This window comes from Staurois parvus, unplaced genomic scaffold (genome assembly GCF_062004578.1).
Source record: "Staurois parvus isolate SC_StPar_1 unplaced genomic scaffold, SC_StPar_1.0 ptg000975l, whole genome shotgun sequence".
NCBI classification, from domain to species: domain Eukaryota; kingdom Metazoa; phylum Chordata; class Amphibia; order Anura; family Ranidae; genus Staurois; species Staurois parvus.
The window spans coordinates 276,005-564,362 of NW_028318771.1; the positions used below are offsets into that span (position 1 = coordinate 276,005).

The window sequence follows — 288,358 nt, forward strand, 5'->3', positions numbered from 1 at the left end:
TGCTTCACTGTAAGCACACTGCTCTGGATGGCTGTGCACAGCACAGCCATCCAGAGCAGTGTGCCAGAGCCGGCAGGGAGGAGAACTGTTAGTAAACAAAACAGTACTCCTCCCCGTTGGAGATGCTTAGTAATCACCGGGCGCCGGGGGGTAATCACCGGCCAGGACTCGGCGATTAACAGCCATGGCCACAAACTGGTGCCCCCTACCTGGGAATGCAAAATCACGTATATATACGTGATTTTGCGCACCCATGCAGCCCTGTATGAGTATTTCTACCATAGGGAGGTCGGGAAGTGGTTAATAAATAAAAATTAAAAAAAATTAACCTCCATCCTTTTCAGATATAAACAGCCCAACAAGTCAGGCATAAGGGCTGGTACCCCCCCTTGCATGCTTGCATCCCTCTGGCATGCCCTTCAGCATTGGTGAGGATTTTTTGAAAAAAAAAAAATGGGGTACTTTTTTTAAACCATCTTTTCCCGATTCTGACAGGCACCAGACTCGTTTGCATACCCAGTGCTCAAAAGTAGGTGCTGACACAGAGAGGGCTTGAAGTCCATCTACCCGGCTACCGTGAGAGGTAATAATTTTTTAACTTTACATTGACACGCTTAGTTTTTATTTGTCTTTAATTGGTTTTTTTTATTGTATTGTTTCTGACCCACACAAAAGGTGATGTGATCTGGTTAGAATTCAAAAGAACCCCTAAAAACAATTCACAAGAAAGTAGTCATGACCAAATTGCATTTGAGCCCTTTCCTTGCTAACACCCTCTCCTGTTCACATCAACATCAGGTCCATAGGAAGGGGTTCTGTTCTTCTTGGGAAATCCTCTCAAAGTACTATCCCGATGCTGAAGAGCACCTTGCTATAGAGACATTTCAGACAAGCAGCATCAACCATGCAGTCCCCTGCCTTGTTGATACCAGCCTACATGCTGGTCAATGCCCATACTGGGCCATAGAACCAATACCAGTACTGGGATACAATTTCCGTTTGTGTGTAGTAAACTGGCTAGGTGCTCAAAGGACTTCTAAATCCAGTTCACTGTAGAAGGGAGACCACCTATGTGTCTCCCATGGGGAACAGGTAGATGGCAAAAAGACTCACCCCTTGCCAGCAGTGGTCTCTCCTGTACACTGGACACCTCCCAATTTTATGAAATGATAAAAGGAACGGCTTTTAGCACACAGTATGTAGGCAAAGGACATGTTCCTAGCACAGCCCTGGTTACACACAAAGATCTAAAATGCAGAAAATAATTGGCTAAACTACACAAGTGCTTATTTTTCCTTTATATATGACAATAACAAATGCTGTTATAAAAAGGTTGAATAAAACGTTAAGTGCAGCATAACTTGATAGTAAACTAGTACATTTTGTATAGAGACCAAAAAAGACGGACAACTGAGGCTACACAAGCGACAGAGGGATTTGGTCTCAAAAGACAGTCTCTCCAAATGAGCGACAGTTGGGATTCATTACTTGGGGATTCCAAATAGACTGGTGCCCATCAACATCTCTTTGGGGGACCCCCTATGAAAGAACCCCCAATGCTGAAGAACATGCAAGCTAGTAGCAATATTGCAGGGACTATATGCTTGTTGTCCAATTGCCATATGGATACCAATTGGTATGCCTGGTATACCAGGCTGTTTTTCTTAAGGTAGGAGAACATTCTGTTTAATCAAACTAACTAAAAGTAAAAAAAAAATAGCCCAAGAAGTGCTGAACTATTAAAAGTACAGTTTTAGCTTCTTCTATAGGTGACTGTTGAATTTTCATTATAAAAGGCAATGAATTTACATCTTAATTCTGGGCATAATTATTTTCAATTGTATTAAAAAAATGTCAGCCATATGTACAGTGAAAGTAAAATAACCCTTTATAAATAGGACAATCATTACAGTAAGCATCTTTTTCCATGCAAAAATTATGTTGCCAAGTGTCAAAAGAAATGTCTTTTCTACCCAGGGAAATATGCTTTATTAATAAGGTGAATGTTGGACAAATGTTCATACTAATACAGCCCTGCAGTTTTTTATACTTAGACCCAAACAAGACCCGTTCACATTTGGGCGATTAGGAATCGTTACAAAACACTAGTGTAAAAATCACACCTGGATCAGGGCCAAATTTTGGTCCCCAAGCTTCTTTGTTGTGACAAACGTGCATAGGGCATTCCATTCAAGTGCCTGGACTGCCCTATGTAAGACATGATACTGCACGTGAATTGTCCTTTTAAAATCATGGGTGGGAACCTGTGCTCCCGCTACACGATATATGAAGAGAATGTAACAATTTTTTATTTGTTTTATAAGCTGGTGAAATTAGTGGTTTAGTAGCTACTGGGAAATATTTGAATCTAAAAATATACTCTGGACCTTTTCATCAAAAATAAACTGATTTATTTAGAATTATGCACTTAAAATGATCATTCACATTTCAGCTCTTCAATAATGATCTAGCTTTGTGAATTTTATACATCGGGACTGTTTTTTTTACAAAACGAATAGAAGTAACTGCGGAAAAATGCACGACAATATATCCTTATTATTTATATCTTGTGCCTATGTGGAACTAAAAGAAAGCTGCCAATCATTTTGTCTATTGCATGTTCATATATCTATTCTAATGATACCAGTTTTATTTAAAGTATTACTGTCATCTTAGAATACATTTCAACCTATATTGAACCTAGTGGTACAGCAACTTGAAATTATTTGTACTGTACATGCCTATCAGATGCTATGGGAAGCTGCTCCCAAGTGCCACTAGAGGGTAGTGTTGGGAGGCAGTATCTGCATTGGGCAGTCTATTTTGCATACAATTATTCTTACAGCTCTTGAATCTAACATAGCTAATTTAATACATTGTATAATGGTATGAATTTAAATCAGGAGTAGGCAACCTTAAAGAGGTGGAGATCTACCTGAACAACATGGGAGAAATCAAAGATCAGAGGGCACAGTGTCATCCAGTGTCGCCTTCTCAAACCTGATTTAAATCTCTAATTGCCTTATTACCATGTCGCAATCACGTACATTTAAATCAGATGATGAGGAGGCAACATATTGCCTCCTCACCACCTGTCAAACACACTTGGATCGTTTTTCAGAGGATAAGCAGTGTCTGCTGCACTTTTGTGAATGAGCCCTTAGTTGCATTCGGCAGCTGCACCCTTAGGGCTCATTCACATATAAAGTTGGGTGGTAAAATCCTGAGGTTGAATCATGGTTTTACTGCCCCTAATCCCTATCCCCAAAGACTCCCACATGCCGCAGCAGGAATTAAACCCCCTGTTGCTTTTGGTGGGTGCTACTGCCTGCCAATTGCAATCCATTCAAGTAAATGGGGCCACTCTGCATGCGCCAGACAACTGCATGTTTCTGTGTGGTGCAAAGGGTTAAATCAGGTAGTGAGAAAGCAACACAAAGCTGCCTGCTTCAGCTCCTTGTTTGCTGTACTGCATAAGGTTGCAGGGCACTTGCAAAGCGGCGTCATTCACTTGAATGGGTCATGCTTGGCAGGTGCTACACCCACCAACCATAACAGGGCATAGAACTCCTGCTGTGGCTGTGACATGTGTACACCCCTGGCCACTGCAGCTAAAGGGGGTGCGGCTGGGTGGTAAAAACACATCTTAACTATTGGGTTTTACCACCCCCAAATTGCAAATGTAAATGAACCCTTGCTTTTGCATTCAGGAGTTTTGGTGCACTTTCAGAAACCGACAGGACATAATAAAAGTCTATGGCCAAGTGCGGGAAAACTGCAGGTACACTGCATTGAACTCGCGGTGTGGGTAAACAGCAGCACATCAGTGTGAAAGCAGCCCTATACTATTATCCCTAGTGTCTGGCATAAGTCTCGTCAGCCTCTTCTTTTCTGCTGCTAGCATCACTCTGGAGACCGCTAGCCAGGATAAGAGGTGGAGTGCAGTTGGTATCACTCCTCATGGGGCACTACAGAGGAGGCATTGGCTTATGTGGCTCTTGCTCCAACTTTACAAGTAGTCCCTCTGCATTGCTCTCTGATCCTCTATGATGGAAAGTCAGCAAGCCCAGACTGCGATCTACCAGTCACATGGCCACTGTCTACTGGTAGATTGCGATCTACGGGTTGCTGACTCCCGATTCAAAGTTTACTTTAGAAACATTTAAACTGGTGTAGCTATAGTTCTTTATCTAAACTATATTAAACAAAATACCTTAATGCCTTACGCACATGGTTATCAGCTTCATTAAGGGTATAGCAAGTATTTACAAAGCATTATATATTAAAAAAAAAAAATTACATAAAAATAAAAAGGTTCAACCAGATAACAATACAGAAAATTTCTGAAACAGTTATAAGACACCAGGATCTTGGTAATATAGGCTCAGCAAGTGCAAGACAATCCTTCTGGCATATGGGGGCTAACTAGTTATAGGGGCTAACTATAAGTTTTTCAGAAGTTTAAAGCAGAACTTCACCCAAAAGAGGAAGTTCCCCTCCTCTACCATATATGGCATGTATTTTTTTTTCTTGGGGGGGGGGGAGTGGGTACCTAGTTTTGACAAGTACCTGCTCCCACTTCCGCCTTAGTGATCCAAGCAGAAGTCCCCCCCCTCCATGCAGTCTCCTGGGATGTCACAGGTCCCAGAAGACTGCGGGACCATTCACAAATCGCAGTGTTAGGGATCTGGGCTGACACAGGGAAACGCAGGCAACAGGTATAGTGTAAATAGGACAATTTATTAAGACTAAACAACACAAACGCAGTGCAAGGTAAACATAACACAGTGCAAACAACCAAAACTCCAACAGATAACCATATATACAAATCAACGTAGTTGGGCAGGCCGGGTCGGTAGCAAACGGGCAAACAGGGTACCAGGAGAGAGCGGAAGAGTGGTCAGGAATAGCCGAGGTCAGGACAGGCAGAGTTCACTCAGAGTCAGGATCAAGCAGAGTCAGGATCAAGCAGAATTAGGAAGCAGACAGGATGCAGGTACAGGGGCTCATGGGAAACATTACACCAAGGCCCTGATCACAGGCCTGGCCATTCCTTAAATACACCTGCTGCAATCAGCCTCAGGTGATGGCTCATTGCAGGAGTGAACCTCTGGTTGCTGAGAGCACCCGCTGGCCAGCCCTGGTACTGCAGCCCACAAGGCAGGTGAGTCCCACCACCACTGGCAAGTCCAATCCTGACACGCAGAGTGTATAGTGCATGCACAGTGGGCAGCTGGCTGTGAAGCAAAAAGTAGCAGAGCTGGCTGCCCACAGTTAGGGCTCGTTCACACTTGACTGTTTTACCCCTTGCCCCTATAGCGTTTGGCAAGCGTTGGTCTGGCGTTTGCGGAGCATTTTTTAACGCTCCGCAAATGTCGCATGCGTGGTTTAGCGGAGGTTGCTAGGCGTTTGCCGAGCGTTAAAAACGCCCCACAAACGCCTATAATGAAGTTTAAATGGTGTTACCGCTCCGCAAACGCCCCCACAACCGCATCGCAACTGAGCGCCACCATAGACTAGAATAGGAGGCTTCAACGCCTCCTGACTCGACCAGAGGCGTCCGTTTTGCTGCGACACGACGCTAACGCTCCCGTTAGGACAGCACCATGTGCTGCAATGTGCAGAATTGTCCGAGGCGTTTGGGAAGCAGTAAAAACGCTTCCCAAACGCCTCTCTGCCGCCTGCACACAACGCTAGTGTGAACGTAGCCTTAGGATGCCGGCACTGGGAACCTGAAGAATAGTGGAGAACTAACATAGGTGAAGACAGAGCTGGATCCCTAGACATGTAAGTGTCCTTTTATTAAAAGTCAGCAGCTACAGGATTTGTACTTTTAAACTTGAACTTTTAGTTGTTTTTTTTCTAGACTGAACAGTAAAAAGTAGTAGTAAAGTCTAAATTTTGATTTTTGCCTACAGGTAAGCTTATAATAAATCTTACCTGTAGGTTAAATGAATATTTAGGAGATATTCTAGGGAGCAGCATAGGATTGACTGTAAAGGAGCTGCGAGGACTGAAGCAAGGGAGAAACAGAGGCTAAGTGAGTAGCATGGAGTATTGTATTGTGGAGCACTGTGAGTAACTTGGAGTATTGTGAGTAACGTGAAGTAACTTGAAGTATTGGGAGTAACTAGGAATAACTGTGAGTAACTTGGAGTATTGGGAGTAACAGGGAGTAATTTGGAGTATTGGGAGTAACAGAGTAACTTGGAGTATTGGGAGTAACTTGGTGTAGTGGGAATAACTGTGAGTAACTTGGAGTACTGGGAGTAACTGAAAGTAACTTAGAGTACTGGGAGCAATTATGAGTAACTTGGATTATAGGGAGTAACTAGGAGTAACTGTAAGTAACCTGGAGTATTAGCAGTATCTTGGAGTATTAGGAGTAACTGGGAGTATTAGGAATAACTGGGAGTAACCAGGAGTGTATTGGGAAGAACTGTGAGTAACTCGGAGTAGCTGGGAGTACTGGGAGTAATTTGGTATATTGAGAATAATTGTGAGTACTCGGAGTACTGGGAGTAGTTTGGAGTAACTCGGAGTGATTTGGAATAACTTGGAGTATCTCAAAGCTACTTGGAGTAGTCTGGTGTAATTTAAAGTACTGGTGTAATTTCAAGCAACTTAGAGTATTGTGCTAATAGCAAGTAACTTGGAGCATTGAAAATGACAGGGCAAGTGCTATTAAATAGGAGGGGAGGACACCATGGGACCAGCCAGCAGAGATAGTAAAACGTTAGAGGGGAGTTGCTGTGTGACCAGTGAGCAGAGGCAGGAGAAAAGGACGACGAGAGCCAGGTGATCAGTGGATGACAGCAGGAGTAGGCAGGGGTAGACTGACAACTCACGGGGCCCCCGGGCAATAGGGGATCATGGGGCCCCTGTGTCCTTGCCCAAACTCAAAAAAGCCTATGAAAAATGTACCAGGGGCATCTCATGGGGCCCCCTACTTACCCTGGGCCCTCGGGTAGTGCCCGAGTTTCCAAATGGTCAGTCCGCCCCTGAATAGAAGGCAATGGGGGCCTAGCAAGCAGTAAGGCAGGAGCAGGATAAGAGTACTCTGGGGGCTGTGTTAGCTGGAAACAGGAGATCCCAAACTGGTAACAGAATAGCTACTTCTCAAATTAGGATTAAGTAAGGAGTCTTAAACTGTAAAATTTTATCTATCTAGAAAAAGAGAAAGAGGAAAATAAAAGTTCCAGGATTATCCCTGTTAGGGAGTGGGTAACATGTCCAACAGGATTGGTGAGGCGACCCAGTGCACATCTTGTTCCATGTAGATTCTCCATAAAGAGTCGTTCAAGGGCGAATACTAGTGTGCAAGATGTCAGCTAGTTGTTTCTCTGTAAGCCCAGATCCTGGAGCTAGAGAATCAGGTGGCAACACTGTGAAGCATCAACAACCTGGTAAAGAGCTTGGACACTACCCAGCAGATACAAGCAGGGGCCAGTATAGAGGGGGGAGGGAATATGGAAGTACAGGAGCCAGAGGTAGGTAGCTGGGTGATGGTTAAAAGGAGGGGTAGAGGGAATAGTCTTAGAGAGGCTAGCTCTGAGTTGCTACATCCCAATAAATATGCCAAGTTGCATGATGTTGGGGATATCAACTATGGGGTGGCATTGCTGGAGCGGTCTTCCTTCTCTATCTGCCAAAGGAATGACTGCTCCAGTAAGGAGGGGGGCAAGGATACAGGCAAGGTTAGGCTGGTTGTACTGGTGGTAGGGGACTCTATTAGGACAGATACAGAAAGCTGTCACAAAAACCATGATCGCTGAAGGTATGTTGTTTACCGAGCGCTCAGGTTCGGCAAATTGTGGATCAGATGGACAGATTGTTGGGTGGGGCTGAGGAGGACCCAGCTGTCATGGTGCTTGTTGGAACCAATGAAAAAGTTAGAGGCGGGTGGAGCGTCCTAAAAAAATATTTCAGGGACTTAGGGGATATATTGGAGTAAAGGACCTCCAAGGTGCTATTTTCATAGATAGTGCCTGTACCTCAAGCCACACTAGAGAGGCAGCAGGAGCTAAGAGAAATTAACCAGTGGCTGGGGAATTAGCACAGGAAAGAGGGTATCAGGTTCCTGGAGAACTGGGTGATTGTTTCAGTTGGTTACTGGCTCTATAGTAGGAACGGACTGCACCTTAATTGGGAAGGTGCAGCTCTGTTGGGGAAAGAATGGCCAAAAAGCTAGAGGGGCTTTTAAAGTGTTATTAAACCCAGGACCCTGCATTCACTATATCTGGTCTCCCACAGTACACAGAACATGGAACACAATTATTTTAGTAAATATAAACTGCTAAATACCTTTTCTCATCAGCAGTTAGAGCAGTCTTGTGACTTTAGCTGAGCACTGGTTAAAGCTTGTAGGAGGATGAAAAACCTCTAACCTGTCTGGACAGTGCTGATTGGCCATGTGCTGATCACATGTACTCTGACAAAGAAAAAACCCCTCTCTAACAGTAAACAGCAAACTGAGCATATGACTATGGATTCAGTCTGTATCAGGTGGACATTTCAAGAAGAGGAAGGGCAGAGATGAAAGGATCAAACAGCCTTTTTACACAATGCAGAGGATTAGCCCCTTAGGTTCCACAGTGAGTATAACAAGCATGCTTTACATCATATACAGACTGACATTACTGAGGTGGTTTAGTAACACTTTAAACTAGGTAGAGGGGGGGGGGGGGGGGGTGGAGGGATGAGAGGAAGAGATAGCCATCAGCAAGCGAAGGTCAGAGGGAGCTATAACCATAATACCAAAACCCTGGGTGAGTTGGTTGGCAAAACATAATCACAGCAACAGAAAAACTAAGAAGGAAATAAAATGCGCCAGTACAAAACTAAGAGGCATTTACACAAATACTAGAAGCCTAGCTAACAAAATGGAAGAACTGGAGCTGCTGATACACAGGGAGGATTTTGACTTCATGGAAATATCAGAAATTTGGTTTGACAGCTCACATGGTTGGTCAGTATTTATCCAGGGGTATTCCGTGTATTGGTAGGACGGGGAGGGTAGAAGAGAAGGAGGAGTTTGCTTGTATATAAAAAATGATTTGCTAGTGAACATGAGGGACGACATTGCAAATGATGCACGGGGTGAGGTGGAATCCCTGTAGGTGGAACTCACAGGATAATTACATTCAGCATAAATTATAGGAAGAGGATGCACACAGGTAGTACAAAAAAACTAAACTTCAAAAGAGCCAACTTTTCTAAACTGAGCTCAGTACTACAAGATATTAAATCCCTGGTCACAACGGTGCGACTTTTCATGTGATTTGATAGTTTAAAATCGCATGAGAAGTCTCACCCTACTGTCCGCAATGGAAGCTGTCATATCAATGCGATTCCGACTCTGTGGGGTCACACCGATTTTGAAAGTACTTCATGCACTACTTTTTCAAGTTCAGGAGCAACTTGCATAGACATCTATGCGTGAAGTCACACAGATTTCTTCCAAGTCGCACCTGAAGCCGGACTGAAATCCGACTTTGAAACCGTTCAGGTTCAAGTGAAATCACACGATTTCAAATTCGGATTCAGTGTGATTGCATGGCACCAAATCCTTAAAACTTTTAACACTGAGGAAAAATGGGATTACATTCGGAACATATTAAATAAAAGGTATTATCCAGTGTATTCCAATTGGCAATAAATATAAAAGAGTGAAGGGTAAACCCGGATGGCTAAACTTTAACGTAAAAGGACACAATAAAAAAAAAATGGCCTTCAAGGAATATAAGGCCGAGGGTGTCAGCATTCCAACACTACAAGAAATGCAAGGAGGAGAGTAAAAAAAAAAAAAACAATACATTTTTTAAATACATTAACCTCAAAAAAGACAAAGTCAGATCATATTGGTCCCTTAAAAGATGATGAAGGGAAGTTGGTTATACTGTATATCACAAGGAGAAGGCAATGCTACTAAATGCATTCTTCCCCTCAGTTTTTACAAAGGAAAAAGGAGGGGTATAGTAATCAAGACTATCATTAGTAACGCATCACAGAATGTACAATTGTGGCTAACAGAAGCCAGTGTCCAAGAAAGACTAGAAAATCTTAACACATGTAAATCACCAGGACCGTATAGATTACACTCGAGGATCCTCAAAGAACTTAGTCAGTGTCACGTACCTGATGGGAGACTGAATTGACGAGGTTGGCCTCACTTGTGTCACTAGCCCTGACCCCGCAGAGGTTGGAACAGAGGGAATCTAGGGACCAGGGGGACAAGAGCGCCAGTGGTTGTTGCTTGCGGCTCTTGCAGATGATGACCTTGGTAGGCAGAGTATCCTCTGATTTTGGCACCGTAGAAATAGACCAGGCAGGTTCAGTGGATTGCCAGATGTGCAGCAGAGCAAGGTAGGTAGCAAGGACACAGGACTGGAGCAGAGTCATAGGATAGCCGGGGTCATAAACAGTCGGGCAGCATGGTACAGAATCAGAAGGAGAAGCCGGGTCAGCAACAAAGGAATCATACAGGAGCAAGCAGGACACGGGGGAGCTGAAGACCAGTCAGCACTGAATCTGAGCAGAGGCACTCCTTAAATGGCCCGTCTGGCGCCAATGTTCGCCGTGCGAGTGCATGCATGTGCGCGATCGCGCATTCCTGCACGCCTGCGCACAACCGGCAATTCTTCTGCAGAATCTCCTTTACGCATGCGTGTTCCCGATTGCGATTCTTCATGCCAGAAATCCCTCACATTGCCCCCCCCTTAGGGGCAGCCTCCGGATGTCCACTAGGGCTTGTTTCTCAGGGTGACGATGGAGATAGGCTTGAACTATCCGTGGGGCATGGACATTAGTGGATGGTTCCCTGGAGTTATCCTCTGGTCCATAACCTTTCCATTTGATGAGGAACTGAGTCTGTCCGCCCCTCTTCCTACAATTCAAGATAGCCTCAACCTCGTATTCTTCATTTCCCTCAACCAACAGTGGAGCAGGTGCCTCCGAATTCCGGTTGGGAAACCCACTTGGGATATGTGGTTTTAACAAGGAGCAGTGGAACACCGGGTGAATCTTCAGTTAGCAGGTAGTTCCAATTCAAAAGCCACACCTTTCTCTTGATGGTAAATGGTCCCAGGTATCTTGGACCAATCTTCCTTGACGGACAACTTAATTTCAGATTAGCCGTGGATAGCCAGACTTTATCCCCTTGTTTCAGTTTCAAGTTGCCCCTTCTCTTCCTGTCAAAAAATTTCCTGTTGCTCGCCTGAGCTTCAGAAATCGTCTTCTGTAATACTTCACCGTTCCTCCTGAGGAACTCCATCCTCTCTTGTACTGCCGGAACAGCGGCCTCCACTGGTATTTCCAGAAGAAAGGAGGGATGGTATCAGTAGTTAGAGTAAAAGGGAGATTGCTTGGTGGCGGAATGGATGGAATTATTATACGCAAATTCCGCTAATGAAACTAGTGATGCCCAGTCATCCTGTGAATATGAGGAGAAGCATCAGAGATATTGGTCCAGAGTTTGGTTTGTCCTTTCTGTTTGTCCATTTGTTTGCGGGTGATAACCAGAGGAAAAGCGTAACTCGATCTCTAATGCCTCACACAGAGCTTTCCAAAATTTGGATGTGAACTGCACTCCTCGATCAGACACAATATTTAGGGGAACGCCATGTAGTCTTACAATCTCCTTGATGAAAGCGGAGGCAGTTTCCGTGGCAGAGGGAGTCCCTTTCAAGGGAATGAAGTGGGCCATCTTGGACAGGCGATCAATTACTACAAAAATAGTGGTGAATCCCTCAGATGGGGGAAGTTCGACAATAAAGTCCATGGAGATCATACTCCAAAGTTTTTCTGGTACGGGCAAGGATTCCAACAGGCCCCAAGTCTTGGCTTTATCAGACTTGTTCCTCAGGCCGACTGTGCAAGAACTCACATAGTTCTGGCAATCCTTTACTGCGTTTGGCCACCAGAAAGAGCGAGAGACAAAATCTGAAGTTTTGTGAATTCCAAAGTGACCTGCTAAGGGATGCTCGTGACATCTCTGGAGAATAAGAGTCTGAAGTTCTTCGGGCACAAAGATTTGTTCCTTGTGGAAATATAGACCATCCTTTAATTGCAGGTGTATATTTATGGGAGGTGGATGATTTTCCACGGCTTCTTTTATCTGCGTTACAAGGTCTGTCTGTAGAAGTAAGAAGTTTTTGGCTGTTAAAATCGTGTCGGGTTCAGACTGCACAATTGGTTCGGGAAACATACGGGAGAGTGTGTCAGGTTTCCTATTCTTTGATCCAGGACGGTACGTCAGATGGAAGACGAACTGAGAGAAAAATAGTGCCCATCTTGCTTGTCGTGGCCTGAGGCATTTTGCTGTTTTCAGGTACTCTAGGTTTTTATGATCCGTGAAGATGAGAATAGGATGGGATGCTCCCTCCAGTAAGTAGCGCCATTCTTCCAATGCTGCCTTGATGGCTATTAACTCTATCTCCCACATCATAATTCCGTTCAGAAACACTCAATTTCCGGGAGAAGAAAGCGACAGGGTGCAGAAGGGATTTGAGTCCCTGTCTTTGTGACAATATAGCTCCTACCGTGTTCTCTGAAGCGTCCACTTCAAGGACAAAGGCTAGAGCAGGATCTGGATGCTTCAGAATGGGTGCGGACGTGAACATGATTTTTAATTTCTCAAAGGCTGTTTGGGCCTCAGGAGTCCACTTGAAGGGAATATGCTGCCTGGTGAGCTGTGTCACTGGTGCGATGATTGCAGAGAAGTCCTTGATAAATTTCCTATAGAAATTTGCGAACCCTATAAAGCGCTGCACTGCTTTCCTGTCTCCTGGAATGGGCCATTCTAAGACGGCGGACACCTTTTGGGGGTCCATAGAGATGCCTTCAGAAGTGATCACAAGCCCAAGGAACTGGATGGATTGTGTCTCGAATTCTCAATTCTCGGCCTTTGCGTAGCGGCGATGCTGGTGTAGTCTATCCAGAGTTTTCTTTACATGAGCCCGATGACTTTCTATGGAACTGGAGAAAACCAGGATGTCGCCAGATAAACAATTAGAAATAGATCCAGATAGTCCCGAAAGATATTGTTTACCAGGTGTTGGAAAGTTGCTGGGGCATTACAAAGACCAAAAGGCATTACCAGATATTCAAAATGCCCAAATCAGGTTCAAAAGGCCGTTTTCCATTCGTCACCTTCCCGAATTCTCACTAGGTTGTAAGCGCCCCTCAGGTCCAGTTTCGAGAAAAAACATGCTCCTCGCAGCCTTTGAAATAATTCGGGGATTAGAGGAAGGGGATAACAGTTTTTAACCATTATTTTGTTTAGGTCACGGTAGTCTACACAAGGTCTCAGAGTGCTATCCTTTTTCTCAACAAAGAAGATGCCGGCTCCTGCTGGTGATGTAGAAGGCCGAATAAACCCTTTTTCCAAGCTTTCGTCTATATACCCCTGGAGAACCTCTAATTCGACTTCGGATAAGGGGTAAATTCTACCGAAAGGAATATCGGCGCCGGGCAGGAGCTCAATGGGACAGTCATAGGAGCGATGAGGAGGAAGGGTGTTGGCACTCTTTTTATTAAACACGTCCAGATACTCGTGATATACCACAGGAACGAGTTTCATGGTCTCAGGATCCGAGTGAATACTGAGAAGAGCAGTCGTCACACTTGTCTCTTTAGGAGTACAGCGAGTCAGACAATATTCTGAAGGAAAGAAGATTTTTCCAGACAACCAATTGATGGGTGGATTGTGTGCTCTTAGCCAGGGCATGCCGAGAATAACTGGAAAAATCGGGGAGGTGATAATATCCAGACACAAGAATTCCTGGTGTCCTGAAGGAGAGTAGCAGAATATTGGCATGGTTTCTTGTGTTACAGGGCCAGAACTGATACCAGACCCATCTGCCAGATGAACTGCAAGTCTTTGTGCTTTGGTACGGAGTGGAATCTGATTCTGAGTAGCAAAGTGAGCATCCATAAAACAGCTACAAGCACCCGAGTCTATGATGGCCGGGACTGTGATTGTCCTTTCGGACAGTTGTAGTTGCAGATGAAAAGAGAGGTGCGTTTGGCTTGTCCCTTGAGGGTGCATCATGTAAAAACAGTTGGGAGAGGGCTTATGAGGTTTTATCGGGCAGGTAGCCATGACATGACCTGCCTCACCACAGTAGAGGCAGAGGTTGGACTTCTGCCGTCGAAGGCGTTCTGCTGCGGATAACTGTTGTCTTCAAAAGCTCCTCCTAGCTGGATTGGTGGGCAATTCTGATGAAACATTCATAGAGGACCCAATTTCAGAGCATATCAGAATTTTTCCGTTAGTCCTCTCATCCTGTCTTTTCCCGAATCCGACGGTTAATATGGATTGTCAAGTCTATCAGACTCTCCAATCTGGTTGGTAACCCCACTCGGGCCAGCTCAGCTTTCAGGGTATCAAAAAGACCAAGACGGAACTGATAGTGGAGAGCAGACTCGTTCCACTGAGTATCAGAACTCCAGATGCGGAAATCAGTAACATATTCTTCCACAAGCCTTTGGCCTTGCTGCAGCTTACTGAGCATAGATTCCGTGGTTTGGCGCCGGAAGGGATCAGCATAGATTTGTGCCATTGCTGTAAAAAATGAGTCCACTGAAGTTAGGGCCGGATCATGTTGTTCACGGAGATGGTATGCCCAGGACTGAGGTTCATTTCTAAGAAGTGTGATGATAAATCCCACTTTAGTATTGGATGAAGAGAAGGTCCTGGGAAGCAGGGTGAAATATAACTCACAGGAGTTGCAAAAAGTCCTGAACTTCCAGCCATCTCCTGTAAAGAACTCAGGCGTAGGCACCCGGGGTTCCGGTAGGGTAGAGGTTTCAAGGATCATACTGGTCTCTGTTTGAGTGGCTGTATCATAGGTTACTGAGATCTGTGTCTGTGAGGACATTAGAGTCGGTTAGCAGTTTACTCTCCAGGTGTTCAAAGTTTTTCTGCAGGTCGTGTATCACGTTAAACAAGGTAGTTACTGTTTGGCAAATGTCCCCCAGTTGCGAGGCCTCCCTTTCAGACTCCATCATTGGCTGACTGGTACTGTCACGTACCTGATGGGAGACTGAATTGATGAGGTCGGCCTCACTTGTGTCACTAGCCATGACCCCGCTGAGGTTGGAACAGAGGGAGTCTAGGGACCAGGGGGACAAGAGCGCCAGTGGTTGTTGCTTGGGGCTCTTGCAGATGATGACCTTGGTAGGCAGAGTATCCTCTGATTTTGGCACCGTAGAAATAGACCAGGCAAGGTTCAGTGGATTGCCAGATGTGCAGCAGAGCAAGGTAGGTAGCAAGGACACAGGACTGGAGCAGAGTCATAGGATAGCCGGTGTCATAAACAGTCGGGCAGTGCGGTACAGAATCAGAAGGAGAAGCCAAAGTCAGGAGTAGAGCCGAAGTCAGGAACCAGGAGCAGGAGAGCAATTGGAGTTGGGTCAGGAACAAGCCGGGTCAGCAACAAAGGAATTGTGCAGGAGCAAGCAGGACACAGGGGGGAGCTGAAGACCAGTCAGCACTGAATCTGAGCAGAGGCACTCCTTAAATGGCCCGTCTGGCGCCAATCTTCGCCGTGCGTGTGCACGTGTGCGTGCATGCGCAGTCGCGCATTCCTGCGCACAACCGGCAATTATTCTGCGGAATCTCCTTTGCGCATGCGCGTTCCGAAACGCGATTCTTCATGACGGAAATCCCTCACAGTCAGGTTATAGCCAGACTGCTGTTCCTAAATTTTATGGACAGCATACTGACAGGAACGGTACCGGTTGGTTTACAAAAGGCCAACGTGGTACCAATATTCAAAAAGGGCAGAGACATATACCTGGGAACTACAGACCAGTCAGTCTAACATCAATAGTATGTAAATTATTGGAGGGGATAATAAGGAACTATATCCAAGAATCTGCAGAAGAAAACAGTAGGATTAGTAGTAATCAGCATGGTCGTACTTGTCAAACCAATCTGTTATCATTCTATGAGGAAGTGAGCTTCCATCTAGATAAAGGAAGGGCGGTGGATGTGATGTATCTGGATTTTGCAAAAGCATTTGATACAGTCCCCCATAAACTCTTAATTTACAAACTGAGGTCTGTAGGCATGGTGAAACAAAAACGAGAAGCGCACCAACCTTGCGCATTACCTCAGCAACCAAATTTTATTAATTAAAGAATGGTACTCACAAACAGCGAATAAAATCAGGCATGTAGTCCTCAAAGGGACTTCAGAGATAAGGAGCCAGCGCGAATCCCATCATGGGGGTAAACACTCAGTACAGCTGACGCGTTTCGAAGGCCATGCCTTCTTCATCAGAGCTCAGAGAACGCATGTCCTTCGAAACGCGTCAGCTGTACTGAGTGTCTACATGCCTGATTTTATTCGCTGTTTGTGAGTACCATTCTTTAATTAATAAAATTTGGTTGCTGAGGAAATGCGCAAGGTTGGTGTGCTTCTCGTTTTTGTTTCACTTTGCAGTATTGGTCAGGCTTCCCCAGCCTTGTTTGGAGCTGCACAACCTTGTATGCACTGGTGGTCGCTTTTTTCTGGTTTTGGTTCCATCTACTCGCCCCCGGCCTGGGTCCTTGAGCGCAGGAGAAATCGCATCTGGTCTGTAGGCATGGACCATAGGGTTTGTTCTTGGGTAGAAAACTGGTTACAAGGGTACGTCCAACGGGTGGTGATAAATAGCGAATACTCAGACTGGTCTGACGTGGCAAGTGGGGTACCCCAGAGCTCTGTCCTGGGACCAATTCTGTTTAATTTTTTCATAAATTAGGTTAGTATAAAAAGCTCAATCTCAGTGTTTGCTGGCGATACAAAGTTAAATCTGGCAATAATTTCACAGCAAGATATAGAAATCTTACAAGAAGTAAGAAAAATAATAGGATGGGCAAATACAAGGCAAATGAGGTTTAATGTTGAAAAATGTAAAGTAATGCACTTGGGGGCTAAAAATATGAATACAAATTACTCACTAGGGGGAGAACCTCTGAGGGAATCCAAAATGGAAAAAGATTATGCTGGTAGTTTAACTGGCTCCTGTCTAAATTGGCCTTGGTATATACTGTATTGTATATATATCAATGTGCGTTAGGAACCTTAGATTGTACGCTCCTTGAGGGTTAGGGACTGATGTTAATGTTTAATATAAGTAAAGCACTGCGTAAATTGATGGGTCTGTATAAGTACCTATAATAAATAAATAAAATAAATCTAGGACTCCTAGTAGATGACAAGTTCAGCAATAGCATGCAATACCAAACTGTAAAAAGGGAATTTATAATCCTGCCACTTTATAAAACTCTGGTTGAGCCACATCTGGCATATGCCATCCAGTTCTGGTTAACAATCCTCAGGTGCAGGTGCGGGAACTGGAGAGAGTCCAGAGAAGGTCAACAGAGTTAACAGGGGGACTGGAGGACCTCAGTTACGAGGAACAGCTACAAACATTAAACTTATTCTCCCTGGAGAAGAGACGCTTGAGAGAGGAAATGATAGCAATAGACAAGTACCTCAATGGAGATTCTAGCATAAGGAATAAACTATTCAGTCTCAGGTAATGTAAGAAGACAAGTGGGCACTCAATGAAATTGGAGGAGAAACAGTTTAATCTTAAACTGTGTAGGGTGTTTTTCACTGTCAGGGTGGTAAGGATGTGGAACTCACTTCCACAATTGGTGGTGTCAGTGGGAAGTATTGATAGTTTTAAAAAACTCTTAGAGCGGTATCTTAACGCAGTATACATGGATACGGGTAATGATTTTTACATGACTGCACACACGGCCACACAGCCACACAGGTTGAACTGGTGTCTTTGTAAGATGGTAAGATATAAGATGGTCTTTGTAAGATGGTGGATGGACCTTACCAACTATGTAATTAGCAGCCGGTGACATCACCGGTGCATGCGCTCTGAAGGAACTTGTGCCGTTCCTTCCGAGCCTTCCGAGCATTGTGCCACAGCCGTGACATCTTCATGGCTTGGCCATTTAAACGGCCGCGAACCCGAAAGGAAGACTGGGTGAAGATGGAATCCTCTATAGCGGTGACCATACACCGCTTGAGAGCTTCGTTCTCAGGTAAGTTTTTCATAATGTGCTAGTATGCATACTAGCACATTATGCCTTTACCTTGCAGGTTGTTTTTTTTACTTTTACTACTGCTTTAGGGCTCTCCAGCAGAATGTATAAACTTACATAGATAGACCAATACATTTTCCCCTAAGTTTTTGGACTTTAAAGGCAACATACATGCATATAAAATATATAGATACATTTTATTACAGAAAATATAAAGAGTATAGAATTATCACACTTTGTACAAATAGTTAAAAACAGAATCAATATTTATAGTCAGTTACACAAAGATGCTGACTTGCAGTGAAAATGGAACCTCACTCTGTAGAATGATGGAGAGGGAAGGTAGGTGATTCTTGAGCTAGGAAATCCAACACATTTCAGACCAAAGTCTTTCATCAGGGCTGAGCTGAGGGAACAGGATGGCTAGAAAAGATTCTATAGAACACAATCAAGAACAGTGAGATTCCATATATAAGAATAAACATATTGTGATTTGAAGACATGAGTCTCTATTATATACCATTCAAAATTTTCTTTATTTTTGTCGCCAAATACTGTGTATATGTAGAAAGGGGTTGTCTTTCTCTGCGTGTCCACCACCAACACCCTAGGGCATAATGGGCTGGATGTGAATAGAATATGGAAAGACATGAAGAGAATGCCCCCAGAATCCTCACACTGAGGTCACCGCCGCACAGCTTAAAACTAAATCAGGAGCTATATTGCTGAAAAAATGTCTGAAAAGGGAGTTATATGCTATAGCATCTATTCCTTCAAAAAGGGAATGCAGTCCAAATTTTGAAACAGTACTGCTACTAATTTATAGGAATAAGGCAATAAAAACAGACCGATCAGTGCAGGAGCCACAGGGCCAACCACATTAGAGATCACATATGGTCTGTAGCTCATAATTACAGGTGAAACTCGAAAAATTAGAATATCGGGCAAAAGTTCATTTATTTCAGTAATGCAACTTAAAAGGTGAAACTAATATATGAGATAGACTCATTACATGCAAAGCAAGATAGTTCAAGCCGTGATTTGTCATAATTGTGATAATTATGGCTTACAGCTCATGAAAACCCCAAATCCACAATCTCAAAAAATTAGAATATTACATGCAATCAATAAAACAAGGATTGTACATAGAACAATATCAGACCTCTGAAATGTATAAGCATGCATATGTACTCAGTACTTGGTTTGGGCCCCTTTTGCAGCAATTACTGCCTCAATGCGGCATGGCATGGAAGCTATCAGCCTGTGGCACTGCTGAGGTGTTATGGAAGACCAGGATGCTTCAATAGCGGCCTTCAGCTCTTCTGCATTGTTCGGTCTCATGTCTCTCATCTTACTCTTGGCAATGCCCCATAGATTCTCTATGGGGTTCAGGTCAGGGGAGTTTACTGGCCAATCAAGCACAGTAATCCCACAGTTATTGAACCAGGTTTTGGTGCTTTTGACAGTGTGGGCAGGTGCCAAGTCCCGCTGGAAAATGAAGTCAGCATTGTCACGATCGCAAGATCGCAGCCACCAACATGCAACAATCCCATGATCGCGACGTCCAATATGTCACGATCGCGGCATCAGACCCCAGACCTTCTCACCAAACTCATGACCGAAGGACTAGCCAATCTAAAACCGCGATGTGACGTGCATAACAATGCCACACCCAGCTGCACCCTGCACAGAGATTTTCCAGCTAACGGACCACAATCGATGTACCGGCGGCCTGGGCAATTGTTACTGGGTCATGTTAATTACGCAATTAACCCTTCACACTGCCACCACCTCCTTTTTGTACAGAGAAAGAGGAAACTTGGCGTTATCAGCTATAACACTATGATTGAAGTAATCGACTGCATAACACGGTCATAACACAGGCCTGTTATACAGAGGGTTAAACAAACAGTAGCGTTCTCTTTAGAGGCAGGGATTCGTAAATTGCAATACAGAGCTATTGAAATAGTTCAACACTTTCAGAAAGAAAGATGTATTACTAAAAGGTCAAACGGGTGCAATAAAAATATTTACAGGAAAAAGATGTAACTAAGATATATATATATATAAACGTACAAAGAACCATAGCACAGCAAAGAGATATCAGAGAGAGGTGAAAGGGTTAAGGTACTTGCCAAAGTCCTGGGTTAGCAGATCCAATTTTCAGAGCAAGAGGGCACCTGTCTCCCCAGGTGGTATTGATGTTAAAAATGGGAGACGTCTTCAACTCAACTAATCTTAGACCTGACAGCCGGTTTTGTAGTCCCCAGCAGGGGGTGTCTCTGACGCCATGGACCAATACCTTGTGTAGGTGTGGAGGTCTGGGTGTTGACCTAAGCTAGAGCCAAAATCTTGTGTAGTTCATATTTGGGCTCATAACGTTTCTATGCACAAGTGACATCCAACCCGTGGGTAGATTATTATGCAGACAAGTCTGAGGATTGATTAGATATGAATTATGAAAGTGTATACTGAACGGTTCGCGAGATCTATTTTTCTGCTTTCCTGTGTGTCCGAGACAAGGCGAGTGACCCACCAAAATGTTCGGCTCCTCTTAGCCCATCTGATGATATGCTCGGTTTTTATGTAAGTCACTCATATTCCAAGATATGAGACATAGGGAAAAAAATTGATTTAACAGAGGTTAAATCCATAGATTCTGTCACCTACGCTGAGTAGGTTCATTAGGTCAGAATCTCTTTCAACTCCTGAGAAAGCTTGCTTTATCTCTTCCGAGGTGTGAAAAGGGACAGCTCACCCAGACAGCCAGGCACCTAGCTCAGAGATGCCTTGGCCTGCCAGTGACCCACAACCAGCACACACACACACACACACACACACACACACATGCTAGCCAAATGTCTCCTCTCAGAGAGGGAAGGGGAGGGAGGAATAAGGGAGAAATGGATACTCTTAACAAAATGGAGTCTGCGTCCTTCACTGTGTGTTGCGCACGTTTGCGACAAGCATCCCCATAAAGCTCGTCTGCGGAAGGAAGCATGAAGTGCTCCAAAATCTCCTGGTAGATGGCTGCGTTGACCCTGGACTTAATGAAGCACAGTGGACCAATACCAGCAGATGACATGGCTCCCCAAATCAACACAGACTGTGGAAACTTCACACTGGACTTCAAGCATCTTGCAGTGTGTGCCTCTCCATTCTTCCTCCATACTCTGGGTCCTTGGTTTCCAAATGAGATGCAAAAGTTGCTCTCTTCAGAAAAGAGGACTTTGGACCACTGAGCAACAGACCAGGTCTGTTTTTCTTTAGCCCAGGTAAGACGCTTCTGATGTTGTTTGTTGTTCAGGAGCGGCTTGACAAGAGGAATACAACATTTGAAGCCCATGTCCAGGATCTGTCTGTATGTGGTGGCTCTTGATGCACTGACTCCAGTCTCAGTCCACTCCTTGTTAAAGTCCCCAACACTTTTGAATGGCCTTCTCCTGACAATCCTCTCCAGCCTATGGTCATCCCTGTGCTTGTGCACCTTTTTCGTCCACATAACCCTCTATTAATGTGCTTTGATACAGTACTTTGGGAATATCCAACTTCTTTTGCAATTACCTTTTGAGGCTTTTCCTCTTTATGGAGGGTGTCAACGATGGTTTCCTGCACAACTGTCATGTCAGCAGTCTTTCCCATGATTGTGATTCCTACTGAACCAGACTGAGAGACCATTTAAAGGCTCAGGAACCCTTTGCAGGTGTTATGGCTTAATTAGCTGATTAGAGTGGGACACTTTGAGCCTAGAATATTGCACCTTTTCACAATATTCAAATTTTCTGAGATTGTGGATTTGGGGTTTTCATGAGCTGTAAGCCATAATCATCACAATTATGACAAATCACGGCTTGAACTATCTTGCTTTGCATGTAATGAGTCTATTTCATATATTAGTTTCACCTTTTAAGTTGCATTACTGAAATAAATGAACTTTTGCACGATATTCTAATTTTTGAGTTTCACCTGTATATTACAAGAAACAAAATGATAAATATTCCTCCTGCGCTGCCAATACCCTAAAACAAACCTGGATGGCTGCTAGCACCTGCTTATAATACCAACAGTGTCAAGAAAAGTGAATAGGAAAATGATGCTGCGCTACCCAATGACTGAGGAAACCCAACCCCTTGGACGAAAGCGTGGTGACGTCATTTCTGGCGCGGATGGCAGCCTCCATCCTCAGTGTAATACACCTTTGTGTTATTGCAGTTTTATGATCTTGGGTCTGTGGACCCTGTGTTTTTATGTGAGTAGGCACTTTGCTGTTTTTTTCTTATTCAATAAATGTCTTTGCTTACTACACTATGGGAGTTCTCTGATTTAATCTTCCATGTGGGGGCCATTTAAGAGGAGATTGTCTGGCCTTTTCCGTAAGGGGACATCATTACTGCTGAGGGGATATACAGAAATAGGATCATTCTGAGTGTATGTTGAAGCTATTTGACCCCGTGGGTCGCAGCCTGGAGGTGAGCATGCATGCTAGCTGGTGGTGGATTGCTCATTGCAGTGGTCACCGGATTATCACATGTTTTGAAGATACAGAGATCTATTAGGACTGTGCATAGTTCCTTTGTATTTTTCACATTGTTTTCACATGGTTTATGCATGTCATGTGATTCATCATCATCCAATATTTATATAGTTTACACATTGGGTCACGACTATTTATGCATGTTTTATGAATGTGGTATGTGATTTATTCATTATTTTTTGGTTTATTATTTATTACAGGGGTTGGGTTTCCTCAGTCATTGGATAGCACAGCATCATTTTCCTACTCATAATTATATTAGAACATCCAAGCACATGTGCTTGATATAAAGGTGGGGCACAGAGCATAAGTTAAATGGAGAGGAACCTCCCACTTTTGGAAAAAACTGAAAAAAGGTATTGTCGCAGTACTTTGTGGCTAGGGTTTTAAAAAGGGAACCATATGATGCCCAAAACAGAAGCACCTACCCAACAGTCCAATACTGCATAGGGGGGAAAACGGAAAAATATGGAGTATAAATATTGTATTGCTTTATAATAGAAGGAGGTATCTAATAACACACAGCCCCCCTCCGAAAATGAAAATGTGGATACAGGTGGGAGCAGCCAGTATTTACCTGGAAAATGAATAATATATCCACCTGCACTGCTGCGTTTATAATGAGTAATATGAAACAGCTGCTAACATCCAATCCTCACCTTCAAATGGATATAAACATACAAATACTAAATATTGATGTAGCGCTATAATATTTTGCATATGATACACAGTCAATATATATTAAACACAAATATACATCCCAATTCTGTAAGGTGGATTTCAATAGTGAAAAACAGTACACTCTGTATCAATCAAACTACTCAATTGTGACACACAGTGATTCCCTCTGTGGAGTATGGATCAACACTCCTCGGTGTTCTAGTAGCAGGATAAATAGTATAGTCCACAGTATTCAGTGTAGATATATAGACACACATTAGATGAAAACACATGCTCCTGTGCCAGTGCAAGTGGTGGGTGACAATCCTTATGTGGCTAGCATGCCCGCTCACCTTCCCCCTGCAACCCACAGGGGCCAAAAAACCTTACGGGTCACACTTGGACCCTACACGCTTCCTCTGGGTGAAAGGTACTCCACACTCTCCAATGCTCTCTCCTTCACCATCTGCTATTCCCCCTGGACAGGTACCGCTGTATATATGCTTTAAAACTCATGGGGTGATGATAGTCATGGAATAAAAGCACAAAGATCCTCTATAGTGCAAAACTGTATAAAACATTTATTCTGAATAAAACCGCCAAGTAACAACTCACATTGCTCAAACAGATAGGGCTTGTGACACCTCACATGGGTGTACTGAGGCACACTGGTGTAGCAAGATGGAAGTGCGTCACTACGTCACATCTACGCGTTACGCCACGCCCCTCATAGCTTCGTTAGGATAGCGTCATGGTGATTTCCTCTGGTATTTGTAAGGGGATCCTGTTGTTGATTGGTTACTTGTTATGTCAATCATCACGGCCATTTTGTCGGAGTCCCGATATTCAGGGGCATTCTACAATGTAATTGTATCAGTAAAGTAAGCTCTATATAGCTAGACGGCCACTATGTTATGATGTTGCTGATGAATACAACAACCAATATGTTATAACATATTAGATATATAGCAATTATTTGTCTATAATGTGGCCATGATTGTATTAAACAGTCATATTTCGCTTATTGAAACATGACACTATATACTCTGCTTCCTAGATTTGTAGTTGTGAATGATGTTGTTAGTTCTTGGTAATATAGGGTTATAAGCAATAGATGCATAATATAAAATTAAATTTATTAAATATAATTATAATAGGTTATATAAACCTAAGAGAAAACTGCAAAATTAAAGCTAAAAAATATAAGATCACGGTTAAATCGCTTAAATAAAACCGCTTAAAAACGCATTATTAAACGCATAATAATGAGAGAGAAAAAACCCGAGTTACCAGACTGACAGTCTGGTACAGTACATGCATGAGATGTGTACTTAACAATATTTGACAATTAATGATTAAAAATCACTGATAAAACAGTTAAGATCGAATTCAACATTTAACCCTTTGGGGGCTTGGGTTTGTAGGGTATATATCCACTTTTACTCCATTCTACTTAGTGTACGGGTCTTATGGCTCCCACGCCAATGTTTTTTGTAACATTCAATGCCCCAAAATTGTAATTCCGATGGATCTTGGTTATGACATGTTACAAAGTGTTTTGATACACTATGTTTAGGGAAACCCTTATTGATGTTTTGAATATGTTCCCTTAACCGCTTCCATAGTGGTCTTTTGGTGCGTCCAATATATTGAAATCCACATTTGCACTGTAACCCATATACAACCCCTTTGGTTCTACATGTTATGAAGTCTTTAATTTTGAATTCTTCTCCTCTGCTCATTGATTTAAAAGTGAGCCTATTCTTGTTATGCCCTTTCGTAGTTTTACATGCATAACATAGTCTGCAAGGATAGAATCCTTCTGCATCTAAAAACGTGATCTTTTTATTTTTAGTAGGTGGGTTTACTATATTTTTCACTAATTTGTCTCTTAAGGTAGGTGCCTTTCTGTATATAAATTTTGGTTGCTGTGGTATTATTTTGTCTAATGTCTGATCCGTTTTTAAAATTGGCCAATGCCTCCTAAAAATTCGCTCCACTTTCTTATATTGACTATTAAAATCCAAAACTAGAGAGGGTTCCTACTTTTGGCTTTAATTTGTTTCTCTTTAAATCCTTTCATTGTAAACCTTTTTTCCATGATCTTTGCCTGTTCCTGGTAATCTTCTTTGTGTGTGCAATTGCGTCTCAACCTAATAAACTGTCCCTTAGATATGTTTAGAAGCCAGGGCGGATAGTGGCAACTGTCTAAAGGTATGTACCCATTGCGATCCACTTCCTTATAAAAATTTTGTGTGAAGATACTAGATTCCTTAACCACTTGAGCTCCTGAGGATTTACCCCCCTTAATGACCAGGCCTCTTTTTGCTACTCGGCGCTGCACTAATTCAACTGATAATTGCGCGGTCATGCAATGCTGCACCTAAACGAAATTTTCGTTCTTTTTTTCACACAAATAGAGCTTTCTTTCAGTGGTATTTGATCACCTGTGTGCTTTTTATTTTTCACGCTATAAACAAAAAAGACCAAATATTTTGAAGAAAAACAATATTTTTTACTTTCAGCTATAAAAAATATATAGTAAACTCAAAGTTAGTTATAAATTTAGGCCAAAATGTATTCTGCTACATGTTTTTGGTAAAAAAAATCCCAGTAAGTGTATATTGATTGCTTTGTGTGAAAGTTATAGCGTCTACAAACTATGGTATAGATACTGCAATTTACGCAATTTTTTGCTATACAGCGCTGCGCTAGGTTAACGGACAATTGTGCGGTCATGCAATAGGGTACATAAATGAAATGAATGTCCTTTTTTTAACACAAATAGAGCATTCTTTTGGTGGTATTTGATCACCTGTGCACTTTTTATTTTTGGCGCTATAACCAGAAAAAGTTTTGAAGAAAAACATTTATTTTTGGAAAAAACAATATTTTCTCATTTTGGTTATAAAAAATATCTAAAAAAACTAAAATTTCGTCATAAATTTAGGCCAATATGTATTCTGCTACATGTTTTTGGTTAAAAAAAATCCCAATAAGTGTATATTGATTGCTTTTTGTGAAAGTTATAGCGTCTACAAACTATGGTATAGATAATGGAATTTACATAGCTTTTACTTTCTGACTGCCCATCGCATTTCTTGAGGTGCTAAAATACCAGGATAGTACAAACACCCTCAAATGACCCCTTTTCTGAAATTAGACACCCTGCTGAGAGGCATATTGAGTCCATGGAAGATTTATTTTTTTCCACAAGTTTCTGGAAAATGACAAAAACTTTTTTTTTTTTTTTACACGAACTTGTCATTTAAATGATTTATTTCTTGCACAAGCCATGGGTATATGTGGAATTACACCCCAAAATACATTCTGCTACTTCTACTGAGTATGGGGATACCACATGTGTGAGACTTTTTGGGAGCCTAGCCACATACAGGAGCCTGAAATCCAATGACCACTTTGAAAGCCTGAAATTGCGTAACTTACTCATTACACTTCCTCACTACCTATCACAGTTTCAAAGGCCCTGACATGACAGAATAGCACCAAACCCCCCCCCAAATGACCCCTTTCTGGAAAGTAGACACCCCAAGGAATTTAAAAAGAGGCATGGTGAGTATTTTGCAGATCTCATTTTTTCTCACAAGGTTTTGAAATATAAAAAAAATAGAAAAAATATGTTTTTGTTTTTTTTCTTTATTTTCCAAAACCTTGTGGCAACAAATGAGATCTGCAAAATACTTACCGGGCTTTTTATCAAATTCCTTGGGGCGTCTACTTTCCAAAAAGGGGTAATTTGGGGGGGTTAGGTGCTATCCTGGCATTTCAGGGCCTCCGAAAATTTGTGATAGGTAGTCAGGAAGTGTAATGAGGAAATAAAGCCCTTTAAAAGCCTGAAGGTGCTTATTGGATTTTAGGGTCCTGTACTTGGCTAGACTGTCAAAAAGTATCTCATATGAGGTACCCCCATACTCGGGAGAAGTAGCAGAATGTATTTTGGGGACTAATTCCACATATAACCATGGCATGTGTGAGCAGTAAATCATTTAAATGACAATTTTGTGTAAAAAAAATATATATATATATTTATTTTTGTCATATTCCAAAAACTTGTGGTAAAAAAATAAATTCTTCTATTGATTTAACATTCCTCTCAGCAAATAGTTTGGGGTGACTACTAGTTTTTGTTAGAATTACTGCCCTTGATCTGACGTTCACGGCAATACCTCACATGCATGGTGCAACCGCTGTTTACATAACAGCACAGGGTCAAGGCTTGTGCACACAGGTGTGCGCGCATGGGAGGGGCAATTTTTTTTTTTTTAGTTATTTTGATTTTTTTTTTATTATTTTTACATTGTACCTTTCATTTTTTTTTTCTTTATCACTTTTAATGCTGTAACGGGGAATGCAAATAACCCCTATAACTTCAATGGGCATTGTCATATTCTTTTTTGAGAAATCTGGGGTCTATCAGACTCTAGATATCTCCTCTGCCCTTACATTATCTAATCAAACCAAAATCGGTGTGATCAAATGCTTTCCCAATTTACAAATGGCACTGTTTATATCCTGCGAAACTAAAGTGATGAAATGCTTGTAGCTTCCGAATTCTTAGACTATAGAGATGATTGGCACCATTCTGGTCTCCAATCAGCTCTATGGTCAGCTGGCAGAAACACCGGCTGCATTCTCAGGTTCCCCTGATGGCACGGGACTGCCCAAGAAGGCCGTGGAAAGCAGCGGGGGAGGGGGAACATCATCTCCCACTGCTTGTAAAAGCAATCTTGCAGCTAATTAGCCACTAGGATTGCTTTTACATGAAAGCCGATCACCAGCTGAAAAAAATGATACCAGGATGATGCCTGCAGCTGTAAGCATCATCTTGGTATAACCATTCAAATCCAGTGATGTACCAGTACATCGCTGGTCCTTGTTGGTTATATATGCTATGTTCTTTTTTTTTTGTATGCAGCCAGTGGACTGAATGAAAAAATTAGAAGAAATCTCTGCCAGAAAAAGTGTGTGGTATGCCCACCATTAGAATATACCGCCCTGCATCCACCCACTTCTAATGGTGGGCACATATTAGGTCACATTTTGCCACAAGTGCCAGTTCCAAGATTGAATAAATGTCTAAATAGTGGCACGCTTGAATAAAAATTGTCCACATATAAGTGGTACCCCATATGGAGAAATGATGACACCAAGTCCCAAATTATCTTGCCACTGCTCCCCATGTAGTCTGGGCATCCGGGCGGGCTCCACATGACTATCTTTTCCCTCGTAAATCCGAAACTTATAAGTATAGCCTGTTGTCCTCTCACAGATCTTCTACATCTTGACCCCATATCTGGCACGCTTTCCCTTGTAAATCCGAAACTTTTAAGTATAGCCTGTTGTCCTCTCACAGGTCTTCTACATCTTGACCCCATATCTGGCACGCTTGCTGGGGAGAAATTGTTTGAATGCAAGGCGGCCAGAAAAATTAATAAGGGACTCCTCAACGCCGATGTTTTGCTGGGGAGTATAGACATCTGCAAATTTTAGGTTAAGGTGATTTGCGAGGGGCGGAATTTTGTGGAGCCGGTCAAATTCAGGGTTACCACGAGGATGACAGAGTGTATTGTCGTTGAAATGCTTAAAACACATTATACTCTCATATCTATGCCTGTCCATGGCAGCAGAGAACACGGCATATGATGAATCGGGTCTGCGGACCAATACAACCGCAATTCATTTCTTTTAGTATTGCCCATGTTGAGGGTTAGGCCCAAAAAAAATGTACATTCAAAAGCCGTAATGAGTTTCAATGCGACTGGTCTGGCAAGGTTTGAATTTGGGTTGGTGGCGATAAATTGTTGTGCATATAAATTGCTTTGATCCACAATCAACGCATATAGATATTCTGTGAAAAACAGTTCCAAAAATCAAGGAGGTATGTAAAAGACCAAGATCTACTAGACCGCTGGTACTCGCCAGTTCACCAAAAGGTAGAGCGGCACTAGTACTGGCACTCTGCTGCATATGAGAGTCATCAAAATTTACCGGCAAGTGCTAACAGAGATCAGGCCTGATTCTGCGAACACTGCGGTTTTGTGTGCAATGTATCAAGTGACAGGGACCTACTGACACTGCACTTGCTGAGGGAGAAGGGGGGGTAAGCGTAGGGGCTAAACGCAGGTGCCGGGGCTGATCCCGCTAACGCTGCGTTTTTTGGGACGCTATACTAATGTGAACGCTGGTATAATGCTGATCTGATCAAAGATATTGACCCGTTCAGACACTATACTAGCAATGGAGGTTTATTGTACATGAGCAAGCTCCTGGCAATCAAGGGGTTAAATGTGATGACTGGTGTACTGATGGGCAATCTGACGCTACCTGGGAGGGGTGTGAAAACCATGTATATACAGTCATGGCCGAAATTGTTGGCACCCTTGATATTTTTCCTGAAAATCAAGTATTTCACACAAAAAAGGTATTGCATTAACACATGTTTTGCTATACACATGTTTATTCCCTTTGTATGTATTGGAACAAATATAAAACAGAGGCAGAAAAGCAAATATGACATAATGTCACACAAAACCCCAAAAATGGGCTGGACAAAAGTATTGGCACCCTTAACTTAATATTTGGTTGCACACCCTTTGGAAAACATAACTGAAATCAGTCGCTTCCTATAACCATCAATAAGCTTCTGACACCTCTCACCCGGAATTTTGGACCACTCTTCCTTTGCAAACAGCTCCAGGTCTCTCTTATTGGAAGGACACCTTTTCCCAACAGCAATTTTAAGATCTCTCCACAGGTGTTCAATGGGATTTAGATCTGGGCTCATTGCTGGCCACTTCAGAACTCTCCAGCGCTTCTTTGCCATCCATTTCTGAGTGCTTTTTGACATATGTTTGGGGTCATTGTCCTGCTGGAAGACCCAGGATCTTGGACGCAAACCCAGCTTTCTGACACTGGGCCCTACAGTGCGACCCAAAATCCTTTGGTAATCCTCAGATTTCATGATGCCTTGCACACAGTCAAGGCACCCAGTGCCAGAGGCAGCAAAACAACCCCAAAACATCATTGAACCTCCACCATATTTTACCGTAGGTACTGTGTTTTGTTCTTTGTAGGCCTCATTCCGTTTTCGGTAAACAGTAGAATGATGTGCTTTACCGAAAAGCTCTATCTTGGTCTCATCTGTCCACAAGACGTTTTCCCAGAAGGCTTTTGGCTTACTCAAGTACATTTTGGCAAACTGTAGTCTTGCTTTTTTATGTCTCTGTGTCAGCAGTGGGGTCCTCCTGGGTCTCCTGCCATAGCGTTTCATTTCATTTAAATGTCGACGGATAGTTCGCGCTGACACTGATGCTCCCTGAGCCTGCAGGACAGCTTGAATGTCTTTGGAACATGTTTGGGGCTGCTTATCCACCATCCGGACTATTCTGCGTTGCAATCTTTCATCAATTTTCCTCATCCGTCCACGACCAGGGAGATTAGCTACAGTGCCATGGGTTGCAAACTTCTTGATAATGTTGCGCACTGTGGACAAAGGCAAATCTAGTTCTCTGGAGATGGACTTGTAACCTTGAGATTGTTGATATTTTGCCACAATTTTGGTTCTCGTCTCCTCTTTCTGTTGTCCATGCTTAGTGTGGCACAGACAGACACACAATGCAAAGGTTAAGTGAACGTCTCTCCTTTTTATCTGCTTTCAGGTGTGATTTCTATATTGCCCACACCTGTTACTTGCCCCAGGTGAGTTTACAGGAGCATCACATGCTTGTAACATTCTTATTTATCCGCAGTTGTGAAAGGGTGCCAATACTTTTGTCCAGCCCATTTTTGGAGGTTTGTGTGACATTATGTCGAATTTGCTTTCTTTCCTCCCTTTTTTTGTTTTGTCCCAATACACACAAAGGGAATAAACATGTGTTAATGCAATACGTTTCGTGAGAAATACATGATTTCCTGGAGAAATATCAAGGGTGCCAACAATTTCGGCCATGACTGTATATATTTAAATTTTTTTTATACTAATAATGGCGGCGATAGTGACTTATGGCGGCGATCAGTGACTTATGGTGGTGATCAGCGACTGATGGCAGGACTGCGGCGGACATTCTGACACTGGGGGGGATACCAATATATTGTGTTTTTGCGCATTAAAAGTTAAAAAAGTGTTTGTTTTTTTTTAAATTTGCTTTTGAAAAATCGCTGCACGAGTACTATGTGCCATAAAAAAATGTAGTACCCACCATTTTATTCACTAGGGTGTCTGCTTTAAAAAAATATATAATGTTTGGGGGTTTAAATTAATTTCCAGCAAAAAATACTGATTTTTTTCATGTGAACAAAAAGTGTTGGAAAAGGCTTGGTCTTCAGGTGGTTAGAAGAGTGAGTGATGTGTGGCATAAATTTCTAATGCTGGGCATAAAACACCCCCACCCCCCCAAAACGACCCCTTTTTGGAAAGTAGACACCCCAAACTATTTGCTGAGAGGCATGTTGAATCAATAGAAGAATTTATTTTTTTTAAACAAATTTTTGGAAAATGAAAAAAAAAAATTTTTTTTTTACACAAAATTGTCATTGAAATGATTTACTGCTCACACATGCCATGGGTATATGTGGAATTACTCCCCAAAATACATTCTGCTACTTCTCCCGAGTATGGGGGTACCAAATGTGAGAGACATTTTGGCAGTCTAGCCAAGCACAGGACCCCAAAATCCAATAAGCACCTTCAGGCTTTTATTTCCTCATTACACTTCCAGACTACCTATCACAGTTTCGGAGGCCCTGAAATGCCAGGATAGCACCTAACCCCCCCAAATGACCCCTTTTTGGAAAGTAGACACCTCAAGGAATTTGATGAAAAGCACGTTAAGTATTTTGCAGATCTCATTTGTTGCCACAAGTTTTTGGAAAATGAAGAAAAAAAACCAAAAACATATTTTTTTCTATTGTTTTTCTATATTTCAAAACCTTGTGAAAAAAAATGAGACCTGCAAAATACTCAGCATGCCTCTTTTTAAATTCCTTGGGGTGTCTATTTCTAGAAAGGGGTCATTTGGGGGGGGGGGTTTGGTGCTATCCTGGCATGTCAGGGACTTCGAAACTGTGATAGGTAGTGAGGAAGTGTAATGAGGAAGTTACACACCTTCAGGCTTTCAAAGTGGTCATTGGATTTCAGGCTCCTGTATGTGGCTAGGCTCCCAAAAAGTCTCACACACGTGGTATCCCCATACTCAGAAGTAGCAGAATGTATTTTGGGGGTGTAATTCCACATATACCCATGGCTTATGCGAGAAATAAATCATTTAAATGACAACTTCGTATAAAAAAAAAAGTGTAATGAGGAAGTTACACACCTTCAGGCTTTCAAAGTGGTCATTGGAGTTCAGGCTCCTGTATGTGGCTCCCAAAAAGTCTCAAACATGTGGTATCCCCATACTCAGAAGTAGCATAATGTATTTTGTGGGTGTAATTCCACATATACCCATGGCTTGTACGAGAAATAAATCATTTAAATGACAACTTCGTGTAAAAAAAAAAAAAATGTTTTGTCATATTCCAGAAACTTGTGGAAAAAAAATAAATCTTCCATGGACTCAATATGCCTCTCAGCAGATAGGTTAGAGTGTCTACTTTCTGAAAAGGGGTCATTTGAGGGTGTTTGTACTATCCTGGTATTTTAGCACCTCAAGAAATGTGATAAGCAGTCAGAAAGTAAAAGCTGTGTAAATTCCATTATCTATACCATATTTGTAGACGCTATAACTTTCACACAAAGCAATCAATATACACTTATTGGGAATTTTTTAACCAAAAACATTTTTTTTCTTCAAAAGGTTTTCTGGTTATAGCACCAAAAATAAAAAGTGCACAGGTGATCAAATACCACCAAAAGAAAGCTCTATTTGTGTGAAAAAAGGACATAAATTTCATTTATGTACCGTATTGCTTGACAGCGCAATTGTCCGTTAAACTAGCACAGCGCTGTATAGCAAAAAAATGACGTAAATTGCAGTATCTATACCATAGTTTGTAGACGCTATAACTTTCACACAAAGCAATCAATACACACCTATTAGGATTTTTTTTACCAAAAACATGTAGCAGAATCCATTTTGGCCTAAATTTATAACTAACTTTGAGTTTACTATATATTTTTTATAGCTGAAAGTAAAAAATATTGTTTTTCTTCAAAATGTTTGTTCTTTTTTTTTGTTTATAGCGTGAAAGATAAAAAGCGCACAGGTGATCAAATACCACCGAAAGAAAGCTCTATCTGTGTGAAAAAAGGACGTAAATTTCGTTTTGGGTGCAGCATTGCATGACCACGCAATTATCAGTTGAATTAGTGCAGCGCCGAGTAGCAAAAAGAGGCCTGGTCAGGAAGGGGGGTAAATCCTCAGGAGAGCAAGTGGTTAAAGGTTGGCAGAGCTTAGATATAGCATCACTAACACTATGCCCAAGCTCAGCTAAACTTAAATCGGCTGGCTCCAGAAATGAGTGATGTCATGGCAGGGTTGGAATCTGTTCAGCGTGGGATCTTTGAAAATCTGCCCATTGTTAATGCTGTCTTCATGCTTCTTTATCATTTGCATAGCCACTCCGCTGCCTGGAGCCCTTCTTCCACCTGCTTAATGGGGGACCCCCTTTTCCATCCCCCTTTTCTGTCCATCCAAGATGGTTTCAACTTCGAACTCGATGTCTTCCCCTACCGTGACTGGCGGTGGGGGTGGTTCCTCTCTTCCATGGATAGGGCACATTACGGCTGGTTTGAGTAGAGAAACATGGAAGACCGAGTGAACCTTATAAGAGTCGGGTAAGTCCAGTTTGAAGGCCACAGGGTTAATCTCCTTTTTGATTTTAAAGGGTCCAATGAACCTGGGACCTAATTTTCGTGAAGGGCAAGCAAGTTTGAGATTGGTTGTAGCAAGCCAGACTTTGTCTCCCACTTTCCACCCAGGGTTACCCCTCCTCCTTTTATCAAATTGTTTCTTGTAATCCTCCTGAGCTTTTTGTATGGTCCTCTGGAGCATCTGGTAATTGGATTGTATGAAAGTTAACCTATCCTGGACTGCAGGTACTGATGCTTCTGGAATGGCATCCGGAATGAAGGAAAGGTGAAAACCGTAATTTACCCAGAAAGGAGACTAGTTGGTGGAAGCATGGACAGAGTTGTTGTATTCGAATTCTGCACAGGGAAGAAGAGATGCCCAGTTATCCTGAGAGAAGGTGGAGAAACATCTTATGTATTGCTCCAAAGTTTGGTTAGTCCTCTCCGTTTGCCCATTACTCTGTGGATGATAAGCAGAAGAGAGACATACTTCGATATTCAGGGTTTTGCAAAAAGCTCTCCAAAATTTGGATGTAAATTGTACCCCCCTGGCAGAAACTATATTGTTGGGTATCTCGTGTAGTCTTACCAGCTCCTTAACAAATGTTTGAGCAGTTTCAGTAGTGAAAGGAGTACCCACCATGGGCAGAAAGTGAGCCATTTTGGACAGTCTATCCACTACCACCAGGATGGTGGTGAATCCCTCAGAGAGAGGTAAGTCCACAATAAAGTCCTGTCTCAGGTTGGGCCACCAAAAGGATCTTTGGACAAGTTCAGTAGTTTTCTGTACCCCGAAGTGACCTGCAAGCAAGTGGTCGTGGCATATCTTAAATATTTGTGGCCTGACTTCCTAGGGAACGAAGATCTTGTCCTCATGCCACAAGAAATCCTCATGCTTCTTTAAGGATAACCTCTCAGACCCATCATAAGAAAGTGAAGCTTGTTTAATTGCTGCATTTAGATCAGGCTGAATGAGTAAGAAATTATGTGGAGATAAAATAGTACTGGGAGCAGCTGTTTGAGGAGTGTCTGGGAACATACGGGACAGGGCATCTGCTTTCCTGTTTTTAGACCCTGGACGGTATGTTAGATGAAAATTGAACCTTGAAAAGAATAAGGCCCATCGAGCTTGTCTTGGTCTTAACCGTTTTGCGGTTCAAAGATATTCCAAGTTCTTATGATCGGTAAAAACCATGATAGGGTGAGCAGCGCCTTCCAAGAGTTAGCGCCACTCTTCCAATGCAGATTTAATGGCCAGTAATTCGCGTTCCTCAGCGTCATAATTTTTCTCTGGTTGATTCATATTTCGGTCGAAAAAGGCCACTGGGTGCAAGAGAGCCTTGGGCCCCTGACGTTGTGAAAGGATTGCTCCTGTGGCAATCTCCGAGGCATCGACCTCAAGCACAAAGGGCACAGTCGGGTTGGGGTGTTGTACCACCGGAGCAGAGGTAAATAGAGTCTTCAGCTTGTCAAAGGCCCCACTTCCGAAGACCACTGGAATCGGGTATGTATCCGAGTTAATTGGCTAATGGGAGCAATGATAGAGGAAAAGTTCCTGATAAATCTCCTGTAAAAATTGGCAAAGCCCACAAATCTTTGGATACCTTTCTTATCGGTGGGGGCTGGCCAGTTGGTGATGGCAGCTTCCTTTTGGGAGTCCAAAGAAATGCCATCAGTGGAAATGATCAAGCCCAGGAATTGGATTGATAGTTTTTCAAATTCACATTTCTCCGCCTTTGCATATAATCCATGCTGTCTTAGGGTAGCTAGGACTTTTTTGACATGCACTTGATGGAGTTCCAGGGTGGCAGAAAAGATAAGGATATCGTCAAGGTAGACTATCAAGAAGTGATCCAAGCATTCTCGGAATATGTCGTTCATGAGGTGTTGAAAGGTTGCAGGAGCGTTACACAACCCGAAGGGCATAACCAGGTACTCGAAGTGCCAGAAGCGGGTTCTAAAAGATGTCTTCCATTCATCTCCTTTGCGGATTCTGACTAGGTTATAGGCACCCCGGAGATCCAGTTTTGTAAATATTCGGGCATCACAGAATCTTTGGAAGAGCTCCGGGACCAGAGGGAGCGGATAACGATTTTTGATAGTTACTTTATTTAGTCCCTGGTAATCCACACAAGGCCTGAGTGAGTGATCCCTTTTCTCCACGAAGAAGATTCCAGCACCAGCAGAAGAAGAGGGGTGAATGAACCCCTTCTTAAGACTCTCATCAATGTACACTCTTAGAGCCTCCAGCTCAACTTCGGATAATGGAAAAATTCACCCAAAGGGAATTTCTACCCCGGGAAGGAGTTCGATAGGACAGTCATATGGCTGGTGAGGTGGTAGCATGTCGGCCTTCTGTTTATCAAAAACATCTAGGTATTCATGGTGGGTTGGGGGCACAATTTGACTGGTATCGGGCACCGTTTGAACGGTCAGGCAACTGGAAGAGTCTTTGAGTTCAGGGGGAAAGCAATGTTGTAGACAGTAGATGAAGAAGGAAATTTTTCCTGTAGGCCAGTCCACATGAGGGTTATGGGCCCGAAGCCACGGTATTCCCAGGATGATCGGGAACATAAGGGAGCACAAGATGTCAAAGCAGAGAAATTCTTGATGGCCTGAGTCTGTGGATGTCAAAATAGGAATGGTTTCCTGTGTTACAGGACCAGATCGAGGAAAAGTCCCATCGGCTAAATGGACTGTGAGTTTTTGTTTTGTCAGTGGAACCTGCAACTTCTTTGCTAGGGTGACGTCCAAAAAACAGCTGCACGCCCTGGAGTTAATGATCTCTTGGAGCTTGACTTCCCTTCCTGCCACCTGCAACAGGATAGGTAGAACAAGGTGAGCTGGTAATGATCCAGAAATCAGAGAGTAAATAGCCTGTGGAGGGATAGACTTACTAGGTATCGCAGGACAATTTCATAAGAAATGTCCGGCCGCTCCACAGTAGAGGCATAGGGTGGACTGTCTCCGACGTGTCTTTTCATCTGGGGACAAGGAGGAGCGAACTAGGCCAATATGAATAGGTTCAGTTTCAGCAACAGGAGCAGGTGGCACAGTGGGCAGAGGAGCAGAAAAGGAAGGCACCTTGGGTAGCATCCAGGAGGGACGGTAGAATTTTAGATCTTTCCGATCACCGTTAGCAACGGTCTAGCTGAATGGCCAATTGGATGAAGCCTTCAAGGGAGGTAGGAGCCTCGACTCTGGCTAATTCTTTCTTGAGTCCTTCAAAGAGACCAAGCCGATACTGGTATATGACGGCGGCTTCATTCCAGCCTGTGTCTGCTGACCATTTACGGAATTCAACTGTATAATCTTCCATGGGTCGGCGACCTTGTTGGAGGGAGTGAAGAGCAGCTTCTGCTGTGGCCATGCGTTGGGGATCGTCATATAGTTGGGACATGGCATTGAAAAAGATAGTAACAGAGTTCAGAACTGGGCTCTTTTGCTCCAGGAGGTGATGTGCCCAGGACTGAGGTTCATCAGTGAGTAGAGAGATGATGAACCCCACCTTCACAGACTCTAAAGAAAACGTTCTGGGTTGAAGTGCCAAATATAACAGACATGCGTTGTTAAACTCCCTGAACTTTCAACGATCTCCAGAAAAGCGTTCCAGGACTGGTACTCTTGGTTCTGGTGGAGGTAGCATTACTGTGGGAGCAACTGCAGGGCCTTCTTGAACAGAAGCGGAGGATGCAGAGGGTGCCTTGGGTGGGTTTTGGTCAGCAGGAGCTGAAGGAGTGGCAAGATTCTGCAGGCAACCTTCTAATTGGATGTCAGGAATGGACTGGCCAGCAATAGTGGGACTCAGCTGCCTTATGAGCTGCAGTACCAGGGCTGGCCAGCGGGTGCTCCCAGCAATCAGAGACTCAACCTTGCAGCCAGTCAAACACCTGGAACTAATTATACTGGTGTATTTAAGGGACATTCAGACCTGCAGACTCTGCCTTGGTGTTGTGTTTCTCCTGGGCCCTGTATCCTGTTCCTGCTCCCTGTTCCTGTCTGATTCTCTGCTGACCCTGCTCTGATCCCTGGCTTGTCTGACCATTCTCCTGCTCTTGATCCCTGGCTTGTCTGACCATTCTCCTCTGCCTGACCCTCTGTACCACGCTGCCCGCTACCTGCTGAACCTGGCCTGTGACCCCGTGTCAGGGCAGGAGCTGAGGAACGGACAGGCAGGCCTAACAATGTAACGCACTGGCTGACGACAACCACCACCCACAGACCGAAGTCCCTCAGGGCGCGGAGTCTAAGTCCCAGGCTGCCCTTCACCAGGGCCCCTGATGGTGGGGATGGACTTGACGCAGCCAGGAACCAGGTCGCGGCCCCCGAGACACCTCAGCTGCGGTAATGGCCGCCGCCAATGGCGTGTAGCTGGTGGAAGAGACAAAAGAGTAGTCAGACAAGCCAGGGTCAACAACAACAGGAGAAAACAGTACAGGACAGCAGACGAGAATCACAGGTCACGAGCCGGGTTCAGCAACAGAGGGTCAGATCAAAGGAGAATACAAAGAATAGTCAAGTCACAAGCCGAATCAGAATACCAGGAGAGTCACGAGAGTCAGAACAGAGTAATAGTAACACCAAGACACAAGACACAAGTGCAAAGAGCATGTGCGGACCACAGGCTTATATGTCATCAGCCACACCCCTCTGGAGGATGGACCACAGAAACCTGAAGGCATAAAAGAATTCCCGTCATGCACAGCAGAATCCAAGATGGACGCCAGCACATGGAGTAACATAACCTCAGGGAAAAGGTAGGACCTTGATAGTACCTCCTCCTCAAGGGCCCCTTCCCCTCCGCGGCTCAACAAAAGGTTTCTGAGGAAAGCGGGTATGAAAAGCGCGGAGGAGGGCAGGAGCATGGACATCCGCGGAAGGAACCCAGGAACGCTCCTCGGGACCATAACCGCGCCAATGAACCAGGAACTGTAATCGACCGCACACCAATCGAGAGTCCAGGATCCGGCTCACCTCATACTCCTCATGACCGTCAACCCGGACAGGACGGGGCCGAGGAAGAGAGGTAGTGAAGCGATTGCAGATCAGAGGTTTCAACAGGGAAACATGAAAGATATTGGAGATCCGCATCCCAGACGGAAGGGCAAGGGCATAGGCCACCGGATTCACTTTGCGGAGAATGCGGAAAGGACCGACAAAACGGGGAGCTAGTTTGGGTGTGGGCACCCGAAGATTGAGGTTGCGAGTAGACAACCACACCCGATCGCCGACCTGGTATGAAGGAGCGGGCAACCGTCTGCGATCAGCCTGGAACTTCTGGCGCTGAGCTGAGTCCCTCAAGGCCCTCTGGATCTGCCCCCATGAAGAACGCAGGGCAGCAAGATGGTTCTCCACAGCCGGAATGTCCTGTGGTGAGAACCTCTCAGGTAATACCGCGGGTTGGAACTCATAGTTGGCCATGAAGGGAGACATCCCGGTGGAGGAGTTGACCGCCGAGTTCCTGGCAAACTCTGCCCACGGCAGAAGATCGGCCCAATCGTCCTGATGGTCTGAAATATAACACCGAAGGAATTGTTCTAAGGCCTGATTGGAACGCTCCGCAGCCCCATTGGACTGCGGGTGGTAGGCTGAAGAAAAGGAGAGACTAATACCCAACTGGGAGCAGAAGGCGCGCCAGAATCTGGACACGAACTGACTCCCGCGGTCTGAGACAATCACCTTAGGTAACCCATGCAGGCGAAAAATCTCCCTGGAAAAGACCGTGGCCAGTTCTTGCGCTGTGGGTAATTTCCTGAGTGGAATGCAATGGCACATCTTGGAAAACCGATCGACGATCATGAGGATGACCGTATGACCCCGAGACACCAGGAGGTCTACAATAAAGTCCATCCCTAGATGTGACCAAGGACGCTCCCCATTGGGAATGGGTTGCAGAAGACCCAAAGGGAGATGCCGTGGAGACTTATTCTGGGCACAGATCGAACATGCCGCTACATAAGAGGCAATGTCGGCACGGTGGGTTGGCCACCAGAATAAGCGAGAGACGACCCAACACAGCTGGTTCTTCCCCGGATGCCCGGCAGTTTTGGCGTTATGGTAGGTACGCAGCAGGCGGGTGCGCAATCCCTCGGGTACGAAACATCTACCCTCCGGCTTCCCGGGAGGAGCATCAGTTTGAGCCGCCAAAATCTGCTCCCCAAGGGGAGAGGTCAGACTGATGTGAATGGCAGCCAGGATCTGATCTGGAGGTATAAGTGAGATTGGCTCAGAGTCCTCCCTGGACAACTCAGAGTATTGCCGTGATAACGCATCAGCCCTGACATTCTTGGAACCAGGCAAATATGAAACCACATAGTTGAAGCGTGAAAAGAACAGAGCCCATCTGGCCTGGCGGGGTGTCAATCTCTTGGCCTCCGAAAGATAAGTCAGGTTCTTGTGATCGGTAAGAATGAGGACCGGAACCGCGGAACCCTCGAGCAGGTGCCTCCATTCCTTGAGAGCCAGAATGATGACCAACAACTCCCGATCTCCAATCTGGTAGTTGCACTCAGCCGAGGAAAGCTTCCTGGAGTAGAACCTGCAGGGAAGTAGGGGTCCATCGGGCGACCGACGCTGAGACAGGAGAGCCCCTACTCCCGTCTCGGAAGCATCAACTTCGAGGACGAAGGGCAACCCAGGTTTGTAATGCGAAAGAATCGGAGCCGAAGCAAAGGCAGCTTTCAGAGCCTCGAAAGCTATGATGGCCTCGGATGGCCACTCGTGAGGGTTACTCCCCTTCTTGGTTAGGTCAGAGAGAGGCTTTGCCAATGTGGAGAAATTCCTGATGAACTTCCGATAGTAGTTGGCAAAACCCAGAAAGCGCTGAATGGGCCGAAGACCATTGGGACGAGGCCAGTGCAGAACCGCCGCAACCTTCTGAGGGTCCATGGAAAATCCCTCCGCGGAAATTATGTAGCCCAAAAAGGCAACCTGGGATCGATGGAACTCGCACTTCTCGAGTTTACAAAAGAGTCCGTTCTCACGCAATCGTTGCAGCACCTGCTTGACATCCTGGACATGGGACTCCATGGAGGTAGAGTAAACCAAGATGTCATCCAGGTAAACCACTACGCACTGCTGCAACAAATCACGAAGGACATCGTTTATGAATTCCTGAAAAACCGCGGGCGCGTTACACAATCCAAAGGGCATCACCAGGTATTCGTAGTGCCCAGTTCTGGTGTTAAACGCGGTCTTCCACTCATCCCCCTGTCTGATCCGTACGAGGTTGTACGCCGCCCTAAGGTCGAGTTTGGTAAAGACTGTTGCTCCCTTAAGGCGGTCGAACAACTCAGAAATCAAAGGAATTGGATATGCATTTTTAATGGTAATCCGATTGAGACCCCTATAATCAATGCAAGGCCTCAATTCCCCACCTTTCTTCTTTACGAAAAAAAACCCCGCTCCTGCTGGGGAAGTAGACTTACAAATGTGCCCCCGGGAAAGCGCATCCACAACGCACTCCTCCATGGCCTTATTCTCCGCAACCGAGAGAGGGTACACCCTGCCACGTGGAGGAGTGGCCCCGGGTTGCAAGGATATGGCGCAGTCGTAAGGACGATGCGGTGGTAAGGTACCAGCGCGTACCTTATCGAACACGTCCCGGTACTCCCCATAGTCGGTGGGCAACGCAGAGTCCGAGGAGGCACACAATACCTTAACCGGCCCCCGGATGCACCCGGCCCCACACTGTGGAGACCATGAGAGAATCTCGGCTGTTTGCCAATTGAAGGTTGGATTGTGCCTCTGGAGCCAGGGATACCCCAAAACCACCGAATAGTGTGGGGAAGAAATCACCTGAAAACAGGCCAACTCTCTGTGAACAGCCCCAATGGCTACCTCTATTGGCAGAGTCTCGTGGGTAACCTGCGGCGGTTGCAGGGGCCTGCCATCTATTGCTTCGAGAACCAATGGGGCAGCACGAGCCTGCAGGGGAATGGAGTGCTGCGCAGCAAACGAGCTGTCCAAGAACAACCCACCGGCCCCAGAGTCTACCAACGCCTGGGCCGTCACCGAGCCCCCCGTCCAAGAAAGGACCACGGTGATCAGTGGCTTATCCTTGCGGAACGCCGGTGACAAGGAGACTCCACCCAAGATCTGTCCCCGACATGATCTCAGGTGCGAGCGTTTCCCGGACGGACCGGACAAGACTGCCGAAAGTGCCCACCGAGGCCACAGTACAGGCAGCGACCCTCCCGACGCCGAGCGGCCCGCTCCCCCTCGGAAAGGCGAGCAAACCCCAGCTGCATGGGTTCCCCACCAGACAAGCTATCCCCAGGAGGCGTGGGAGGAGAGGGAGGAACGGGTGGGACAGAAAACGCAGGTGCCAGTCGATTGGAAGGCCTCCGCAGGCGTTCCTTGAGTGAAGGCCTCTCCCTGAGCCTGGTGTCAATCAGGATCAGGAAAGAGATGAGCTCCTCCAACACCACAGGCAGTTCCTTAGCTGCAATCTCGTCCTTCAATGTGTCAGAAAGGCCATGGGAAAACGCAGCCACCAGAGCCTCATTGTTCCAACCGACCTCTGCCGCCAGGGTACGAAACTCTATAGCGTACTCGGCCACGGTCCGTGAACCCTGATGCATGGTCATGAGCAGCTTGGCCGCCGAGGCGGAACGAGTCGGTACGTCGAATACCCTACGGAAGGCATCGACAAAGCCAGAAAATTATTGAATCACCGGGTCGTTCCTCTCCCATAAGGGATTTGCCCAGGCCAAGGCCTTGTCTGAGAGTAGTGAAATTAGGAACCCCACCTTTGACCTCTCAGACGGAAAGGCGTGGGGTATTAATTCAAAATAAATACCCACCTGGTTGAGGAACCCACGACACTGACTCGGCTCACCCCCAAAGCGCTGTGGAAGAGGGGCAGAACCAGTCATACCTCTGGGCGCCGCTGATGCAGCCGTCGAGGTGGTGGACGCAATAGGCGGAGAAGCAGCGGGAGAGACCACCGGAGCGACTACCGGCCTAATAGCACCAGGAGCAAGGTGTGCAGTGCGTGCAAGCAGAGTTTGCAGCGCCTGAGCGAACTGATCCAACAGGTGATCCTGTTGATCGAGTCTGGTGACTAGCATTGGGAGCGAAGGCGTGCCTGCACCGTCAGGGTTCATGGCACTTGTGTAATGTCAGGGCAGGAGCTGAGGAACGGACAGGCAGGCCTAACAATATAACGCACTGGCTGACGACAACCACCACCCACAGACCGAAGTCCCTCAGGGCGCGGAGTCTAAGTCCCAGGCTGCCCTTCACCAGGGCCCCTGATGGTGGGGATGGACTTGACGCAGCCAGGAACCAGGTCGCGGCCCCCGAGACACCTCAGCTGCGGTAATGGCCGCCGCCAATGGCGTGTAGCTGGTGGAAGAGACAAAAGAGTAGTCAGACAAGCCGGGGTCAACAACAACAGGACAAAACAGTACAGGACAGCAGATGAGAATCACAGGTCACGAGCCGGGTTCAGCAACAGAGGGTCAGATCAAAGGAGAATACAAAGAATAGTCAAGTCACAAGCCGAATCAGAATACCAGGAGAGTCACGAGAGTCAGAACAGAGTAATAGCAACACCAAGACACAAGACACAAGTGCAAAGAGCATGTGCGGACCACAGGCTTATATGTCATCAGCCACACCCCTCTGGAGGATGGACCACAGAAACCTGAAGGCATAAAAGAATTCCCATCATGCACAGCAGAATCCAAGATGGACACCAGCACATGGAGTAACATAACCTCAGGGAAAAGGTAGGACCTTGACACCCCGACCATTCTCCGCTTGCTCCCCCTGTACCTACCTGCCCGACTGATATTGACCCGGCCTGCCTGACGACGCTTGCATTGTATGTACTGTTATCTGTGGGTGGTTGGTTGGTTTATTTGCACTGTGTTATGTTTTAGTATTGCACTGCGTTTATGTTTGTATGGTTAGTGTTAATAAATTACATTGTTTATAACATATCTGAAGTCTGCGTTTCCCTGCGTCAGTCACACACTTCTGGTCATACCCGGGAGCCCTGACATTGGAAATAGCCTTCTTGTAGGTTCTTGACTGCTTGCGTGAGGGCGGCAACCTGATGGCACAGAACCTCTATCGGGGAGACACCTCTCTCAGCCTCTGACATTATGGCTGGATTATACTATCAGGTACCTGACCGGAGGCTGCAATAGAGAGAGGGCTCCCCTTACGGCTAAGTGCAGTGTGCCCCTGGAGGTGGAAACAGGAGGTGCAGTGCCCAAAGAAGCACAGGTTGGAAATGCCTGATGAAATGGAACCCGTGGGTGCTCCAGTTGCAGGAGGAGTTTCTCTAGAGAACACGTGGATCCCGGAGGATGAGTAGAGTAGTCAGTAGCCAGAGCCAGGATCAATCTGGAGCAGCAGACAAGAGCAACATCAGGATCAAGCTGGGGTCATACACAGAGTAGCAGCAGACAGGAGCAAGGTCAGGATCAATCCAGGGTCATACACAGAGCAGCAGACAGGAGCAAGGTCAGGAGCAAGGTCAGGAGCAAGCCGGAATCATAAACAGAGAAGCAGACAGCAACAAGGTCAGGATCAAGCCGGGTCGCTAACAGGAAATCAGCAGGGAACACAGGAACGGGAGGGGCTGATGATAATCCAGCAATCACTGAGCAGAGCTGCAGTCCTTATAAAGGCCACTGAGTGTGCAATTAGTGCACCCTGCGTGTGCTGGTGTGTTTTTGTGCACAGGAATGCTTTATTACGTGTCACCCGCCTATGCACATGCGCACTTCTTTGCGCGAATTGGCGTGGCCATATTGCGCATTGGCGCATTTTCACGGGCTTCCTCGTCTTTTCCTCTGACAAAATGCCATATAGGCAGGTGAGCTGGTTGCCTCAGACCATAGATTCTAAGAGCAAATGAAGGTAGCATGCCCTATTTGTGTAAGTCCCAGAACTTTAAATATTAGGGTTCCATGCCATTTACATTGGCCTAGAAAAATTACCACTTGGTGCTTCTTCAAATGGTATCAGAACTTGTTCAAAGGTGATTTTTGATGTTATTTTAGGCACTTACATAATACGAGCAGCAGGAAATCAGCCAAGCTTAGCTTTCGTTTATTCAGGAAGTGATTTTGCAAAGAAACTTCCTGCTTCTGGCGTTAAGTAGATACTGAAGTGAAGAGCTTCAGTTTAACTTTAAGAGAACACCTGAGAGATGCAACAGAGATGCAACATATGCCATGCTATAGACATTGAACATGACTTGAAGAATACAGTATGTTACCTCAACGTTTCATATTCCTAATATGTGTATGTTATACAATGTACTTATGTTAAAAAGTATCCTGTTCTCTTTGCATTTCTTCCTTTGTGTGAAATACTTGTTGTTATTGCCAGTCCCCCTGCTTTCCTATATCAAACTGACCATGCTGGGTGCACGGCCTGCCTTTTCTCCAATGATCAGACTTGAGTGTTGACATGCCCCCTGCACAGCCTTTCGCTGGGAAGATCAGTGTATTCTGTTTATCCTGCTCCACCTCCCCAAGTCTCTTATGCAGCTGAGAACAGAGGTTATTTGCTGCATAAACTCTCCAGCACTCCAGGGATCAAATGCCAAAGGAAAACCAGGGGAACCAGGACCAAAATCGCCTATGGATAGCCTTTTGGAGATGCTGCCCTCCTCAGATATGGAAATCAACAACTGAAAAAAGAGCAAACAGGAGGCGCAAACCCCTAGTGCATTATCCAAGGTTTATTAAAAGTAAAGAGGATAAAAACAAACATACTCACAAACATGGCATAAATGTAAAACTTAGTACAACGGTAGACATGACTGTGACGGTTGCGGTGTCAGACCCCCAGCCCTTCTCACCAACTCGTGACCAAAGGACTAGCCAATTTAAAACCACGCTGTCACGTGCGTAACAATATTACACTCAGCTGTACCCTGCACAAAGATTTTCCAGCTAATGGACCACAATCTATGTACCGCAGCCTGAGAGCGATTGTTACTGGGTCAGGTTAATTACACAATTAACCCTTCACACTGCCACCACCACCTTGTACAGAGAAAGAGGAAACTCACCAATCTTAGCAGTAACACTATGATGTTTGAATAATCGTCTGTATACACACTGTCACCACAGGAAGATGTATATAGAGGTTTAAAACACACAGTAGCACTCTTCAGAGACAGGGATTCTTAGTTTGCATTAAAGAGCTTTAGAAACAGTTCAATACTTTTCAAATAATAGGATTTATTACTAAAAAGGTTAAAATGGTGCAAATAAAATATTTACAGAAAAAGATGTAGCCAATATATACCGTTGTGTTCAAAATAATAGCAGTGTGTTGAAAAAAGTGAATAAAGCTCAAAATCCTTCTAATAGATTTTATTTCCATACACACAAATGCATTGGGAACACTACACATTCTATTCCAAATCAAAACAGGAAGAAAAATATATCGAATTTGTGTTGTTCCTCTAAAAACAAATTGAAGAAAAGTGAATATTAGACTATATATATACAAAAAATGCAGCGCTATTAATATATCATGAATGGTAATGATGAGACACAGTCCAATAAAAGGTGCTCGTTGATTCCCGGTGCAAATGATAAGAATGCGCACTAACCAGAAAGCGTATGGGTAATACGCATGTGAATAAATATCCTAAAGATTCCCCTCTCCTTTCTGGTCTGATCACGGGAATAGCTGGAAAGAATGAAGATCAAGCGCCCTCGTGTGGTGAAGATGTGGTCCAGCAGGTCAGAGAAATCTCTACCAAGATATAGTTCCCCCTCTCAGGAGCTGACACAGGAATCACTCGGGGCTGTAAAGGTTGGAGAAGCTACTTACTCTACACCAGAAACATGGAGGGCAACTAGAAGCATCCCCTACTATCACTATGTGATAGTGATAGTAGGGGATGCTTCTAGTTGCCCTCCATGTTTCTGGTGTAGAGTTGTATAAGCACTGTTTCTGAGAACTGCTGTACATCTTTGTTGAATGGAGTCAACCAACTTCTGGCACCTGTGAACAGGTATTCCAGCCCAGGATGATTGGACTACATTCCACAGTTCTTCTCAATTTCTTGGTTTTGCCTCAGAAACTGCATTTTTTATGTCACCCCACAAGCTTTCTATTGGATTAAGATCCGGGGATTGGGCTGGCCACTCCATAACATCAATCTTGTTGGTCTGGAACCAAGATGTTGCATGTTTACTGGTGTGTTTGGGGTCGTTGTCTTGTTGGAACACCCATTTCAAGGGCATTTCCTCTTCAGCATAAGGCAGAATGACCTCTTCAAGTATTCTGATGTATTCAAACTGATCCATGATCCCTGGTATGTGATAAATAGGCCCAACACCGTAGTATGAGAAACATCCCCATATCATGTTGCTTGCGCAACCATGCTTCACTATCTTCACAGTGTACTGTGGCTTAAATTCAGTATTTGGGGGTCGTCTGACAAACTGTCTCCGGCCACTAGACCCAAAAAGAACAATCTTACTTTCATCAGTCCACAAAATGTTGCACCATTTCTCTTTAGGCCAGTCAATGTGCTCTTTGGCAAATTGTAACCTCTTCAGCACATCTTTTTTTCAACAGTGGGACTTTGTGGGGGCTTCTTGCAGATAGCTTGGCTTCACATAGGCGTCTTCTATTTGTAACAGTACACAGGTAACTTTAAACCTTCTTTGATCTTCCTGGAGCTGATTGTTGGCTGAGTCCTTGCCATTTTGGCTATTCTTCTATCCATTCGAATGGTAGTTTTTCGCTTTCTTCCATGTCTTTCAGGTTTTGGTTGCCATTTTAAAGCATTTTCGATCATTTTAGCTGAGCAGCCTATCATTTTCTGCACTTCTTTATATGTTTTCCCCTCTCCAATCAACTTTTTAATCAAGGTACGCTGTTCTTCTGAACAATGTCTGGAACGACCCATTTTCCTCAGAATTTCAGAGAGAAATGTACTGTAACCAGCATGTACAACATTTGCTGCCTTCCTTCCTTAAATAAGGGCAATAATTGCCACCTGTTTTTCAAAGAATGAATGACCTCACTAATAGAACTCCACACTGCTATTATTTTGAACATGCCCCTTTCAATTAGTGATTCAATTACACAGAATCAGCAGCATGCATGTCATAACTGTTGGGTCTGTTGGATTTCTATTACTCTACTACACCTGCTAGTAAATTATTTGCCATGTAGAAATATCATTGAACAGTGATTGATCAGGTTAGTGATGTCTGACTGCTATTATTTTTAACACAACTGTATATATAAATACAGAGAGCAATACCACAACAGAGAGATAACAGAAGTTTAGAGAGGTAGAATACTTGCCATCAGTCTTGGTTTGGTTCAAGTGTCAGAGCAAAAGGGTGCCTTTTTTCCCAAAGTTGGTTCCTGATGTTAAAAAGCGAACATTCTTGAACTTCTCTCTTTCAGGCCTGACAGCCTATTTTCTAGTCCACCAGCAAGGTGTCTCCTAAAAGCAGAGAACCAATCGCCTCATTTGGGGAGGGTGTTTAGGGGGGGAACTCTGATATGACCAAATCCCTCACAGTTTATATCATGGTCAATAACCTTCCCTAGGTACATGTAGCAGCCTAGCCACTAGTAGATTAATATGCAGAATGATATCCTGAACGTCCAGACATCAAATATGCCATATTTTACGATTTCAGCTAGAACTATATGGCTTCCTAACTCTCCTGTAGACTTTAACTAGGGGTGTAAGATATCAGGCGACTCGCATTAAAATGACTAATCTGAATATATGTTTTGCTATATGGTATGTATTACCTACAAGAAATTACGTAATTGTATGAAAAAGTGTTTTCACATGGGATATATGTTTTACTGCTATCCTAGAATGCTTTTGAAGTCCAGTGACTGCCGGGTTTATGGCTTTACGTTCAGCTTCAGAGCAAGAGTGGGACAGACACCCTGGCATTAGCTAATTGGGTTTACAACCATGAAGGATATCCAACTGTGTCCTGTGCACTTCTGAACCCAGCACACACGGACCACGTGTCACTCAATAGAGAGGGAGGGGAGAGCTGATTTGGAATGAGAAATGATACAAGATGGAGGGTCTTTACCAAAATGGATGTTCGCGTCCATATTTGTACGTACAATTGCTACAATGGCCATAACAGTGGCGGGGTGTTCAACTGTCAGTATGGTCGGCTTGTTGGCGCGTTTCGAGGATGAGTCCCTTTCTTCAGAGCTGGTGACCACTGGCCATCTCTACCGTTATGCTAAGCTTTACATTTTTGCCATGTTTGTGAGTATGTTTTAATCCTCTTTGCTTTTAATAAACCTTGGATAATGCACTAGGGGTTTGCGCCCTCCTGTTTGCTCCTTTTTTTTAGCGGTTATTTGCTCACTTATTAAAAATAATTTTTTACATACATAGACAAATGTTTTACCTATCATTTCTATTTTAACCTGAAAAGTGGAATCATAGTAATCCTCTCCTAACTTTCCATTTTCCCCTTATCTCTTCTACTACTGGTGTTGAAAATGACCCATGTATTTTTGAGTCCTCTGGTTTGTAAACCAGTTTACAGGGTTTACAAAAAGTTGAAAAATAATGGGTCTACTGGTAATACAACCATTTTACAGAAGGGACTGTGGTAATTTCTGTGTTAATGCTAGTCTTAATACAGATTATTGCCAAGTCATATTTGCCTAGTATGTGTTTTTAGGCTGCTTTCACACTGCTCCACTGGTAAAGATGCATATGCATTTTGCCATGTTTTTGACATTTTACCATTGAGTTTCTGGGTGCCTCTTACCCAGCATGCACACACAAACCTTGGACACATGACTCAAAAAACTTACCATGCATTAAAAAAGCACTTGGGTGCTTTTTTAATGCATTTTTCATAGATTTCAATAGAGAGGTGCATTTTTGGTGCATTTTTTTAACATGCACCAAACATGTGTAGCACTACCCCCTTAGGAGTTGTTGGATTGTTTTCAGGTTCCCTATGGATCTGGACCACGCTTTGAAAGCCCAATCCTTGCTGACACCACAGTACACTCTAAACTGAAATAAATCACTACCAGAAAGTGAATTCACACATGGATTAAAGTAGACCAGTAAGAAGTTTATAGCAAACTTCAATATGGCTTGGTTACACAGCATAAACAGAGTTGACAGCTCTTATCACTGAATCTCAATTAGTATTAGCAGGCCTACTTTTCATAAACTAACCCAATACATTCAACCTGAGGTGGTCTTACAGTCCCCAGTGAGCAGCTAGAACTATCAAACAGGTAGACTAGCTCAGTTTGGCCTGAAATAAGGAAAAGAGCTCTTTACCCCATAACAACCAATGTTCTTTAAAGGCAATGAAGAGTCTTCTGCGCACAAGATGGGGCCCAGTTGGTGCACAATGAAGAGAAGTGTGGGCTGTAACTCTCTGAGGAACAGTGTAATAAAGAGAGAGAAGAATAACACTCCCCCTGCAAGCAGAAATTTTTCAGATGTAATGTTCCTTTCAGGCACTAGTCACTAGCGAATCTAAAGCAACAAGTGGCCAATCTGATAAAAGTGATCGTTGACACAGGGTAACTGTTCTTTGGGCTACAAGTTTTTTTGGCAGAATAGGGAAAGGCCTCCGTAGCAGAATATATTGATAATGATGGTGACACAGTGGTGGTTCGGCCTATGGACTGACTGTCCTGCTATCAGTTCTGATGATAAGGCTGTGCTAAGTAAGACAATAGAGGCTAATAGAACTAGGTTTCAACTTCTAATAACTATGTGCAATGTCCGAAGTTGTATGCAGGAAAATAGCAAGGTGGAGCAAGTGTCAGTGATCCATGTCCTTGATAATGCTTGGGACTCTCTCACCCGATGGATGGTGTCTGGTGAATTCTGACGGTCTTTCTCTCTCTTTCGATCTTTCGATAAGGCCTCCACATATTCCCCGATCCCACCTGCAGTGTTCCATCCGGTCACCTGCTAGCTGATTAGCTTCCTCCATGATGCAGCAAGGTCAGCGATCAGCAAATTCTTCTTGTTTCCTCTCTTTCTCTCCTTTCATGGCCTGGTCCTGTCCTCCCACAGTCAGTACACTTCTTTCTCTAGATCTCTCCCCTCTCACTCCCCGTCTCACCTTTCATATATATACGCCTCCGGCCACTTTGCCAGCTCCTCTGGGAAATGTAGTTCTTTACTACACTGTTCCTTAGCAAAGTCCTGCAGTTCAGCATACAAGTTCCATGGGGCTGATCTAAAGCGTGTGAATGCCACTGTTCTGCAGGACACTGCCATCTTGTGTTAATTTTTGTGTTCATTTTAACATCCTGCATCCTCTTGTAGCAGGGTGTTACACATGCATCAAAAGTGCAGCATGCAGGACTTTTAAAAACACAACTGAATTTACCAGTGAAGTGTTCTATAGAATTTAAATGCATGCATTTTTCTTCTGCGTTTTTCAACTCAAAAGCTAATCAAAACTGATCAGTGTGAAAGGCCCTTACACTGTTTTACATACTGTTTAATGCACCATATGAAACATTTGTTTTTGTATTTTTTATGATACAATCATTCATCATTTACTGTAGTGGCCTCGGAATAGGTACAAAGTCAAGGCTCCACAATATAATGACAATTAGATGTGCACCCAAGATTATCCATCCAACCCACAAAATCCTTTGCAAGACTGTCAAATATGCATACTTTTACGTTTTAGTAGTGAATTGGCATACTGTGCAATAATTGTATTTGCTATTGTGAAAATATAGCAAAAAAAAAGCTAGTCAAAATGTTTACACTGTGCTCCATGAGTCATGTAGATTTTTTTCTATTTTTTCATTGACTAGGTCCAAATAGAGGCTTGAACCAATTTTTGCTTGTTCAGGCATTCCCCTGCTACTGTAAATGACAGCTTCTTCTTTATGATGTCAAGGTTCTTAGGAAAGCAGTGGGTGCCCGGACATGCCATGTCCTTAGCAACTAGTGGCATCATACGTCCCCATTCATTTACTGGCTAGGAATCCCTTGCCATGTAAACAAAGCAGCCAAGGTGTACAAAAAACGTCAATTCAGGACTGGAACGCATTTTAAAGGGCCCTTATGCAAAAAAAAACAAAAACAAAAAAGAATGGGGTCCCCCTAACTGCTATACCAGACTCTTTGGTTCCAGTATGGATTTTAAAGGGAACCCCGCACAAAGTCAGGCAAAAAAGCATGGGCCCCCCAAAAAATTCACTCCAGTCCCTTATCCAAGCATGCAGCCTGACTGGCCAGGAATGGGGGGTTATATACATAGTTACATAGTTAATCTTTTTAAAAAAAGACACAGGTCCATCCACTTCAACCAACAGAAAAAAAAAGAAAAAACAACACACACAAATAGATAACCTCTATATACACTATCCAATACCTATAGTCAAAGGCAAAAAAAACCCCCAATAAAGCATGATTCAAATTGCTCCAGTGGGGGAAAAAAACCTTCCTGATCCCTCAAGAGGTACTCGGATATTCCCTGGATCAACTTTACCTATAAATATTATTATCCATTATATTTTGCATATCTAGGAAAGAATCCAGGCCTTTTTTAAAACAATCTACTGAGCAGGCCTGAACCAGCTCTTGAGGGTGTCTCTACACCAAGTTCACTATATGGACAGCTTATGTCATTACAGTCAGGTCCATAAATATTGGGACATCGACACAATTCTAACATTTTTGGCTCTATACACCACCACAATGGATTTGAAATGAAACGAACAAGATGTGCTTTAACTGAAGACTGTCAGCTTTAATTTGAGGGTATTTACATCCAAATCAGGTGAACGGTGTAGGAATTACAACAGTTTGCATATGTGCCTCCCACTTGGTAAGGGACCAAAAGTAATGGGACAATTGGCTTCTCAGCTGTTCTATGGCCAGGTGTGTGTTATTCCCTCATTATCTCAATTACAATGAGCAGATAAAAGGTCCAGAGTTCATTTCAAGTGTGCTATATGCATTTGGAATCTGTTTCTGTCACCTCTCAAGATGAGATCCAAAGAGCTCTCACTATCAGTGAAGCAAGCCATCATTAGGCTGAAAAAAACAAAACAAACCCATCAAAGAGATAGCAAAAACATTGGGTGTGGCCAAAACAACTGTTTGGAACATTCCTAAAAAGAAGGAACGCACCGTTGAGCTCAGCAACACCAAAAGACCCGGAAGACCACAGAAAACAACTGTGGTGGATGACCGAAGAATTCTTTCCCTGGTGAAGAAAACACCCTTCACAACAGTTGGCCAGATCAAGAACACTCTCCAGGAGGTAGGTGTATGTGTGTCAAAGTCAACAATCAAGAGAAGACTTCACCAGAGTGAATACAGAGGGTTCACCACAAGATGGAAACCATTGGTGAGCCTCAAAAACAGGAAGGCCAGATTAGAGTTTGCCAAACGACATCTAAAAGCCTTCACAGTTCTGGAACAACATCCTATGGACAGATGAGACCAAGATCAACTTGTACCAGAGTGATGGGAAGAGAAGAGTATGGAGAAGGAAAGGAACTGCTCATGATCCTAAGCATACCACCTCATCAGTGAAGCATGGTGGTGGTAGTGTCATGGCGTGGGCATGTATGGCTGCCAATGGAACTGGTTCTCTTGTATTTATTGATGATGTGACTGCTGACAAAAGCAGCAGGATGAATTCTGAAGTGTTTCGGACAATATTATCTGCTCATATTCAGCCAAATGCTTCACAACTGTCAAGGTCCTACCTTTTCCCTGAGGTTATGTTACTCCATGTGCTGGCGTCCATCTTGGATTCTGCTGTGCATGATGGGAATCCTTTTATGCCTTCAGGTTTCTGTGGTCCATCCCCCAGAGGGGTGTGGCTGATGACATATAAGCCTGTGGCCCGCACATGCTCTTTGCACTTGTGTCTTGTGTCTTTGTGTTGCTATTACTCTGTTCTGACTCTCGTGACTCTCCTGGTATCTGATTCGGCTTGACTTGACTATTCTTTGTATTCTCCTTTGATCTGACCCTCTGTTGCTGAACCCGGCTCGTGACCTGTGATTCTCGTCTGCTGTCCTGTACTGTTTTGTCCTGTTGTTGTTGACCCCGGCTTGTCTGACTACTCTTTTGTCTCTTCCACCAGCTACACGCCATTGGCGGTGGCCATTACCGCAGCTGAGGTGTCTCGGGGGCCGCGACCTGGTTCCTGGCTGCGTCAAGTCCATCCCCACCATCAGGGGCCCTGGTGAAGGGCAGCCTGGGACTTAGACTCCGCGCCCTGAGGGACTTCGGTCTGTGGGTGGTGGTTGTCGTCAGCCAGTGCGTTACATTGTTAGGCCTGCCTGTCCGTTCCTCAGCTCCTGCCCTGACAACAACTCATTGGACGCTTCACAGTGCAGATGGACAATGACCCAAAGCAGACTGCAAAAGCAACCAAAGAGTTTTTTAAGGGTAAGAAGTGGAATGTTATGCAATGGCCAAGTCAATCACCTGACCTGAATCCGATTGAGCATGCATTTCACTTGCTGAAGACAAAACTGAAGGGAAAATGCCCCAAGAACAAGCAGGAACTGAAGACAGTTGCAGTAGAGGCCTGGCAGAGCATCACCAGGGATGAAACCCAGCGTCTGGTGATGTCTATGCGTTCCAGACTTCAGGCTGTAATTGACTGCAAAGGATTTGCAACCAAGTATTAAAAAGTGAAAGTTTGATTTATGATTATTATTCTGTCCCATTACTTTTGGTCCCTTAACAAGTGGGAGGCACATATGCAAACTGTTGTAATTCCTACACCGTTCACCTGATTTGGATGTAAATACCCTCAAATTAAAGCTGACAGTCTGCAGTTAAAGCACATCTTGTTCGTTTCATTTCAAATCCATTGTGGTGGTGTATAGAGCCAAAAATGTTAGAATTGTGTCGATGTCCCAATATTTATGGACCTGACTGTATACATGTTGATCATATCCCCATTAATCTCCTCTTCTCATACAAGAATAAATTCAGTTCAGCTAATCTTTCCTCATAGCTGAGCTCCTCCATGCCTCTCTCTCTCCTCTTAATACAGAATAAGGATTTTGCTTGCTTTGGAAACCGCAACTTGGCGTTCCTTGCTTTTTTTAAAGCCTATGATCTACCAGAACATGCAAATCCTTATCCACCATTGATTCCCCCAGTTTTACTCCCCCTAGTATGTATAATGCATGAATATTTTTAGCTCCCCAGTGCATAACTTTACATTTATCAACATTAAACTAATTTGCACAGTCGCCCAATTAAACAGTGCATTGAGATCAGCTTGTAAATTGGAGACTTCTTGTAAGGACGTTATTCCACTCCATAGCTTGGTGTCATCTGCAAAGACTGAAACGGTACTTTTAATCCCAGACCCTATATCATTTTAAATATATTAAAAAGTAAGGGTCCCAACACTGAACCTTGGTGTACACCACTGATAACCCTAGACCATTTAGTTTATGAATCATTAACCACTACTCTCTGAATACGATCTTTTAGCCAGTTGTCTATCCATTTACAAACTGATTTTATCAAGACTGTAGACTTTACCTTACACATTAGCCGTGTGTGGGGAACTGTGTCAAACAGTTTTGCAACATTCACAGCATCCACAGCCACGCCTTTGTCTAAGATTTTGCTTACATCCTCATAAAAAGAACAACTGTCTTTCACGAATCCGTGCTGTCTATTGCTTAAAATGTTTTTTCTTCCAGCAAAAACTCATCTAGGTGGTCTTTTATTATACTCTCCAGTATCTTCCCAACTTTAGAAGTTAAACTAACAAGTCTATAATTTCTTGGTAGAGACTTTGACCTCTTTTTAAATATAGGTTCCACAGCCTTACGCCAATCCAGTGGTACTATGCCAGTCATTAAAGAGTCCCTAAAATATGTGTGCCCCCCCCCCGAACCATACCATGTTACACACCCTCAACATAGAGGGGTAGCTTGCCAGGGGGGAATTCCCCTGTCAAAGCATCTTTCTCCCTTGTTGAAGAGAACAAGGGCTTCTGCCACAACCTTGGCCTGGTGGATGTGGGGGTCTGCAGGTGGAGGGCTTATCCTAATATAGGGACACCCAGATATCCCCTTCCCCCCCATAAATAGTACTTCTACTCATTTTCAAATAAAATCAAACCATAAAAAAATACACAGTTTTTGACAAGTCATTTAATAAAAAACCAAAAAAGTCCCACCATGTAATTCCACTGTCAATCACATCACCTAGAGATGCAGATTTATCACAAAGAATGATGCCCACTGAGCCACTGAAAGAAAAACCCAGCCAGCCACCGACATGATCCAATCCTGATGACTTCTTGCTCATGAATCACAGCTCCGGTGGGTGACAGCTAAGTATAAACAATCTGGTGAGGTCTCCCAGATGACATCACTGACCAAATATGGGCATAACCATATCTGGACAATGACATCCTGGAAATGTTTTCATTTTTTTTGCTTGGGGTGCAAAGTAACACCTCTATGGGGACCACACAACTTTTTTTTTTAGTTGCACGGGGCCTGGTATGCACTATTGGGGGAACCCCGTAGATTTTTTTTTTTTTTAATTTAATATTTATTAATTTTCCATGAAAAATACATATTTCTTCATTACTCTCATATACATACAAAACCATCAGATATATCCCTTTCTATCTTTATTCCATTACCCCCCACCACCTATCTAATACCCCCACCCACCCCACAACCACCTTCCCCCCAGTAATAAAACCACCCACTCTGCATTTCTCCATTACCTCTTTTCCTAAAATAAGGGGTACTTTCACATGTCCCTCTCTACTGCTTCATATATTTCTCCTTGGACACAAAATCTTCCCATTTTCCCCACCTCCTGTAATATAACTCCAGCTTGTCTTCTTGCATATAATACAGTTTCTCCATCTTACATATCTGGTGCACTCTTTCTATCCAATCCTCTTCTCTGGGCACCGCTAAACTATGCCAAAACTTAGGTATCAGACCCTTTGCCACATTCAGATAGTACCATATACCTGAATGTTTGTATTTGTTCACTGATAGCTCTGAATTATGTAGTAGACACAACTCTGGATCCAGTCCTATCTTTATCCCAGAGATTATCCCAATTAAATGAACCATTGTCTCCCAAAAACATTGAATCTTTGGGCACTCCCACCATATGTGGTATAGCGTACCTGTCTTTCCACATCCCCGCCAACACTGTAATGTATTCTCCCCACTCATCTTATATTCAACGTTCGGTGCAATGTGCCATCTTGTTAAACACTTATAGTTTACCTCCACCTCTCTCATGCTTATATTCTCATGTGTTAGTCTATATATTTTTCTCTGTTTGTTTTCATCTATCTCTATTCCCAAATCCCTTTCCCATTTCACTATGTACATTGGCTTTGTGTCAGGGCAGGAGCCGAGGAACGGACAGGCAGGCCTAACAATGTAACGCACTGGCTGACGACAACCACCACCCACAGACCGAAGTCCCTCAGGGCGCGGAGTCTAAGTCCCAGGCTGCCCTTCACCAGGGCCCCTGATGGTGGGGATGGACTTGACGCAGCCAGGAACCAGGTCGCGGCCCCCAAGACACCTCAGCTGCGGTAATGGCCGCCGCCAATGGCGTGTAGCTGGTGGAAGAGACAAAAGAGTAGTCAGACAGGCCAGGGTCAACAACAGCAGGACAAAACGGTACAGGACAGCAGACGAGAATCACAGGTCACGAGCCGGGTTCAGCAACAGAGGGTCAGATCAAAGGAGAATACAAAGAATAGTCAAGTCACAACCCGAATCAGAATACCAGGAGAGTCACGAGAGTCAGAACAGAGTAATAGTAACACCAAGACACAAGACACAAGTGCAAAGAGCATGTGCGGGCCACAGGCTTATATGTCATCAGCCACGCCCCTCTGGGGGGTGGACCTCAGAGACCTGAAGGCATAAAAAGGATTCCCACCATGCACAGCAGAATCCACGATGGACGCCAGCACATGGAGTAACATAACCTCAGGGAAAAGGTAGGACCTTGACACTTTGTGTGTGTGTCTAACTCAGTGAGAATCTTATAAACTTTTGCCGTGCCCCGTTTCCCATCTCCATGTGATTCCAACAACCTCCCAAACAGATTCCAATCCTTTCTCAATCTCAAAGGTTTTGGAAGACTCCCAACAAAGTGTTTTAATTGGTGATATCTCCACTCGTCTATCTTAATAAAAAGTTCCCTTTTGTCCTTTTTCAACTCCTCAAGTGTTCTCAATTCTTTCCCTTCCATAATATCCCTCAGTTGAATATCCTCCTTTTTAAACCATTTTCCTGTGCTCTCCTCCCTACCTGGAGGGAAATACTCCATGTTCCTCAGTGACATTAATTGTGAATTAAAATCCCATTTCATAAACTTATGCAGTTTATCCCAAACCTTTAAAACATTTAATGTATAAACACTCGTGGTTTCTTTTAATACTCTATATTGTGCTGGTACCCATATGATTTTACTCAAGTTAACTCCACTTAATTCGTTTTCAATCTTAACCCACCTTTTCCCCTCTGTATTGTGTGTCCAGTCATAAATTCTTGCTAGAACTACTGCTCTATAATACCTTTTAAAATCTGGCACTCCCAATCCTCCCTTCTCTTTATTTCTACTCAACAAATCATAAGATATTCTAGGTTTTTTATTTTTCCATATGTATCTTGTTAACATCTTTTTAATTACCTTAAAAAAAACCTCCAGAAGTTTAATTGGGATCATCTGGAATTTATAAAGGATTTTAGGTACAATTACCATTTTTATCAGATTTATGCTCCCTATCCAAGACGGGTTACCTCCTCCCAATTTCTTTAGTTCCTCCTTAATCTCATTTAAAAGTGGGATATAGTTCGATTTATACAAATTCATATGATAAGCAGTGAGTTTAACCCCTAGATATTTTATCTCTCTATCTTTCCATATAAAAGGGAATTCTTTTTGTATCTTTTCTTTTTCACTATTTGGAAGGTTCACATTTAAGATCTCAGTTTTTGTTGGGTTAATTTTCAAATTTGATAATTCCCCATAATCCTTTAAACTCTTCATTAGATTTGGGAGTGTTATCCTAGGATTTCCCACATAGAACAGCAGGTCGTCCGCAAAGGCTGCCACTTTATGTTCAATTCCTCCTATCTGTATTCCTTTTATGTCCGTATTTTTCCTAATTGTTGCCAGTAAAGGTTCCAATGACAGTACATACAACAATGGGGATAGTGGGCATCCCTGTCTTGTTCCATTTGACATCACAATAGGTTCCGACCTCTCTCCGTTAACCAAAATAACCGCGGAGGGCTCTCTGTACAATTTTCTTATCCACTCTCTCATTCTAACTCCCAGTCATAGAATCTCCAGAGTGTACATCATGAAGCTCCAATCTACTCTGTCGAATGCCTTTTCAGCATCGATTGAAAGTACCACTGCCAGAGTTTTCCCTTTCCTAGCTTTCTGGATAAGCAACAAAGTTCTTAACCCTGCCTTCCCTCCCCGGTACAAATCCCACCTGGTCTCCCTGGATCCATTCTGGCATTAAATCTTTCAAACTATTTGCTAAAACCTTTGCATATAACTTAGTGTCTGTGTTCAAGAGTGAGATTGGTCTATAGCTAGAGCACTGAGAAACATCCTTCCCTTCCTTTTGAATAAGTACCACATGGGCCTGTAAAGATTCTCTCCTCATCTCCATCTCCCCACCCAGGGCGTTCATATAATTCCTCAATTTAGGTATTAACAATTCACTATATTTTTTATAGTACCTCACAGTATAACCATCTGGACCTGGGCTTTTCCCCGTCATGGTGCTTTTTAATGCTATTTTTAATTTCTCCTGCATAATTTCTAACTCAAGGGAATTCAGCTGCTCTTCACTTAACTTTGATAGTCCTGCATTTTTTAAATATACCCCTCTTTTTTCTCTACTTGCATTTCCACTTTTATTTACTGAATCCTGGGAAGTAATATTATACAGCTTGCTATAGTATTCCTGAAACACCTTGGCGATCTCTTTAGTAGAATATACCATTTCTCCCTTGGGGTTTATTATTTTTTCTATATAATTCCTGTTTTTCTTTTTCCTCAAGGCTTTCATCAAATATTTTCCTGGCCTATCTCCCCACCTATACCTCTCACTTGCCACTTTATTAAAAACTCTTCTCTTTTCCTCTTCTATCAATATCTCTAGTTCTTCTTTCTTTTTTGTTACCTTCTGTCTTATCTCTTTTGTTATTCTATTTTTATGTATCTGCTCCAGGTCAAATATTTCCTTTAGCAGCCCAGTAAGTTTCTCTCTTCTTTCCCTTTTCTTTTTTGCCCCGGACGCAATCAAAATACCTCTTATGTAGGCTTTGTGGGACTCCCATACTGTAGCCACCGACACTTCCCCTGTCTCATTCTCCTGAAAAAATCTTTCTATCTCTTCCCTGATCTTCTGATCAATCTCCTGATCCATGAGAAGGGCCTCATTCAGCTTCCATCCTATACCACCTGTCAACCACCTCCCCCACCCTAATTTCAATGTAACAGGGGCATGGTCTGAGAGAGACATTGCCTCTATCTCTACTTTAGCCACCATCTCAATGAGTTGATGGTCCACCAATATATAGTCCAGTCTCAAGTACATCTCGTGCGCATTAGAGAAGAAGGTATAGTCTCTCTCTTTTCCATGTATTATTCTCCAAATATCCACCAATTGGCACTCATGCATCACCCTCTTTAAAGTTCTCAGAGACCTTCCTCCCTCTCTCTGCGCAGAAGAAGTCGTATCCATTTGTGGATCCATACAGAAATTCAAGTCCCCTGCTACTATCAAGCGTCCCTTTTTGAAGGCCATCAATTTTCTCAAGACACCCTTCAAATATAACTCCGGTCTCTTATTTGGGCAATAAATATTTGCAATTGTACATTCCATTTCTTGCAACCTACATCTCAAAAACAAAAATCTCCCCTCAGGATCCACTTCTCTCTCTTCCAGCTCAAGCCTTATGTTTTTTGCAAACCCTATTGCTACTCCCTTAGCTCTCTTAATTGGGGAATCTGCGTAAAACCATGTTGGAAAGTTTCTAGAATTCAACTTAATATTTGACTTAATCTCAAGATGTGTCTCCTGCAAACAGACCACAGAAGCTTCTTTATGTTGCAACTCCTTGAATAGCCTAAATCTTTTCCCAGGACAATTCAACTCATTTACGTTATATGTTATAAACCGTAGATCTTCCATACTTCTTGTATCTTTTTTCTCTTTTTTTCTCCTCAACTTCCACCCTTAATTCCCTTATGCTTCCCTTCCTTATGCAGAGTGTTAATTTTAATACCTTCTCCCCTTTCCCTCCCACCCACCCTCCCCCCCCCCATTTTTAGGCTTCTAGTATGCCTACTGATCATTTGTGGGCCCAATCCCACTTTTGATTCAAACCTTGGGGTCAAACTCCGCCCATGAACAGCTCCTCCTCCTTCCAACCTCCCCGGTACCCCCTACCTATCCAATCAACTCACTAAATTTCCACAGGCCCTTGAAAATGGAGGTCCAGAGGATGTACCATAAGGAAAAAAAAAAAAAAGAAACCATTCTCCTTCTCCTTACCTTCCCCCTCTTTTTTTTTTTTTTAATTTACATTTTTTATTTATTTTCCATATATAATACATATTTCATCATTCTCATACAAAAAAAACATTTCCATATCATTAATAACATTTCTGACTATCTTTATTCCCATTTACCACCCCCCCCTATCTAATTTCCCCCCCCTCCCTAAATAAAACCTCTCACCCCCATTTAAACCCACCCACTCTGCATTGTTCTATTACCTCTTTTCCATACGAGAATATAGGGTATGTAAATCCTTTCAACTTTCTCACATAGTTACTTCATATATTTCACCATAAATTCTTCCCATTTTCTCCACCTCTTAAAGAACAAACCCATCCTGTCTTCCTGCATATAACACAATCTCTCCATCTTACAAATTTGATTCGTTCTTTCTACCCAGTCCTCTATCTTCGGCACCTCTGGTCTATGCCAGAACTTAGGTATCAAACCCTTTACCGCATTCAGGCAGCACCATATACCCGAATCCTTGTATTTATTTACTGTTAACTCTGTACTATGTAGTAGACATACTGCTGGGTCCAGTCCTATCTTTATCCCAGAGATATTCTCAATTAGTTGGACAATTATCTCCCAGAAACCTTGGATCTTCGGGCACTCCCACCATATATGATATAACGTGCCTATTTTTCCACAACCCCTCCAGCACTCGTGAATTTTCCCCACATATCTTATACTCAACCTTCGGTGTGATGTGCCATCTCATTAAACACTTGTAATTTACCTCCACCTCTCTCATACTTATATTCTCGTGTATTAATCTATATATTTTCCTTTGTTTATCCTCATCTATCTCTATTCCCAAATCTCTTTCCCATTTAACTATATACATTGGCTTTGTGTAAGTGTCTAACTCAGTGAGGGTCTTATAAATTTTTGCCGTACCTCGCCTCCCGTCCCCTCGTGTTTCTAACAACCTCTCAAACAGATTCCAATCCTTTCTCGATCTTAACGGTTTTGGAAGGTTTCTGACAAAGTGTTTTAATTGGTGATATCTCCACTCATCTATTTTAATGAAGAGTTCCCTTTTGTCTTTTTTCAAATCCTTAAGTGTTCTCAGTTCCTGTCCTTCCATTATATCTCTCAATTGAATATCTTCCTTTTTAAATCATTTTCCTGTGCTCTCCTCCTTGCCTGGAGGAAAATAATCCGTATTCCTCAGTGATATTAATTGTGAATTAAAATCCCATTTCATAAGTTTATGCAATTTATCCCAAACCTTAAAAACATTTAATGTAAAAACACTCGTGGTATCTTTTAGCCCTCTATATTGTGCTGGTGCCCATATAATTCTACTCAAGGTAACTCCACTTAGTTCATTCTCAATCTGAACCCACCTTTTCCCCTCTGGGTTATGTGTCCAATCATAAATTCTCGCTAAGACTGCTGCTCTATAGTACCTCTTAATATCTGGCACTCCCAAACCTCCCTTCTCTTTTTTTCTATTTAACAAGCCATATGATATTCTAGGTTTCTTACCTTCCCCCTCTAACACACTGCCAGTCCTCTTGTCTTATAGCTCCTATTTCTCTATCTTCTTCTTCCCATCCAGCAATCTCCATTCTTTGCAACTCAAGTCTTTCACAGAAGGCTCTCAAGTCCTCAGGAAATCTCAAATAAGCTGTAACTCCATTTTTCCATCCAATTAGACACGCTGGGGTCCCCCATCTATAAAACAGCTTCTTCTTTCTCATCTGCTCTAACAGGGGTTTCAGGGATCTCCTTCTCCAAAAAGTCTCCGGTGTTAAGTCTGCAAAAATCTGAATGTCAATTTCTCCATACTTAATTGTTGTTCTTCCTTTGATCCTCCTCCAAATCTCTTCTTTATCCCCATACTTATGGAATTGAACAATTATATCTCTCGGTTTTTCCTTCCCAGTACCTTGTTAGTACTTTCCTATTCTCAAAATTCCGTCCAATTTAATCAACTCTATATCAGGTCTGTCCATTATGGAGTTTAAGATTTTACATATTAATTCTTGCAGTGCTTCTCCTTTTGTGATCTCTGGGACTCCTTGTATCCTAAGATTACTCCTCCTGTCCCTGTTTTCTTGTACCTCTATCTTATACAATAATTTTTTCTGGACTTACCCCATAATACTTATCTTCTTTTCTAATTCAGAAATGTTTTGGGCCTGATTTTTGATTTTCTCCTCATTTTCTTCCACTCTCAGTAACAGCTGCCCCAAATCATTCCGGATAGTTGCCATTTCTTGCTTTATAATTTTCTCTAAGTCCTTAAACATTTCTGCCATCTCTTTTTTATTCGGTACTTGTAGTTCGCTTTCAATTTCTCTCATCTCCATATTTCCTGTTATTTGTTGACTATTGACATTCAAGCCCAATGATAATCTAGGGCTATTTTCCAGACTGATATCCCCTTCGCCTTTCCTGTTTATACCTTGAGGCCTTTCTGGGGTCACATTTCCCTGGGACGTGTATTTTTTGATCGTACCCGTTTGAGATCCTTTGAGCCCACTTTTGGCACTTTTATTCTTCTATGGGTCCTATTCTCCTCTACTATCTCGGGGTAGGTAAGTGTTACAAGTATGTGCTAGGATCCCAGCTTTGCCTAGCTATTTGTCCAATTACTCTCCTTTCTAGGTCACTTAGTCCTCTTCTTTTTTCACTCCTTTATACCCCCTGGGAATCCCCCCTTTCTCTCCTTCACGCTCTGCTCTTTCATACAGCACTGTAGACCATTTAGAATATAATAAGATCCAGCCACTGTCACTCACCCTCCTTTCTCTTTCTTTCAAGGCGATTCGGGGCTGCAGTTGTCAGGTTCTTCCCAGCAGTTCAGTCTTTAGGGGGATTCCGCAGGGTTAGTCCTTTTACTTTTATAGTCTCCCTTTTTAGTAGGGGTCTGTCCATGGAAAAGGTGCTAGGGCATACGGCTTCTCTCCAATCCGGGCGACATGCCAGGGAAACAAGCCGGGGAGCAGAACGGTGCCTCCTTCCTTCCCCTCTCAGGACTCCGGCCGGCTTCTTCTCCTCCCAGTGCTCCTTTGCGGCTGACCATGTGGTCACGCCGCTCTCTCTGTCTCCCGGCAACCCAGCTCACTGAATTGCCGAGCTCCGGGCAGACCACGCTCTGTCTCCAGCTCCTAGTTCTCCGCGTCCCAGGACCTCTGCTCAGCTGCTGAGACCCCCCGATCAAAGGTAGGTCCAACCCCGGCTTTCTCTTACATAGAGAGGTCTCCTGGGGAGGTCGGATAGAGGAGCCTGCCGGAGAGCTCCTACATCTAGCTCTCCGCGGCCGCTATGGTCAGGCTCCAACCCCGGATTTTTTTTTTGTATGGTATCTTATTTACATTATCATACTAGGCTCCATGCAACAAAAAAAAATGTGGGGTCCCCATAGAGGTGTTACTTTGCACCCCGAGCAAAAAAAAGGATGACATGACCATATTTGCACTTTAAGAGAGTGGGTATCTGCATTGGGTGCAGTCTGAAATGTCTGGAAATGTTCGTATCTTTGCTAGTCTTTATATTAGATAGATGATTTAGCATTCTGTCACAAATACGCCTCGTTGTGCGGCCCACATATTGTACATTGCATATCTGACAAGTGATTACATAAATTACAAACTGGGTATGGCAATTGACAAGTTGTCTAATGCTATAGTCATTGCCATTGGCACAGGAAGGGACAGTGTGGGAGTCTGTATTTGCGTTAGTTCTTCTTTTTTCATTTGCATTTTATTTTGTCCTTTTCATGTATATATTTTTTTCTCAAAATTTTTTTTTTTTTGATATTTTTATTCTTCTTTTAGCATTTTCTCTTCCTTCTCTCTTTTTTTCTTCCTCCTTTCCATTTTAGTTTTCCTCAGTTTCTTTCACACATATGTGCAATCCCTGTGCCCTTTCTACAACAATTTTCACATTGGCAGGGCCTTGCAGTGTCTCAATATATTCAGCTCATCGCTAGTGTTGACCTTATTAATACTTTACCTGCTTACATCTGACTTATCAACATCTTTCTGTGGTACGTATGATTATTTCCCTTCTAAAATCCATGGCAAAATGGCGCCACGCATGCGTGCGGACACATACTGTGTTTTGAGCTATGACAAGATGGCGCCGGCTTAAAGCGCACATGCCGTCTTGCCTATAAATTCAATGTGCTGACGTTATGGCAACATTAGTTACTGCCTCTAAAGAAGTGCTTCCACACGAAACGAGTTAGTGGGGCCAAGACGCCGTGACGTCACGCCGCCGGAACCACGTAGAGGTCCGGCGGCCATCTTGCTTACTGGATGGTTAGTCCATACCTGACGCTGCTTGATTATTTTACTCTGCTGATTTTAACTCTACTGATTATTTATGGCATTGGCAAATTCATTTACAATAAATTATACCTTTAATTACTACACTATGGGCACTCTTTATGCTCTCCCTTGAGGAGCTATTTATTCATAGAGCCTGCCTGATCCAACCATCTAAGATTCCAGAGAAGGGAGTTCCTGTACAGGCACCTGCACCCATCCATCCCTTAAAGGGACCTCTGGTCAGCTGGATACTTTTACTTCCCTGTGCACTCCAGACAACACCAACCACCTAGAGGGAGGATTATCCTTTTCCCAGACCAGATTCATATCCATAAAGGAGACCTCTACTGGTTCATATAATGCATATTTACATTACGCATCTGGTGAGTGCGTAATTTTACCACACTATTTGGAGCACCACTACTGGATTTTACTGTGATTCTGCACCTTTATATCTGCACAGACTGTCACCTTTATTTTATAATATTTTGGGCATTTATTTAATTTTATTGACAATTTGATAATTTTTATTATTGGACAAACAATCATTATACTTTTAAGTAATTCAGCACTGCACTTATTTATTTTATAGTGTTGACCTTGCATCACAATTAGGGAAGAGATAGGGATAGGATTCATGCAAGTCAGAACCCATTGTGAATCTGTCCACTTCACTTCACAACAAAATGAGTAGATAATCTGCACACAGTGCTGCAGTTGTACCCTTTTGGTATCACACCAGTTTTGAAATTTTCAGGTTTCCCATATTATCTAGTATATCTTGTGGTTGCAGTAGCCATTAATAATTGCGTTAGGCAGGCAGCAAATCGCAAGCACATACACTCACTCACTATTTTTGTTTAAAAGAGATATATGATCAAAGCTTTTTTAGTCATACATCTCTTGTAGGTCACATGAGTGCTCTCCTGTGACCCAGAGTACTGTACTAAAGTGGGAGGGGATTAAACTCAGGTTGCGCTATACTGGTGGGAACTGTAGTGGTTGGGTGGGGGTTGTACTGTGGGGAGCTGTATTAGGGGAATCTGTACTGTTTGGGTGGGAATCAGTAATGAAGGGGGGGTTGTACTGGTGGAGAGGGATATCTGTACTAGGAGAAACTGTACTGGTGGGTGTGTTGAACTGGGGGCTGCACTGGTGGAGGGGGGAATCTGTACTAGGTGGATCTGTTCTGGGGGGAGCTGTACTGTGGGAAGATCTATGCTGAGGGAGATATGTGCTGGGGAAAGGTCTATGCCGGGGTTAATATGTACTGGGGAGAGACCTATGCTGGTGGGGAATCTGTATTGGGGGTAGATCTGCACTGGGGAGCAAATATGTACTACAGGGGTCTGTACTGTGGAGGGAGATCTGTACTGGGATGAATTTTGTCTTGGGGAGGGAGGCAATTGTTTGATCTACTCCGTCTACTGACCTCTGCATTACACACTTCTGACCCCTATTGGACTCTTGCTTGTGGCATAGAAATTATAGAATATTTTTAAGGTACAAGGACTAAACCATATGTTACTTTGTTCTCAGAAAGTAGGCTCACGTTTTAAGCCCCACTGTTGGTAGAGTCATGCCACACCCACAAATTTTGATGGCATGAAGTGCGATAATTAGTTTTGTATAGTTGGCTGTGATAGAAAAAGAAATTAAGCATAACTAGGCATAGTCATATCTAGGGAGTCTCTTTTTCTCTCTAAACCAAGGTCTGAGTAGGAAGACACCAATCGCCTGACCTCCCCAAATTTTTATACTTTCACCCAGCATGCTCAGCGGTAAAGAACCTCCTGCTGGTTAGCTGAGGAATGTATGCATATTCATAACCCAGTTTTACTGCAATCTATCCTACTGGTGCCAAAGGTAACAGTGCCACCTACTGACAGAAGAACCACAGCTACCACTTAGGAAAAAAACTAAATGATCAAAGAGTATAAATCAACCAGGTTGCCTACAACCTAGCATAACTAAATTTACTAGTAGTCCTGTTTAAGACAAGGGTGCTACATGTTTTAAAACCTTAACCAATTTGTAGGAGGAACTTGGCAGCTTCCCATTTAACCTATGTTAATACATTCATTCCCAATATTTTTTCTGTCATGACCTGAATTTAAGACACTGTGATATGTTTAAACCCCGCTTGAACATGTGCTCTATCTGATCCATAAAATGTTGGTAGACAGGTAGGCAACCACTCTCCCCATTAAATGATCACAAGAAGGGTAGAATATAGACAACACAGGCTACTTCACAATAAAGATAAAATCATAAAATTGATCATCGTCTCTTCTCCAGGCCAGCTCCACAGTTCACTAGCCTTGATACATACTTTCTATAGGGAAATATTAAACTTCTCAAAGACTACCACATTTAGGCTCTAGGTTATCTAATGTGTATAAACACATGGGGGTTTATTTACTAAAGCTGGTTCACTCAGAATCTGGTGCACCTGTGCATGGTAGCCAATCAGCTTGTAACCTCTTGTTCAATTAAGCATTAGCAATAAAACCTGGAAGCTGATTGGTTTCTATGCAATAGTGCATGCGATTCTGGGTGAACCAGCTTTAGTAAGTAAACCCCATTGTGTTTTTACAGGCAAATTTAACCGCTTACCCGCCGCCATATAGCAGATATACTGCTACACGGCGGCATAGGTGTGCAAAATCATGTATTTATACATGATTTTCCATTTCCGGGTGGAGGATGCGTGCAAGCCACGCGTGCGCCCTACCCACGCCACCATTTGCAGCTGTCAATCACAGGGTCCTGGCCTGGAGCCCGGTGATTACCGACAATCTCCGACGGGGAGGAAGACTGTTTTGTTTACAAACAATCTTCCTCCCTGTCAGCTTGGGCACACTGCTCAGGATGACTGTGCACAGCACAGCCATCCCAATCAGTGTGCTTGCAGTGAAGCACACACCACCTGCCACTAATAAAACACTCCCTACACACAGTTACCCTTTGATGCCCGTAGTTCCGCTAAAAGTTGCTGATTATCGCCATTACTAGTAGGTAATAAAAAAAAAATCTCAGTATCTATACCACCATTTGTAAAAGCTATAACTTTCACGTAAACCAATTAAATTACACGTATTGGGATTTTTTCTTACCAAAGACATGTAGCAGAATACATTTTGGCCTAAATTTATGATGATATTTGATTTTTGAAATTTTTTTACTGGTCATGTTTAATAGCTTAAAGTCCAAAATATAGTTTTTTTCTCAAAATTGACAGTCATTTTTTTTTTTAGTGCACAAGATAAAATTGCACAGGCGATCAAATACCACTGAAGGAAAGCTCAATTTGTGGGAAAAAAAGGATGTAAATTTCATCTAAGTAGGGCGTTGCATGACCACGCAATTGTCAGTTAAAAAAATGCAGCGCCGTAACGCAAAAAATGGCCTGGTCAGGAAGGGGAGTAAATCCTCTGGAAGGCAAGTGGTTACGAGTAGCATTCAGGGGCATAAGAAAATGCCTCAACACTGCATTGAGAGAGGAGTTTTCCAGTGTAAATTACACCCATACACATGTAAATGCATCTAAAAGCACATGATGTGTCAAAATGTGTGCTTATGTGTGTAAATGTATCCTAGTGGCTAGAATAAATTAATATTCTAGCCTGCAGAATTAGTTTACACGTATACTCATAAAACGCAATATGCGTTTAAACGCTCAAACGCAAACATATATACCCGCATAAAAGCACAACATCAGAGGCATTATTTCTGCCAACTTCTGCCAGCATATTTGAAGCATGTTTTCATACATCTGTGTGCATGAGACCTTATACCATTTATGCAGATTCAATGTGCCGAAGAAGGAGTGGCCAAGCTTTAAGTGAACGGTGCAGGGTTTATACCAATTATAACTAGAGGAAAGCTAGCCTTTCCTATAATTTCTCTTTTATTGTGCTGCCATGTTAGTAGGTAAATATAAGCAAACCTAATGCCATACCTTTTGAAAGCATTAAAAGCCTTATCCAACTTAATTGGCATAAACTGAGCTTCTGTCACTCACAGCCTGGTTTCTTATTATTCCTATTCAGGAAGCTGGAAAGCTAGCATATGTTCTGAAAGATAAATATGGTAAGTAATATGTTATTTGGGCTGTATGGATAGATTACAAAACAACCACACAGTACAAGCATATTGTAACGTTAGATATCTGAGAGTAAAATATATTGTTGCGTTCTAATTGATTCCCAAGGACAAGGACACAAGAAATAATTTTATTTATTTCATCTTGGGTTTATTTACAAGTTAAAATATATATCCTTACATACTGTAGTTACAGTTAGTTTGGCAGAAAATAGACAAAAGTCCATCTAGTTCAACCATGAAAAAAATAAGTTATAATCCTATACCCACAGTTGATCCAGAGGAAGGCAAAACACCCCAACAAAGCATGGTCCAATTTGCTCCTGCACGGGAAAAAATTCCTTCCTGATCCCCCAAAAGGTAATCGGATATTCCCTAGATCTCTGTTTTATTCTGTTTAAATCCTAATCCCTGACTCTTTTTGGATACACAGCCCCCTGTGCTCAGTATACAGACAGCAAGTTACTTGAGCAGCACTGAAAGAGGCCAGTGCAGACTGTATGTATTATAGGCTATCACAGTGCATTTCAGCATCCCCAGCAGCCCTCCAGATATGAGATATGAAGAATAAGGTTAGGTTCACACTAGTGAAGCTGAATCAAATATTCAGTGTGATAGGGGAAGGAGACTGGATGCTTGTTGTTGACCCCTTCCTGCCATGTGTACACATATATGGGAATAGGGAATAGATTGGGAATAGAGGAGCCCGGTTCCCAATCACCTGATTACAGTAATAGCCTCTGATCTGAAACAAACCTGTGTAATAAAAAAAAAAAATACAAAGTAAGTAGATCAGGCTTTGATCTAGGTCATTGTTTGGGTTAGGATTATGGTCAGTGTATTTTAGGTAAGATAAAATAAAAAAAAACAACAAAATGCACACTATTGTTTTTGGGCCCTATTATGGGTACAAACAAGAAATACCATACACATATGTAATACTCCTGCCATTGCCAGGAGCAGAATTCCTTGTGGGTTGTTCTTTGGTGGTAGGTTATGTTAATAGCAAGAAATTTGCAGCTATATTTTAAAAATATTTTTTTTTTTACTACTTTCTGCCAGTTTTGTTTAAATAATAAAGAAAAAAATCAGGAGACACCCATTACTATTTATGACTAAATGAAAGCCCAATTTGCCCTGATAAAAACAAGGTATAATTAATCTGGACACAGTAAGTAGTTGCAATGATATGTACAGTTTTACTAACAGATGTCAAAGTTGCAAAACTGTATATATGTTTGTTTTAATCTTATCATGAAGTGGTTAAGTGGCCTTAAAGCAGAGCTCCATTTAAACTTACAAAAAATAAAAGTCAGGAGCTACAAAAACTGTAACTGCTGACTTTTAAAAAACAGACACTCACCTGTCCCACAATCCAGCGGTGTATTCACTGCAGCCACTTTCACTGTCCATCTTCACTCCCTGGGGTTGGCATCCTAGGGTAGGCACCCGGCTGTGACAGCTTGAGCTTCACAACCGGGTGCCCACTGTGAATGGTCCCATAGTCTTCTAGGACCTGTCATGTGTCCCAAAATCTTGCTGCAATCTAACCAATGTAGTATTGGACCCTTTCCCAGAAATGCACCTTGCTGTGCTGCATTAATGTAAATAGGGACTACAGAGAATAAAGTGATTTCCATTGTTATTCAATTCTGTGCAAATTAAGTTGCATCTGAAATCACAGGCCTGGTTCACACTAGTGCAATTTCAAATGTAGCTTGAGTTGCACAAAACTGCATAACAATGGAAATTACGTTATTCTTTATTGTACCCATTCACATCAATGCAGCACGGCATGGTGATTTTTTGAAAAAGGGTTCTGTGCTACTTTGGTGTGATTCTGGCTCCATAGACTTCAATGGAAACACACCAAAATGCATGTACATGCATTTTTTGTACATGCATTTTTGGCATATGTTTGCAGGTTCATGAGGCTGTTTAACAACCAGCATCCAGTCTCCTTCCCTTACCAAAAACCACAGTAGTATCAAACCAAGTGGCACTGAAAATCAGATCAAGTCACAGTTGAACTAGTGGGAACTTCTTATTAAGCTGAACTCCACAAATTATCTATTTTTTTAGCTTACAATAGCCCAGCTTGGTTACATGTAATACATTTTCCACCATGAAACCCTTGGCTACAAACAAAGCCATTAAACTCACTTGTATAGCCAAAACATTTTACTAGGGAAGGATTAAAGCCTCTGTCAGCTTATTTTTGTTGACTGTGTATCATTGAAGAGAGTTCCCTGAACTTCCTGTCCCTAGAAGAAGCACTTCCAGCCCTGTCCACAACATTTATTTATTTATTTCAGGTACTTATATAGCGCCATCAATTTACACAGCACTTTACATATATATTGTACATTCACGTCAGTCCCTAACCCTCAAGGGGCGTACAATCTAAGGTCCCTAACTCACATTCATACATACACATACTAGGGGCCAATTTAGACAGGAGCCAATTAACCTACCAGCATGTCTTTGGAGTGTGAGAGAAATTCGGAGTACCCAGAGGAAACCCACGCAGAGAACATGCAAACTCCAGGCAGGTGGTGCCGTGGTTGGGATTCGAACCAACGACCCTAGTACTGCCAGGCGGGAGTGCTAAGCATTTAGCCACTGCGCTGCCCGGTTCCCATACACAACATGTGTATGACCCTGACTGCTGCCTCTGCAACTAATGGGGGAGCAGTTGAGAGTGATAAAATCGACTCAACCATGTGGTTTTACCACCCCAACCACACATGTGAAATAGCCCTTGGTTCACATCTCTGCAACTGCGTGCTATGTGTAGGGCAGCACATACATTTCAATAGGCTCCCCTACCCACAGAAATTCAGGGAAAGAAATCCTTTTTTTTAAACTTGCTCCACACCGAAAACAAACTGTGTTGGCCAATTGCCCCTTTTTTCTTTTTGAGGGCAAAGGGTTTAGAGTTTGGCCCAGGCACCAAAATGGGCCAAAATATCCCATTCCAAGTATATGCCATTGGAACCAGAAAAAAATACAATATATTTTTTCTTTCTTACAAATCTGCTATTGATGGTTGCCAAAAAGAAAATCAATCCTATAAAGGGATGCATGGTTCAGATAGATCTTGACTGCTCTCACCATATCCAAAAAGTGAAGAAAGATCTCCTTCAGATGTGAAATTGATTTATTCATTAATGTGGAATTAAGACACTGCCTTGGGAGTAGAAGTCGAAAGACCACCTAATCCTAGTCCAAAGCACCAAGAGAAGGTTGCCATTTTGCACACCTTCCTCGCCAAATTGATGGGGAAGGATCAGTAAAGGAACCTCAAGAGACCTCAAGGGAGGACCTTGAAGGGCCAACAGGACCAGATTGAGAGCTTACTGTAGTAAGATTAGGGGGTGGAGCAAGTTATTCCATGTACAAAGGTATGTATCAAGGAGCACAATGTCAACAGCCACTGGAAAGGAATGAATAGAATACAGATTTGTCTCTTCATGGTGCTCAATACCAGTTTGTAGTAAATTCCACATGCAGATAGCTTAGGAACCCTGGCAATAGAGAAGGGCCAAGGATTAAATTCACAGGCAGTGCACCATTCAAATAAGACCTTCCAAGAATGATGAAAACATGCTGTGAGTTGGGGGTTTGTGTGTGAAGTGGGTAAGCTGATATCTACTTATCTTCGTCTTTATTTTGCCCTTTACCCTTTTTTAACTATCCTTTACGTTTTTTCCCTCAAATAATACACAGTACATTTGCACAGTGAAAATCCAGCAGTGAACTGGTGGGAGGAACCACAGCAGCTTATGGGGGAGCCATCATGGGGGAACTGAAATGTGTAGGATAAAGACAGTGGTTGGGGAGAGAAGCAACACAGGTCGCCAGAAAGGTAATTATATTACTCCTTTCTTACAGGTGGTCTATTGAGTAAAAGTGACCTTGTGGCGATAGTGTCATTTTTAAATACAGCTCTATGCCTAGTTCCCAGCCTACCCAATCTCTAGTCATTATCATATATTACCTACTGTTTACAATCAGAAGTTGGACTAGTTATACGTGGCTTGAATGTCAAAGGATTCCTGCTGAATCAAATGAAATTCTAAATGGGTGTAGCCCTGCAGGCACCACCCAGTTAGATAAACTTCAACTGAAAAATCGTCAGCCCAGGAGTGACTGCATCCAATCAGATACAGTCACTGTTTGAGTAGTCAGACAGCGGGCAAGGGTAGATTTCTCAATTCACACTAAATGTAAATGGAGCCATCTTTAGGCTAGCCATAAACACATACAGTAGATTTCTATTGTTTTCTGCTGAATTGGCCAAAATGTGTTCTATAAGTGGCTTTGCTGCCACCACCCAGCCCAACAAACATTAATCTGAAGATTGAAGGGTCAGGCAGAAAATTATAGGCTGAACAATGACTGCAACAATTTGCCAAATTTTAAATAAACAACATGGATGGGGAAATTGAGTGACTTTGCTTGTTCAGCCCATGGAGGCCAGCCTTAAGCAAGCCATACACACACAGATTTCTTTTGTTTAGCCTGAAGGCTGCATACTAAACAGTGTTATGAACATGTGAACACGTTGTCACCTGAACTGTCCACTCTACAAGCTGAGACCCCTGAATGGCATTATGAGGGAGTGCATGGCTGACATTTGCAAGCATTAATGGTGTTTTTTAGTGCTTGTTCACACTTGACTAAATTTCTAACTCTCAACAAACGCTCCTATAGCATTAGTATGAGTATTACACAGGCATTAATGAGCTTTAGTATGAGCATTAGACTGTTGTTTTAGAAACGTTAAAAATGCTCCCCAAACGCCCTATACGTGGTTTTGATGCATTTTATAGACATTTAAAAAATGTTAAAACCGAACCACAAATGCCTTTAATAAACTGTAATGTTATTAAAGTGCCGCAACTGCACTGCAAACACCCCGCAAATGCCTGCCAGTGCCATAGACTTGAATGGGAGGCATTGAAAGGCTTCAAACTCCTCCAGACTCAACGTGAGGCTTCAAATTTGAAGTGATGCGACTCTAACGCTTCATCATTTTTTTCATTTTTTTTTTCACTTTTATTTTAAACCTTTTTTTTCCATTACAAAAACACAGCAAAAGATAATTTTCATTGAAAATACAAACATTCCCCTAAATTTTGCAATCCAACCTCCCCACTAACCCCCCCCCTCGCCTAAACCCCCTTACAATTTACCCCGGTCCATATAGCTCTTCCCTTCTCTTTCCAACTTTCCAATCTATACCTGTGATCTTTCTCCTCAGTCCTCCCCTCTGACTCTTCCTTTTTCTTACTATTCTTTCTTTCCCTCCAACCTATCTTTTCCCTTTGCCTTACAAAACATTCCCTTTATTCTCCTACCACAAATCAGATCCCTGGGCCTCCCACTACTTCTATATATTTTCCAGATGCCTTGAAGTCAGGCCATCTTCCCCATTTCTTTCTAACTTTTCCCATATTACCTTTGTCTATATGGTATAACTCCTCCATCTTATTTATATATTCCACCATGTCTAAGCAGTCCCTCATTGTTGGGGGCTCCTGTACCTGCCAAAATTTAGGAATAAGCCCTTTAGCCCCACTAATTAGATGGTATAATACACTATTTTTATATTGCTTTATGGTACTTCTGTCCTCTAAAACAAACACACCCATGGATCCTTCTGTATAGTTGTCCCCAATATCTCTTGTATAAACTGGGTTACATCTAGCCAAAACCCCTGTATCTTTGGACCGTCCCACCATATATGTGCCATTGTTCCCTTAGCTCCACATCCCCTCCAACATAATGGTGAGACTTCTGCTAATTGTTTGTGTGCAACACTTGGACCCTGATTCACTATTGGGCGTGGGCGCATATTCATGGGCTTAAGCCCAATTTTCATGGACGTCCGTCTATTTTTTACCCTGCAACCTAATTCACTATTGACCAGAGCCCATAAGCAGATGCCCAATCTAATTCACAAAAAGACACACGCCCGGAATCAGACTCACAAAGCAGACTTGCTAAGAAGCACGTCTAACACCACGAAAAATCACTGCAGAGACATGTTCACTTAGAAATTTGCTTTGCCAAATATCAGGACTTCACTTTAAACAATATCTGCTATTTCAAAAAAAATTAAGAATGTGTTAAAAATCGTTTTTTTCAAGGAAATCGACACAGTAAAAATCTAGACGCCCGTGCAGTGTCTTTGGCAGATAGAACTGAGCATGTGCAGAACACATTTTAGACTTCTGCCATGGGCGTTTGCTTTTTAGCCACTGACTAATAGTGAATCTTACTGTGGATTCCTCTGACAGCCGGCACTCGGTCGTGACTACTGTGTTTAATAAACAGCACTCGGCATATCTTCATGTAATCTAATTAGATTTCCTTAGTTCTAGTGATTCTATTTTTGTTTCTTATACTTTATAATTATTTCTGTAATGATTTTACTTATTTCAAAGGTCTAGATAATATTTATTTTGACAGCTGAATGTAAAAATAAAGGTCCGCAATAAAAAAAAAAACAAAAAAAAACAGCGTGGGTCCCCCCTCTCATCCTTACCAAGCCCTTCAGGTCTGGTATGGATATTAAGGGGGAACTCCACGCTGAAATTTAAAAAAAAAACAGCGTGGGTCCCCCTCAATATCCATACCAGACCCTTATCCGAGCATGCAGCCCGGTAGGTCAGGAAAGGGGGGGGAGAGTGAGCGCCCCCCCCTCCTGAACCATACCAGGCCACATGCCCTCAACATGGGGGGTGCTTTGGGGCAGGGGGGGCTAGGCTTTTCTTCACAAGGCTGGAAGCCTCGGACGGGAGTGGAACTTTTTTTTTTTTCGGGTCCCTGCCGCCGCCGCGATTGACGTTGGATCTACTTCGGGGGACATTGTTTTAATAAAGGACTTGTCAAAGACGCTGTACTGTGTTTTTTTTACACCACACTTTTTTTTTTGTGAAGGAGTCTGCGGGAGCATGTACCGCAGACTCCTTCACGTAGGGGGGGGAGCGGGATCTGGGGGCCCCCTTGTTAAAGGGGGCTTCCAGATTCTGATAAGCCCCCCGCCCGCAGACCCCCACAACCACCGGCCAGGGTTGTGGGGAAGAGGCCCTTGTCCTCATCAACATGGGGACAAGGTGCTTTGGGGGGGGAGCCCCCCCCCCCCTCCTGAACCATACCAGGCCACATGCCCATACCAAATTATTCAAACATTTGTAAACAGAACAATGAACTGAAATGGTTTGGCATTTGTACCCCAAATATGACGTTCCCTGAGGTGTTGGTAAACCGAGGTACACCTGTATTAGTATTGCAATCCTTTGTATTGGGATACATAGAACCAACATACATCTGAATTGGCAACATAGCACAACATTTGTGTCACATTGGAGATATCTGGTAGTTACACTGACCTTGCCCAGGGATTTAGGGTTGATTAACAGCACAGAAATACAGGCTGGATTAGCAATGTAGCTCTGTGGATTAGTGGTTAGCACTACTGCCTCACAGCTCTAGGGTTGTCGGTTTGAATCCCAACCACGGCAAGGAAGTAGCATGATCTCCGTGTGTGGCTGTCTTCAAATAGATGTTCTGGCAACATCTTTGCTTTCTGTCTAAATGATCCCTAAAATGTGAATTAGAATGAGGCCTTGTCTGTTGAAACACCTTCAAAGCTGCACCTTATGTGAATGTCATACAATGGTATAAGGTAAGAGCCTGGAGCACTAATAGATTTGATAATGATGGTTTACACTCCACCCACTTTTGTGAAGGATTTGGCAAGCAAAGAGCTGACAGAGAGAGAGAAGAGCGAGATATACATACTGAAGAGTGATAAAGAGAGACATTCAGAAGAGTGAGCGAGAGAGAAAAGACTTGGTTGGTGAATCCACACATCAAACTTGTCACAAATCCTGGCGTGCATTTTTCCCCCAAATGCGTAGCAGACCCTTATCCCAGCAGGCAGGTACCGCACGCCTTCAAAGATTTATTTCCTTTGTTGATTTTCCTGCTTCGCTCACACTATATGCAATTGAAAATTACTCTTTAAGTTGCCAATTTTACTGTGTTTTCTAGAGAATTACTAACTAGTTGTGTTTTCAATTGTGTGTAGCATTGCGATTTCTATTTGAGTCTAGATGTTAAATTGCTAATAAATGGCCACAATTCTCAAATACCAGTCACTGTTTGAGTAGTCAGACAGCGGGCAAGGGTAGATTTCTCAATTCACACTAAATGTAAATGGAGCCATCTTTAGGCTAGCCATAAACACATACAGTAGATTTCTATTGTTTTCTGCTGAATTGGCCAAAATGTGTTCTATAAGTGGCTTTGCTGCCACCACCCAGCCCAACAAACATTAATCTGAAGATTGAAGGGTCAGGCAGAAAATTATAGGCTGAACAATGACTGCAACAATTTGCCAAATTTTAAATAAACAACATGGATGGGGAAATTGAGTGACTTTGCTTGTTCAGCCCATGGAGGCCAGCCTTAAGCAAGCCATACACACACAGATTTCTTTTGTTTAGCCTGAAGGCTGCATACTAAACAGTGTTATGAACATGTGAACACGTTGTCACCTGAACTGTCCACTCTACAAGCTGAGACCCCTGAATGGCATTATGAGGGAGTGCATGGCTGACATTTGCAAGCATTAATGGTGTTTTTTAGTGCTTGTTCACACTTGACTAAATTTCTAACTCTCAACAAACGCTCCTATAGCATTAGTATGAGTATTACACAGGCATTAATGAGCTTTAGTATGAGCATTAGACTGTTGTTTTAGAAACGTTAAAAATGCTCCCCAAACGCCCTATACGTGGTTTTGATGCATTTTATAGACATTTAAAAAATGTTAAAACCGAACCACAAATGCCTTTAATAAACTGTAATGTTATTAAAGTGCCGCAACTGCACTGCAAACACCCCGCAAATGCCTGCCAGTGCCATAGACTTGAATGGGAGGCATTGAAAGGCTTCAAACTCCTCCAGACTCAACGTGAGGCTTCAAATTTGAAGTGATGCGACTCTAACGCTTCATCATTTTTTTCATTTTTTTTTTCACTTTTATTTTAAACCTTTTTTTTCCATTACAAAAACACAGCAAAAGATAATTTTCATTGAAAATACAAACATTCCCCTAAATTTTGCAATCCAACCTCCCCACTAACCCCCCCCCTCGCCTAAACCCCCTTACAATTTACCCCGGTCCATATAGCTCTTCCCTTCTCTTTCCAACTTTCCAATCTATACCTGTGATCTTTCTCCTCAGTCCTCCCCTCTGACTCTTCCTTTTTCTTACTATTCTTTCTTTCCCTCCAACCTATCTTTTCCCTTTGCCTTACAAAACATTCCCTTTATTCTCCTACCACAAATCAGATCCCTGGGCCTCCCACTACTTCTATATATTTTCCAGATGCCTTGAAGTCAGGCCATCTTCCCCATTTCTTTCTAACTTTTCCCATATTACCTTTGTCTATATGGTATAACTCCTCCATCTTATTTATATATTCCACCATGTCTAAGCAGTCCCTCATTGTTGGGGGCTCCTGTACCTGCCAAAATTTAGGAATAAGCCCTTTAGCCCCACTAATTAGATGGTATAATACACTATTTTTATATTGCTTTATGGTACTTCTGTCCTCTAAAACAAACACACCCATGGATCCTTCTGTATAGTTGTCCCCAATATCTCTTGTATAAACTGGGTTACATCTAGCCAAAACCCCTGTATCTTTGGACCGTCCCACCATATATGTGCCATTGTTCCCTTAGCTCCACATCCCCTCCAACATAATGGTGAGACTTCTGCTAATTGTTTGTGTGCAACACTTGGACCCTGATTCACTATTGGGCGTGGGCGCATATTCATGGGCTTAAGCCCAATTTTCATGGACGTCCGTCTATTTTTTACCCTGCAACCTAATTCACTATTGACCAGAGCCCATAAGCAGATGCCCAATCTAATTCACAAAAAGACACACGCCCGGAATCAGACTCACAAAGCAGACTTGCTAAGAAGCACGTCTAACACCACGAAAAATCACTGCAGAGACATGTTCACTTAGAAATTTGCTTTGCCAAATATCAGGACTTCACTTTAAACAATATCTGCTATTTCAAAAAAAATTAAGAATGTGTTAAAAATCGTTTTTTTCAAGGAAATCGACACAGTAAAAATCTAGACGCCCGTGCAGTGTCTTTGGCAGATAGAACTGAGCATGTGCAGAACACATTTTAGACTTCTGCCATGGGCGTTTGCTTTTTAGCCACTGACTAATAGTGAATCTTACTGTGGATTCCTCTGACAGCCGGCACTCGGTCGTGACTACTGTGTTTAATAAACAGCACTCGGCATATCTTCATGTAATCTAATTAGATTTCCTTAGTTCTAGTGATTCTATTTTTGTTTCTTATACTTTATAATTATTTCTGTAATGATTTTACTTATTTCAAAGGTCTAGATAATATTTATTTTGACAGCTGAATGTAAAAATAAAGGTCCGCAATAAATAAAAAAAAAAAAAAAACAGCGTGGGTCCCCCCTCTCATCCTTACCAAGCCCTTCAGGTCTGGTATGGATATTAAGGGGGAACTCCACGCTGAAATTTAAAAAAAAAACAGCGTGGGTCCCCCTCAATATCCATACCAGACCCTTATCCGAGCATGCAGCCCGGTAGGTCAGGAAAGGGGGGGGAGAGTGAGCGCCCCCCCCTCCTGAACCATACCAGGCCACATGCCCTCAACATGGGGGGTGCTTTGGGGCAGGGGGGGCTAGGCTTTTCTTCACAAGGCTGGAAGCCTCGGACGGGAGTGGAACTTTTTTTTTTTTTCGGGTCCCTGCCGCCGCCGCGATTGACGTTGGATCTACTTCGGGGGACATTGTTTTAATAAAGGACTTGTCAAAGACGCTGTACTGTGTTTTTTTTACACCACACTTTTTTTTTTGTGAAGGAGTCTGCGGGAGCATGTACCGCAGACTCCTTCACGTAGGGGGGGGAGCGGGATCTGGGGGCCCCCTTGTTAAAGGGGGCTTCCAGATTCTGATAAGCCCCCCGCCCGCAGACCCCCACAACCACCGGCCAGGGTTGTGGGGAAGAGGCCCTTGTCCTCATCAACATGGGGACAAGGTGCTTTGGGGGGGGAGCCCCCCCCCCCCCCTCCTGAACCATACCAGGCCACATGCCCATACCAAATTATTCAAACATTTGTAAACAGAACAATGAACTGAAATGGTTTGGCATTTGTACCCCAAATATGACGTTCCCTGAGGTGTTGGTAAACCGAGGTACGCCTGTATTAGTATTGCAATCCTTTGTATTGGGATACATAGAACCAACATACATCTGAATTGGCAACATAGCACAACATTTGTGTCACATTGGAGATATCTGGTAGTTACACTGACCTTGCCCAGGGATTTAGGGTTGATTAACAGCACAGAAATACAGGCTGGATTAGCAATGTAGCTCTGTGGATTAGTGGTTAGCACTACTGCCTCACAGCTCTAGGGTTGTCGGTTTGAATCCCAACCACGGCAAGGAAGTAGCATGATCTCCGTGTGTGGCTGTCTTCAAATAGATGTTCTGGCAACATCTTTGCTTTCTGTCTAAATGATCCCTAAAATGTGAATTAGAATGAGGCCTTGTCTGTTGAAACACCTTCAAAGCTGCACCTTATGTGAATGTCATACAATGGTATAAGGTAAGAGCCTGGAGCACTAATAGATTTGATAATGATGGTTTACACTCCACCCACTTTTGTGAAGGATTTGGCAAGCAAAGAGCTGACAGAGAGAGAGAAGAGCGAGATATACATACTGAAGAGTGATAAAGAGAGACATTCAGAAGAGTGAGCGAGAGAGAAAAGACTTGGTTGGTGAATCCACACATCAAACTTGTCACAAATCCTGGCGTGCATTTTTCCCCCAAATGCGTAGCAGACCCTTATCCCAGCAGGCAGGTACCGCACGCCTTCAAAGATTTATTTCCTTTGTTGATTTTCCTGCTTCGCTCACACTATATGCAATTGAAAATTACTCTTTAAGTTGCCAATTTTACTGTGTTTTCTAGAGAATTACTAACTAGTTGTGTTTTCAATTGTGTGTAGCATTGCGATTTCTATTTGAGTCTAGATGTTAAATTGCTAATAAATGGCCACAATTCTCAAATACCAGTCACTGTTTGAGTAGTCAGACAGCGGGCAAGGGTAGATTTCTCAATTCACACTAAATGTAAATGGAGCCATCTTTAGGCTAGCCATAAACACATACAGTAGATTTCTATTGTTTTCTGCTGAATTGGCCAAAATGTGTTCTATAAGTGGCTTTGCTGCCACCACCCAGCCCAACAAACATTAATCTGAAGATTGAAGGGTCAGGCAGAAAATTATAGGCTGAACAATGACTGCAACAATTTGCCAAATTTTAAATAAACAACATGGATGGGGAAATTGAGTGACTTTGCTTGTTCAGCCCATGGAGGCCAGCCTTAAGCAAGCCATACACACACAGATTTCTTTTGTTTAGCCTGAAGGCTGCATACTAAACAGTGTTATGAACATGTGAACACGTTGTCACCTGAACTGTCCACTCTACAAGCTGAGACCCCTGAATGGCATTATGAGGGAGTGCATGGCTGACATTTGCAAGCATTAATGGTGTTTTTTAGTGCTTGTTCACACTTGACTAAATTTCTAACTCTCAACAAACGCTCCTATAGCATTAGTATGAGTATTACACAGGCATTAATGAGCTTTAGTATGAGCATTAGACTGTTGTTTTAGAAACGTTAAAAATGCTCCCCAAACGCCCTATACGTGGTTTTGATGCATTTTATAGACATTTAAAAAATGTTAAAACCGAACCACAAATGCCTTTAATAAACTGTAATGTTATTAAAGTGCCGCAACTGCACTGCAAACACCCCGCAAATGCCTGCCAGTGCCATAGACTTGAATGGGAGGCATTGAAAGGCTTCAAACTCCTCCAGACTCAACGTGAGGCTTCAAATTTGAAGTGATGCGACTCTAACGCTTCATCATTTTTTTCATTTTTTTTTTCACTTTTATTTTAAACCTTTTTTTTCCATTACAAAAACACAGCAAAAGATAATTTTCATTGAAAATACAAACATTCCCCTAAATTTTGCAATCCAACCTCCCCACTAACCCCCCCCCTCGCCTAAACCCCCTTACAATTTACCCCGGTCCATATAGCTCTTCCCTTCTCTTTCCAACTTTCCAATCTATACCTGTGATCTTTCTCCTCAGTCCTCCCCTCTGACTCTTCCTTTTTCTTACTATTCTTTCTTTCCCTCCAACCTATCTTTTCCCTTTGCCTTACAAAACATTCCCTTTATTCTCCTACCACAAATCAGATCCCTGGGCCTCCCACTACTTCTATATATTTTCCAGATGCCTTGAAGTCAGGCCATCTTCCCCATTTCTTTCTAACTTTTCCCATATTACCTTTGTCTATATGGTATAACTCCTCCATCTTATTTATATATTCCACCATGTCTAAGCAGTCCCTCATTGTTGGGGGCTCCTGTACCTGCCAAAATTTAGGAATAAGCCCTTTAGCCCCACTAATTAGATGGTATAATACACTATTTTTATATTGCTTTATGGTACTTCTGTCCTCTAAAACAAACACACCCATGGATCCTTCTGTATAGTTGTCCCCAATATCTCTTGTATAAACTGGGTTACATCTAGCCAAAACCCCTGTATCTTTGGACCGTCCCACCATATATGTGCCATTGTTCCCTTAGCTCCACATCCCCTCCAACATAATGGTGAGACTTCTGCTAATTGTTTGTGTGCAACACTTGGACCCTGATTCACTATTGGGCGTGGGCGCATATTCATGGGCTTAAGCCCAATTTTCATGGACGTCCGTCTATTTTTTACCCTGCAACCTAATTCACTATTGACCAGAGCCCATAAGCAGATGCCCAATCTAATTCACAAAAAGACACACGCCCGGAATCAGACTCACAAAGCAGACTTGCTAAGAAGCACGTCTAACACCACGAAAAATCACTGCAGAGACATGTTCACTTAGAAATTTGCTTTGCCAAATATCAGGACTTCACTTTAAACAATATCTGCTATTTCAAAAAAAATTAAGAATGTGTTAAAAATCGTTTTTTTCAAGGAAATCGACACAGTAAAAATCTAGACGCCCGTGCAGTGTCTTTGGCAGATAGAACTGAGCATGTGCAGAACACATTTTAGACTTCTGCCATGGGCGTTTGCTTTTTAGCCACTGACTAATAGTGAATCTTACTGTGGATTCCTCTGACAGCCGGCACTCGGTCGTGACTACTGTGTTTAATAAACAGCACTCGGCATATCTTCATGTAATCTAATTAGATTTCCTTAGTTCTAGTGATTCTATTTTTGTTTCTTATACTTTATAATTATTTCTGTAATGATTTTACTTATTTCAAAGGTCTAGATAATATTTATTTTGACAGCTGAATGTAAAAATAAAGGTCCGCAATAAAAAAAAAAAAAAAAAAAAACAGCGTGGGTCCCCCCTCTCATCCTTACCAAGCCCTTCAGGTCTGGTATGGATATTAAGGGGGAACTCCACGCTGAAATTTAAAAAAAAAACAGCGTGGGTCCCCCTCAATATCCATACCAGACCCTTATCCGAGCATGCAGCCCGGTAGGTCAGGAAAGGGGGGGGGAGAGTGAGCGCCCCCCCCTCCTGAACCATACCAGGCCACATGCCCTCAACATGGGGGGTGCTTTGGGGCAGGGGGGGCTAGGCTTTTCTTCACAAGGCTGGAAGCCTCGGACGGGAGTGGAACTTTTTTTTTTTTTCGGGTCCCTGCCGCCGCCGCGATTGACGTTGGATCTACTTCGGGGGACATTGTTTTAATAAAGGACTTGTCAAAGACGCTGTACTGTGTTTTTTTTACACCACACTTTTTTTTTTGTGAAGGAGTCTGCGGGAGCATGTACCGCAGACTCCTTCACGTAGGGGGGGGAGCGGGATCTGGGGGCCCCCTTGTTAAAGGGGGCTTCCAGATTCTGATAAGCCCCCCGCCCGCAGACCCCCACAACCACCGGCCAGGGTTGTGGGGAAGAGGCCCTTGTCCTCATCAACATGGGGACAAGGTGCTTTGGGGGGGGAGCCCCCCCCCCCCTCCTGAACCATACCAGGCCACATGCCCATACCAAATTATTCAAACATTTGTAAACAGAACAATGAACTGAAATGGTTTGGCATTTGTACCCCAAATATGACGTTCCCTGAGGTGTTGGTAAACCGAGGTACGCCTGTATTAGTATTGCAATCCTTTGTATTGGGATACATAGAACCAACATACATCTGAATTGGCAACATAGCACAACATTTGTGTCACATTGGAGATATCTGGTAGTTACACTGACCTTGCCCAGGGATTTAGGGTTGATTAACAGCACAGAAATACAGGCTGGATTAGCAATGTAGCTCTGTGGATTAGTGGTTAGCACTACTGCCTCACAGCTCTAGGGTTGTCGGTTTGAATCCCAACCACGGCAAGGAAGTAGCATGATCTCCGTGTGTGGCTGTCTTCAAATAGATGTTCTGGCAACATCTTTGCTTTCTGTCTAAATGATCCCTAAAATGTGAATTAGAATGAGGCCTTGTCTGTTGAAACACCTTCAAAGCTGCACCTTATGTGAATGTCATACAATGGTATAAGGTAAGAGCCTGGAGCACTAATAGATTTGATAATGATGGTTTACACTCCACCCACTTTTGTGAAGGATTTGGCAAGCAAAGAGCTGACAGAGAGAGAGAAGAGCGAGATATACATACTGAAGAGTGATAAAGAGAGACATTCAGAAGAGTGAGCGAGAGAGAAAAGACTTGGTTGGTGAATCCACACATCAAACTTGTCACAAATCCTGGCGTGCATTTTTCCCCCAAATGCGTAGCAGACCCTTATCCCAGCAGGCAGGTACCGCACGCCTTCAAAGATTTATTTCCTTTGTTGATTTTCCTGCTTCGCTCACACTATATGCAATTGAAAATTACTCTTTAAGTTGCCAATTTTACTGTGTTTTCTAGAGAATTACTAACTAGTTGTGTTTTCAATTGTGTGTAGCATTGCGATTTCTATTTGAGTCTAGATGTTAAATTGCTAATAAATGGCCACAATTCTCAAATACCTTTGAACTCTCGCTGCAACAAATGGCGTATGTTAATACACTCACATTCACATTCATTATATCCAATATCAGGTACGATGTCAATGCACAAATCGCACCTGAAATTGCACACCCTGGATGTGACTAGTCATGTGATTGGCATGGCCAGCAGCTTGCTCTTTGCATGGCAAATTGCACACAATGTTACTGAGGGCCAACACCACTGTCACATCTAATCCGTGCGGCAATTGCCCAACTTACAGTGAAGTTGCACGAGTTCACAATCCAATTGGATGTGAACAGAGCCTACAGTGGCCAATAGGGTGCGACTTGGTCTACGATTTGCAAGTCGCCTGTCATGCCAATTGCATGGCAATCCCAAACAATGTTACTGGGGGCCACCCGGTCACATTAAAGCAGATTTCTAAATGGTGTTATTGACACCACAGTCACATCATGTGACTTGTATAGAAATTGCATGATTTCAAAGTCGGGGTACATGGTGATTTCAAGTGCAATTTGCAAGACATCCGACACCGATCTCTCAGCAAATTGCATGAAAAGTAGTGTATTCATTACTCTATTATTACTTGCGGCTCCGACGAAGTTTGAACCACAGCAATATGAACGCTACAATAGCGTGCACATTGAGTGGGACTTGGCATGTGATTTGCACAACATGCAAGTTGTAAATCGTCTGCAAAGTCTCACCCTATTGTCTGCTATTAGAGCAGTGTTTCTCAACTCCAGTCCTCATGGACCCCCAACAGGTCATGTTTTCAGGATTTCCATTATTTTGCACAGGTGATTTGATCAGTTTCACTGCCTTAGTAATTACCACAGCTGTTTCATCTGAGGGAAATCCTGAAAACATGACCTGTTTGGGGTCCATGAGGACTGGAGTTGAGAAACACTGTATTAGAGTGACCATATGGGTGTGTTTCAAACACTGATTTCTTAAGTAGTACATGTTCTACTTTAGTGGCAATTTGCATAGAGATCTGTGTCAGATGTCTTTGAAAATTGCATTGAAATGGTCAACATTACTGTAAGTCGCATGATTTGTAAATCCGCTTTGCCCAGAGTGTAATGTTTGGTGATGTTTGATTTCTGGAGTGTTTCGCCAATTGATGGGAAATTCACCATACTAGTCAAATCGATTTGTCATTTTCAGTATTGCATACAAGATGTGGTCATGTGACTGTCTTAACTCATGCGAGAATCTGGAGGGAGTTGTGACCATAGTAGCAATAACGGTTCCAATTGGGGTTCCCTTTCACATCCCTGCTCAATGTTCTGTTGTATGCTGCACATGTACATTTCACTGTATATATCTTTCTGATTTGTGGGGCCTGTATACCAAGGGTTAATGCAGGTAGGAAGCGGATTCATCAGGTGAAAACACTTTCTCTGACCAACTTAAGGTCAGTGGTGGGTGAGGCTTCACTGGGTGTGGGGCCTTGTTTGGCACGCTCCAAATACAACCTAGCTTATATAAAGAAGTGCAGTAGGGAGTGATTTGGCCTGTTACTAGGCCGGGTGGTTTGTGACTAAGTCCTTGCATGGTGTGGTTTGGGGGGAAGAAGAGATTTTGTGCTGAATTGCCCCAGACACCACTCAGGCTGTGTTTGGAAGTGGGCTGGAAATGTTTGCATATTTTTGGCCTTGTAAAGTGTTTGTGTGTTATTGCACAATGATTGTTTTTTCTCTTTGCATTGAAAGCCTCACACATGTCAATCGTTTTGTTTAAAATCTGCTCTTGTTTTAATTTTGCTTGCTTATTTAGACTCCAATGCATTTTTCTGACAAACCTGCTGACAAATGTATGTGTAGGGGATTTGTAGAGGTGGGAGGGCTTTTTTTTCACGTGCTTTGTTTTCTTTATATTTTGATGTGTAGACTTTTTTTGTGAATGGATCTTCATACTAAGTGATTGTGTAAGTAAATCTTATGTGCATGAAAATGTTACTTGATTCATCTTCCCCTTTGTTTCCTGCTATAACCTGAGCACACACAGTTCACTAGAAGTATCTTTGGATTGTAAGCTCTTATGAGCAGGAGTGTTTTATTTTCGCCACATCAATGCTATTCTTTTTGTGACTCACCAAGATATTGACTGTACCTACTTGTTCCTGCTGACCAAATAAATGAAGATCTATTTGATTAATAAATGTTGGACTGTTGTTTTTGTGTTTATGTTCAATATATGACTAACCTTAATAGTTACTTTGTATACTTACAAGCTACATTTGAGTAGATTATATAAGAGTGTGAATATGCAAGTGGGTGCAAACTGGCTTTTTCAAAAACAAAACAAAAAAAAGAACCAGTTTGCACCACAATATATACCAATGAATACGTCACATTCACTGTGCAGCCAGCTACAGGTGTTCTACAATTCGATTTACAGTTATAAAATAGTCCACACTGTGTTGATTTTTGGCCTTTGGAAACCAATATATATTAGCCAAGGTGAAACAAATCACTAAGTAACACACATTCACGAAAGCTATCATAGCCGCGCATAAAAATGCGCGATAGGGTACAAAATTGCGCGATCGCATACGAATAAGCGCCAAACAGGTGTACCCCATGGCGCACGAGCGGCTGTCCTCCCAGAAGTCCGTCATCACGTGCGCGCGCACCCGGAAGTGGTTGTGGGGAGTGTCGGTGGATGAGGAGTGGTTGGCGGTTTGCTGTGTGTCGTATATTTTGAGAACTCTAGTGGCATTTGGACATGGCGAGAGCACAGTTCTCAACTGAGGAGATGATCCTTATATGTAAAGTAAGTGTGGCCATTGCAAATATGTTAATAACATGTGAGGGACAGGTAATTGCAATTTTGTGGGTGAGGCCTAGCAGAATCTCACTTGGTGCACATGCTACTTATCTGTACATTAGCTCCTGGGTATTGATGGGTCAATGATATTAACCCCTTGCCTACTGGGTACTCATACCCCCTTCCTGTCCTGGCCAATTTTCATCTTTCTGCACTGTTACCCTTTGAATGACAATTGTGCGGTCATGCCACATTGTACCCATCTTAAATTTAGATCATTTTTTTCACACAAATAGAGCTTTCTTTGGGTGGTATTGACTTGCTGCTGTGTGTTTTACTTTTTGCTCGATAAACAACAAAATAGCTCATAATGAATAAAAGCCTGTTTATAACATTTGGTAAACCGGTAATTTAGCAACACTGATGTGCGTTGATGAGGCAGCACTGGTGGGTGGCACTGCTGGCCACAGGTGGGCGGAACTGTTGGGTGGCACTGGTGGGCACTGATCATCGGTGCTGACCCCTGCTCTGATAACTGCTGGTTCTCGGCAGTACTTTCCAAACATTCTGACAGCGTGAGGAAAGTGCAGCCAAGACCCGGCAAATGCATTTCCCAGTGATCAGCGTGTCATTGGACATGGCTGATCACACGGTAAAAAGCCGCTGTGATTGGCTTTTACCATATGACGTGATCAGCTGTGTCCTTAGGACACAGCAATCACGGAGAGTGCGTTCTGCCAGGATGTCATATGACGCCCTCCCAGAGCTGCCTGGATGCAGTGTAGCGTTATTCGGCTATCTGCGGTCGCCAAATAGGAAACCAGCTAGGCCTTCATGGCTAATCTTTGAATATCTGGACATGTATACTGCGTATAATGCATTACATTCTACAATGTGTTGGTGTACATGGTATTACAGTGTGCAATGCGTTGCTGGATTCTGCATGACAGTGTACAGTGCATCACAGTCTACAATGTGTGGGTGTACACGGTATCACAGTGTGCAATGCGTTGCTCTATCCTGCATGACAGTGTACAGTGCATCACAGTCTACATAGTGTGGGTGTACACGGTATTACAGTGTGCAATGCGTTGCTCTATCCTGCATGACAGTGTACAGTGCATTACAGTCCACAATGTGTAGGTGTACACGCTATCACAGTGTGCAATGCGTTGCTCTATCCTACATGACAGTGTACAGTGCATCACAGTCTACAATGTGTGGGTGTACACGGTATCACAGTGTGCAATGCGTAGCTCTATCCTGCATGACAGTGTACAGTGCATTACAGTCCACAATGTGTGGGTGTACACGCTATCACAGTGTGCAATGCGTTGCTCTATCCTGCATGACAGTGTATCACAGTCTACAATGTGTATGTGTACACGGTATCACAGTGTGCAATGCGTTGCTCTATCCTGCATGACAGAGTACAGTGCATCATAGTCTACAATGTGTGGGTGTACACGGTATCACAGTGTGCAATGCGTAGCTCTATCCTGCATGATAGTGTACAGTGCATTACAGTCTACAATGTGCTGGTGTACACGGTATTACATTGTACAGTGCATTACAGTCTACAATGTGTGGGTGTACACGGTATCACATTGTACAGTGTATTACAGTGTGCAATGCATTGTACACTGCAGTGTGCACTAAAGCATTTTACACTCATGCACTGTACACACTAACGCATTTGACATTTCTAGTGTGCAATGCCTTCGACAGTACAATGCATTTGCAGTATTGGTGTATGTTTATTAAGCACAGATAATTAATCTGATTTTAGTTATCAAGGAGAAGTCTTCTCTGTCCCCCTGTTTATGAGGTGGAGGACAATTGTTTTCCGAAGAAGAGAGGAGACTTTTTTTCAAGGAGATTTGTATAGATTTCCAGAGATATGTGTAGATGGTTGAAGGGCTGCATGTGATCTCCGGAGATAATTGTGATTAACGATCACCTGAGTTAAACCAGTGAATGAAAAGTGTAAAAAAACATGGATTGAAAATAATCTGCACTGACCACTGTGCTTTGTCAAGCCACATATTGGCACATTCTGGTGTCACATAGATGCGATGTGAAATTTGCAGTGTTTTCTGTGCAAGCGCTGCACCGCATCACAACCGCAACCCCTTCATGCCACCTGCTGCGGCTTTCTAGGTGAAGTTACCAACACACCAAAATTGGTACACAAAGCGTATTGCGATTTGCCAAATTGGATGGCATGCCTATTCACACCCATGTGCATACCCTGAAAAAGGGTCCTGCACATTTTTGGCCTGGATGCGGTGCAATTTGAGGTGTGCAAAATGTTTGTCTCTAATTGCAACGCACACAAATTGCATGTGATTTGCCCAGGAGTGCGGTGTTAGACCACAATGCATGTATGTGAAGCCAGAATAAAAGGATGTGTATTTTGTCTACTTTTACTTGCACATGTTAACATTATGTAAGTGCATTTTTCTTCTGTTTAACATGCTATAGAAATGCAACATGCATTTGGATGGAGTGTTTTTGTATGTGCATTTTGGAAGTATTCTAAACACACATTGACCCTAGGGCCACACCATATCTTATGCAGGCCATAGATAGGTCGAAAATCGGCCGATTTTTCGGCCGAAAATAAAATCGGCCGATTTTCGGATCGTTAGTGGGCTATTTGTTCGGCCGTTTTTCAGTATTTTGGCAGATTTTTTTTTTCGGTAAAGTTGGAAAAAAAAACGGCCGAATTTGCTGATCGGCCGATTTTCGCGGCAATGATGGGCAAATCGGCCGATTTTTTACTGATAAAAAATCTGCACATGAGCAGTGACCTGCAAGAGGAAGACAAAAAGAAGAAAAAGAAGAAGAGGATGAAGAAGAAGAAGAAGAAGAGGATGAAGAAGAAGAAGATGAAGAGGATGAAGAAGAAGAGGAGGATGATGAAGAAGAAGAAGAAGAAGAGGATGATGGTGAAGAAGAAGATGAAGAAGAGGATGATGGTGAAGAAGATGAGGATGAAGAAGAAGAAGAGGATGATGATGATGAAGAAGAAGAAGAGGATGATGATGATGAAGAAGAGGATGATGAAGAAGAAGAGGATGATGAAGAAGAAGAGGATGATGATGAAGAAGAGGATGATGATGATGATGAAGAGGATGATGATGATGATGAAGAGGATGATGATGATGATGAAGAGGATGATGATGAAGAAGAAGAAGAGGATGATGATGAAGAAGAAGAAGAGGATGATGATGAAGAAGAAGAAGAGGATGATGATGAAGAGGAAGAAGAAGGATGAAAAATGAGAGGAATTCCAGTATGGCAAAAAGTGTCCCTGCAGAGAGCTCCGCTATTTCTTTGACAGTTCTTTGACATTTACAGCGGTTGCAACATTGTATCTATTTGTTTCCGAATAAAAACATCTGTATCCTAAATGGATACAAATACATTGTTGGAACCGCTATAAATGTCAAAGAACTGTCAAAGAAATAGCGGAGCTCTCTGCAGGGACACTTTTTGCCGGCTGTAGACGGGATGAAAATCGGCCGATTTTTTTTTACCATTGCTGGTAACGTCGGCCGCTTGAACAACCGATTTTTCATTTTTTAAAAGAAAAATCGGCCGTTTTTCTCCCCGTCTAGGGCCTGCATAAGCATTAGTGTGCCTGGGGGAGGGGGGGACCTTTGGCCTTTCCAAACACAGTAGATGCTCCAAGAATGTTTCCTTGAACTCTTGAAATGGTTAAAAAGGAAACGCACTCTAGATAGCCTGCACTGAGAATTGACTGTCATGATGACGTGTCAATGATTATTTGCTCTCATTTTTCAGGAGTGGTACTGCTTGCGGTTGAAGCTGGTAGAAATCCACTTTCACGTCCTCCACTCACCTTCACTTGTGGCCAGTGGATATTTTGTGGCCGCAGGCAAGAACTGGCATCGAGGACCTGCATAATGACCCTGGCATGCCTGAGTTGGTTTGGAAGCAGCACAGAAATTTGACCATCCCTTTCCTCTATGTTGGTTTTAGGGGTGCAGAATTGCTTCTCGTTCGTGAACGGACTGTCGCCGGATATCAGAGTCCCCATATTTTCAAGATATGTTTTAGCCATGTTGGCTTATTTTTATGTTATTTTCCAAGTGTGTCGCACCTAACCGCACAGTAGTGTGGTGCCATGCGTATTTTTGGCTGTGAATGGGGCTGTTTTTAATAGACGTGTGTAGGTGCAACAACGTTTTCATCATGGTACCTGCGCACATCTACATAGGGCATTGCATTTCTTTGCTGTGCTGGAAAATGTGTGTTCTTGCATGCGTTTCTGTACCACCAATGGTGTGAACAAGTCCTAAGGGCCGGTTCACACTATAGAAACAGTCTAGATGTGTTCCTGATGGGTTTTTTTCATGCCCTTTTGGCATGCATGTTTAGTGTGTTCCAGTACATTTTGGATGCGTTTTGGACATGTTTACATTGCATTTTTGTATCCCTTCCACTTATTTTTTTCTATTTTCTTTGTATTCAATGTAGTTAGGGACATGTGCGTTTTAGTACATTCAAGGACGTTTCAATGTGTTCCAGTACAGTTCTGTGCAGAAACAATGCAGCGTGGTCAGCTTTGTTTACAGCACCTGCAATGCACTGAAAATGCAAGCGCTGATGTGAACTATGACATTGACAACCACATAACCTTCTTTCTGTGCGTTTGTGATGCCGAAAAAGCAACTGAAACACATGTAGTGTGAACTGGCCCTAAAGGTTATTAGAGGTCAGGGAACGGGACTGACCAGGAATTGTGAATTCAATCAGACTAGTGGTGAGATACAATCAGCAATTGTATAATAATGTGAGATCTGAGCTGTAGCTGATAGAAAATGAGACACATTCACTTGATCAGTAAATAGATAGTTAAAGAGTGGGGCGGTGATCCATAGATTTGCATATGGGACAGGTGATGACGGGGTGGGGGAGGGGGTCAAGTTGTATAAGGAGACAGATTTAAAAGAGAAAAATGTTACAATGAAATATACACGGCATAAAACTTGCACATTTCCTAACTGGCAGAAGAACAGTACATAGGTAACATTCATCCACTTTCTAGTCATTAGGCAAAATCATAATTGATTGATCAATATTCCTGGCACTGACACAACCCAGAAAATTGATCTCCATTTTTTAGGATGTAGCCATGACTGGGATTAGAACCCATGACCCAAGTGCTGTAAGTTCTGAGCTCTAACCACTAAACCATTGTGGGAGACACAGTTTGAGCTATAATGTAGAATAGTTACATTGTTTAAAAATGATAGAGCGAGCTGGTCGCTGATATAGACTAGTAAAATGGTATTACACAAGATAAATATAACCACGAACAGTAGTGCATGAACTCGTGAAAGGTCATCCACCCCTGTGACAGTGTACTACACTATTGAGCACCTTTCTGGCTCCTGTGGCTGCGCTAATTCCTCCCCAGGACCATTTGGGCACCCACCCTGATGGATGGATTGAGCTGGATGGCTAACCCATAGCTGCCAGCATATCGCTGCACCCCCAGATGTGTGATGTGTATAACCCATGCACATTAATACTTTTGTTCTGGTGAGTGTAGACCAGTCCCAAGGGTGGTTTACCTTTCACGAGTTCATGCACTACTGTCCGTCACGGAGAGACCACACGTGCCATTCATAGGCACTCTCCGAGTTGGTACTCTCACACGAAGGACATTCCATTATTCAGGAATGATTCTATGAACTTATTTTAGCACCATTTACAATATTACATCATTGTTGCAATTCTTTGCACTTTTTGGTTTTTACATGCGTTCATTATTGATCACATGCATTTATAGCGCTGCACTTGTCTTTAACATAGAATAGTTACGTGATTAAAGAGAATGAAGATATATAATTATATTGGGAAATTAGAAGTATATAAATTATTTGAGATATAAGTGTGAAAATGTTTAACATTTGAATACAGAATGTATGACATTCATTAGTAAATGCATTAGTTTCCTGATCATTTTGGAGACACAGCAAAAAAAAAGAAATAGAAGAAAATAGAAAATTCTAATACAGGTGTACTATTTATTACATTCTAAGGATTCTCTTTTGCCATCATAAAAACGCCAATATTAATAAAGCCCACGCTTGTGCGCCATCTAGCGAACATATCCGGTATTGCACCTAAAAATGTGCCAGACGGGATACCACATTTAGTAATAGCAAAGTAGTCAGTAGACGCTCGTTAATGAGCTTGCTAGACGCTGGTCAGATGACTGATTGATTGACCGGAGTCTGCCTGAATGGTCAGACTCTGCTAGTAGACTCACATCTTAGTGAATCAGGGCCTTGGTGTCAAATACCACCTTATTAAACATTTATAATTCATTTCAACTGTGTTCATGTTAATCGCCACATGTGTTAATATAAACATTTTATTTTTCTGTGATTCATTCACTTTTGTTCCCAGTTCCCTTTCCCATTTCTCTAAGAACAGCGGGGGACCTGCCCCCCCCCCCAATTCAACAAGAATCTTATATATCCCAGAAGTAACATGTTTTGGCGCCATACTGGAACCCAACATCTTTTCAAACGGGAGCATGTCCTCCGTCATTCTCAGTGGTTGAGGCAACTTCACAACAAAATGCCTTAATTGATAATATCTCAATTCATCTAGTGCCACATATAACTCTTTTTTACTCTTAAAGTCTTGAAAAGTGCCCAACTTCCCTTTAACTACTATATCCCCCAAACATGCATCTACATCTTTAAACCATTTCCCGGAAATGTTATCCTTCCCCAGCGGGAAAAACTCAGTACCCACCAGGGGAATCAACAGTGAATTGTACTACCAATCTATTTGATTGTGCATTATATCCCTGTCAAGGTTCTACCTTTCCTCAGACGTTGTGCTGCTCCATGTGCTGGCATCCATCTTAGGTGTCTGCAAAGCATTGTGGGATCCTTTATGCTTTCAGCCCTCTGCGGCTCCTCCCCCAGGAGGTGGCGGCTTATCACATATAAGTCTGCTGTTTGTGGCTGTCCATTGCGGGTGGAACGCAGAGGAGAGAGACAATTTGATGTCCAGGGCTTTGCATAGTGCCCTCCAAAATCCTGACGTAAACTGGACCCCCCAGTCCGAGACAATGTCTTCGGGGACCCCATGCAGCCTTACCACCTCACGAATGAAGACTCGCGCAGTCTCGGCTGCCGAGGGAGTTTTCTTCAACGGAATGAAGTGGGCCATTTTGGATAAGCGGTCCACGACCACAAGGATTGCCGTGTGGTCTAGCGATGGCGGAAGCTCGACTATAAAATCTAGCAAGATCTTTTGCCAAGGTCGTTCAGGAATCGATAAGGGCCGCAGCAGACCCCAAACTTTGTTCCTTGATGGCTTGTTCTTCTGGCAGGTGATACAAGATCTTACATAGCCCTTACAATCTTTAGCCATGTCTGTCCACCAGAAGGAGCGTCGGAAAAGCTCCAGGGTCTTTTCTGGGCCAAAGTGCCCCGCCATCGGGTGGTCATGGCAATGCCCCAAGACCAGGGTTCGGGCTTCCTCCGGCACCACAATCCGATCTTCCCTCCATAGGAGTCCCCCCTTGTTCTGGAGGGGCCCTCCGACTGGGGTTGAGACGGTTGTAGACGCCTCCATTATCTTGGAACGAAGGTCCGACTGAAGGGCCAAGAAGTTACCCGAGGACAGGATAGTGTCGGGCACTGGGATCTCCTTGGCGTCCTCGTAAATACGTGATAACGCATCTGGCTTTGTGTTCTTTGATCCAGGCCTGTACGTAATGTGGAAGTTAAATCTCGAAAAGAATAGTGCCCATCTTGCCTGTCATGGGCGTAGACGCTTGGCGGTCCTCAGATTTTTGTGATCAGTAAATATCAGGATGGGGTGCACGGCGCCTTCCAGCAGGTACCTCCATTCCTCTAACGCCGTTTTGATTGCCAGTAGTTCTCGATCACCGATATCATAATTCTTCTCCGCTGGGGTAAGCTTCCGTGAGAAAAATGCTACAGGGTGGAGAAGTTCCTTGGTGCCTTTCCGCTGGGAAAGGATGGAACCTACTGCATTCTCCGATACATCTACCTCTAAGATCCTACATCTGGGTGACCCAAAATGGGTGCCGAGGTGAACAGCTTCTTCAAGGCTTCAAAAGCTTCCTGAGTCTCTGGTGTCCATCTGAACCGAGTTCCAAGCTTGGTTAGCTGAGTAATGGGGGAGACCAGACCCGAGAAGTTCTTGATGAACTTCCGGTAAAAATTTGCAAATCCAAAAAACCGTTGGACGCCTTTCCTGTCCGTGGGTTCAGGCCAATCCAGTATTGCAGCGACCTTCTGAGGGTCCATCACGACCCCCACGGTGGAGATAATCAGGCCCAAAAAAGTAATGCTGGATTGTTCGAAGCAACATTTCTCTGGCGTACAACCCATGCTGCCGCAATCGTCCCAATACCCTTGCTACATGTATTCTGTGCTCCCCCAAAGAAGGGGAGAAAATCAAAATGTCGTCTAAATAGACGATAACAAAGACATCCAGGAAGTCCCTAAAAATATCATTCACAAAGCGTTGAAAAGTGGCCGGAGCATTGCACAACCCGAACGGCATGACCAAATATTCAAAGCGGGTGCGGAATGCCGTCTTCCACTCGTCCCCCTCCCTTATGCGAACCAAGTTGTATGCTCCCCTCAAATCCAGCTTTGTAAAAACCACTGCTGCTTTTAAACTTTGGAATAACTCCGGTACCAATGGCAGTGGGTAACGGTTCTTTATTGTGACCCTGTTCAACTCCCGGTAATCGATACACGGCCTTAAGGTTTTGTCCTTTTTTTCAACAAAGAAAATTCCCGCCCCTGCCGGAGAAGTGGAGGGGCGGATGAACCCCTTCTGGAGGCTGTCCTCGATGTATTCCTTCAAGGCCCCCAATTCGAGCTCCGAAAGGGGGAAGATTCGCCCAAAAGGAATCTCTGAGCCGGGTAACAGGTCAACGGGACAGTCATATGGGCGGTGGGGGGGTAGAGTATCGGCTCCCCGTTTGCTGAACACATCCAGAAACTCATGGTAGGCTGCAGGGATTACCTGTTTTAAATCGGCCTCCCCCTCAGAGCACAGGAGGAACTGGGGGACCTCCGGGCCCGAAGTGCGGCAGTGTACCCGACAGTATGGGGAAGGGAACGAGATTACTCCGGTCTCCCAGTCAATTTGGGGGTTATGGGCCCGTAACCATGGGAGCCCCAAAATGACTGGGAAAAGGGGTGATGCTATAGCATCCAGGCGGAGGAGTTCCTGGTGCTGGCCGGCAATGACAGTGGCGATGGAGGGGGTTTCCTGGTTAACTACACCCGATTTTATCCGGGAACCGTCGGCCAAAAATATATTGAACCCTTTTTGTTTTAATTGGAGGGGAATACCCTGCTGGTGAGCAAAATTAATGTCCAAGAAGCAGCTGCATGCCCCCGAATCAACTATGGCCGTCACCTCCACGGTCCTTTCTGGAAGCTGAAAGGAAAGGGGCACCAATAAGTATTGGGATGGACTAACATTGCCAATGGACAAGGAAGAAGAGGTGCACTTACTTAGTTTCTGCGGACAGGATCGTACCATGTGACCAGCTTCACCACAGTAGAGGCACAGGTTCTGGGATCGTCTGCGCTGGTGTTCCTCTGGAGATAGTTTAGGCCGTGCCAGGCCAAGCTGCATGGGTTCAGGGATATCTCCAGGTGGCCGGTTCTGGATGTTTGGCCTAGTTGCTTGGCTGGGACCTTGAAATGACCCCCAGGGATTTCCATGACCCTGACCGGACCTCTCAAACCTGCGTTCCCGCAGTCTACGGTCAATCTTAATGGTCAGCGCAATTAAGTCCTCTAATGTCTCAGGCACCTCTACCCGGGCGAGCTCATCTTTCAGGGCTTCTGATAGGCCTATACGGAACTGATGCAGAAGTGCAAACTCGTTCCAGCGTGTGTCCCCCATCCAACGCCTAAACTCAGATGCGTACTCCTCCGCCGCTCGACGGCCTTGCCGGAGCGTGTACAAAGTAGCTTCAGCAGAGGCTGCCCGCTGTGGGTCATCATATAGGATAGCCATTGCATCAAAAAAATTGTCAACCGAACTTAGGTGAGGGTCATTCTTTCCCCGCAGTCGGTGGGCCCAGTCTTGGGGTTCACCCTGCAGGAGGGAGATGACGAACCCCACCTTCACGGATTCAGTCACAAAGGTCCGTGGTTGTAATTCAAAGTAGAGAAGGCAGGACTCACGGAACGACCTGAAGCGTGTGCGGTCCCCGTGAAAATGTTCTGGTAAGGGTACTCGGGGTTCGGCCGCAGGGAGTGGTGCGGAAGCCCCAGAAGCTGGCACAGGGGCTGCTACGGCCGGGGGTGAGGGGACCACGGCCTGTGGGGCTGGGACGGATATAGTGCAGGTTTGGAACTGGTTCTCAATCTGCAGACATCTGTCCTGCAGGGCCGATACGGCCTGTGTCAAATTAGATAGGTGCCTGCAGATCTCCTCAAGCGGAGAGGGCCCTCCTCTAGACTCAGTCATGGCCTTCTGGTACCGTAAGGGACTGCCCGGCGGTACCACTAGCACTCCACTGAATAGGCGTCCCCAGTGCATGGAATCTAAGTCCCAGGGTGCTTGTTCACCAGGGCCCCTGATGGTGGGGATGGACTTGGAGCCCCCCGAGACCAGGTCGTGGCTACTGGGTACGTCCGTCAGTGGTAGTGGTATGCGCCAAGGGCTCCCACGGGAAAGAGTCTGATATGAGGAGGTCAGAAGACCCCACTGCGAGGGATGGAAGGATGGATGGATGAGCAAGGTCAGACGGGCCGGGTCGGTAACGGAGAGGACGGTAAGGTACAAGGCAGCGGGCAGAGAATGGTTGGGTCACACGCCAGGTCAGCAACAGCAGGTCAAATCCAATAGGGGGCATTCAGGAGAGAGGTCAGGCAAAGCAAGGGTCAGGACTGGAGAAATTAGCAAGGTCAGGTACAATCCGGGTCAAAAACTTACAGGGCACAGGTTGCAGGAAAGACCAGAAGGCACTGAATGACAGCTCAGGGCCATTTAAATATCCCGCCCTGCGCTGCCATTGGTGCCCAGCGGGCGGCCGCGGCTTCTACTGCGCATGCGCGAACTCGAACGCCGCGGCCGGCCCGGACCTAGTGCCCGTGTCCCTGCACAGGGCGGTGCACTGCGCCTGCGCCAGGACCATCACGGCGGGGATTGAGGAGATTCCTGACAGGAGGGGAGTACTGTCAGAGCCTGGGATCGAACCTGGGCCTTCTGCAGTGAGAGACAATGTTTCTTCTCACTGAGCCACCTGGAATGCTGGACAGCTCCCTTGACAATTCTTTGGATGATCCTGCCTTGGCCCTGTTTTCTCTTGAACCTTAAACTCCTTGCTCCTCCCCATGAACTTCCTATGTAAGCCATGTCCATACACTTCCTCCTTGCCAGATTATTGTGCCTTACCAGCCAATATCCTGCTTATTGTTCCTGCTGCCGTCTATACCTCCGCTACTGACCTTTGGCTTGTTCCTGACCACGATTTCGTCTCATCCTCATCCACTACCATCTGTGACTGACCCTTGGCTTGTTTGACTCTGCTTCTGCTTATCCCTAATCTGTTTGATCCGCTATCGGTTACCGGCTTGCTCATTCCCTGGTGGGGTGATCCTGAGATCTGCGACCTGGTTTTGACACGCAGCCAAATCCATCTCCACCATTAGGAGCTCTGGTGAAAACCGGGTAATGCTTAGACCCTGCACCTTAGGTGAGCCTGCGTGATTTCCCAGGGTGACCTGCCTGTGTACCTATCCTGCTGGTTTAAGGTAAGCCTTACACTGCTATAGCAACTGGTCTCGGAACCTGACCCAGACCGTGACACATTTCCTTCCTAATCCTGATTGACACCAGGCTCAGGGAGAGGCCTTCACTTAAGGAGTGTCTGCGGAGGCCTCCTAACCGATTGGCACCTATGTTTTCTGTCCCACCCGTTCCTCCCTCTCCTCCCACACCTCCTGGGGATGGCTTGTCTGGCGGTGAGCCCATGCAGCTGGGGTTTGCTCGCCTTTCTGAGGGGGAGCAGGCCTCTCGGCGTTGGCAGGGTCGCTGCCTGTACTGTGGTCTCGGTGGGAATTTTTGGCAGTCCTGTCCGGTCCGTCCGGGAAACGCTCGCACCTGAGATCATGTCGGGGGCAGATCTTGGGTGGAGTTTCCTCGTCCCCGGTTTCCCGCAAAGATAAACCGCTAATCACCGTTGTCCTCTCTTGGGCGGAAGGCTCGGTGACGGCCCAGGCGTTGGTAGACTCTGGTGCTGACGGGTTGTTTATGGACAGTTTGTTTGCTGCCCAGTACTCCATTCCTCTGCAGGCTCAAGTTACTCCATTGGTCCTCGAGGCGATAGATGGCAGGCCTCTGCAACCGCCGCAGGTTACCCACGAGACCCTGGAAGTAGCTATTGGGGCTGTTCACAGGGAGTTGGCCTGTTTCCAGGTAATTTCTTCCCCGCACTACTCCGTGGTTTTGGGATATCCCTGGCTTCAGAAGCACAATCCGACCTTTGATTGGCGGTCGGCCGAGATTCTCTCGTGGTCTCCACAGTGTGGAGCCGGTTGCATCCGTGGACCTGTTAAGGTGTTGTGTGCCTCCACGGACTCTGTGTTGCCCACTGACTATGGGGAGTACCTGGACATGTTTGACAAGGTGTGCGCCGGTGCTCTACCTCCTCATCGTCCATACGATTGTGCCATAACCTTACAACCCGGTTCCACTCCTCCGCGTGGCAGGGTGTATTCTCTTTTGGTTGCGGAGAATCAGGCCATGGAGGAGTATGTTGCGGATGCGCTTTCCCGGGGGTACATTCACAAGTCTACTTCTCCAGCAGGAGCTGGCTTTTTCTTCATGAATTGAAGTCTTGCATTGATGTTAGGGGTCTCAATCGAATCACGATTAAGAATGCTTACCCAATTCCGTTGATAACCGAGTTGTTCGACCGCTTCAAGGGAGCAATGGTCTTTACTAAACTCAACCTTAGGGCTGCGTACAACCTCGTACGGATCAAGGAGGGCGACGAGTGGAAGACCACGTTCAACACCAGAACCGGCCACTATTAATTCCTGGTTATGCCCTTCGGGTTGTGTAATGCGCTCGCGGTCTTTCAGGAGTTCATTAATGATGTCTTTCGTGACTTGTTGCAGCAGTGCGTGGTGGTTTACTTGGACGACATCCTGGTTTACTCCGCGCCCATGGAGTCTCATATCCAGGATGTTATGCGAGTGCTGCAACGATTACGTGAGAACAAGCTTTTCTGTAAGCTCGAGAAGTGTGAATTTCACCGATCCCAGGTTGCCTTTTTGGGCTACATCATTTCCACTGTGGGATTTTCCACGGACCCTCAGAAGGTTTCGGCGGTTCTGCAGTGGCCTCTTCCCAGTGGTCTTCGGTCCATTCAGCGCTTTTTGGGATTCGCCAACTATTATCGGAAGTTTATCAGGAACTTCTCCATGCTGGCCAAGCCTCTCTCAGATCTGAAGAAGGGCAGTAATCCCCACGAGTGGTCATCTGAGGCCATCTTAGCTTTCGAAGCTCTGAAATCCGCCTTCACTTCGGCTCCGATACTGTCTCATCCCAATCCTGGGTTGCCTTTTGTCCTCGAGGTTGATGCATCTGAGATCTGAGAGTAGGTGCCCTCCTGTCTCTGCGTTGGTCGCCCGATGGACCTCTACTTCCCTGTGGGTTCTACTCCAGGAAACTTTCCTCTGCAGAATGCAACTACCAGATTGGAGACAGGGAGTTGTTGGCCATTATTCAGGCTCTCAAGGAATGGAGGCACCTGCTCGAGGGTTCTGCGGTTCCGGTTCTCATTCTCACTGACCACAAGAACTTGACGTATCTCTCGGAAGCTAAGAGGTTGACGCCCTGTCAGGCCAGATGGGCTCTGTTCTTGTCGCATTTTAACTATGTGGTCTCCTATTTGCCTGGCTCCAAGAATGTCAGGGCTGATGCCTTGTCGCGGCAATACTCTGAGCTGTCCAATGAGGACTCTGAGTCGACCTCGGTCATACCTCCGGATCAGATCCTGGCTGCCATTCGTACCAGCCTGACTTCTCCCCTTGGGGAGCAGATTTTGGTGGCTCAAACTGATGCTCCCTCTGAGAGACCGGCTGGTAGATGTTTCGTACCTGAGGGATTGCGCATCCGCTTGCTGCGTACCTATCATAATTCCAAGACCGCCGGTCATCCAGGGAGGAACCAGTTGTCCTGGGTTGTTTCTCGTTTATTCTGGTGGCCATCTCTCCGTTCCGACATCGCCTCATATGTAGCGGCATGTTCTGTCTGTGCCCAGAATAAATCTCCTCGGCATCTTCCATTGGGCCTTCTGCAACCCATTCCCAATGGGGAGCGTCCCTGGTCACACCTGGGCATGGACTTTATTGTAGACCTCCCTGCGTCTCGAGGCCATACGGTCATTCTTATGGTCATTGATCATTTCTCCAAGATGTGCCATTGTGTTCCGTTCAAGAAATTGCCGACTGCGCAAGAACTGGCTACGGTTTTCGCCAGGGAGATCTTTCGCTTGCATGGGTTGCCTAAGGTGATTGTCTCGGACCGTGGGAGCCAGTTTGTGTCCAGGTTCTGGCGCGCCTTCTGCTCCCAGTTGGGTATCAAGCTCTCCTTCTCTTCGGCCTATTACCCGCAGTCCAATGGGCTGCGGAGCATTCCAACCAGGCCCTGGAACAATTTCTTCGCTGCTATATCTCTGACCATCAAGACAATTGGGTCGATCTCCTGCCATGGGCAGAGTTTGCAAGGAACTCGGCTGTCAACTCCTCCTCTGGGATGTCTCCCTTCATGGCCAACTATGGGTTCCAACCCGCTGTATTGCCTGAGTTGTTCTCGCCACAGCACATTCCGGCTGTGGATAACCATCTTGCTGTCCTGCGTTCCTCGTGGGGGCAGATCCAGAGGTCCTTGAAGGACTCAGCTCAGCACCAGAAGCTCCAGGCTGATCGTAGACGGTTGCCCGCTCCTTCTTGCTAGGTCGGAGATCGGGTGTGGTTGTCCACTCATAACCTCAATCTTCGGGTGCCCGCACCAAAACTGGCTCCCCGTTTTGTTGGTCCTTTCCGCATCCTCCGCAGGGTGAACACGGTTACCTATGCCCTTGCTCTTCCTCCTGGGATGCATATCTCCAATGTCTTCCATGTATCCCTGTTGAAGCCTCTGGTCTGTAATCGCTTTATTGCCTCTCCGCCTTGGCCTCGTCCTATCCGGGTCGACGGTCATGAGGAGTATGATGTGAGCCGCATCCTGGACTCTCGGTTGGTCCACGGTCGGGTGCAGTTCCTGGTCCATTGGCGTGGTTATGGTCCTGAGGAGCGTTCCTGGGTACCTTCCGCGGATGTTCATGCTCCTGCCCTCCTCCGCGCTTTTCACGCCCGCTTTCCACAGAAGCCTTATGTTGAGCCGCGGAGGGGGAGGGGCCCTTGAGGAGGAGGTACTGTCAAGGTCCTACCTTTCCTCAGACCTTGTGCTGCTCCATGTGCTGGATTCCATCTTAGGTGTCTGCAAAGCATTGTGGGATCCTTTATGCTTTCAGCCCTCTGCGGCTCCTCCCCCAGGAGGTGGCGGCTTATCACATATAAGTCTGCTGTTTGTGGCTGTCCATTGCATTCGTGTCCAGTCTGTTGCACAACAGCAAGCTCCTGTTTAGCTACTCATTGCTTTCCTGGATACCGACTTGGCTTTGGCTAAGACTCCTCCTGGGCTTCTGACCCCGGCTTTGGCGATCATTCTTCCTGGCTCCTGATCCCGGCTCTGGCGACGATTCTTCCTGGCTCTTGACCCCGTATTTTGCTACGATTTCCGCTGTTGGACTTGCATAGACTCTTGTCTTATTTTTATATTAATAAACCTACCTTTTAAATGCACCTCCTTGTGTGTCTGGCTCCTCGCTCCCTGACAATCCCATACTGTTAATATCTCCTGTGTCAATGTACTACTAGTCTCATCCATAGTGCAAAACTTTCGTGGAATCCAGATAATCCTCTTACCTTCTATATTAACCCAACTCATCCCCTGTGAATTATTTGTCCAATCTACAATTCGTGACAATATCACCGCAGTGTAATAATTCTTAATCTTGGGCAGGTTTAATCCGCCTTTCTCTTTCTTATTACACAGAACTTCATACCTAATTCTCGGTTTCTTATTAACCCATATATATTTAAGTATTAGTTTTTTTATTATCCCAAAGAAGGATCCTGGGATATGGACTGGGAGCCTGTGGAATTTATATAAGATTTTTGAGACTATCACCATCTTAACCAAATTTATACGCCCGATCCAAGAGACCCTTCCCCTTGAGGGGAAGCTCATCCTTTATTTCATTTATTAATGGAATACAGTTTAACCGGTATACAGATGAAACTCGAAAAATTAGAATATCGTGCAAAAGTTCATTTATTTCAGTAATGCAATTTAAAGGGTGAAACTAATATATGAGATAGACTCATTACATGCAAAGCAAGATAGTTCAAGCTGTAATTTGTCATAATTGTGATGATTATGGTTTACAGCTCATGAAAACTCCAAATCCACAATCTCAGAAAATTAGAATATTACATGCAATCGATAAAACAAGGATTGTACATAGAACAATATCGGACCTCTGAAAAGTATAAGCATGCATATGTACTCAGTACTTGGTTTGGGCCCCTTTTGCAGCAATTACTGCCTCAATGCGGCGTGGCATGGAAGCTATCAGCCTGTGGCACTGCTGAGGTGTTATGGAAGACCAGGATGCTTCAATAGCGGCCTTCAGCTCTTCTGCATTGTTCGGTCTCATGTCTCTCATCTTTCTCTTGGCAATGCCCCATAGATTCTCTATGGGTTTCAGGTCAGGCGAGTTTGCTGGCCAATCAAGCACAGTAATCCCACGGTCATTGAACCAGGTTTTGATGCAGTGGCAGTGTGGGCAGGTGCCAAGTCCTGCTGGAAAATGAAGTCAGCATTCCCATAAAGCTCATCTGTGGAAGGAAGCATGAAGTGCTCCAAAATCTCCTGGTAGATGGCTGCGTTGACCCTGGACTTAATGAAGCACAGTGGACCAACACCAGCAGATGACATGGCTCCCCAAATCAACACAGACTGTGGAAACTTCACAATGGACTTCAAGCATCTTGCAATGCATGCCTCTCCATTCTTCCTACATACTCTGGGTCCTTGGTTTCCAAATGAGATGCAAAAGTTGCTCTCATCACAAAAGAGAACTTTGGACCACTGAGCAACAGACCAGGTCTGTTTTTCTTTAGCCCAGGTAAGACGCTCTGACGTTTGTTGTTCAGGAGCGGCTTGACAAGAGGAATACGACATTTGAAGCCCATGTCTAGGATCCGTCTGTGTGTGGTGGCTCTTGATGCACTGACTCCAGCCTCAGTCCACTCCTTGTGAAAGTCCCCAACACTTTGAATGGTCTTTTCCTGACAATCCTCTCCAGGCTGCGGTCATCCCTGCTGCTTGTGCACCTTTCTCTTCCAAACTTTTCTTTTCCACATAACTTTCTATTAATGTGCTTTGACACAGCACTTTGGGAATAGCCAACTTCTTTTGCAATTACCTTTTTTGAGGCTTTCCCTCCTTATGGAGGGTGTCAACGATGGTTTTCTGCACAACTGTCAGGTCAGCAGTCTTTCCCATGATTGTGATTCCTACTGAACCAGACTGAAAGACCATTTAAAGGCTCAGGAACCCTTTGCAGGTGTTATGGCTTAATTAGCTGATTAGAGTGGGACACTTTGAGCCTAGAATATTGCACCTTTTCACAATATTCTAATTTTCTGAGACTGTGGATTTGGGGTTTTCATGAGCTGTAAGCCATAATCATCACAATTATGACAAATCACGGCTTGAACTATCTTGCTTTGCATGTAATGAGTCTATCTCATATATTAGTTTCACCTTTTAAGTTGCATTACTGAAATAAATGAACTGTTGCACGATATTCAAATTTTTTGAGTTTTACCTGTATATTATTTATAGCAGGAGTCAATTTTTTACGCCCAGGTAACCTAATTCCTTCTCCCTCCATGAAAACGAGAAGTCTATTTGTAAAGTGTGCATCACATTCTTTGAAACACTAAAGTTCAAGATCTCTGATTTTGAGTTGTTTGTTTTCAAGTTTGAAAGCTCTCTGTACCCTTATAGTAATCCCATTAGGTTAGGCAAAGTTAACCCAGGATTCATAATATATAACAACATATCATCAGCATATGCCGCTACCTTAACCTCTATATCACCTATCTTGATTCCTCTTATATCTACACTCTTTCTTATCGTCGCCAGCAAAGGTTCCAGGGATATTACAAATAATAACGGGGATAAGGGACATCCCTGCCTTGTACCATTGTACATCTTAAAAGACCTTGAGAGGGACCCATTTACCTTCACCACCGCTATAGAGCTCCTTTATCCAACTCATCATTTTAGTCCCTATTCCTAAGACCTCTAGGGTATTTATCATAAATCCCCAGTCTATCCTGTCAAAAGCTTTCTCGGTGTCAATTGTTGACAACTTTTCTCTCTTTGCTTTCTGTAAAAGAAGCAATGTCATCAAACCATTATCCCTCCCTTCCCTTCCTGGGAAAACCCACCTGATCCAAATGTATTTATTCCGGTATCAGCTCTTTTAACCTCATAGCTAGCACCTTCACAAACAGTTTTGTATCTGTATTTAGTAGTGATATATAGATCTATAGCTAGCGCATTGTGAACTATCCTTTCCTTCTTTTAGGATGATCGATATATGCTTGCAGCGATTCTGCTCTTATTCCCATTCCCTCTCCTAAGGCAGGGCTTAAAATTTCAAGTACTGAGCTACTATCCAGGCCTTAAGAGTTACTCGCCACCAGCTGCCCCACCCAACCCCTACCCTGCTACACCCCTAATTCTGCCCCTAAACACGCCCTCGTAAATTATTTCATGAAATGACACTATTAAATGTTACCCACATTACATCAGGGTCTGCAGAGTCCCCTAAACACTCCATCATACTTAGACCATGCACCGCATACAACCATAACCCCCCAAATCTTTCACTCACAAAACCATAACTCTACCAAGCATATCCTACCTACTATCTAACCCAGCAGTACCTCAAATGCCCATACTCTACCTCCCATAATAACCACATAATCCTGAACCTGACCAAACCACCCATACATGTAGGTTTACATATAGACACATGTACATACACACACACAAACAGAGACACCTGTACACACACACAGACATGTACATACACACAGAAACACGTACACACACGCACAGAGACACATGTACACATACAGACACATGTACATACACACAGACACATGTACATAAACAGAAATACACATGCACAGACACATGTACATACGCACAGACACATGTTCATACATACACATACACATGTATGTACATACACTCGAACACACACACACACACCCCTATAAAAAGTTGCAGTACTTCGTTCCTTCACTCACAGAGCCGGTGTAAGGGACCACCCGGCGGTACCACTAGCACTCCACTAAATAGGTGTTTCCAGAGCACGGAGTCTAAGTCCCAGGGTGCTTGTTCACCAGGGCCCCTGATGGTGGGGATGGACTTGGAGCCCCCCGAGACCAGGTCGTGACTACTGGGCAAACCCATTAGTGGTAGTGGTATTCGCCGAGGGCTCCTGCGGGGAAGAGCCTGATATGAGGAGGTCAGGAGACCCCACTGGGAGGGATGGACAGATGGATGGATGGATGGCTGAGCAGGTGCGGGGTCAGACAAGCCGGGTCGGTAACAGGGAGGACGATACAGTACAAGGCAGCGGGCAGAGAATAGTCGGGTCACACGCCAGGTCAGCAACAGCAGGTCAGATCCAATAGGGGGCATTCAAGAGAGAGGTCAGGCAAAGCAAGGGTCAGGGCAGGAGAAATACAGCAAGGTCAAGCACAATCCGGGTCAGCAACTTACAATTCACAGGTTCGCAGATACAGGATACAGGTAAGACCAGAAGGCACTGAATGACAGCTCAGGGCCATTTAAATATCCCGCCCTGCGCTGCCATTGGTGCCCAGCGGGTGGCCGCGGCTTCTACTGCGCATGCGCGAACTCGAACGCCGCGGCCGGCCCGGACCTAATGCTCGAGTCCCAGCACAGGGCAGCACACTGCGCCTGTGCCGGGACCATCGCGGCGGGGACCGAGGGGATCCCTGACATTGCCCCCCCCCTACGGGCAACCTCCGGATGCCCACCCGATCTCTCCACCACGGGTGATCGCGAAAGAACCTCTGGACAAGTCTAGGTGCATGGACATTATGGGCTGGTTCCCAAGAATTGTCCTCAGGGCCATAGCCCTTCCATTTGATTAGGAATTGGGTCTGGCCCCCCCTCCTTCGGCACTTGAAGATTGATCCACCTCAAATTCCTCTTCCCCTTCTACCGATATGGCCTGCGGAGGCCTAGATTCTCGTTCAGGGAAGGTATCCGGGACCACTGGCTTCAGCAGGGACACATGGAAGACTGGGTGGATCTTGAGTGTGTCAGGGAGGACAAGTTCGTAGGCCACCTCGTTGACCATTCGCTTAACGCAAAAGGGTCCTATAAATTTAGGGCCTAATTTCTTTGAGGGGCAAAGCATCTTTAAGTTAGAAGTAGACAACCAAACCTTCTCACCGGGTCGCAACACCAGATCTCCCCTTCGTCTCTTGTTGAATGCCCTCTTGTAGTCATCTTGGGCCCGAATTAGGGCTTCCTGTAGCTTCTTGTTGTTCGAGGAGAAGAACGACAATGTATCCTGTGTTGCCGGAATTGGGCATTCAGGGACCAAGTCCGGGAGGAAGGTAGGGTGAAACCCACAATTGGAGAAGAACGGGGACTGCCCCGTTGCCGAATGGCACGCGTTGTTGTACGCGAATTCCGCCAAGGGTAGAAGTGGTATCCAGTCATCCTGGGCAAAAGATGTATAGCAGCGCAGGTACTGCTCCAGAGTCTGGTTGGTTCTCTCGGTCTGTCCGTTGGACTGAGGGTGAAATGCAGAAGAGAGGGACAGTTGGATGTTCAGAGCTTTACACAGAGCCCTCCAAAATCTTGAGGTAAACTGAACCCCTCGGTCAGAGACGATGTCTTAAGGGACCCCGTGCAGTCTTACAATCTCTCGAATGAATACTCGCGCAGTTTCGGCTGCCGACGGAGTCTTCCTTAATGGTATAAAGTGGGCCATCTTAGATAAACGGTCCACGGCCACAAGAATTGCTGTGTGGTCCCGTGAAGGTGGGAGCTCGACTATGAAATCCATTGAAATTTTCTGCCAAGGCCGTTCGGGAATTGGTAAAGGCCGCAGAAGACCCCAAGCCTTGCACCTTGATGGTTTGTTCCTCTGGCAGGTGATGCAGGAGTTAACGTAGTGTTTGCAGTCTTTTGCCATGTCCGGCCACCAGAAGGAGCGTCGGAGGAGCTCTAAGGTCTTGGCCGACCCAAAGTGCCCTGCCATCGGGTGGTCATGGCAATGGCCCAAGACCAGAGTTCGGATTCCCTCTGGCACCACAATCCGATCTTCCTTCCACAGGAGTCCCCCCTTGTTCTGGAGGGGCACCCCGGCTGGGATGGATATGGCCGTGGACGCCTCCATTATCTTGGAACGAAGGTCCGTCTGGAGCGCCAAGAAGTTTCCCGAAGACAGGATAGTGTCGGGCGCTGGGACCTCCTTGGCGTCCTCGTACATGCGTGACAACGCATCTGGCTTCGTATTCTTAGATCCCGGCCTGTATGTAATGTGGAAATTGAATCTTGAGAAGAACAGTGCCCATCTTGCCTGTCGTGGGCGCAAGCGTTTGGCGGTCCTCAGGTACTCCAGATTCTTATGATCCGTAAATATTAAGATGGGGTGTGAGGCACCTTCCAGCAGGTACCTCCATTCCTCTAACGCTGTCTTAATCGCCAGAAGTTCACGATCGCCGATATCGTAGTTCCTTTCCGCCGGGGTGAGTTTCCGTGAGAAGAATGCCACAGGGTGGAGCAATTCCCTGGTGCCCTTTCGCTGGGATAGGATGGAACCTACCGCATTCTCTGACGCATCTACCTCCAAGATGTAGGGTAAGGAGGCATCGGGGTGACCCAGGATGGGTGCCGAAGTGAATAGTTTCTTCAAAGCTTCAAAAGCTTCCTGCGCCTCTGGCGTCCACCTGAATCGAGTTCCAAGCTTGGTTAGCTGAGTAATGGGGGAGACCAGACCCGAGAAGTTCTTGATGAACTTGCGGTAAAAGTTTGCGAACCCGACAAACCGTTGGACGCCCTTCCTGTCTGTGGGTTCAGGCCAATCCAGTATTGCAGAGACTTTCTGAGGGTCCATCGCGACCCCCGCGGTGGAGATAATCAGACCCAGAAAAGTAATACTAGACTGTTCAAAGCAACATTTGTCAGCTTTGGCGTATAAGCCGTGCTGCCGCAACCGCCCTAATACCTTTGCTACGTGAACCCTGTGCTCCCCCAGAGAAGGTGAAAAAATCAAAATATCGTCTAAGTAGACTATAACAAAGACATCCAGGAAATCCCTAAAAATGTCGTTCACAAAGTGTTGGAAGGTGGCCGGTGCATTGCACAGACCGAACGGCATGACCAGATATTCAAAGTGGCCGAAGCGGGTGCGGAATGCCGTTTTCCACTCGTCCCCCTCCCTTATGCGAACCAGGTTGTATGCTCCCCTTAAGTCCAGTTTTGTGAACACCACTGCCGCCTTTAAACTCTGGAATAACTCTGGTACCAACGGCAGGGGGTAACGGTTTTTGATTGTAACTCTATTCAATTCCCGGTAATCAATACACGGTCTCAAGGTCTTGTCCTTTTTTTCTACAAAGAAAATCCCTGCCCCTGCCGGAGAGGTAGAGGGGCGGATGAATCCCTTCTGCAGGCTGTCCTCAATGTATTCCCTCAGGGCCCCCAATTCGAGCTCCGAAAGGGGGAAGATCCGCCCGAAAGGGATCTCTGAGCCAGGTAACAGGTCGATAGGACAGTCATGACCTGCCTTAAGTCGGCATCCCCCTCTGAGCACACAAGGACCTGGGGAACCCCCGGGCCCGAAGTGCGGCAGTGTTCCCGACAGTATGAGGAAGGGAACGAGACTACCCTGGTTTCCCAGTCAATCTGGGGGTTATGAGCCCGTAACCACGGAAGCCCCAGAATGACTGGAAAAAGGGGTGATGCGATGGCATCCAAGCGGAGGAGTTCCTGGTGTTGGCTGGCAATGGTGGTAGAAATGGAAGGGGTCTCCTGGTTAACCACCCCTGATCTTATCCGGGACCCATCGGCCAGAAATATGTTGAACCCCTTTTCTTTTGGTTGGAGGGGAATACCCTGCTGGTGAGCAAAATTAATATCTACAAAACAGCTGCATGCCCCCGAGTCAATAATGGCTGTCACTTCCACGGTCCTTTCTGGCAGCTGAAAGGAGAGGGGTACAACTAAGTATTGGGAAGAATGAACATCGCCAACAGATAAGGAAGAAGAGGTGCACTTACTCAGTTTCTGCGGGCAGGATCGTACCATGTGACCAGCTTCACCACAGTAGAGGCATAGGTTCTGGGAGCGTCTGCGCTGGCGTTCTTCTGGAGATAGCTTAGGTCGCGCCAGGCCTAGGTGCATGGGTTCAGGAGTATCCTCCGGTGGTGGGTTCAGGAACTGTGGCCTAGTGGATTGGCTGTGACCCTGGAAAGACCCCCAGGTACCTCCTCGACCCTGACCGGACCTCTCAAACCTGCGTTCCCGCAATCTTCGGTCAATCTTGATGGTTAGTGCAATTAAGTCTTCAAGCGCCTCAGGCATTTCTACCCGGGCGAGCTCGTCTTTCAGGGCCTCTGACAGGCCCATGCGGAACTGGTGCACAAGGGCAAACTCGTTCCAGCGTGTGTCCCCCATCCAACGCCTAAAGTCAGAGGCGTACTCCTCCGCCGCCCGTCGGCCCTGCCGGAGTGTGTAAATGGTAGCTTCGGCCGAAGCTGCCCGCTGTGGGTCATCATATAAGATGGCCATTGCGTCAAAAAAAACGTTAACTGAGCCTAGGTGGGGGTCATTGTTCCCTCTCAGTCGGTGGGCCCAGTCTTGGGGTTCACCCTGCAGGAGGGAGATGACAAACCCCACCTTTACTGATTCCGTCAAAAAGGTACGAGGTTGCACCTCAAAATAGAGAAGGCAGGATTCACGGAACGACCTGAAGCATGTGCGGTCCCCGTGAAAACGCTCCGGTAGGGGTACCCGGGGTTCGGCCATAGGAAGTGATGCGGGGGCCCCTGAAGCAGGCCCAGGGGCCGCTACGGGCGGAGGTGCAGGGGTCGGGGCCTGTGGTGGAGGGGCAGATATCGTGCAGGCCTGGAACCGATTTTCAATCTGTAAACACCTGTCCTGTAATACGTTTACAGCTTGCGTCAAGGAAGCCAGGTGCCTACAAACTTCCTCCAGCGGGGAGGGTCCTCCTCGAGGCTCCGTCATGGCCTTCTGGTACTGTAAGGGACCACCCGGCGGTACCACTAGCACTTCACTAAATAGGTGTTTCCAGAGCACGGAGTCTAAGTCCCAGGGTGCTTGTTCACCAGGGCCCCTGATGGTGGGGATGGACTTGGAGCCCCCCGAGACCAGGTCGTGACTACTGGGCAAACCCGTTAGTGGTAGTGGTATTCGCCGAGGGCTCCTGCGGGGAAGAGCCTGATATGAGGAGGTCAGGAGACCCCACTGGGAGGGATGGACGGATGGATGGATGGATGGCTGAGCAGGTGCGGGGTCAGACAAGCCGGGTCGGTAACAGGGAGGATGATACGGTACAAGGCAGCGGGCAGAGAATAGTTGGGTCACACGCCAGGTCAGCAACAGCAGGTCAGATCCAATAGGGGGCATTCAAGAGAGAGGTCAGGCAAAGCAAGGGTCAGGGCAGGAGAAATACAGCAAGGTCAAGCACAATCCGGGTCAGCAACTTACAATTCACAGGTTCGCAGATACAGGATACAGGTAAGACCAGAAGGCACTGAATGACAGCTCAGGGCCATTTAAATATCCCGCCCTGCGCTGCCATTGGTGCCCAGCGGGCGGCCGCGGCTTCTACTGCGCATGCGCGAACTCGAACGCCGCGGCCGGCCCGGACCTAATGCTCGAGTCCCAGCACAGTGCGGCACACTGCGCCTGCGCCGGGACCATCGCGGCGGGGACCGAGGGGATCCCTGACAGCCGGGTACTGCACTCTAGGGGGAGGCAGAGCGCACAGCATACCTTCCTTCCTTTGCTTTCACTTTGCTCAACTATTGAGCAGTCTGATGGCTCCCAGTGCGAGTGACAGAGCCAGCTCTGAGTTCAGAGGCTGCTCAGCAAGACGGCCCTGGAGACACACTCATCCCCACCATAATTTCCACTTGCCAATGCGAGCAGGCGAGTGGAAATTTCAAGGCCTGTCCTAAGGCATTTATATATGTACAAAATTTAGAGACCAATAAGTCTCCAAATTTCTTATAATACCCCACCGTATACCCATCGGGTCCTGGGCTTTTCCCTCCTGCTGTAATCTTCAGGGCCATATTAATTTCCTCTTGGGAAATCGCTTGTTCTAACGATACTCATTTTTCTTTTGATATTCTTGGCAGGTCTGCTGCCTTTAGAAATTCCTGCTGTTTGCTCCTCTTTTCTTCCTCTGTAGCATTTGGGTTCCTAGGTTTTACATCATACAACCTACTATAACATTTTTGGAACGTTTCAGCAATATCAGTGGTGGAGTAAACCAGTTCTTCTTTTTCATCTTTAATTTTTTCAATATAATTTTTTGCTTTCTTCTCCTGAAGTCTTTTCATCAAATATTTTCCTGGTTTATTCCCCCACTGATATCTTTCCTTTGAGACCCTATTGAAGATCTTCCTTGATTCCTGTTCCAGTAGGTCTTTTAACACTTCTCTTTTAAATATAATCTTTGAATGAACCTCTGTATCCTGTCTCTTTTTATGTGCCTGTTCTAACCTATATAACTCCTCCGTCACCTCCTTTATTTTTCTCTCCTGATCTTTTTTTTTTTTTTTAGTTCCTGTGGCTATAAGAATTCCCCTCATGTACACCTTTTGTGCTTCCCAAATGGTGGCCACAGAGACTTCCTCAATTTCACTTAACAGAAAAAATTGCTCTTTTTCCTTCCATAGCATCCTCTCTACATCAGGGTCCTGTATAAGCATCTCATTTAGTCTCCACATTGTCCTTTTGTTCCCTTCTCCTCCTACCTTTAATCTCGCCATGCCAGGAGCATGATCTGAGATAGACATAACTTCTATATTGGATTTAAACAGTGAATCCAATTGTCTATGCTCGATCATAACATAATCCAACCGTGAGTACGATCTATGCGCCACGGAGAATGTCACTGTCAGGGCAGGGCTGTGGAACGGACAGGTAGGCCTAGTGGCAGGGTAACGCACTGACTGACGACAACCACCACCAACAGACCGAAGTCCCTCAGGGCGCGGAGTCTAAGTCCCAGGCTGCCCTTCACCAGGGCCCCTGATGGTGGGGATGGACTTGACGCAGCCAGGAACCAAGTCGCGGCCCCCGAGACACCCCGCCTGCGGTAATGGCCGCCGCCAATGGCGTGTAGCTGGTAAGAATGACAATAGCGTAGTCAGGCAGGCCAGGTCGACAGCAACGGGACAAAATGGTACAGAACAGTAGACAGAGAATCACGGGCCGGGTTCAGCAACAGAAGGTCAGATCGAAGGAAAACACAGAGAATGGTCTAGTCACAAGCCAAGTCAGATACCAGAAGAGTCACGAGAGTATACACAGAGCTGTAGCAAGACAAAGACACAAGTGCAAAGAGCATGTGCGGATCACAGGCTTATATGTACTCAGCCACACCCCTCTGGGGGATGGACCTCAGAGACCTGAAGGCATAAAAGACTCCCACCCTGCTCTGCAGAAACCCAAGATGGACGCCAGTATATGAAGCTGCACAGTCTCTGGGAAAAGGTAGGACCTTAACAGTCACGTACCTCTATAGGGAGGGGGTAAGGAAGCTGGTCTTTAGTAGCAGAAAGTTCCCTGCTGGCAAAATGGTGTCTGGTATTGGGGTGTCTTTTGGATCCTCGAAACATGCGTGATAGCTCATTGTGTTTGGTGTTCTTGGACCTGGGCCTATAGGTAATGTGAAAAGTAAATCTCGAAAAGATCAATGCCCATCGGGCCTGATGTGGCTTAAGGCGTCTAGCAGTGAAAGGAATTGGCTCCTCTCGTTCCTTCCTGTAGCTACCGACTCCCGTCAGTCCCCTGGCCCTGATCAGTGTCTGTCCTGAGGCCCGGAGTCCCCTTTGAGATATAGGAAATTGCACACAGACACAAGGTGATATCTCAGAAGGAACTGAATTTATTCTTCCGTGTTCAAACTTATATATGAAACTTAAAACAATGCATAGAAATATAAGAACCAATCAATTGACAGGTATGCATTTAACCAATCAGAATATTACATACGTCAGTAATGCCCAATCATTTGGCATTTATGTTAATTATTATTATGTGCGTCAAGCATTAGTATAGAAAGTAGACAACTTCCCTATTTCACACTGGCTAAAGTTATTAATACTCTTGCAACAGGAAAAAGCCCACTGCAGACTTTCAGTCTTGTGCTAGGTAGAGGAAAAAAGGAAGTTACATCTGAAGGGAAAAGAGGAACCTCAGACTCTTATCGAAAGTAAGAAACAGTCTTAAAACACAAATTCATCTTTAAGTACTGACATAAGTCTTAAAATGGATACGGACTCTAAGATGGAGGAGCTTTGGCTCAGAGGGACAAAATGGCGGTATAGTAATGCTGAAAGGCTAATTCCTTCAAACCCCCTCTTAGGTCACGCACGTGACCTTACACCTTTTTTACAGGATGGTATGTGGGGCCCTTAGTAGGTCCTTTATCAAGATACTGATTCCACATGGTTCTAGTAATGGTGGCGTCAATAAGTTTCTGCATTAAACCTCGGATGCAGGTGATACAACAGCAACCACACAGAGTTAATACTGCAGCAGCCATTACTATAGAAATCAGCATAGTTTTCATCAGAGTTCCCCATCTACCAAACCAATTTTCAAATAAACCAGCTAGTGGATTTTCTACTCCTGAGTTTTCAGCCAATTCTTCAGACAACATTTGGAGGCCTTGAAGGGCTCTAGTAATGCTTCCATCAGGAGCGGTGTTATTGGGGATAAAAGTACAGCAGTAGGAACCAAACATTTTACATACCCCTCCTTTCTCAGCTAATAACATATCAAGAGCAATGCGGTTTTGCCAAGCAGTAAGGGATGTTGCATCAAGCTGGGCAGAGACCCCCTTTAGAGCATCTCTAGTATAGTTAACAAACCTTTGTTGATTATAATAAATGTAATTAATCCAATCCACATCTTTGTTAGGCTGTACCCATATAGCAATAGAGGCAAACCCTGCAGCAATCTGGTCCTGAGCTTTAAACTCATCAGGGACTCCTCTTGGTACACCTATAGCATCTATGTAAACTCTATTATCAAAGGAAACACGGGGTGCATTTCTTTTATACCTTCTAGATCTGGATTTTTCCAAGATGGGCAAGCTTCTTATCCCATCTTCTACTTTGATCATAAAGAAAGGCATGAGAAGATGGGTCAGAGCGCAGCTTCCCTTCCATCTGCTGGGGAGTCTGGCTCTGAGTCTCATATCTCCACACAGCCACCACACATCTGACAGTTGCTGCCGGTGGTCCTGAAACCATTCCTTCCGGTAGCCTTCTGCGGAGGTGCGGATGGTCTTAACACAGTAATTAGGTGGGAATGTACCTAAATCTTTACCCTTAGCATCATCATGTTCAAAGCAGGTAAAATTTCCTGGTACCGGTTTAGAGGCCAAAGGTAAATTTCGTAATCCGGTAACAGGGAACTTCTTAACAAAATCAGAACATTCCTTCTCAGTGATGTTATCTTTATACATTCTAATTAGGCAGGACATATTAGTTTCTTCTTCTAACAAAGGAACTGTGGCAAGTAGGGGGCGGGGATTGGCACATGAAACACAGTCTCCCTGTCCCTTACTTTTAGTGGTCCATCTCATCCATTCAATCCATTCATTTTTGTCAGAGTAACCAGTTTCAATGCTTAATCTGTCTTCTGATTGCATCACTACTCCTGTCACCTCATTATCCAGTCGATTCCTAACTTTGGGGAATGAATTGTCTATGGTATTGACATGGACTCTTGGGGAGGGTTTTACCTGTAATATGAGGTTGGCCCAGGGGTCTGTTCCTGACACAGTTATTCCCAACCTATATTCCCCACTATCTCTGACCTGTGGGTTCCTTATTGTGAAAATGATATTCCCTTGGCCTTTTGCTATAGAGATTCTTTGATAGGTGCCTATGTCCTCTAGGGCAGTGGTCGGCAAGCCGCGGCTCGCGAGCCACATGCGGCTCTTTACACATTTTAATGCGGCTCTTCTGTGTGCTGGGTGCTTGCTCCCCTCCCCTCCTCTCGGGCGGCCGCTCCCCTCCCCTCCCTCCTCTCGGGTGGCCGAGGACTCTGCAGCTAGCCCAGCAATGATTGGCCAGTCTCGCTGCCACTCACATCCTGATAGCTAGTGATTGGCTGTCAGGATGTGTGTAGGCGGGGCAGCGTGATGAACGTGAGGGGAGCTAGGCTCCTCTCACAGTCCGCCCTGAAGACCGGAACGGCGCGGGGAGCACGGCGAGGGGAGCACGGCGAGAAGAACGTGCAGAGCAAAGGTAAGTGAATTGACACAGGAGGGACTTGACTTACTACTTGCTACTTACTTACTACTACTATATGAGGGATGAATTAATATGGGGGATGAATTACTATGGGGGATGAATTACTATATGGGGGATGAATTACTATGGGGGATGCATTACTATATGGGGGATGAATTACTATATGGGGCATGAATTAATATGGGGGATGAATTACTATATGGGGGATGAATTAATATGGGGGATGAATTACTATAGGGGGGATGAATTATTATATGGGGGATGAATTACTATGGGGGATGAATTACTATATGGGGGATGAATTACTATATGGGGGATGAATTACTATAAAAACTTATTGAAACTAAAAACAGTGTACCATCCTATGTATTTTCAGTTTTAAAAATGTGGCTCTCAAAATAAATTTCAATCGTGGTTTTGGCGAGACTTGGCTCAGTTGAAAAAAAAAGGTTGCCCACCACTGCTCTAGGGGAATTCTAGCTGATTGGGTCTCCCATTTATGAGGGTCTGTTGTCCACCATATATTCTCCCAGTAACCACAGGGCTTATTCCTCCCACACATGTACACATTATAAGGTCCAATATCATAAGTAACTTTAGTCGGGTCAAACACCTGGTTCTTAGTCAGAGTAAACACTATGGTCTGATTTACATCCTCAGTAGTCAAGACTGGTGTTTCCTGTAACCCCCATCCCTTATCTTGTACAAAGGACATTCTTCTCATCCTTCTCTTAGTGCGGGTTAGACTTCGTTTCTTTCTGACACTATAATGTTGTGTACTATGGTTTTGTGTGTGCACTGGTTCTGCATTATCTGGGTCACTAGCTTGGATGGAGGTATTACATATACTCTTAATCACTCCATAATCATCTGGGTGATAAATACAGTTAGTTATTGTCCATACTGGGAGGAACACAGTCAGGGCTGCTAGTATGAGGAAGCAAAATGTCTGCCCAGAGTTCTGTGAGAGCATCAGAAAGGTCATCTTCTTCAAAGACTTTTACACTGGCTTCACTTCCTTTTTCTTCTTCTGTATCTGTGTCTTTGCCTTTGTCTTGCTTCTTAGGGGCTTGGTTCACCCTTTTTACACGGCTGGCATGGATCCAGGCCTTGGAATCCTCAGTCAGGACAGCGGTCCTGGTGACAGCGATCACAGAAGTGGGGGGCCCAAAGGGATACTCTTGCTTCCGATTCCTATGGAGGGCTTGTATCACCACACGGTCCCCGACTTGGAAAGAGTGAGTTGGTTCCTGTGAAGAAAGAGGAAAGGTGCGAGCAACATTTCTTTCAACCTTGTCCAAAGTTTCAATAAGTTTTCTCACATATTCCTCCTGAATCAATTCCAAATCCCCTCTTTCTACCATGAGTGGCTGTCTGGCCCAGGGAGTGGGAAAGGGCCTACCCATTAGAACCTCAAAGGGGGAGTAACCTGTCTTTTTAGAAGGAGTCATCCTTACCTCTGCCAAGACTGCAGGCAGTATTTTCTTCCAGTTTGCAAAGGTACCTCCAGTAGCTTTCCTAATTTTATCCTTGATGGTCCTATTCATCCTTTCCACTATACCTGAGCTCTGAGGGTGGTAAGGAATGTGAAACTTCCACTCAATTTTGAGTGTTTTCACCAAATCCTGACATACCTTGGCCACAAATGCTGGACCGTTGTCAGAATTAATCTGGAGTGGACATCCCCACCTGGGAATAATTTCCCGTGTAAGGATCCTCACTACAGTTTGGGCATCTTCTTTTGTGGTTACAAAGCTTTCTACCCAGCGGCTAAACATGTCCACAATTACCAAAAGATATTCTTGTCTTTTTCCTTCCTTTGGCATGTGTGTAAAGTCTACCTGTAGGTGAGTAAAAGGTGTTGATGGGTATGTCAGGTGTTCATGTCTTGCCTTGTGAGGATTGTTTGGGTTATTCCTTATGCATGTAATGCATCTAGACACATATGATTTTACCAAAGAGGGAAGGCCAGGAATGATAAAATCATTATCCAGCAGTTCACATGTAACCTGCCATCCCCTGTGACCTACTCCATGATACTGTGAGATGAACAGAGGTGCACTGGCCTTTGGAATGCATGGTCTCCCCTCTGTGACACAAAGTCCAGTTTGTGGACTTTTTGTCACACCAGCTGCATTCCACTGCTTAATATCTTCTGAGGTAGCATATGTCTGTAAATCCTGCAATGTTTGATCCAACAGTGGCATTTCAGGGGTGAGCATTGGCATCTGGATCATGGCAGGCTGGGTAAGGGCCGCCTCTTTTGCTACTTTGTCAGCCAAAGCATTTCCCTTTGCAATATCAGTTTGTTCATTTGTGTGTGCCCTACAGTGTAGGATAGCAAGGGATCTTGGCAGTTGTATGGCTTTGAGTAAAGCCTTCACCAGAGATGAATGTGAGATGGATTTTCCATCTGCTGCAATGAATCCTCTCTTTTCCCAAATTATTCCAAAATCATGGCACACGCCAAACGCATATCTGGAATCTGTGTAAATATTTACATCCTGACCCTCAAAAAGCTGACATGCTCTTGTAAGGGCTATCAGCTCAGCGGCCTGAGCTGACTGGTATGGGATGGGTTTTGCTTCAAGTACTTTATCTGGCAACTGCACCACCGCATATCCTGCATGGTAAACAGTGTCAGTGGGTCTCGAGCAAGAGCCATCTACAAAAACATTCTGTGCCTCTGGAAGAGCCACAGAAGACATATCCTGTCTTGGGGAGGTGTCCTGATGAATCAATTCCAGGCAATCATGCTGTGGAACAACTTCATCCTGCTCTCCCTTTAAGCCTAATAAGGCATTCAAAATTGGAGCTGGACCTGAAGTGGGAGAGGTATATTTTATTCTCAACTTAGGGTTTGACAACAGTATAATCTCATATCCACTAAGTCTCTGGGCTGACATGTGTTGGGTATGTATATTCTTGAGTAGAATAGACACATTGTGGGTGGTATGTAAGGTGGTCTCATGTCCCAGAGTGAGTGACGTAGCCATTTGGACCACCATAGCGCTTGATGCTAGTGCTCTGAGACACGCAGGCATGCCTTGGACCTGTACTGGAACCATTTTTGAGAAAAAAGCAACAGGGCGGAGTTTTCCTCCATGCTCCTGGGCCAGGACCCCTGCCATAGTTTTACAATTTTCCCTAGCATACAGATGAAACCTTTGATCATATGCGGGCAGACCAAGACCAGGGGCTATTACCATAGCATTTTTCAGATACACAAAAGCATTGCACATATCATCTGACCATTTCACAAGATCTGACATTTCTGAACCTGTGGCTTGTCTCAAAATGTTGTCATAGTAGGAACAGTCAGGTATCCATTGGCGGCAGTAACCAATCATACCAAGAAAGGTGAGCATGTCTTTCTTGGTCAATGGGCGGGGCAGACCCATAAGAGCCGCAGCTCTTTTGTGGCTGACTTTCCTTTCACCTTTTGTGAGAACAAAACCAAGGTATTCAACAGTTTTCTGACACCATTGTAGCTTTTTCTTAGACACTTTATGACCACATTCACATAACCAGTTCATGAGATCTACACTATCCCCTTGGCTGGCTGCCTGATTAACACTACAGAGAAGCAAATCATCTGCGTATTGAACCAAAACTGAACCATGGCGAGGAGTCCATGGCTTTAAGGTAGCCTGGAGGACAACAGAGTAGACCACAGGCGAATCTACATACCCTTGCGGTAATTTACACCAAGTAAGGGTCTTTCTCCTGTAATGAAACGCAAAAATTGGGCGTGTCTCCTTGGCAACAGGGATTGAAAAAAATGCATTTGTCAGATCAATCACTGTGAAAAACTCAGCATCAGCTGGGATGGAGGAAATGAGTGTTGGTACATCAGGCACTATTGGAGCAATGGGAATCACAAGATCATTAATGGCCCTCAGGTCCTGCACAAATCTGTAAGAGCCGTCCGGCTTCTTAACTGGATTTATTGGGCTGTTGTATGGTGAAATCACCTCTTCAAGGACTCCTTCCTTGAGAAAGTGTTCCACCATGGGCGCTATTCCTTCCTCCTTTTCTTTTGACAAAGGGTATTGTTTGTGAAACACAGGTTGAGCCCATGGCTTCAGTGTGGCCTTATATGGAGTGCAGAAAATGGATCCCACATCCAAGGCACTTTTTGCCCAAACTTTGTCATTAATTGTTCCAGCAGGAAATGAGGGGTCTTCTTTAGTAATCATTGTCATGGCAGGGATGATTGGCATTTTGGCAGAGTGAGCCACTATACCACCTCTCTTTGTGGATTTCAAGTTGATGTTCAACTCTCCCAGGAGGTCTCTCCCTAACAAATTAACTGGACAATTGGGTATGATTCTGAATGAGTGATCTAGCAGAGTGACTCCCTGTATGGGGTCAAAAATTGGAAGAGGCGGTGTTTTATAAGTCTTGGTCAGTATCCCATTTATTCCCATGGAAGGTTCAGCATTCATTACCTCTCCCTTATAATAATCCTCACTCAGACTCGAACGAGTTGCCCCAGAGTCCAAGAATGGGATTAATTTGCCCTGTATATGCAAGGATACAAGGGGTTGTTCCTTATAAGAGTGAGAGACAAGCGGGAATGCTGGGATACCACCTTCTGGGCACCTTCATTTATTTTGTGATTGTGTCTGCCAAGAGATAGGAAACCTCACATTCTGCTGTGGGAGGTCCCTTTGTGGTTGGCCTGGGGAGGGGCTATGCTGGGCGTGGTCCTGAGTTTCATATGGACATTGATTTCTCCAATGATCCTCAGCCCCACAGTTAAAACAACCCGTGTCCCGTCCCCTATTATTCCTCCCTCTTCCCCTAAACCGGCCTCTGCCTCGGTTATTGAAACCCCCCCTTCTCTTGTACGGTGGGTTTGTGTGGGGAAAGGGATCTTCCTGAAAATGAGTGGCCACCGCCTTGGGTATCTCTAGACATCCGGCAGCATCTTTCTCAGTCAATTTCAATTGAAATTGTTCTCTGGTACAAGTGGGCCATTCAGAAATCATCTGTTTTACAGTTAACATGACACTGGGTTTTAGATTGGACAGGAAAGTCTGAATCAGTAGACTATGCATGGTGTCTTGCAATGTCAGTCCTGCCTCTTGTGTCCATGTCTCATTAAATCTTTTCCAAAAATCTAACACAGTTTCTCCTGACTTTTGCTTGCAGGCTACTGCGGTAGGGAGGGAGGATCTAGATTGGAAAGCTCGTTCCATTTCTTCTGAGACCTCTCTCCACATATTGTCCCTACCATCTTCTGTGTTTAATTTATAATTTGTGCCAGTAATGTCACCTGCTTCTAAGATGGATATGGTCCCAACATTACCCCAATTCCAAGGGGAAGTTTGTCCCAATATTCCATCGAGGATAAAGCGCATATCCTCTTGTGTGTAGTTTCTACCTTTACATGCTTTCTTCAAATAGCTCACAGTAGCCGTTGAAGAAACAGTGGGTCTTGGACAATGTTTGACAATCCTATTTATGTCTTCTATCTCAATGGGTTTCTTTAATAGATTGTCTCCTATTGTCATGAAGGGCATTTGTTGTGTATTGGAATCAATACCATATTGGGTATTATGGCGTGTGTGTGATGGACTTAGCATGTCCACTATACCTAGACTATTAGCTGCTCTGAACAGCAGAGAGCCTGAACTAGCGGATTCATCAACAAGTGAGTCATCTGCTTCAGTAATTGAAGAAACAGCTATTCCCCCTGTCGCTCCCTGTGTGGTAGGACTTTGAACCACACCCTGGGAGTGCGCGGGAGTTTGAACTGTACTAGGCTGTGTGGTAGAAATGTGAACAGCACTAGGTATTTGAGGGGTCTGTGGAAGTGTTGGTGCTGGAGGTGCAGTGGGGTGTTGGACTGCATAATGTCCGGCTAAAAAATCAATATCTTCTTCAGTAAGAGATGGATAAAGTTTTGTGGGCTGTGGGACAGGTGGGACATATGGGGGAGGGAATGGCATGAGAGGGTGTGTGGGTCTGTCTATTTCTGACTCTAATGCATGTATTTTAGTGGCATCTACATTTCTAGCTTTGGCTTTATTTTGTTTCCCAGTTTGTCTATGAAACCAGAGAGGGGCAAATTCTAACCAATTTTGTCCTCCTCTGGCCATATATTTCTGATCCCACGCAGGGTCTCCCTTATACCATGGGAAAGCCTGTTTATCCCCCAGACAGAGACCCCTAATCATATCCATATGAAAAGTATCATTACTCCCATCACGGGGGAACGGGTCAACACTTCCCATGAATTCACTCCAGTCTGCTAATTTATCCACCCAGGGGTTAACTAGATAGTAATCTGTCCCACAGATACGGGCTACATAATCTTTACATGTCTCACCAACATTTGGGGGAGGGAGTTTATCCTTACTTTGACCACTTCCCATTTTTTACACTTACAAAGGTCTGTGTTACAAATCTGTCCTATAGGCTGTCCCAAAAGACAGGGGTCAACTTCCAAATGACAATTTACTTTATAAAAATGTCTGGACTTAAGATATTTATTGGGTCTTTCTCTAGTGGTTGACCAAAAGTGGAGATTATAACCTGGATATACAATACTTCTAATAATATCCTGACTCTGACTAACTCCCACTTTTCTAACAATAAGCCTACAACACAATTTGAACAAGACATTCACATAGGCACCCAACTCCGTGTCACCATGCTATCACCTTCTCTAGGTCATCAGCCAATAAGGCCTAACTAAAGGGGTGGTGCGTCTTACAACGGAAGTTGACAATACCTTCAGTAACCGCTGGCCCATACACTTACCAACTGGGCACTTGTGTCACACAAACAAATTATCTTATACTTCTATGCGATAGGAAGAAAAGCAAAGAGTTGCAGGACAGAACTGATCAACCCCGGACTTTTCCTGGTTTCTTCTCAGAGAAACTCTTTTCAGTCTCTTCTCATAAGAGACTTTGCAGTTCCCAAAACTGCCTCTAGTCTTTTTCCAAAAAGACCTTGTGTTCCCCACAGCACTTTGCGCCTGGCCACTGGCGTCTTATGACGCTGAGTCCAGTGCCACCATAGGGCATGAGATTTCAATCAGAGCCTTACCGGCAAGACAGACTAATTGACAAAATGACAAAAAATCTTACTTACCGAAAAGGATGATTATCTCATCCCGGACACGAGCCCCCAATTGAAAGGAATTGGCTCCTATCGTTCCTTCCTGTAGCTACCGACTCCCGTCAGTCCCCTGGCCCTGATCAGTGTCTGTCCTCAGGCCCGGAGTCCCCTTTGAGATATAGGAAATTGCACACAGACACAAGGTGATATCTCAGAAGGAACTGAATTTATTCTTCCGTGTTCAAACTTATATATGAAACTTAAAACAATGCATAGAAATATAAGAACCAATCAATTGACAGGTATGCATTTAACCAATCAGAATATTACATACGTCAGTAATGCCCAATCATTTGGCATTTATGTTAATTATTATTATGTGCGTCAAGCATTAGTATAGAAAGTAGACAACTTCCCTATTTCACACTGGCTAAAGTTATTAATACTCTTGCAACAGGAAAAAGCCCACTGCAGACTTTCAGTCTTGTGCTAGGTAGAGGAAAAAAGGAAGTTACATCTGAAGGGAAAAGAGGAACCTCAGACTCTTATCGAAAGTAAGAAACAGTCTTAAAACACAAATTCATCTTTAAGTACTGACATAAGTCTTAAAATGGATACTGACTCTAAGATGGAGGAGCTTTGGCTCAGAGGGACAAAATGGCGGTATAGTAATGCTGAAAGGCTAATTCCTTCAAGCAGTCCTTAAATACTCAAGGTTTTTGTGGTCTGTATATATTAAAATCGGATGTGTGTCTCCTAGCAGGTATCTCCATTCTTCCAGGGCTACTTTAATTGCTAGAAGCTCCTGTTCCCCTACGTCATAATTCTTTTCAGCCAAAGAGTTTCCGTGAGAGGAACGCCACTGGATGCATTAATTCCTTGAGTCCTTTCCGTTGGGAAAGAACTGCCCCAACTGCATTTTCTGATGTGTCTACCTCTAGGATATAAGGAAGTGAAGAGTCTGGATGGCTCAGAATAGGAGCAGCTGTGAATAGTTCCTTCAGGGTTTCAAAGGCAGCCTGTTCTTCAGGAGTCCAGTGGAAGTGGACCCCTAGCTTGGTGAGCTAGATGATGGGTGAGATGAGGGCCCAGAAGTTCTTAATGAATTTACGGTAAAAGTTGGCAAAGCCAACAAACCATTAGATACCCTTTTTATCTGAGGGGACTGGCCAATCCAGGCTTGCTGAGACTTTCTGCGGATCCATTTAATTCCAGCTGTGGAAAAGATCAGCCTGAGAAATGGAATACTTTGTTGTTTGAAATTGTCAGGGCAGGAACGATGGAATGGGCAGGCAGGCGTACCGGTCACGCCGCGACTGACGACAGCCACTACCCACAGACCAGAGTCCCTCAGGGCGCGGAGTCTAAGCCCCAGGCTACCCTTCACCAGGGCCCCTGATGGTGGGGATGGACTTGACGCAGCCTGAGACCAGGTTGCAGCCCCCGAGTTACCCCAGTAACGACTGCCGCCAATGGCGTACAGCTGGTGGGAGCTAGATGGGAACACGTGTAGCGTAGTCAGACAGGCTGGGTCAATAACAACGGAGCAGACAGTACTAGACGGTAAGCAAAGAATACTCAGGTCACGGGCTGGGTTCAGCAACGGGAGGTCAGGTAAAGGGTTAAATCAGTGAATAGTCTTGTCCGCCGAGTCAGAGGAGGAGGAAGCGGAAGTGACCTCATGGAAGCCGTCAAGACCTATTCTGCGGGAGCGGGAAGTGTTTGTGAAACTGCAACAGATGCCTAGCTCTGTGGAAGGTGAATTGCTGGCGAAAGCGGGGGAACCGCTGGCAGAGGACGTACCGCAGGACTCCAGGGGACTGGGGAACAAAGCAGCTGATGTCGCGGGGGAGGCTGGTAAAGTGTCGGCTGTTGTGTCCGTAGAACGGGTCCCTGCTGAGGTTCCTGGGGATGGTGTATCTGTCCCGGTCTTGGCCCCGGTTCAGGTCTTATCTGAGCCCAGTCCCTTGGGGGCGGTCCCGGGTGTTGTGCATGTTGCTCCAGGTCCCGCTGGTGGTGGACAGGCTGTGCAAGGGTCTGTTGTGGTGAGTCCCCCTGTCAGTGATGAGGGCCCTAGGGCCCAGGCTGCTGTTGAGCAGGGCCTGCCCGGGCCGAATCCCCAGGTTTCTGTTGCCCCAGTTGCGGGACCCCAGGTGTCTGGTCCTGCTGTGGCTGAGGTTCCTGTGTCAAGACCTGCTTTGAGTTACTCAGCAGTGTTTAGGGGGGGTCAGGGGGCCTTGGGGGTACTCCAGTCATGGGCGGGGAACCTGCCTACGTCAGCTGCGCGTAGGAATGTAGTGCAGCTTAAGTGGACAGGGACGGGCCCTCCCCTGGGGCATAGAGAGGTCATTGACCGCATCTTGGAGATGGGTTTCCGTGCGGCGGACATATTTGCCTTTATTGCCCCGGTGGGGACGGGCGAATATGATCTATCCTTTACGAGGGCTGACCTATTAGATCTTTTTTGGCAGAAATATGAGTTCACCTATGCCCGTAGTCCTAGGTGGGAGGGGCTAACTACCAAGCTTGTTTCTCGCCAGAATGTCATCAAAAAAGTAACGATTCTGGTTAGGAACGAGTCAATTCCAGTTTCCGATATTGTTGTCTGGTTGGGAAGGTTTGGAGATGTCTTGGGGCCTCTGCAGAAAATCCTGGATGACAGGAAAATATGGACGGGTGGGTGGACGGCCAATGTTCGTCTGAGGGTGGAGGGTAATGTCTTACAACACATCCCCTCCTCTGCCTTCCTGGGGCGGGACCGGTTGATCGTGTTCTATGCTGGTCTGCCATAGGTGCGGGGCTAAGGGGCACTTTGCAGCCACTTGTCCAGTCATCAGGTGTTCACTATGCCAAGAGATTGGTCACCTGGCTAAGGACTGCAATGTAATAAAATGTAATCTGTGTGGCACCATGGGGCACTCATATAATCAGTAGAGGTAGTGGCTCCTGTAGTTCCCTCTGTGGTACCGGTTCTTGCCCCTAAGGGAGGGAGGAAGTTGGCAGAGGCTGCCAAAGGGGCGGGAGTGGTGGAGGTAAAATCTGGGCCTGTCGTACTGGCTCCCCCGGTCCTTCTTCCTCATAGGCAGTGGGGTAGGTCAGGGGGGGCTCCCCAGGAGGACCAGGGTCCTGTTCAGAGTGTGCAGGATAAGGCCCAGGAGAACAGTGAGTGGTCAGTGGTGAGGAGGCGGAATAGGCCTGCCCTCTCCACTGCAGGGTCGGCCTCCTCTCTTGAGGTGGAGGACCTGGCCCTGGGTAATAAGTTTGGGGCTCTGTCGGGGGAGAAGGGGGAGGTCTCGAGTGACCCCGCTTCTCCGATGGAGGAAGGGGAGGTAGGTGGTGCTGTGGAGGGAGTGAGGGATCCTGCCGAGAAGTCCAAGAGGAAGGTTAAAAAACACCTTTCTCAGCCTCAGACTCCTTGATGGCAGTTCCCGCTCCGCTAAAGGTGGCAACTATTAACGTTGCCAGCCTAAGATCTGTAAGTGCAAGAGAGACAGCCCTATTTTTGATCAGTAAGATGGATGCTGATTTTTTTTTTTTTGCAAGAGACCAGGCTGCCCACCTTGGCTGATATCCATCTGGCCAAGAGGGAGTGGAGGCGTGGGCCATCCTACTGGTCTCTTGCGGCTGAGCCTTACAGCGGAGTCGCGGTCCTTTTTTCCGAGATGGTAACGTGCCGGCGGGCTTTTGAGGTTGAGATTGGTAGATGTTTGGTCCTGGATGTCCTTGTGAGGGGGCAGGAGCTGCGCCTGATTAACATCTATGGGCCGCAGTCCAAGTGGGATAGGAAGTGCCTTTTCACAAGGATCAAACCTTTTCTTTTTACATCCCGACAGGTGGTCTTTGGAGGTGACTTCAACACCATAACTAGGCCCAAGGACAGGAGGGGCTTCACTGACCACCTGGGGTATGATAGCGTTTTTCTTAATTCTATAGTCAGGGAAGCAGGTCTGGTAGATGCTTTGATTAAAAGCAATCCGGACAGCACTGGGTACACGTATAGGAGAGGTAGCAGCCAGAGTAGAATAGTTTTTTTTTGAAGGATGACTCTGCCTTCTCGGCACCTGAGTGTTGGGCGGTGGAGTTCTCCAATCACTTTATGCTTACTGTGGTTTTGAATGTTTCAGACACACCCCAGAGAGGAAGGGGCATCTGGAGGCTGAATTCATCTATGCTGGAGGACGAGGAGGTGAGACAATCTTTCGAGGTGTTCTTTCAGGCTCAGGAGACGGTGCTGTATTTCTGCAACAGTAAGTCGGAGTGGTGGGAGCTTACTAAGGTGCGGATCAGCAGGTTTTTCAAGGCCATAGGTAAGAAAAAGTAGCGTGATAAATATATCGCCTACCAACGGTTACGGAGGAAGCTCGATCGCCTTGTTTCTAGCGGTGGAGATTTTGGGGCAATCTCCGAGGTCAAACTTCTCCTCAGTAAATACCATTACGATCAGCGTGCCTCTTTGGTTCTGGAAAGGGATTATGGGAAGTACCACTCGCCCGACCCTTTTCAGAATTACAAACAGGGTGCAGCGATTAGGACGGTCTCTGCCTTGAGGGATAGTACGGGGTCCCTGACAAGATCCAGGTCAGGGATTCTGGAGGTCTCTAGTGATTTTTACAAGGACTTACTGAGTGAGAAGTGCCTTAGCCGGGCAAGGATGTTGAGCTTCTTGGAATCTACACCAGGTTTGGAGAGTAATGTTCTGCCTACAAGTTTGACAGGAGAAATTACCGCAGAGGAGGTGACTAAGGCCATTGATAGTCTGACCATTAAGAAAACTCCTGGGCCAGACGGGTTGACAGCTGAATTTTTTAAGACCTTCAAATCTAGCCTGGCACCTCGCCTAGCGGAGGTGTATAATTGCTGTATGAGTGAGGGGTCCCTCCCTCCCTCCACGAGGCAGTCTGCGGTGATTTTGCTGGCAAAGGGTAAGGATCCTTCGGTTAATGAGAACTGGCGCCCCATTAGCCTTCTCAATGTCGATAGAAAGGTTCTGGCTAAGATCTTGTTCTGGCGCTTGTCGTCAGTGGCAGAGGGTCTGCTTTCTCGTCAGCAGCATTGCTCGGTCCAGGGCAGGAGTACCTTTACAGTGGTGTTAGCTGTCCGGGAGGCTCTGGAGCGTTGTAAGGCTGAAGGATGGGGAAAGTTCTTGCTGGCAGTGGATCAGGTAAAGGCCTTTGATCGTGTCAACCATGAGTACCTCTGGTGTCTCCTTGACCAGTACGGCTTGGAAGGGAGGTTTATTGGCTGGTTAAAAACATTGTATAGGGAGGCTGAGAGCTTCATGTTGGTGAATGGCTGGGTTGGGCAGCCTTTTGGGGTTGGATCCGGGGTGCGCCAGGGGTGCCCTCTGAGCCCCTTGCTCTACGTCTTTGCCATTGACCCCTTCGTCAGGAGGCTAGATGGTGGAGCGTTGGGCGGGGTGCCGGGGGGTGCTGCTGGGAGTCTGCCCCTGAAGGTTGTAACTTATGCTGATGACGTTTCTGTTTTCATCTCTGGGTCTGAGTAGGCGCAGGAGGTGGTCTCAGTGATGGAACAGTATGCCGAGGTGTCTGGCTCCAAGGTCAACCAAGACAAATGTGAAGTTCTCTGGATGGGTAGAGAGGGTGAGAGCTTCTCGCTCACGGACACTTTCCCGGTGCCTCAGCCAAGCATAAAAATTTTGGGCATCAATTTTGGCCATGCCGATTATGGCAAGCTAAACTGGGAAGCCAAGTTGTCTGATGCAGAGGTCAAGGTCAGATGCTGGAAGGGGTGGCGGCTCTCCTTAAGGGAAAGGGTTGATCTGATCAAGACTTTCCTGATTCCGGTATTTCTGTATGTCAGTTACATCTGTCTCTTGCCAGAATCACTCTATACGAGGGTTTACAGCTGTTTCTTCCAGATGTTATGGGGAAATAGGCTAAACCTTGTTAAGCGGAACGTAACTTATTCATCCAGGCGGGAGGGTGGCCTAGGTATGGTCAACCCAGTAGTTTTTTTCCCTCTGATGTTCTTGAAACATAACTTTGGTAGCATGTTGGCAGAGAGACCGCCTGCATGGGTAGGACTTTTTTGTGCCTGGTTTGGACCCTTTCTGAACAGTTGGGAGAGTGGCGGGCCAGTGAGGGTCTGCAGGTCAAGCACGGTAAGCTCCCGGCTTACGTGGCCCATGCCTGAAGTTACTCCGGCCGTGGCATGTGACGGTGGAGGAGGTCAGGTCTCTCCCTAGGAAACTCCTGGGTGAGAGGATTGTGGCTACTGCTTTCCATGCGCCATTGGCCCTGAAAGATTGCCCAGGCCATATCATGAGGGAGGATTTGCGTTTATTAAATCTGGAGCGGATCCCCCTGAAGTTGAGGGACCAGGCCTGGCTCGGCTTCCATGGCAGGCTTTACGTAAGGGGCAACCTGAAGTGCCGCTCTCTGGATGACCGTGGTTGTCCGAGGGTGGAGTGTGGGGGTGAAGTGGAGAGTATGGACCACTTCTTGCTTCAGTGCCCCTTTAACGTTGAAGTGTACAAAGAGGTGGGTGGGGCTTTGGGTGTCTCTTTCCTCCACTGCATGTCTTATGCGGAGTGGGTGTATGGAGCATTTGAAAGCCGCTTCGGGTTTTGATTTAGACACCTTGTTGCTAGTTAGTTTAGTGATCCGTTATTACACGTGGAATGCACGGTGTCAGGTTTCCATTCGGAAAAAAGTCCTCCCTGTCCAGGTGGTGGTGTGTGGCATTCTTGGTGAGGTTGGGAAAATTCGGGGTCTTGAGAAAGACCGGTGGTGGCGAAAGGCTTGGTTGGAGGCGTGGAGGAACATCAGGCCTGTAGCTGCTGCTTGTTGATCTCCGGTGGTGGTAGCTATCCCTGTTTCTTCTCTTTGCACCCCCTTAGGTTTTTTGTAGTTGTGTATTTGTTTTTTGAAGAAAGGTTGCAGGTACTGAGGGTCTGTGTTTTTTAGTCTTCCTCTTGGAGTTTTGTATTATCTATCTTGGTGGGTTCTTGGTTGAGTCTTGGATTTAGGCCGTAAAGGCCTTTTGCAGCAGGAGGTTGGAAATTGTATTTGATCCTTTTGGGTTTGGCCATATAGGCCATAGAGGCCTTGTGTATGCATGGTGGGGGCGCCGGGCCTGTTGTTCCCTTCATGACTATGTAGGCCTGGAGGCATATGTTCTTTCTTTGCAGGTTATGGACCCTTATTTTTGGGCCATTAAAGCCATGTGTTGTGGTAATTATGCTTGTTTCTTTCCCCAGGAAATTCTGGACTTTCTGTCACGTATAGTGATTATATTTGTGTTGGGCCATAAATGCCTTGTGGATACATGTTGGGGGCATTGGGCCTGTTGTCCTGCTTTGTGGGGCGTCGGGCCTGTTGTCTTCTCCATGTCCGTATAGGTCTGGTTGCATATGTCCTTTTTCTTTGCAGGTTATGGACTCTTATGTATGGACTCTTATGTAATGGGCCATAGGTCATATGCCATATTCTATGTTTTTCTTTCCCCAGGAAGTTCTGGGTTTTCAGTCATGCATGGTGGCTAAATTTTTTGGCCATTAAGGCCTTGTAGATACATGTTGGGGGCACTGGGCCTGTTGTCCTGCTTGTTGTCTCCTCCATGACTATATAGGTCTGGATGTATATGCCTTCTTTGCAAGGTTATGGACTCTTATGTTTGGGCCATTTAAAGCCATATGGTTTGCTGTTTCTTTCCCCAGGAAATTCTGGACTTTCAGTTATGCGTAGTGATTATGTTTGTACTTATTTATTTATTTGCAATTTTTTGTACTTTTGTAAAAAAAGAGTTTAAGTTGGGTGGTTTTGTAAGCTTACATTACAAAATAAAATATTTCCCACCACTATTGGCGAGTCCATTCCTGAGACAGTACCCCCCCCTCAAGGAGCGGCCACAGGACGCACCAAACCGTCCTAAATGGGCAAAATGTTCCACCGCCCGGATCCGGTAATTGGCGGGATATCAAGGACTGGTACATCAGGCTGGGCAGCGGGCAGAGGCACATCAGGCTGGACACCGGACAGAGGCACATCAGGCTGGGCACCGGACAGAGGCACATCAGGCTGGGCAGCGGACAGAGGCACATCAGGCTGGGCAGCGGACAGAGGCACATCAGGCTGGGCAGCGGACAGAGGCACATCAGGCTGGGCAGCGGACAGAGGCACATCAGGCTGGGCAGCGGACAGAGGCACATCAGGCTGGGCAGCTGACAGAGGCACATCAGGCTGGGCACCGGGCCACCTGGCGGAGCAGCGGGCACCGGGCCACCAGGCGGAGCAGCGGGCACCGGGCCACCAGGCAGAGCAGCGGGCACCGGGGCACCGGGCCACCAGGCGGAGCAGCGGGCACCGGGCCACCAGGCGGAGCAGCAGGAACCGAGTCATCCGGCAAAACAGCGGGCACCGGGTCATCTGGCAAGACTGTGAGCACCGAGTCATCTGGCAAGACTGCGGGCATCGGGGCTTTAAGCTCGACAGCGAGCACCAAGTCATCTGGCAAGACTGTGGGCACCGAGTCATCTGGCAAGACTGCGGGCACCGAGTCATCTGGCAAGACTGCGGGCATCAGGGCTTTAAGTTCGACAGCGAGCACCGGGTCATCTGGCAAGACAGCGGGCACCGGGTAATCTGGCAAGACAGCGGGCACCGAGTCATCTGGCAAGACTGCGGGCACCGGGTCATCTGGCAAAACAGTGGGCACCTAGTCATCTGGCAAAACAGCGGGCATCGGGTCATCAAGCTCGACAGTGGGCGCCGAGTCACCTGGCAAGACTGCGGGCGACGAGTCATCTGGCAAGACTGCGGGCGCCGGGTCATCTGGCAAGACTGCGGGCACCGAGTCATTTGGCAAGACTGCGGGCACCGAGTCATATGGCACAACAGCGGGCATCGGGGCTTTAAGCTCGACTGCAGGCACCGAGTCATCTGGCAAGACTGCGGGCGCCGAGTCATCTGGCAAAACAGCGGGCGCCGGGTCATCTGGCAAGACTGCGGGCACCGAGTCATTTGGCAAGACTGCGGGCACCGAGTCAAATGGCACAACAGTGGGCATCGGGGCTTTAAGCTCGACTGCGGGCACCGAGTCATCTGGCAAGACTGCGGGCGCCGAGTCATCTGGCAAGACTGCGGGCACCGAGTCATCTGGCAAGACTGCGGGCACCGAGTCATCTGGCAAGACTGCGGGCACCGAGTCATCTGGCAAGACTGCGGGCACCGAGTCATCTGGCAAGACAGCGGGCACTGAGTCATCTGGCAAAAGAGCGGGCATCGGGTCGTCAAGCTCGACAGTGGACACTGAGTCATCTGGCAAGAGTGCGGGCGCCGAGTCATCCGGCATCAGGGTATCAGGCTGAATTGCGGGTGCCGGGGCACCAGGCTGAACCACGGAAGGCGGGTTCTCAGACGGCAGGCTGACCGGTTCGCATACTGGCAGGATGGTACTGGTTGGAAAGAATTTTCACTTTTTCCTGGTTTTAGTTACTGGAGCACAGGAAGTAAGCGCAGGTTTGTAAGTGGATAGAGCAGCTGTAGGCAGAGAAGAGCTGGGGGATGGAACAAAGGAGGGAGCAGTTGCTACAGAGGACTTCTTTACAGGGTTAAAGAAAGGATAGGTGCAACAAATAGGAGCAGGGGACTGATATGTGGTAGTTAGCAGAGTATACTGGGCAGTCACTGGGGGTGCTGTCGGGGATGCAGGAAGAGTGCCTTGAGCAGAGGAATGACGTTGCAAGCTGACTGAGGCTGGGTGCTGACTATGTCTGCAGTATGGGTTGAACAAAGCTCAGCTTACACAAAGCCTGTCTGGTCAAAGACTGCACTGCGTTTATACAGTCTCTTAGTACCTGCTGTGAACATGCAGAATAACGCTCCATCATCCTCCATCATCCTTCAATAACCATACCGGGGACTCTACCTGGTCGGCACTAAATGGCGGCAAAAATTAATCCCTGCTTTCGGGGGTACCAGATGAAACCAACTCTGCACAAACCTGAATCAATGGTTGCACCTCAGAGAACTCTGTGCCCTGATCTACTAGGCAATGAGCAATCCTTATGCACTCTAGTAGTTGATCCCTGGTATACTCCTTCAGAGTCTGATAAGCATAATCTCTGTCATCAAACACTAGCAGAGACAAATACACCACCTCATCAAGATTCATCCTTCCCAGCAACAATAAGCCAAGATGGCTTCCCTGTGCAGCCACTTCTGGTCAGGATTGGCCTTGGTGTAATGTCAGGGCCCCGGGTATGACCAGAGGTGTGTGGACTGACACAGGGAAACGCAGGCTTCAGATATAGTATAAACAATATAGTTTATTTAAGACTAAACAATACATAAATGCAGTGCAAGACTAAACATAAACACAGTGAAAACAAACCAAACCAAAACCCCCAACAGATAACAAAAGAACAATACTAAGCGTAGTCGGACGGGCCAGGTCAGGAACAATCAGGGAGACAAGGTACCAAAGGAGCAGACTGGAGAGTGGTCAGGAATAGCAGAGGTCAGGACAGGCGGAGTACAATCAGAGTCAGGGATCAAGCAGGATCAGACAGGAAGCCGACTGGATGCAGGTACAGGGGCTCTTGGGAAAACATACACCAAGGCCCTGATTGCAAGTCTGGCCATTCCTTATATGCACCTCCTGCAATCAGCCTCAGGTGTTTTGGCTGACTGCAGAAGTGAGCCTCTGGTTGCTGAGAGCACCCACTGGCCAGTCCTGGTACTGCAAACCACAAGGCAGGTGAGTCCCACCACTATTGGCGAGTCCATTCCTGACACTAGCACTTTGATCTTCTGACGGGGCTCTGGGAAGGCATCCGGGAACTTGAAACCCTCACCTTCCCTGCCCATCCAGAAAACTTCACATTTGTTGTGATTAATCTTGGAGCCTGATGCCTCCGCATACTACTCCATCACCGAAACCACCTCCTGCACCTCACTAGTCCCAGAGATGAAGACAGACACATCATCAGCATAAGCCACGACCCTCAGAGGTGGCCACGACCCTCAGAGGTGACTCACCAGTACTGCCCACGGACACCTCACCTAGCACCCCACCATCTAGCCCCCTCCAGGGGTCGATGGCAAAGGCATAAAGCAAAGGGCTCAGCGGACACCCCTGCCGCACCCCCGAGCCAACCCCAAAGGGCCGCCCAACCCAACCATTGACCAACATGAAGCTCTCAGCCCCATTATACAGTGTCTGCAACCATCCAATTAACCTCCCCTCCAGGCCATACCTGCCAAAGAGATGCTAGAGGTACTAGTGATTAACCCGGTCAAAAGCCTTAGCCTGATCCAACGCCAGCAAGTACTTCCCACAACCATCAGCCCTGCACCGCTCCAGAGCCTCCCGGACAGCTAACACCGCTGAAAAGGTGCTCCTGCCCTGGACCGAACAGTGCTGCTGCTGCAAAAGTAGACCGTCTGCCACTGACGACAGGCACCAGAAAAGAATCTTGGCCAGAATCTTTCTATCCATTGAACAGGCTAATGGGGCGCCAATTCTCAATCATTGAAGAATCCTTACCTTTTGACAGCAAAATCACGGCTGATTTCCTCAAGGAGGGAGGAAGCAAACCCTCCTCTAAACAGCAATTAAAAACCTCCGCTAGGTGAGGTGCCAAGCGGGATTTAAAGGTCTTAAAAAATTCAGCTGATAAACCATCTGGCCTTGGCGTCTTCTTAATGGCCAAACTATCTATCGCTTTGGCAACCTCTTCAGCCGTGATCTTACCTGTCAAACTTTTTCGAAACCTGGTGTAGAATCCAGGAAGCTTGACATCCCTGCCCAGGCAAGGTGCTTCTCTCTCAAAAGATCCTCAAAAAAAGCCCTTGAGACCTCCAGGATCCCCGACCTGGATTTCGTCAAGGAACCTGTACTATCTCTCAGACCGCTGATCATTTTAACCGCTATGCTCTGTTTGCAGCTCTGGTAAGGGTCGGGCGAGTGTTATTTCCCGTAATTCCTCTCCAGAACCAAAGAGGCATGCCGATCATACTGATGCTTCTTTAAGAGCAGCTTAACCTCTGAGATTGCCCCAGAATCTCCACCCTCAGAGACAAGGCGGTCAAGCTTCCTCTGTAACTGCTGATAGGCAATATATCTCTCAAGTTGTTTTCTCTTACCTAGGGCCTTGAAAAACCTGCAGATCCGCACTTTGGTAAGCTCCCACCACTCCGACTTACTGCCACAAAAATCCAGGATTGTCTCCTGAGCCTGAAGAAAATCCTCAAAGGATCGTCTCACATCTTCGTCCTCTAGCAGAGCCGAATTTATAATCCAGACACCCCTTCCCCTCAGCGGCGTATCTGAGGCATTCAAAGTCACAGTTAATAAAAGGTGGTCGGAAAACTCCACCGCCTGACACTCAGGTGCCGAGAAGGTGGAGTCCCCCTTCAAAAAAAACCTATCTATCCTGCTCTCACTTCTACCTCTCCTATATGTGAACCCCGTGCTGTCCGGGCTGCACTTAATTAACGCATCCTCCAGACCTGCTTCCCTAACTATCGCATTTAGGAAAACGCTGTCATATCCCAGCCTGTCGTTGGAGCCTTTCCTGTCTTTTGGCCTATTGATGGTGTTAAAATCACCTCCAAAGACAAAATGCCGGGACGTAAAAAGAAATGGCTTAATCTTTGTAAAAAGGCATTTCCTGTCCCACTTTGACTGGGGACTGTATACATTAATTAAACGCAGTTCTTGCCCTTTCACAAGGACGTCCATGACCAAACACCTTCCAATCTCCACCTCAAGAACCCGCCGGCACGTTACCATGCCGGAAAAAAGTACCGCAACTCCGCTGTAAGGCTTAGCCGCAAGAGACCAAAAAGAGGGGCCACACCTCCACTCTCTTTTTGCCAGATGTAAATCGGCAAGGCAATTAAGCCGGGTCTCCTGCAAAAACAAAACATCAGCTCCAATCCCGCTGAGCAAAAATAAAGCTTTACTACGAGCTCTTACAGATTTGATGCTGGCAACATTAATGGTTGCCACCTTTACCGAAGCAGGAACTGCCATTAAGATGCTTGAGATGGTCGTTTCTTAACCTTTGTTTTCCCAACCTTACAAGGGGGCCTCGCTTTCTTGAGAGAGCCCCCTTGTTCCTCATCCTCCATCGGGGAAAGGGACTCACCTATGTTCCCATCTTCCCCTGACAAGGTCCCAAACTTGTTAGACAAAGGAACCTCCTCCACCTCCAATGAGGAGGAAGAGCACAGGCTTGTTCCTACCCCCCTTCCCCACCACAGACCACCCATCTCCCTTGTCCTCCCCCCTCAACCCCTGGGCCTGAACCCAAATCCTCCTGATTACCACCCGAAGCCACAGAGTCCCTCTCCCGACTCAAACGGCGATGGGAGAGCAACAGCGGGGGAGCAGGTACCAAGGGCCCTCCAACACCAGCACCCTTAGCTGCCTCCCGGATTTTTGACTGACCTGAAGAGGGGGATCCCCGAGGGGGGGCAGACAACACCTGGGAAGGTACAGAAACAGGGTGAGATACTACAACAGGAGGAGAGACAGACACATCGGGGGACGCACTAGGTGCCGCTGAAACTGGAGCAGCCACCGACTCAACAGAAACTTGCCTTGAAATTGCCTCACTGGCATCCTCAGCCTCCATTCTGGCCAATTCCTCCACTATCCCAGGCATGTTGTGCAGGGCCTCTGGACAACTAGTGTAAGAATGGACAAGCTCCTGGCAGAGATTGCATCTGATTTGGTTGCAGTCTCTGGCCACATGACCAATCTCCTGACACAATGAGCATTTTAAAACGCTACAACCTGATGCAAAATGCCCTTTGCTGCCACACTTGTGACACAGCTTGGGCTGTCCAGCATAAAATATCACCAGCCTATCCTTACCTAGGAAGGCTGATGATGGGATATGGCTGATGACATTCCCCACCACTTTCAGCCTCACCGTTGTGGACCACCCACCCATCCATATTCCCCTGTCATCTAGCTGCTTCCTCATGGGACCTATCACATCCCCAAACTGGCTCAGCCAAATCATCAGGTCAGCAGCAGGTATACACTCATTTCTGACAAAGATAGTTATATTTTTAATCAGGGACTGCCTGGAGACCACCTTGGGCTCCAACCCCTCCCACCTGGGAGTATCCTTCCACCCCCCCTCTTATCTCTGCCAGAAGAGATCCAGGCTCTCTGGCTTCACAAAAGAAACATTGAATTCCCTTGTACCAACAGGCGCTATGAAGGCAAATATGTCTTGGGCTTTAAAGCCCATCTCTAGTAACCTATCAATAACTTCTTGCCTACTGGGGGGCGAGCTTCCCCCTCTCCACCTGATTTGAACCACGTTCCTACGTTTTACCACGGTCCCTAACCCTCCAGCCAGCACTTCAGATGGTCTTGTCATACTCTGACCGCTACTCAGGGCAGCTGAATAGCTGAGCACTGGCTTCTGAGTCGGGAATGGAGTGGAGGCGGGACCCTGAGCAGTCTCAGAGCCTGGACCAATGGCAGGTGTAGGGGTGGCATCCAAGGCAGAAGCAGAGATTACATTAAGGACGGACGCTGAAACAGGAGGTGGGGCAGAAGTATTAACATTACTATGGGTGGTTGCTTGGGAGGTATCCCCCACGGGAGTAGACATTGTATGCAGGCCAGAAACAGGGCTGGGAGGCGGGGCAATGACGTGACCATGGGCGGGTGCAGGGGCGGCATCTGAGACAAGATCCGAGACTGCTTTGGAGTCAGACATAGAGCCAGGGGGCGGGACAATGACATGACCGTAGGGCAAGTGCATGGGCGGTACCCGAGACGGGATCCGAGACTGCCTTGGAACCAGACACAGAGCTAGGAGGTGGGGCAGTGACGTGGCCATGGGCGGGTGCAGAAATGGCACCCAAAACAGGAGTAGAGATCGCACTAAGCACGGACACTGCACCAAGGGGCGGGACAGAGGTAGTGACGCGATCCTGAGCTGGTGCAGAGATGGCACCCGACACAGGAGCAAAGCCTACACCCGGACCGGTTACCGAGCCAGGGGGCGGGGCAGGGCCATGGGCGGGCACTGAACCAGGAGCTGAAACGAGAGTAGAGGTGGAAACAGGGGAGGGTGCAGAGCAGGGAGCCGGGACGGGACTAGGGGCGGGACCAAGGGCCGGTGTAGAGACAGGTATAGAGGCGGGACCACTGATTGGAATAGGGACGTGACCTGGGATGGAAGGAGCAGGGATGGACACAGAGGCAGCCATGAGCTCAGCTTCAACCAAGCTGGACACACACACACAGGGTCAGAGACTGCAGACACCGCCATGACAGCAGCTGCACTATCAGACATACTGACAATCATTCACTCCGAACCGTCCATGTTACTCACAGTCCCAGGTTTGTGTAAGTCCTGTGGCTTTACCGCAACTCCTCTCACAGTCCCCAAGCTAGCAGCCCTTTCCATTTCACTGGACATCCTCACCAGCCAGACATACACCGCTTTCTCCCTCTTTTTTGGCCTCATGGGTTTGGGACAAACATCCATTTCTGGGTCAGTGTCATCTGAGATAAATGCAAACTTCTTTCCCTGTAGTGGAGACTCCAGTTCAGTAATGAACTCCATAGCCCCCTCCTCCTCACCTTGCACCACCTGAGCCACCCAGTCCTGCTCAGGCTGCCTAGGAGGGATGGGAGCAGACTCTCCTACCACATTTCCAGTGGCCATAGCTCCACCATCTTGCTTGCTCCCTGCTGCAGAGCCCCCTTCAGCAGGATCAGACGAATCTTCTGAAGAAATAACACCACCATCATGGCCCCTCATCACTGCTACTGACTTATCTCTTGCTTGCTTGAACCTCTCCTCGTTTGCGTATTTCTCTTTCAATGCACCACTCGCCACCTTCAGTTTAGCCACAAGGTCCACTTGCAAGCGAACAGCTTTCTCCATACCTTCCAACTCTGGCCGCATAGCCTGCTGTTTGGTACTCCAGACTCAGTCGTAAGTCGCTTTGAAACACTTTAAGTCCATCCTCATCTGGACTAGCTTTTCCTCCTCTCTTTCAATTTTCTTCACGTGGGTCACCACTCTCCCCCGGTAGTCAGCATAGGTCTCTCCAGCCTTAGGGCCCTTTCCCAGGTCCTCCACGGATGTCCTAGGACCGGTACTAAGCGCCCTACGCAGGGGTCCACCACCCGGATCACAGCCAGGGACGGCCATGGTAAAGCGGGCTAAAGCCCAAAATTGAGCCCCAGGCTCCAAATGAGGCCTGCTGGAGCTCTAGAGAGCACTCTCTCACCACACACACCTTGCTGTAACTCCGCCCAACAGGAAATTGGAGCTGCAAGAAGTTGGAAATTTTTTTATTTGAAAAAAACTTGCAACCAGCAACAATTTTTATACCAAAAATATCAAAAGAATAAATAACGTAAACATCCTACTTGGTAACAAACAAAGGAAAAAAAAACAGATTACTCTCCTATAATAATAACTAGAGATGAGCGAATTATTCAAAAATTCGATTCGGCTGATTCGCCGAATTTGAGGAAGAAATTCGATTCGATGCGAATTTATTCGCTGCGAATTTAACTTATAAAAAGGGTTTCTAGGCTTCAGAGAGCCTTTATATTAGTGCAGAACACTGTACCTTTAATTTAAATGCCCTTGGAGATGAGGAAGGAGAAGGAGAAGGAGAAGGAGAAGGATGAGAAGAAGGAGAAGGATGAGAAGAAGGAGAAGGATGAGAAGGAGAGGAGAAGGATGAGAAGAAGGAGAAGGAGAAGAAGGAGAAGGATGAGAAGAAGGATGAGAAGAAGGAGAAGGATGAGAAGAAGGATGAGAAGAAGGAGAAGGATGAGAAGAAGGATGAGAAGAAGAAGAAGGATGAGAAGAAGGAGAAGGATGAGAAGAAGGAGAAGGATGAGAAGAAGGAGAAGGATGAGAAGAAGGAGAAGGATGAGAAGAAGAAGAAGGATGAGAAGAAGAAGAAGGATGAGAAGAAGAAGAAGGATGAGAAGAAGAAGAAGGATGAGAAGAAGGAGAAGGATGAGAAGAAGAAGAAGGATGAGAAGAAGGAGAAGGATGAGAAGAAGGAGAAGGATGAGAAGAAGGAGAAGGATGAGAAGAAGGAGAAGGATGAGAAGAAGGAGAAGGATGAGAAGAAGGAGAAGGATGAGAAGAAGGAGAAGGATGAGAAGAAGAAGAAGGATGAGAAGAAGGAGAATTCGAAGCCGGCAAAAAGTGTATCTGCAGAGCTCCGCTATTTCTTAGCGGAGCTCTGCAGATACACTTAGCGGAGCTCTGCAGATACACTTTTTGCCGGCTTGGAATTCTTCTTATTTTCATCCTACTTCTTCTTCTTCTTCTTCTTCATCCTCATCCTCAGAAGAAGAGGATGAGGATGAAGAAGAAGAAGAAGAAGAAGTAGGATGAAAATAAGAAGAATTCCAAGCCGGCAAAAAGAAGGAGAAGGATGAGGAGAAGAAGGAGAAGGATGAGAAGAAGGAGAAGGATGAGAAGAAGGATGAGAAGAAGGAGAAGGATGAGAAGAAGGAGAAGGATGAGAAGAAGGAGAAGGATGAGAAGAAGGAGAAGGATGAGAAGAAGGAGAAGGATGAGAAGAAGAAGAAGGATGAGAAGAAGGAGAAGGATGAGAAGAAGGAGAAGGATGAGAAGAAGGAGAAGGATGAGAAGAAGGAGAAGGATGAGAAGAAGGAGAAGGATGAGAAGAAGAAGAAGGATGAGAAGAAGGAGAATTCCAAGCCGGCAAAAAGTGTATCTGCAGAGCTCCGCTATTTCTTAGTGGAGCTCTGCAGATACACTTAGCGGAGCTCTGCAGATACACTTTTTGCCGGCTTGGAATTCTTCTTATTTTCATCCTACTTCTTCTTCTTCTTCTTCTTCATCCTCATCCTCAGAAGAAGAGGATGAGGATGAAGAAGAAGAAGAAGAAGAAGAAGTAGGATGAAAATAAGAAGAATTCCAAGCCGGAAAAAAGTGTCTCCTCTATTTCTGACAGATACAGTTTTTGCCGGCTTGGAATTCTTCTTATTTTCATCCTACTTCTTCTTCTTCTTCATCATCCTCATCCTCTTCTTCTTCTGAGGATGAGGATGAAGAAGAAGAAGTAGGATGAAAATAAGAAGAATTCCAAGCCGGCAAAAAGTGTATCTGCAGAGCTCCGCTAAGTGTATCTGCAGAGCTCCGCTATTTCTGACAGTTCTCTGACATTCACTCCATACAGCGGTTGAAACATTGTATCTATTTGTTTCCATTTCTTCTTCTTCTTCTTCTTCTTCTTTTCATTCTTCTTCTTATTATTTTCATTCTTCTTCTCATTCTTCTTTTCATTCTTATTCTTCTTTTCATTCTTCTTCATGAAGAGAAGAATGAGAAGAAGAATGAAAAGAAGAATAAGAATGAAAAGAAGAAGAAGAAGAAGAATGAAAATAAGAAGAAGAAGAAGAGGAAGAAGAAGAATGAAAAGAAGAAGAAGAAGAATGAAAAGAAGAAGAAGAATGAAAAGAAGAAGAAGATGAATGAAAAGAAGAATGAGAAGAAGAAGAATGAAAAGAAGAAGAATGAAAAGAAGAAGAATGAAAAGAAGAAGAATGAAAAGAAGAAGAATGAAAAGAAGAAGAATGAAAAGAAGAAGAATGAAAAGAAGAAGAATGAAAAGAAGAAGAATGAAAAGAAGAAGAATGAGAAGAAGAAGAAGAAGAAGAAGAAGAAGAAGAAGGAGAAGAAGAAGAAGAATGAGAAGAAGAAGAAGAAGAAGAATGAGAAGAAGAAGAAGAAGAAGAATGAGAAGAAGAAGAAGAAGAAGAAGAAGAAGAAGAAGAAGAAGAAGAAGAAGAAGAAGAAGGAGAAGAAGAAGAAGAAGAAGAAGAATGAGAAGAAGAAGAAGAAGAAGAGGAGGAAGAAGAAAAATGAGAAGAAGAAGAAGAAGAAGAAGAAGAAGAATGAGAAGAGGAATGAGAAGAAGAAGAAGAAGAATGAGAAGAAGAAGAATGAGAAGAGGAATGAGAAGAAGAAGAAGAATGAGAAGAGGAATGAGAAGAAGAAGAAGAAGAAGAAGAAGAATGAGAAGAAGAATGAGAAGAAGAAGAAGAAGAATGAGAAGAAGAATGAAAAGAAGAAGAAGAAGAAGAAGAAGAAGAAGAAGAATGAGAAGAAGAAGAAGAAGAGGAAGAAGAAGAAGAAGAAGAAGAAGAAGAAGAAGAAGAAGAAGAAGAAGAAGAAGAAGAATGAGAAGCAGAATGAAAAGAAGAAGAAGAAGAATGAAAAGAAGAAGAAGAATGAAAAGAAGAAGAAGAATGAAGAAGAAGAAGAAGAAGAAGAAGAAGAATGAAAAGAAGAAGAAGAATGAAAAGAAGAAGAAGAAGAAGAAGAATGAGAAGAAGAAGAAGAACAAGAATGAGAAGAATGAAAAGAAGAAGAAGAATGAAAAGAAGAAGAAGAATGAAGAAGAAGAGGAATGAAAAGAAGAAGAAGAATGAAAAGAAGAAGAAGAAGAAGAATGAAAAGAAGAAGAAGAAGAATGAAAAGAAGAAGAAGAAGAAGAAGAAGAATGAAAAGAAGAAGAAGAAGAATGAAAAGAAGAAGAAGAAGAAGAAGAAGAAGAATGAAAAGAAGAAGAAGAAGAAGAAGAAGAATGAAAAGAAGAAGAAGAATGAAAAGAAGAAGAAGAAGGAAAAGAAGAAGAAGAATGAAAAGAAGAAGAAGAATGAAGAAGAAGAAGAGAATGAAAAGAAGAAGAAGAAGAAGAAGAAGAATGAAAAGAAGAAGAAGAATGAAGAAGAAGAAGAAGAATGAAGAAGAAGAAGAAGAAGAAGAAGAAGAAGAAGAAGAAGAAGAAGAATGAGAAGAAGAAGAATGAGAAGAAGAAGAAGAAGAAGAATGAAAAGAAGAAGAAGAATGAAAAGAAGAAGAAGAAGGAAGAAGAAGAAGAATGAAGAAGAAGAAGAAGAAGAACGAAAAGAAGAAGAAGAATGAAAAGAAGAATGAAGAAGAAGAAGAAGAAGAATGAAAAGAAGAAGAAGAATGAAAAGAAGAAGAAGAAGAAGAAGAAGAAGAAAAAGAAGAAGAAGAATGAAAAGAAGAAGAAGAATGAAAAGAAGAAGAAGAATGAAAAGAAGAAGAATGAAAAGAAGAAGAAGAATGAAAAGAAGAAGAATGAAAAGAAGAAGAAGAATGAAGAAGAAGAAGAATGAAAAGAAGAAGAAGAATGAAAAGAAGAAGAAGAAGAAGAAGAAGAAGAAGAAGAATGAAAAGAAGAAGAAGAAGAAGAAGAATGAAAAGAAGAAGAAGAAGAAGAATGAAAAGAAGAAGAAGAAGAAGAAGAATGAAAAGAAGAAGAAGAAGAAGAAGAATGAAAAGAAGAAGAAGAAGAATGAAAAGAAGAAGAAGAAGAAGAATGAAAAGAAGAAGAAGAAGAATGAAAAGAAGAAGAAGAAGAAGAATGAAAAGAAGAAGAAGAAGAAGAAGAAGAATGAAAAGAAGAAGAAGAAGAATGAAAAGAAGAAGAAGAAGAATGAAAAGAAGAAGAAGAAGAAGAAGAAGAAGAAGAAGAAGAATGAAAAGAAGAAGAAGAAGAAGAATGAAAAGAAGAAGAAGAAGAAGAATGAAAAGAAGAAGAAGAATGAAAAGAAGAAGAAGAATGAAAAGAAGAAGAAGAATGAAGAAGAAGAAGAGAATGAAAAGAAGAAGAAGAAGAAGAAGAAGAATGAAAAGAAGAAGAAGAATGAAGAAGAAGAAGAAGAATGAAGAAGAAGAAGAAGAATGAAAAGAAGAAGAAGAAGAAGAAGAAGAAGAAGAAGAAGAAGAATGAGAAGAAGAAGAATGAGAAGAAGAAGAAGAAGAAGAATGAAAAGAAGAAGAAGAAGAATGAAAAGAAGAAGAAGAATGAAAAGAAGAAGAAGAATGAAGAAGAAGAAGAATGAAGAAGAAGAAGAAGAAGAACGAAAAGAAGAAGAAGAATGAAAAGAAGAATGAAGAAGAAGAAGAAGAAGAATGAAAAGAAGAAGAAGAATGAAAAGAAGAAGAAGAAGAAGAAGAAGAAGAAGAATGAAAAGAAGAAGAATGAAAAGAAGAAGAAGAATGAAGAAGAAGAAGAATGAAAAGAAGAAGAAGAATGAAAAGAAGAAGAAGAAGAAGAAGAAGAAGAAGAAGAAGAAGAATGAAAAGAAGAAGAAGAAGAAGAAGAATAAAAAGAAGAAGAAGAAGAATGAAAAGAAGAAGAAGAAGAAGAAGAATGAAAAGAAGAAGAAGAAGAAGAAGAATGAAAAGAAGAAGAAGAAGAAGAAGAATGAAAAGAAGAAGAAGAAGAAGAATGAAAAGAAGAAGAAGAAGAATGAAAAGAAGAAGAAGAAGAAGAAGAAGAAGAAGAATGAAAAGAAGAAGAAGAAGAATGAAAAGAAGAAGAAGAAGAATGAAAAGAAGAAGAAGAAGAAGAAGAAGAAGAAGAAGAAGAAGAATGAAAAGAAGAAGAAGAAGAAGAATGAAAAGAAGAAGAAGAAGAAGAATGAAAAGAAGAAGAAGAATGAAAAGAAGAAGAAGAATGAAGAAGAAGAAGAGAATGAAAAGAAGAAGAAGAAGAAGAAGAATGAAAAGAAGAAGAAGAATGAAGAAGAAGAAGAAGAATGAAGAAGAAGAAGAAGAATGAAAAGAAGAAGAAGAATGAGAAGAAGAAGAAGAAGAAGAAGAAGAAGAAGAAGAAGAAGAAGAATGAGAAGAAGAAGAATGAGAAGAAGAAGAAGAAGAAGAATGAAAAGAAGAAGAAGAAGAATGAAAAGAAGAAGAAGAATGAAAAGAAGAAGAAGAATGAAAAGAAGAAGAAGAATGAAGAAGAAGAAGAAGAAGAAGAACGAAAAGAAGAAGAAGAATGAAAAGAAGAATGAAGAAGAAGAAGAAGAAGAATGAAAAGAAGAAGAAGAATGAAAAGAAGAAGAAAAAGAAGAAGAAGAAGAAAAAGAAGAAGAAGAATGAAAAGAAGAAGAATGAAAAGAAGAAGAAGAATGAAGAAGAAGAAGAATGAAAAGAAGAAGAAGAAGAATGAAAAGAAGAAGAAGAAGAAGAATGAAAAGAAGAAGAAGAAGAAGAAGAATGAAAAGAAGAAGAAGAATGAAAAGAAGAAGAAGAAGAAGAAGAAGAAGAAGAAGAAGAATGAAAAGAAGAAGAAGAAGAAGAAGAATGAAAAGAAGAAGAAGAAGAAGAAGAATGAAAAGAAGAAGAAGAAGAATGAAAAGAAGAAGAAGAATGAAAAGAAGAAGAAGAAGAAGAATGAAAAGAAGAAGAAGAAGAATGAAAAGAAGAAGAAGAAGAAGAAGAAGAATGAAAAGAAGAAGAAGAAGAAGAAGAAGAATGAAAAGAAGAAGAAGAAGAATGAAAAGAAGAAGAAGAAGAATGAGAAGAAGAAGAAGAAGAAGAAGAATGAGAAGAAGAAGAAGAAGAAGAAGAAGAATGAAAAGAAGAAGAAGAAGAAGAATGAGAAGAAGAAGAAGAAGAAGAATGAAAAGAAGAAGAAGAAGAAGAATGAAAAGAAGAAGAAGAAGAAGAAGAAGAAGAAGAAGAATGAAAAGAAGAAGAAGAATGAAAAGAAGAAGAAGAAGAAGAAGAAGAAGAAGAAGGAAAAGAAGAAGAAGAAGAAGAAGAATGAAAAGAAGAAGAAGAAGAAGAATGAAAAGAAGAAGAAGAAGAAGAAGAAGAAGAAGAAGAAGAATGAAAAGAAGAAGAAGAAGAAGAATGAAAAGAAGAAGAAGAAGAAGAATGAAAAGAAGAAGAAGAAGAAGAATGAAAAGAAGAAGAAGAAGAAGAAGAAGAAGAAGAAGAATGAAAAGAAGAAGAAGAATGAAAAGAAGAAGAAGAAGAAGAATGAAAAGAAGAAGAAGAAGAAGAAGAAGAAGAAGAAGAAGAATGAAAAGAAGAAGAAGAAGAAGAAGAAGAAGAAGAAGAAGAATGAAAAGAAGAAGAAGAAGAATGAGAAGAAGAAGAAGAAGAATGAGAAGAAGAAGAAGAAGAAGAAGAATGAGAAGAAGAATGAAAAGAAGAAGAAGGAGAAGAAGAATGAGAAGAAGAAGAAGAAGAATGAAAAGAAGAAGAAGAAGAAGAAGAAGAAGAAGAAGAAGAAGAAGAAGAAGAATGAGAAGAAGAATGAAAAGAAGAAGAAGGAGAAGAAGAATGAGAAGAAGAAGAAGAAGAATGAAAAGAAGAAGAAGGAGAAGAAGAATGAGAAGAAGAAGAAGAAGAAGAATGAGAAGAAGAAGAAGAAGAAGAATGAAAAGAAGAAGAAGAAGAAGATGAAGAAGAAGAAGAAGAATGAAAAGAAGAAGAAGAAGAAGAAGAATGAAAAGAAGAAGAAGAAGAAGAAGAAGAAGAATGAAAAGAAGAAGAAGAAGAAGAAGAAGAAGAAGAAGAATGAAAAGAAGAAGAAGAAGAAGAAGAAGAAGAATGAAAAGAAGAAGAAGAAGAAGAAGAAGAAGAAGAATGAAAAGAAGAAGAAGAAGAAGAAGAAGAATGAAGAAGAAGAAGAATGAAAAGAAGAAGAAGAAGAAGAAGAAGAATGAAAAGAAGAAGAAGAAGAATGAAAAGAAGAAGAAGAAGAATGAAAAGAAGAAGAATGAAAAGAAGTAGAAGAAGAAGAATGAAAAGAAGAAGAATGAAAAGAAGAAGAAGAAGAAGAAGAAGAAGAAGAAGAATGAAAAGAAGAAGAAGAAGAAGAAGAATGAAAAGAAGAAGAAGAAGAAGAAGAAGAAGAAGAATGAAAAGAAGAAGAAGAAGAAGAATGAAAAGAAGAAGAAGAAGAAGAAGAAGAAGAATGAAAAGAAGAAGAATGAAAAGAAGAAGAAGAAGAAGAAGAAGAAGAATGAAAAGAAGAAGAATGAAAAGAAGAAGAAGAAGAAGAAGAAGAAGAAGAAGAATGAAAAGAAGAAGAAGAAGAATGAAAAGAAGAAGAAGAAGAAGAAGAATGAAAAGAAGAAGAAGAAGAAGAAGAAGAAGAAGAAGAAGAAGAATGAAAAGAAGAAGAAGAAGAAGAATGAAAAGAAGAAGAAGAAGAAGAATGAAAAGAAGAAGAAGAAGAAGAATGAAAAGAAGAAGAAGAATGAGAAGAAGAATGAGAAGAAGAATGAAAAGAACGTACCTCCACCTCCACGTACAACGACTCACTATCAGCTACACTAGACTCTCTGGCACCCCTAACCACACGCAACATCAAACCCAGACCACTCCAACCCTGGCAGAACGACCACACTAAACGCCTCAAACGCCGCAGTCGTGCGCTGGAGAGACTATGGCGCAAAACCAGGTCCCCTCATACATTCTCCCTCTACAAATCTGCCTTCCTCACCTACACCTCCTCCCTCCACGCCGCCAAGCAGGCCTACTTTGTTAACCTGATTAACACCCTCTCCACCTGCCCTCGCCGACTCTTCTCCACCTTCAACTCCCTGCTCTCTCCCCCCCTTCCTCCACTCAGTACCTCACTTACCGCCCACGAGATTGCCACTCACCTCCACAGCAAGATTGACGCTATCCGCAAGGACATAGTCAACTTGCAATCTACCTCCCCATCTAGCCTCCCCCCTCCTATCACCCCCTCATCTCTCCCCTCCTCTGACCTCGCAACGGCACTGCCCCCCACCACACCCAAGGCCCTGCCTACCGTAACCCCCCCATCACTGCACTCCTTCAGCCCTACTACCACTGAGGAAGTCAGCAGAGTCTTCTCAGAAGCCCGTCTCACTACCTGCCCCCTGGACCCTATCCCCTCTCAACTCCTCCGGTCACCCCCCTCTTCCCTCATCCGCTCCCTTACCCACATCTTTAATCTCTCCCTCTCTACTGGCGTATTCCCCTCCCCCCTAAAACATGCGCACATCACCCCCATACTCAAAAAGCCCTCTCTGGACCCCACTGACCTCAACAACCTCAGACCAATTTCCCTGCTGCCACTCACTTCCAAGCTCCTTGAGCGCTTGGTCTTCGATCGCCTAAGCGCCCACCTAGATGACAACAACCTCCTTGACCCACTACAGTCCGGCTTCCGTCCCCTACACTCCACCGAAACTGCCCTCCTCAAAATCACCAACGATCTACTAACCGCCAAAGCCAAAGGCGACTACTCTGTCCTCCTCCTCCTAGACCTCTCTGCGGCCTTTGACACAGTCGACCACCCCCTCCTCCTTAATAAACTACTCTCCCTTGACATCAGAGACACCGCTCTCTCCTGGTTCTCGTCCTATCTATCCCAACGCTCCTTCAGTGTCACCTACAATGGTGCCACCTCCCCTTCTCTCCCCCTCTCTGTTGGGGTCCCCCAGGGCTCTGTCCTTGGACCCCTTCTCTTCTCCATCTACACCTCCTCCCTTGGCAAACTCATACACTCCCACGGCTTCAATTACCACCTCTATGCTGATGATACTCAAATCTACCTATCCACCCCTCACCTCACCCCCTCATTCTCCGCCCGCATCACTCACCTCCTAAACGACATCTCTGACTGGATGTCGCTCAATTTCCTCAAACTCAACCTCTCCAAAACCGAGCTTCTCATCTTCCCCCCAGCCCGCGCCCCCCCCCCCATCCTTTCCATCACTACCAACAACACCACCATCAATCCCGCCCAGCAAGCCAAGGTCCTTGGCGTCATTCTGGACTCAAACCTTTCCTTTCAACCTCATATCAAATCTCTCACAAACACATGCAGGCTCCACCTCCGGAACATCGCCAGGATACGTTCCTTCCTTACCCCAGACACCACTAAACTACTAGTACACTCCCTGATTATCTCACGCCTGGACTACTGCAACTCCCTCCTCACCGGCCTACCCCAGTGCAGGCTCTCCCCGCTTCAGACCATCCTGAACTCAGCGGCCAGACTCATCCACCTCACCAGCCGCTCCACCTCTGCCACCCCCCTCTGCCTCTCCCTCCACTGGCTCCCCATTGCCCAACGCATTAAATTCAAATTGCTCACCCTGACCTATAAGGCCATTCACAACACTGCCCCTAACTACCTCACCGATCTGATCCCCAGGTACCACCCTACCCGTACCCTTCGCTCTTCACAGGACCTTCTTCTATCTTGCTCCCTGGTCTCCTCCTCCCACGCACGACTGCAATACTTCTCCAGGTCCTCCCCCATCCTCTGGAACTCACTACCCCAATCCATCAGACTGTCACCGTCCCTCCTCACCTTCAGGCGCTCCCTGAAAACCCACCTCTTCAGGGAAGCCTACCCCACCCTCACCTAACAGCCGCTGCCCTTCCCTCCTCCTACCACTTCATCCCCCACAGCCGCTTCCTCCGGTGCCTCTACCCCCTCCCTCCTAGATTGTAAGCTCGAAAGAGTAGGGCCCTCTAACCCCTTGTGTACTGTTTGATGTTACTGTTCTGTTTCATGTATTGTCCCCCCCCATTGTACAGCGCTGAGCAAACCCTTTGGCGCTATATAAACACGATAAATAAATAAATAAATAAATAAAAGAAGAAGAAGGAGAAGAAGAATGAGAAGAAGAAGAAGAAGAAGAATGTGAAGAAGAATGAAAAGAAGAAGAAGAAGAAGAAGAATGAAAAGAAGAAGAAGAAGAATGAAAAGAAGAAGAATGAAAAGAAGAAGAAGAAGAAGAATGAAAAGAAGAAGAAGAATGAAAAGAAGAAGAAGAAGAAGAAGAAGAAGAAAAAGAAGAAGAAGAAGAAGAAGAATGAAAAGAAGAAGAAGAATGAAAAGAAGAAGAAGAATGAAAAGAAGAAGAAGAAGAAGAATGAAAAGAAGAAGAAGAAGAAGAATGAAAAGAAGAAGAAGAAGAAGAATGAAAAGAAGAAGAAGAATGAAAAGAAGAAGAAGAAGAATGAAAAGAAGAAGAAGAATGAAGAAGAAGAAGAAGAATGAAAAGAAGAAGAAGAAGAATGAAAAGAAGAAGAAGAAGAATGAAAAGAAGTAGAAGAAGAATGAAAAGAAGAAGAAGAAGAATGAAAAGAAGAAGAATGAAAAGAAGAAGAAGAAGAAGAATGAAAAGAAGAAGAAGAATGAAAAGAAGAAGAAGAATGAAAAGAAGAAGAAGAAGAAGAAGAAGAAGAATGAAAAGAAGAAGAAGAATGAAAAGAAGAAGAAGAATGAAGAAGAAGAAGAATGAAAAGAAGAAGAAGAAGAAGAATGAAAAGAAGAAGAAGAAGAAGAAGAATGAAAAGAAGAAGAAGAAGAATGAAAAGAAGAAGAAGAATGAAGAAGAAGAAGAAGAATGAAAAGAAGAAGAAGAAGAATGAAAAGAAGAAGAAGAAGAATGAAAAGAAGAAGAAGAAGAATGAAAAGAAGAAGAAGAATGAAAAGAAGAAGAAGAAGAAGAAGAATGAAAAGAAGAAGAAGAATGAAAAGAAGAAGAAGAAGAAGAAGAAGAAAAAGAAGAAGAAGAATGAAAAGAAGAAGAAGAATGAAGAAGAAGAAGAAGAATGAAAAGAAGAAGAAGAAGAAGAATGAAAAGAAGAAGAAGAAGAATGAAAAGAAGAAGAAGAAGAGGAAGAATGAAAAGAAGAAGAAGAATGAAAAGAAGAAGAAGAAGAATGAAAAGAAGAAGAAGAAGAAGAATGAAAAGAAGAAGAAGAAGAAGAAGAAGAATGAAAAGAAGAAGAAGAAGAAGAAGAATGAAAAGAAGAAGAAGAAGAAGAAGAATGAAAAGAAGAAGAAGAAGAAGAAGAAGGAAAAGAAGAAGAATGAAAAGAAGAAGAAGAAGAAGAAGAAGAATGAAAAGAAGAAGAAGAAGAATGAAAAGAAGAAGAAGAATGAAAAGAAGAAGAATGAAAAGAAGAAGAAGAAGAATGAATGAAAAGAAGAAGAAGAAGAAGAATGAAAAGAAGAATGAAAAGAAGGAGAAGAATGAAAAGAAGAAGAAGAATGAAAAGAAGAAGAAGAAGAATGAAAAGAATGAAAAGAAGAAGAATGAAAAGAAGAAGAAGAAGAATGAAAAGAAGAATGAAAAGAAGAATGAGAAGAATGAAAAGATTCTTCTTCTTCTTTTCATTCTTCTTTTCATTCTTCTTCTTTTCATTCTACTTCTTCTTCTTTTCATTCTTCTTTTCATTCTTCTTTTCATTCTTCTCATTCTTCTTCTCATTCTTCTTCTTCTTTTCATTCTTCTTTTCATTCTTCTTTTCATTCTTCTTTTCATTCTTCTTTTCGTTCTTCTTCTTCTTTTCATTCTTCTTTTCATTCTTCTTCTTCTTTTCAGTCTTCTTCTTCTTTTCAGTCTTCTTCTTCTTTTCAGTCTTCTTCTTCTTCTTTTCAGTCTTCTTCTTTTCAGTCTTCTCATTCTTCTCATTCTTCTTCTCATTCTTCTTTTCATTCTTCTTCTTCTTTTCATTCTTCTTTTCATTCTTCTTTTCATTCTTCTTTTCATTCTTCTTATCATTCTTCTCATTCTTCTTCTCATTCTTCTTCTCATTCTTCTTCTCATTCTGCTTCTCATTCTGCTTCTCATTCTTCTTTTCATTCTTCTTCTCATTCTTCTTTTCATTCTTCTTCTCATTCTTCTTCTCATTCTTCTTCTTTTCATTCTTCTTTTCATTCTTCTTCTCATGCTTATTCTTCTTTTCATTCTTCTTTTCATTCTTCTCATTCTTCTTTTCATTCTTCTTTTCATTCTTCTTTTCATTCTTCTTTTCATGAAGAAGAAAAGAAGAATGAGAAGAATGAAAAGAAGAATGAGAAGAATGAAAAGAAGAATGAAAAGGAGAATTCCAGTACAGCAAAAAGTGTATCTGCAGAGAGCTCCGCTATTTCTGACAGTTCTCTGACAGTTCCTTCACATTTACAGCGGTTGAAACATTGTATCTATTTCCGAATAAAAACATCTGTATCCTAAATGGAAACAAATAGATACAATGTTTCAACCGCTGTACATGTGAAGGAACTGTCAGAGAACTGTCAGAAATAGTGGAGCTCTCTGCAGGGACACTTTTGCCGGCTGATCAGGAAAAATCCGATTCGCGCACCCGAAGTATGCTAATATTCGGATTCGCCGCGAATCAAATTTTTCCTGAAATTCGAAACGAATTCCACTTCGCCTGGTTCGATTCGCTCATCTCTAATAATAACCATAACAGACAAAGAAAAACCTGATCATTAGGACCAGGACATATAACTTTTACCTACTTAAGGATCTTGTCTTTATAAACCTCCATTTTTACAGGAAAAAGTAAACAAGACAACCAAGGAAGGCTTTAACAGCCTACCTATTATCCTTCTATACATGCTTTCCACAGCTTTTAGCCCTATACAGGGGAAGGCACACTTGTATCAAGCGTACCAGCCTTTCTGGCCTACCAACCTATACCCACAACTTACCCCTTGCCCGGGGAAGCCTTATACATTATAAATTAGCCTCTACGGCTTTTAGAAAACATAACAACAAACCTAATACATTACCCAATGAAGGTTAAGGAACCTAGACCATCAGGCATGTGTAGCCATCTTTCAAAAAATAACCTACAGACAAAAATCTAGGGGGGGTGAAAAAGGAGAAAACACAGGACAGCAACCCCACCAAGAGATCAACAGACTGCCGCTACAGGCCTGATAATCCTCCACACCTTTATCCAGACCCTTCGCCGCAGCCTGTCTTTCTCAAGACCCCAAATTTTTCCAACCTCACCAAGGATGTCACGCACCACCACCTGGACAGGAAGGACCTTCTGCCGCAAGGAGACCTGACACCATGCATTCCACGGGTAATAACGGACAACTACACAAACTAGAAAAAGTGTATTTAAATCATACCCAGTATGACTTTCTAATGCCCCATATACCCACTCTGCATAAGACATGCAGTGCAGAAAGGGGATGTCTAGAGCCCTCCCCACCTCTTTGTACACCTCTACATTGAAGGGACACTGAAGCAAGAAGTGGTCCATACTTTCCACTTCACCCCCACGCTCCATCCTCGGACAACCACAGTCATCCAGAGAACGATGCTTCAAGTTTCCCCTCACGTAGAGCCTGCCGTGGAACGCAAGCCAGGCCTGGTCCCTAAATTTTAAGGGAATCCTTTCCATATTTAATAAACGCAGACCCTCCCTCAAGATATGGCTGGGCAATCCTTCAAGGCCAGCAGTGCATGAAATGCAGCGGCCACAATCCTCTCCCTTAGGAGCCTCCCAGGGAGCGACCTGACCTCCGCAGTCACACACCACCGCCTAAGAATCTTCAGACATGGGGCGACATAAGCTGGGAGCTTACCATGCTTGACCCTCAAACTTTTCACCAGCCCGCCACTCTCCCAGCAGCCCAGAAAAGGTCTAAACCAAACTTGGAAAAGACTTACCCATGCAGGCGGGTTCTCTTTTAGCATACTACCAATCTTGTGCTTTATAAACATCAAAAAAAAAAACCAATCGGGTTGACCATACCTGGGCCACCCTCCCGCCTGGATCGGTACGTCACATTCCGCTTTACAAGGTTCAGTCTGTTCCCCCATAACACCTGGAAGAAACAACTGTAAACTCTCGTATAGAGAGACTCTGGCAAGAGACAAACGAAACTGACGTACAAGAAAATGGGGACCAAGTAGGTTTTAATTAGGTCGACCCTTTCCCTTAGGGACAACCGCCAACCCTTCCAGCATCTCACTTTGACATCGGCATCCGACAACCTGGATTCCCAATTTGTTTTACTGTAATCATCAGGTCCAAATTCGATGCCTAGCACTTTGATCTTCTGATGGGGCTCTGGGAAGGCATCCGGGAGCTCGAAACCCTCACCTTTCCTGCCCATCCAGAAAACTTCACATTTGTCGTGATTAATCTTGGAGCCTGATGCCTCCGCATACTACTCCATCACCGAGACCACCTCCTGCACCTCACTAATCCCAGAGATGAAGACAGACACATCATCAGCATAGGACACGACCCTCAGAGGTGAATCACCAGTAGTGCCCCCCGACACTTCGCCCAACACCCCACCATCTAGCCTCCTGACGAAGGGGTCAATGGCAAAGGCATAAAGCAAAGGGCTCAGCGGACACCCCTGGCGCACCCCTGAGCCAACCCCAAAGGGCCGCCCAACCCAACCATTGACCAACATGAAGCTCTCAGCCCCTTTATACAGTGTCTGCAGCCATCCAATTAACCTCCCCTCCAGGCCATACCTGCCAAGGAGATGCCAGAGGTACTCGTGATCAACCCGGTCAAAAGCCTTAGCCTGATCCAACGCCAGCAAGTACTTCCTACAACCATCAGCCCTGCACCGCTCCAGAGCCTCCCGGACAGCTAACACTGCTGAAAAGGTGCTCCTGCCCTGGACCGAACAGTGCTGCTGCTGCGAAAGTAGACCGTCTGCCACTGACGACAGGCACCAGAAAAGAATCTTGGCCAGAATCTTTCTATCGACATTGAGCAGGCTAATGGGGCCCCAATTCTCAATCATCAAAGAGTCCTTACCTTTTGACAGCAAAATCACGGCTGATTTCCTCATGGAGGGAGGAAGCGAACCCTCCTCTAAACAGCAATTAAAAACCTCTGCTAGGTGAGGTGCCAAGCGGGATTTAAAGGTCTTAAAAAATTCAGCTCTTAAACCGTCTGGCCCTGGCGTCTTCTTAATGTCCAAACTATCTATCGCTTTGGCAACCTCTTCAGCCGTGATCTCACCTGTCAAACTTGTAGGCAGAGTGTTATTTTCCAAACCTGGTGTAGAATCCAGGAAGCTTGACAACCCTGCTTCTCTCTCAAAAGATCCTCAAAAAAAGCCCTTGAGACCTCCAGGATCCCCGACTTGGATTTCGTCAAGGAACCTGTACTATCTCTCAGACCGCTGATCGTTTTAACCGATATGCTCTGTTTGCAGCTCTGGTAAGGGTCAGACGAATGGTACTTCCCGTAATCCCTCTCCAGAACCAAAGAGGCATGCCGATCATACTGATGCTTCTTTAAGAGCAGCTTAACCTCTGAGATTGCCCCAGAATCTCCACCCTCAGAGACAAGGCAGTCAAGCTTCCTCCGCAACTGCTGATAGGCAATATATCTCTCAAGTTGTTTTCTCTTACCTAGAGCCTTGAAAAACCTGCCGATCCGCACTTTGGTAAGCTCCCACCACTCCGACTTACTGCCACAAAAATCCAGGATGGTCTCCTGAGCCTGAAGAAAATCCTCAAAGGATCGTCTCACCTCTTCGTCCTCTAGCAGAGCCGAATTCATCCTCCAGACACCCCTTCCCCTCAGCGGCGTATCTGAGGCATTCAAAGTCACAGTTAATAAAAGGTGGTCGGAAAACTCCACCGCCTGACACTCAGGTGCCGAGAAGGCAGAGTCCCCCTTCAAAAAAAAACCTATCTATCCTGCTCTCACTTCTACCTCTCCTATATGTGAACCCCGTGCTGTCCGGGCTGCACTTAACTAAGGCGTCCTCTAGACCTGCTTCCCTAACTATCGCATTTAGGAAAACGCTGTCATATCCCAGCCTGTTGTTGGAGCCTTTCCTGTCTTTAGGCCTAGTGATGGTGTTAAAATCACCTCCAAAGACAACCTGCCGGGACGTAAAAAGAAATCGCTTAATCTTTGTAAAAAGGCATTTCCTGTCCCACTTTGACTGGGGACCGTATACATTAATTAAACACAGTTCTGCCCTTTCACAAGGACGTCCACGACCAAACACCTTCCAATCTCCACCTCAAGAACCCGTCGGCACGTTACCATGCCGGAAAAAAGTACCGCAACTCCGCTGTAAGGCTCAGCCGCAAGAGACCAAAAAGAGGGGCCACACCTCCACTCTCTTTTTGCCAGATGTAAATCGGCAAGGCAATTAAGCCGGGTCTCCTGCAAAAACAAAACATCTGCTCCAATCCCGCTGAGCAAAAATAAAGCTGTACTACGAGCTCTTACAGATTTGATGCTGGCAACATTAATGGTTGCCACCTTTACCGGGGCGGGAACTGCCATTAAGATGCTTGAGATGGTCGTTTCTTAACCTTTGTTTACCCAACCTTAGAAGGGGGCCTCACCCTCTTGAGAGAGCCCCCTTGTTTCTCATCCTTCATTGGGGAAAGGGACTCACCTATGTCCCCATCTTCCCCCGACAAGGTCCCAAACTTTTTAGACAAAGGAACCTCCTCCACCTCCAATGAGGAGGAAGATGAGGCGGGGGAGAGCACAGGCTTGTTCCTACCCCCCTTCCCCACCACAGACCACCCATCTCCCTTGTCCTCCCTCCCTACCCCCTCAACCCATGGGCCTGAACCCAAATCCTCCTGATTACCACCCGAAGCCACAGAGTCCCTCTCCCGACTCAAACGGCGACGGGAGAGCAACAGCGGGGGAGCAGGCACCCTTAGCTGCCTCCTGGATTTTTGACTGACCTGAAGAGGGGGATCCCCGAGGGGGGGCAGACAACACCTGGGAAGGTACAGAAACAGGGTGAGACACTACAACAGGAGGAGAGACAGACACATCAAGGGATGCACTAGGTGCCGCTGAAACTGGAGCAGCCACCGACTCAACAGAAACCTGCCTTGCAATTGCCTCACTGGCCTCTGGACAACTAGTGTAAGAATGGCCAAGCTCCTGGTAAAGATTGCATCTGATTTGGTTGCAGTCTCTGGCCACATGACCAATCTCCTGACACAATGAGCACTTTAAAACACTACAACCTGATGCAAAATGCCCTTTGCTGCCACACTTGTGACACAGCTTAGGCTGGCCAGCATAAAATATCACCAGCCTATCCTTACCTAGGAAGGCTGATGATGGGATATGGCTGATGACATTCCCCACTACTTTCAGCCTCACTGTTGTGGACCACCCACCCATCAATATTCCCCTGTCATCTAGCTGCTTCCTCATGGGACCCATCACATCCCCAAACCGGCTCAGCCAAATCATCAGGTCAGCAGCAGGTATGGATTCATTCCTGACAAGGATAGTTATATTTTTAATCAGGGACTGCCTGGAGACCACCTTGGGCTCCAACCCCTCCCACCTGGGAGTATCCTTCCACCCCCCTCGTATCTCTGCCAGAAAAGATCCAGGCTCTCTGGCTTCACAAAAGAAACATTGAATTCCTCTGTACCAACAGGCGCTATGAAGGCGATTATGTCTTGGGCTTTAAAGCCCATCTCTAGTAACCTATCAATAACTTCTCGCCTACTGGGGGGCGGGCTTCCCCCTCTCCACCTGATTTGAACCACGTTCCTACATTTTACCACGGTCCCTAACCCTCCAGCCAGCACTTCAGATGGTCTTGTCATACTCTGACCGCTACTCAGGGCAGCTGAATAGCTGAGCACTGGCTTCTGAGCCGGGAATGGAGTGGAGGCGGGACCCTGAGCAGTCTCAGAGCCTGGACCAATGGCAGGTGTAGGGGCGGCACCCAAGGCAGAAGCAGAGATTACATTAAGGACAGCCGCTGAAACAGGAGGCGGGGCAGAAGTATTAACATTACTATGGGTGGTTGCTTGGGAGGTACCCCCCACTGGAGCAGACATTGTATTTAGGCCAGACACAGGGTCAGGAGGCGGGGCAATGACATGACCGTGGGCGGGTGCAAGGGTGGCATCCGAAACAAGATCCGAGACTGCTTTGGAGTCAGACACAGAGCCAAGGGGCGGGACCATGACGTGACCGTGGGCAAGTGCATGGGCGGTACCCGAGACGGGATCTGAGACTGTCTTGGAACCAGACACAGAGCTAGGAGGCGGGGCAATGACGCGGCCTTGGGCGGGTGCAGAAATGGCACCCAAAACAGGAGTAGAGACCGCACTAAGCACGGACACTGCACCAAGGGGCGGGATAGTGATGTGATCATGGGCGGGTGCAGAGACGGCACCCGACACAAGAGCAAAGCCCACACCCGGACCGATTACCAAGCCAGGGGACGGGGCAGGGCCTTGGGTGGGCACTGAACCAGGAGCTGAAACGAGAGTAGAGGTGGAAACGGAAGGGTGCAGAGACAGGTATAGAGGTGGGTCCACTGATTGGAATAGAGACGTGACCTGGGATGGAAGGAGCAGGGATGGACACAGAGGCAGCCATGAGCTCAGCTTCAGCCAAGCTGGACACACACACACAGGGTCAGAGACTGCAGACACCGCCCTGACAGCAGCTCCACTATCAGACATACTGACAATCATACCCTCAGAACCGTCCATGTTACTCACAGTCCCAGGCTTGTGTAAATCCTGCGGCTTTACCGCAACTCCTCTCACAGTCCCCAAGCTAGCAGCCCTTTCTATTTCACTGGACATCCTTTCCAGCCGGACATACACCGCTTTCTCCCTCTTTTTTGGCCTCATGGGTTTGGGACAGACATCCATTTCTGTGTCAGTGTCATCTGAGATAAATGCAAACTTCCTTCCCTGTAGTGGAGACTCCAGTTTAGTAATGAACTCCATAGGCCCCTCCTCCTCACCTTGCACTACGTGAGCTGCCCAGTCCTGCTCACGTAGTGAGCTTGCTTGCTCCCTGCTGCAGAGCCCCCTCCAGCAGGATCAGACAAATCTTCTGAAGAAATAACACCACCATCATGGCCCCTCATCACTGCTACTGACTTATCTCTTGCTTGCTTGAATCTCTCCTCATTTGTGTATTTCTCTTTCAATGCACCACTCGCAGCCTTCAGTGTAGTCACAAGGTCCACTTGCAAGCGAACAGCTTTCTCCATACCTTCCAACTCTGGCCGCATGGCCTGCCGTTTGGTACTCCAGACTCAGTCGTAAGTCGCTTTGAAACGCTTTAAGTCCATTCTCATCTGGACTAGCTTTTCCTCCTCTCTCTCAATTTTCTTCACGTGGGTCACCACTCTCCCCCGGTAATCGGCATAGGTCTCTCCAGCCTTAGGGCCCTTTCCCAGGTCCTCCACGGATGTCCTAGGACCGGTACTAGGCGCCCTACGCAGGGGTCCACCACCCGGATCATGGCCAGGCTCGGCCATGGTAAAGTGGGCTAAAGCCCAAAATTGAGCCCCAGGCCCCAAATGAGGCCTGCTGGAGCTGTAGAGAGCACTCTCTCACCACACACACCTTGCTGTAACCCCGCCCAACAGGAAATTGGAGCTGCAAGAAGTTGGAAATATTTTTATTGAAAAAAATATCTTGCAACCAGCAACATTTTATACAAAAGTAAAAAAATATAAATAACATAAACCACCTACTTGGTATCAGACAAAGAAAAATACTGGATAACTCTCCCATGACATATATAAACAATAAGACAGCCCTATATATCATCCATATTTATATATACCTTACACAGCACAGATTTACTTGCTCAAGTGTTTTATGCCTTTCTGGCCTGCCAACATATATAAACAACCTTTCCTTTGTGAGGAAAAAACCTCACTTATTGTAAATTAGCAGCCTATATACAATTTTAAAGAAAAAGCCTAATACTCTACCCAACAAAGGCTAAGTAACCTAGACCTTCAGGTGTACGTAGCCATTTAAAAAAAACAACCTTCTAACAAAATCTAAGGGAGTGAAAGAAGAGAAAAGACACAGGACAGCAACCACACCAAGAGATCAACAGACTGCTGCTGCAGGCCTGATGTTCCTCCACGCCTCTATCCAGACCCTTCGCCGCAGCCTGTCGAGACCCCGAAATTTCCCCACCTCACCAAGGATGTCACGCACCACCACCTGGACAGGAAGGACCTTCTGCCGCAAGGAGACCTGACACCGTGCATTCCAGGTGAAATAACGGACAACTAGACAAACTAGAAAAAGTGTGTTTAAATCAAAGCCAACATGACTTTCTAATGCCCCATATACCCACTCTGCATAAGACACACAGTGCAGGAAAGGGATGCCTAGAGCCCTCCCCACCTCTTTGTACACCTCTACATTGAAGGGACATTGAAGCAAGAAATGGTCCATACTTTCCACTTCACCCCCACACTCCGTCCTCGGACAACCTCGGTCGTCCAGAGAACGGTGCTTCAAATTTCCCCTCACGTAAAGCCTACCGTGGAACGCAAGCCAGGCCTGGTCCCTAAATTTCAAGGGAATCCTTTCCATATTTAACAAGCGCAAACCCTCCCTCAGAATATGGCCTGGGCAATCCTTCAAGGCCAGCGGTGCATGAAAAGCAGAGGCCACAATCCTCTCCCTCAAGAGCCTCCCAGGGAGTGACCTAACCTCCTCTGCAGTCACACACCACCGCCTAAGAATCTTCAAGCACGGGGCAACATAAGTCGGGAGCTTACCGTGCTTGACCCGCAAGCTTCTCACTGGCCCGCCTCTCTCCCAGCAGCCCAGAAAAGGTCTAAACCAAACTTGAAAAAGGCTCACCCATGTCGGCGGGTTCTCTTTCAACATATTACCAATGTTATGTTTTATAAACATCAAAGAGAAGAAAACAATCGGGTTGACCATACCTAGGCCACCCTCCCGCCGGGATCGGTAAGTCACATTCCGCTTCACAAGGTTCAGCCTGTTCCCCCATAACAGCTGGAAGAAACAACTGTAGACCCTCGTGTAGAGAGACTCTGGCAAGAGACAGACGAAACTGACGTACAAGAAAATGGGGACCAAGTAGGTTTTAATTAGGTCGACCCTTTCCCTTAAGGACAACCGCCAACCCTTCCAGCATCTCACTTTGACATCAGCATCTGACAACCTGGATTCCCAATTTGTTTTACTGTAATCATCAGGTCCAAATTCGATGCCTAACACTTTGATCTTCTGGCGGGGCTCTGGGAAGGCATCCGGAAGCTCGAAACCCTCACCTTCCCTACCCATCCAGAAAACTTCACATTTGTCACGATTAATCTTGGAGCCTGAAGCCTCCGCATACTGCTCCATCACCGAGACCACCTCCTGCGCCTCACTAGTCCCAGAGATGAAAACAGACACATCATCAGCATAAGCCACGACCCTCAGAGGTGACTCACCAGTAGCGCCCCTGGACACCCCGCCCAACACCCCGCCATCTAGCCTTCTGATGAAGGGGTCAATGGCAAAGACATAAAGCAAAGGGCTCAGCGGACACCCCTGGCGCACCCTCGAACCAACCTCAAAGGGCCGCCCAACCCAAGCTCTCAGCCCCTTTATACAATGTCTGCAACCATCCAATGAACCTCCCCTCCAGGCCATACCTGCCAAGGAGATGCCAGTGGTACTTGTGATCAACCCAGTCAAAAGCCTTAGCTTGATCCAGCGCCAGCAAATACTTCCCACAACCATCAGCCCTGCACCGCTCCAGAGCCTCCCAGACAGCTAACACCGCTGAGAAGGTGCTCCTGCCCTGGACCGAACAGTGCTGCTGCTGCGAAAGTAGACCGTCCGCCACTGACGACAAGCGCCAGAAAAGGATCTTAGCCAAAATCTTTCTATCGACATTGAGCAGGCTAATGGGGCGCCAATTCTCAATCATCGCTGAGTCCTTACCTTTTGACAGCAAGATCACAGCTGACTTCCTCATGGAGGGAGGGAGAGAACCCTCATCTAAACAGCAATTAAACACCTCCGCTAGGTGGGGTGCCAAGCGAGATTTAAAGGTCTTAAAAAACTCAGCTGTCAAACCGTCTGGCCATGGTGTCTTCTTAATGGCCAAACTATCTATCGCTTTGGCGACCTCTTCAGTCGTGATCACACTTGTCAAACTTGCAGGCGGATTGTTATTTTCCAAACCTGGTGTAGTATCCAGGAAGCTTGACATCCCTGTCCGATCAAGGTGCCTCTCCTTCAGAAGATCTTCAAAAAAAGCCCTTGAGACCTCCAAGATCCCTGACCTGGATTTTGTTAAGGATCCCGTACTATCCCTCAGACCACTGATCGTTTTAACTGATATGCTCTGTTTGCAGCTCTGGTAAGGGTCGGGCGAGTGATATTTCCCGTAGTCCCTCTCCAGAACCAAAGAGGCATGCCGATCGTACTGATACTTCTTCATGAGCAGCTTAACCTCTGAGATTGCCCCAGAATCTCCACCCTCAGAGACAAGGCGATCAAGCTTCCTCCGCAACTGCTGATAGGCAATGTATTTTTCAAGCTGTTTTCTTTTACCTAGGGCCTTGAAAGACCTGCTGATCCGCACTTTGGTAAGCTCCCACCACTCTGACTTACTGCTGCAGAAATCCAGGATGGTCTCCTGAGCCTGAAGAAGATCCTCAAAGGATCGTCTCACCTCTTCGTCCTCCAGCAGAGCCGAATTCAACCTCCAGACACCCCTTCCCCTCAGCGGCGAATCTGAAGCATTCAAAGTCACAGTCAATAAAAGGTGATCAGAGAACTCCACCACCCGACACTCAGGCGCCGAGAAAGCGGAGTCCCCCTTTAAAAAAAACCTATCTATCCTACTCTCACTTCTACCTCTTCTATACGTGAACCCCGTGCTGTCTGGGCTGCACTTAATTAAGGAGTCCACCAGACCTGCATCCCTGACTATCGTATTTAAAAAAACGCTATCATATCCCAGCCTGTCAGTGGAGCCTTTCCTGTCTTTGAGCCTAGTGATGGTGTTAAAATCCCCTCCAAAGACAACCTGCCGGGACGTAAAAAGGAACGGCTTAATCTTCGTGAAAAGGCATTTCCTATCCCATTTTGACTGGGGACCATATAGATTGATAAGGCGTAACTCCTGCCCCTTCACGAGGACGTCTAGGACCATACACCTTGCAATCTCCACCTCAATGACCCGCCGACACGCACCGCAACTCCGCTGTAAGGTTCAGCCGCAAGAGACCAATAAGAGGGACCACATCTCCACTCCCTCTTGGCCAGGTGTAAATCAGCCAGGCTATCAAGCCTGGTCTCTTGCAAAAACAAAACATCAGCTCCAATCTTGCTGAGCAAAAATAAGGCTGTACTTCTTGCACTTACAGATTTAATGCTGGCAACATTAATGGTTGCCACCTTTATCGGAGCGGGAACTGCCATTAAGATAATTGAGATGGCCGTTTCTTAACCTTTGTTTTCCCAACCTTAGCAGGGGATCTGACCCTCTTGAGGGAACCCCCTGCTTCCTCATCCTCCATAGGGGATACAATATCACCTTCATCCTCAGATAGCAAACTATATTTGTTCCCTAGGGAAACTTCCCCCACCTCAATAGAAGAGCAAGATGATGCAGATGATAGGATTGGCCTATTTTTACCACCCCTTCCTACCACTGACCATCCCTCTTCCTTAGCCTCATCCTCTCTCCCAGGTCCACCCACCCCAGAATCCAGACCTTGCTGGTTTTCCTCCCGCCCCCTCCCCATGGCCCTAGTGGCCCTTGCTGACCTCCTCTGCCTCTTAGGGAGCAGCACTAGAGGAGGGGCCATAACCTGATCTGCTATCCCAGCCCCTTTGGCAGCCTCATTAATTTTTGACACCTCTGATGAGGGAGACACATGAGGAGAGGCAGACAACACCTGGGGAGATACAATAACAGGGGAACACGTCACAGCAGGGGAAGAAACAGAAACAACAGGAGACTCAACTGACTCCCCTAACTCTGGAGGTACTGCCGCACTTTGCCCCTCAGGGCCCAAACTTTCTCTTACCTCCTCAGCATCTATCCTTGCCAGCTCCTCCATTATCTCAGGCATGTTGTGTAATGCCTCTGGGCACCAGCTATAGGAATGACCCAGCTGCAAACAGAGGTTGCACCTGATGAGGCTGCAATCCTTGGATAGGTGACCAATCCCCTGGCATAGGGAACACTTTAGCACACTACATGTGGACGCAAAGTGTCCCCTATTTCCGCACCTATAGCAGACTTTGGGCTGGCCAGCATAGAAAATCACCAGCCTGTCTTTGCCAATGAAGGCTGACGATGGTATATGCTTTATCTGGTTATCTATAACCTGCAGCTTCACTACTGCTGACCACCCACCCGTCCATATCCCCCTGTCATCAAGCTGCTTCCTGAGTGGGCTCATCACCTCCCCAAACCGGCTCAGCCACACTATAATATCCGCAGCAGGGATGGATTCGTTTCGGACCAATATGGTCACGTTCTTTACTAGGGGCTGCCTGGACACCACTTTGGGGATAAGCCCCTCCCACCTGGGGGTATTCTTCCATTCATTTTCGTATCTTTGCCAGAACAGATCCAAGCTTTCCGGTCTGACAAATGAGATATCAAACTCCCCTGTCCCCAAGGGAGCAATGAAGGCAAAAATCTCGAAGGCTTTGAATCCCATATCTAGGATCCTATCCACCACCTCATGTCTATTAGGGGGTGAGCTTCTGCCCTCCCATCTCAGCTGAACCACATTACACCTCTTTATTGGAGATCCCAACACTCCTGTCTGCACCTCTGGTGCCCTCATTCCTCCCTGACCCCCCCCTCACAGCTGCAGAGTAACTCACTGCAGGTCTCACACGGGGAGCAGGGACAGGGGTGGGGCTAAGGGCAGGGGCGGGACCCTCCACAGGAGCCACAACAGAAGCTGAGGCATGGATTGCTGGCACTGTGACCTGCCCTGACGTCAGAGCTGACACCGAGCCAGGAGCAGGGACTGCAGTCACACTAACAGCTGAGACTGGCATCAAGCTGGGGGGAGGGGCGGAGCCCTGAACACACATGGATCCAGGAGCAGGGACGGGAGCTCGGGCGGGGGCGGGGCCAAGAGCAGGGACAGGACCCTGCCCTGAAGCCATCATATCAGTAGGGGCGGGGATGTCAAGCAGTGAGTCCGGTCCTGACACCGGAGCTGAAACCGAGTCAGGAGCTCGGACTGTACCAACATTGGAAGCAGACACTGAGCCATCAGCAGGGGCGGGGCCCTGCATGGGGCTATGAGTGGGGACAAAGGAATTGTCAGAGCCTGGAGCAGGGACGGAGACACAGATGGGGGCGGAGCCAGCAGCAGGGGCTGAAGCCTGAACAGGCGCCATGATTGGTGCATGGGTGGGAACCGAAGCCGGGTCAGAGGCGGGGATCACCCTGCTCTCCATGCCGTGCACATCTGACACAAGCAGGGGGGACACATCACAAGCAGGCTTTCCTGCAACCTTAAATTTACCACCAGCAGCCATTACTGACACTGAATGGGGGGTAGGGGTGGGGCCCCGCACAGTAACAGGGCCTGGAGCAGGGATGGAGACACAGATGGGGGCGGAGCTAACAGCAGAGGCCGAAGCCTGAACAGGCGCCATGATTGGTGCATGGGCAGGAACTGAAGCTGGGTCAGAGGCGGGGATCACCCTGCTCTCCATGCCGTGCACATCTGACACAAACAGGGGGGACGCATCACTGACCGGCTCTCCTGTAACACTAGATATACCACCAGCAGCCATTACTGACACTGAATGGGGGGTAGGGGTGGGACCCCGCACAGTAACAGAGCCTGGAGCAGGGATGGAGGCACAGACAGGGGCAGAGCTAACAGCAGAGGCCGAAGCCTGAACAGGCACCATAATTGGGACTGAAGCCGGGTCAGAAGTGGGGATCACCCTGCTCTCCACAGTGTGCACGTCTGACACAGGCAGGGGGGACACAGGCAGGGGAGACACATCACTGACAGGCTTTCCTACTGCACCAGCCTTACCACCAGCAGCCACACAGACATTCACATTGGCTGCAGCTGACACTCTCTCCCCCTCAATGTCCATGGCTTTACTCACAGTCCTGCTTTCAGCTGCACTCTGTAACTCTGCCTCCACACTCCCCACTCTCAGTCCTGCAGCTCTCTCCTGAGCTCTGGAAATCCTTTCCAGCCTCACAAACACAGCTCTTTCCTTCCCCTTTGGTATCACCGGTCTTGGGCACTTATCTTCATCCATCTCAGAATCTGTGTCCTCAGATGTGAAGGCAAACCGCCTGCCTTGCAGTGGGGACTCCATCTCTGTAATGAAATCCATCAGCCCGGCCTCTTCACTCTCCTCCACCTGTGTTCCCCAATCTGGCTTCTGCTGTGCAGTTGGGTCAGACACCAGCACCTCACTCACTGCCTCTCCAGAAGTGGATCCCTCCATTGGGCAGACTGTTGCAGCCGACGCCCCAGCTGTGGTGTCAGACGATTCCTCTGAAGACAGGACATCTCTGGCTTGGCCTCTTGCTGCAGCAAAAGTCTTCTCCCTTGCTTGTTTAAAGCGGTCTTCATTGCTGTATTTCTCTTTCAGCAGCCCACTTGCATCCTTCAGGGTGGACACTCGCTCCTCCTGCAGACGGACTGCCTGCTCCAACCTCTCCAGTTCAGGCCTCATGGTCTGTCTCTTTGAGCTCCAGACCCTATTGTATGTTGATCTGTAACGCTTCAAATCCATTTTTAGCTGAGAAAGTTTTTCCTCCTCTCTAGCAATCCTTTTCACATGCGTGGCCACTCGTCCACGATACACTGTATAGGACTCACTGGCCTTGGGGCCCTCTCCCAGGTCCTCAGTAGGTGTAAGCATGAGGCCGGTACTAGGGCCCTCAGGGGGACCCCCGCCTCCAGGGTCCTGCCTGGGAACACTCATCTCTCCTGGGCTGGGAGAGGAATCCAGTCCCTGGCTCCAAAACAAGGCCTCTGGAAGTCAGAGAGCAAGCCCACACACAACTCTCCACACCAAGCTCCTCCCAGGAAGTGGGCGTAAAGGAAGTTGGATGTTCCCAAAGTGCTGTATCAAAGCACATTAATAGAAAGTTATATGGAAGGGAAAAGTGTGGAAGAAAAAGGTGCACAAGCAGTAGGGATGACTGCAGCCTGGTGAGGATTGTCAGGAAAAGGCCATTCAAAAGTGTTGGGGACTTTCACAAGGAGTGGACTGGGGCTGGAGTCAGTGCATCAAGAGCCACCACACACAGACGGATCCTGGACATGGGATTCAAATGTCGTATTCCTCTTGTCAAGCCGCTCCTGAACAACAAACAACGACAGAAGCGTCTTACCTGGGCTAAAGAAAAACAGACCTGGTCTGTTGCTCAGTGCATCTCATTTGGATACCAAGGACCCAGAGTATGGAGGAAGAATGGAGAGGCACACACTGCAAGATCCTTGAAGTCCAGTGTGAAGTTTCCACAGTCTGTGTTGATTTGGGGAGCCATATCATCTGCTGGTGTTGGTCCACTGTGCTTCATTAAGTCCAGGGTCAACGCAGCCGTCTATCAGGAGATTTTGGAGCACTTCATGCTTCCTTCCGCAGACGAGCTTTATGGGGATGCTGACTTCATTTTCCAGCAGGACTTGGCACCTGCCCACACTGCCACTGCATCAAAACCTGGTTCAATGACCGTGGGATTACTGTGCTTGATTGGCCAGCAAACTCGCCTGACCTGAACCCCATAGAGAATCTATGGGGCATTGCCAAGAGAAAGATGAGACATGAGACTGAACAATGCAGAAGAGCTGAAGGCCGCTATTGAAGCATCCTTGTCTTCCATAACACCTCAGCAGTGCCACAGGCTGATAGCTTCCATGCCACGCTGCATTGAGGCAGTAATTGCTGCAAAAGGGGCCCGTACCGAGTACATATGCATGCTTATACTTTTCAGAGGTCCAATATTGTTCTATGTACAATCCTTGTTTTATTGATTGCATGTAATATTCTAGTTTTCTGAGATTGTGGATTTGGGGTTTTCATGAGCTGTAAGCCATAATCATCACAATTATGACAAATCACGGCTTGAACTATGTGTTGCCTTCACAGGCTAATTGAATTGAAGTTACTTATATGGGACATGTAGTGTACCACTGCCATCTAGTGGCAAACATGTATGGCAGATCTCCTCTGGATATGTAAGCTCTCAGACAGGAAATGAGTCTTGGTTTAGGAAGTTCGTCAGCCATTTTAGACTTCTATTAACTGTGGATGCAGTGTGCTTGCTTCTCTCCCAAGGGGCTTGAGACATCATCACCTGTAAGTGCCTTTCTTCTGTGTCATCTGTCATTTATGTTACACTAGTTATTCTATGTATACTGATATGCTGTTATTGTATTGTGTTTCAGTTTCACCTATAAAATAAAGTTGGATTCTTTGGTAGACAACACAAGCAGTGGGCTTCTGTTTGCTGGAGATTCTGACAAGGGTTTAGCGGTCCGTTTAGAGCCACACATAGTCAGTGTTTTGAGAGCGGAACAGTGAAAAGGTGAAGCGCAACAAGCCTGGAGATAGGAGTCACTGCACAGACAGAATGACCCTGATTCACTATTGGGCGTGGGCGCATATTCATGGGCTTAAGCCCAATTTTCATGGGCGTTCGTCTGTTTTTTACCCTGCAACCTAATTCACTATTGACCAGAGCCCATAAGCAGATGCCCAATCTAATTCACAAAAAGACACACGCCCGGAATCAGACTCACAAAGCAGACTTGCTAAGAAGCACGTCTAACACCATGAAAAATCACTGCAGAGACATGTTCACTTAGAAATTTGCTTTGCCAAATATCAGGACTTCACTTTAAACAATATCTGCTATTTCCAAAAAAATTAAGAATGTGTTAAAAGCCAATTTTTATCCAAATTTACCAATTAAAAAAAGTTGCAAAATCCCCAAAAATGGCTGACCAATTAACCCACTAACGGCCCGAAAATCAGCCGATTTTTTTTGCGGACGATTTTAGACCCATCTAAAGCAGGCCATAGATGGGTCTAAAATCGGCCGATTTTTCTACCGAAAAAAAAATCAAACAATTTTCGGGCCGTTAGTGAGTTAATTGGTCAGCCATTTTTTGGGATTTTGTCACATTTTTTTTTTATCAGTAAATTTGGAAAAAAAAATTTCCAACTTTACTGGTAAACAAAATATGCTAAAATCCCAAAAAATGGCCGACCAATTATCCCACTAACGGAAGAGGCCCTTGTCCCCATTAACATGGGGACAAGGTGCTTTGGGGGGGAGCCCCCCTGCCCCAAAGCACCCCCCCATGTTGAGGGCATGTGGCCTGGTATGGTTCAGGAGGGGGGGCACTCGCTCGTCCCCCCCCCTTTCCTGACCTGCTGGGCTGCATGCTCGGATAAGGGTCTGGTATGGATTTTGGGGGGATCCCTAAGCTGTTTTTTTTTAATTTCAGCGTGGAGTTCCCCCTTAATATCCATACCAGATCCGAAGGGCTTGGTACGGATGGGAGGGGGGACCCCGCGCTTTTTTTTTTGTACATTCAGCTGTCAGTGGGGAACCCCGCTGACAGCTGAAACATTAACACATGGCTGTCGCTCCTACAATCCCTCATGAGTTATGTTATCAACTCATGCAGCATTTTAGTAGCGAAAAACCAATGCAGTGCTCATGTTTCAGCTGTCGGCGGAGTTCCCCACTGACAGTTGATGTAAAAGTATTGCAGGGAATTATAAACAATTTTTAAAAAACCCGGCGTGGGGTCCCCCCTCCCATCCATACTAAGCCCTTCGGGTCTCGTATGGATGTTAAGGGGTAACTCCACGCTGAAATTAAATAAAAAACAGCATGGGGTACCCCCCAAAATCCATAACAGATACTTATCCGAGCATGCAGCCCAGCAGGTCAGGAAAGGGGGGGGGGCGAGCGAGCGCCCCCCCCCTCCTGAACCATACCAGGCCACATGCCCATACCAAATTATTCAAACATTTGTAAACAGACCAATTAACTGAAATGGTTTGGCATTTGTACCCCAAATATGACGTTCCCCGAGGCGTTGGTAAACCGAGGTACGCCTGTATTAGTATTGCAATCCTTTGTATTGGGATACATAAAACCAACATACATCTGAATTGACAACATAGCACAACATTTGTGTCACATTGGAGATATCTGGCTAGTTACACTGACCTTGCCCAGGGACCTAGGATTGATTCACAACACAGAAATACAGGCTGGGTTAGCAATGTAGCTCCGTGGATTAGTGGTTAGCACTACTGCCTCACAACTCTAGGGTTGTCGGTTTGAATCCCAACCCCGGCGAGGAAGTAGCATGATCTCCGTGTGTGGCTGTCTTCACATACATGTTCTGGCAACATCTTTGCTTTCTGTCTAAATGATCCCTAAAATGTGAATTAGAATGAGGCCTTGTCTGTTGAAACACCTTCAAAGCTGCACCTTATGTGAATGTCATACAATGGGCTAAGATAAGGGCCTGAATCACTAATAGATTTGATAATGATGGTTTACACTCCACCCACTTTTGTGAAGGATTTGGCAAGCAAAGAGCTGACAGAGAGAGAGAAGAGCGAGCCAGTGAGACAAAGAAGAGTGAGCGAGAGATACATACTGAAGAGTGCTAAAGAGAGACATACAGAAGAGTGAGCAAGAGAGAAGAGCGAGCCAGTGAGACGAAGAAGAGTGAGCGAGAGATACATACTGAAGAGTGATAAAGAGAGACATACAGAAGAGAGAGAAGAGCGAGCCAGTGAGACAAAGAAGAGTGAGCGAGAGATACATACTGAAGAGTGATAAAGAGAGACATACAGAAGAGTGAGCAAGAGAGAAGAGCGAGCCAGTGAGACGAAGAAGAGTGAGCGAGAGATACATACTGAAGAGTGATAAAGAGAGACATACAGAAGAGAGAGAAGAGCGAGCCAGTGAGACAAAGAAGAGTGAGCGAGAGATACATACTGAAGAGTGATAAAGAGAGACATACAGAAGAGTGAGCGAGAGAGAAAAGACTTGGTTGGTGAATCCACACATCAAACTTGTCACAAATCCTGGCGTGCATTTTCCCCCCAAATGCATAGCATGCATAGACCCTTATCCCAGCAGGCAGGTACCGCACGCCTTCAAAGATTTATCTCCTTTGTTGATTTACCTGCTTCGTTCACACTATATGCAATTGAAAATTACTCTTTAAGTTGCCAATTTTACTGTGTTTTCTAGAGAATTACTAACTAGTTGTGTTTTCAGTTGTGTGTAGCATTGCGATTTCTATTTGAGTCTAGATGTTAAATTGCTAATAAATGGACAAAATTTTCAAATACCTTTGAACTCTCGCTGAAACAAATGGCGTGTGTTAATACACTCACATTCACATTCATTATATCCAATATCAGGTACGATGTCAATTCACAAATCGCACCTGAAATTGCACACCCTGGATGTGACTTGTCATGTGATTGGCATGGCCAGCAGCTTGCCCTTTGCATGGCAAATTGCACCCAATGTTACTGGGGGCCAACACCACTGTCACATCTAATCCGATGCGGCAATTGCCCAACATACAGTGAAGTTGCACGAGTTCACAATCCAATTGGATGTGAACAGAGCCTACAGTGGCCAATAGGGTGCGACTTGGTCTACGATTTGCAAGTCGCCTGTCATGCCAATTGCATGGCAATCGCAAACAATGTTACTGGGGGCTACCCGGTCACATTAAAGCAGATTTCTAAGTGGTGTTATTGACACCACAGTCACATCATGTGACTTGCATAGAAGTTGCATGATTTCAAAGTCGGGGTACATGGTGATTTCAAGTGCAATTTGCAAGACATTCGACACCGATCTCTCAGCAAATTGCATGAAAAGTAGTGTATTCATTACTCTATTATTACTTGCGGCTCCTACCAAGTTTGAACGCTCCAATAGCGTGCACATTGAGTGGGACTTGGCATGTGATTTGCACAACATGCAAGTTGTAAATCGTCTGCAAAGTCGCACCCTATTGTCTGCTATTAGAGCGACCACATGGGTGTGTTTCAAACACTGATTTCTTAAGTAGTACATGTACTACTTTAGTGGCAATTTGCATAGAGATCTGTGTCAGATGTCTTGAAAATTGCATTGAAATGGTCAACTTTACTGTAAGTCGCAGGATTTGTAAATCAGCTTTGCCCAGAGTGTAATGTTTGGGGATGTTTGATTTCTGGAGTGTTTTGCCAATTGATGGGAAATTCACCATACTAGTCAAATCGATTTGTCATTTTCAGTATTGCATACAAGATGTGGTCATGTGACTGTCTTAACTCATGCGAGAATCTGGAGGGAGTTGTGACCATAGTAGCAATAAAGGTTCCAATTGGGGTTCCCTTTTACATCCCTGCTCAATGTTCTGTTGTATGCTGCACATGTACATTTCACTGTATATATCTTTCTGATTTGTGGGGCCTGTATACCAAGGGTTAATGCAGCTAGGAAGCGGATTCATCAGGTGAAAACACTTTCACTGACCAAATTAAGGTCAGTGGTGGGTGTGGCTTCATTGGGTGTGGGGCCTTGTTTGGCGCGCTCCAAATACAACCTAGCTTATATAAAGATGTGCAGTAGGGAGTGATTTGGCCTGTTACTAGGCCATGTGGTTTGTGACCAAGTCCTTGCTTGTAGTGGTTTGGGGGGAAGAAGAGATTTTGTGCTGAATTGCCCCAGACACCACTCAGGCTGTGTTTGGAAGTGGGCTGGAAATGTTTGCATATTTTTGGCCTTGTAAAGTGTGTTTGTGTGTTATTGCACAATGATTGTGTTTTTTCTCTTTGCATTGAAAGCCTCACACATGTCAATCGTTTTGTTTAAAATCTGCTCTTGTTTTAATTTTTGCTTGCTTATTTAGACTCCAATGCATTTTTCTGACAAACCTGCTGACAAATGTATGTGTAGGGGATTTGTAGAGGTGGGAGGGGTTTTTTTTCCACATGCTTTGTTTTCTTGATTTTTTGATCTGTAGACTTTTTTTGTGAATGGATCTTTATACTAAGTGATTGTGTAAGTAAATCTTATATGCACGAAAATGTTGCTTGATTCATCTTCCCCTTTGTTTCCTGCTATAACCTGAGCACACACAGTTCACTAGAAGTATCTTTAGATTGTAAGCTCTTATGAGCAGGAGTGTTTTATTTTTGCCACATGCTATTTTTGTGACTCACCAAGATATTGACTGTACCTACTTGTTCCTGCTGACCAAATAAATGAAGATATATTTGATCAATAAATGTTTGACTGATGTTTTTGTGTTTATTTTATGTTCAATATATGAACAACCTTAATAGTTACTTTGTATACTTATATAATCTGCTCAAATGTAGCTTGTAAGAGCGTGAATATGCAAGTGTGTGCAAACTGGCTTTTTCAAAACCAAAAAAAAATAAAAAAACCCGCTTGCACCACAATATTATGTACTAATGAATGTCACATTCACTGTGCAGCCAGCTACAGGTTTTCTACAATTCAATTTACAGTAATAAAATAGTCCACACTGTTGATTTTTGGCCTTTGGCAACAAATATATATTAGCCAAGGTTAAAAAAACAAATCAATAAGAAACACACATTCGTGAAAGCTATCATAGCCGCGCATAGAAATGCGCGATTGCAAACAAATAAGCGCCAAACAGGTGTACCCATGGCGCATGAACGGCTATCCTCCTGGAAGTCCGTCATCACGTGTGCAATTTTGTGGGTGGGGCCTAGCAGAATCTCACTTGGTGCACATGCTACTTATCTGTACATTAGCTCCTGGGTATTGATGGGTCAATGATATTAACCACTTGCCTACTGGGTACTCCTACCCCCTTCCTGTCCTGGCCAATTTTCATCTTTCTGCACTGTTACCCTTTGAATGACAATTGTGCGGTCATTCCACATTGTACCCATCTTAAATTTATATCAGTTTTTTCAGACAAATAGAGCTTTCTTTGAGGGGTATTGACTTGCTGCTGTGTGTTTTTACTTTTTGCTCGATAAACAACAAAACAGCTCATAATGAATAAAAGTCTGTTTATATTATAACATTTGGTAAACTGGTAATTTAGCAACACTGATGTGCATTGATGAGGCAGCACTGGTGGGTGGCACTGCTGGCCACAGGTGGGCGGAACTGTTGGTGGGCACTGATCATCGGGGCCGACCCCTGCTCTGATAACTGCTGGTTCTCGGCAGTACTTTCCACACATTCTGACAGCGTGATGAAAGTGCAGCCAAGACCCGGCAAATGCATTTCCCGGTGATCAGCGTGTCATTGGACATGGCTGATCACATGGTAAAAAGCCGCTGTGATTGGCCTTTTACCACATCACATGATCAGCTGTGTCCTTAGGACACAGCAATCACGGAGAGCGCGTTCTGCCAGGATGTCATATGACGCCCTCCCAGAGCTGCCTGGATGCAGTGTAGCATTATTCGGCTATCTGCGGTCACCAAATAGGTAACCAGCTAGGCTTTCATGGCTAATCTTTGAATATCTGGACATGTATACTGCGTATAATGCATTACATTCTACAATGTGTTGGTGTACATGGTATTACAGTGTGCAATGCGTTGCTGGATTCTGCATGACAGTGGACAGCGTATCACAGTGTGCAATGCGTAGCTCCAGCCTGCATCACAGTGTACAGTGCATTACAGTCTACAATGTGTTGGTGTACACGGTATTACAGTGTGCAATGCGTAGCTCTATCCTGCATGACAGTGTACAGTGCATTAGTCTACAATGTGTGGGTGTACACGGTATTACAGTGTGCAATGCGTTGCTCTATCCTACATGATAGTGTACAGTGCATTACAGTCTACAGGGTGTTGGTGTACACGGTATCACAATGTGCAATGCGTAGCTCTATCCTACATGATAGTGTACAGTGCATTACAGTCTACAATGTGTGGGTGTACACGGTATCACAGTGTGCAATGCGTAGCTCTATCCTGCATGACAGTGTACAGTGCATTACAGTCTACAATGTGTGGGTGTACACGGTATCACAGTGTGCAATGCGTTGCTCCATCCTGCATGATAGTGTACAGTGCATTACAGTCTACAATGTGTGGGTGTACACGGTATCACAGTGTGCAATGCGTAGCTCTATCCTGCATGACAGTGTACAGTGCATTACAGTCTACAATGTGTGGGTGTACACGGTATCACAGTGTGCAATGCGTTGCTCCATCCTGCATGACAGTGTACAGTGCATTACAGTCTACAATGTGTGGGTGTACACGGTATCACAGTGTGCAATGCGTAGCTCTATCCTGCATGATAGTGTACAGTGCATTAGTCTACAATGTGTGGGTGTACATGATATTACATTGTACAGTGTATTAGTGTGCAATGCGTTGTACACTGCAGTGTGCACTAAAGCATTTTACACTCATGCACTGTGCACACTAACGCATTTGACATTTCTAGTGTGCAATGCCTTCGACAATACAATGCATTTGCAGTATTGGTGTATGTTTATTAAGCACAGATAATTACTCTGATTTTAGTTATCAAGGAGAAGTCTTCTCTGTCCCCCTGTTTATGAGGTGGAGGACAATTGTTTTCCGAAGAAGAGAGGAGACATTTTTTCAAGGAGATTTGTATAGATTTCCAGAGATATGTGTAGATGGTTGAGGGGCTGCATGTGATCTCCGGAGATTAACGATCATCTGAGTTAAACCAGTGAATGAAAAGTGTAAAAAAACATGGATTGAAAATAATCTGCACTGACCACTGTGCTTTGTCAAGCCACATATTGGCACATTCTGGTGTCACATAGATGCGATGTGAAATTTGCAGTGTTTTCTGTGCAAGCGCTGCACCGCATCACAACCGCAACCCCTTCATGCCACCTGCTGCGGCTTTCTAGGTGAAGTTAACAACACACCAAAATTGGTACACAAAGTGTATTGCGATTTGCCAAATTGGATCGCATGCCTATTCAACACCCATGTGCATACCCTGAAAAAGGGTCCTGCACATTTTTGGCCTGGATGCGGTGCAATTTGAGGTGTGCAAAATGTTTGTCTCTAATTGCAACGCACACAAATTGCATGTGATTTGCCCAGGAGTGCGGTGTTAGACCACAATGCATGTATGTGAAGCCAGAATAAAAGGATGTGTATTTTGTCTACTTTTACTTGCGCATGTTAACATTATGTAAGTGCATTTTTCTTCTGTTTAACATGCTATAGAAATGGAACATGCATTTGGATGGAGTGTTTTTGTATGTGCATTTTGGAAGTATTCTAAACACACATTGACCCTAGGGCCACACCATATCTTAAGCCGCGTTTGTCAGAAATGCTGTACAGTACATTTAAAGCAGATTTACACTCCACCTATCAAAAAATAACAGTCATCAGCTACAAAAACGGTAGCTGCTGACTTTTAAAAAGCAGCCGCTTACCACAGAGCAGCCAAAATCATTCATTTAGCTGCTCCCATGCCAGCATTCTTTGGCCCCTCTCTCCTGTCCATTGCTCCCCGAACAAGCACCTTGTTTTGGTGTGATCCCAAGAACACTCCTTCATGAGCCACATATACCAGAGAGTCAAGCTTTTCAAGCACATCATGAAATCAGGATGGGGCTCCACTTCAAGTAAGCATTAGTGTGCCTGGGGGAGGGGGGGACCTTGGGCCTTTCCAAACACAGTAGATGCTCCAAGAATGTTTCCTTGAACTCTTGAAATGGTTAAAAAGGAAAGACACTCTAGATAGCCTGCACTGAGAATTGACTGTCATGATCCAAATCCACCATCACGTCCTCCACTCACCTTCACTTGTGGCCAGTGGATATTTTGTGGCCCCAGGCAAGAACTGTCATCGAGGACCTGCATAAAGACCCTGGCATGCCAGAGGTGGTTTGGAAGCAGCACAGCAATTTGACCATCCCTTTCCTCTATGTTGGTTTTAGGGGTGCAGAATTGCTTCTCGTTCGTGAACGGACTGTCGCCGGATATCAGAGTCCCCATATTTTCAAGATATGTTTTAGCCATGTTGGCTTATTTTTATGTTGAGTCAATTAAAGACTATTTTTTGTTACCTTAAAAAAGTGTCAGATCCTCTTGATTGTATTCCCGAGACTTAAGATTGCCAGATAATATGCAATCTGAGGAAAAGTCAGTGCAATGTCCTCCACGAGTAGCTAAAGTCTGTCATAGAAGGACCTACCAGAACAATGCATTCATTTGGAGTGGGCCAGGCCCATACAGTACATCATGGAGGCTTGCTATGAAGGAACATTAATGTTTGGATACTTGAGCTCATGTGGTTTGTTTCCAAATATTTCTGCCCATTGCAGCGTATTGACTATTGCAGCTCAATAAAGATCAGGCATACAGAAAAGTGTACCTTGTCCATAGAATAGCCACTAGGAGGTCCTATCTGGGCACACAGATCTGGCCTATGCATAATTGTGGAAAATGCCAATTCGGTCTGCTTTATAATATGAAGGGGTTAGTTCACACTTGCTTCAGGGGAAACATTACAACAAATTTTGTTATTTTTCATAGGAAAACGTGGCCGATCCCTAGATGCATTGAGGTACATAGCAGAGGTTCAAGATACTCCATAGAAGAACTTATTGTTCTTCCTAACTATACAGATGGCACAGACACAAGCATACACCCAGGGCCACTGTTAGATATCACGGGGCCCCATACAGCATACCTGACAGGCCCCCACCACCAGAGAAAATATCCAACTTATATATATGGTAAAAATACACAACATTTTCTTCATGGACACAATCACAAACAAATTCCTGTTCAATCCAAATGATAAACCTGTACTGAGTTAATAAATCAAATGTTGTGTAATTGAGGGCTCATTCACATGGGTGCTGTGGCCTGTAGAGTGTGAATCAGTGTTTGGTTTTTGTGGCTGTCGCCATTAGCATGCAACCTATGTTACACTATGTGAATACTGCAGATCCTAATTTGACAAGCATATGGTTGCAGGTGTACAGCCCTGAACACACAGTGAGCATTCAGGGCCACTTCCCCACGCCTTCACACTTGTCAGATTAAAACCTGTGTTCATACAGCTGCTGTGTCCCCATAGTGTAACAGGTGGCTCTAGCCACATAAACAACCCACTCATTCATGCTGTACAGGCCAGAGGACCTGTGTGAATGGGGCATTTTGTGTTTATTTATTTTTTCCCAAAGCCCATTGAATTCAATGGGCTGCTTAACATGTGGAAACATGCCAAAATACTGCAGGCATGTTATTTTCCAAGTGTGTCGCACCTAACCGCACAGTAGTGTGGTGCATTGCGTTTTTGTGGCTGTGAATGGGGCTGTTTTTAATAGACGTGTGTAGGTGCAATAACGTTTTCATCATGGTACCTGCGCACATCTACAGCGGGCATTGCATTTCTTTGCTGTGCTGGAAAATGTGTGTTCTTGCATGCGTTTCTGCACCACCAATGGTGTGAACAAGTCCTAAGGGCCGGTTCACACTATAGAAACAGTCTAGATGTGTTCCTGATGGGTTTTTTTCATGCCCTTTTGGCATGCATGTTTAGTGTGTTCCAGTACATTTTGGATGCGTTTTGGACACGTTTACATTGCATTTTTGTATCCCTTCCACTTATTTTTTTCTATTTTCTTTGTATTCAATGTAGTTAGGGACATGTGCGTTTTAGTACATTCAAGGACGTTTCTATGTGTTCCAGTACAGTTCTGTGCAGAAACAATGCAGCGGTCAACTTTGTTTACAGCACCTACAATGCACTGAAAATGCAAGCGCTGATGTGAACTATGACATTGACAACCACATAACCTTCTTTCTGTGCGTTTGTGATGCCGAAAAAGCAACTGAAACACATGTAGTGTGAACTGGCCCTAAAGGTTATTACAGGTCAGGGAACGGGACTGACTAGGAATTGTGAATTCAATGAGACTAGTGGTGAAATACAATCAGCAATTGTATAATAATGTGAGATCTGAGCTGTAGCTGATAGAAAATGAGACACATTCACTTGATCAGTAAATAGATAGTTAAAGAGTGGGGCGGTGATCCATAGATTTGCATATGGGACAGGTGATGATGGGGTGGGGGAGGGGGTCAAGTTGTATAAGGAGACAGATTTAAAAGAGAAAAATGTTACAATGAAATATACACTGCCTAATTGGCAGAAGAACAGTACATAGGTAACATTCATCCACTTTCTAGTCATTAGGCAAAATCATAATTGATTGATCAATATTCCTGGCACTGACACAACCCAGAAAATTGTTCTCCATTTTTTGGGATGTAGCCATGACTGGGATTAGAACCCATGACCCAAGTGCTGTAAGTTCTGAGCTCTAACCACTAAACCACTGTGGAAGACACAGTTTGAGCTATAATGTAGGATAGTTACATTGTTTAAAAATGATAGAGCAAGCGCTGGTCAAATGATATAGACTAGTAAAATGGTATTACACAAGATGAATATAACCACGAACAGTAGTGCATGAACTCGTGAAAGGTCATCCACCCTTGTGACAGTGAACTACACTATTGAGCACCTTTCTGGCTCCTGTGGCGGAGCTAATTCCTCCCCAGGACCATTTGGGCACCCACCCTGATGGATGGATTGAGCTGGATGACTAACCCATAGCTGCCAGCATACCGCTGCACCCCCAGATGTGTGATGTGTATAACCCATGCACATTAATACTTTTGTTCTGGTGAGTGTAGACCAGTCCCAAGGGTGGTTTACCTTTCACAAGTTCATGCACTACTGTCCGTCACGGGGAGACCACACGTGCCATTCATAGGCACTCTCTGAGTTGGTACTCTCACACGAAGGACATTCCATTATTCAGGAATGATTCTATGAACTTATTTTAGCACCATTTACAATTTTACATCATTGTTGCAATTCTTTGCACTTTTTGGTTTTTACATGCGTTCATTATTGATCACATGCATTTATAGCGCTGCACTTGTCTTTAACATAGAATAGTTACGTGATTAAAGAGAATGAAGATATATAATTATATTGGGAAATTAGAAGTATATAAATTATTTGAGATATAAGTGTGAAAATGTTTAACATTTGAATACAGAATGTATGACATTCATTAGCAAATGTATTAGTTTCCTGATCATTTTGGAGAAACAGCAAAAAAAATAAATAAAAAAAAATAGGAAATTCTAATACAGGTGTACTATTTATTAAATTCTAAGGATTCTCTTTTGCTATCAGAAAAACGCCAATATTAATAAAGCCTGCGCTTTATTAACATATCCGGTATTGCACCTAAAAATGTGCCAGACGGGATACCACATTTACTAATAGCAAAGTAGTCAGTAGACGCTCGTTAATGAGCTTGCTAGACGCTGGTCAGACGACTGATTGATTGACCTGAGTCTGCCTGAATGGTCAGTCTCTGCTAGTACACTCACATCTTAGTGAATCAAGGCCAATGAGTCTAAGATCAGGAAGACAGTATAGGGCTGAAGATCAGTCACCCGGGACACATCAAGGCAGGGAGAGCATGCCAAGTATCCAGCAAGATGATGCACGCTCACACTCACCTAGATCAGCAAGGTCCAGTCAGATTTCATCAGCAAGTGCCCTTTTAGCCAGAGCTCGCGCCAAAGCAGAGGCAGCTCGTGTTCAGCTAGAATTCGCTGAGAAAGAGGCCACCGTTATGAAGGAAATTGCTGAGAAAGAAGCCGCCGCTGCAGCAGCAGAGGCTGCCATTATGAAGGAAAGAGCAGAGAAAGAAAAAGAAAAATCAGAACAAGAAGCAAGGTTGCATATTCTTCAGCGTCAGTGTGCAGCCGCCGCCACAGCAGAGGCCGCAGCTTATGCCGAAATGGAACGGTATGGAAGTGGGTCTATCCACGAAGGCCCATATGTGCCTGAGAAACCCCTCTCCTCAGTAGAACGCACAAGGGAGTATGTCCAAGAACATTCAAGCAGCAATGCAACAAAACAGTTCCCTAATCCAGAGTCAGCTGAATCTAAACCAAGACCAGCAGAACCCCTGAGCGTACGAAAACAAACCGATGAGGTCAGCAGTACCAGAGCGATTAAAAATGAATCCTTAGTACAGAAATCCAAACACCAGAGTACACAAGATGTCACTAAATATCTTATCCGTAAAGAAATGGTTAATTCGGGCTTTCTCAAGTTTGATGACTGCCCTGAGCATTACTGGGCATGGAAGTCTTCTTTTCTGTATGCAGTCAAAGACTTAGGCTTATCAGCAGCCAAGATGCTGGACCTGATGATAAAATGGCTTGGGACGGAGTCAGCAGAACATGCAAGAAGGATGCGCAGGGTACATATATTTAACCCTCCAGCAGGACTTGATATGGCCTGGCAGAGGCTAGAGGAAAGATATGGATCACCAGAGGCAATTGAAGGTGCTCTAATGAAAAGACTTGAGTCTTTTCCCAAGCTAAACAGCAAAGACAACTTGAAACTGCAAGAGCTGGGTGATATTCTTTGGGAAGTCCAGTGTGCCAAAGAAGAAGGCTATTTAAGAGGACTTGCACATTTAGATACCGCCAGCGGTACTAAGCCAATAGTGGAGAAATTACCTCACAACCTGCAAGAAAAATGGGTGAGTGTTGGAGCCAAATACAAAAGAAGAATATGATGTCCCCTTCCCCTCTTTCTTTGTGTTTTCTAGATTTGTACAGCAGCAAGCAAGGATCCGGTGTGATCCCAGCTTTTCCTTCATCACCAGCAGTCAACTGCCAAAGGCAGAAAAGCCACTTAGATCCTACAATAGGACTTCAGTGATCGCCCACAAGACAACGGTTCCCTCTGAGGACCCAGGCTGTCCAAGCAGCTACAAGGTAAACACCTTTGCAGGTCCTGACAGACTTTGCCCACTTCATAAAAAGCCCCATCCTCTAAACAAGTGCAAAGGGTTCAAAAGTAAACCCATCAAGGAAAGGATAGCCTTTCTTAGACAAAACGGCATCTGCTTCAAGTGTTGTGGATCCACTAAGCATGTAGCAAAAGACTGCAAAATACAAGCGGATTGCTCAGAATGTGGCAGTAACAGACACATCACAGCTTTACACCCTGATACATTGCGTCAACCACTAGAGGTCGCTGAAGAGCAGAAAGATGAGGGCAGGGAGCAAAAGGATAATTCAGCTACCCCAGTAATGTCCAAATGCACTGAAATCTGTGGCGACAGTACAAGTCCACGCTCATGTGGCAAGATCTGCCTAGCAACAGTGTACCCCACAGGGAAAAAGGAGAAGGCAGTTAAGATGTATGTAGTTCTGGATGAACAGAGTAACAGGTCACTGGCAAGGTCAGACTTTTTCGATGCCTTCAATATTACATCAAGTGCTATCCCATACACCCTAAAGACATGTGCAGGAATGATAGAAACTTCAGGAAGAAGAGCTACTGACTTTACTATTGAGTCTCTTGACAAGAGAGTCCATCTCTCACTTCCCATTTTGATAGAGTGTGATATGATACCGGATGATAAAACAGAGATCCCTTCACCAGAAGTAGCCCGTCATCATCCTCATCTCAATTCAATATCTCACCTTATTCCAGCTATCCAGACAGATGCGTCTATTCTTCTACTTCTTGGGAGAGACATTCTACAAGTACATAAGGTACGCCAACAAATTAATGGGCCCTTTAATGCCCCCTATGCCCAAAGACTTGACCTAGGGTGGGTCATAGTAGGAGAAGTTTGTCTAGGAGCAGTACACCGGCCTGACAGTGTCAATACGTCAAAGACATCTGTGCTACTGAATGGACGCACATCCCTTCTAAGTCCATGCCAAAACAGCTTTGTTGTGAAAGAAACCCTTAACATCCCAAAACCATATTGTGACTTTCCTTCTAGTTACAATAGAGACATTAGTAGTGGCATGGAGTCTGACACTTTAGGGAACTCAGTATTCCAGAGAACAAAAGATGACGACAAACGAGCAATGTCTATAGATGATCGAGCTTTTCTCCATATTATGGATAAAGAGACTTTCCAAGATGAAAACAACAATTGGGTAGCTCCCTTACCCTTTCGCACACCAAGGTGTTACTTACCCAGTAACAGAGAGCAGGCCATGAAGCGCCTGAACACACTACGTAAAACCCTGCAAAGAAAACCTGAAGTGAAAAAAGACTTTACAGAATTCATCAAAAGGATGCTTGATAATAATCATGCTGAAGTAGCACCGTCACTGGATGAAGGTAAAGAACACTGGTATCTGCCAATGTTTGGCGTTTACCATCCACACAAGCCAGACCAAATAAGAGTTGTGTTCGATTCCAGTGCTCAACATGGAGGTGTTTCATTGAATGATGTACTACTGAGTGGCCCAGATCTAAATAACACACTTCTGGGTGTCCTCTTACGCTTCAGGAAAGAGCCTATTGCTTTCACAGGTGATGTGCAACAGATGTTTTATTGTTTCCTAGTGAGAGAGGACCATCGTGACTACCTGCGTTTCCTGTGGTACAAGGATAATGACATAGCTAAAGAGGTGACAGAGTACAGAATGAGAGTACATGTTTTTGGTAACAGCCCGTCTCCTGCTGTTGCCATATACTGCATGCGCAAAGCTGCCCAGAAAGGTGCAGAATGTTATGGTCAAGATGCCAAACACTTTGTGATGAGACATTTCCATGTAGACGATGGACTTGCTTCAGCTAACACACCTGAAGGAGCAGTCGACATTCTCAACAAAGCAAAATGCTTCTCAACAAAGCAGATGCTGGCGGAGTCTAATCTGCGACTACATAAGATTGCCTCTAACAGCAAACAAGTCATGGAAGCTTTCACCGCAGAAGATAGAGCTAAAGATCTCAAAGACCTGTGCCTGGGAACAGACACCCTTCCTTTACAGAAGAGTTTAGGCCTAAGCTGGGATCTAGATAAAGACTGCTTTGTGTTTCAGGTTTCTTTAGCAGAAAAGCCATTCACAAGAAGAGGGATCCTATCCACTGTGAACAGTCTTTATGATCCTCTCGGGTTTGTAGCACCAGTCACCATAAAAGGTAAGGCCTTAGTTCGTGAACTATCAAGTGGAGAAAGTGAGTGGGATGCCTTACTTCCACAAGAGAGACTCCATGAGTGGGTCCAATGGACAGAATCTTTAGAAGCTTTACAATGTCTACAAATATCCAGATGTTATTTTCCTGTTTCATTGTCACAGGCCTGCAAGAGAGAACTGTACATCTTTTCAGATGCCTCTGTTATAGCGATAGGTGCAGTCGCTTATTTGAAGGTAATCGATGCAGGAAATGTCTGTCATGTTGGATTCGTAATGGGAAAATCCAAACTGAGCCCTAGGCCGGCACATACAATTCCACGCCTAGAGTTATGTGCAGCTGTACTAGCGGTTGAACTGTATGAGCTAGTGAGAGACGAGATAGACCTGAGCCTAGATGCTGTGAAATTCTTTACAGACAGTAAAACAGTTTTAGGCTATATCTGCAACACTTCAAAGAGATTCTTCTTGTATGTCTCCAATCGGGTGAATAGGATCAGACAAACAACCTGTCCAGAGCAGTGGTTCTACATACCCTCAGAACAAAATCCTGCAGATTATGCTACCAGGCCTACACAGATAGCTTGCCTTCAGAACTCTATATGGTTCTCAGGTCCACCTTTTCTGTATCAGACAGCTGTAGATAGTCCTGATGACAACAATGTTTATCCTTTAGTGGATCCTGAAGCTGATCCTGAAATTAGGTCAGAAGTAGTAAATTTCAGTACTAAAGCCTTTGACACCAGACTACGGCCGCATTGTTTCGAAAGATTTTCCAACTGGAAGAGACTAAGCAGGGTTATAGCAAAATTGATTCATGTTGCCAAAAGCTTCCAAAAGAAAACTAATGATGATCAACCCGGAAGCTGGGGAGTTTTCCATGAAAGAGTTAGTTTAGAAGAACTTTCACAGGCCAAAACAGTTATAATTTCTTCTGTACAACACGCATGTTTCAGACAAGAATATGACTGTATTGAACAACAAAGGACACTTCCAAAACAGAGCAGTCTTACAAAACTGAGTCCCTTTGTAGATCAAGATGGACTGTTGAGAGTAAGTGGCCGTTTATCCTTTGCCACGCTGTCAGATGAGGAGAAGCATCCTGTCATCATTCCTCATGATCACCATATTGCTACATTGATCGTAAGATATTATCACAACCAGATAGTTCACCAAGGGCGCCACATAACAGAAGGTGCAATCAGAGCTGCAGGTTTCTGGATTCTTGGTGGAAAACGTCTAGTTCTGCAATCATTCACAAATGTGTTGTGTGCCGTAAGCTCAGAGGGAGATTGGAAAGCCAAAAGATGGCAGAGTTGCCTAAAGATAGAGTCAATCCTGAACCTCCCTTCACTAGTGTGGGTGTTGATGTGTTTGGCCCCTGGGCAGTTGTAACACGACAAACTAGAGGAGGCAGTGCTGACAGCAAACGCTGGGCTGTTCTTTTCACATGTCTTTCTACAAGAGCAGTGCATATAGAATTGGTTGAGTCCATGTCAGCATCCAGTTTCATTAACGCTCTAAGAAGATTCTTTTCTGTTCGTGGTCCAGCTAAGTTTATTCGCTCTGATAGAGGTACTAACTTTGTAGGAGCATGCAAAGAGCTGCATATATGCTCAAATGATGCAGAACTTCTAGACTATCTTGAAGACAAAGGATGCACATGGATCTTTAACACTCCACACTCATCTCACATGGGAGGTGCTTGGGAGAGATTAATAGGTGTAGCTAGGCGCATTTTAGATGCAATGTTACTCCAAGCTAAACCTACTCGTTTGACTCATGAGACTTTGAGTACTTTCATGGCAGAAGTTATAGCTATCATTAATGCAAGACCTTTGGTACCACTATCTACAGATCCTGATAATCCTACAGTTCTTACGCCTGCCATGCTCTTGACCCAAAAGGTAGACTCTTTATCGGCCCCTTATGGGGACTTTAGTACAACAGAACTTCATGTAAAGCAATGGAAACAAGTCCAATGCCTGGCTGATATGTTTTGGAAGAGATGGAGGAGAGAATACCTGTGTACCTTACAAAGTTGCAAGAAATGGACTGAGACCAGTCCCAACGTCAAAGATGGAAATGTTGTTTTATTGAAAGATAGTCAAGAAAGCAGAAACAACTGGCCTGTGGGAATTGTCACAAATACATTGCCAAGTAAAGATGGTAATGTCAGAAAGGTTGAAGTCAAAGTGACAAAACAAGGGACTGCTAAAGTGTATACTAGACCAGTTTCAGATGTCATTGTTCTCCTTTGAATAGCATTTCTGTTGTGTAGCTGGCACAATACATAGCAGAGAGCTCCTCACTGATAGCGTTCAGGCGAGACATTCGCCATTGAGTTAAATTCCATCCTGTGGATTACAATTGGGGTTGGAGATAGTTTGGCCTTGGGCGGCTACTCCAATCCGAAGATGGGTTTATGGACTAAACTATTTCTTCATGTGGGCCATAAGCTTGAAGTACCATAGCCAAAAGACCCTGATAAGTTGTGGACTCATGTTTTAGTTTATGTTACCAATCTAGGCTGGAATGTATTTTCTTATGTGTTTTCCCTGTACAGTAGATATGCATGGGTAGTGATATAATATATTATATCAGGCAGGGAGTGTGTTGCCTTCACAGGCTAATTGAATTAAAGTTACTTATATGGGACATGTAGTGAACCACTGCCATCTAGTGGCAAACATGTATGGCAGTTCTCCTCTGCATATGTAAGCTCTCAGACAGGAAATGACTCTTGGTTTAGGAAGCTCGTCAGCCATTTTAGACTTCTATTAACTGTGGATGCAGTGTGCTTGCTTCTCTCCCAAGGGGCTTGAGACATCATCACCTGTAAGTGCCTTTCTTCTGTGTCATCTGTCATTTATGTTACACTAGTTATTCTATGTATACTGATATGCGGTTATTGTATTGTGTTTCAGTTTCACCTATAAAATAAAGTTGGATTCTTTGGTAGACAACACAAGCAGTGGGCTTCTGTTTGCTGGAGATTCTGACAAGGGTTTAGCTGTCTGTTTAGAGCCACACATAGTCAGTGTTTTGAGAGCGGAACAAACTATCTTGCTTTGCATGTAATGAGTCTATCTCATATATTAGTTTTACCTTTTAAGTTGCATTACTGAAATAAATGAAAATTTGCATGATAATCTAATTTTTTGAGTTTCACCTGTAGATCTGCATTTGGCCTGAAAGAGTTGGCTTCTAACTTGGTTTTCTGCTTCAATGAGGTGGCTTCTAATTCAGTTTTCTGCCTCAAAGAGGTGGCTTTTAACTTTCTGCCTCATCAAGTCAACTTTCTTTTGAGCATATAAGGCCTCTTGTCACTCTGGTTTTGCATTTGCTCTCGCTCTGAGGCCTGCAGAATTGGCTGATGATCTGCTGGAACATACCAAATATCTGGAGCAGGGGCGGACTGATAACACATGGGGCCCCCGGGCAATAGGGGATCATGGGGCCCCTGTGTCCTTGCCCAAACTCAAAAAAGCCTATGAAAAAGGTACCCGGGACATCTCATGGGGCCCCCTACTGACCCCGGGCCCTCGGGCAGTGCCCGAGTTTCCAAATGGTCAGTTCGCCCGTTCCTTATCTTCGTCTGTAAACGTATGCTCTTTTACTGTGAAGCTCCTCTAGCTTCGTCTGTATACAGATGCCTTTGTACTGCAAAGCTTCTCTAACTTTGCCTGTATACAGATGTCTTTTTACTGTGAAGCTTTTCTATCTTCGCCTGTATAGAGATGTCTTTTTACTGTGAAGTTTCTCTATCTTCACCTGTATACAGATGTCTTTTTACCGTGAAGCTGCTCTATCTTTGCCTGTATACAGATGCCTTTGGCTGTGGTCAAGCTGCTTCGCTCTCTTAACTCCTGTGCCGGGTATGTGACAGCCTCCCTGATTTGTTTGTATTGACAACCTCCCTGATTTGTCTGTATTACTAGCAGGCAGGTTTCTCCATTATGTTAATTTATCTGTTTCTTTACAGTGCTGCTAGCCTGTGTTGCTTGGATTCCCAGTGAGATGTCAGTCCTGCCTTGGTCCTGCTACCTTCCCTCATGGTAAGTATTTTATCTCCTAAAGGGGACATAACCAGGGAAACTCGACCCTACTTTTTTTGGGATTTTTTATCATCTTCTTGCTTGCAGATGAGTTCACTACAACATTCAGGCACAAAGATCTAAAGAAAGGTACAAGGGGGCAAAGTGGGACAGTTGGTGAAAACAGTGTGTTGCTCTTGATTGTTCTTGACTGTTTCGCAGGACCCAAAGCACTGAACAAAGGCGCTCAGCCAAGTCCCGCCAATGGTCTGTGTCATCACAGCATCATCATTTGTCACATTCTCCTTCAAAATCTCAGTCTCAGAATGCTCAGGCATCTACCATAGCCCAGCCAAAGGTTCTCCACCCAGTGCAGGGTCTTTGCTGGGCATGCAATCTGCTGACATGACCAGGGAAACTAGTCTGTGGAGAATGCCTCAGAGAGGTGGCAACAGACAAGGAGGAGGATGCTTGGAAACGTAAAAGTTACATCTGCGAAGCTATCGAGGAGAACCTCCATGACATGTCAACCTCAATCAGACATACTGTACATCTCACAGGCATGCACAACCTAGTACCTCCCAGGCATCACCTGAAGATTTCTTCTGATGCATCTTCTGACCAAGAAGATTCTGGACCAGTTGCTTTCAATATCAATTTAGTAGGCCCCTTTATTGAAGCCATTAAGGAAGCTTTGGATTGGGAGACAGAATTTCAGCCCTCGCAGAAGATCCATAGATTTTTTTCCCAATCTAAAGAAAGAAGGTCCTACATTTCCAGTTTCCCAGAGGAGTTGGTTGAAGATGAGTGGGAAAAGCCAGATATGAGGCCCAATTTACAAAATAGGCTTTCTAAGCTCTATGCCATGCAGGCATTGGATGCAGATTTCTGGGAGGCCCCACCAGGGGTAGATGCAGCCCTACAACATTAGGCCCGCCATGTCTCGCTACCCCTAGAGAATTCTGTTATTTCAAAGAGAATTCTGTTATTTCAAAGAACCAATGGATTGTCAAGCAGACACAGATATAAAGATGATTTATTCTGTGGCCGACTCTGCCTTATGCTGTACTATAGCATTGACTGCACTATCTAAAGTCCTAAAGACATGGCTTTCCAACATCGAACCCGCCCTGATAGACTCGGCGAGAATTATGACGGCCAGGGAGGAGCTGAATTTGTCAGCAGATTTTCTGTCTGAAGCCTCTGAGGACCTGGTAAAGCTTTGGGCCAGATCTATGGCCTACGTGGTCACAGCAAAAAGGGATTTGTGGCTTTGTCATTGGTCAGCTGAGGGGATTTCCAAGCTGGCCTTACGCAATTTTCCATACAAAGGGAAATTATTGCTCAGTAGAACTTTGGAAGAGGCCATTAGCAAAGTCACAGGTGGCAAATCAGCACTTCTTCCGCAGTCTGGTAGAAAGAAACAGAAACCAAGCAGATCCAGCCAGTCTTCTTTTAGGCACTATTGAGTAGCAAAATCATACAACCCAGGACGTTAAAGACCCCAATGAGAGGGACTCAAATCTCCTGCGGTATCAAGACAAAGACAGCACAGGCTGCCAAGGCCAGTGACAAATAGTTTTGAAGGTGCACCTGTCCAGATTTACCAGTAGGGGCGAGATTGGCAGGCTATTGGAGAATCTGGGCGGAAAACATCTCAGATCGCTGGATATTCTATCAAATTCAGAAGCAGTCCTCTGGATTTTTTCATAGAAACTCAGTGGGCAAATCTCAAGAAAAGACAACTCTTGCAACACTATATATAAGAACTTTGGCTCAAGAAAGCTATAAAGCATGTTGAAAGCAAGAAAGCATAAAGCTATAAAAAAGATATAAAGATGATTTATTCTGTGGCCGACTCTGCCTTATGCTGTACTATAGCATTGACTGCACTATCTAAAGTCCTAAAGACATGGCTTTCCAACATCGAATCCGCCCTGATAGACTCGGCGAGAATTATGACGGCCAGGGAGGAGCTGAATTTGTCAGCAGATTTTCTGTCTGAAGCCTCTGAGGACCTGGTAAAGCTTTGGGCCAGATCTATGGCCTACGTGGTCACAGCAAAAAGGGATTTGTGGCTTTGTCAAATTCAGAAGCAGTCCTCTGGATTTTTTCATAGAAACTCAGTGGGCAAATCTCAAGAAAAGACAACTCTTGCAACACTATATATAAGAACTTTGGCTCAAGAAAGCTATAAAGCATGTTGAAAGCAAGAAAGCATAAAGCTATAAAAAAGATTGATTTTTTTTATCCCCTCAGAGACCCCCGGTCTGTGGAGAGATTCCTGGTTTATCAGCAGAATTCTGGGAACACCCCTTGAACACGGAAATAACGGCAGCTTATGTTCAGAGATGTTCCAAGTTTATTAGACATTACTAAGATTATATAGGATACAGAAAAAATAAGGGAGGGGGGAGCGAGTTTCAAAACTGTAACTTGTAAGTTTCCATCATGAGCTAACTACATGAAACATGACATATACATTTCTTGGTACAAATTGTTTTGGCTAGCTTTCTGAGAAACAACCAGACAAAGACATTGTCAGGGTCATGTTAGCTTCTGTTGATACATCCTTGAGCAACTAAAACAGTTTAAACTTCTAATATATCTGCAAAAAGCTAACTTAATACTTAAAATGGCGTACATTAACAAAATGGAGGTTATCTAGATCCTTTCAGCATGTTCCAGCAGAATAAAGGGGTAGTGGCTTTTACTGCCTGATATATCTGGTGCTGAAATCCTCTGGTGCTTGGAGGCCTGTCTTACATTTGAGAAGACTGAACAAGCATATCCGCAATGGGAGATTCAAGATGGAGTCTCTTCAGCCCATATGCATAGCATCCGGGGTCTCAGGGGTCACAATTGTGACACCACTCATGCTCCAGGGGAGCCCATGCTGTCTCCTTGTCACTATGACAGGCAAAGCAGAATCCAGAGCAAAGCAGAAGCTCTGAGCTTCTGGCTCCATTTTCATGTTTTGTGCCAGTGTGTGTGTGTGTGGGGGGGGAAATAGTGCCCCATCATTGGTGTCAGTGGGGGGGAATAGTGACCCATCATTGGTGTCAATGGGAGGGGGAAAGTGACCCATCATTGGTGTCAATGACGGGGGAATAGTGCCCCATCATTGGTGTCAGTGGGGGGGAGGGCATAGTGCCCCATCGTTGGTGTCAGTGGGGCGAGGAATAGGCCCCATCGTTGGTGTCAGTGGGGGGGGGAATAGTGCCCCATCGTTGGTGTCAGTGGGGGGGGGGGAATAGTGCCCCATCATTGGTATCAGTGGGGGGGGAAATAGTGCCCCATCATTGGTGTTAGTGGGAGGAATAGTGCCCCATCGTTGGTATCCATGACACCAATGATGGGGCACTATTCCTCCCACTGACACCAATGATACTTACCTTGCTGACCCCTGCTCCAGCCTGGGCTCGCTCCCTCCCTCTCCCATCCACAGCCAGCATACCTGGCTGCAGCAGCAGCACCATCTGCAAGGCACAGACACTTACCAGCAGGTGTCTTCATTCTCCGGCCGCTCTCTTCACTTGCGCCGGCTGCTCCCTCACTTTTTTGATCTTCACGCTGCTGCTCGGCCCCTCCTCTCCAAGCTCCGCCTCTTCTCTGGTGATTTGCCACGTGTGTGCCTTTCCTGAGCTACAGTTCTGGTGGCCAATCATTGGTGAGGAGGCGGAGCTTTCACAGGGAGGGACAAGCTGCCATAGGCTGTTGAGTGATCCCGGGGATGTGGTAAGATGACAGGGGCGGCATGTCATCCCGCCCACACATCGCGATCCAGGGAAATGAAGACACTGGACCCACTGACAACCTCCCTACCCCTCCTCCAGCAGCGCCTCGTGGACCGGATCGACATGGGTCTGGGACATGGAGTCGCGGACCCAGGTAAGACACAGCAGCCCGCCCCTGTACTAAGTGTCCCTTCCGTGGGAAAGAGGGGGGCGGCGTTGCTACTGCGCCCCCCCTAAAAAGAGCCGCCCTAGGCAAACACCTTGTTTGCCTCGCGGCAAATACACCCCTGGGGGACACACTTGCCCCACCATAATTTCCACTCGCCATTGGCGAGCAGGCAAGTGGAAATTTCAAGGCCTGCCTTATACCATCCTAGGATCTTGGTCTAGTTCTGAAGGCTCTCATTCAGTCGCCTCTTGTGCCATCGGACTCTTGTTTCCTATGGTTCCTGACCTTAAATTACTGTTCTTAGGGGGCGATGTTGAGCAGCCGCTAGTGATGGCCGCATTCTAACTTGGCTCCTCACCACCCGGGTACACATCCCTGCTCAGTCCAGCCAGAGATGAGCCTGACATCCTGACTCCTTCCCCTCCTTACTCCTGAAGCCCCACAGACCCAGCAGGAATGCTCTACAAGCAAGGATCGGTGAGTCACCAGCCTTGATCCCTGTAGGTGCCACTCTGGGACCAAAGGAAGTAGAGGCCACCATCTTCCCGCAGTTCACAAGAATTTCTCCAGAGTGCAGTCTATTGCGGCCACATACAGCCACTCAGTACAACTCTGACAACCTCTCTCCCTGGGTTTGGACTCCCGCTTGCTACTTGTTTTTGGCGGCTGGCCTATTGCAGGGGGATCGAGCTCTGGCCTCCTGAAGTGAGTTTCCATGCCAGCCCCAGACTCCCAGGGCCTCAGGGACCTAATAGGCCATGAGGATACCACTGCAGAGTGCGGAGGGCCGGTATCCCTGAGAAAGATCCCACCAGGATCGCAGGAGGGGCTTAAGGTTTGCCACAAATGCCTGAGGTCCTGGTTGAAATGATCTCCCCTGCCGAAACAAAGCTGACACCTCGGCCACCATCCAGGTCTCCTAACACAACATAAGCTAGAAGCAGCATACACCCATACTCTGCTCTCTGTTACTCACCCTCTGTGTGTCCCAAAAATGAACCCCCCCCCCATCCACTGTGGTCCCCCTGCTACACCTGACATATAGGGGTCTCTAGGTCACCGCTCTTATTGAAGGGAGACCCCGCCACAGGGGATCATGGGGAAAAACTCCATCACCACCCTGACCAAATCCACGGGTAGCTCTACCAAGGTTTAAGCCAACCCTGCTAAAAGACCTCAACCTAAAATGTGCTCACCACAACCTTCTCCTGAATACTCATTCTTGTCCCAAGAGCTTGGATCTCAGCAGAACGACTCATCCAACGACAGTCTTTTAGCTGCACAAAATGCAGAACAAATTGATACAATGCTCCGAGACTCAGCACTGCTTGAAAAATGTAAACTCCTCCTTCAAAAGGAACTGAGCACAGCCACGGAACACCTCACTACTGAGATCATCTGCAAAACAAGGGATATAGGCTCCCGGATAGATGATCTTGAACACAAAATGGATAATGCTATTCTGGTGATTGACAACAACGAACAAGACACTGATACTATCAAACTAGACCTCGCCGCCGACTTACAGAAACTTGAAGATTTGGAGAACCGCAGCAGGAGAGATAACTTCTGGATCAGAGGCCTCCCAGAATCTGTAGAGGATGTAAACTCCACAGTCACTGCATTACTACAGGAGCTCATTCCAGGAACCCCAATTGAAAGATTGGAATTCAACAAAATTCACAGAGCCCTGGACCCGAAAAGACCTGAGACATCATAATCAAACCTACTTTTTATATAACTAAAGAGGCAAGCGGCTTGGTCAAAGAGAGACTTGACCTTCCAACCCCATAAATACAGAATATATTCTGATCTGGCCCTGAAAACACTCTTGAGATGCAGAGAATTGAAACCCTTCGTCCAGATGCTACAAAGTCAATGCATTAAATATCGCTGGAACTGCTAGTTTAAACTATCCTTTTCCTTCCAAGGTCACCCTTATGCTTTCACCACATCAGATGAAGCTCAAGAAGTCCTTACCAAGCTGTAGCTCATGCTCCCACCCTCCACTGGCTCACAGGCTTTGCAGACCTCTCCCCACAAGTCTCACCTCACCTCACCCCTCTTTGGGAACCTCTCCCTTGAAGATGACGACCAGCTCCAAGGCAAAATAAATCGGTCAGAAGGTCCAGAAGAGATTTTCCATTATACCCTCCTTTCCAAGTTTTACATACTTGAGTGGGTTTACCTACTCAGGACTTTACACACCTTTTAGCAGGGTGTCCCCAACTGGTCCCTTGAACTTGAACACACTCATCTTTATGCTCGCTTCTTGTGTTATGTTTTTTACCTAGTATTGAAGGCTCGCTGCCATATTTGGGAACCTACTGAAGTTCTACAGTTCTCCACCTATTTTAACAGGGGAGAAGTGGGTGGTAGGACCATATCGCTCCTCTAATTTAAATACTCCACTCATTAGATTGTACTGGACTAGGGATTCTGGATCCAGTTGATTGTGGCCCCCCCCGGTCCCACTTAGATGGACAGCAATCCCTCACTGCTCTTCCTTAATAACATCTACATGTGCCTATGAGTATACATATAAGCCTATTTTATTACTTATATGCACTCCTCCCCACCCCTTCCTTCTCCCCCTCTTCCCCCTTTATGTCACTTTCCTCCCTTCCCTACCCTATCTCTTCCTCTTCCCTTCTCCTCCTTTTTTACCTATGGTCAGGCAATAGATTGCTAGCTTTTTCTAAAATGTTCTCTGATTACATACTACAATTTGCTCCTGGTAGGTTTTTGGTGACCCCCAACTATGGCAGTCTGTTTTGCCACTGCCTTTGATTGCTTAGACAATCCCTCTTCCGACACCCCTGTGGTTGAGCCTGCTACTTTCTCTTGCTGTATTCCCTCTCTCAGTTTTCCCTTTCTTTTTTCTTCTCCAGGACGTCGAAACGCTTGAGCACACTGGACCTGAAACAGGCTGGTCCACCATCAAGTCCTTTAGCTACTCCACCTTCTACCCACCATGATGGCTACTTCCAAATTTGTTATAGTGTCCCATAACGTACAGGGATTTAACTCCCCAAAGAAACGTAAGTGTGCCTTTACGTATTATGCTCCACTTTTGAGCCCACGTTATAGGGCTGCAAGAAACCAGATTCTCCACATCTTCCCGCCCCACGTACTTCCACAAAAATTACCCCCAGGTGTTCCAGGCGACCTTCGAGGAGAAACAGAGAGGCATCCTACTGGCATCTAAGAAAAGCACCCCTTTTACATGCTCTCGAAATTGCAGACCCTACATGGTGATACCTAGTACTATCAGGAACAACCTTAGATGTTGAAGTGACCATAGTTAACTTTTATGCCTCTAACGCTCATCAGTCCTGCTTTTTCTCCCACTTAATGAGGGTAATTTCTTCACACAAGAAGGGCACACTGATCATGATGGGGGACAGTAACGTGGTGCTGAATGGGCATCTAGACCGTCCCGTCCCCAACCCCTCCCTCAACTGATCCCTCCCAGGCCTCTCCTGAAGCTAATTTACAAACAAAGTGATTTGTAGACCTTTTGTCTGAACATGGTTTAGTGGATGCTCAGAGAGAATTTAATCTTAGGGCTCGAGACTTCAATTATTCAGCGCCCCACAATTGCCATACGCGAATAGACCACATCCTTATTCCTCAAACTTTTATCCCAGATGTTCTTAACGTTAAGATCCTGCCCACATATGGACAATGGCTCCCCCTGAAATAGTACGGGCACACTCAACACAAGGGATGGCAGCTTCTTGTTGTGTTCTTCTGCTTAGTGTTGTCAGTTTTTAATAGGAAAGCAGAGGGACTGGCAGGAACACCTGTGATTTCACACAAAGGCAGCATTACAAAAAAAAAGGAATACTTTTTCATACACATACATGGTACCACAGGCACAAATCAGGAATATGAAATGTTGGGTTTACATATTCTTAAAATTTTAACTTTATATGTGAAGAACTCCTTACCCACTTCATGACCAGAGCATGTTTTGCTATTCAACACTGCACTACTTTAACTGGAAATTGCTCAGTCATGCAACGCTGTACGCAAGTGAAATTTATATAATTTTTTTTTAAACACAAATAGAGCTATTTCTGGTGGTATTTGTTCACCACTGGATTTTTTATTTTATAAACAATGTGTAATCCACATACACTCATGACATGTGTGAGAAATATCTCATTAAACTGACAGCTTTGTGTAAAGAAAAAAAAAGAAAAATATTTTGTTCTTGTCATTTCCAAAAACTTGTGGCAAAAAATATAACCTTCCATGGACTCAACATACCTCTCAAAAAATAGCTTTGCGTGTCTACTTTCCAAAAAGGGGGTCATTTGGGGGGCGTTTGAACTGTCCTGGCATTTTATGCCCAACATTAGAAGCTTCCACCACACATCTACCCACTCATCTAATGTTGGGTATACATGTAATGTTCTTTTTTTTGTGCAGCCTGTTCCTGCAAAGCAAACAACAACAGTTAACAATACCACACAGATAAAGCTCTAACGTACAGTAACAAAATGATATTAACTCACTAAAACAACATCTTTTTTTTTTACTTTTATTTTTGTTTTACTTTTTTTACTTTTTTGTAACTTAACCATAACCTCACATTTTCCAGCCTTTGATTCTAGGGTCTCTCAATATGCGATAGAATGTTTCCTTGTTTCCGGACTAGCTAACATCTTTCAAGACCCTTCTTGTGCAGAATTGTGTGCCCTAGACTCTGCCAAGCTGTACCCTAGACTAAAACTCCGCTAGTGTGTGGTAGCGATGGAAGCAGTCCTTCCAGGTTAGCCAGGACAGTAGGGACTAAAAAAAGGGTGGGGTGTTTCATCTCATTCTGTGTTTACTACAGACACATCTTTTTTGGGGTGAATTTTGGGTCAGGGTACCAGGGAAGACATCTGGAAAATGCCTCTCATGCAGCCAGCTAACAGCATCTGGATTTGGGGTTTGGGCCACAGCACCTTCTGTATAAAGAAGGGCACACCAACATAGAGAGGTTACTATGGGTGTGAGAACTGATACAGCTGTGCCACATCACATGGACTTTTTAGGCATCAAAGACAATGATTAAAATACAAAATATTATTTTATTATATACAAAGTCTTAAAATGTTGAAAAATGTGTCATAAGATTTTTTTTAGATTTCAACAGAAAACCAGGTGATACAAAGATACAGGAAATTACAAAGATTCTACATGGATTTCTTTCACCCTATCTGCCCTTTGAAGGTCGGTCAACATCTAGTTTTAAGGACTCATTAGGTACTTACAAGATAGCTATTGTGGTCTGTGCAGATCACAAGTACTTGCAAACAAGTATCACAGAACCATAGAGAATCTTAAGCAGCCAAAAACATCTGAAAGGAGAGCTTAATGTCACCCTGGTTTGCAAATCCCTTAAATAAGAAAATATGTATCCACTATCAATGAGTCTTCCAAATATTCTCATATATAACATCACTGGGTAATAATGGCACTTACCAAACAATAAACATTTCCCAACAAGTTAATGAGGTAACATAATCTTTACATATTAATTGGGAAGAAACACAGTACCCCTAAACAACCATCCAAGGCATTAGAGAAGATCCAGGGTATTAAAGAATGACCACTGTTCAAAGCCTACAATACATAAGGTGTCAAAACCATCCTAGGTGTCATAGAAAATGGATATGCCTGAACTTAGCAGGGACCTCTTCTCCATCAGCTAAGCGCCCTGTCAGGCTGCTACTGCTTTCTGTAGCTGGATTCTGACAGAGAGGACTCCCCTTCACTCTCATCTGTCATACTCAGAATCCTGTAGGCCTCTTCATTAGTGTATTGTTTTTGGGACATTTTCGGCATTAAATTTAGAGGTACCTACTGTGACTAATGGGAAAAAGAGCACCTGGCTGTCGGGGACTGGTTGAACTGCTAGAAATAAAATTTACCTGCTAGTGCTAGCAGAGATCAGGCCTGATTCTGCTAATGCTTCAGTTTTGTGTACAGTGGGGTTGATTTACTAAAACTGGAGAGTGCAAAATATGGTGCAGCTGTGCATGGTAGCCAATCAGCTTCTAACTTCACCTTGTACAATTAAACTTTCACAATAAAACCTGAGGGCTGACTGGTTTCTATGCAGAACTGCATGTGGCATGGGTCAGACATTATACTGACACTGCACTTGTTGAGGGGTTAAACACAAGCGCTGGCAAGTATCAGGGCTGATCCTACTAATATTGTATTTTTGGGGACATTTTACTAATAGGGACACTAGTATAGTTCTGCTCTTGATCAAGATATTGATACAAACACTATACTAGTATTGGTGGTGATCAGCAACCTATAGTGCGAGTGCAATAGTGTGTGTGTAATCTAAAACTAGCTGACCCCGGCTGGGAGGGACTCTAACTGACCCTGATGCAATCTGATGCAATGTCACTAGTGACCCTAATACAATGATCAGTGAAAAATACTGTACACTGACACTGTACTAATGGCACTTGCTGGGTGACAGGGGTGATCAAAGGGTTAAATTAGGGCGATCAAAGGGTTACATTTGCCTAACTAAGCTGTGTGTTTGCTGCTTTTACTCACTGGGTGTCTCTCTCTTCTCTTCCTGTACCAAAAAGGGCTCAGGAAGAGAAGAGCCAAGAACATCCTGTGTCTGTGTTTACAAAACACACAGAGGATCATTATATGGTTGGCTACAGCCGATCAGCACCAACCACAGCAACCACATCACTGGCTGGGATCTGCTGACAAACTTGTGCTGTAGCCAATGACAGCACAGGTTGGCAGGGGACGCACATGCCTGCAGACCAGGCAGAAGACATTCATGTATATGTATATATATATATATATATATATATATATATATATATATATATATATATATATATATATGACCAAGCCTACCCATGCCACTGGTTGCAGTAAATCTACTATGCTGGAGTGGCAAGTGGTTAAATACCATTAATTATTTGGACCTCATGATACAAGGGGATCCAAAGGAGGGTATCTCTACCAAAAATATAGGCCCCTATAAAGCCCATAACCAGAAACCCATTGTTAAATGTCCATGGTTGTCACCTCCAATACTATTACAGTGATTCCACAGGGGACAATTTATTAGATCAAGGAAGAATTGTATGTTTTTGAAAAGTTTTGAAATTGAATTTGGTGACCTTAACGTTAGGTGTAAAGAAAGGGGTTATAGTGAAAAAAAACTATTACATCAGCATATCATGTTAGGAATAAAAGCAGAAGAAAGTTAAGAGAGATGAGAACAAGAACCAACAGGGACATTTAAAGATGAGTTCCAGGAATTACATTTATACATAGTTACACTGGCCCACCTTGGAGCAATGTAAATATGCTTATACTATATGTAGGTGCTAGGCTTAGATAGTTAGCTTTAGTTTTGATTTTGATAAGTAAATTTAGTTATCACACTGTAGTCAGTGTGATTGTAATTTATTGCTAAGTAGAAGCATAACTGGCACCAGTGGTGCCTTGTTCTGCTAGTAAGGTCTGTTCAGTGTGATCAGCTGCTGTCTCTGCATCTAGAACATTTGGGAAGTTTCTAGATCATAGGTGTGGAGCTATGCAGGTACGCATAATATAGGGCTAGTGTGTGTGGGCATGATGTGACTCAGTCCCATAAGAAATGCAATTATACAAAACCCCCAAAAGTGCCCAAAGGACTTTATGAGACACACTAAAATTAGTAAAAAACATTTTATGGAAAATAGACACATTAAAAAGGGTCACGCTAGGTATAAAAACCTTAATGCACACACATAGAATGATAATATACATACAGTAAATCATGAGTGATTCCGCATATGTTCCACATCTTGAAACATTCTTGATAGAAGAGTGCTTGCAAAGATCTCAACGTGTTTTGTGAGAGAATGCTCACTTCCTCAGTAGATGTAAGAACTCATGAATGTCTACGAGGAAAAAAGGTTGTTAGAAAAAAGACATTAAAAAAAAAAGTATGATATTGGATAATACTTATAGTTCCACCAGAGGTAAAGAAAGACACCAGCTGAATGCTGGTCCATATATAGAAAATATAGCAGGGATATGCCAACTAGTCCACACTGTCTCAACCAAGAGTTGTGAAGAGAACCAAAACAACCAGAGAAAGCACACTGAAAGCCAAGAATGGAAACAGTAGATCCGCAAAAACTGGAGGAACAAAAAAGGGGAGCACAATATTGATGAGACAAAGGGACATAAGTAAAAACAAGAAAGATAGATGCACCAAAGGGTGAAATCGGAGACCGTATTACCAAAGAACCCCCAAATAGGTACAGTGAGAGCAAAGTCAATAATAGTGATGTGAAGTGAATTGTGTAATATGCGTTGCTCACTAAGTGTTGAGTACTGGGTTTTTATCAATTAGCATATGTAAAAGAGGTGAGCTATTACCATAACTGGTTCCTAATTACTGTGGTCTTTAAGAGGAGTAGCAACCCTGTAGAGTTTACTTTGTGGAGTTCGGAGTTTAGGAGTGCATCAGGACAGAAGTGCAGTGGACAAAATGCATAGTTTGAACAGCAGTAGTTAAAAAACAGGAGTTTGGAGACAGACAGCTATATCTTTGGGTAGAACTTATGTTTGAATTTAAGTAAATGTTTTAAAAATGTGTAGTTTAGTTCAGTGCAGTGCTTGGCATTTGTTTTTCGTGATCATTTTTGGAAGTAGGGTTGCTGTCCCATCTTTATGCAGATTTCTAGTCTATTTGGTAACATTGCTAGCCTACATTTCTTGGTTTGTTCTCTTCAGTCTGAGATCAGGAGGCTGTCTAAGCCAATTTTTTCTGTAGAACTACATTGCAAAAAGCTAGCTTTTCCTCAAAGAATAAGAAAGAGCAGGGCTGGATCTGACCTGTCTGATGTGGGGGTGTATTAAAAAATATCAGGGGGGCAGGGGATGTGAGGTCAGTGGGGCAGTTTGTAGGGCAGTGTACAGATGCCATTAGTTTTAAGGACAGGGTACAGTGGGTTATCAAGGCAGAGGAGAGGGAGCAGCAGGACAGCATGCAGGGGGTCAGCAGATAGTGTACAAGAGTCAGTAGGGCAGTGTACAGGAGGTCAGCAGGGCAGAGGACAGGGGTCAATAGAGCATATGACAGGGATCAGCAGGGTGGAGAACAGGGGCTATCAGGTCAGCAGTGTAGAGGGGGGAGGGGCTGGTAGGACAATGTAAAGGGGTCAGCAGGGCAGAAGACAGTGGTCAGCAGAGAAGAGGATAGGGCCACCGCTGGCACATCACTCAGCAGAGCTCCTCCTCCATCCCTGCACTGCACACAGCCTGGGTACTCAGATCTCCTCTTCTCCACACAGCACATAGCTGAGATTGGATTCTCTTACAGACATAGCTTCCATCTGCACAGTGTGTAGCTGGCTACTGCAGCTGCCATTCTGATCTGGGAGTTTCACAAGTCAGAATTGCAGCATAACAGCCAGGTACACACTGTTCAGATCGAGGCTGTGTTTGTAAGGAAATCTGATCTCAGCTACATGCTGTGTGGGGAAAGGAGATCTGTTGCTCTGAATGCCCTGTGTGCAGTGTGGACAGTGCCAGGGCAAGGTCATCTAGTGCTCAGGGAAAAGGGTGACACACTGCACCCCCCTGTGTAAGTAACATGTCTCAGCATGAATCCTTCCTCAAAAAAATCCCCAGCACTGATCAGTGTGCTCACTCTATGCATAAATTCCCTCTGCAAGCCTAAATTTTCCCCGAACAATGTAAAAATTCCTCCTCCTTCCAGTCAAAATCCTTCTCTCATCACAAATCTTTGCTCTTCATTTCCAACTCCCTGCTCAAATTCCCCCACTCCTAGCACAAATTTTCCCCACCCAAAAAAAAAATCACCCCTCCCAGCACATATCCTCCCCACCAAATCCCCCCCCCCCCCCAGCACAAATCCCTCCTCCTAGCACAACTACCTCCAAATTACACTTCTCAGCAAAAATCGTTGTTCCCCACCCAAATGCCCTCAAATTCCCCCTCCTAGCACAAATATTATATATCCCCCCTCCTAGTACATACCCCCCAATACTTCTTCAAGTCCATATCCCCCCCAATACCCCCTCCTAATACATATCCCCCCATTCCTCCTCCTAACAACTAGTATCCCCCCCAAACCCCCCACTTAATACATACCCCCATTCCTCCTCCTAGTTCATATCTCCCCCAATCCTCCCTCCTAGTACATACCCCCTCATTCCTCCTCCTAACAACTACCCCCCCCCCCCCATTCCACCCTACTAGTACATATCTCCCCAGTTCCTCTTCCTAGCAAATATCCCCCCAATCCTAGTAAATATCACCCCCAATCACCCCTCCTAGCAAATGTCCCTCCCATTCCTCCTCCTAGTACATATCCCCCCAATCCCCCCTCCTAGTACATATCTTCCCCATTCCTCCTCCTAGTATATATTCCCCCAATCCCCCCACCTAATGCATACCCCCCCATTCCTCCTCCTAATGCATATCTCCCCAATCCTCCCTCCTAGTACATATCCCCCCCATTCCTCCTCCTATCAACCCCCCCAATCCCCCCTCCTAGTGCATATCCCCCCAATTCACCCTCCTAGTACATATCCCCCCCCATTCCTCCTAGAAAATCACCCCAATCCTCCCTTCTAGTACATATGCCCCCATTCCTCCTCCTAGCAAATATCACCTGAAATCCCCCCTTCTAGTACATATGCCCCCACTCCTCCTCCTAGCAAGTATCCTCCCAATCCCCCATCTTAGTACATATCTCCCCAATCACCCCCCTTGCAAATGCCCCCCCTCCGATTCATCCTCCTAGTACATATCCCCCCCCAATCCCCCCTCCTAGTACATGTCCCCCGCATCCCTCCTCCCAAATCATTCCTCCTAGTACATATGCTCCCATTCCTTCTTAATTTCCCCAAAAAATTCCCATCCTAGCACAAATCCTCCCCACCAAATCCCCCCCCCCCAGCACAAATCCCCCAAATCCCTCCTCCTAGCACAACTACCTCCAAATTACACTTCTCAGCAAAAATCATCTTTCCCCACCCAAATACCCTCAAATTCCCCCTCCTAGCACAGATATCACATATCCCCCCTCCTAGTACATACCCCCATTCCTTCTTCAAGTCCATATCTCTCCCAGTCCCCCTTCCTAGTTCATATCTCCCCAATCACCCATCCTAGCAAATGTTCCCCTCCTCTCAGATTCCTCCTCCTAGTACATATCCCCCCCAATCCTACCTCCTAGTACATGTCTCCCCATTCCTCCTCCTAGCAAATACCCCCCCCCCCCATCCTCCATTCTAGTACATATCGCCCCCAATCACCCCTCCTACCAGATACCCCCCCCCCTCATTAACCTTCCCAGCACAAATAGTATCCCATCCCCCTACCTCCACAAAGCTCTTAGACCAAGCACAAATTATTGTTACCCCCCTCTACCAGCATTGTCCTCCCACTACAATTCCCCCACCTGTAAGTCACCTCCTCTTCAAACTTACAGGCGGGAGATGATCACTACAGAGCCCAGAGGTGGTGAGAGTTGTGCTGTGCTCTCCCCTCTCCTGTTAGAACAGCTCCCTGGTACGGCAGATGACAGGGGATTGCTCTTAGATTGGACTGTACAGCCAGCCCCCTATCTACTTCACAGACTGCTCATCCCCCGGCAGCAGGAAACGTGGGTAGGGGGTCGGATAATTATACCGTATACAGTCCAATCTAGTTGTCAGGGACCTCAGATATGGCCGCGATCGCACACGGGTTTGCACATGCGCGGTATGCCCAGCTGCACTAGCGTGCAAGCATTGGGACCTGGGCACCCACGACGGCAGCGGCGGTCGCACATGCACACTCGCAAACGCAGACGCGCGCCTGGCACCAATCAGGGCGCAGGGCGCCCTATTTAAAACAGGACAGGTCTGTGTTCCAATTGCCGTATGGTCTTATCGGTATCCTGTGTTCCTGTATTGAGATTGCCTTGTTGCCGACCCTGCCTGACCCTGATTTGCTGTTTGTCTCCTGTTCTGATCCCTGGCTTGTCTGACCATTCTCCTGTTTAATCCTGCACGTTCTGATCTCCTGTTACAGAACCCGGTTTGTGACCCGTTTATCCTTCTGTCTAATGTTTTGGTACTGTTCTGCCTCCACCGTTACCGACCCGGCCTGCCCGACTCTGCTCTCGCTACCTCCTCACATCAGGCTCTCACCTGCTATACTCCTCCGGTGGTGCTTCTACCACAGCTGGGTGAACCCAGGGGTCGCGACCTGGTCTCGGCCTGCTCCAAGTCCATCCCCACCATTAGGGGCCCTGGTGAACAAGCAGGTTGGGACTTAGATTCCGCGCCTTGGGGGATTCCGGTCTGTGGAATGCTAGAGGCTACCGCCGGCAGGGACATAACAGAACCATACGGCCATGACAGAGTCTGGAGGAGGACCTTCTCCCTGGGAAAAGATGTGCCAACACCTGGTGGCACTCACACGGGCCGTAAAGACACTTGAAGAAGGATATAAACATATGGAGGGACAGGTTCAGAGTTTGTCCGCACCTGCGCCCACAACATCAGGCGCGGTGAGTGCGCCTTCTACCACAAGCTCAGCGGGACCTTCCGCTGGAGCAGCATTTTCCATCCTTCCGCCAGAATCTCGAGTACCAACCCCTGAGCGGTTCAATGGGGATCGAGGAAAGTTCAGGGCTTTACAGAACTCTTGCCAGCTATATTTTGATCTGCAACCCCGGACCTTCTCATCTGAATCTGTGAAGGTAGGATTTATTATATCCCTGTTGCAGGGTGAGCCCCAGGGATGGGCTCATCGCCTGATGGAGACTCACCACCCACACCTGAACACTGTTGCCACCTTCTTCAAAGGCAATGGCGTAGCTTTATGATGATCCGCATCGAGCTGCCTCGGTCGAGGCAGCTCTCTATTCCCTACAGCAGGGATGCCGGGCTGCGGAGGATTATGCAGCTGAGTTTAGGCGTTGGAGTGTAGACACTCGGTGGAATGACGCAGCCTTGTGCCATCAATTCTGGTTGGGATTGTCTGAACCGCTAAAGGACGAATTAGCAAGAATAGGAGTCCCTGACTCCTTGGAAGGCCTAATAGACCAGGCCATCCAGATCGATCGCAGGTTGCAGGAAAGGAGACAGGAGAGGTCCAGCCAGGGGCAAAGAACCTCATGGAAGTTGCCAAGGGTACCAGTCTTGCCAAGGGTCAGTGTCGGCAATCGGAGTCCAGAACCGTCAGAGGGGGCTGAGCCCATGCAGCTCGGTCTGATGTGGTCTTCTCTCTCTACGGAGGAACGGCAGAGGCGTCAATCGAACAATCTATGCCTATACTGCGGAGCAGCGGGTCACATGGTGCACTCCTGTCCTGAGAAGTACAGTAAGATCTCTTCTATTATTTCTGCTATATCTACTGTGTACACAGGCAACCCCACTCACTTGGCTGTGTCTGTGTCTTTTCAGCTACCCGGAAGAATCATACAGGTGACGGCTATTACTGACTCCGGGGCATGTAGCTGCTTTGTTGATATCAGCTTTGCAGCCCAGCAACAGATACCTTTACTCACCAAAGAGCATGGCCTGAACATTTTTTTGGCCGACGGGTCTCAAATAAAATCGGGGACGGTGGATCGGGAGACCCCTCCTATACACACCACAGTGGGAGGGCACCATCAAGAGCTTCTCCGTTTGGACGCCATTGCGTCCCCCCTATTTCCAGTTATTTTGGGGCTTCCCTAGCTACGAGCTCACGATCCCCAAATTGACTGGAAGGCCGGGTCAATTCAGTTTCCCTCACTTTACTGCCCAGAACATTGCTTACCCAGGTTACCACTAGAAACACTGACCTTATTAACTGTGAGTTCTGAGGCCGAGTGGGCCCAAATTGTGCCTGCGGCCTATCATCAGTTCCTTGACGTGTTTAGCCCACGGGGGCAGATATTCTTCCCCCGCATCGGGCTTATGACTGTCCCATTGATCTTCTCCCGGGTTCTGAAATACCATTCGGCCAAATCTTCCCTCTGTCAGAACGTGAGCTAGGGGCCCCGAAGGAATATATTGATGAGAGCTTCCGGAAGGGATTTATCTGCCCTTCCACATCACCGGCCGGGGCAGGAATCTTTTTTGTCGATAAAAAGGACCGATCCCTGAGACCTTGTGTCAATTAAAGGGACCTAAATAAAATTACGGTCAAGAATCGCTACCCCCTTCCCTTAGTCCCAGAGTTGTTCCAGAGGTTGAAGACAGCTTCCATTTTCTCTAAACTTGATCTCAGGGGTGTCTATAACCTGGTCCGTATACGCAAAGGGGACGAGTGGAAACAGCTTTTCGCACTCAGTTTGGGCATTTTGAATGTCTAGTTATGCCATTTGGGTTATGTAATGCGCCGGCCACGTTCCAGCACTTCGTAAACAATATTTTTAGGAATTTTCTCGACACTTTTGTAATTGTCTATCTAGACGACATTCTGATATTTTCCTCGTCTCTGGAGGCGCATCGGGGACATGTCAGGAGCATGCTGGAGCGACTCCGTCAGCACGGGCTCTACGCTAAAGCTGAGAAATGCTGTTTCGAGCAGAGAAGTATTTTGTTTTTAGGTCTAATTATCTCCACCACGGGGATCGCTATGGACCCTCAGAAAATCACGGCAATTTTGGAATGGCCGGCCCCCACGGATAAGAAGGGGGTTCAGAGGTTTATTGGGTTCGCTAATTTTTATAGGAAGTTTATAAAGAACTTCTCAGGCCTGTTAGCACCCATCACCCAGCTCACCAAGGTGGGGGCATGTTTCCAATGGACCCCAGCAGCACAGGCTTCTTTTGAGGCATTAAAGAAGCTGTTCACAACAGCTCCCATTCTGAGCCACCCTGATGCATCATTGCCGTATATATTAGAGGTAGACGCATCAGAAGTGGCTGTAGGAGCAGTGTTGTCACAAAGAGTAGGGGCCAAGGAGCTAATGCACCCAGTGGCTTTCTTTTCTAGGAAGCTCTCCCCCTTGGAAAGAAACTATGATATCGGGGATCGGGAATCGTTAGCCATTAAGGCAGCATTAGAGGAATGGCGGTATCTATTAGAGGGAGCCCTACATCCCATTTTGGTCTATACCGACCATAAAAACCTCGAGTATCTGAAGACAGCTAAACACCTCTGTCCACACCAGGCCAGATGGGCCCTATTCTTTGCAAGGTTTAACCTACATATCACCTACCATCCTGGGTCTAGAAACACAAAACCAGACGCTCTCTTCCGGATGTTTGAGGACCCTAGAGAGACACCCCAACCGGATACCATCTTACCGGCAGGTAGCTTCTTATTGCTCCAGTCTGAGCTGTTGTCCAAACTGCAGGCTGCCTCCACCCAGGTTTCTGATCTACCTGAAACCTCATTACAGAGCAAGGAAGGTCTTTTTTGGAGGGGGGAACAGATCCTGGTACCCAAGGAGACTCAGACCCTGGTTTTAGGTTATTGCCATGACCATCCACTGGTGGGTCACTTTGGGATACACAAAACCTTAGAATTGGCACGACGCACATTTTGGTGGCCAAATATGGCTAAAGATTGTGAAGTGTACATTAGATCTTGCCCTATCTGCAATCGAAGTCAACCCACCAGAGACAGGGCTTGGGGCCTGCTGCGACCTTTGCCAATACCTGACCGGCCCTGGAGTATGATCTCCTTAGATTTTATCGTGGAACTGCCACCTTCGCAGGATCACACCGTGATTTTTGTAGTAGTAGACCGTCTTTCTAAGATGGCCCATTTCCTTCCACTAGTAAAGACACAATCCGCTTCCGAAATGGCACAGGTTTTCATTAAGGAGATAGTGAGACTTCACGGAGTGCCAAAGGATATTGTTTTGGATCGGGGAGTTCAATTCTCGTCCAAATTCTGGAAGGCCTTATGTGAGGGGTTGGAGATCAAGTTATCTTTTTCCTCAGCATATCACACACAGACTAACGGGCAGACAGAGCGGACCAATCAGACGCTCAAACAATATCTGAGATGTTACACATCATTTCTGCAAGGCGACTGGCTGACACTTCTGCCAACAGCGGAATTCGCCTACAATAATGCGAACCATTCTGCCACCAATCAATCCCCATTCTTCGTCAACTATGGGTTCCACCCTACTTTCCTGCCAGACCTGGTTCCAGAAAACGCAGTCCCAGCAGCCCAAGAGATCCTAAATTTCTTCACAACCAATAATAAGTTGTTACAGTAAACTATGGCTAGAGCCCAGGAAGATAGTAAAAAGTTTTTTGACAGGAGGAGAAAGAAGGAATTGGTCATACACCCCGGGGATCAGGTTTGTTGTCAACACCCAACCTAAAACTGGCATGTCCATCGAGGAAACTGGCACCCAAATTTGTGGGGCCTTTCCAAGTAGAACGTAAAGTCAATGAAGTGGCATTTAAACTAGCACTTCCCGAATCCCTTAAAATACATCCGGTTTTCCATGTGTCGCTGCTGAAACCTGCAGTGCCAGATCCCTTTGTAGATCGCAGATCTAGACCTCCAGAGGCCATAGACATTGATGGGGAAGAGGAATTCGAGGTGGAGGCAATTTTGGACTGCAGGAAAAGGGGTGGTCAAACGCAATACCTGATCAAGTGGAAAGGCTATGGGCCAGAGGAGAATTCGTGGGAACCTGCTCAAAATGTCCATGCTCCTAGATTGATGTGGGAATTCCTTCGCAACCAGCCTCAAAGGGGGAATCGGGTGGGCATCCAGAGGCTGCCCGTAAGGGGGGGGCAATGTCAGGGACCTCAGATATGGCCGCGATCGCGCACGGGTCTGCGCAGGGCACCCTATTTAAAACAGGACAGGTCTGTGTTCCAATTGCCGTATTGTCTTACCTGTATCCTGTGTTCCTGTATTGAGATTGCCTTGTTGCCGACCCTGCCTGACCCTGATTATTTCGGACATGCATTTAAACTGAGAAATGTGGGAGAGATTTAATTGATGAGGAGCATTTCTGCCTCCAGCAGGATAAAACAAATGTGAGGGTTTGTGTTAAAGTTTCTGATGCTAAAAATACAGCAGTAGATAGTAATGTTTGTCACATCGGGTTAATTAATTCTCATAGTTTAGGCCAGCCTTTTTCAACCCTAGTGTGCCTTTGGGTTTCTTCAGGAGTGCCTTTGCAGAAATTGTATACAAGCCAGTGGATGGACCAAGTCTGCCTTTTAGTTACACAAAACCATAAGTTCACTGTGCACCATTACAACCTTCTAGCTGACGGTATTGTAACAACCAATGATGACATCGGTTGATAAGAAGGACATTGAGAACCTCTACAATATCCTTGTTTGCCCCTCCCCATCAGCATTGGGGTTACATTAGCAGAATGAGGGAGAGAAACTGATGAAGAGAAATGCTGGAATACGTACTAGTCAGCACCAGTGTACACAGGTGTGTTTGCTTTGTAAGACAAATCCACCATGTGTGGATGTTGCTGTAACACGTAAGACTATTGGTTTAGTTTTTTTACATTTTAAAATGGAGTGCTTCAAGATTGTGCAGAATTTTAAAGGGTGCATTGAATGAAAAAAAGTTGAGAAGCACTAGTTTAGGCAACAAGCTTTGTGAGCTGACAGCTCTTATGTGTAGGGACAACTTGGACTTTGCTGCAATTACAGAGACATGGTTCCAGAATTCAAATGACTGGGAAATAACTATAAGGAAGACAAAGTAGGGAAGAATGGAGGTGAACTTGCCATTTATGTCAAAAATAACATAAGGCCGGTGTCCAAGATGGCGACCGGAGCGGCCACAAGATCCAGAGCTCCGGCGCCTTAACTTGTAATCTGCTGCCATCCGTGCAGCAGCGGACTCCAGCAGGGCACCGGAGGCTCTCAGTAGTGTCCCCTGCATCTGAGAGAGGGACTCCAGGCTGTATTGCCTCCTTCTGTGCCGGCTGACGTCTGTGGACTGCTGCGGCCACATGGTCCGGGGCTCCGGTGCCTCGGACCTAAATCTATTGCCATCCGGACAGCGGTGGGTCATCCGGAGGGCATCGGAGGCACCCTCTGCATCCCCTGAGTCTGGGAGGGATGCACTGGGGAATATTGCCCCTCCCTGCGGCAGCGGACGTCTGCGGCCATCTGACCCAGTTTCCTTCCATCGGGCCACAGTGAGTACAGGTGGCAGGGGGGCTGCCAGGTACTGGCCATCGGGTCCTCCTCCAGAGTTCAGGGGTCTGGGGCTCCCGTTTATTACCCTGGACTCCATCTCCCTCTGTGACCACGCCCCCTGCTGGGCTTGGAGGCCTGCTGTGGCTGTTACACTGCTGTCGGTGGGGTGCTGGGGCTCCCTGTATCTGTCCACACATAGGGGTCCCTCATCCCTCTCAGACCTTGTGGTGGGAATTGGAGCCAGTATCTGGGTCTTGGGCCTTATTAATGGTGCCTACCACAGTCCATGTCCACTCTACATTTCCACTGTTTGCTAATTATCTTTACAATATAAAGAATTTGCGGATAAACCTGATGGCCTCTATGTACCTATAACTTTAAACCTGTTACAGGCGTTATAGGTTTCCTGGGGTTATTATTTCCCTTGGCTATCCTATTTTCAGTTGATCACCCCCCAGGAGACTCCCTGTATGCCGTCCATAAAGAAAAAAAGGGGACAAGCTCAAAAGTCCCTTACTACATACCTACTTAAAACACACGAGAATTGCAGCATGTCTCAAGATAATACAGAACGAGCATCCCCACCCGGTCCCATGCAGGATATCGTAGTTCACCCATCAGCTCTGGATAGAGATTATGCACAGCAGCTTACAAAGAGGGACTTGGAATCTTGCTTGGAAATTATGTACACAAAGCTGGCCACTAAATTCCAATCAGAACTCCATAAGAGCACTAGTGTTCTCTCTCAGGAAATAGCCACATTGGGCTCCAGAACCGACCGCTTAGAAACCAAACATGATGAACTTAGCCTGGCTTATGGTGAACTTTCCAGAGATCACGATCATCTACAAACGGCCTTTTCACAATTGCAGGCACAGGTTGAGGACCTTGACAATTGCAATCGCAGGAATAATTTGCGAGTCAGGGGAATCCCGGAGTCTGTGTCTGACCTTCCACAAACCTGGGTCCTTTGCTTATGACCACATTCATAGAGCCCTGCGCCCAAAACCTCCTACTGATAAACCGCCTAGGGACATCGTTCTTTGTATGAAGGATTTCCTGACCAAAGAAGACATACTTAGAGCCGCTCGCAATACCCCAACGATCACCTGCGAAGGTTTGGTTTTACAAATCTTTTCAGATGTTTCTCCGGATACGTTGGAGAAATGTAGAAAAATGAAGGAAATTACAACTGCCCTTTTCTCAGCTCGTATCCGCTACAAATGGGGCTTTCCTTTTAAGCTGATAGCTCCACATAATGGGAGCACATATATAGCCACATCCCTTCCTGAAGGCAGAGAAATCTTGACCAAATTGGGCTTAGCAGGCACCCCATCGCCTCAACGTCCACCTTCCACCCCTCGAGTCTCTCCTATCTGGCAAACTCCATCTCCACGAAGGGATAGAAGGAGGGTCCGACAAGAACCGGGTTGAAAAGACCTTGCTCACTTGCATATTACCCATTGTTTTGATAGTCTTTTATAGGATGCTGCAAACTGTTATACGTTTATATCTCATACACCCTTAGGATGCTTCTTTTTTTTTTTTCTTTTGAGTGATCACTGCTGAGATATTTTTATATATCTGACAATTGTGTTTACTTTCTCGTATATATCTGGATGTGTTACAGTTTAACAAGGGTCTTTGGACCTTCTGAATACCGCCTGTAAGTTCATGGTTTTAAAACTTTTAGACACGTGACCCCACCCTGCCACCTGACATGACCGGAGGTGTCACTGCCCGATTGTGGGGTGGCGGCTCTGTTTTATGGCGACAGGGTTTGGGCCCCTTTGGCCCTTTGTTTGATTTTTCTTTTTTTTTTTGGTATGGCAAATTGCCCACCTGATCCAAGTTTCTCAGTTGTCCTCTTAATTATAGGAGCTCATAAAACGTTACTTCTATTGCTTTTTGCCTTTTTTCTTCTCAAAGCTTTAGTACATGATATTGGTTTTGTACCGGTTTGTGGATGTCACGACACCCATAGTGGGGTCTGGATGTCCCCTGGCTTGGTACTACTGACTATAACTATGTCTGATGTGGATTTACAGATTCTTATTAGAGATGAGCGAATTATTCAAAAATTCGATTCGGCTGATTCGCTGAATTTGCGGAATAAATTTGATTCGATGCGAATTTATTCGCTGCGAATTTAACTTATTAAAAGGGTTTCTAGGCTTCAGAGAGCCTTTATATTAGTGCAGAACACTGTACCTTTAATTTAAATGCCCTTGGAGTCTGCTGGGGAAGAGAAATAATACTGTCAGTCAGTATGACATGCAGATGAGTGCCGTCGATCTTAGAATCACCGCACACTTCACTCATTTGGGCAGTCACGGGGCCAAAACCAGAGTGTGGAGCCACAGTGTGGCGGTGGAGGCAGCAGCAATGGGAGGCCATACAGCACCCTATGACAAAATGGAACCCACCAGCAGTGTGAGGAGACCTGAAAGTGGCACATGGCAGAGTGTGGCGATGGAGACAGCAGCAATGGGAGGCCGTACAGGGACCCATGACACACTCTGGACCTGGCAGCAGCATGAGGAGGCGGTACAGGGGCCCATGGCAGAGTGGCGAAGCGTAAGCAGCTTAAATTGAAGGCCATACAGAGGCCTATGTTAAAAAGTCCCCCCAGCAGCAGTGTGGGGAGACGACTATCAAGAGTCCAATGGCAGAGTGGCGGAGCAGCTTCAATTGAAGAAGGAGGAGGAAGAAGAGGAAGAAGAAGAGGAAGAAGAAAGAAGAAGAAGAAGAAGATGAAGAAGAAGAAGTAGGATGAACATAAGAAGAATTCCAGTACAGCAAAAAGTGTATCTGCAGAGAGCTCCACTATTTCTGACAGTTCTCTGACAGTTCCTTCACATTTACAGCGGTTGAAACATTGTATCTATTTGTTTCCGAATAAAAACATCTGTATCCTAAATGGAAACAAATAGATACAATGTTTCAACCGCTGTAAATGTGAAGGAATTGTCAGAGAACTGTCAGAAATAGCGGAGCTCTCTGCAGGGACACTTTTTGCCGGCTGTAGAAGGGATGAAAATTGGCCGATCGGGGAAAATTCGATTCGTGCATCCGAAGTTTGCTAATTTTCGGATTCGGCGCGAATCTAATTTTTCCTAATATTTGAAACGAATTCCACTTCGCCAAGTTCGATTCGCTCATCTCTAATTCTTATGTCTAGCCAAATAATTCTAAGAGATGTCTTTTCAATGTGTATTTTTATGCTGATAGTTATAAATTTTGTATAGTATGGTACTTCAATGTATTTCGCATAATGTCCAGGGTTTCAATTCACCAAATAAGTGCAAGACAGCTTTTCTTCAGTATAAGCGACTAGGGGCTAAACTTATTTTACTACAGGAAACACATTTTGCAGCTGCAAAACACCCGACATACTTTCATAAATCCTATAAGCAGGGGTATTATACCTTACATTCCTCTAAAAGTAGAGGAGTAGCCGTTTTTCTACATAATTCATTCCCCTTTGAGGTTCAACATGTGTATCGTGATCCGGACAGTAGGTTTATCATTCTTAAAGGCACCCTTTCGGGACGTGAACTTACGATTGCTAATATCTATGCACCGAATTTGGCACAAGCTTCGTTTTTTAAAAATTTTTTTGATGTTCTGGATAGGTTTTTGTCCCCCCCATCTATTGGTAGGTGGTGATTTTAACCTGGTAGCTAATCCTCTTTTGGACCGTAGTTCCTCCTCGCAATTTTCCCAGGCTTTTCCAAAATCCCTTACTAAAAAACTGAACGCCCTCCAGTTGGTAGACACCTGGAGGGCGCACAATGTGGGAGCCAGGGATTATTCATTTTATTCTCACCCACATGACTCTTATGCTAGATTAGACTATATCTATTGTACCCCCATTTTGCTAGCGAATTCTAGGAAAGCTTACATTCTCTTGAGCCCCTGGTCGGATCACAATAATACAGCCTTATCTATCATGTTTATAGGGTTGGCACCTACCCACTACTCTTGGAGACTTAATGATTCCATGCTTACTGATATTAACTCTCGCCAAGAGGTGGTTACTTCCATTCAGGAATATTTTCAGTCTAACTCTACTCCTGATATATCTCCAGCCACATTATGGGTAGCTCATAAGGCGGTTCTACGTGGCCGCCTTATCTCTATGGCATCCTCCAGAAATAGAAAACGATGGCAGCAAATTCTACAACTTACCCGAGAGTTAGAAGCACATTATAGAAGTCACATTGGTAATCCATCACTTCTTAATAAACAGTTATTGTCTCAAAAGCGTTTAGAATTTAGAATACTCTGCTTTCTCAAAAGACTGAAAAAGTTCTTCGCTGGTTGAAGGCCTCATTTTTGTTGCATAGCAATTCAGCATCTACTATGTTTGCCAGGAAATTGAATCACTCTTTGCGCCCCCCACATATTTATAAGTTACGCACTAACTCGCTGTTTCGTCTCTTCCTCAAGAGGTTTTGAGTATTTTTGAAAATTTTTATTCTAACCTATTAGCTCCTCCACAGCCGAATTCTGTTCCATTATCTAACTCATGCATGGATTCTATACCCCTCCCTGCACTCACACCCTCTCAGATTGCCTCCCTTAATGCCCCCTGTACTATAGAGGAAATAAATCGTGCAATTAGCGCGCTAAAAAGTTCTACTGCACCGGGCAATGATGGATTTACCGCTAGTTATTATAAACATTTTGCTTCCACGTTGGCACCTAATTTGATAACTTTATTTAATGATGTTTTGCAGGGTGGTAAATTCCCTGAAGAGATGCTATTGGCTAATACCCAAACCACAGAGAGACCACCATTTACCACAAAATTATAGACCAATCTCGTAATGAATAAGATTTGAAAATATTTAGCCGTATTTTGGCAGACAGGCTGGCCCCTATTATTTCCTCTTTGGTCTCTCCGGACCAATCAGGTTTTATTTCAGACAGATTTATTACTGATAACATTCGCCTCACATTAAATGTTATTCAAGATGCTAATTTACATTCTAAAGAGGTCCTGTTGATGTGTCTGGACATAAACAAGGCCTTTGACAGTGTTCTTTGGCCTTATTTGTTTTCCTTGCTGCAGAAAATGGGCTTCAGTGACGAGTTTTTGGCTGGTATACACGCCCTATACGACTATCCTAAAACGAGAATAAGGCTTCCTGGCTGTAATTCTGATTTTTTTACATTGGGTAGAGGTACCCGTCAGGGCTGTCCTCTTTCACCCCTTTTGTTTGCGCTGGTGTTGGAACCTTTGGCAATAGCAATCAGATCACATTCGGATATTTCTGGCTACCCATTATTAGTTTCACACTTTAAAATATGCATGAATGCTGATGATGTTATGCTTTTCCTTGCCAATCTGTTAACTTCATTACCTAATTTATGTGCCGTATTGAACAATTTTGCTATAGCGTCAGGTCTCACTGTTAATTTTACCAAGTCGGTAATTATGCCTGTTAATGTTCCTGATTCCCTAAGTGCATCTCTCCGTAGTTCTTTTTCATTTCGCTGGGTCACGGATCAGATTTCCTATTTGGGTATTAATCTCACCCCTAGATATTCATATATGTTTGCTGCTAATTATCCACCACCATGTGTATCATGTCTCTCTACTCTATTGAAGATTTGGCATGGTTTACCTTATTTCCTTTCTGGGTAGAGTCACGGCAGTTAAAATGAATATCTTGCCTAAACTTCTTTATCTTTTTAGAGCACTTCCAATTCCGGTCTCGAAAACGTTTTTGGATCACTTTCAGCGGACTATTAATAATTTTATCTGAGGTTATAAACATCCACGTTTTACTTAATCTGTTTTGTACCACTCACAACGGACGGGAGGTCTTTGTCTTCCCAAATTTTGGCTATATTATCTCTCAGCTCGCTTTGCGCAATTATCACAATGGTCAACTATTAACTCTCAGATCCCGTGGATCAAGTTTGAATCTCAGTCTATACGCCCATTTTATTTACCGGGCATTTTGTGGTCCAGGATCTCCCCTCGATCGCTTACTTTTCATAATTCCATAGTGACCCATTCACTGACACTTTGGTCCAAATACAAATTTAAATTACCGTAAATCTGGTTTCTTCTATTCCTCCAGGTGTTTCATTTTTTGGGGATCCTACTTTTATTACAGCTTTTTCTTCCCCTGAAAAGTTTTGTTGGTGGTATGATCGATCTTTTATTAGATTATCTGATTTTCGAAGAGGAGGATCTTATATTGCTTTTGATATGCTGTGCGTGCTTTTTGAAGTTCCTCTTCGTGAGTACCATCGTTACCGACAGATTAGACATTTTTTTAATTCACATTTTGGCCTTATACCCTCTTCTCCGATTTCATTTTTTGAACGTATCAGCCGTGACTCTCCTAGGGGTAGGGGTCTTATTTCTGATCTTTATCACCAATTTTTGATCTGTTTTTCTCCTACACCCCCATTATATAGACACAAATGGGAAGAGGATAGTGGTATCACTTTTTCGGATGAGGATTGGGACTCCATGGTGGATAATATCTGTAAGTGTTCTAGATCTCTTTCTGTTCATGAGACGGCTCTTAAGGTTTTAACCAGATGGTATTATACCCCATCAAGACTGCATGTATTGTTCCCTCAAATGTCCCCTTTATGTTTCCGGGGCTGTGGCTTCACAGGTACTTTGGTTCATACGTTCTGGGATTGCCCAACCATGTCTTTGATTCGGCGCAAGATATCTGAGGTGGCTACCTCTTTGGCGGGTTTCCCGGTGCATTTGTCTATACAGACCTGTTTATTGGGGGCTCATATCCTGGGGGTCTCTGAAGCCATTATGAGATTGATACATAGTATTTGTATTGCCTTTGTGGGCTGTTGCCTTGCATTGGAAATCCGATACTGTACCCTTAGCCTCTGTTTTACATAGAGTTGATGTTGTGATGCTTATGGAACGTATTCATTATACCTTATTGGATAAGATGCACTTATTTGATAACAAATGGGAATCTTGGAGGGATTATAGACATTTATTGCATGACTAGCAACGTTCCATGTGAAGGTTGACTGGCATATACTGTTGACAGATGTATCATTCAACCTATTTTACTTTCTATGTTTTTCATGTACTTGCAATCTACTCTTTTCTATTTCCTTTCTTTCTTATATTAATATATCTCTCTGTATTGTACTTTCCAAAAGTACCTTGCTTTTGCTGTAAGTATCACTTGAAACTGTACTGTTGTTTTACTGTCTATTTTTGCAAAATAAAACCATTTGTAAACAAAAAAAAACAAATGAAATAATTGAAAGCCTCTGGGTCTGCCTTCCAACCAGAGAAGGTCTTCCCTTAAGCCTTGTACACACGATCAGACTATTGTACGAATATTCATCAGGGTTATTTTTGCATGCTAGTCTCATAAAAAAATAATGATGTTACTAATGTTATGAAAATTCTGGTATGACAGAATACAGCTTCAGAAGTTATGTAATGTATTGTAATATATTCTCTCATTTCCAAGCATGTGTAGTCCTGGTCTTCCGTTTTTTATTGTTTTTGACAAATATTGTACTTATCAAGCAAAAATTGTTAATTCTAATATCGTATGAGAAAAAGTTTTGTGTTTATACCTTCAGATAATTTTGCATGAACTGTCGTGATCGGCTCTTTAAAGCTGTGTACTAATGATCAGATTATCGTACGATCTCTCCAAAAGCTGTATTTTTCATCCAATTTTATGATAATGTGTACTAGGCATTAGAACTGAGGTACTTTACAGACCTCCAAAATAACCTGCTGATTATGATACCTTGTTGATTACAGAGATAACTCAAATGAAAATGGAATGGAGAGGATTTAAATATGGGAGACTTCAACATTACTGACATTAAGTGGAACTTTACTCTCTCAGCCAACATTAACTATTTTTAATCCTTATGCTATACTGCTTGCATCAGAAAATAGATAGGAGATAGATAGGAAAGCATATTATGTTTACTTGTTTTAAACTTGTTTTACATTTCTTCAGTTACTTCCCGGTTTACATGCCTAGGCAAATGATCTCATACATCCCAAGAGTCTTCAGGAGGGGAGGCTAAGCACACCCTCCTGTCTGCATTCCAAAGCTAAGAGCAGATGGATTCCAAGAAGAAAATGCAACATGAATCATCCGCCCTTACTTAAGATAACCACTATCAGAAATGCGGGGGGCTGTTTTCAAAGTGATTTCTCAGTAAAATAAAGCATGGAGACATGGATGGGTAGGCGAGTTTGCTCTGAATATTAAAAAATGAATTAAATTGTGTTTTTGATTTGTGGTGCTCAGATGCAATGTAGTTCCAGTTTAACTGGAGTTCTCATATTGCAATTACAAGCAGGAGAAGGGATGTAATGGATGCAATGAATGGGATTTCTCTGAGTTAGTAAAAAGCCCAACCCAAGGTGATCATCATCTTAACCTAGTACTAACAAATGGGGATCAATTGTCTGATGTTAAGGTGGGCCAAAATCTGGATACAAGTAATCACCAATGTCTTTGGTTTGATATTTAGCCCTGGTTCACACTGATGTGGTGTGGAATTTGCAGCGTTTTCTGTGCAAATTCCGCATCGCATCAGAATTGCACCATGTTCATGCGAACCGCTGCAAGTGTGTATGTTAAGTTAACAACAACCTGAAAGCGGTCCGCAAAACGCGGTATGATGTGCAGAATCAGATCGCATAGGTGTGAATACTCATACGATCCGGTTCTAGTGTGAACCAAAAAAAGGATCCTGCACATTTTTGGTGCGGGTGCGGTGCAATTAGAGCCATACAAAATGTATGACTCCAATCGCACTGCACACAAATCGCATGTGATTTTCACAGGAATGTGGTGCGGTTCCTGTGTGAATCACATGCAATATACCGCATATATGTGAACCCAGGCTAACACAAGAACTGAAAAATCATATACAAAAACAAAAGTTTTGGCTTTCAAAAGGAAAAGAATTGTTGAAATGGTTGAATTTCTAAAAACATAATAAAAAGGTTGGAGTAAAATTAAAGGAGTCAGTAATCAGTGGGCACTGTTAAAGCAGAAACATACTAACCTTCAGTGCAGTAATGCAACATCCCGGAGCTAGCCATAGCCACTAACACCTTTGGGTGGCCAGCTTCTGGGTATCGATAGCCTGTTGCTTTCATTGGCTGTGGAGAGATGACATTTTGGAGTTCAATCAACTCGGCATTACTGAATTTGTACAACATGCTGCGCATGAACAGTTCACTATACAAGGGTGGACAGGTAGCTAAGTAACTTTAATGCAGAAGAGACATAGCATGTCTCTTCTGCATTAAAAATCCTGTCTGGTCACCCATTATTACATTTTGCCATAAATTGGACATTCTCATGAAGTAGTATCCACATCCACAGATAACATAAAATCAAACATTTGATGAATTATAACTCATGAAATGTGGCAAATGTTGTCAACTGTGAGAGTTGTAGAATACAATATGCAGGATGCATGACGAGGAGGTCCAGTGACAGGCTACATCACCATTTACAGGACATTAGAGCAGAAAAGTGGACAAATTTGGCCAAACATTTTATCAATGTATCCTTGAGGATACAGATTATTAAACATATAGATGGACCCATAAGAGGAAGGGACAAGTTATTCAGATTATGCTGTAGTGAGGTGTTTTGGATGTATATCTTAAACACTTATTTACCATACCGACTTACCTTTGAATGGGGTATTTCCCATTATTATGGATAATTGTCCATCTTCTGGTCTCTATTAATGTTGTGGGTCCATCTCTGGGAAAGTTATATAGGAAGAATGTGTCAGACTGAATATGAGTCTTGAAAAATTCAGCATTTTTAAATGGATGTAGAGAAGAGAAGACTGCAGATAGACAGGTACAATTTATGCAGGAGAATTTGTATATACAGTAAGGGTTTACAACCACTTTAAAGTCGGGATCTCTCCAGAACATGGACCAGCTACATAACATCAGCGGACTTTAGCCCGCTGTTGGCTGAATATGGGTCTCAGAAGTACAGAACTAACTGCACTAGTATGACTTACAGGAGAAGTAAGGCCAAGAGAGATTTGCCTCTATTTCTCCTATAAGAGAAAATAGTTGGAAAAACAACATTAAGAATAGTAAAGATTATGTAGAATACCACACTGTATTAATGGTTTGAGATATGTATGTTAGATTTTTATACTATATGGTTAGCAATATGCTTCTGAACATGAATGAGTTTGGATAAGGAAATGTAACTTTTATCCAGGTGTGGACTGTACTGACGTGTAATCACTGTCCTCAGTATGCTTCACTTAAATTGTAACAAGTATTTGTTTGTTACTGTGTAGCTGTACAGGCTTTGCTGTCAAACCTAGAAACCGACTGTTCCCTTCTAAAGTGCACAGGTGTAAGGCCCCGGTCACACTTCTTGTAGTGGAAAAGTGCATTCCCACTTGCTTTTTTGAGCGATTTTAGTGTGTTTGCGCGTGTTGCACACAGGGCAGCCCATTTACTGGAATGGACTGCCTTACACATACCAACAAAGCTCTTGCACCATTTCAGGCACGGAGCATTGCATGGTTTTTAAGCACAACTTTTGGAGCATTTATAGCACATTTGCCATGCTACAAAATACTCCACTAAACGTGAGTCTGCTAACTGCATTTTGGGTGCCATTAAGAATCAATGCATGGCAGCTAAAGTTTCCTCATAGGGCATATTACTTCCCACAGAGTCTCTCTACTTTTTATAAAACTGTAGATGCTACTTATCCTAAATGTCATACTGAACCGGGTACATTTATCCACATGGTATAGTCCTGCCCACTTTTACAAGATTTTTGGCGGGGGGGAGGGGGGGGGGGGTCTTGGAATATATTTGTTTGAATGGGATGGTAATTCTTATGGATCCTCTAAAACTACTGTTAGGGGTGTGTGATTCTGTCAGTACAACTTATAAAATTTTATTTCTCTTTTATAAAACATACTATTCTGGAAAGACTATTCTTTTCAAGTGGAAACTATCTGACTCCACTAATGTACAACACTGGAGATCCATGATTTATGAAGTATTACCATTTTATAAACGTACTTACCTGGGACTTAACTGCAGCATGGGTGGAGGAGAGAGGTCTGTTGTTGTAAATATGGGCAATTTGATATATTATTGCTACAGCCTTGCTGATACTACCCTGTGTTTGTATTTTTTTGGGGGGGGGTCTCAAATTGGAAACTAAGATATTATGATCTACCTCCTTTTTGTAATATTTCTTCTTCTCTCCTTCCCTTCAACCCTCTATACTTTTTTCTTACCCTCCCTTTCAGAGCACTATCTAGTCTTTTATTGATAAGTTTTGTATAATTTATCACAGGTACATATATAGCGTCGTCAATTTACACATATATATTGTACATTCACATCAGTCCCTGATCTTCAAGGAACTTACAATCGAAGGTCCCTAACTCACATTCATGCATGTACAGACTAGAGCCAATGTGGACAGCAGCCATTTAGCCTACCTTTGGAGTCTCTGGAGTGAGGGAGGAAACTGGAGTATTTATTTATATACAGGTACTTACAGAGTGCCATCAATTTACGCAGCGCTTTACATATATATTGTACATTCACATCAGTCCCTAACCCTCAAGGGGCGTACAATCTAAGGTCTCTAACTTACATTCATACATACACATACTAGGACCAATTTAGACAATTAACCTACCAGCATTTTTTTGGAGTGTGGGAGGAAACCAGAGTAAACCCACGCAGGCACAGGCGAACATGCAAACTCCAGGCAGGTGGCACTGTGGGTGGAATTTGAACCAACGACCCTTGTACTGCCAGGCCGATGATGCTAGTGCTGCAAGGCGGAAGTGCTAATCACTTTGCCGCTGTGCTGCAGACAGTTTCTCATATCCATACATTATGCCTGTCACGATATAAGGTCAGGTTCAGAGACCAGTTGCTACAGCAGTTGTAAGGCTTACCTGAAACCAGCAGGATTGGTACACCAGCGGCCCACCCTGGGAATGACGCAGGCTCACCTGAGGTGCGGGGTCTAAGCATCCACCGGTCTTCCCCAGAGCTCCTAATGGTGGAGATGGATTTGGCTGTGTGTGAATGCCAGGTCGCAGATCTCAGGATCACCCCACCAGGGAATGAGTAGACTGAAAACCAAAAGCGGATCAAACAGTTCAGGGATCAAACAGAAGTGGAGTCAGTCACAAGCCAAGGGTCGGTCACCAATGGTAGTAGATAGGATGAGGCAGAATCGTAGTCAGTAGTAACCCAAAGGTCGGTAACGTAGATGAAGACAGCAGCAGGAACAGTAAGCGGGATATTGGCTGGTAAGGCACAATAATCTGGCAACCAGGAAGTGCAGAGACATGGCTTTTATAGGAAGTTCATGGGAGGAGCAAGGAGTTCAAGGTTCAAGACAAAACAGGGCAAAGGCAGGATCATCCAAAGAATTGTCAAGGGAGCTGTCCAGCATTCCAGGTGGCTCAGTGAGAAGAAACACTGTCTCTCACCGCAGAAGGCCCAGGTTCGATTCCAGGCTCTGACAGTACTCCCCTCCTCACAGGACGTCCCCTGGACGTCTTAGGACCAGACTTGTGGGGAAACCTCTGGTGGAATTCTCTTGTTAGTCTAGGAGCATGAACATTTTCCTCAGGCTCCCAAGAATTTTCCTCTAGCCCATATCCTTCCCATTGGACCAGATATTGCAACTTTCCTCTAAACATCCTAGAATCAAGAATCTTCTCCACCACATATTCTTCTTTGCCCTGTACCTCAACAGGTGGAGGAGGTGGAAGAATTCTTCGAGAAAGGATTTTCATGAAATGATTTGAAAAGCGATACATGAAAAACCGGGTGAATCTTCATACTGTCAGGAAGTTTTAAGCGAAAGGTAACTGGGTTGATCTGAGCAGAAATCTGAAAAGGACCAACAAACTTTTGACCCAACTTAGCAGATGGCACATGCACCTTCAGATTCTTCGTTGATAACCAAACTTTGTCACCCACATGAAACGTAGGAAGTGCTCTCCGGTGTCTGTCAGCAGCCTTTTTGTAATATTCCTGAGCTTCCCTCAAAGTCTCAATTAATTTCTCCTGAATCTCCTGCAATGTAGTTAGTCTGTTGGTAACAGCAGGAATTGGAGTTTTGATAGGGAGATCAGGAATAAAAACTGGATGATAACCGTTGTTTAAGTAAAAGGGACTTTGAGAGGTGGAACTATGTTTAGAATTGTTGTATGCAAACTCTGCAGTGGGAAGACAGTCCACCCAGTCATCCTGAAGATAAGTGACAAAGCATCGAAGATACTGCTCCATTGTTTGATTAGTTCTCTCAGTCTGACCATTAGACTGGGGATGAAAAGCAGAGGACAGATTGATTGTAACACCCAAGGCTGAGCAAAATCTTTTCCAAAATTTCGAAGTAAACTGCACACCTCTGTCAGACACCACATCATCAGGGATTCCATGCAGTTTAAAATACTTCTCGAACCATTAGTTCTGCAGTGGGCACCCCCTTCACTGGAACAAAATGGGCCATCTTTGTGAGACGGTCAACCACCACCAAAATGGTGGTCATTTCTTTTGAGGGAGGTAAATCTACCACAAAATCCATAGAAATAGACCCCCATGGTCTCGATGGAACAGGGAGTGGCTGAAGCAACCCCAAAGGAGAGGCTCGGGGAGTTTTATTGCGTGCACAGGTCAAGCATGAGGCCACATAGCGTTTGACATCCTTCTTGTACCCCGGCCACCAAAAGGAACGTGACAACAGTTCTTCGGTCTTAGTAACTCCAAAATGCCCAGCAAGTTTGGAATCATGAACCAACTTGAGAGCTTCCACCCGAACAGATTCAGGTACATAAAGATGATGTCCTTGAACCCAAAAGCCATTTTTGTACACCAGGTTCATGTCCCTAGGAGGATCATTGAGAAGTGGGTCATTCTCATACCCCTCTTTGAGAAGACTCAAGAATGTCTTTGCACTTGTGGCCCCTAGGAAGCTCTTTTGTGTTAGGATGGAATATTCGGAGTTGCCCTCCAGGAGAGGCTCGGACAGCATCCTTGATAAGGCATCGGCCTTACCATTCCTCGATCCCGGTCGATATGATGTAACAAAATTAAATCTGGAAAAGAATAGAGACCAGCGAGCTTGTCTAGAAGACAATCTCTTGGCCAAACGAATAAATTCCAGATTTTTATGGTCTGTGAGAACAGTTACAGGATGATTAGCTCCTTCTAGCAGATGCCTCCATTCAGAAAAGGCTTCCTTAATTGCCAGTAGCTCTTTATTCCCAATGTCGTAATTTCTTTCGGCTGAGGACATCAAACGGGAGAAGAAGGCGCAAGGATGAAGCTGCATCTTTTCACCACTTCGCTGAGACAGGATCGCTCCCACGGCAGAATTGGAGGCATCCACTTCCACTGTAAAGGGTAGTTCAGGATCCGGATGTACCAAAATTGGTGCAGAAGAGAAAAGAGTTTTTAGTTTTTCAAACGCAGCTTGTGCCTCAGAGGTCCACACAAAGGGTACCCCTTTCTTTGTAAGCTGTGTGATTGGAGCTATCACTTTAGAAAAGTTTCTTATAAATTTTCTGTAAAAGTTGGCAAACCCAACGAAACGTTGAATTTTCTTAACATTTCCAGGTGCTGACCAATCTACCACTGCTTTGATTTTCTCAGGATCCATGCTCACGCCCTCTGAGAAATGATATAGCCTAAAAACTGGATCTGGGTTTGTTCAAACTCACATTTTTCCAATTTAATGTAGAGTCTATTCTTCCTTAATCTTTCAAAGACTGTGCAAACATGTTTGCGGTGCTCCTCCCAATTATTGGAAAAGATAAGGATATCATCTAGATAGGCAATCACAAATTGGTCCAGCAGATCACGAAAAACATCGTTGACAAAATGTTGAAATGTTGCAGGTGCATTGCAAAGTCCAAACGGCATCACCAAGGACTCAAAATGCCCATACCTAGTTCTGAAGGCAGTCTTCCATTCGTCTCCTTGACGAATGCGGACAAGGTTATATGCCCCTCGTAGATCAAGCTTAGTAAAGATCTTGGCAGAGCGAAGTCTTTCCAACATTTCAGAGATCAAAGGTAATGGATAGCGGTTTTTAATAGTAATTTTATTCATGTCTCTGTAGTCAATGCATGGACGCAAGGTGGAGTCTCTCTTTTCAACGAAGAACAGGGCTGCCCCTGCTGGAGAAGTTGAGTGTCTAATAAAGCCCTTCTCTAAATTCTCATCGATCCACACCCTGAGTACTTTTAATTCAGGTTCCGACAGATTGAAGAGGCGGCCAAAAGGTATTTCTGCCCCTGGGAGCAGCTTAATGGGGCAATCATATGGGCGATGAGGGGGTAATAGATCTGCATTCTTCTTGTCACAGACGTCCCGGAACTCATGGTAATGTGTGGGCAAGTTGTCATATGACTGGGTAGCCACTAGATCACCTTGCGCTTCCTTGGTCGGTGATGAACTTGGTCGGCAAGGTTTTTTGCAATGTTTTTCACAGTGGGAGGACGTAAAATCTATAGTCTGTGCTCCCCAGTTGATGGAAGGATTGTGAGTGGAGAACCAAGGAATGCCCAGGATGATGGGAAACTTGGGTGATGTAATCAGATGAAAGCTGATGGTCTCACAATGGTCAGCCTCAAACAACAGTTTCAGGGGGACCGTTTTATGGGTAACAGGTCCTGAAGATAAGGGTGACCCATCAACTGTCTCCATATCAATAGGGGTAAATGTGTCTCTTGCTTCAATATTATTGCTGTTGGCAAACTCTATATCCATAAAGTTCCCCCCCGCCCCGGAGTCCAGCATAGCTGAGCAGGAGATTTCATGGCCCTCAAATACAAGTTTAATAGGGATAACAAAGTGAGAAAGTAGGGAGTTCACGTTATTCTCTTCAGAAATCAGTGGGGAGACAGACTGGCTTATAGAGTTTATGTGTTCAGGCTCAATCACATCAGTCACAGCAATAGTTCTTTTAACCTTGTTAGGACAATTAATTGCATAATGACCAGAATCCCCACAATAAAGACATAAATTCTCTGAACGTCTTCTCTCTTTCTCCTGAATGGAGATGGATCTCTTGATTGCATCAACCTGCATAGGCTCAGGAGTGTTAGAACCCAGAGAGACTCTTGAATCCTGCTGAACAAACGGACTAGCAGAGAGATGCATGCCCCTATTACTTCCAAGTATTCCCAGCTTCTCCTTTCTGTAAGTCTTTGATCGATTCGGATACACAATTGGATGAATTCCTCAAGATCATTAGGAGTATCACCTCTGGCAAGCTCATCCTTTACCTGTTCAGAAAGCCCTTGGCGGAACTGGCTCTTTTGTGCTGCAGGGTTCCAAGTGGTATCTGCAACCCAACTTCTGAACTTGGCTGTGTATTCAGCGACCGAGCGTCTACCCTGCCGCAGACTATGTAATTTTGCTTCGGCAGAAGCACAACGGTTGGGATCATCAAAAACCTGATTCATCGCGGTCAAAAAGGTATCAAAATTATTTAGAATGCCATGTTTTGCTCTATATAAGGGGAGGCCCAAGCTAAAGCTTCCCCAGTAAGAAGCCCAATAATAAACATTACCTTCTTTTTCTCTGAAGGAAACGCAGCAGGGTACATTTGAAAATATATGCGACATTGATTAAGGAAACCCCTGTATTGGCGGCGGTCTCCATTAAACTTAGATGGTTGGGGCTGGGGCATATGTGAGCTAGGATCATCACGGTTCAGCAGTTGCCTCTGCAGAGCCTGAATCTCTCCCTGTTGCCTATCCACAATGCTTTCCAGTTTGGCAACTTTTTCCTGATGGGTAACCCCAAATTCCTGCAGCTCAGCAATTTGCTGCCTAAGAGGATTCACAACACTTGCTATAGCGGCCTCCATGTTTGGGCCAGATTATTCTGTCACGATATAAGGTCAGGTTCAGAGACCAGTTGCTACAGCAGTTGTAAGGCTTACCTGAAACCAGCAGGATTGGTACACCAGCGGCCCACCCTGGGAATGACGCAGGCTCACCTGAGGTGCTGGGTCTAAGCATCCACCGGTCTTCCCCAGAGCTCCTAATGGTGGAGATGGATTTGGCTGCGTGTGAATGCCAGGTCGCAGATCTCAGGATCACCCCACCAGGGAATGAGTAGGCTGGAAACCAAAAGCGGATCAAACAGTTCAGGGATCAAACAGAAGCTGAGTCAGTCACAAGCCAAGGGTCGGTCACCAATGGTAGTAGATAGGATGAGGCAGAATCATAGTCAGTAGCAAGCCAAAGGTCGGTAACGTAGATGAAGACAGCAGCAGGAACAGTAAGCGGGATATTGGCTGGTAAAGCACAATAATCTGGCAAGCAGGAAGTGCAGAGACATGGCTTTTATAGGAAGTTCATGGGAGGAGCAAGGAGTTCAAGGTTCAAGACAAAACAGGGCAAAGGCAGGATCATCCAAAGAATTGTCAAGGGAGCTGTCCAGCATTCCAGGTGGCTCAGTGAGAAGAAACACTGTCTCTCACCGCAGAAGGTCCAGGTTCGATTCCAGGCTCTGACAATGCCCCTTCTCTGCCTATTTTCCTTCTCCCTTTTTCTATTGGATAGATGACTCTTCTGGACCTAATATATAATTAAATTTGTTGACCTGGAAGTTAGCCTGATGATGTGCTATTGTACAGTAATATCCTGTGAACTATTATTCTCTGTTCTATGAGACTATGACCCTGATTTACTATTGTGCCTAGACACATTTCTGTGGCCAAACGTCTACTTTTTAATAGCGACCGTCTACTTTTAGACTGCAAAGATATTTACTAAAGAGAAGCGTCAACAAGTAGACTCCAAATCGAATTTACTAACGAGACACAGCCCAGGAATCAGACTCAAAAAGCAGACTTGCTAAGAAGCACGTCTAACACCATGAAAAATCACTGCAGAGACATGTTCACATTGAAATTTGCTTTGCCAAATATCAGGACTTCACTTTAAACAATATCTGACATTTCAAAAAAATTTTAAAATGTGTAAAAAATTGTTTTTTTAAAGCAAGTTGTCACAGTGAAGAACTAGACGCTTTCCAGTGTCTATGGCCAGATATAACTGAGCATGTGCAGAACACATTTTAGACGTCTTCTGTGGGCGCTTTCTTTTTAAACCCTGTTCAATAGTAAATCTCAGTGTGGAGTCCACTGACAGCCGGCACTCGATCGAGTCTACTGTGTTTAACAAACAGCACTAGGCATATCTTTATGTATTCTAATTTGATTTCCTTAGTTCTATTGATTATATTTTTGTTTCTTATCCTTTATAATTATTTCTTTAATGATTTTACTTATTTTGAAGGTCTAGATAATATTTATTTTGACAGCTGAATGTAAAAATAAAGGTCTGCAATAAAAAAAAACAAAAAAAACTGCGTGGGGTCCCTCCTCCCATCCATACCAAACCCTTCGGGTCTGGTATGTATATTAAGGGGTAACTCCACGCCGAAATAAAAAAAAAACAGGGTGGGTTCCCCCAAAAATCCATACCAGACCCTTATCCGAGCATGCAGCCCGGCAGGTCAGTAAACAGGGGGGGGGACGAGCGAGCGCCCCCCCCCCTCCTGAACCATACCAGGCCACATGCCCTCAACATGGGGGGGTGCTTTGGGATAGGGGGGCTCCCCCCCAAAGCACCTTGTCCCCATGTTGGGCGGGGGGGCTTATCAGAATCTGGAAGCCCACTTTAACAAGGGGGCCCCCAGATCCCGGCCCCCCCTATGTGAATGAGTATGCGGTACATGGTCCCGCTACTAATTCACAAAAAAACAAAGTGTAGTGTAAAAAACCACAGGACACGGTCTTTGACAAGTCCTTTAATAAAACAATGTCCCCCGAAGTAGATCCAATGTCAATCACGGTGTCAGGCGCCAGCGAGCCGAAAAAAGAAAACCAAAAAAAACGTTCTGCTCCTGACGGAGGCTCACCAGCCTTATGCAGTGAGCCAGGGTGACGTGGGGGGGTGGGATCTGGGGGCCCCCTTATTAAAGGGGGCTTCCAGATTCTGATAAGCCCCCCGCCCGCAGACCCCCACAACCACCAGTTGTGGGAAAGAGGCCCTTGTCCACATCAACATGGGGACAAGGTGCTTGGGGGGGAGCCCCCCTGCCCCAAAGCACCCCCCCATGTTGAAAGCATGTGGCCTGGTATGGATCGGGGGGGTGTTCGCTCGTCCCCCCCTTTCCTGACCTGCTGGGCTGCATGCTCGGATAAGGGTCTGGTATGAAATTTGGGGGGAAACCCCACGTTGTTTTTTTTTTTAATTTCGGCGTGAAGTTACCCCTTAATATCCATACCAGACCCGAATGGCTTGGTATGGATGGGAAGGAGAATCCCACGCTGTTTTTTTTTTATTCTGGTGATGGTTTTTAAATGTAATTCTGGCTTTTTTGGTCTTCACTATAGCTCAGAAATTCAGTTGTCACTTCCCCCGGCTCAAAGAGAAAGTTTTGAGTTTATTTCCTTAAAAGGTAACAAGGTTGACTTTTAGTTAATTAAAATGAAGAAATTGTTCTGTAACTTCGGGGAAAGTGACAGCTAAGCTTGTGAACTATAGTGAAGGACAAAAAAAGGCACGACATTAGCATTGAAATATCAGCACCGACATACACTTCGTATTGTGAACCAAATTATTCGAACATTTGTAAACTGACCAATTAATTTTAATGGTTTGGCATTTGTACACCAAATATGATGTTCCCCGAGGCGTTGGTAAACCGAGGTACACCTGTATTAGTATTGCAATCCTTTGTATTGGGATACATAGAACCAACATACATCGGAATTGGCAACATAGCACAACATTTGTGTCACATTGGAGATATCTGGCTAGTTACACTGACCTTGCCCAGGGACTTAGGGTTGATTCACAGCACAGAAATACGGGGTGGATTAGTATTGCAGCTCGGTGGATTAGTGGTTAGCACTGCTGCCTCACAGCTTTAGGGTTGTCGGTTTGAATCCCAACCACGGCAAGAAAGTAGCATGATCTCCCTGTGTGGCTGTCTTCAAATAGATGTTCTGGCAACATCTTTGCTTTCTGTCTAAATGATCCCTAGAATGAGGCCTTGTCTGTTGAAACACCTTCAAAGCTGCACCTAATGTGAATGTCATACAATGGGATGAGATAAGGGCCTGGACTACTAATATATTTGATAATGCTGGCTTACACTCCACCCCCTTTTGTGAAGGATTTGTCAAGCTGAGAGAAGAGTGAGCAAGAGATACATACAGAAGAGTGAGAGAGAGAAGAGCGAGAGATAAAAAACTGAAGAGTGATAAAGAGAGACATACAGAAGAGTGAGAGAGAGAAGAGCGAGAGATAAATACTGAAGAGTGATAAAGAGAGACATACAGAAGAGTGAGAGAGAGAAGAGCGAGAGATAAATACTGAAGAGTGATAAAGAGAGACATACAGAAGAGTGAGAGAGAGAAGAGCAAGAGATAAATACTGAAGAGTGATAAAGAGAGACATACAGAAGAGTGAGAGAGAGAAGAGCGAGAGATAAATACTGAAGAGTGATAAAGAGAGACATACAGAAGAGTGAGAGATACATACTGAAGAGTGATAAAGAGAGACATACAGAAGCGTGAGAGAGAGAGAAAAGGCTTGGGTGGGGAATCCACACATCAAAATTGTTACAAATACTGGCGTGGATTTTTCCCCCAACTGCATAGCAGACCCTTATCCGAGCAGGCAGGTACCGCATGCCTTCAAAGATTTATTTCCTTTGTTGATTTACCTGCTTCGTTCACACTATATGCAATTGAAAATTGCACTTTAAGTTGCCAATTTCACCGTGTTTTCTAGAGATTTTCAAACTAGTTGTGATTTCAATTGTGTTTAGCATTGTAATTTCTATTGGAGTCTAGATGTGAAATTGCTATTAAATGGCCCAAAAGTTCGACAAGAACTACCTTTGAAATCGTAGGTTCAACAAACAAAACGCGTATGTTAATACACTCACATTCACTATATCCGATATCAAGTACGATGTCAATTCACAAATCGCACCTGAAATTGCACACCCTGGATGCGACTTGTCATGCGATTGGCATGGCCAGCAACTTGCCATTTGCATCGCAAATTGCACACAATGTTACTGGGGGCTAATATCACTGTCACATCTAATCCGATGTGGCAATTGCCCAACTTACAGTGAAGTTGCACGATTTCACAATCCGATTGGATGTGAACAGAGCCTACAGTGGACAATAGGGTGCAACTTGGTCTACGATTTGCAAGTTGCCTGTCATGCCGATTGCATACCAAATCGCAAACAATGTTACTGGGGGCTACCCCAGTCACATTAAAGCAGATTTCTAAGTGGTGTTATTTACACTACAGTCATATCATGTGACTTACAGTGAAGTCACATGATTTCAAAGTCGGGGGATATGCTGATTTAAAGTGCGATTTGCAAGACATCTTATACAGATCTCTCTGCAAAACGCATGAAAAGTAGTGTATTCATTACTTTAGAAATTGTTGCGGCTCCAACCAAGTTTGAACCACACCAATATGAACGCTCTAATAGCGGTCACATTGAGTGCGACTTGGCATGTGATTTGCATGACATGCGACTTGCAAATCGTATGCCAAGTCGCACCCTATTGTCTGCTATTAGAGCAGTCACATGGGTGCGTTTCCGACACTGATTTCTAAAGTAGTACATGTACTACTTTTGTGGCAATTTGCATAGATATCTGTGTCAGATGTCTTGCAAATCACAAGGAAATCGGCATCTTCACTGTACGTCGCAAAATTTCTAAATCGGCTTTGATGTGACTGGGGTGTAAAGCCTTTTTATGTTTTATTTCCTGAGTGTTTTCTGTTTTATGGGAAATGCCGCATACTAGCAAAAGTGAATTGACATTTTCAGTATTGCATGCGAGATGTGGTCATGTGACTGCCTTAACTCATGCGATAATCTGGAGTGAATTGTGCCCATAGGGCCAAAACCTATTGCCAATAGGGTTCCCTTTCACATGCCTGTTCAATGTTCTGTTGTATGCTGCACAGGTACACTTCACTGTGGCTTTCTTTCTGACTCTGATTTGTGGGGCCTGTATACCAAGGATTAACGCAGGTGGGAAGAGAATTAATCAGGTGCAAACACTTTCTCTGACCAAATGAATGACAGTGGTGGGTGTGGCCTACCTTATATAAAGAGATGCAGTTGTGGCAGATTTTGCCTTGTACAGGCACATTATTTCTGCATGTCCTTGTCTGTGGTGGTTGGGGGAGGAAGAGATATTGTGGTGAATTGCCCCAGGCCACACTCACGCTGTGTTTTGATGTGGGCTGTAAATGTTTTGCATGTTCTTCCTTCTAAGGTGTGTTTGTGTGTTATTGTACAATGATTGTGTTTATTATCTTTGCATTGTAATCCTAACACATGCAAATTGCTCTGCTCTTCCAAGTTTGCTTTATTTAGAAGGAAATGCAGTTTTCAGACAAACCTGATGAGAAATGTATGTGTGGGGGATTTGGGGAGGTGTTTTTATTTTGGCATGTATGTATTTTTATATTGATATTTTGATCTACAGCTTGTTTTGTAGATAGATAAGCTTAATATATGATTTATATTAACTGTTTCTTTCCTGCTATAACCTGTAAAAGCGCAGTTCATTAGAAGTATAATCTTTTAGATTGTAAGCTCTTATGAGCAGGACCATTCTATTTTAGCAACATCAATCCTGCTTTTTTTTTTTTTTTTTTACCAAGAAATTGAATGTACCTACTTGTTGCTGTCCAAATGTAGAATGTGTATTTGATCAATAAACATTTGGACTATTTATTTTTTTTTAAGGGGGGGGGGGATTATTTCATGTTCTAGTTGAATGTAGCACAGTGGCTAAATGGTTAGTACTTCTGCCTGGCAGTACTAGAGTTGTTGGTTCAAATCCCAGCCACGGCACCTCCTGCCTGGAGTTTGCATGTTCTCCACGTGCCTGTGTGGTTTTCCTCCGGGTACTCTGGTTTCCTCCCACACTCTAAAGACATGCTGGTAGGTTAATTGGATCCTGTCAAAATTGGCCCTAATTTATATATGAATGCAAGTTAGGGATCTTTAGATTGTACGCCCCTTGAGGGTTAGGGACTGATGTGAATTTACAACATATATATGTAAAGCACTGTGTAAATTGACAGCGCTATATAAGTACCATAAATAAATGTACTAGCACCCCTTAACACTTATTTTTGCTAGCTATATAATATGCCCAAATCTTCCTTGTTCGAGCGCACATATACAAGTATGTCCAAACTAACAAACCAAAAGCCCCCATTGCACCACAAGACCATGTTATGTACCAATGAATAGGTCGTGTTCAATGTCCATCTAGCTATTTTTCTACAATCCTCTTAACAGTAATAAATTGGGCCCCCAATTTATGTTGACTTTGGGCCTTTACCAGCAAATATATATTTGCCAATGTCATATACACAGTATAGCTGCAAGCATACAGTCACCAATGCCAAATCTACAATAGAACTGCAAACATATATTTGCGAATGTCATAAACACAATGGAGCCTACTGTAAAATTGCTATGGTGCACAAATCAACGCCAAGATGGCTGTTGGAGGAGGCGCTAGAGCAGCTGTCATACCGGAAATACGTCATGACATTTGGGGAAGGACGTTTGCACACACCTGGAAGTGCTAGTGGGGAGTGTTAGTGGATGGGAGTGTAGTTAGGAGGGTTTAGTGGTCTATTTTTTAGTTTTGTGAATTGTTCTTTTGTGGAATTCCAGACCACATCTGGACATGGCGAGATCGCTGTTCTCCACCAAGGAGCTGATCCTCATTTGCCGGGGAAACATTACTAATAATTGTTGTATATTCAGTTGAAAACATGTCCAATTCCTAGATCCATTGCGGTATATAGCAGAGGTTCAAGGTTCTTCCTAACTATACAGGTGGCACAAACACAAGCATACACCCAGGGCCACTGTTAGATATCACGGGGCCCCGTACAGCATACCTGACAGCCCCCCACCGCCAGAGAAAATATCCAAATTATATTTATGGTAAAAATACACTAAAAACATTATTAATGGACATAATCCCAACCAAATTCCTGTGAAATCTAAATGCTAAAACTGTATTGAGTTCATAAATGAAGCTGTGGGTGTAATTGAGGTTTTGGGGCTCATGGGTGCTGTGGCCTGTAGAGTGGGAAACAGTGGTTTGTTTTTGTGGCTATCGCCGTTTGCAGGCAACCTATGTTACACTATGGAAATGCTGCAGGTCATAATTTGACAAGCATATGAGTGCAGGTGTACAGCCCTGAACACAGACCGTGAGCATTCAGGGCCACTTCCCCACGTCTTCACACCTGTCAGATTAAAACCTGTGTTCATACAGCTGCTGTGTCCCCATAGTGTAACAGGTGTCTCCAGCCACATGAACAACCCCCTCATTCATGCTGTACAGGCCAGAGGACTTGTGTGAATGGGGAATTTTTTACTTTTTTTTCCTCAGCTCATTAATTTAAATGGGCTGCCTCACGTGTGGGAACATGCAAAAATACTGCAGGCATATTATTTTAAAAGTGTGTTGCACCTAACTGCACAGTAGTGTGGTGCCATGCGTTTTGGTGGCTGTGAATGCCTCTGTGTTTACTAGACATGTGGAGGTGCAATTAAGTTTTCATCATGGTACCTGCGCACATCTGCAAAGGGCATTGCATTTCTTTGCTGTGCTGGAAAAAACATGCTCTTGCATGCGTTTCTGCACCACAAATGGTGTGAACAAGTCCTAAGGGTCAGTTCACAATATAGAAACACAGTCTAGATGTATTCCAGATGTTTTTGCATGCACTTTTTTGATGCATGTTTAGAGTGTTCCAGTGCATTTTGGATGCGTTTTTGACGTGTTCCAGTGCATTTTTTTATTCATTCCAGTTAATTTTTTCCCCCTCTCTTTTTCCTAAATTTAATTAGGGACATGTGCGTTTTAGTGTGTTCCAGGGTGTTTTACCGCGTTACAGTACAGTTCTATGCATAAACAATGCAGCCTGTTCGCCTCTTTTGACAGCACCTGCAACGCACTGGAACTGCAAGCGCTGATGTGAACTATGACATTGACAACCATATAACCTTCTTTCTGTGCATTTTGGATGCAAAAAAAGCAACTGAAACACATGTAGTGTGAACTGGCCCTAAAGGTTATTATGGGTCAGGGAACAGGACTGACCAGGAATTGTGAATTCAATCAGATTATTGGTGAGATACAATCAGGAATCCTATAATAATGCGAGATCTGAGCTGGAGGTGATAGGAAATGAGACACATTAACTTGATCAGTAAATAGTTAAATAAAAAGAGTGGGGCGGGGATACATAGATTGGCAGATGGAACAGGTGATGGTGGGGGAGGGGGTCAAGTTGTATAAGGAGAGAGGTTTAAGCGCTTGTTCACACTTGACTTTATTTCTAACTCTTGCCAAATGGCCCTATAGTGTTTGACAGGTGTTTGGGAAGCATTTTTAATGCTCCTCAAATGCTCCCGAAACGCCCTATGTGCGGTTTTGCGGCATGTGATAAGCATTTACCAAGCGTTAAAACTGCACCACAAATGCCTGTAATGAAGTTAAAGGGTATTAACGCTCCGAAAATGCCTCGCAACCACACCGCAAACGTCTGCCAGGCATTTGTGGAGCGGTACCATAGACTTGAATGGGAAGCTTCAACTCCTCCTGGCTCGACATGAGGCGCCAGTTTTGCCATGACGCAATGCTAACGCTTCAGTGTAAACAGCACTGTGTGCTGCCATGTGCAGAATTTTCATAAGCATTTGAGAAGCATAAAAAACACTTCCCAAACACCTGTCTGACGCCTGCTGACAAAGCTAGTGTGAACGTAGCCTTAGAGAAGATAAAGTTGTAATGAAATATAAACAGAAGGAAAATTGAAAATTTAAAATTTGTCAGAAGAACAGGGCACGGACGATTTTGACTATCGCCCGATTTTCCTGGCAATGATGGGCAAATCGGCCGATCGTTTTACCGATAAAAATATGCGCATGAGCCGTGTCCTGCAAGAAGAAGAAGAAAAAGAAGAGAAAGAATTCCAGTCCGCTATTATATTTTACATGAAAAGTCTTGCGGTTGCAACAAAGTATCTATTTGTATCTGAATAAAACCATCTGTATCCGAAATGGATACAAATGGATACATTGTTGCAACCACAAGACTTTTCATGTAACTTTTCATGAGACAGAGTTTGAGGTGTAATGTAGAATAGTTACATTGTTTAAAAATAATGATAAAGCGTGCACTTGTAAAATTATATAGACTACTAAAATGGTATTACACAAGATAAATATAAATCTAGGTATAGATATGAAGGTAGCAGCTAGCACTCAGGGTATTGGCAACAGTCCCAGAATAGAAATATGTTACAGTAATAGTGTAGCGCTATAAATGCATGTTATCAATCATAAACGCATCTAAAATAAAAAAGTGCAAATAAGTGCAATAATTATGTAAACTGGTAAATGGTGCTAAAAAAGTTCATATAATCATTCCTGAATAATGGAATGTCCTTCGTGTGAGAGTACCAACTCAGAGAGTGCCTATGAATGGCACGTGTGGTACTTATTTGCACGTTTTTGATTTTACATGTGTTTATGATTGATAACATGCATTATAGCGCTGCACCATTACTTTAACATAGAATAGTTACATGATTAAAGAGAAGGAAGATATATCATTATATTGGGAAATTAGAACTAGACATTCCCAATTATTTGAGATATAAGTGTGAAAATGTTTGACATTTGAAAATAGAATGTATGACATTCATTAGTTGTCTGATCATTTTGGAGAAACAGCAACGAAAAAAAAAAAAAAATATATATATATATAGGTGCACTTTTACTTTAACTTATAAGTATTCTCATATGCAAACAGAAAAACGCCAACAAAGCCTGTGGTTGTGCGCCACCTAACGAACATATTTGCACCTAAAAATGTGCCAGACACGATTCCACATTTACTAATAGGAAAGAGTCTACAAGTAGACGCTTTTCAATGAGTTTGCTAGACGCCTTTCAGAAGACTGACAGGTCTAGATTGTTTGAATTGAGTGCCTGAATGTTCAGCATCTGCTGGTAGACTCAATTCTTAGTAAATCAGGGCCTATGTGTCACTGTTGTTTGTTGTGATTTTTGTACAAACTCAGTAATGTCTGTACAATGTGTCAAACTATGATGTTTCACAACAATTTCGTAATAAAACTAATCACGTTTATATTTCTTTTTTTTTAGTTGCCTTAAAAGTCCCAGTACAAATTACAGGGGAACATACTTATGGTACTCAGCCTTTTGGGATGTTGGCAACTGGAGAATGAACCCTGTTCTGGATCCACATGTTTTGTACAAACTCAATGCATTTTAGCTGTTAAAAACCCAAATTGCTCATTTTGCTGTGATTTTAGCTCAATCTGGAATTGCAGGCAAAATCACATGATTTCAAATACACAAAGTGTGAACAGAGCCTAAAGCATCGGGTGGTAATAAAGGTGTCCACCCACCCTGCAATCCTTGGGCCTCATTCAGACAGGCGCTGGAGCCCACACCGCACGCAGACTACTTTTGTTTTGGCATCTGCATCCGCCCTGAACTATGTCCAGGCAGCCAATAGAAGAAGATGCAGATGCAGCAAATAGTGTAATAAAATGGAACAAGTTGGGAAGAGGAGCAAGTAGAACAGTCTATGTAAGAAAATCAAGATGACATCTCCAGCGCTCAGAGACCTAGATGCAGAACAGGTGGATAAATCGACCTCTGTAAACCACATCCACCAAGGGATCAAAGGTTGTACAGCCCTTAGGTAAGGCTGGGAAGCCTGAACAACACTGCAAATAAGAACAAAAGAACCAACCATGCGCATTACCTCAGCAACACAAAGATTTTATTAAAATAAGATGTGTACTCACAAACGTAGCAATATAAAAAGCGTATAGTATCCAAGAGTAGATCACAGGAGATCAAGTAGCATGCGAATCTCACAGACAAGGAGACCCTCGTGAAAGGCTGACATATGTCGAAGGGAGATCCCTTCTTTCTCTGGCTCTAAGGAAGAAGGGATCTCCTTTTGAAATGCGTCAGCCTTTCAAGAGAGTCTCCTTGTCTGTGAGATTCACATGCTACTTGATCTCCTGTGATCTACTCTTGGATACTATACGCTTTTTATATTGCTACCTTTGTGAGTACACATCTTATTTTAATAAAATCATCGTATTGCTGAGGTAATGCGCAAGGTTGGTGCGCTTTCTTTTGTTCTTATTTGCAGAACAGTCTATGTACCAGAAGGATAAATACATTTTTCTTCAAGGCTTTTATGATGGGGAGTGGCTTTCTTTTCATTGTTTGAACATTATGGCCATGAAGTGGACACCCAACGGTTGGAGGAGCAGGGGTGATAATGCCTATAGTGGAACACTTTAAATTAGATTCCTGTAGGGTTCTGTCCAAAACCAAGTTTGGACCAGATTGAGCTCATCCCTTGGCTAGAAGATCCAAAAAGGCTATCCCAATGTACTCAGATAATTGCAAAGTATGCATAGGGATACTAGGCAGACCAAGCCTTTTCTGACATTTTTTGTGTACATGTAAAAAAATTAGTATTTTTTGCTAGAGTATTACTTAGAACCCCCATATATTGTATACTTTTTCAAAGCAGTGTCTCAAGAGGATAAAATGGTGGGTGTAGCAATTTTTTATGTCACGGTATTTCATGGTATGTCATGGTATTTGCACAGCGGTTTTCTAACGTAATATTTTTTTTAATGTTAATGCACAGAAACACAATATAATACCCAATTGTTTGCTAAAAAGATATTACACCAAGTAAATACATACCAAACATGTCATGTTTTAAAACTGAGCACGCCCGTGGAACAGCAACAAGCACGGTAAATGTTATTATCCATAGGTGACACTTTAAAAGCCTTTACAGGTTACCACTTTAGATTTACACAGGAGGCCTAGTGGTAAAATGACTGCCCTCGATCTGACATTCTTGGTGATACCTCACATCTCACATGTATGCGCTGTTTGCGTATGTGTGGGACTGGCGGTGCGTCAGCCTTTGCGTGTGAGCATGAGGGGACAGGGTGCTTTAAGACTTTTTAAAATTATTTTATTTTTACACTGTCACTTTACATTTTTTTTTAAATCACATTTATTGTTATCACAGGGAATATAAATATCCCTGTGATAGCAACAGGCAGTGATAGGTACTCTTTATGGAGAGATCTGGGGTCTATTAGACCCAGATGTCTCCTCTGCCCTTAAAGCATCTGATCACACCAAGATCAGTGTAATCAGATGCTTTCCCAATTTAAAGATGGAGCTGTTTACATCTGGCGAAACTGGAAGTGACAAATGCTCAACAGTTTCCAATCTCATAGAGATGATCGGAGCTGTTCCAGTCTCTGATTACCTCTGTGCTCAACCGGCTGGATGCTTGATTCTCCCGACAGGAGAGCCCGAGAGAGCTGCGGAAGGCAGCGAGGTGGGGACATCCCCCCCCCCCCACTGCTTGTAAAGCAATCCAGTGTCTAATTAGCTGCTAAGATTGCTTTTACAAGAAATCCAACTGCCAGCTCTAAAAACAATACAGGGATGATATTGGTTGAACCAGACGGACTGGTATCTTTTTTCAACCAGACTAACTATGATGATGCCTGCAGCTGCGTACCCCCTTACATCAGAGTTCCCCCTTACATCAGAATCTGGCAGAGTGTCCCCTTACATCAGAATCCAGCAGAGTGTCCCCTTACATCAGAGTTCAGCAGAGTGCCCCCTTACATCAGATTTCGAAGGTGTGCCTCCTTACATCAGAGTCCAGTGGAGTGCCCCCTTACATCAGAGTCCAGCGGTGTGCCCCCTTATATTAGAGTTCAGTTGATAACTGGACATGAAATGAACTGGTTAAGTGTGTGAAGCACCTGGAAGACGGGGGGAAGAGAACGGAGGGAGATTTGGACAATTCAGTGGTAGTGCAGAGCTCACTAACCCTAGGCTGCTCTGTGCAGGCTCGGACAGTGGCACCAATCATACAGCCAGATGGGTTTGCTGGCTGCACTACTTTGCAGTTCCCACACATCCCCTTCCTCAGGCACAGTACTGGTTGGGCGCGTACAGAAGAGAGGGGCGGGAGGAGGTGGAACACATTGATACCTCTCTCCCCTCCAATCTACATTGTAAGGGATGGCGGGGGGACTGTGCAGGCTGGGTTCTTAGTGTTACAGACACTCAGCCTGCATAGGTGCATCCAACCAGCCCTTATATTTACCAACAGCTTTTTCTTATGGACAGCTGGTAACCCTGACCAGGCACAACCTCCATATGGGTAGGTGTTGCCTGGAGACAAGAACTGAAATCTAGGGGGGGTGCAGCCCTCCCCAGCACCCCCTAGATCCGACCATGACTGGCATGTTTGGTAAGGGAAACTGACTGTGACTCCTTGCAGCTAGAGCCAGCCTTCCACTGCGCATGCGTGAGCCGCGCTGCATGAATGGTCCCACAGCCTTCTGGGACCTGTGATGCGTCTCAAAAGGCTGTGGTCAAAGGGGGGCTGAACTTCCATTCAGATTGTCTAGGGGCGCTCGGATCACCTGTCAAAACCAGGTACCCGCTCCCCAAAAAATATTTTGGGTCAAATGTGGTGGTGGTTGGGGAGGGGGGACATAAGTGGAGCGTCCTCTTTAGGAGGAAGTCGTGCTTTGACACCCAATTATTTTATACATTAAAATGGTCTCTTTTACATCTACAGCCAAAAATGTGTTTTGTACAAACAAAAAAAAACTCCAGTTCCCCTTTAATTAGTGGCAGTGTAGGGGAAAAAAGCTGTGGCCCTGGCTTTACTATACACGCCTGTGCCGGTACACAACCGTTCGTTTTCCTCTCACAAGGATAAAAAAGAAGTGCAGCGTCCGCAGGAGGATCCAATGTTCATGGCTCTATCCCATTGTCATACACTGGAACACTCCCATAGACAGAACGTTACCCAGCGCCTCTCTCATTGGGTGTGGCCGCCCGGACTTTAAATGCCGCACCTTTCTATGTGACACTGCAACACACAGCCCTTTACCGCACTATTACTAATTCCGCTCGCTGATCTTCATTGACATCATAGCGTGCTGCTGAAGATTCTTTTTTTTTTTTTTTTTCTCCTCACATGATATCCTTCCGCCACCCGCAATCCTCCTAACCAATCCGAGAGCCGGTTCCTGGAGCTTTCCTTATATGGCCTGGCCGGCTGGGAGCGCGCAGCATAAAGCCGGTGCCGAGCCCTCTTTAGTTCAGTGACCGCTTGTATTGCTTTGAGGTTAGTGTGGAGGACGCGAGTAGCACCAGGTAATGTGACTTGTGGCAGTCTACGATTGTTTCTGTTGTATGGTCAGTTGTCGTGCTAACGGAGGGCACAGTGCCGGGTGTAATGGCGGCTTTCAGGAGCTATTTTGCGTCTTTCTCTTACTAGGTGTACATTGCTCTTTGTATAAGCAGGGACCTAATGGACGTCTAGTTATTAGTCTGACGTAACAACCCTCTGACGCTTAGCTCTCTTCACAATGCACCCCCATGAAGACGGGCAGCTTTAGAACTCGAGGGGCCCCTTCCCCAAGCATGCTTGGCTAGTATGAAGTAGGCGATGGTAGTAGTTGTATCTCAGAACTTTGTTTTTATCTTTAATTGCATGCCCCTATTTATGCTGTAACAGGGATTGCATGCATGGCTCCCATCTGACTGTTAATGATGGTTATAGTGAGGCTTGTTAGGCCAGGCTTCCTCAGTGTTGACCTCAAGGAACTACTCCAAGAATTGATTGGCTTAACAATAACCGTATGATGTGGCCATAAAGCAGAATGCTGCGCAGTGACACTCCAGACTATGACGATCAGGAATGTGATGGCTAGAATGTAGCTGTAGTCACAACAGGCTCTTCCAGTTTCCTTTTCCAAACTGTAGCTAGACCGTTTTGTATTTTTTCTTCCCATCTCTAGCTGTTGCAGGGCCTGTCTGCCTTGCAGTATGTAATGGGTTAAGTGATGTGCTGTTCCCACCCCCTGCCGTTAATCTGCTCTGTTGCCTTATTTGGTAATTCTTCAGTCCAGGACTTCCCTTTGTTTTATCAAGAACTGGTGCAAACCCATACGCCCTCTGCAGGCGGCTTCATTGGTGCACAGTGCATTGTGTTGCTGCTGACTAACTTTCATTCCATTTTCAGATCACAATGGAAGACGATATCGCTGCCCTGGTTGTTGACAATGGATCTGGAATGTGCAAAGCTGGCTTTGCAGGTGATGATGCTCCTCGTGCTGTGTTCCCATCCATTGTGGGTCGCCCCAGGCATCAGGTATGGGCATCTTATATTGCATCTGATAAGCTTTAGTAGCCTATAGATAAGTGTGAAATATTATTGCAGTGTTAACATGGGTTCTATAGCAACAGATTTGTCAAATTTTTAGTGTTGCATCTCTGTAAACGTTAATTGCTTGTGCATTGTCTTGGAACAAAAGCTGTTAAATCTTAGCTTTACATTGGGAAGTACTTTCACCCAAAGACAGCTTTACAACATTGCTTGCATTTAACAGGTTTACTTTATTGGACCTACTGCCTATGAACAGTTGTGACCCAATATGCTGAGTGATATGGCTGACTAAATCCTATTTATTGACCATTTTGTGTTACCTTTTACCAATATTAAGATTGGGCTTCTAGGACAAGGGTTGGTGGGCAGTTTATTGTTAGGTGCGGTTGAATTAGTAACATGCTGCTGTGATGAGCTAGCTTATGAATCTCTTAACTTGCATGTAATGTACTATTTGTAATTTTTAATAAGGAACATAAATGTGTTTGCCCCTGGACATCTTTGTCAGACATATGCAGAACAAAAGGCTACTCCTATTCATTGTCAAGCTGTCATGGCACACCTCCTACAGGGAAGCTGCTATTGCTGACTCTGTTGTATTGCCCAGTTTAGGCTCCCCCCCCCCCCCCCCTACCAATGTTCAAGTCTGACTTGAATAGTCTTTAATATCTCCACCATATAAGTACTACCTAGCTTAAATGGCTAGATCACTTAAATAAACTTCACAACTGCTGTCAGTGTGTAGCTGAAATGTCAAGGTTTCTCCTCTACAAAACTGTATGCTCTAGACATTCAAAGTTGACTTGGGCTTGCTGTTGAGCAAATACAAAGGCAGCATCCATGTATCAGACCTCCAACTTGGGGGAGGGGTTTATGTTGAGACCTTTATATATCAGTTATTAAAGGTGACATATCTAAGCTGAACTTGAGGAATGTGACAAACCCTTGCATTGGGCTCCCTCTGATCATTTACTTTAGTAGCAACAGAACAGGCTTTGGCAAATTCCTTTCTGAAGCTCCAGTCTGGGCATGGTTTTTGCTTCACATACAATGCTAGGTTATTAATCCTGCATGTCCTGTGGAGGACAAGCATGCAGCCCAAGCACCTTTAGAGGCTGCAGGGGTCAGGTATTTGATCTGTGCTCCCTTAGACTAAATGAGCAAGAGGAACTGCTGCAAGGATGGTGTCTCATTCCCAGATTTCAGATTTAAAGTGGGCCTGAAGGTTTGAATGCAGTTTGCAATGGGGGCTCTTGGCAGGGGGAGGAACACTAAGTGGCAGCAGGGGACCTAAGAGGATGGGGGCAAGTATAGACTTGTTTTTAAAATTACAATCACTTTAAGCATGAGTGTCTTAATTTGGTTACTTAATGTGCATAATCTTAATTGACATTTTACACTTGGGTGGTGACACTGCTGGTCACTCAGCAATAGCGGCATCTTAAATGTAACTAACATGGCTTTAAATGAAATGCATATAAATAGGCTTTTCTTGGCTGGGTAGGTGTTAAAAAAACCAATTTCACACACTGCATCAGTTGGCACAATGGCTGATGTTTAAAAATGTAATACATGTGCTTGTGCAAGCTAATGTTGGGTAGTATGGGCTGTTGGTGGCTAAATGCAGTTAATACTACACCATTAAAGTATTTTCCCCTAAAGGGGAATTTTTTCCTCCCTTCCCCCTTTGCCATATTTAAGGGGGGGGGTGTAGCCCTACCTGCAAGCTTCTGGGTTGTGGGTCCATTTGCAACACATGGTTCATGCATGCAGTGGGAGCCAGCTGTGGAACTGATAGCAGTCAGCCATTTTCCCACAGTTAAGATGCTGGGGCCCAAAGACCAGTGAAGAACCAGCCTGGGTGAGGATGGTGCTGGGTCTCTGGACAGGTAAGTGTCAATTTGGGGGGGGAGTAGATTCTGAAGAATAACCCCCCCTTAAGTTTTCAAGTTCTAGTGAAATATTAAAGTGGTAAAGGGTTCTCTTAAATTGCAAGCAATGGTTATGTATATAGCAGCCAACACTCTTCTAGGGTCCCTCACTGGCAGTCTTGGCTCCTCTTCAGAGTGCTCCCACAGCAAGTAGCATGCTGTGAGGACACTTGGTGCAGAATAAATCCTGAGCTCAGCTGTGTGAATCCTTGGGTGCACAGCTGTGCCCTGCTCCCTCTTTTATAGGACTTGGCTGACAGCAGCAGGAGCCAACATCTCCTGCTGTGGAGTCTTGTGAGAAGAAAGCAGAGACCTTCTGCAGATTATTGCAGGGCTGGGGGAGCAGCTTTTGAAAGGAAATTTTACCTTAGTTGGCTATAAATGCTAGTCTCTTCTTGCATTCTCTGCATTAAGGGGTTTTACAATGGTGTGAGCCTACTTGATTTGGGGTTCCCTTTTTTTTTTTTTTTTTTCCACTTTCTAGTAAAGTGGCTGCTAAATGAAGAAATGGTTGCTTGGAGCCTAAAATGTTATGGTTATACTAATGCAATGAAAGGGCATGACTATTCCCATTTCAGTGTTAACAATTTTTTTTTTTTTTTTTTTTCTCCAGGGTGTCATGGTTGGAATGGGGCAGAAAGACAGCTATGTAGGGGATGAAGCTCAAAGCAAGAGAGGTATTTTGACTCTGAAATATCCAATTGAACATGGAATTGTCACAAACTGGGATGATATGGAGAAAATCTGGCACCACACCTTTTACAATGAGTTGAGAGTTGCCCCAGAGGAGCATCCAGTGCTTCTGACTGAAGCTCCACTTAACCCCAAAGCAAACCGAGAAAAGATGACACAGGTACTACTGATTTGGGCTTTTAAATCTTTTTAATTGACTGCATAATATAATGTTTAACAAGTTTAATTTGCTGTCCATACAGGATTCTGTTGCCCAAGCCTACTTTGGAATATCTACAGGTTCTATTTGAAATGCTTTCTGCTTGTGCCACTAACAGTTGTGCAGTTTGGTTACTTTGAACCTTAACTCTGAGTTGTGTTAGGATCACTGCCTGCTTTTGTTTTTTTGTTTTCTCTCTTCCCCTCCCCCCCCCCCCCCTCCTTCCCATTGGCTTTGAATTTGAACAATTGAGATTTGAAGTGTCCAAACACCACTTTCAATCTTGCAAGTACACCTGCATGGTTTGCAGTCTTTAAAGGGTGAACCTCTGTTTAACCTCACACTTTTTTTTTTTTTTTTTTTTTTTTCAGATCATGTTTGAGACCTTCAACACTCCAGCAATGTATGTTGCTATTCAGGCTGTACTGTCTCTGTATGCCTCTGGACGTACCACTGGTATTGTGATGGACTCTGGAGATGGTGTCACTCATACTGTGCCAATCTATGAAGGCTATGCACTGCCTCATGCCATCCTGCGTCTTGATTTGGCTGGACGTGACCTGACAGACTACCTCATGAAAATTCTGACTGAGAGGGGTTACAGCTTTACTACCACTGCTGAGAGAGAAATTGTTCGTGACATTAAGGAGAAGCTGTGTTATGTAGCTCTGGATTTTGAGCAAGAAATGGCTACAGCTGCCTCTTCATCTTCTCTGGAAAAGAGCTATGAGTTGCCTGATGGGCAGGTCATTACCATTGGTAACGAGCGGTTCAGGTGTCCAGAAGCCCTATTCCAGCCATCTTTTCTTGGTGAGCATTGTGAAAGGTGGCTTGTGGGGTAGAGGTGGGTGTGTTCTTTGTTATAACCTAAAATATTTTTATTTTAGGCATGGAGTCATGTGGTATCCATGAAACTACCTACAATTCCATAATGAAATGTGATGTTGATATTCGTAAGGATCTGTATGCAAATACTGTCCTTTCTGGAGGAACCACAATGTATCCAGGAATTGCTGATAGGATGCAGAAAGAAATAACTGCACTAGCTCCAAGCACCATGAAAATAAAGGTATGTATCTGCAAACTTTTTTTTTTTTTTCCCCTTGGGCTGGAGTCATTTAGCTGTGTAGGTTCTTCAATACTATTTGTATTAGGCACTGAACATGGGTATTGTGTAATATGAAGGAGTTGCATTAGAATGTTTGTTTGTGTGTTTTTTTTTTTTTTTTTTTTTTTTTTTTTTTAATGAGTGTTTGTTTTTTGTTTTTTTTTTTTGTAGATTATTGCACCACCAGAACGTAAATACTCTGTATGGATTGGAGGTTCCATCCTGGCATCTCTTTCCACCTTCCAGCAGATGTGGATCAGCAAGCAGGAGTATGATGAATCTGGGCCATCAATTGTCCACCGCAAATGCTTCTAAGGACTTTCCCTTTATGTTCATTGTATTTGCGCAGAAAGATCACTGGCATGGCTTTCCCCATTGGCGCTTGGCTCAGGATTTAATAACTGGAATGGAGAGATGGGGACAAACACCAACCCACAGTGCACCTGAGGACTAACAGTATTTTTTTTTTTTTTCCTCTCCAAGTGTATAGTGCATTGTTGAAAAATGTGTCCTCAATGCTGCTCAGTTGGAGCTCTTACAAATGGTTGTGTTGCTTATTTGTGCAGCTATATACCCGAACTTTTTATTTTTTTGTATCTTCTGCCTTGACCACTCTACTCTTTATCTCATGGGCCCTATCCCTAACATTTTGAAAAGTTTACATACATTGTTGATCTTTGAGAGATGCAAGAGGTCAGTGAACAAACTTAATAAAGAAGAAAACATTCAATGTCTCTTGACTTTTTTGAGTGGGTAAGAAGGGTATTGTGCTGAAATGAGGAAGTAGTGTTGGGAGGGGGTTGGGCAGCAGTGGGTTTAAGCACTAGATCTCTAATCAGGTGACTTTCTTTCTGGCTTAAAGACCAGTGTTCTAAATGTCGGCTAGAATGACTTCTCAGAAATTGGACCAGGTATGTAGAAATTGTTGGAAGAACTACTTGTCCAGGGACTAAATCAGTATGACAATCTACTTGTCTCTCATGACACTCACTGGGGCTTTTAAAACAAAAGGGGCTTTATGGCAACTTAAAAATTTTAATTTAACATTGCAGTGTTTTATCTCCTCCCTTCCCTACCTCTCAAGCACCACACCCAGGGACTATCAGGAAGGAGAGACCTTGCAGTGTAAGCACCAATTGGGTGTTTGTCAGGAAAGGGGAGCATGGGGCTTATTCATTTCGCTGCCAGATCTGTTTGTGTCACAACCCCAACATTATATATTTTCTGAAATCAGATCCTAGAGGGTAAAACAGCAGTTTTTTGTTTTTTTTTTAGTTTTTTTTTTTAAATCATATCACAAGGGTCTAGGAAATGCAGAATTTCAGTACATATTTAATTTAGGGCACAAAGCAAATTTTTTTTTTTTTGGAAAATTTGACAGGTATCATGTAAATGGTTATTTAACATCTTAAACCTTAAATTTTGCGTGCACTTGTGAAATGGCAAACTTTAGTAACCTATATTCTCTATATATGGTGCTTTCAAAGCCCCTTTATAGGTGTAGGCACCCAAATGCATGTTTACATAGGTGGGGGCTGTGAAATTCCTTGGAGGAATATGCTGGGGTGTATCAATTTAAATAACATCTTTTCACATGGAACCTTTCAGTCCCTAATATGGTGGGGGTTTATCTTACAGGTTCTTTTGATCCAGCCACCCTGGATATCACACTGCATTACATTCTTTCCCAACCTCAATGACCAGGAATCCAGGTTAGGATGAGGAGTGGATGTGTCTGCTCTCCTCCCTCCCCTGTGCCACATCCCACTGAACCAGACCTGCAGATGGGCAAGTGGAGACATGGCAGGGATTGGGGGGGAGGGAAGAGGCTGGCACAGTGTGGCAGCACTGACAGGTGAGCCCTGCTGCTTGCTACTTCTGTGAACAGAAAATGGAGGAATGGTCAGTCTCTAACCTTCCGTGCCCTTCCCAAAAAAAGCATAGATGTGAACATGTTCCATAGGAAACTGTTAAATTGACTGTAGAGCATTTTTCTTCAAAAATCACTAATGCATTGGTGTGAACAGAGCCTTTATCTGTATAGCCATCCTAGGTCATGCTTAATGAAGTAAAGGGAGTACACTAGTGCAGTTACCATCTAAGGCGTGGCATACTGAGGAGTTTTGTTTAGATATGACTATAAAATGTTATGCTGGTCTGTGTTGCAGTTCTCTTGCCACTGCCTTTACTTACAATCCAATAGTTCACTCTGTGTAGGTGGATTACCAGGAGCTACAAAGGGCAGATGGCATAATGCCAAATCAGAACACAGCCCCACTCCAAATTTGGGTAAGCAGTTATGACTGGTGAGAAGATGGAGCTGAATGAAATGTTTCAGCAGTTAGGAAATCTGTTCACTGAGCAGTTAGATATGTATGAGAGCATGTCTTGGTATGAGCATTTGGAGAACTGGGTTGCTCTAGGCAGTGGTACATTTTGGGTACAGCAAAAGATAAAGATCTGTAAAATCTTTGCAGAACACATCACAAGTTTAAAAAAAAAAAAAGTAACTATGCACCCTGTGAAATAAGATGTCCTAGAGTGCTCCTTGCATACTTCAGGGCTCCAGCACTTTTGGTGAATAATGCTCTCCCTCAAAGCATGCTGTGATTCCACCTCTTGGCTGCTATGTTGCTAAAGGATTCAGTAGTCATGTAGAAGTTAGTGGGTGGAACCTGGAGCTCTGCAACATTGAAAATTGGAGTCCCTGCCAAACGGGCAAGTATTACTAAACAGATAAGTTTGCAGGCTTACTTTGATTTTCAATTCTTCACTCTCTTTAAAGCTTTGTGTGTTTTAATTACTAAAATAAACATACTTGCATTCTTTGTGCAATGGGTTTGTGCAGAGCAGCCCTGAGCCTTCTCCCTCCTTGGTCCCCCTACTGGCACACCTGCCTGCTCTTCATCCATTGCCTCATAGGAAGCTGCTTCCTATAGGGCCACTTATGCATGCTCTCTCCAAAGCCCCACTGCCTGCATCCAAAGACTGCAGGGTACTGCCCTGCTTGTGCCCCTCCCCAAAATCAGTTTAACAGCAGGAACACCAATTGCTCCCACTGCTTCTGATCTGCTCTGAGGAGGGACAGTCCGGAGAGCTATTGTGGGTCTCGGGTAAGTATAAGGGGAGGGGCTGTTTTTTTTTTTTTTTAAATGCATTAGGGTTTAAAAAAAAAAAAGAGATTCACAACCACTTTAAAGCTTAACCTTTTAGCAGCAGTCATTTAAAAGTACAGCTACTTCCCTATGTGCGGCTCATGACGTGAGTTTAAAGAAATTTTAGAAAAATCTATCTTCACAGACATTCCTCTTCAGTGCCAGCTGGGGAGGGATTTGCAGGAAACCCAGTGTGTTCTGCATCCTTAAGTGTGTCCTGCAAGACTACATCTTACAAGAGCTTCTTTGGCCATGCAGTAGGCTGGTTCTTGGGAGTGTACTCCCCCCCCCCCCCCCCTTGAGTAAGACAGGAGAGGTGAAAACTCTTCTGTTATAGCTCCTATACTGGCAATATAGGTATGTTTGATCAATGACACCTCGTGTCAGTGCTGTTGCAGTACTTGCATATCAAAATTCTTGCTACCATTCCCCAGTCTACTGAATCTTCTGTACACTAACAGCCAGTCAGTTGAGCCATGAAGATAGTGAAGCTTTAGTGCACTGCTGACATCAGAAGTTCCACCTGCTCTACTCCATCCAATGACTAGCATTTACCATTGTGTGGTGAACCAGTCAAATTTTGATCCATCTATGGGCAGGCTGGTTGTATTAATCTATTGATCACCTTCAGTACAACCAGCCTTTTGGGTTTTTTCATGCAATCACTGCTGGCTGCTATAGCTGCCACCAGTGATCATTGTATTATGACAGCTAGGAAACCTAGCAGAATACAGGGGTGCAGCGATTCCTTCATCAAACTGACTGTGTTGATGGGGGAATGGAGCAATTGTATTTTTCAACCACAGAAAACTCATATTGTATGGCCTGCCTAATTCTTATACATTTATATGCCTGGAATTCAGTTTTAATTTTATACAGTAAATGTCCCATTGCTGCTCTCGAACTAATGGATTTGAATGAAAAGATTTAAATGGGTTTGTTCAAAATGGTTTTATGTAAACACACTTTGCATTTCCCATGGAAAAGAAAAAGATTGAGAAAATATAAAAGAAATATTTGCAGCATTTGAAAGTTACAACAAAATCTGTGAAATCATGTTTTTTTTCAGATTTGGATAGAATGGGGAAGGATTAGAGCCCCTTTTGGGTGTCACTAATGTTTAGAGCTCCTTTAAGCTCCATTCGCACTGAGCTGAGTGTTTTTCAGGTTTTCTCAAGCATTTTTGAGTATTTTCACACACACAGATGTTTTTTTACCTTCATGCACAGAATGCATGAAGGTAAAAAAAACCTTGAGCCTTTACAACCACTTTAAACCCTGATGCACACAGCAGTTTGTTTTTTCCTCCCCTGGATGCCTTTGCTCCCAGCAGGAGAAAAGCACCTAAAGCCACATTTAGGCACATCAAGCATTTGGACGTTCACTCCATTGGTCAGGATATTTATTCTAGCCATTGGAATGAATGAACTTTTAAGCGCTAAACACACCTAGCGTTTAGGTCCATTCAGTGTTTTTTTTCTGCCCAAAAGCTCCTCTTCTTGAAAGAGCCTGTCTTGTTAGGAGTCTCAATAATATTTATTCACCATTATACCTTCCTCACTACGCTACTGTACATACTGCCCACCCTCATACCCGCCATACTACTCTCCTGCATATACTGCTCTCTGTCATGCCTCCATACTTCACTGCTGTCCACTGTTCATACTCTCTAGATTCCCCAGTTGCACATATTGCCCACTATTTTATCCTCTACTACATTTACTGCCTGTCCTCATACCCTTTGTATTCCTATTCTGTACATAGTGCCTACCATCATACCCTTTTTCGGGGTGGACCCGTCAGCAGATGCGCCTCAGCAAAGGATCTCTCTGCTGATCCCCACTGAGCAGGCAGATGATTGGTCTGTTTCTGCTCCACTTCTGCAGAGCGGACACAGACCGCTGTCTTCTATGGGGTGGTCAGATGGAAACGGACCGCCTGTCTGTTTCCTTTCTGACTGCCATCCTATCTGATCCACCAAATGGATGGGGAACAGATCCCCGTCTATTTTAGGAGTACAGGATTGGATTAGATGCTTTTCCACTGGCACCCACCGGTCCATAGAGGTCTATGGATGGTCCGAATGGGTCCATCTGAAACTCTGACAGGCGGATCCGATCGGACCGTCAGTGAAAAAGGGGCCTTCTTCTCCTGCACATACCAGTTTTCATATCATTTGCATTTCCCTCTTACACATCCTGCCTGCCATCATCCCTGCTCCTCTCCTGTACTATACTGCTTGTCATTAGTGTTGGGCTCAATGTTCAAGTCGAACTTAAGTTCGACTCTAACATCAGCCGTTTGTGTGTTCACCGAACACATGAACGGTAAGGGCGTTCGATGGGCTGTTTGTCTGCTGAGCGCCCAACAATGCCCTGCACTCTGACAGTGCATTGTGAAATCCATGATTGGCCAAAGCAATGCACTTGACCACAGGTCAGGTGCAATGCTTTGGCAAATCACAGCACAATGCACTGTGAGAGCCATGATTGGCCAAAGTCATGGTGACTTTGGCCAATCTTGGCTCACGGCTAAGTTCACGCTCCGCACTATATAAGGCTGCTTATACAGAAGCCTTGTGTAGTGTGTTGCTGGAGTTTAGAGGAGTTAGTGGTGTGTTAGGAGCATAGTGTAGTGGTGTCAGTGTGCTTTACAGCACTTCTACGTCACCGCTGTTCCCATTTTTTTTTTTAATTTTTGCAGCTTCGTTTCCTGTTGCTGCATCATTAGTGCTCCCCCTTCTGTGTCGGAGGTGCTCCTCCTTCTGCGTCAGCAGTAGTTTCCTTCTTTTTTTTTTCCACAGCAGCAAAGATATTTAGGGCATAATTGCTGCTCCCCCTTCTGCGTCGCAGGTGTTCTTCCTTCTGTGTCAGCAGTGGTTCCCTTTTTTTTTTTTGGCTTTCTGAATTTTTTGTTTATTTTATCTTTATTTCTTTTGCCACAGCAGCAGCAAAAATATTTAGGGCATAATTGCTGTTCCACCTTCTTGGCTTTCTGAATTATTTTTTTGTCAGCAGCAAAAATTTCTCCATCCATGCTGTTCCTCCTTCTGAGACATATGTGTTCTTCCTTTTGCTTCACCAGTGGTTTTCTTGGCTTTCTTAATTTTTTTTACATTTATTTTATTTTAATCTTTTTTACAGCAGTAAAAACAAATTCTCCGTAACTGCCATACCCCCTATTTTCTTTATTAAAAAAAACAATAATAAAATGGTTTATAGTGCACCAAGCACAAAATTCTCATCCCACACTCTAAATAAAAAGTTATAAAAATCCCTGAAAAAAATCCACATCATGCCCGAAAGGCCAACAAAGAAAGGCAGAGGCTCACAGGCAACTAAAAGAGGGCAACCAGCCTCTGTGTCCACAATAAAAAGTGGTGGTCATGGACATGGTGCATCCTCTGCAGGCAGGGCACGCTTGTCCTTTTTTTCTGGTGCTGGCCATGTTATTGAGCCACAATATGCAGAAGAGGTGGTAGAGTGAATAATAAGCCATCCTCATCCTCTGTCACCCAGGCTCATACTAGTTGCCTTCCACCGCAGCTACCAAAGCGGCCTGTTCCACAGGCTCCTTGTCCACAGCTACTCTTTTCATAGCCCCACCATCATGCACAGAGGAGTCAGATGAATTATTCTAACATATTTTCAGCCCCATGTTTCTGGAGCATGAGCAGCAATTTCAATGCTCCGATGTTGCTTTCCAGGTTGAGGAAGGGAGTAACATGAGCCTAGCGAGAGGGGTTGCCAATGACAGACAAGAAATTGGCAGTCATGTTCCCCCAGCCGCAGCATACTACCAAGTTGTCTCCAGTGATGAGGTAGGGGATGATAAGGTCACTGACTGTATTTGGGTGCCTGAGAAAACAGAGGAGGAAAGTGAGGAGGAGGTACAACTCCAATGAGGCAGGATGTCGTTCCAGGGGCAGGCATAAGGGCAGCCACCCTATAGCATCATACGACAGAGCTCCACAGGTTCAGGGCACTGCTGACTTCCAAAAGTTCAATGGTGTGGGATTTTGTTAACATATGTGCAGGAGACCGCAGCATTGCTGTTTGCAGCCTCTGTCTGATCGGATCAAGCGTGGCCAAAACACCAGCTGCTTGGGCACCACATGCTTGACAAAACATATGACGACCTGCCATGCAGCCCATTGGCAACAGAACCAGTAAGACCCACATCCATAAAAAATGCAGACTTCTTGCCCCTCATCTGGGATATCTACCCCTACTATATCTCAATTCTTCTCAACAGCCTCCACTAATGGGATGATAGTATAGCAATGAGTGCCACAGTGCCTTGCACCCAATCTACTAATAGTACACCACCTGTTGACTTCACAAGGCAAATTTCGCTACCCCATTTGCTGAACCTTAAAAAAAAAACTGTCCCACCCATCCGCATGCTCAGTGTCTACATGCTAGCTGGCCAAATTGCTAGCATTACAACTGCTGCCTTTCCATCTGGTGGACTCTGCCCGCTTCCGTGAATTTGCAGAATGTGCTGTACTATAGTGGCATGTTCAGATAAGAAATTTCTTTTCACATAAGGCCATTCTAGCTGTGTACCATCATGTGGAAGGCAATGATTTGGCCTCGTTGGACAAGGTGGTCAGCAGCAAGGTCCACATTACTGCTGACATGTGGTCCAGCAGATATGGTCATGGACGTTACATTTCCTTCATGGCGCACTGGGTAACTCTTTTGGCAGCTCGGATGGATGCAGGACAGGGTTCAGTGCTGGAGCTTGTTCCGCCACCACACCTCCAAAAAGCTGGTGGTGATTCTGCCACATCTGTCTGCTCCACCCCCTCCTCTTCCTCTATGGCCAGTTGTGCTGAATCATCCTCTGAACCAGCAGTGCTCCCCATGCGTTCAAAGGGATACACAAGCATTCAGGATAAAGGATGTCATGTGGTGCTTCAGCTGGTCTGTCTAGGGGACAGAAGGCACACTGGAGCAGAGATTCTGTTAGTTCTGTCGGGGCCAGGCTCAGAGGAGGTTGACGCCACAGCAGCTTGAGCCAGGAATGGTTTTATGCGACAATGGCACCAACCTTCTCTCCACCCTCCAACAGGGACACTTGACACATGTTCCATGCTTGGAACATGTGCCGAGTTTGGTGGTGCAGTGTTTCTTCAACAGGTACCCAGGGTTACAAGATCTTCTGAGGCAGGCCAGAAAAGCCTGTTTCTATATTTGGCGGTCATACACGGCCAGTATTCGGCTGCTGGGAGGAAGAGGAGGACGTCTTTTCCTCTAAAGGCTACCTTTATGCAGATACAATTCCTGCAGGGTCGCAGAACACACAGGAGGAAGATTGTGGCAGCATGGAAGTAGAGGATAACATACAGCAGTCTTCAAGGAATGGTTTTCAGTTCCCAGAAACCCCAGGAATAGTATGTGGCTGGGAGGAGGTAGTTCCTGACAGTGTCATGCTCAGTGACCCAGAAGTCTCAGTATCTCATGCCTCCTCAAACTTAAGCTGCATGGGCTCCCTGATTCTGCAAAGCCTGCAAAATGACCCAAGGATTTGTTGTATGTAGTGAGGAAAAGAAAAGGGCGGTAATTGCGTTTAAAAACCAGCACTGATGTAGTGCCAGCCAGTGAGGGAGCCTCTCTGTATACACTGCTCCCTCACTGTATACACTGCTCCTCTCCTGCCCCTCCACTGCTCCTCTACCCAACTCCTCCCCCCTACAAAGAGGACCTGTCACTCATATGCTATCACATAGGAGAATATTGATCCCCTATGTGATAGCAATAAAATCATAAGTTTAAAAAAATAAATAAAAATTGGCCTCCCCACATACGCAGACATTTTGGTTTTCGGCCACACGCATTCTAAATTTTCGGTATCGGTTTTGGCACCAGAATTTTCATTTCGGTGCACCACTAGTGTGAATGGCTCCAGCTGGTCTGCTAAAAAAAAAAATGTAAGGAGATCCATCCTCTTCCATTTAGGCGGAGCAGATTGGAGGGTAGTCAGGTTTAAATGGACAGAGAAGTCCTTCTACTCCTGGCCCTCCATAGAGCAGAGGGGGCTCTATCTGTGTTTGCTCTGCAGAAACTGAGTAGATTTGTCATCCACCTGCTCTGTGAGCTGATCCAAACAGAATCTGATGTGTGTGAATGTGACTTGAGTGGCCAAAAAAGAAAAAAAAAATTGCGTCAGAGTCAGTCACATGGTCTCTGCTAGGTATCTTGAGGGACTGATAATGGAAGACTAATGCAGGCCGTAGACGGGGCGAAAACCGGCCGTTTTTTAAAAACAAAAATGAAAAATCGGTCGTTCAATCGGCTGACGTTACCACCAACGGTAAAAAAATTGGCCGATTTTCATCCCGTCTACGGCCGGCAAATAGAATAGCGGAGTATTACTTCTGTCCCTGCAGAGAGCTCCGTTATTGTAGTTGACATTGGGGGGTATAGCGATTGCAACATTGTATCTGTTTGTATCTATTTCGGATACAGATGGTTTTATTCGGATACAAATAGATACAATGTTGCAACCGCAAGACTTTTTAATGTCAAATATAATAGCGGACTGGAATTCTTTTTCTTTTTCTTCTTCTTTTCTTCTTTTTCTTGCAGGTCACGGCTCATGCGCAGATTTTTTATCGGTGAAAAGATCGGCCGAGTTGCCGATCATTGCCGTGAAAATCGGCCGATCGGGAAAATCGGCCGATTTGTTTTCCAACTTTACCGATAAAAAAAAATGTGCCAAAATCCCGAAAAAACGGCCGACCTATTAACCCACTAACGATCCGAAAATCTGCGTCTTTTTTTTCGGCCGAAAAATCAGCCGATTTTCAACCCATCAATGGCCTGCTTAATATAGACACATCTGCTACTTGTGCCTAATAATAAGCAGTGTAAGATCCTCCGGCAAGGATCACATGACCAGTGCCTTAGGGACTGATCATGTGGTTGGCCATTAGCGTGTGTGTCTGGGTAGGTTTTTTTTTTTGCATCTTTAAATGAACTTTAACTACATTCCTTAATATGTACGTTTTCAATGTTTTCTGAATGCAGGTGTGTTTTAAATGGTGACTGCTTGAAAGCGTGCCTAATGCGGACACTTAGGTCTCCTGTCTAGTTTATAGTGGACAGAAAATGAGGGGGAAATCACCCCAACATGATTGTAGAAACCTGATAGAGGTTCTCTAAACGTTCTATAGAAAAAACAATAAAAGAACATTTGCTGGTTTTATACTACATTGTTATTATCTTGTCAATGTGTGTTTAATGAGCTTGTAGTTTGAAATGTCCGCTCCTCACAGGACTTCCTGCTCTCTAGCTCCCTGGTCTCCTCCTCCCACGCCCGATTGCAGGACTTCTCCAGGACTTCCCCCATCCTCTGGAACTCCCTACCCCAATCCATCAGACTGTCACATACCCTCCTCACCTTCAGGCACACCCTGAAAACCCTCCTCTTCAGGGAAGCCTACCCCAACCTCACCTAACACCTGACCTCACCTAACAACTAACCTCCTCCACTCCACCCACCACTCCATCCCCCACAGCCATCTCCTCCTGTACCACCTTCCCCTCCCTCCTAGATTGTAAGCTCGAAAGAGCAGGGCCCTCTAACCCCTCGTTACTGTCTTGTCTCATGTTATGTTCCCCTTGCTACTGTACAGCGCTGAGCATACCCTTTGGCGCTATATAAATACTGTATAATAATAATAATATTAGGGGAGAGGTTATCATTATTTGTTGGCAACCCTTCTTGATCCACATTACAAGGGTAAAGTTACAGAGCTCATCCTGCCTTTGCAGAGGGAGCCGAGGATGAAACATCTTGAGGACGCCTTGAAGAAAAAATTTGTGTAACACCTTTCCAGGCACTAGGAGGTTACCATTTCCTAGACAATGTGTTTCTGAGGCTTTGTTCAGTCAAACGAAGAGCGGTGGAGAAGGCCACTGAGGATCCACTGGGTTACTGGGTCTTGAGGATGGATCACTGTCCAGAACTTGCTCAATATGCAATCATGCTACTGGCCTGTCCTGCATCCAGTGCTATTTCAAAATGGACATTCAGTTTTGCTGGAGGTTCTGTGATGGATAAAAGAGTGCATCTGTCCACAGACTCCGTTGACCGGCTGACATTTATCAAAAATAATCAGTTCTGGATCAACAGCAGCTATCAAGCCCCTGATGCTAATGTAACTGATTACATTTGTTAGGGATCTGGGATCCCTTAAAGAATACCTATGCTGCCTATCCTATTCCTGATTATGCTAGCTTCCAATGATGTTTTTGGTCTAGGGCACCACCAACATCCAAAGCCCAATTTTTCTGCACCTGTTTGACAGGTGCATGTAATTTAACTTTTTTACAATTTTTTTTCCTAATTTGTAACAATTTTTTAAAGCAGGGGCCATTCCTGCACTCATGAAGAGTAATTGCAAGGAGTTAGAGTGTTAAGGCACCACCAACACCTAAGACCCAATTTTTCTGCACCTGTTTGACAGGTGTATCTAATTGACATTTTTTACATTCTTTCTAATTTTTAACAATTTTTAACAGCAGGGTCCATTCCTGCACTCACCAAGAGTAACTGTAAGGGGTTAGAGTGTTCAGCCATCATTAACATTCAAGGCCCGATTTTTCCACACCTGTATGACAGGTGCATATAATTTCAGTTTTTTAGAGCAGTGCCAATTCCTTCGCTTATCCATAGTAACTGTAAGGGGTTACAGTGTAGAGGCACCAACATACAAGGCCCATTTTTCAACACACTGTGTGACAGGTGCATATAATTTGAAATTTTAGAGCAGGGTCCAATCCTCACGGTGTGAAGGCACCACCAACTGCTCACCCACCAAACACACCACAATCCACTGTGCTCTCGCAGTGCACAGTCCCCACCCCACACTATATAAGGCTGCTTACACTGCCAAAGACAGAAGGGAAAATACTCTCCCCAAAATATTTAAATAAATAATAATAATAAAAATAATAATATAAAAAAAAAATACATAAAAAAGAGAAACAGCTGCAGTCCCCCTCTTAGTTCATATCAGGCCCTTTAAGTGTGGTAGGAAGGTTAGAAGGAACCCCACAGTAAAAAAATTTTTTTAAAGTGTGTGGGGTTCCCCCTAAAAGCCATATCAGGCCCTTTAGTTCTTTTAAGGGGAACCCCATCTTCCAAAAATGGGGGGGAAAGAGCATGGGGTTCCCCTTAAAACTCCTACCAGGCCCTTTAGGCCTGGTGGGAGTTTTAAGTGGAACTCCACCCCAAACAAATGGAGGGGGGAAGTGTGGAGTCCCCTCTAAATTTCTACTAGACCCTTGATCCGAGCACAGGCCTGGCAGGAAAGGGGGGCCCTCCCCCTCCCTGCGACTTACCAGGCCACGTGCCCTTGGCATTGGGACAGTTTTCCCATGCCAGTGTGGACAAGACCCTCTTCCCCACAACCGTGGTTGGGTGGTTGTGGGGTCTGTGGGCAGGTGGGCTCAGGGTACCCCTTTAAATAAGGGGGCACCTTGATGCTGCCCCCCTTGTGAATGAGTAAGGGGTACTTATACCATTCCATTCACTAAAAGGTTACATTTGAAAAAATAAAGGGGCCAGACTTTTGAAAAATGTCTTTATTTGAACAAAAAACAAAACAACAGTCCTTTCATAAAAAAATAAAGCCCAAAAAATGGTGCCATATTAATCCATCATAAATTATGGCTTCTAGTGTTATCACGATATATATTAAGCACTTTCCTGCACTTCCACACTGTGTACACGGTTGCTGGTGTACGTTATTTGAACACAGACTCCCACACAGCTTTCTCCCTCCATGTTGGACCAGAACTTCACTATCCCTGTGGGCAGAGTGATCTCCTGGTCAGGTAGAGTGATCAATAGATTACTCTGCACGACAGGCAATGCCAGGTGCAAGTGTACAGAGGTAACATAGCACTCTGATACCTCTCTGCATTAGGTACTGTCTATATGGCGCCCCACAGGCAACCAAAGAATGTACCGTATGTTGGTAGAAGGTGGAATTGGGGAAGTTCCTCTAATTCCATCCCTGACCACCTCCCTTAAATTCTTTTTGGTTTTCCTTTTATTTTCTTATTCTTATTCCCTCATGCTATATTGTACTAGTTACCTGGACCACTGACTCCAAATTTGGAGTATCAGACGTAATCTGTGATGTTCAGAGTTACAGTATATTTATACTTCACTCAGTTGGTGAATGACTCGGCTTTATTGATAAACAAAATAGGCCTTGATTGACATGACATGAGTTTTAATGATAAGGCCCCTTTCACACTAGCTGTGTGACCCTCCCTTCACCTCTATGGAGACTTGCGTCTGTTTACACCCTGCTAAAAATAAATGGAAGGGGATCCGTTCTGCTTCCGTCTAGCCAATGAGGTGGCATTCAGACATGAACAGACAGCCAGTCCATTTACATTCAACTACCTATAGAGTGAAGCGGGCTGTGTCTGTGTCTGCTCTGCATAAGCGGTGCGGACATGGACTGGTCATCCACCTACTCCGGTCTGCTCAGCGGGGGATCAGTGAACAGATTCCCTGCTGAGCAAGCGGATTAAAACGGATTCTGCACTGTGTGAAAGGTGCCTTACAGAGGCAGAATAAATATCAATAGCTTGTAACTATAACAATATTATGATAAATTTACTGGACTACTGTTGTCATATGGATATGATGGCCCTGATTCACTAAGATATGAGTCTACTAGCAGAGTCTGACCATTCAGGCAGACTCAGTTCAATCAATCAGTCGTCTGAGCAGCGTCTAGCAAGCTCATTAACGAGCGTCTACTTTGCTATTAGTAAATGTGGTATCCCGTCTGGCACATTTTTAGGTGCAATACCGGATATGTTCGTTACATGGCGCACAAGCGCGGGCTTTATTAATATTGGAGTTTTTCTGATAGCAAAAGAGAATCTTTAGAATGTAATAAATAGTACACCTGTATTAGAATTTTCTATTTTTTTTTCTTTTTTTTTTTTGCTGTTTCTCCAAAATGATCAGGAAACTAATGCATTTACTAATTAATGTCATACATTCTATATTCAAATGTTAAACATTTTCACACTTATATCTCAAATAATTTATATACTTCTAATTTCCCAATATAATTATATATCTTCATTCTCTTTAATCACGTAACTATTCTATGTTAAAGACAAGTGCAGCGCTATAAATGCATGTGATCAATAATGAACGCATGTAAAAACCAAAAAGTGCAAAGAATTGCAACAATGATGTATCCATCCATCCATCCATCAGGGTGGGTGCCCAAATGGTCCTGGGGAGGAATTAGCTCAGCCACAGGAGCCAGAAAGGTGCTCAATAGTGTAGTACACTGTCACAAGGGTGGATGACCTTTCACGAGTTCATGCACTACTGTTCGTGGTTATATTTATCTTGTGTAATACCATTTTAGTAGTCTATATCATTTGACCAGCGCTCGCTCTATAATTTTTAAACAATGTAACTATTCTACATTATAGCTTAAACTGTGTCTCCCACAGTGGTTTAGTGGTTAGAGCTCAGAACTTACAGCACTTGGGTCGTGGGTTCTAATCCCAGTCATGTACATCCCAAAAAATGGAGATCAATTTTCTGGGTTGTGTCAGTGCCAGGAATATTGATCAATCAATTATGACTTTGCCTAATGACTAGAAAGTGGATGAATGTTAATTATGTACTGTTCTTCTGCCAATTAGGAAATGTGCAAGTTTCATGCCGTGTATATTTCATTGTAACTTTTTTCTCTTTTAAATCTTTCTCCTTATACAACTTGACCCCCTCCCCCACCCCATCATCACTTGTCCCATATGCAAATCTATGGATCACCGCCCCACTCTTTAACTATCTATTTACTGATCAAGTAAATGTGTCTCATTTTCTATCAGCTACAGCTCAGATCTCACATTATTATACAATTGCTGATTGTATTTCACCACTAGTCTGATTGAATTCACAATTCCTGGTCAGTCCCGTTCCCTGACCTCTAATAACCTTTAGGGCCAGTTCACACTACATGTGTTTCAGTTGCTTTTTCAGCATCACAAACGCACAGAAAGGTTATGTGGTTGTCAATGTCATAGTTCACATCAGCGCTTGCATTTTTAGTGCATTGCAGGTGCTGTAAACAAAGTTGACCACGCTGCATTGTTTCTGCACAGAACTGTACTGGAACACATTGAAACGTCCTTGAATGTACTAAAACGCACATGTCCCTAACTACATTGAATACAAAGAAAATAGAAAAAAATAAGTGGAAGGGATACAAAAATGCAATGTAAACATGTCCAAAACGCATCCAAAATGTACTGGAACACACTAAACATGCATGCCAAAAGGGCATGAAAAAAACCCATCAGGAACACATCTAGACTGTTTCTATAGTGTGAACCGGCCCTTAGGACTTGTTCACACCATTGGTGGTGCAGAAACGCATGCAAGAACACACATTTTCCAGCACAGCAAAGAAATGCAATGCCCTCTGTAGATGTGCGCAGGTACCATGATGAAAACGTTATTGCACCTACACACGTCTATTAAAAACAGCCCCATTCACAGCCACAAAAACGCATGGCACCACACTACTGTGCGGTTAGGTGCGACACACTTGGAAAATAACATGCCTGCAGTATTTTGGCATGTTTCCACATGTTAAGCAGCCCATTGAATTCAATGGGCTTTGGGAAAAAATAAATATAACAAACACAAAATGCCACATTCACACAGGTCCTCTGACCTGTACAGCATGAATGAGTGGGTTGTTTATGTGGCTAGAGCCACCTGTTACACTATGGGGACACAGCAGCTATATGAACACAGGTTTTAATCTGACAAGTGTGAAGGCGTGGGGAAGTGGCCCTGAATGCTCACTGTGTGTTCAGGGCTGTACACCTGCAACCATATGCTTGTCAAATTAGGATCTGCAGTATTCACATAGTGTAACATTGGTTTTTGTGGCTGTCGCCATTAGCATGCAACCTAACACTGATTCACACTCTACAGGCCACAGCACCCATGTGAATGAGCCCTCAATTACACAACGTTTGATTTATTAACTCAGTACAGGTTTATCATTTGGATTGAACAGGAATTTGTTTGTGATTGTGTCCATGAAGAAAATGTGTATTTTTACCATATATATAATTTGGATATTTTCTCTGGTGGTGGGGGCCTGTCAGGTATGCTGTATGGGGCCCCGTGATATCTAACAGTGGCCCTGGGTGTATGTTTGTGTCTGTGCCACCTGTATAGTTAGGAAGAACAATAAGTTCTTCTATGGAGTATCTTGAACCTCTGCTATGTACCTCAATGCATCTAGGGATCGGCCACGTTTTCCTATGAAAAATAACAAAATTCGTTGTAATGTTTCCCCTGAAGCAAGGATGAACTAACCCCTTCATATTATAAAGCAGACTGAATTGGCATTTTCCACAATTATGCATAGGCCAGATCTGTGTGCCCAGATAGGACCTCCCAGTGGCTATTCTATGGACAAGGTACACTTTTCTGTATGCCTGATCTTTATTGAGCTGCAATAGTCAATACGCTGCAATGGGCAGAAATATTTGGAAACAAACCACATGAGCTCAAGTATCCAAACATTAATGTTCCTTCATAGCAAGCCTCCATGATGTACTGTATGGGCCTGGCCCACTCCAAATGAATGCATTGTTCTGGTAGGTCCTCCTATGACAGACTTTAGCTACTTGTGGAGGACATTGCACTGACTTTTCCTCAGATTGCATATTATCTGGCAATCTTAAGTCTCGGGAATACAATCAAGAGGATCTGACACTTTTTTAAGGTAACAAAAAATAGTCTTTAATTGACTCAACATAAAAATAAGCCAACATGGCTAAAACATATCTTGAAAATATGGGGACTCTGATATCCGGCGACAGTCCGTTCACGAACGAGAAGCAATTCTGCACCCCTAAAACCAACATAGAGGAAAGGGATGGTCAAATTGCTGTGCTGCTTCCAAACCACCTCTGGCATGCCAGGGTCTTTATGCAGGTCCTCGATGCCAATTCTTGCCTGCGGCCACAAAATATCCACTGGCCACAAGTGAAGGTGAGTGGAGGACGTGAAGGTGGATTTCTACCAGCTTCAACCGCAAGCAGTACCACTCCTGAAAAATGAGAGCAAATAATCATTGACACGTCATCATGACAGTCAATTCTCAGTGCAGGCTATCTAGAGTGTCTTTCCTTTTTAACCATTTCAAGAGTTGAAGGAAACATTCTTGGAGCATCTACTGTGTTTGGAAAGGCCCAAGGTCCCCCCCTCCCCCAGGCACACTAATGCTTACTTGAAGTGGAGCCCCATCCTGATTTCATGATGTGCTTGAAAAGCTTGTCTCTCTGGTCTACGTGGCTCATGAAGGAGTCTTCTTGGGTTCACACCAAAACAAGGTGCTTGTTCGGGGAGCAATGGACAGGAGAGAGGGGCCAAGGAATGCTGGCATGGGAGCAGCTAAATGAATGATCTTGGCTGCTCTGTGGTAAGCGGCTGTTCAGAGCAGGTAAAGCAGTCCTTAGACGGGTTGAAAATTGGCTGATCTTCAAAATAAAAAACCCAAAAAGAAAAATCGATTGTTCGATGGGCCGACGTTACCAACGTTCTAAAAATTATCTGATTTTCAACCCGTCTATGGCCGGCATTAGTCTTACATGTTAATTATTGTAGTTTGGAACAATTGTTAAGATCACGTTTCCAAACCCACCTGTGACGTCAGACAGCGAATTGCAACAGGCTTCCCAGGGTCTCCATGTGCCTTCTCCTCCAGCAGTTAATCAGCTGAAAGAAAAATAAACACATTTAGATACATAGCAGAGGTTTTTTCCTTCAGAAATCTACAGGTGGCACAGACAATAGGCCCAACTGGCCAGCTGTTCTACTTCCTCTTCACTCTCTTGCCCAAAGCCACAGCATTTCTTCATGTAATGTGTGATTGGCCAGGACAACTTGTCATGTTGACTACACACTGGCTAAAATGGCAACTAATGCTTGGCACCCACCCTCTACCCAATATCCTGCTACAGGGCATCATGGGTGCTCGTATCTTGGCCGTGTTGCCATTTTTCCTCGGCTGTCAATCACTGGGTCCTTGCTACTGATGACTCGGCTGTGCCCGATGATTCCCGAGCATCTCTGATGGGGAGGATAACTGCATGTAAACAAGACAGTTCTCCTCCCTGTCAGCTTGTGCACACTGCTTTGGATGGATGTGCCCAGCACAGCCATCCTAAGCAGTGTCCTTACAGTGAAGCACACAGACACAGCACAGAGTAAAACAGCACACAGGTAACCCTTGCCTCGCCCCACATGTTAACCCCTTCCTGTCCAGTGCCATTAGTACAGTGCCAGTGCTTTTTGGTCAGCAGTGATCACTGTTTTGGTGTCACTGGGGATGTCAGGGACAGCAAGTTAATTCCCCCCAGTGGCAATAATGTCTGCCGCAGTCCTGCTATAAATTGCTGCTCCCCACCATTACTAATACAAATAACACCATTAAAACAGGATATAGTCTGCCATTTGTAGGCACTCGAACATTCACAGCAGCAACAAAATGTACATGTATTGTGATTTTAGGCAGCAAAGACATGGAGCAGAATACATATTGCACTACAGAAATGGACATGTTTAATCTCAAAAAGGGAGAAAGATTGCTTGAGTCACAAAAGTGAATGGCTTGGGTGATCTACCGCAAGTAATTACAAAACACACAGGTCACAAAATTTCTACAAATGAAAGCTCAAATTCTGGGATACAAAGGATTTACATTTCATTTGGGGGCAGTGTTGCATGACCACACAATTGTCAGTTCAAGTAACGCATTGCTTTAATGCTATAAATGGCCTGGTCAGGAAGGGGTGAAATCCTCAGGAGGGCATGTGGTTAACATCTGTGTCCGTGGGAGGGAGAGTCTGCAAACATGCCATTTACGGCTGTTGCAAGGCAACAAGCAAATCAGTTGATTCTGCAGGGTGTTTGTGAGATGACTTACCATTAGTGACCTCTTGTAGCAAAGGATGTTCTTGCATAGGTCACCCCTGTGATTTAGGGAGGGAAAAAAGCCGGAGCACAGACACGAGTGGTGTGACTGTGCAAAATAGCTGATTTTCTGCACCCAAAAGTGTGACCCACGTGGCCTGTGATGCTGCCCTGGGACATGAAGATTCCTGCCAATACAGTGGGCCCCCCTGGAGGAGCAAATCACTTACTTCTTGTAGGGTTCACGGTAGCAAAGGACTTCCTGGGGTTTGAAAGTGATGCCCCCTTCTAATTTAAAAATTTTAACTTCTTGGCCAGAGAACAATATGGGCTGGTTCACGAGCATTGAATGGGTGTTGGCTTTCGAGTAGTATAAATCTCATTGGCAGATTTGGCCCCTCTTACCATTTTTGAGCCAGTGATAGAAAAGACACTTCAAGCTGAGCTCCACCCAAAAGGGGAATTTCAACTTTAAGGCAAGTCTCCCGCTCCTGGTCACCTTTGTGTATAGAGTCTTTGAATGGGACAGGTACCTGCTCCCGCTTGTGCTGCAATTGTAAATTGCCCTACTACCCCCTCTGTTGTTTTCTTGGAGGTGTCTGGTCCCTGAAGACTACGGGACCATTCCCAAAGTGCAGCGCTACTCAAGCATGTGTAGTGGGCACCTGCTTAGGAAGCCAAAAGCTGTCACAGACAGGGGCACACATTGAAGATGGTGGTGCCAGGGCGAGAAGATGGCTGATAAAACCAGTCATGGTGAGTACCCTGCTGGATGGAGGGAGCGTTGAGTGTCTGTATTTGACAAGTCAGCAGCTACCTTTTTGATATCTGCTGAGTTTGATTGTTGGAAAAATCAAATGGAAAACCTCCAACTTGGAGGACGAACTTACATTAGGTCTAATCTTTGCTCTCCAATTTCTATATGCTCTGTCAAACTTACTTTCTTGTTCAATAAATAAGACCTGTATTTGGCCATCCTTGTGTGGATTATTCTTGGTAATATTGTAGTTTGTTACTAAGATTAATATTTTCCCACCTCAGATATACTAGACAATTCCATGGATTGAAAAGATATAACTTAATTTAAGATAACGATTGTTCAAGACCAAAACAAGGACCCAATCGATTGCAACTGCAACAAATTTATTCTCTACCTATGGTAGAATACGTACATGTGAAGTAGCGGGTGATCAGGTCAGTTCGCGTGGCCATCCCATCATCCGTATTGGACCTTTGGACACCCGCAGCTGACGGACTTCCGGCTCCCTCTCCTCAGAAGTCTCCCAGGAATTATTCCTCGCCTGGCAGATGTTGTGTAGGAGGCAACAGGTGAGGATGATCCTGGAAGACTTCTGAGGAGAGTATAATAACTCACCTCCAGGCCTGGCCAAACACAAGAATCGGGATTTCAGCACCCCGATGGTCTGCTCCACGATGGCTCTTGTTTTGACGTGAGCCTTGTTATAATTTTTCTGGGCCAGGCTCTGGGGGTACCTGACTGGAGCCATCAGCCACATCAGCTGCGGATAGCCGGCATCCCCTGCAAAAAAAAGAACAAATGTGGTCAAGTCATTGCATTAGTATGGTTATATATTATATAGACGTTCAAACCGTACATTATTTCTGAGGTTGTTTTCTACCTAGACACAATTGATAGCCTTTCTCCATTGTACAGTGACCACGTTCCTCATCGGTGATTGGGCGCCAGTACTGTAGCTCAGGAAAGGCACACAGGCGGCCAATCACTGGCGAGGAGGCGGAGCCGAGCGGCCACACGAAAATCAAGGGAGGGAGAGGCCGAAGTAAAGGAAGGAGGACAGCTGACAGGTGTGCCGTGCAGATGGTACTGCTGCAACCAGGTATGCTGGCTGCAGCAGCACCATGCTGGAACAGGGGTCAGCTAGTAAAGTGTCATTGCTGTCAGTGGGAAGAATAGTGCCCCATCATTGGTGTCACTGATAATAATGATGGGGCATTATTCCTCCCACTGACACCAATGATGGGGTACTATTCCTCCCACTGACACCAATGAAGGGGCACTATTCCTCCCACTGACCGCAATGATGGGGCACTATTCCTCCCACTGACAGCAATGATGGGGCACTATTTTGCCCACTGACACCAATGATGGGGTACTATTCCTCCCACTGACACCAATGATGGGGCACTCTTCCTCCCACTGACAGCAATGATGGGGTACTATTCCTCCCACTGACACCAATGATGGGGCACTATTCCTCCCACTGACACCAATGATGGGGCACTATTTCACCCACTGACACCAATGATGGGGCACAGTACAGGAGATGACCATTTTCATTTTTTTTTTTAAACTATAGTCCGGCCCTCCAACGGTCTGAGGGACAGTGAACTAGCCCCGTTTGAAAAGTTTGAGGACCCCTGTTGTAGACTGTAATGCACTGTACACTGTCATGCAGGATACAGCAACGCATTGCACACTGTAATACTTTGTACACTGTAATACCGTGTACACCAACACATTGTAGAATGTAATGCATTATATGCAGTATACATGTCCAGATATTCAAAGATTAACCATGAAGGCCTAGCTGGTTACCTATTTGCCGACCGCAGATAGCCTAATAACGCTACACTGCGTCCAGCCAGTTCTGGGTGGGCGTCATATGACGTCCTGGCAGAACGCGCTCTCCTACGCACCCCCAGCGATCTCCGTGATTGCTGTGTCCTACGGACACAGCTGATCACGTGATGTGGTAAAAGGTCAATCACAGTGGCTTTTTACCATGTGATCAGCCATGTCCAATGACACGCTGATCACAGGGAAATGCGATTGCCGGGTCTTGGCTGCACTTTCCTCACGCTGTCAGAATGTGGGGAAAGTACTGCCAAGAACCAGCAGTTATCAGAGCAGGGATCGGCACCGATCATCAGGGCACTGATGATCAGTGCCACCCACCAGTTCCGCCCACCTGTAGCCAGCAGTGCCACGCACCTGTGCTGCCTCATCAACGCACATCAGTGTTGATAAATTACCGGTTTACCAAATGTTATTATAGAAAGTTTTTGTTTTTTTTTCATTATATGATAGTTTGTGGTTTATCGAGCAAAAAGTAAAACACACAGCAGCAAGTCAATACCACCCAAAGAAAGCTCTATTTGTCTGAAAAAACTGATATAAATTTAAGATGGGTACAATGTTGCATGACCGCACAATTGTCATTCAAAGGGTAACAGTGCAGAAAGATGAAAATTGGCCTGGACAGGAAGGGGGTATGAGTACCCAGCAGGCAAGTGGTTAATATCATTGACCCATCAATACCCAGGAGCTAATGTACAGATAAGTAGCATGTGCACCAAGTGAGATTCTGCTAGGCCCCACCCAAAAAATTGCAATTACCTGTCCCTCACATGTTATGAACATATTTGCAATGGCCACACTTACTTTACATATAAGGATCATCTCCTCAGTTGCGAACTGTTGTCTTGCCATGTCCAAATGCCAATCAAACTGCAAAAAAATACAAAGAAACACAGAATCCTCCAACCACTCTCACCCACTTACACTCCCCACAGCCACTTCCGGGTCCGCGCGAACGTGATGACGCACTTCCGGGAGGACAGCCGCTCGAGTGCCATGGGGACAGCTGTTTGGCATTTATTTGTTCGCGATCGCGCATTTAATGGCAGCAATCACGAATGTTTGTTAGCAATCGCGCATTTGTATGCACGACTATGTTAGCTTTCGCGAATATGTGTTTCTCATTGAATTTTTTCTTTAACCTTGGCTAATATATATATTTGTTGCCAAAGGCCAAAAATCAACACAGTGTGGACTATTTTATTACTGTAAATCAAATTGTAGAAAACCTGTAGCTGGCTGCACAGTGAATGTGACGTATTCATTGGTACATAATATTGTGGTGCAAGAGGGGTTTTTTTTTTTTTTGTTTTGAAAAAGCCAGTTTGCACACACTTGCATATTCACGCTCTTACAAGCTACATTTGAGCAGATTATAGAAGTATACAAAGTAACTATTAAGGTTGTTCATATATTGAACATAAAATAAACACAAAAACATCGGTCAAACATTTATTGATCAAATATATCTTCATTTATTTGGTCAGCAGGAACAAGTAGGTACAGTCAATATCTTGGTGTGAGTCACAAAAAGAATAGGATTGATGTGGTGATAATAAAACACTCCTGTTCATAAGAGCTTACAATCTAAAGATACTTCTAATGAACTGTGCGTGCTCAGGTTATAGCAGGAAACAAAGGGGAAGATGAATCAAGCAACATTTTTGTACACATAAAATTTACTTACACAATCACTTAGTATAAAGAGCCATTCACAAAAAAGTCTACAGATCAAAATATCAAGAAAACAAGACATATGTGAAATAAAAAAAAAACCCCTCCCACCTCTACAAATCCCCTACATACATTTGTCAGCAGGTTTGTCAGAAAAATGCATTGGAGTCTAAATAAGCAAGCAAAAATTAAAACAAGAGCAGATTTTAACCATTAGCCGCCCGGCCAATGGCCGTTTGGCGGCTTCAGATATGTATCTGCATTCCGGGTGCACGCCATTTGGCGTGCTCCCGCACATGCGCCGTTTGCGCTAGTGCAGAGCGGCGCAGCAGTGCGATCTGTCATCGGCCGTGCACCTCGGACACGGCCGATGACAGATCCGAGTACCGGCTCCCGTTGCTGGTACCATGTGACCTGCTGTGACCAATCACAGCAGGTCACATGACAGTTGTATACAATGGATGGCTTCATTCATGATGCCATCCATTGTATACTAGTGCCTAGCTGTGAATGGTCACAGCTAATCACATGCACATGTCATGTGATTAGCTGTGACCAAATCACAGCTAAGCACAAAAAAAAAAGCTGAATGAATCGATTTCATTCAGGTAAATGCTTGCTTATAGCAAAGTATTTTTTTGCTATAAGCAAATTGTGTAAAAAAAACAAAAAACAAAATACTGATCACTTACCCAAAGTAGTACAATGTTACTATGGTAACATTGTACTATTTTGGTCATAGTAAAATATGAAAAAAAATCTTAAAAAAAATAAAAAAAAATGTAATAAAAAATTAAATATAATAATAAAAAAAAAAAAAAAAAATATATATATTTTTTTCATACTGTCACCAGTCAGTGTCCCTGTTCACCGCCATGCCAGTTATATGATGACGCTGTACTGCACTGGTGACAGTATGTAAAAAAAAAAATAGTGAAAATAATTTTTTTCATTTTTTCATTTTCCGAAAAATTATGACAAAAAAATACAACTTCAAAAAACTCGCCATGCCTCTTATGAAGTACGTCGGACTGTCTACTCTGCAAAAAGGGGTCATTTGGGGATATCTGTACTGTTCTGACATTCTTGGACCTCAAGAAATTAGATTGGCCGTCAGTACTTCAGGATTGATCAATTTTCAGATCTGTACCATAGTTTGTGAACTCTATAACTTTGTTAAAAACTAAAAAATACATCCTAATTTGGGTTATTTTCACCAAAGACGTAGCAGAATACATCTCGGCCTAAATTTATGAAGAACAATTATTTATTTGTAAACTTTTATAACAGAAACAAAGAAAAATGTGTTTTTTTTTCAAAATTTTTGGTCTTTTTTTGTTAATTTAGCAAAAAATAAAAACCTCAGTGGTGATTAAATACCACCAAAAGAAAGCTCTAGTTGTGTGAAGAAAATGATAAAATTTTAGTTTGGGTACAGTGTTGTATGACCGCGCAATTGTCATTCAAAGTGTGAGAGCGCTGAAACCTGAAAAATGGCCTGGGCAGGAAGGTGTAAAATTGCACGGTATTGAAACGGTTAAACAAAACGATTGACATGTGTGAGGCTTTCAATGCAAAGAGAAAAAACAATCATTGTGCAATAACACACAAACACACTTTACAAGGCCAAAAATATGCAAACATTTCCAGCCCACTTCCAAACACAGCCTGAGTGGTGTCTGGGGCAATTCAGCACAAAATCTCTTCTTCCCCCCAAACCACTACAAGCAAGGACTTAGTCACAAACCACCCGGCCTAGTAACAGGCCAAATCACTCCCTACTGCACCTCTTTATATAAGCTAGGTTGTATTTAGATCGCGCCAAACAAGGCCCCACCCCCAATTAAGCCACACCCACCACCGACCTTAATTTGGTCAGTGAAAGTGTTTTCACTTGATGAATCCGCTTCCTACCTGCATTAACCCTTGGTATACAGGCCCCACAAATCAGAAAGATATATACAGTGAAATGTACATGTGCAGCATACAACAGAACATTGAGCAGGGATGTGAAAGGGAACCCCAATTGGAACCTTTATTGCTACTATGGTCACAATTCCCTCCAGATTCTCGCATGAGTTAAGACAGTCACATGACCTTATCCTGTATGCAATACTGAAAATGACAAATCGATTTGACTAGTATGGTGAATTTCCCATCAATTGGCAAAACACTCCAGAAATCAAACATCACCAAACATTACACTCTGGGCAAAGCTGATTTACAAATCATGCGACTTACAGTAAAGTTGACCATTTCAATGCAATTTTCAAGACATCTGACACAGATCTCTATGCAAATTACCACTAAAGTAGAACATGTACTACTTAAGAAATCAGTGTTTGAAACACACCCATGTGGTCGCTCTAATAGCAGACAATAGGGTGCGACTTTGCAGACGATTTACAACTTGTATGTTGTGCAAATCACATGCCAAGTCCCACTCAATGTGCACGCTATTGGAGCATTCATATTGCTGTGGTTCAAACTTGGTAGGAGCCGCAAGTAATAATAGAGTAATAAATACACTACTTTTCATGCAATTTGCTGAGAGATCGGTGTCGAATGTCTTGCAAATTGCACTTGAAATCACCATGTACCCCGACTTTGAAATCATGCAACTTCTATGCAAGTCTCATGATGTCACTGTGGTGTCAATAACACCACTTAGAAATCTGCTTTAATGTGACCGGGTGGCCCCCAGTAACATTGTTTGCGATTGCCATGCAATTGGCATGACAGGCGACTTGCAAATCGTAGACCAAGTCGCACCCTATTGGCCACTGTAGGCTCTGTTCACATCCAATTGGATTGTGAACTCGTGCAACTTCACTGTAAATTGGGCAATTGCTGCATCGGATTAGATGTGACAGTGGTGTTAGCCCCCAGTAACATTGTGTGCAATTTGCCATGCAAAGGGCAAGCTGCTGGCCATGCCAATCACATGACAAGTCACATCCAGGGTGTGCAATTTCAGGTGCGATTTGTGAATTGACATCGTACCTGATATTGGATATAATGAATGTGAATGTGAGTGTATTAACATACGCCATTTGTTGCAGCGAGAGTTCAAAGGTATTTGAAAATTTTGGCCATTTATTAGCAGTTTAACATCTAGACTCAAATAGAAATCGCAATGCTACACACAACTGAAAACACAACTAGTTAGTAATTCTCTAGAAAACACAGTAAAATTGGCAACTTAAAGAGTAATTTTCAATTGCATCTAGTGTGAACGAAGCAGGTAAATCAACAAAGGAAATAAATCTCTGAAGGCGTGCGGTACCTGCCTGCTGGGATAAGGGTCTGCTTTGTATTTGGTGGAAAAATCCATGCCAGTATTTGTGACAAGTTTGATGTGTGGATTCACCAACCAAGTCTTTTCTCTCTCACTCACTCTTCTGTATGTCTCTCTTTATCACTCTTCAGTATGTATCTCTCGCTCACTCTTCTTTGTCTCACTGGCTCGCTCTCGCTCACTCTTCTGTATGTCTCTCTTTATCACTCTTCAGTATGTATCTCTCGCTCACTCTTCTTTGTCTCACTGGCTCGCTCTCGCTCACTCTTCTGTATGTCTCTCTTTATCACTCTTCAGTATGTATCTCTCGCTCAGTCTTCTTCATCTCACTGGCTCGCTCTTCTCTCTCTCTGTCAGCTCTTTGCTTGCCAAATCCTTCACAAAAGTGGATGGAGTGTAAACCATCATTATCAAATCTATGAGTGGTCCAGGCCCTTATCTTATCCCATTGTATGACATTCACATAAGGTGCAGCTTTGAAGGTGTTTCAACAGACAAGGCCTCATTCTAATTCACATTTTAGGGATCATTTAGACAGAAAGCAAAGATGTTACCAGAACATCTATTTGAAGACAGCCACACACGGAGATCATGCTACTTCCTTGCCGTGGTTGGGATTCAAACCGACAACCCTAGAGTTGTGAGGCAGTAGTGCTAACCACTAATCCACGGAGCTACATTGCTAACCCTGCCTGTATTTCTGTGTTGTGAATCAATCCTAGGTCCCTGGGCAAGGTCAGTGTAACTAGCCAGATATCTCCAATGTGACACAAATGTTGTGCTATGTTGCCAATTCAGATGTATGTTGGTTCTATGTATCCCAATACAAAGGATTGCAATACTAATACAGGCGTACCTCGGTTTACCAACGCCTCAGGGAATGTCATATTTGGGGTACAAATGCCAAACCATTTCAGTTAATTGGTCTGTTTACAAATGTTTGAATAATTTGGTATGGGCATGTGGCCTGGTATGGTTCAGGAGGGGGGGAGGTGCTCGCTCGTCCCGCCCCCTTCCTGACCTGCCGGGCTGCATGCTCGGATAAGTATCTGTTATGGATTTTGGGGGGTACCCCATGCTGTTTTTTATTTAATTTCAGCGTGGAGTTACCCCTTAACATCCATACGAGACCCGAAGGGCTTAGTATGGATGGGAGGGGGGACCCCACGCCGGGTTTTTAAAAAATTGTTTATAATTCCCTGCAATACTTTTACATTCAACTGTCAGTGGGGAACTCCGCCGACAGCTGAAACATGAGCGCTGCATTGGTTTTCGCTACTAAAATGCTGCATGAGTTGATAACATAACTCATGAGGGATTGTAGGAGCGACAGCCATGTGTTAATGTTTCAACTGTCAGCGGGGTTCCCCACTGACAGCTGAATGTAAAATAATTTCCTTTACTGCAAAAGAATAAAAAAAAAAAAGCGTGGGTCCCCCCTCCCATCCATACCAAGCCCTTCGGATCTGGTATGGATATTAAGGGGGAACTCCACGCTGAAATTAAAAAAAAAAAACAGCGTGGGTCCCCCTCAATACCCATACCAGACCCTTATCCGAGCATGCAGCCCGGCAGGTCAGGAAAGGGGGGGGGACAAGCGAGCGCCCCCCCCTCCTGAACCATACCAGGCCACATGCCCTCAACATGGGGGGGTGCTTTGGGGCAGGGGGGGCTCCCCCTCCCCCCAAAGCACCTTATCCTCATTTCGATGAGGACATGGGCCTCTTCCCCATAACCCTGGCCGGCGGTTGTGGGGGTCTGCGGGCGGGGGCTTATCAGAATCAGGATGCCCCCAGATCCCGCCCCCCCTACGTGAATGAGTCTGCGGTACATGGTCCCGCGACTCATTCAAAAAAAAAAGGTGTGGTGTAAAAAAAAAAAACACACAGTACAGGGTCTTTGACAAGTCCTTTATTAAAACCATGTCCCCCGCAGTAGATCCAACGTCAATCACGGCGGCGGCGCGAACCGAAAAAAGAAAAAAAAAGAAAAAAGTTCCAGTCTCGTCGGAGGCTTCCACCCGTCTGAAATAAAGGCTAGCTGACATTTCTTAAATAGGTTAGGGGCGGGGCCAGCCGGGGACATCATCATCGCCCCTTACCTATTTGAGAAATGTCACCCTGTCTCTCCACTGAGGCTAACTAGCTAGCTGAATGCAGGAGACACTGCTTATATAGGTATGGGGCGGGGCCAGCCGGGAACAGCAAGCATGTGACATGGGCGGGTCACTCGGATGATGTCCCCGGCTGGCCCCGCCCCATACCTATATAAGAAATGTCAGCTATCCTTTTCTTCACAAGGCTGGAAGCCTCCGATGTGAGCAGAACTTTTTTTTTTTTTTGGGTCACCGCCGCCGCCGCGATTGACGTTGGATCTACTTTGGGGGACATTGTTTTAATAAAGGACTTGTCAAAGACCCTGTACTGTGTTTTTTTACACTACACTTTGTTTTTTTGTGAAGTAGTAGCGGGACCATGTACCGCAGACTCCTTCACGTGGGGGGGGGCGGGATCTGGGGGCCCCCTTGTTAAAGGGGGCTTCCAGATTCTGATAAGCCCCCCGCCCGCAGACCCCCACAACCACCGGCCAGGGTTGTGGGGAAGAGGCCCTTGTCCTCATCGACATGGGGACAAGGTGCTTTGGGGGGGAGCCCCCCCTGCCCCAAAGCACCCCCCCATGTTGAGGGCATGTGGCCTGGTATGGTTCAGGAGGGGGGGGGCGCTCGCTCGTCCCCCCCCCCTTTCCTGACCTGCCGGGCTGCATGCTCGGATAAGGGTCTGGTATGGATATTGAGGGGGACCCACGCTGTTTTTTTTTTTTTAATTTCAGCGTGGAGTTCCCCCTTAATATCCATACCAGACCTGAAGGGCTTGGTAAGGATGAGAGGGGGGACCCACTCTGTTTTTTTAAAAAAAAATTTATTGCGGACCTTTATTTTTACATTCAGCTGTCAAAATAAATATTATCTAGACCTTCGAAATAAGTAAAATCATTACAGAAATAATTATAAAGGATAAGAAACAAAAATAGAATCACTAGAACTAAGGAAATCTAATTAGAATACATAAAGATATGCCTAGTGCTGTTTGTTAAACACAATAGACGCGACCGAGTCCCGGCTGTCAGAGGAATCCACACTGAGATTTACTATTGGGCAGTGGCTAAAAAGCAAACACCTAAAATGTGTTCTGCACCTGCTCAGTTATATCGGCCAAAGACACTGCACGGGAGTCTAGATTTTTACTGTGTCGATTTCCTTGAAAAAAACTATTTTTAACACATTCTTAATTTTTTTGGAAATAGCAGATATTGTTTAAAGTGAAGTCCTGATATTTGGCAAAGCAAATTTCTAAGTGAACATGTCTCTGCAGTGATTTTTCATGGTGTTAGAAGTGCTTCTTAGCAAGTCTGCTTTGTGAGTCTGATTCCGGGCGTGTGTCTTTTTGTAAATTAGATTGGGCATCTGCTTATGGGCGCTGCTCAATAGTAAATCTCGTTGCGGAGTAAAAATAGACGGTCGCCCAAAAAAATTGGGCCTCCGCCCACGAATATGCACCCACGCCCAATAGTAAATCAGGGCCGATGCGTCCAAGAAATGTACAATGTGCAAGCTGTATAGAACTATTTGAAAATCAATACAAGTATTGAAAGTAAAAACATTCCACCCAAGGGGCGGCAAGTTGGACAACTCTGTTTTAAATAATGAAATCGTAAAGCCGGCCTATACATAGAAGGAAAGGTTAGTTAGTGTACATTGAGGGACACAGAGGAAGTAGAAATCATAGATGACACGCAGCTGCCTTCAGGAGGTGGACACTAGCAAACAAAGAAATCCTTTAATGGCTGGCCCCTTTATAGCCCTGCCCACAGCCAAGCTGCCTCAGGTTTTTGCTAGTGTGAAAGGAGGTTGGACTCTGTTTCCTGAACTTCCTTGAGGTAAACTTGTTCTTGTCTTTACTGATTTTTCTATCAACATTCTTGAATTTTGGAGGATGGCTGTGACTTCAGTGAAGATGCGTTTATGCTGTTTGAACCATTCTCTCCACAACAGCTACGCAGACTGGTTAATCCTTGGCATTGCCTCAGAATCTGTACAGTACACTGCAGGACTGAAGATTGTGGGACCTCCCTGTGACGTGACTCTAAGTCAATGGACTCTGCTTGTGGTACTCCACAGATGCCTAGTGTACTGGTGTTTTTTAGCCGCAGAGTGCTATACAGGCATAGAGCCTCTGGTGTGGTGCTGAACAAACCACTCATGTACACAGCCAAAGTGCCTGTGTGAATGAGCTCTTGCACTGTAGTATGCCCATGTGAACAAGGCCTAATTAGATTTTTTTTAACCACTTGCCCTCCTGAGGAATTACCCCCCTTCCTGACCAGGCCATTTTTTGCATTATGGCACTGCGTTACGTTAACTGACAATTGTGCGGTCATGCAACTCTGCACCCAAATGAAATTTACATCCTTTTTTTCCCCACAAATAGAGCTTTCTTTCAGAGGTATTTGATCGCCTGCGTTTTTTTTTATTTTTTGCACTATAAACAAATAAAGGCCGACAATTTTTAGAAAAAAAAACAATATTTTGACTTTTTGCTATTAAACATGTCCAATAGAAACATTTAAAAAATCAAATTTCAACAAAAAATTTAGGACAAAATGTATTCTGCTACGTCTTTGCTAAAAAAAAATCCCAATACGTGTAAATTAATTGGTTTATGTGAAAGTTAAAGCTTTTACAAATGGCGGTATATATACTGGGATTTTTTTTTTACTAGTAATGGCAGCAATCAGTGACTTATAGCAGGATTGTGGTGGACATTCTGACACTGGGGGGAGCTGACTTGGTGTCACTGACATCCTCAGTGACACCAATACAGTGATCAGTGCTAATAAAAACCTCTGACATTGTACTAATGGCAATGGGCAAGAAGGGGTTAACATCTGGGGCGATCTGTCAAGGTCCTACCTTTTCCCAGAGGTTTTGTTACTCCATGTGCTAGCATCCATCTTGGATTTCTGCTGAGCATGATGGGAATCTTTTATGCCTTCAGGTCTCTGAGGTCCATCCCCCAGAGGGGTGTGGCTGAGTACATATAAGCCTGGGATCTGCACATGCTCTTTGCACTTGTGTCTTGTGTCTTGGTCTTGCTACAGCTCTGTGTATACGCTCGTGACTCTTGTGGTATTCTGACTCGGCTTGTACTAAGACCATTCTCTGTGTTTCCCTTTGATCTGACCTTCCGTTGCTGAACCCGGCCCGTGACATTGTGATTCTCTGTCTACTGTTCTGTACTGTTTTGTCCCGTTGTTATTGACCCGGCTTGTCTGACTACGCTATTGTCATTCCCACCAGCTACACGCCATTGGCGGCGGCCATTACCGCAGCTGGGGTGTCTCGGGGGCCGCGACCTGGTCCCTGGTTGCGTCAAGTCCATCCCCACCATCAGGGGCCCTGGTGAAGGGCAGCCTGGGACTTAGACTCCGCGCCCTGAGGGACTTCAGTCTGTTGGTGGTGGTTGTCGTCAGCCAGTGCGTTACCCTGCCGCTAGGCCTACCTGTCCGTTCCACAGCCCTGCCCTGACATTACACAAGTGCCATGAATCCTGACGGTGCAGGTAACCTTCACTTCCAATGTTGGTCGCCAGACTGGATCAACAGGATCTCCTGTTGGATCAGTTCGCTCAGGCGTTGCAAACTCTGCTGGCACGCACCGCTCACCTTACTCCTGGTGTTATTAGGCCGGTTGTCACTCCGGTGGTCGCTCCCGCTGCTGTTCCGCTTGCTGTGCCTACCGCCGCGGCTGATGCGGCACCCGCGGTGTCCAGAGGTATGACCGGTTCAGCCCCTCTTCCACAGCGCTTTGGGGGTGAGCCGAGTCAGTGTCGTGGGTTCCTTAACCAGGTGGGGATTTACTTTGAATTAATCCCCTACGCTTTTCCGACTGAGAGGTCAAAGGTGGGTTTCCTCATCTCACTACTCTCAGACAAGGCCTTGGCCTGGGCGAATCCCTTATGGGAGAGGAATGACCCAGTGATTCACGAGTTTTCCGGTTTTGTCGATGCCTTCTGTAGGGTATTCTATGTACCGGCTCGCTCCGCCTCGGCTGCCAAGCTGCTCATGTCTATGCATCAGGGTTCACGGACCGTGGCCGAGTACGCCATAGAGTTTCGTACCCTGGCAGCAGAGGTGGGTTGGAACAATGAGGCTCTGGTGGCTGCGTTTTCTCAGGGTCTTTCTGATGCATTGAAGCCAAGGAATTGCCTGTGGAGCTGGAAGCACTAATTTCCTTCCTGATCCTGATTGATACCAGGCTCAGGGAGAGGCCTTCACTCAAGGAACGCCTGCAAAGGCCTTCCAATCGACTGGCACCTGCGTTTTCTATCCCACCCATTCCTCCCTCTCCTCCCACGCCTCCTGGGGATAGATTGTCTGGTGGTGAGCCCATGCAGCTGGGGTTTGCTCGCCTTTCCGAGGGGGAGCAGGCCGCTTGGCGTCGGGAGGGTCGCTGCCTGTACTGTGGTCTTGGTGGGCACTTTCGGCAGTCCTGTCCGGTCCGTCCGGGAAACGCTCGCACCTGAGATCCTGTCGGGGACAGATCTTGGGTGGAGTCTCCTCGTCCCCGGCGTTCCGCAGAGATAAGCCACTGATCACCGTTGTCCTCTCTTGGGCGGAGGGCTCGGTGACGGTCCAGGCGTTGGTAGATTCTGGGGCCGGCGGGTTGTTTATGGACAGCTCGTTTGCTGCCCAGCACTCCATTCCCCTGCAGGCTTGAGTTACCCCATTGGTTCTCGAGGCGATAGATGGCAGGCCCCTGCAACCACCGCAGGTTACCCACGAGACTATGCCAGTTGAAGTAGCTATTGGGGCTGTTCACAGGGAGTTGGCCTGTTTCCAGGTGATTTCTTCTCCGCACTATTCGGTGGTTTTGGGGTATCCCTGGCTCCAGATGCACAATCCAACCTTCAATTGGCAAACTGCCGAGATTCTCTCGTGGTCTCCACAGTGTGGGGCCGGGTGCATCCGTGGGCCGGTTAAGGTGTTGTGTGCCTCCTCGGACTCTGCGTTGCCCACTGATTATGGGGAGTACCAGGACGTGTTTGATAAGGTACGCGCTGGTGCCTTACCTGCTCATCGTCCTTACGACTGCGCCATATCCTTGCAACCCGGTGCCACTCCTCCGCGTGGTAGGGTGTATCCTCTCTCAGTTGCGGAGAATAAGGCCATGGAGGAGTACGTTGCGGATGCGCTTTCCCGGGGGCACATTGGTAAGTCTACTTCCCCAGCAGGAGCGGGCTTTTTCTTTGTAAAGAAGGGTGGTGAATTGAGGCCTTGCATCGATTACAGGGGTCTCAATCGAATCACCACTAAGAATGCATACCCGATTCCCTTGATTACTGAGTTGTTCGACCGCCTTAAGGGGGCAACAGTCTTTACCAAACTTGACCTTAGGGCGGCGTACAACCTCGTACGGATCAAACAGGGGGATGAGTGGAAGACCGCGTTTAACACCAGAACCGGGCACTATGAATACCTGGTGATGCCCTTCGGGTTGTGTAACGCGCCCGCAGTTTTTCAGGAATTCATAAATGATGTCCTTCGTGACTTGTTGCAGCAGTGCGTGGTAGTTTACTTGGATGACATCCTGGTTTACTCTGCCTCCATGGAGTCCCATATCCAGGATGTCAAGCAGGTGAGAACGAACTTTTTTGTAAACTTGAGAAGTGCGAATTCCATCGATCCCAAGTTGCCTTTTTAGGCTACATCATTTCTGCGGAGGGATTCTCCATGGACCCTCAGAAGGTTTTGGCAGTTCTGCAGTGGCCTCGTCCCAGTGGTCTTCGGCCCATTCAGCGCTTTTTGGGTTTTGCCAACTACTATCGGAAGTTCATCAGGAACTTCTCCACGCTGGCAAAACCTCTCTCAGACCTAACCAAGAAGGGCAGCAATCCTCACGAGTGGCCATCCAAGGCCATCGTAGCTTTTGAGGCTCTGAAATCCGCCTTCGCTTCGGCTCCGATACTGTCTCATCCCAATACTGGATTGCCCTTCGTCCTTGAGGTTGATGCATCCGAGACGGGAGTAGGCGCTCTCCTGTCTCAACGTCGGTCGCCCGATGGACCCCTACTTCCCTGTGGGTTCTACTCCAGGAAGCTTTCCTCTGCAGAGTGCAACTACCAGATTGGAGATTGGGAGTTGTTGGCAATCATTCTGGCTCTCAAGGAATGGAGGCACCTGCTCGAGGGCTCCGCAGTTCCGGTCCTCATTCTTACCGATTATAAGAACCTGACTTATCTTTCGGAGGCCAAAAGATTGACACCCCGTCAGGCCAGATGGGCCTTGTTCTTGTCGCGGTTCAACTATGTGGTCTCCTATTTGCCTGGTTCCAAGAATGTCAGGGCTGATGCATTATCGCGGCAATACTCTGAGTTGTCCAGGGAGGACTCTGAGCCAACCTCGGTCATACCTCCGGATCATATCCTGGCTGCCATTCGTACCAGTCTGACTTCTCCCCTTGGGGAGCAGATTTTGGCGGCTCAAACTGACGCTCCTCCCGAGAGACCGGAGGGTAGATGTTTTGTACCCGAGGGGTTGCGCACCCGTCTGTTGCGTACCTACCATAACTCCAAAACTGCCGGGCATCCGGGGAGGAACCAGTTGTCTTGGGTCGTCTCTCGGTTGTTCTGGTGGCCAACTCTCCGTGCCGACATCGCCTCTTATATAGCGGCATGTTCGATCTGTGCCCAGAATAAATCTCCACGGCATCTTCCAATGGGTCTTCTGCAACCCATTCCCAATGGGGAGCGTCCTTGGTCACACCTGGGCATGGACTTTATTGTAGACCTCCCTGTGTCTCGGGGCCATACGGTCATCCTCATGGTCGTCGATCGTTTTTCCAAAATGTGCCATTGTATTCCACTCAGGAAATTACCAACAGCGCAAGAACTGGCCACGGTCTTTTCCAGGGAGATTTTTCGCCTGCATGGGTTGCCCAAGGTGATTGTCTTGGACCGCGGGAGTCAGTTCGTGTCCAGATTCTGGCGCGCCTTCTGCTCCCAGTTGGGCATTAGTCTCTCCTTTTCTTCAGCCTACCACCCGCAGTCCAATGGGGCTGCGGAGCGTTCCAATCAGGCCTTAGAACAATTCCTTCGGTGTTATATCTCGGACCATCAGGACGATTGGGCCGATCTCCTGCCTTGGGCAGAGTTTGCCAGGAACTCAGCGGTCAACTCCTCCTCCGGGATGTCCCCCTTCATGGCCAACTATGGGTACCAACCCGCGGTATTACCTGAGAGGTTCTCACCACAGGACATTCCGGCTGTGGAGAACCATCTTGCTGCCCTGCGTTCTTCATGGGGGCAGATCCAGAGGGCCTTGAGGGACTCAGCTCAGCGCCAGAAGTTCCAGGCTGATCGCAGACGGTTGCCCGCTCCTTCATACCAGGTCGGCGATCGGGTGTGGTTGTCTACTCGTAACCTCAATCTTCGGGTGCCCACACCCAAACTAGCTCCCCGTTTTGTCGGTCCTTTTCGCATTCTCCGCAAGGTGAATCCGGTGGCCTATGCCCTTGCCCTTCCACCTGGGATGTGGATCTCCAATATCTTTCATGTATCACTGTTGAAACCTCTGATCTGCAATCGCTTCACTACCTCTCTGCCTCGGCCCCGTCCCATTCGGGTTGACGGTCATGAGGAGTATGAGGTGAGCCGGATCCTGGACTCTCGATTGGTGCGCGGCCGATTACAGTTCCTGGTTCATTGGCGCGGTTATGGTCCCGAGGAGCGTTCCTGGGTTCCTTCCGCGGATGTCCATGCTCCTGCCCTCCTCCGCGCGTTTCATACCCGCCTTCCTCAGAAACCTTTTGTTGAGCCGGGGAGGGGCCCTTGAGGAGGAGGTACTGTCAAGGTCCTACCTTTTCCCAGAGGTTTTGTTACTCCATGTGCTAGCATCCATCTTGGATTTCTGCTGAGCATGATGGGAATCTTTTATGCCTTCAGGTCTCTGAGGTCCATCCCCCAGAGGGGTGTGGCTGAGTACATATAAGCCTGGGATCTGCACATGCTCTTTGCACTTGTGTCTTGTGTCTTTGTACAGCTCTGTGTATACGCTCGTGACTCTTGTGGTATTCTGACTCGGCTTGTACTAAGACCATTCTCTGTGTTTCCCTTTGATCTGACCTTCCGTTGCTGAACCCGGCCCGTGACCTGTGATTCTCTGTCTACTGTTCTGTACTGTTTTGTCCCGTTGTTATTGACCCGGCTTGTCTGACTACGCTATTGTCATTCCCACCAGCTACACGCCATTGGCGGCGGCCATTACCGCAGCTGGGGTGTCTCGGAGGCCGCGACCTGGTCCCTGGTTGCGTCAAGTCCATCCCCACCATCAGGGGCCCTGGTGAAGGGCAGCCTGGGACTTAGACTCCGCGCCCTGAGGGACTTCAGTCTGTTGGTGGTGGTTGTCGTCAGCCAGTGCGTTACCCTGCCGCTAGGCCTACCTGTCCGTTCCACAGCCCTGCCCTGACACGATCAAAGGGTTAACTGTGTGCTGTTTCACAGTATGCTGTGTGTGTGCTTTCCACTGTAAGCACACTACTTTGCATGGCTGTGCAATGCAGAGCCATACAAAGCAGAGTGCAGGAGCTGACAGGGGAAAGAACTGTATTGGTTACATTCTGTTCTCTCCCCCATCGATCTCCGGGTGCTGGCAAGTAATCACCCAGTGACTGATAGCCGAGGCCGCAAATGGCCTCCCCTACCCGGAACTGCAAAATCACGTATATATACGTGATTTTGCACACCCATGCCACCCTGTAGCAGTATTTCAGCTATGGGGTGGACGGGAAGCGGTTGATATATATTACAATTTTATTTATTTATTTTACAGCCCTGCAGAGGGGGAGGATCTGTAACAGCTGACAGCTAGTGGGAGGGAGAAGAGAAAAAGTCAGCAGCAGGGGAAGGGGGAGGTACACAGAGAAATCAGAGGTGTGGGAAAGGAGGAGGGGTTGTCGGATCATGGAGCGCACATGATCAGAGCATCGGGGAGGCACAATTACTTGAACCATTCCTCCTCTGATTCCCCATGTAGCAGCTGACAACAGGTGAGTGAGAGAAGAGGATAAGCCATCTATGTTGTAGGGGGACCATATGGGGATCGGTTCCAGTAATTGTGCCCCCCTCCCCCATGCCCTTCCGCTGCTCTGGTGATACTACTCCCCACAGGGGGTGAAGATTTATTAGAATGTGACTTTTGGGCACTGGGCTCCGTTAGTGGCACTTTCCTTACCACTATGTACTCTGTTGGTTGGCTGCAGATCTCTCTCCAGTTTCTAAGCAAATGTATATGTTCAGTGTACCATGGTCTCTCATCTCTCTGTTTGTAAGTATGCCTTGGTGAATATGTCTTTGTCAGGGTCAACAATACCCTGGTATGTGACACTGAGCATTATACTCTGCATGTGGAACTTTCTTTACCCTTGCTTACTGTGTCAATTAACCACAGAGTGCTCTTCAGTAACAAAGCAGGAATACATTTTGGTGTATCTAATCCTCTGGTATATCCATGTGTAGGTATGCCTTTGTAAGTATGCCTCTGTAAGGGAGAACAGTTTCTTGCTATATTAAAGGATAAGTTCACCTTACCTTACCTTTGCAGGCAAAAAAATGTGCATTTACTTTTTGTTTTAGGAGCCTGGAAAGCATTGCACCAGTGATCAGCAGTTCGCTGGTGTCATGCAGGTCTCCTGCAGACTGTCAGTGTGATCTGTCTGCTTGTACCTCCTATGAGCAGACAGTTTTACACTGACAGGAAGAATCAAAGAACTACCACAGTACTCAGCAGCCTCAAAGGCTGTCGGGACTTGTAGTCTTCCCATTCACAGATCACTTAAAATTGTACCACCTAGCAGGTTGAGGCGATCCCCCACTAGCTGTCACAACAGGGGACCAATGGGTGCAGGGGTTGGTACAATTGTAACATGTTACACCCTGAATCAGCAAAGGGACAATCAGCACTTTCCAGACAGAGGGTCAGGGGTCCTGCAGCCTCATAGGACAATCAGGGAAGAATGAAAATTCCTCCTACAAGCTCTAATCAGTGTTCTGCTGGACACTGATAAAAGTCTCAAAACTTTAGATAATTGCATTTTCATAATCTGTGTACTGTGGGAGACCAGATATAGTGAATGCAGGGTCCTGGGTTTAGTAACACTTTAACCACTTGCCGTCCGCCTGCTGTATTAAACGGCAGGGCGGTGGCACTCCAGGGGCGGGTTGCCCTTCATAAACGGCACCCACTATTTCTAGTTGTGCGCGCTCCCTGGGAGCGCGTAGCACCACGATCCGGTGCCCGCTGTGTTCTCCGGACACAGTGAAACACTGATCGTCGGACGGGACCTCTGTACGAGGTCCCGATCATGTGATCACTGATTGGCCAATCAATGATCACATGCAAAGTAGTAAGCAAGATGTCACTTGTGACATCATTGCTTACTACGTGTGAAATCTGTGAATGATCACAGAGGTCACATGGTACAAGGCTATTCACAACAGCCTTGTACCATGTGACAAGCTCTGACCAATCACAGCTCACACAGTATTTCTCAATGGCTGCAAGAATGCAGACAGAGAGAAAGAGAAATGATTGCTTTTGCATCCTATATGGGTGTAAAAGCAATCACTGTAAAAGAAAAAAATCACTCCCCACAAGTAGTACAGTGTCACCATGGTGACACTGTACTGCTAGGGTGACGGTATGTAAAAAAAAACCCCAAAAAACATAAATAATAATATAAAAAAATAAAATAAAAATGTAAAAAAAAGTTTAAAAATTATAATTTTTGGTTATAACTAATTTGGCGTATTTTGTTTTTTACTAAAAAGATAACGGAATAAATTTTGGCCAATATTTATGATGAAATATTATTTATTTGCAAAATTTTATAAGAAAAACACTTTTTTCTAAATTTTTGGACATTTTCATTTATATAGCAAAAAAAATTAAAATCCCAGCGGTGAATAA

The 288,358-nt window shown here is 44.8% G+C and overlaps 1 protein-coding gene across 2 annotated transcripts; it reads left to right on the forward strand.

Annotated features, from left to right (window-relative positions):
- Positions 1-243,489: 243,489 nt before the first annotated feature.
- On the forward strand, positions 243,490-249,322 carry LOC149441557 (actin, cytoplasmic 1). Of its 2 annotated transcripts, none has more exons than XM_089657199.1 (6): positions 243,490-243,646; positions 244,518-244,646; positions 247,206-247,445; positions 247,856-248,294; positions 248,372-248,553; positions 248,764-249,322. In XM_089657199.1, exons 2-6 carry the CDS (start codon positions 244,524-244,526, stop codon positions 248,905-248,907), a joined length of 1,128 nt encoding a protein of 375 aa, XP_089513325.1. In that variant the 5' UTR covers positions 243,490-243,646; positions 244,518-244,523; the 3' UTR covers positions 248,908-249,322. The 2 variants fall into 2 exon arrangements, with proteins under 2 accessions (XP_089513325.1, XP_089513327.1); XM_089657201.1 differs by having other exon boundaries at positions 243,604-243,617.
- Positions 249,323-288,358: the final 39,036 nt, after the last annotated feature.

What these genes read in the sequence shown, in the direction of transcription:
- LOC149441557 (XM_089657199.1), top strand. Translation starts at nt 244,524, where the DNA reads ATGGAAGACGATATCGCTGCCCTGGTTGTTGACAATGGATCTGGAATG. An exon ending in ACCGAGAAAAGATGACACAG is followed by an intron (nt 247,446 to 247,855) that starts GTACTACTGATT and finishes TTTTTTTTTCAG; the next exon opens with ATCATGTTTGAGACCTTCAA. An exon ending in ATTCCAGCCATCTTTTCTTG is followed by an intron (nt 248,295 to 248,371) that starts GTGAGCATTGTG and finishes TTTTTATTTTAG; the next exon opens with GCATGGAGTCATGTGGTATC.